The 285,033-nt window shown below is 45.1% G+C and overlaps 6 protein-coding genes and 3 long non-coding RNA genes across 15 annotated transcripts in view; 4 read left to right on the top strand and 5 right to left on the bottom strand.

Annotated features, from left to right (window-relative positions):
* COL2A1 (collagen type II alpha 1 chain) overlaps positions 1-89,633 on the top strand; it is a 96,358-nt gene extending 6,725 nt beyond the window's left edge. For all 3 annotated transcript variants that reach the window (XM_081898499.1, XM_081898498.1, XM_081898497.1), the window contains 52 exons: positions 364-380; positions 1,167-1,199; positions 1,312-1,344; positions 1,442-1,495; positions 4,126-4,227; positions 8,794-8,871; positions 12,425-12,469; positions 12,589-12,642; positions 20,895-20,948; positions 22,625-22,678; positions 24,230-24,283; positions 24,380-24,433; positions 26,116-26,160; positions 27,132-27,185; positions 31,784-31,828; positions 32,224-32,277; positions 35,673-35,771; positions 39,238-39,282; positions 39,500-39,598; positions 42,188-42,241; positions 45,960-46,067; positions 47,983-48,036; positions 50,043-50,141; positions 53,135-53,188; positions 54,829-54,927; positions 55,787-55,840; positions 56,809-56,862; positions 58,669-58,722; positions 60,478-60,531; positions 61,165-61,209; positions 62,089-62,187; positions 64,156-64,263; positions 64,467-64,520; positions 65,348-65,401; positions 66,002-66,055; positions 68,449-68,502; positions 68,605-68,712; positions 69,821-69,874; positions 72,774-72,827; positions 74,561-74,722; positions 74,825-74,932; positions 76,673-76,780; positions 78,104-78,157; positions 78,785-78,892; positions 80,041-80,094; positions 80,888-80,995; positions 81,983-82,036; positions 82,628-82,735; positions 84,814-85,102; positions 86,007-86,194; positions 87,378-87,620; positions 88,952-89,633. In XM_081898499.1, coding sequence (XP_081754625.1) covers positions 364-380; positions 1,167-1,199; positions 1,312-1,344; positions 1,442-1,495; positions 4,126-4,227; positions 8,794-8,871; positions 12,425-12,469; positions 12,589-12,642; positions 20,895-20,948; positions 22,625-22,678; positions 24,230-24,283; positions 24,380-24,433; positions 26,116-26,160; positions 27,132-27,185; positions 31,784-31,828; positions 32,224-32,277; positions 35,673-35,771; positions 39,238-39,282; positions 39,500-39,598; positions 42,188-42,241; positions 45,960-46,067; positions 47,983-48,036; positions 50,043-50,141; positions 53,135-53,188; positions 54,829-54,927; positions 55,787-55,840; positions 56,809-56,862; positions 58,669-58,722; positions 60,478-60,531; positions 61,165-61,209; positions 62,089-62,187; positions 64,156-64,263; positions 64,467-64,520; positions 65,348-65,401; positions 66,002-66,055; positions 68,449-68,502; positions 68,605-68,712; positions 69,821-69,874; positions 72,774-72,827; positions 74,561-74,722; positions 74,825-74,932; positions 76,673-76,780; positions 78,104-78,157; positions 78,785-78,892; positions 80,041-80,094; positions 80,888-80,995; positions 81,983-82,036; positions 82,628-82,735; positions 84,814-85,102; positions 86,007-86,194; positions 87,378-87,620; positions 88,952-89,098 — 4,172 coding nt within the window. In that variant the 3' untranslated portion in view covers positions 89,099-89,633. The remainder of the gene's footprint in view (positions 1-363; positions 381-1,166; positions 1,200-1,311; positions 1,345-1,441; positions 1,496-4,125; positions 4,228-8,793; positions 8,872-12,424; positions 12,470-12,588; positions 12,643-20,894; positions 20,949-22,624; positions 22,679-24,229; positions 24,284-24,379; positions 24,434-26,115; positions 26,161-27,131; positions 27,186-31,783; positions 31,829-32,223; positions 32,278-35,672; positions 35,772-39,237; positions 39,283-39,499; positions 39,599-42,187; positions 42,242-45,959; positions 46,068-47,982; positions 48,037-50,042; positions 50,142-53,134; positions 53,189-54,828; positions 54,928-55,786; positions 55,841-56,808; positions 56,863-58,668; positions 58,723-60,477; positions 60,532-61,164; positions 61,210-62,088; positions 62,188-64,155; positions 64,264-64,466; positions 64,521-65,347; positions 65,402-66,001; positions 66,056-68,448; positions 68,503-68,604; positions 68,713-69,820; positions 69,875-72,773; positions 72,828-74,560; positions 74,723-74,824; positions 74,933-76,672; positions 76,781-78,103; positions 78,158-78,784; positions 78,893-80,040; positions 80,095-80,887; positions 80,996-81,982; positions 82,037-82,627; positions 82,736-84,813; positions 85,103-86,006; positions 86,195-87,377; positions 87,621-88,951) is intronic.
* On the bottom strand, positions 78,440-80,031 carry LOC309363073. Its single transcript, XR_014165221.1, has 2 exons — positions 79,866-80,031; positions 78,440-78,649 (listed from the first exon to the last, which is right to left on the bottom strand). It is a non-coding gene; the product is annotated as an uncharacterized lncRNA (long non-coding RNA).
* Positions 89,634-95,559: 5,926 nt separating the features above from the next.
* LOC309362880 (glycoprotein-N-acetylgalactosamine 3-beta-galactosyltransferase 1-A-like) lies at positions 95,560-113,629 on the bottom strand. 3 transcript variants are annotated; one of them, XM_081898873.1, is made up of 4 exons: positions 113,553-113,629; positions 105,956-106,219; positions 101,471-102,135; positions 95,560-96,233 (listed from the first exon to the last, which is right to left on the bottom strand). In XM_081898873.1, exons 2-4 carry the CDS (start codon positions 106,158-106,160, stop codon positions 96,012-96,014), a joined length of 1,092 nt encoding a protein of 363 aa, XP_081754999.1. In that variant the 5' UTR covers positions 106,161-106,219; positions 113,553-113,629; the 3' UTR covers positions 95,560-96,011. The 3 variants fall into 3 exon arrangements, with proteins under 3 accessions (XP_081754999.1, XP_081755000.1, XP_081755001.1); XM_081898874.1 differs by lacking the exon at positions 113,553-113,629 and adding an exon at positions 110,179-110,343; XM_081898875.1 differs by lacking the exon at positions 113,553-113,629 and adding an exon at positions 107,890-107,912.
* Positions 113,630-139,092: 25,463 nt separating this feature from the next.
* LOC309362988 lies at positions 139,093-266,672 on the top strand. 3 transcript variants are annotated; one of them, XR_014165130.1, is made up of 3 exons: positions 139,093-139,491; positions 189,378-189,470; positions 191,673-192,619. It is a non-coding gene; the product is annotated as an uncharacterized lncRNA (long non-coding RNA). The 3 variants fall into 3 exon arrangements; XR_014165129.1 differs by lacking the exons at positions 139,093-139,491; positions 191,673-192,619 and adding an exon at positions 265,394-266,672 and having other exon boundaries at positions 187,715-189,470; XR_014165131.1 differs by lacking the exon at positions 139,093-139,491 and having other exon boundaries at positions 187,715-189,582.
* On the bottom strand, positions 153,718-156,355 carry LOC309363670 (thiol S-methyltransferase TMT1A-like). The gene is made up of 2 exons (XM_081900023.1): positions 155,580-156,355; positions 153,718-154,272 (listed from the first exon to the last, which is right to left on the bottom strand). The coding sequence occupies exons 1-2, from the start codon at positions 156,078-156,080 to the stop codon at positions 154,036-154,038; spliced, it is 738 nt and encodes a 245-aa protein (XP_081756149.1). The 5' UTR covers positions 156,081-156,355; the 3' UTR covers positions 153,718-154,035.
* On the bottom strand, positions 164,199-167,295 carry LOC309362708 (thiol S-methyltransferase TMT1A-like). The gene is made up of 2 exons (XM_081898434.1): positions 166,708-167,295; positions 164,199-164,460 (listed from the first exon to the last, which is right to left on the bottom strand). The coding sequence occupies exons 1-2, from the start codon at positions 167,209-167,211 to the stop codon at positions 164,224-164,226; spliced, it is 741 nt and encodes a 246-aa protein (XP_081754560.1). The 5' UTR covers positions 167,212-167,295; the 3' UTR covers positions 164,199-164,223.
* Positions 170,653-171,111, bottom strand: LOC309363079. The gene is made up of 2 exons (XR_014165227.1): positions 171,023-171,111; positions 170,653-170,956 (listed from the first exon to the last, which is right to left on the bottom strand). It is a non-coding gene; the product is annotated as an uncharacterized lncRNA (long non-coding RNA).
* LOC309362950 (thiol S-methyltransferase TMT1A-like) lies at positions 247,985-252,801 on the top strand. Its single transcript, XM_081898996.1, has 2 exons — positions 247,985-249,012; positions 252,540-252,801. The coding sequence occupies exons 1-2, from the start codon at positions 248,509-248,511 to the stop codon at positions 252,774-252,776; spliced, it is 741 nt and encodes a 246-aa protein (XP_081755122.1). The 5' UTR covers positions 247,985-248,508; the 3' UTR covers positions 252,777-252,801.
* Positions 266,673-271,992: 5,320 nt separating the features above from the next.
* On the top strand, positions 271,993-284,074 carry TMEM106C (transmembrane protein 106C). The gene is made up of 8 exons (XM_081898965.1): positions 271,993-272,136; positions 278,261-278,489; positions 279,777-279,840; positions 280,505-280,664; positions 280,775-280,915; positions 281,021-281,070; positions 281,841-281,894; positions 282,479-284,074. The coding sequence occupies exons 2-8, from the start codon at positions 278,303-278,305 to the stop codon at positions 282,693-282,695; spliced, it is 873 nt and encodes a 290-aa protein (XP_081755091.1). The 5' UTR covers positions 271,993-272,136; positions 278,261-278,302; the 3' UTR covers positions 282,696-284,074.
* The last annotated feature ends 959 nt before the right edge of the window (positions 284,075-285,033 follow it).

Below are 285,033 nucleotides of genomic sequence, written 5' to 3'. Positions count from 1 at the left end.
AACTGAGTGCTCCTGCAGAATGGCTTTGAACATGCAGTGATTGGTTTGGAATCCTATTATTCCGTCTGTGCTTTCCTGCTCTGCCACTTTGCATGGGGCTTTCGTTCCAAGTGTAAAAGTCCTGTGCCTATAATTTTCCTGGGGCGGCAGCATCTCCAGCACAGCAGATGGGTTTAGAAAAGCACAGCATCTCCTCACCACCACCATCGAGTCACAGAGCCTCTTCCTTATCTTCCTGCCCCCCTTTGTCTTATTGTGTGCATCTCATGCGTATGGCTGAAAGTACTATAATGCTCATATGATTTATGGCAACATGGTTCTGATGCTTTCTTTCTCTCCCCTCCCCCCGTTTTTTCTTAACAGGGCAACCTGGCCCCAAGGTGAGGCAACTGAATGCTTTATTTAATTGCCCCCTAGGAGGTGCCAAATTTTACTTGTGGCGTCCGCTCCTGTTGCCTTTGACAGCGATCTGACCTGTAGATTTCTTTCATAGTTTCAGTATTTCGTCTCTTGCCTTTGCTTTTCTTAAAAAGGTGGCGTATCAGTGGAGGGCATTAACAGGGCAATAATTCTTACCGCTCAAGATGTCCTAAAATGATTTGCCTGCTGATTTCTGCATATCGAGATGCTGTCAAAGGAACAGGAACATGTCAGTCGGCTGCCCTGTCAGTCCCTTGCTGCACGCATTCATTTGGCATATAAGGTGTACCTCATTTCCCGTCCCCCGCGAAGAACAGAAGGAAATCTGGAGAAGCCAGTGGAGCTACTGCAACAGATGGTTATTGTGAATTATTGCAGAGCCGAGCTGTCTCATGGGCATGAAATGTGAACTGCGCTTCTCATATCCCAGACCTAGTGAAAAAGCCGAAATGTTTCCTTAACTTAAAAGCAATGAATACTTCCATTGACTTAAATAAGGCCATTCAAAACTTAGGCTAAGTTTATGCATACCTCTTGTGCAAAATTGGGGCCCAGATGTTCTTTACCCCTTTCAAGTACACAGGCCTGCTTACAGTTGCACAGTGTTTCAAGCAGGGAATCTAGATAGAATGTCAACATTGTGCATGAGTTGAACACAGGGCTTCATTTGTGTGTAGGGGAAGCCTGGCTTTGGTGTTTTGTTCCGTTGTCCTGTTAAACCTTGTGCACACTTTTGCATTTTGCAGGGACAAAAAGGAGAACCTGGCGATATTAAAGATGTAAGTGCTACATTTTCTGTGTCCGCCTTTCTCATCCCTTGAATGCTGTCAAAAGAAAATGTGCTTCCAACATAACCAGCTTTTTCTCTCTTTCTCGCTCTTTCCTGTCCAGGTTGTAGGACCAAGAGGACCCCCTGGACCACAGGTAGGGAACTGAGCTCTTCTGCTATGACATTTAGATGTTTTGGAGGGAAATGTTCACCAAAATAACTAACTGAGTCTCTTGTCTCCACCTGCTTAAGGGACCTTCAGGTGAACAAGGACCAAGGGGAGAACCCGGAGATAAAGGAGAGAAGGTAATGCCAACTTCTCACACATTGGGCAAAGGATTAAGGTTGAGATCCTATGCCATAGCTGTCAACGTTTCCCTTTTTTAAAGGGAAATTCCCTCATTCCAAATAGGATTCCTCGCACGAAAAGGGAAAAGTTGACAGCTCTGTCCTATGCATGCTTTCCAGGGAGTGAGTCCCTTTGTACACCATGGGACTTACTCTCCAGGAAACATGTATAGGATTGCATTGTACATCACGACTGAAAGCACCTGACTTCCATTCTCAAGTCTTGGCTTTGCTAGTTTTTAAAATACCAAACCTGTCATCTCTTCAAGTCAGGGGCATCTTGATGATTTATGCACATTAAAGTGTTGATTTTGGAAAGTTAGTTATAGAGGGTACAAGATGAGCACTTAATAGTCTGCTTTTTGTGCTTAGTTGAGTCAGGGAGTATTTTTTCAAACGAGAATGAGTGATGAAATGGTTAGTTGGATTAGGACCGGGAAGAACTGGGTTCAAGTTCCCCTCACCCATGAAACTTGCTGCCTGACCTTTGGCCAGTTGCTATCATTCAGTCCTAACATTCCTCATAAGGTTTTTGTGGTGGTAAAATTGGGGGGGGGGGAGAGAGGCTGGAGTGGAGCATGGTGGGAGAGGATTGTCTATGCCACCTTGAGCAGTGTACCTGGAGTATTAAATATAAGATTTGTACCTATGTGAGATAAACCAATCTGCAAAAGTTGCATGCCCACACAGTTGCCTTACTGCCTCACCGACAACTATGATGGCTCTTTGTGGTACATCGAAGGTCTGAAGCAGAAATAAATACAACTCGTTTCTGAATTCAGAAGAGCTTTTCTGCCTTGTCGCCTGGAGACAATGCTTGCTCACCATAGGCAACTAGGCAAATATTTTTGGAGGAATTCAGCATTGTGCTATGCTGATCATTCCGTCAGTGTAAGCATTTTAGCTTGCTAGGCAGAACAAGTTCCCCTCTTCTTCCCACCCTAGGGAGGAAGTACAGTGGTACCTCGTTTTGAGTCCGCCCCATTTAGGGTCCATTTCGTCTAACATCCGCGGGAAACCCGGAAGTACCAGAATGGGTTACTTCCGGGTTTGCTGCTCGCACATGCACAGAAGCGCTAAATCGCGCTTCGCGCATGCACAGAACAATGCTTTGTCAAGCATCCCTTTCGTTGAGCGTCCAGGGCTGTAGTATTCTTTTGTACATCTTTGTTCCTTGGCCGTCTCTGTTGAATGGATGGGGCCATCCCTAGCATGTGAAACAAGTCCCTGTACGCATCACATTTTTGGTCGGAGAACATGTTTCTATTTTAGCATGACTCAATAGGCCCATAGTTTTGAGGTCATGAGAAGTACCGTATTTTTTCGCTCTGTAAGACGCACTTTTCCCTCCTAAAAAGTAAGGGGAAATGTGTGTGCGTCTTATGGAGCGAATGCAGGCTGCGCAGCGATCCCTCTTGCTGTTCTGGCTTCTGGGATTCAGAATCCCTCCCTTGTTTTCCTCCTCCAAAAACCAGGTGCGTCTTATGGTCTGGTGCGTCTTATAGAGCGAAAAATATGGCAATAGTTCCGCTTTGCTCTGTCCCAGCCTCATTTAAACTACTGCACCCAATGTTGGGTACTTACTCTAAGTAGGAGGTAGACAAATTGGGTTCAGAGGATGGCAGCAAAGGTGATGAGGGGGTGGAAATCACATAGAAGGAGGCAAAGGGTTGTTCTCTGCTGCCCCAAAGGGCAAGACTAGGGTCACATCTGCACTATACATTTAAAGCAGCATCACACCACTTTAAAGCAGTCAAGGCTTCCCCCAACCGTGACTTGTTAAGGGTGCTAGGAGACCCCTGTTCACCTCACAGGGCCTACAGATTCCCAGAGTTCCCTGGGAAGAACAATTGACTGTTAAACCACTCTGCAATCTAATAGGATTATGTTACAGGGGGGTAGATTCTGCTAATGGTCACAGCAGTCTGATAGTGGAACCAGCTCCAGGTTCGGTAGGTGGCCTCTCTCTTGTTGGAGATATTCCAGCAGAGACAGGAGAGACACCTGTCAGGTAGTGAGAGGGACTCTAGCTTTGAATTCAGTGTATTGGGTAGGGGCTTAGACTAGAAGTTTCAAAAATCAATCTTTTTCAATTTTAAAGAAGAATGGGGCTTCCCAAAGCAGTTTGGAATTTACGCAAATGCGGACAACCGAAGGGTCCGTTAGAGCCATCTCCTGCATCCTAAATAGTTTTTCCCCTAGAAAATCTGACTGTTGTGCCATCATAACTATACACAGAGCAGTAGCATCTACTGGCCTCACTGCTGAGCATTTTTACGTTTGCGAGCATAGCAATTATTTGGACTGGGCTGTTAATACACAGATGAAATTAACAGAGAAGACTTAGCAATATTTTAACCAAGTCCGCAATCCTGTGAACCCTCAGGCCAACTCGGTGAGATTTACTTTTGAGTAGACTTGTCTAGATTCGGAATGTACAAGATGCATGGCACCAATTATGAGGGTTAATTGGACCGTGTGCCCTTGTCATTTTAAAACATGATTTTCCCCGTGTAATCTTGGATGAGATGATATAGTGGTTTATGATCTGACTTCCTTGGGACGTTTTTCTTCCTTTTTTCAAATAGGGTGCTCCTGGACCACGTGGCAGAGATGGCGAACCTGGTACACCTGGCAACCCTGGACCCCCTGGACCTCCTGGATCTCCAGGTCTCCCTGGCCTTGGTGGAGTGAGTATCCTCTGCTTGATTCACCCCCCCCAAACACACACACATTTCATGTGTGGTTACAGAATGAAAAGAGCTCTTTCACTGTGCTACCTACCAAGAATTCCTGGTGTTCTAACTCTGCAATAAGCCTTAATTCAGTTCAGCATGCATAATATGCTACCTAAAAAACGCCACATATTCAGAATACAACAGACTGCTGGGTTTTCAATGGCCTAGATTACCTTCTTTTGCCATTAGAGTTGTGGTTTTCAAACCTTGTTCTGGGGTGTCCTCTGGAAATACCCCCTCCCCACAATAACACGCGTTTCTGCAACAAATCAGAATCCCTTGAAACGTTGCCTAACTCTTCACTGCAAAGCTTATTTTGCCAGAAGTCATCTGCAAGGGAGTGTTGGGTATTCTCTAGAAAAACGCCACCCCTATCTCTGAGCGGTGCGAGATTCCAGGGGTTCCAGGCATTTACCCAGGCATTTGTGTTTGCTTTGGAATGAGGTACAGTGTCTTCATTTTATTTTTATTTATTTATACCCCGCCCTTCCCAGTTCAAAAACTGGGCTCAGGGTGGCTAAAAACAAATTTAAAACACTTAATTATAAAAGCAGCATAAAATACAGTATAAAAACATGAATAACAATGAAATTCAAAAATCAAAAATCAGATAATCCCCAGGGCTAGCTGGCTGAATTGGTTCTACTTGGGCCAGAGAGGAGGCCAGGGGAGAATTAGCTGTGGGGTCTCAGAGCGGGTGATCTTCATAAAAGGGGGAGGGGGAAGGAAGAGAAGGGAAATAAAAGATCAGGCTGAATTCAAATTAAAGGCCAGGTGGACTAGCTCTGTCTTACAGGCCCGACAGAAGAAGGTTAAATTCTGAAGGGCCCTAGTCTCATGGGACAGAGCATTCCACCAGGTCGGAGCCATCACTGAAAAGGCCCTGGCCCTGGTGGAGGATAGTCTGACTTCCTTAGGGCCTGGGACCTCTAAACTATGGTTATTCATGGACCTCAAGGTCCTCTGTGGGGCATACCAGGAGAGGCAGTCCCGTAGATACGAGGACCCTGTGGCATATGATTTATTTAAACAACCTGAGCCTGTGATGGATGGGTTCACAGCACTGACACCCCAAGCGGGTGTTGCTTCTCTGTAGCCACAGAAATCAGGCATCTCTCTCTTTCATAGGCTTCAGCCTGCTTCTTCCTCCAGCTTCTATCTTACCCTTACACAACTCATTTCTGGCCTTTGTCTTTTCTAACTAACAAATAGTGAGTTGAGGGAGCCCCCCCCCCCATTTGTCTGGCACAGAGCGACTTCCTTTGATACCTTAATGACCTATATTTAGAGGGCCATTATCAAAAAAACTTTTCTGGCCATTCCAACCATTTGAATCCGTCCTTAGATATTAACACTTGCTGGATCTAGGAATTAGAAGGGTCTTGGCATACAGCCTGCTCCCCCGCCCCCCCGACTCATAGCAATACATTCTCAGTTCATGCAAGACTGATAGTTTGCTCAACAGGCTGGGCTGCGGCTTTTTTCCTAACTGTGAGATGTCATAGAATAATTTTTAATGCACTGGGGCTCTGTGGCAGGGGCATAGATAATTTCGCAGGAGATCATAGAATAATGGAATTCTAGAGTTGGAAGGGACCCCAAGGGTCATCTAGTCCAACCCCCTACAATCAGCTGATGTGGAAAAGGTTCCCTCAAGGTAGAAATCTACTGTGCTAGAGAATGGAGGAGGATCATCATCAGGGCTCACCACTGTCTATAGACTTTGATCGACATCCCAATATATAATTAGATGTTCATAAGCCCACTGATTTCTGTAGTCTTAAGCATACCTATCTCCACACTCCATTGTAGGTCCAAAATACGTTTGTAAATTCCTCTGCAAAGCACCTTAAATTCATTCCTAGTTAATTACACCCAACTTGTTTAGGCAACTCTAGTTTTGAGAGCTGTTAGGTCTGGTGGTCTTTATTAGCCCCAGCAGATTAGTGGCTACACCAACCAGTTGTGTCTATTTCAGGGAAATTTTTGGAACTGTAATTTTCAGCTGAGGAAGCCAGTTAGCAATGGGTTGCAGTGACAGTGTTGCTAGGACTGAGCAGGTTTTGATTTTGTGTCAGGTTATGAATCAAATCAGGAGAGTGGCAGGTCTGGACAAAGGCAGACATTCCATTAGTGCATTTCCTTAAGGTTGTATTTTAGAGTCGCTAAAGCTGTAATCCTATATCCTCTTACCTGGGAAGAAGTCCCAGGGAACTTAGTGGAGCTAAACTACAACTCCCATCATCCCCAGCCAGCTTGGCTAGTAGTCAGAAATGATGGGATTTGTAGTCAAACATCTGCAGGCCCATGTTTGAGGTACACTACACTAACGTAGTTTAATGACTGTATTTTTTTTTGCAACCCACACTTGATTGCTATTAGGGGCATGTAAACAATATCAATATGTGGGACAATATGTGGGACGTGGGTGGCACTGTGGGTTAAACCACAGAGCCTAGGGCTTGCCGATCAGAAGGTCGGTGGTTCAAATCCCCGCGACAGGGTGAGCTCCCGTTGTTTGGTCCCAGCTCCTGCCCACCTAGCAGTTCAAAAGCACGAAGTGCAAGTAGATAAATAGGTACCGCTCCAGTGGGAAGGTAAACAGCATTTCCGTGCACTGCTCTGGTTCGCCAGAAGTGGCTTACTCATGCTGGCCACATGACCCGGAAGCTGTACGCCGGCTCCCTCGGCCAATAAAGCGAGATGAGCGCCACAACCCCAGAGTCGGTCACGACTGGACCTAATGGTCAGGGGTCCCTTTACCTAAACAATATCAAAGATTGGCATACTGGAGGATATTAATGTGTAGAATGTGTTCTTGTTCTTTGATTGCAGTAACTAACCCTGATTTTTGAATGTTACTCCACACTCACCAAGTCATATTCCTTTACTCCAGGTTCCTATAGGGTAGCCAACGATACACATTATTTACTGAGTCACTACTGGTAAACATTAGAGTTCCTACTCTGTATGAAAACACCCATTGAAAAGAGCGAAAAAGGTCCGTTCTTCCCATTTCAGTCTTTTGTGGACACGGAGGTAGAGTTAAAATGTTTTAAGGAGTAACTGATCTTGAGGTTGCACCTTTGGACAGAGGCGTAGCGTGGGGCGGTGTCCGTGGGGGTCCGTGGCTCAGAGCACAATTTTGTGAGGGGGTGCAAACAGGCGCCCCCGCAGCAGGCTCCTTCATCAGAGCCTGGCTCTGAGTGAGAAGGAGCTGAGTCTTGACTGGGCCCTTGTGCTCAGCCGCAGCTCAGCCCCCAGTTCAGGCCTGACCCAGGGGATTCGAACAGGAGAATGGGCGCCAACACTGCCATCCACCCTCCTCAGCTGCTGTACACCTTGCACCCAGCTCTGCCACTGGGTCAAACTGGTGGGCATACGCTCCACCACTGCCTTTGGACATGCATCCTTGTATAGAGATGTATTTAATGGTTTCATAATAGGATTAATAAATAAATCTGATGGGGTTGTTCTGCTCTCCTCAGAATGCATTGTTGTTGTTGTTTAGTCATTTAGTTGTGCCCGACTCTTCGAGACCCCATGGTCAACCTCATGCTGGTAGCTTCAAGAACACTGTCCAACCATCTCGTCCTCTGTCGTCCCCTTCTCCTTGTGCCCTCCATCTTTCCCAACATCAGGGTCTTTTCCAGGGAGTTTTCTCTTCTCATGAGGTGGCCAAAGTACTGGAGCCTCAGTTTCAGGATCTGTCCTTCCAGTGAGCACTCAGGGCTTAAGGATGGATAAGTTTGATCTTCTTGCAGTCCATGGGACTTTCAGGTGTCTCCTCCAGCACCAGAATTCAAAAGCATCAATTCTTTGGCGATCAGCCTTCTTTATGGTCCAGCTCTCACTTCCATACATCACTACTGGGAAAACCATAGCTTTAACTATACGGAGCTTTGTCGGCAAGATGATGTCTCTTCAGAACGCATAACAGTGCTTTTTGGGAGCTACGTTTGACCTGTCGGTGTCCATTTTAAAGCCACACTTTCTAATTATTCCAAGTGCACTTGAATATTGTTTAGATTCAGTGATGTAGCTCTGTGTTCCAGACACCCTGTCTCTAGATATAATGAACAGTGTTTTGTGTTTTCGATAACTTGTTGGAAAGTTTGTGTCCCACAAAGTTGATTTCTATCCTTGCAGACCGACCCCCCGCTTGTTTACTGCTGTGGAAAACACCAAAACAATGACTTGATAATAGGGTGGGCAAAAAAATACAACTTGCTACTTAGAAAGCCCCCTTCCTTTTTCTCTCCAGATGAAATTCTGCCTAAAAATATCACCCTATGTCTGGAGGTATAGTCCCCAAGGAGCGTAAAAAAATGTAAAACGAGCTTGCCCTAATTTCTTCCTCTGTGATGTGGGCATGCTTGCCCATCAGATACTACGGGAAATTCTGGACTTTTCAAAAGACTTCTTGTATTCCTCATTGTGTGAATGTTCTCCATCAGATCACATCACATCACGTTCTACTGAAACTGACCACATTCTCTCCGTGCTTTATCTTTGCAGAACTTTGGTGCTCAGATGGCTGGAGGATTTGACGAGAAAGCAGGCGGCGCTCAGATGGGAGTGATGCAAGGACCAATGGTAAGGAGCAGGAGAGTCTCCCCAAGTCGTTTGAGCTCATGTCTGTGCGACAAATGTATATTGCAGGGGTGGGTATGCTGTGACTCTCCAGATATTGTTGGATTACAACCCAGCCAGCACGGCAATGATCAGCAACAATGGGAGTTGCCCAACTTTTTAGACTAGTGGCCGCTAGACACAAAATGGCTGCCATGGAAGGAGTGTGGCATAACACAAAATTAGCTAGGCAGCCACTCCTGGCAATCTTATGCTTACTGTGGAAAGTCAGCTATGTCCTGCTGGCCCTGATTGTGGAGATCTCTCACTCTTACACACACACACACACACACACACACACACACACACACACACAGAGATGCTGTTGCTGTCTAATAACAACCAGAAGCATTCCTCGGTATCATGAAATATATACAAGGTAGTTACACCATTTTCTTTGCACAGAAATTGCTTAGAAAGTACTTGCACATTTCACCTCATAACTTTCTTTCTCGAAGGGCTAGAGCTCTTTAAAAAATGAAAGCTCAAAGTCTCGGGCACCTGCCCAGGGGTGCCACTGGAAGCCTTTTGGTTTGGCAATTTCTGACGTAGAGGTCCATAGGTTCCTCACCCCAGATATACCTGGTATATTGGGTTTATGGCAGTTGGAAGCCGTGGGATGATGTTCCATGAAGAATCCTGGCAATTGTAGTCAGTGGCGTAACATGGGTTGCCAGCGCCCGGGGCCCATGCAGAGGAGGTGGGTGGAAGGCAGGGAAATGGATGGAGTACGCACGTGCATACTAACAGCATCCGCGTCACCCAGGAGATTACAGCCACGGAAGTAAGAAAAGAGCTGTTCCATTGTCTAGAGAGGTCACTTCCTGGCTCGCTTGGAGAAGCCATCAGCAGCACCAGGTGCTGAAATTTTGCGCCCCTAACAAATTTGCACCTGGGGCAACCGTCCCTGTGGCTCCTCCCATACTGTGTCACTGATTGTAGTTTAGTGATGGTGAGAACAGTCTGTTAAGAGACTTTTAGCTCCGCTTGCACAACGGTATTTTCCTAGGTTCCCTGCAGACAGCACCCACCTTGCAGGGTTTCGAGGCTCTCAGGCAAGACTCAGGGCTTCATTGGGCCTTACCCTGAAAATGGTGGGTGCTTCGGGGCTTATTGGGTGGGTGCCCCGTACAGAATAGTGGCACTGTTGATTAGGGCTGATGGTGGATCATCCATTGTTCCTGTGAACTTGGCAAATGCTACCCTCTAGAGCCAGTCTATCCTGCAGAGAGGGAATTGTCACGTTCAGTTGATCAGAGATTGCTCTAGTAAACAGAGATAGGTATGAGCTTCAGGTACCTGCACACAGCTGTGTCACTCCTTCCTTCGCGTGAGTGATGAAACAAGAAGCTATAGACAACCATAGCTTCAGGTCATGTCCAAGCCAGGACTACGTTTAATGACTTCCAAGCTAGCCAGGCTTCAGAAACCATCTTCAAATGATGGCTTTGCATTTTGGCTTGTGTGAAAGCCGTTGACCCCGGTTTCCTTGTTCAGATGTAATAGGAAGCTGTGATTAACGGCAGCTTCTTCCCTTATGCCGGTGTCTGAGACTTACTCATAATATTGGATTTTTAAGACAACATTTGATTGTTGGAATGTGACCAACTACTAATGGATATTATATTTGTGTTAATTACTATATTTATATCCCACTGTTCCTCTAAGGAGCTCAAGGTAGCATACATGACTCTTCCTCTCCCCTCTATTTTAACCTCAGCCACAACCCTCAAGGTCACCAGTGATCTTTGTGGACATGTGTGGATTTGAACCCAATCCTAGTCCAGCACACTTAACCGCCACACCTGCTTTCTGTTAAACCTGTGAGGGCTATGTGCTGTAGGCTAGGCCAAGAGCCTCGTTTTACATTGGAAAATGCTTGACAGAAGATGCATTTTGCAGAGCAAAATAGAGAAATTACGAAAGGCATCAGTGAGACCAGTCAGAGTTCAGCCATCTTGAGAACTAGGTATGATGTACACCTGCGCCATAATCCTTAGCACATTTTGGGGTTGAGTTGCATTGAAAGTGGTGGGACTTCCAATGAGTAAATGTTACAGGAGCTCTTCCAAATGGCCCTAAATTTGTAGATCTGGTTTGGTGCTATATGAGTTTGATTCCTCACCTCCACTCCAGACATGCAGAGTGTTTAATAGCCCATATTAGTTTCTCTGACTGAGAGCTACATTAAAACAGACAAGCAGACACCCCATGTACCATTTAGGCTCTCCCAAGGTACAATTTGAAGCCACCTGAGGCCACCTAGGTTTGGTCATGTGAGCCCCATGTACAGTGCCTTGGGTTCTGTGATGGACGGAAAGTGGAATATATAAATGTTAAGAAAAGTAAATAAAATGTTCCAAGGTAACACCGACAATGTGTATATAGATCTATTGATAGATAGCTAGATAACATTTGATTATTTTATTTTAATTTTTTTTTTAAAAAAAATCTCTTCTGATATTTTCAGAAGGATGCTCAAGATGGTTTGCATAAAATAATACACTACAATAGGGAAGGGGAAACTTGTGACCTTCTGGATTGTTGTTGGATTCCCGCAGCCATCAGCACCAAACATCATGGTCAGGGATGATGGGAGTTGTAGTCCAGAAACATCTGCAGGGCCACTTGTTCCTGATCCCTGCACTGCAATAACACTGGGACTGTTTCTGTCCCCTTGAAATAGGGTAGCTGAGTCACCAGCATAGCTACATTTCGCCCAAAGGAGCTACAGCTTTTGCTTGTACCTCAAACAGCATAGTTTTATTGAAGCCCATAGAGTCCAATCCATTCCTGATGTTAAGCTAGACTGATGCCATCAAAGTCTCGTCGCTGCCACCTTCCTTTGTACCCAGAGTTCCAGAAAACCACTTTATCATTATCAATTAATTTTATTGCCTAACTTACTTTATAAACGTTTGTTGACCTGCTATTCCAAGATTGTTCAAGCAAGCCGCTTTAACGGAAAGACTGACTTCTAGAGAGAGAGAGAGAGAGAGAAGGTCTTTGGGCCTTTGCATCACTTGCCAGAACTTCCCAAGCCATGTGCCAAAAGAGTTGAAACAGATGATTATGGACAGGGAAGTAATAGAGAGATTTGTTTTAAGGGGCCGGGTCACTGTTGCACTTGGACCGAGAACTGAAGTATGCAAAGACAGACAGCAGCTACTGTTCTTCAAGATCCCACAAGACTTCCAGCAGGAAATTTCTACTCTCTAGCATTTCTTGGCAAGCAGTAAATGAAATTCGGGCTTAGTAAACATGGACAGTTTCCAAGAGAAAGCAAGTGTGTGTGTGTTTTCACCGCCGAATGACTTCTATAAATACAAATAGCCCTGGATGCTCCAAAAAAGAGAGGGAGAATTAAAGAAGCAGCAGCCATTGAAGAAGCCCTGCCCTGGTTCTTAATGCCTGTACAGGCAGGGCCTGGTGTATCTCCTGTGTTGGGATTGTATCTTCCTTTCTTTTTTGGGGGGGGGGGTAACGATTGCTTAATTTTATTTATTTTCTATTATAGGGACCTATGGGACCACGAGGACCTCCTGGACCTCCAGGATCTCCTGTAAGTATCAAAACCTTTCCACTCTTTTTTGGATGATCTCTCATGTTTGGAAGAAAAAAATGAGGCCGATGGAAGAATTTCCCAAGGGGACCACTATGTATCTGTGCTCTTCTTTTCAGGGCCCTCAAGGATTTCAAGGCAGCCCTGGTGAACCTGGTGAACCTGGTACTGGCGTGAGTATCTAGGAAGTGCGCATGTTTGTGGCACAATTCATGCGCTCGTGTTTTCCTCCTTTCCCTCTTGCCACGATGCACCTGCAAATCCCCTCTTCACTTCTGGGATCCTCAACGTCCTGAGAAAGCCTTTTTATAAAGTATCAATCAAAAGCTCTTAGCTTAGGGGTTCTCAAAAAGTAAGGGCACCAGCAAACTGAAAAGATCTAACAGTTATCCCATGGAGAGACTTTGCAGCTTTTCACTTGTGGGAGAATGACTAAGGGTGGACATGATGGGGTTTTAGTGGATTGGAGAGGAACATTAAAAAGATAAGAAGATCCATGTTTGATCAGGTTTAAACCCCACCTAGTCCAGTATCCTATTCTCGCAGTGGACAACAAGATGCCTCTATAGCAGTTTTCCCCAACCTTGGGTGTCCAGCTGCTTTTGGACTACAGAATTGACCGAGCAGGGAGAAAAGGAACAAGTGCTTGGCCATGGGCAGTTTAAATAGCCCGTGCCACGCCCACGGACCGTCCGGATTGGACGGCCTAGGGATGATGTGGCTGAGGACCAACCAATGGTGCAGGGGCTATCCTGCCCCACGCAGATGGGGGAGGGCTTGCTCCCAGCCCACAACGTCAACTCCCCAGGAATGGGAAATGGCTTTCCCATCATCGCTGACTGCTGGTCTTGCTAGCTAGGGATGATGGGAGTCATAGTCCAAAAACAGCTGGAGACCTAAGGTTCCGAAACATGACACTCTTCCCCACTTGTGACTCACAGAAACTGGTATGGAGATGAATATTGCCTCTGATATTGAAGGTACTGCCTCTCTCATCACAGTCCATCATACCCACTGTGCCTCACTCTGAGAACAGACCAGGGAGCCCCACAGGGGTCCCACCAGCTGTGGGTGGGCAATAGGGAGATACCTGGTTTTCAACATTGTGATATATCACCAGCTAAACATCCCAATACACTGATATATCACAATGTCTGAAATAAGGATGGCGCTATGTAGAGGCATTGGCTGGCTTCACAGTTTTCCCCACGTGATTTCTGCATAGCATACACACATCGTGATTCAGGTTATATTGCTAGGTCAAAAGTTATAAAACCGATATCACTATATGGATTTCAAACCAGTTTTGGACAATATATCGCCCAGCCCTACTGGAAGGCTAGCCAGGTAGACATATGATGGCTGATCTGTGTATGATCTGGTTCCCTTCTGATCTGCCATAATAATAATAATTTTTATTTATACCCCGCCCTCCCCAGCCAAGGCCGGGCTCAGGGCAGCTAACAAGCAATAATAAAAACAAGTTGAATGAATACAACTTAAAAACAAAATTAAAATACAACATTAAAATATTGAAACATTAAAATATTAAAATGCAGCCTCATCACAGGAGGAGAAAGGAAAAAGAAAAAAGAAAGAGGGGGAGGGAATCAAATTGGCTCCAAGCCAAAGGCCAGGCGGAACAACTCTGTCTTACAGGCCCTGCGGAAAGAAATCAGATCCTGCTGGGTCCTGGTCTCATGAGGCAGAGCGTTCCCCCAGTGTTGAAAAGGCCCTGGCTCTGGTTGAAGCTAATCTAACTTCCTTAGGGCCCGGGACCACTAGGGTGTTGCTATTTATGGACCTTGAGGCTCTCCGTAGGACATACTGGGAGGGGCGGTCCCGTAGGTACGAGGGTCCTAAGGCATGTGACTCAGCATGGCTCATGACCCTGGTGCCAGCCTGTTGCTGTTTTTTAATCAATGTTCTCATTGGAAATGTATTCTAATTTAATGAATATTATTGTTATTATCATCATCACTTGCTAAATTTTCATACCGGCCTTCATCCGAGGATCATAGGGCAGTTTGCAATGTAAAAACACAAAAATGCATACCATAGTAGCAAACAAAGACAATAATAAATAAAATTTATTATTATTATTTTAATATTAGTTCCTACCTGAATATATCCACCAGGTGAGAGGCCTTGATTGACTGCAGCAAATGTACTTGAACCCTAGGACTTGGCCCATCACTGTCAACCATATGATGTGCTCAGGGTAGTAGCTGGTCACTTACGTGCAGCGACCAGTGGACTTAGGTGTCCAGTACACGGTTGCATTGTGATGACTGCAGAGTGGATTTCCTGCTTTAGTTGTTTCCAGGCTCAGGTGTAGGAAGGGGTGGAAATTGTTCATGAGCATTCTTCCCATGGATCCAGCAGATAAAAATGTCACTGATGTAGTTTAGGCAGCAAAGAGCAGCTTAAAAGGTTCCAAGTTGGCCTACGAACTTGTTGGCGTAAGGGAATAGACATAGCAGTTATTCTGTATCATTGTGGATTGTGACCCTCCGTCTATCTTTGAGTGGGATGCTGGTCCACAGGGCTAGTACATCTATAGTTTGCTAGGAGATTATTTTCTGGGAGAGCATCAATCGATAGTGGTTTCTGTAGGAAGTCTGTGGTGTCTTACAATTAACCCAGGGTTCTAATGTACTTCTACATTGCATATGAGAACAGTGTCATGGTGGGAGACAGCCTGATGTGCAGGAACAAGAAGTGATCCTTGACGTGGTCTGCTACTGAATATGTCAGCTGTGTATAAGGATGGGGAAGAAGTTCACCTCCATTTGCATTTAAAAGCAAATCTGTATTGTGCTATCTCCCTGTTAAGGGACGCAGGTGGCGCTGTGGTCTAAACCACAGAGCCTAGGGCTTGCCGATCAGAAGGTTGACGGTTCGAGATGCCCATTGTTCAGTGGTGAGCTACCATTATTCGGTCCCAGCTCCTGCCCACCTAGCAGTTCAAAAGCACGTCAAGTGCAAGTAGATACCGCTGCGGTGGGAAGGTAAACGGCATTTCTGTGCGCTGCTCTGGTTCACCAGAAGTGGCTCAGTCATGCTGGCCACATGACCCGGAAGATGTCTGTGGACAAACGTCACATCCCTCGGCCTATAGAGCGAGATGAGCTCCGCTACCCCAGAGTCGTTCGCGACTGGACCTAACAGTCAGGGGTACCTTTACCTTTATCTCCCTGTTACACTCAATATTCCTGGTTGCCACTCCTGGGGGTGGAGATGTGTAGGGAGAATACATGGGTGAGTCTCAGTAGTGGTGGTACGATGTGCTGCCTACTGTGGTAGAGATGGGTGGAGGTGAGGCACTGGTGAGGTCAGCGCAGTGCAAATGCGCTGGCAGGAGCGCTGGATTGTCTCCACCAGCACATTTGCACCACACTGACCTCACAGTTGCCCCACCCCTCTCCATCCCAGCCTATAGTAACTGCACAATCAGAGGGAGGTCAGGGATGCAGTGCAGCCTCACTGCGCTGTCCACTATCTGACTTTTGTCACAGTGATGGAACTTGACATGACGCTGCCGTTTCGATCAGCAGCTCTGTGTTGAGCATCACGTCTAGTCAGGGCCGGCCCTATCATTAGGCAGTGTGAGGCAGATGTGGGGTGTTGCAAAAGGGCAGCAAGTTGTCACATAACGGTGCTATTATTCCATTTTTACTGCCAAGGAAGGGGAAGAGGCACTTGTGGGATTTTCTGCCTCAGATTTCTTCCCCGCACCTTAATAAAAACAAGCAATAAAATGACACACTAAAGAACAAATCCAAGCATCAGGAATGGCAGTTTAAAGCAATAGCAAAATCAGCTGTGAAGTAGGGCAAAATTTAAAGACCTTTAAGGATGCTTTCTTGAAACAGCATCATTTTCAGACTTTGTCTAAAAAATGAGGGATGAAGGCATGTCTCCTGTGGGAGACCATTCCACAATCTGTTTTTTTTTTTTTTAAATATTTTTTATTGAGTTTTCACATTTTATAGACATACACACACACAAACACAAAACACAAAACAAAACATATATAATGTTCATTACCCTCTTTCCTTGACTTCCCCACATCTCTCCTCCCCACATTCCAATTTCAATAGTTAATTCAGCAAGTTATTTCCTCTTCTCTCTATTATATTTTTGTCCTCTGTTCTTAATATTTAACATCTCTTGTTAGGCTCGAGTTTACTTATCCTATTTTTACGCATTAGCTCCTTTTAAGGTCGTCCTACCCTCTCTCCCACGAAATCCTCCCTTTTTATTAAACAAATCATATCGAAATTAAAATTAAAAACAAAAAAACAAAAATCATAAATTTTTACTATTCTACTCTCCCCCTCCCTCCCTGGCCCGGTTTCTGTCCCTTCCCAAATCACTATTCTAAAAGAACAGTTTCAGCCCGGATTTCTCACATCCGAGGCTCTCAAGCCCCAGTTAGTCTTTCTCCGTCTATTTTGTTGCTTATTGGCCTTCAGTTCTCGAAGGAGTTGTGTCCCAAATTCCATCTTCTTTCCTTCCACCAAAGTCAGTAGCAATTGCTGCCAAAGATCTGCCAATCTCCCATGCTCAAACTTAAAGAAAGGGTCCCAATCATGCTTGTTCTTTCCTTCCACCGAATCAGTCAATAGCAATTGCTGCCAAGGATCTGCCAGTCTCCCATATTCGAACTTGAGGAAGAAGTCCCAATCATGTTTATTTGTTTTTTTGTATTCCAGTATTCCAGATATTCCAGGGGCTTCTTCCTTTATCCTTCTCTCCTTTTGCAGATTTACGGTCCACTGGTCCTCTTCTTCAGTTCCTTTATTTCCTAAAGCTGCAGGCTTTTGGTTGGGACTTTCCATCTGAACATCCTCTCCTTCTTCTTCTTCTTCTTTTCCCCCCATTTCCAAAGCTGTCTCTTCTTTTCCGGCTGCCAGGTTTTTTTCCAGCTTTGTATCGTCAGCAGAGTTGCTCAATTTCAGATTCAAGGTCACAAGTTGTTTGCTCATATCTGCAGTCTGCTCTTGTAAAGTTCCCACGAGAAAAAACATCTTTTCTATCTCTGCCCATAATTTTCCTTCTGCAGCCATTGCAATATCCTTTGTTCCCTCCAGGGGGATTGCCAGTCCAATAGTTCTTTTCCAGCAATTCGTTACTTTGTTGTTCAAAATACTTTGTTTCCAATCAGTTCAGATACAATATGTCACCTTTAATCCAAATAGAAATTTCTAAATATCACAGTTCCAGCCTCTAATCGTCCATTTGACAGCTCTTTTGACAGCTGTCAAACTTTCTTTCTTTCTTTTTTTTTTTCCTCAGGCTCACACGCAGGACACTCCCGGGTCCAGAATGGGGGGGGGGGATTACACAAAAGCTTCTAATATTCCTCTCTCCTCTCCAGCACAATAACTTTTAATCCATTTCGTGCAAGTTGTTTTTCTAAACACAAACGTCTTTCCACCTTAGTGCTCCTCTCCTTGCTTGAATCTTTTTGTGGGGGGGGGGAGTGTGGACTTCCTTTTAGCACATCCCCCGGTCGTACTCCAATCAAAGGTAAAATTTTAGTGTCGAATTTTCATTTTACTCACGGGTTCTTTGTTTCAGTCCAAATTTCAGGAAGGAAGACAGCGCTCTCCGGCCATGGCTCGCGGCTTCGCTCCGCCGAGGTAGCGATGGACTCTCAGCACCGCGCCGCACCCCAGTCCACTCCGCAGCCTTTAAAAAGGCTCTTCGCGGGTCGGGGAGGGCGTTTAAGGTGCCCACCGAGTCACCAAGTCCGCAGGCTTCAGCGCCTGCGGTTTTTGAGGGTCCCCGTGTCGCCGGCACGGCAAGACCCGTCCTCTGCGGAGCCGATTCCCTCCGGAGCTCGGAGGGAATCCGCCATTACCGGATCGCGCTATCCCGGAAGTCTCCGACCATTCCACAATCTGGTACCATACCTGAAATAGCAATGTATTACTTGCTTTATTACTTTATTGTATCCCGCCCTTGCTCCCAAAGGAGTCCAGACTGACCAATTATTCTATCTGGTAGGATAGGGTATAATAGTATAATAGTAAAATGTTTTTATTGGGCAGATTTCTGCTGGTGGCTAGAACTATGATTTCAGAGTTTTTGGAGGCTCATGGGGAAAAGAGTGCAGCAATGAGCCCTCTTTAACCAGTGTGTTGTGTGTGTGAGACTCAGGAGCTGCCGAAGATTACTCTCGCCAATTTTTAAAAAGCATTTTCTAACTGTCTGGGGTGTAATTAAAATACAGCTTAACTGTACTTCATGAGGGACGCGGGTGGCGCTGTGGGTTAAACCACAGAACCTAGGACTTGCTGATCAGAAGGTCGGCGGTTCGAATCCCCGCGATGGGGTGAGCTCCCGTTGCTTGGTCCCTGCTCCTGCCAACCTAGCAGTTCAAAAGCACGTCAAAGTGCAAGTAGATAAATAGGTACCGCTCCGGTGGGAAGGTAAATGGCATTCAAAAGCACATCAAGTGCAAGTAGATAAATAGGTACTGCTCCGGCGGGAAGGTAAACAGCGTTTCTGTGTGCTGCTCTGGTTCGCCAGAAGCGGCTTTGTCATGCTGGCCACATGACCCGGAAGCTGTACGACGGCTCCCTTGGCCAATAAAGCGAGATGAGCGCTGCAACCCCAGAGTCGGCCATGACTGTACCTAATGGTCAGGGGTCCCTTTACCTTTATAACTGTATTTCATATCAGTGCTGCTCAGGAATATTATCTGCACATCCTGCATTAGTATAGCACAACGCCAGGGGCCTTGTTGCATGTTCTGTTAAATCACTGTTTAGTGATTTATGCATAAGTTGTAAGGAGTTGCCGTGAGCCTTAATCTCACACACTCCACCTTTTTACAGGGCAGCCACCAATTTCAAGCTCCCCTACTACCCTAGAATCACATAACCTGATGCACAGCAGCCACTGTGCTGCAGTACATAGTTCCCTATGACAGCCGCCCCCCCCCCCGGCCCAGCCTGGCCCTGTGCAGACTTCTCCCCCCCCTGCTGGCCCTGACTACCTACACTACTGCAGCCTTCCCTCTGGTCCTCCCATGTTGCTAGGAGGAGGAGTTTGGTAGGGTTTAGTTTTCTGATTCCTACAAAGCCTGGGTTGTCTTGAAACTTACCAGGTTTGTTTTCAGCCACAGTCCCTGGCTAGTCTGCAACAATTCAGGTTTTGTGGGAACTGAAATGAGCTGTATGGGAGGAGGAGAAGGGGCAGTCGTGAACCCAAGGCTCATGGCACATCCGTCTTGCTTGTGCAAATAACACTAAACCATGGTTTAGTGTTTCGCACAAGAACTGCCTTTTGCCAGTCATGAAATTGAGATTAGTTCCCTAACAGGTATGCACTGCATGTGTGCGAAGGGGAAAACCCCCTACGCTTTCGTCATTCTAATTGTGAATGCAATATGATAACTAGAAAGCCTAGTTAAGAGTGGGGGTGAAGCAAAAGCCATATGGTCCCTTCTTTTAGAAATTTCCTCTAGTTTCTGTCCTGTACTGTTGGCCTCTGGAACTGAGCATCAGCTTTGCCATGGGTTGGCAAATGACACGCTTTGGATCCTTTGCTCTGTCTGCTGAGGAATATAATGAGTGGAAGAGAATGAATATATGAATGAAAAGTGAGGGAGATGAATGAAGTGTTCTGCCTGCCTCCTGAACTCTTTCCCCAAGGGAATGTGGGCCTTGAACCCCCCAAAGGGGTGTCCCATTCCTGAGCTTTGCAGTGGTGTATTAGCAGCCACATGTCATGGAAATCTCTTTTTTAAAAAAATACATTTTTATTTGTTTTTAACATATTATCACTCATACAACAAAACTTCTCATCTTATACAATAAATTTTGGACTTCCGTCAATGCCTCTGATGATTTTCCTTATCACTTATTATGCATTTCTTAATTTCATATCACCTTTAATTATCTTTAACTAACAATTCTCCTCATTGTCTTTTTTGCAATGTTTCAAATAATTCACCTTACAAAACTTCTTGCAAACCTACTAGCGTAATCTGTTCATCACCATTACTTTTCAAATAATCCGTAAATTTACTCCAGTCTTCTGAGAATCTCTGGTCCCACAGGTTTCAAATTCTTCCTGTTAGTTTATCTAATTCTGCATAGTCCATCATTTTCATACGCCATTCTTCCTTCGTCGGTAATTGTCATGGAAATCTCTTGGCCAAAGCCTACTCTAGAATCGTTTTCTCCTGATATGGAAGGACAGATTTCAAGAAGCTACATAAAACTGCAGATAGGGATACAGGAAGCCCCAGCATGACCAGTGAATTGGGGAGTCCACAGTTACAGAAAGGATGGATCCCTACGTACACTGTCAACATATTCAACTTGTTAAGACCCCTTAGCCACTAACAGGTGTCAGCAGGTGGTCTCAGACTTCTAATATATTTTGTTTTCCCTCCCCCTCTCTCTAGGGTCCAATGGGTCCCCGTGGGCCACCTGGGCCACCCGGAAAACCTGGCGATGATGTGAGTATCCTATCTCTTGACATCTGCCCATCATGATGATGGTAGACTTGAGCAGCTTAGCACATACATTGAGGAGTTTGCTGCAAAAGTGAATGCTAAGGTGAAATACAAGACATTTGACGTTTTAAGGCACAGAGTGTTTATGTCTCATCCTATCACACACACACACGCAGTATCACTCAGGCTAATATCGAAGTCATTCTCAGAATGTGGGTCCTAATATACAGCCGAAATAGCACATTCTGCACACAAGAGGAAAGGTATCAAGTAGGAAAACTCAAGGTTTGCAAAAAAAACTTGAGGAAAAGAAACACTACAGATTTAAAATGGTTTAACAGTCATTGCTTCACAGTTGGGAATTCTGGGAGCTGTAGTTCTGTGATACAGGGCTTGTAATTTCTTACAGACTTCTCAGCATTCTCTTCAGACTACAATTCCAAGGATTCTTCGAAGGGCTTGTTAAACTGGTATAAAATTGACATGTCCTTTGTAACAGACCTGCAAGGATTGGGGGCTTTTTACCCTAATGAGAAGGTTATATTTTGTTGCCTGAGTTACTGAAGGCGATTTGACCAGGGTAAATCTTTATCTAGAAGGGCAGCTTTGGGGGGCGGGGTATATGTCAAGGGAGATATAAAACAAAAGAACTGAAACTACTTGTGCTGTTTTCTTGTGGGTTTTGTTGGGTAGCTGCTGCTAAGTAGGGAGTTTTTTACTTAAATCGTTTATTTGAACCAACTATTTTTAATGGCGCTGTGGGTTAAACCCCAGAGCCTAGGGCTTGCTGATCAGAAGGTCAGCGGTTCGAATCCCTGCGACGGGGTGAGCTCCCATTGCTCGGTCCCTGCTCCTGCCAACCTAGCAGTTCGAAAGCACGTCAAAGTGCAAGTAGATAAATAGGTACTGCTCTGGTGGGAAGATAAATCGCATTTCCGTGCGCTGCTCTGGTTTGCCAGAAGTGGCTTAGTCATGCCGGCCACATGACCAGGAAGCTGTATGCCGGCTCCCTCGGTCAATAAAGCAAGATGAGCGCCGTAACCCCAGAGTCGTCCGCAACTGGACCTAAGGGTCTGGGGCCCCTTTACCTTTACCTTTACCTATTTTTAATGCAGATTTCTAATCTGCTATTATGTCAGGGGCGGAGAACCTTTTTTGCTCTTCAGCGGCTACATCTCCCATCAGCCCCAGCAAGCATGGCCAATAGTCATGATGGAAGCTGAAGTGCCAAAAGTTTCCTGCTCAACCTGGTGTCCCAAAGATGTTCTTGGACTGCATCTCTCATCATAACAACCATTCCGTTCCGGAAGTCCGTTTGACTTGCAAAATGTTTGGGAAGCAAGGCACGGCTTCTGATTGGCTGCAGGAGGTTCCTCCAGCCAATCGGAAGCCGCATCGGATGTTTGGGTTCCAAAGAACGTTCGCAAACTGGAACACTCACTTCTGGGTTTGCGGCGTTTGGGAGCCAAAATGTTCAAGTCGTAAGGCATTTGGGATCCACGGTACAACTGTCGTTTTTGTTGGAGACAGAACTGCAAACTAGGAAGGACCATGGAGTTAACTCAGCAGCTTTACGTTATTCAATTCTGATGTGTTCTTCTGACCTTGACTTTTGTATAAATGTCATCCTTTTCTTAAAGAGTATGTTTTAGCCACTTAATCACTTTTGTCTCTTTCAGGGTGAATCTGGCAAACCTGGCAAATCGGGAGAGCGTGGGCCACCTGGGCCTCAGGTATGGCGTTGTCCAGCATATCTCAGATATCTGTGCACATACAACCAGATAAAGAAATGCAGCAGAATGCACTTTTATTCTGAGAGTACATTTAGTTGACATAAACAGGCACAGTTTGGGAGGAAATATTCTGTGGTTTTGGATGAAGGGATCTCCTTACGCTTCTTGAAGATGAGCTTAGAATTTCAGGATTCTCCACCAGATCAAAGCCTTGATTAAAAATAAAAATAGTATGTTGGATTTCTGGCTTAGGCTACTGGATAATTGTGGGAGTCTCTGCTGAATTTGACTTTGAAACTACCCTGGCTCTCAGGGTGTTTAGAGAGCCAGAGAACAACTAACTCCTGTAGCTCATTGCCACATGCTGGTGACCAAGACTTTTATTGCATTTAGAAATTATCTAATTTAGAAATTACTGCAAACAAAATTATCAGTGTTGAACAGCATTAAGACCCACCAGACCAAATTCTGTATCTCATTAAAAACTAAATTCTCCAATCTGTCTACGTTATTCAAATTAAATAAATCAACGTTTATTTTACATTTTTATGAATTTTATTCTGCTTCTGCTAGCCACTGAAACTCTGCTCCCTGATCCCTAGAAAATTCTCCCCTGCCATCATTGCCTGAACACTTTGAATCCCACCTCTGAAGCCATAAGAAACATGTTTTAAAAGAAACATTGGTCTGCATACAGTTATTTTGCTCTGCATACAGAGACTTGCGTAAAGGGTTAATCACCCCACTGTCATCATCTCACCTGGGGTATTAAGTAACTTTTCTCCTGGAGGAACAAGATAAGCTGGTGACAGCAAAGGCTGCAGTTTTTTTAGCTATTACCATTAAAATAAGGCCTACAGTTTTGTTCTCTGAGGTTTAAATTGTATACCTTTTAACATTTTTGTTCTGTTTGGCAATTTTATCTGATCTGTTCTACACCATATATATTTGGACTTTTGTATACAAATTGCAACAGCAAATATCTATATATCTTTGAAGCCTATGTTTGCAGCCGTAGGAAGCTTGGTTTAAAACAAAATTCTAAATTCTGCGACTAGTGTGGAATTGCACAAACCTATCTGCAGATGGTATTAATTTGAGACTGGGCTGTGTGTGGAGAAAAGGTTAGGGCATGCTTGAAACTTGGCAGTCAGTACAGGTGTCATGAATTGGCATTATGATGTCAGCAATTTTGCTTGCCTTTCCATTTAAGAGGGTCCCTGAATTAAAGCCTGCTGAAAAGGGGGAGTGACTGATGGGGAACAGAGAGCTTTACATTCCGAGTATAGATAGAGATGGAATAAAGGGCTAAAGAAGTCATAGCTTAACATGAACAAGTTGGCTTTGCTTCCTGTTTCCATACTCTAGTACAGACTTATCCATGTATGCATTTTGGATAATCTTCCTTCAATGTAAATGGCTGATAAGACAGAAATTTGGCCCTTTAACTTCTGCAGTGAGCTGTTTAGTATCCCAGCTTTTGTTCAGTTATCAGCATCTGTTTGAGAAACTTTATTTATTTACCTGAACCGTTCTCTCGTTGACTCTTAGGGTGCTAGAGGTTTCCCTGGGACCCCAGGTCTTCCCGGCGTAAAAGGTCACAGAGTAAGTATGCAAGCATTAAATAGGCTGGATTTTTAGTAAAAGTCTCTGCCAAGGATATGCAATGAAACCTCTTCATGATTTCCTCTCTCTTTCTAGGGTTATCCTGGATTAGATGGTTCCAAGGGAGAAGCTGGCGCTGCAGGTGCTAAGGTAAGGGACATTCGATTTTAGTAGCCATGGGCACCTATGGCTTTCCCATGCCTCCCACTCCAACCAATGAATACCATTTTAGTTTTTCTAAATATTGTCAAGGTCCCTTTGCAACCTCAAGTAACTTCCAGTCAACGCCCCCTTACCAAGTTTCAGACTGTAGGCACTTCCAGGCTATCACTATTTTCAGGTGGGATTCAATCACATCCTTGCAAATCCAAGGTGTGCAGTTTAAGCTGACTGAGAGCTTATATTCCTTTAAAACAGAAGCCCTGCACATCAAAACCAATGTAAATTTGCTTGCCAGGGTGAAATTAACAGTTCTTAAGTGAATTTACAGTGTACAGTTTTAAAATTTCCCTGTAGACTTTTCAAAGTAAATTACACTGTATTCCCCCCCCCCCAAGAAATCATGACAGGTAGACCAATTGATCTAGATGTGTCAGGAAAAGAAAACGCTTCCTTTAGTTGGTGTTAAAAATCCGTCCTCCAGGGATATAAAAGGTGCAAAGAGAGCAGGATTTTCAAAGCAGGGGGCTGTTTTGGTTTTCAGCAGCACCCAAGAAAGTGGATGCTGAAAATGACCATGTTCTCTTAGCACCCAAGTGCATAATTAGCAGATTGCTGTAATTAAGCATGCAGTATTTAAGAGCAATGAACAGCCGTAGTCTATCACTACCCTTGTCTCCGCCAACCGGTATGTCTTTTGCTAACTGCTGTTGTAGCATCATGGATGCTCACCGCACATGACATCTCTAAGCTTCCTAGTCTGCCTGGAAGCTCCCTGCGCCCCCCCCCCCCAATGTCTAGGAGCCTAAGACAAGAAGGAGTGGGGGGAGCTGTATGGGGATTCCTAACGGTAACTTAGGACCTTTCCAACTTTTTATAGTATATGCTCATTTCATTGCATGGGATCTAGAGGTCTTCCTTTTCTGCAGCCAGCAAGTATCACAAGAACTTGGAGGACTTTGCACTCGGCTTTGTATGGGTGCTGAAACTGAGTAGGCTCCTTACAGTTGTGCAGCCTCCTCTTTGGCAGCAATCGTCCATCCCACTCTATTCCACTTCTGCCAGAAATGGGGTTGCCAGTTGAGATGCATCTTCAGGCAACTGTTTGCCCTTGTTACAGTTGTACAGTGGTACCTTGGTTCTTGAACCGCTTAGTTCCTGAACAAATCGGCTCCCGAATGCCGCAAACCCAGAAGTGAGTGTTCCAGTTTGTGAACATTATTCGGAAGCCGAACATCCATCGCGGCTCCTGCGGCTTCCGCTTGAGGGCAGGAAGCTCCTGCGGGCAATCGGAAGCTGCGCCTTGGTTTTCGAACAGTTTTGAGAGTCTGGAACGGATTAAGTTTGAGAACCAAGGTACCGCTGTATGTGCTAGTGGAGTGCCCTCTATTGTTCAACGAAGTGGAATGGCAATGAGAATTGTTTCCACAGCATCCAGAGCCCTTCCAGACTACCACTGTTTTCAAACACAGACCAGCAAATTCAGGTTGCCAACATACCAGGACGAATGCTCATTAAATAACCTGTGCTGTCCTCACAAACAAATCAGAATAAAGAGGTCATTTGGAAGCACCTTCAGAGTCTCATCTCCCACCCCTGATCCACACAGATGTGGAGTTTGGTAGCAAAGACATGTTTTGCTTTCATAATTACCATGGTCTCTCTTACTCTAGGGTGAAGCTGGCGCTGCTGGAGAAGCTGGATCACCAGGTCCAATGGTGAGTATCCGCTGCTCAACTTATTTTTAATCAGTAATAACAGCACTCTTAGCCTATCTGGGAATTGCCCATCTGTATTTGAATAATAATAATAATAATAATAATAATAATAATAATAATAATAATTTATACCCCACCCATCTGGCTGGGTTTCCCCAGCCACTCTGGGTGGCTCCCAACAGAATATTAATAATAAAGCTACAACATCAAACATTAAAAACTTCCCTAAACAGGGCTGCCTTCAGATGTCTTCTAAAAGTCAGGTAGTTGTTTATTTCCTTGACATCTGATGGGAGGGCGTTCCACAGGGTGGGCGCCACTACCGAGAAGGCCCTCTGCCTGGTTCCCTGTAACCTCACTTCTCACAGTGAGGGAACCGCCAGACGGCCCTTGGAGTTGGACCTCAGTGTCTGGGCAGAATGATGGAGGTGGAGATGCTCCTTCAGGTATACTGGACCGAGGCCATTTAAGGCTTTCAAGGTCAGCACCAACACTTTGAATTGTGCTCGGAAATAGTCCTGAGAGTTTGTGCAACTTAAATGTACGTATTCAGGACCTCCCTGGAATTCGCGGTGAATTCTGCCAGGTTCACATGTGACTCCACACTCATTTGGCGAGAAGGTAAATGGCGCTTCCTTGCGCTGCTCTAGTTTCGCCAGAAGCGGCTTAGTCATGCTGGCCACACGACCCGGAAAAACTGTCCGTGGACAAACGCCAGCTCCCTCGGCCTATAGAGCGAGATGAGCGCGCAACCCCAGAGTCGGTCACGACTGGACTTAACTGTCGGGGCTCCTTCACCTTTTACCACTAGACCCTACTGCAACCCTTTTAACTGTTACACCACACTGTCGTGCTGATGAGCATTTCACTAGCCATAATGTTGAAAAGTAGGTTCCTTTGCACTCTGAAATCTGCACTCTGGGAGATTAGGCTGTGATGCCCTTTTCATGTTTGTTATTGTTATTTCCCAGGGTCCCCGTGGTCTTCCAGGTGAGAGAGGACGTCCTGGCCCATCTGGTGCTGCGGTAAGTATCAGCATTAACTTGAACGCTGCAAGTCCTGTATCTTGGAAATGTTGTGCAGACAAAATGTACACACCCGTGACTTTAGTGGAAAACCTCCTGCCCCTTGTGATCCCCCTACCCCATTTGTCATGGCCTACCACATTTCCATAAAAGTAATGATGGCATGAGATTTCTTTGCCCTTTTCAGTATACTTGCTGTGGCTTTTGGTTGTTGAACATCTGGAGGCAGAGGTGACTGGTGCCTGTTTGGGCCTGGTAGGGCAGAAGGCAAGGAGGCCAACAGTATGAGGCGCTATAGCCAGCGGCAGGCAGAGTCAGTTAGCTATAGTTTCCTCCCCATCCACCTCCCTGCTGAGTTTGGCTATAGCAACTCTGACGACTAAGGAAGAAGAAACAGAAAGCCAGGGCCCACGCCCTGGACTGATTCTAAGTAAGAAGGTAGGTGGGCTTGGTGGAACCAATGTTGGTGGAGCAGTGCCCCATTTGCCCAATGGACTAGTCTCCAATCCCTGGAGGGCATGAGTTGGCAAAGGCTGTTTAAGTTGCTGTGCCCCACGATGCATGGTAAAGGTCTTTTACCCGTCAGCCAGCAGATTGTTACTGCAATGGGCATATCTCAAAAGATGGCAGTGGGCATCTCCCTAAAGGACATGGCATGCTTTATTATGTTGACCGTGGAGGAAAGAAGCAGAAAGCAGCCTCTGATCAGTAGCACCGAATGGGGCTAACTTCTAGTTTAAATCCAGCCTGCTGCAGGGGGGACCCAACTTTTGTTTTGTTAAGTGCAGAATTTCTTCTACACAAATTGCTGTGAACATGGTGGTGGGGATCTAGCATGGGAATTCGGGGGCTTTAACCCTTTGCCCCCTGCTGTGGTCCCAATCAGGAATGTCCCCCTCCGCACAGCTGCTGTTTGCTTTGCAGAGAAACTTGCATTTGCTTAAATTTGATCTTTTTTCCTATGCAAATAGAGGCAGCGGTGGGGAACCTGTGGCCCTTGGACTACAACTCCCATCATCCCTGACCCCCGACCTTGCTAGCTGGGGCTGATGGGAGCCAGAGTCCAACAACATTTGAAGGTTCACAGGTTCCCCATTCATGCTGTAAAGTTGTAGATATGCTGTGCAGGAAAGTGCTAATGCTTTTCAAAGGGTAGGAAGTAAACTGGAGTTGCCATCTTGGAATTGGTCCAGAAGCTGCAGCTGATTCAGAAACCCGAGACCAGGTTATTGATTAGAGCACCTGGGTGCACACATATTACACCTGTGCTGAGGTGCAACTTTTTGTATGCCTTGGATACCAGCCCGCTATTGGGCCACGTTCATCAGATTGTTGTTAACTTAGTCCTGAGTTATTCAGGACCTTATATGTTAAGTCAAAGACTGTCAGACCACTTAGATCAGTGATGGCCAAACTTGGCCCTCCAGCTGTTTTGGGACTACAATTCCCACCATCCCTGACCACTGGTCCTGTTAGCTAGGGATGATGGGAGTTGTAGTCCCAAAACAGCTGGAGGTCCAAGTTTGGCCATCACTGACTTAGATCACCCGGAGAAATTCTACTTGTGGAACCACACATGACGGACTGGAGGTCAGATGAGTGGCTAAGGCAGGAGCCGAAACAGGTCCTCCTGCCCATATGTTGCATGATTCTGTCATCCAGACAGTTCCTCAAATCTGTAGGTGTGCCATATGCACAGTGCCAGGAAGTGGAAGAGGAAGCAGAAGGAACTGTGGCTGCCTCTTCTCCCACTTACTTCCCCTGTAAATCTAAAGTTCAGCATCAGGTATAAGAGAAGTCACTACCCTAGAGGCCATCTTTAGACTAGAGTTTCCCAAACTTGGGTCTCTATCTATTGTTAGACTACAACTCCTATCATCTCTGAGCACTGGTCCTGCTAGCTAGGGGTGATGGGAGTTGTAGTCCAACAACAGCTGGAGATCCAAGTTTGGGAAGCTCTCGTTTAGATGCTTGGGTGCAAAATTCAGGGGGTTTGGCTAAACTGGAAAGATTAGTGTATTGATTGGATCATGGGGGGAAATGTGAATGCTGAGAAATGTCACACTGGTAGTGCTGCTCACCTGACCTCCCTCCAGCTGAGTCGCTACTACATACAGTGGTACCTCAGGTTACATATGCTTCAGGTTACATACACTTCAGGTTACAGACTCCGCTAACCCAGAAATATTATCTCGGGTTAAGAACTTTGCGGCGGCAGCAGGAGGCCCCATTAGCTAAAGTGGTGCTTCAGGTTAAGAACAGTTTCAGGTTAAGAACAGACCTCCAGAATGAATTAAGTACTTAACCCGAGGTACCACTGTACTGGGATAAAGAGGAGCGAGAGGGTGGTGAGGTCAGTGCGGCGCAAACACTCCAAAGCCAATCTTGCTGTCCTGCCAGCATGTTTGCCCTGTGCTGACCTTTCTGCTACATCCCCCTCTCCATCCTGGTACGCAGCAGCGATCCAGTTAGTGGAAGGGCAGGTGAGTAGTGCAGCCGTCCACTGTTGTGTCACACCCTACTTAGCAAAACTATATGAACATCCACATGTTCATCGATTCACTTTGCTTTTGTCCTGTGCTTTAAGAAGCTCAGGGAGTTGTGTCCTACACGGCTTCCTTAATTTTATTCTCCCAGCTACTCTGCACGATAGACCAGGCTGAGAGTTAATTACTGATCCTGTGTCGACCCATAAACTGTGCGGTTGCATGGGTATTTGAACCTGGGTCTTTTGTGAAGCAAAGCTAACAGGCATGACTGTGCTCAGTTTAGCAAACTAGCAAGCCAGAGACATTGTGCCTGGGCCTATTTCCAGCATTCCATTCTACGTCTCCAGAGATTTCAGCCTTCACTTGATACTGTAATAAACCTAGCGTGAAATTCCCTCTGGCTGTTTATTGAACAAATGTCAAAGCCCCCATAGGGCTGGCTGTGAAGCTCCACGGGAGCGTTTTAGCTCAAAGCTCCAGTCTTCATATTCCTTACAGATTCGGATAGTTGAGAGAATTAAGGAGATAAAGTAACCAAGACGGTTTAACAGCCTCGAAGTAACCAGGTTTAACTTAGCAACTCTATAAATATGTTCAGTGAGCACCCATTGGAAGGAATCGGCTCCCCTTTCTGCCTCAAAGTGTCAGCCAGACTCCAATTAGTGGGGAAGAGGAAAACAATTTATCCAATTACAATTTAGTGGCGGAGGGGGCTGCAAAGAGGAGAAGAGGAAGGAGATGGCCTGTTGCCTGAGTGGATGTCTGCTCCTGTTGTGTTGGGTCTCTCATAAAAAAGGCATTAATCCAGAGGAATATACATAGCCAACTTCCTATATGCAGTGAAGCTGTTCTCCCCCCGCCCCACTCCAAATAGCAGCCTTGTGCACTGTTTGACAAGCTATTTCTGTCTGTTTGCAACTTCATTGGGGAGGGGGGAGAGCTCAGAAGTGGTTCTTGATACAGGCACAGCGGGGGCGGGAGTGAAAAGCTTCTGTGCGCAGACAAAAGTTATCTCGAACATCTGAGTAAGCAGTGTGAGTCACAGATTTAATTTCTAGCAAAGCTTTTCTATAGGAAGAATTATGCCACATTAACTAACCCATCGAAGGGACGCAGGTGGCGCTGTGGGTTAAACCATAGAGCCTAGGACTTGCTGATCAGAAGGTCGGTGGTTCGAATCCCCGCAGTGGGGTGAACTCCCGTTGCTCAGTCCCTGCTCCTGCCAACGTAGCAGTTTGAAAGCACTTCAAAGTGCAAGTAGATAAATAGGGAAGGTAAACGGCGTTTCCGTGCGCTGCTCTGGTTCGCCAGAAGCGGCTTGGTCATGCTGGCCACATGAACTGTACGCCGGCTCCCTTGGCCAATAATGCGAGATGAGTGCCGCAACCCCAGAGTCGGTTATGACTGGAGCTAATGGTCAGGGGTCCCTTTACCTTTTTATGCACAATGCAAAGCCTTTTCTGATGCTCATTCACCAGAGGTGACTGAAGGCACTATTCTAAAAAATGTGCTTAATTGGCACCTATAATTCTTTGCCACACCTTTGATGGTTAGTGGGGCCTGTACCCCTTTACCCTAGTATTTTAATTCTGAATTTATGTTTTGATTTTTGTATTTTGTCACTTTGATTTGCTGTCATGCTTTCAGTTCTGTTTTTCCTCTATTATAAACACATGTAAACCTGTATTTGTTTATATGCATGTTAACACCAGAAAACATTCCGTTCAAGCTCTAATTGAATCGTCAAAGAATGTCCTTTTTTAATTCCATTGCTATTTAACTCCTACATATTTTACCCCTTTATGCTCATGTTTGTGTAAACCTGCCACCTGAGGTTTCCATTTCATACACCTGGAGTCCAGTCCACAAAGCTCTCGGCATAATACATATTGGTCCTTAAGGTGACGCAAGACCTTGGTTGTTTTCACAGCAGAAGACTAGTTAGTACATTTATGTCTCCTGATACAGTCCTATGCAGTGGCTTCTATATGTTCTACAAGATATATTTACCCAGGGCTCCAATTCCATTTGGTGGCATAATTGGGAGCACAGCTGCAATGCTATTTGATAACACTTACTTTTGTGACTCGTGATCTCTTGTCCCCACAGGGTGCTCGTGGTAACGATGGTCTCCCTGGTCCAGCTGGCCCACCCGTAAGTAAATTGCTTTTTGAAAGATTATAAATTGCTTTTTAAAAGATTTCTGAACGTGCATTTATTTTTACTTTTTTCTGCTAAAATGGAAACTTACGAATCAGATATGTTATTACTGAAATGCTAAATAGTTCTAAAATTATTATTTCTTAAAGAATTCCTGTTCTCCCCTAAATTCTGTGGCATTTTTTTTTTTAAAAAGATATAGACTTTCCAAAAATAAAAGTGGGGAGGCAAAAGACAGCTAGCATGTATATGTTCTGCAAAAGACTTTCAGGCAGAAGGGGCCATTACATAACTTGTATGGCTGTCATGAAAGCTGTGGAGGCTAAATAATTAAAATAACTCTGTCCTCCTTTTCTCAAACTTATTGAAGCCCTTTTCTCTTTCTTCAGGGACCTGTCGGCCCCGCGGGATCTCCAGGTTTCCCAGGTGCACCAGGTGCAAAGGTAAGTAGCGCTTCAAGGCCCAGTGAGTGTGTTTGCAGCTGCTGGCTTGTTATCACACACACACACACACACACACACACACACACACACACACACACTGCTTTATCTAAGCAACTGTGAAACGCTCTCCTCCCAGAGCCCACTGAGTATTTTGCTCCTTTTATCACTTTGGAAAGAGGCCTGAAGCATTTCATCAGGTCTGCCTGCCTGCAAAGTAAGGAGAAGGTGGAAAGATTGACAGCCCCCAAGAAAATGCAGCCTGTGAATACATGTCTGTGAACATCTGTGCGAGGGGAAAGGAGACTAGGAAAAGGAGTTTCAGAAGGTCTGGGAAAGGCCTGGATAGAAATCAACATATAGGCAACTGTGAAGGAAAATGGAAGCTGACTGTGTGGAGAGAAGCACAAGTAATAGGAGTAATGTTGCAGAAAGTGTAATCCTAAAACAACACTCCTGTTTGCTCTCGTCTTGTTAAATCTTGACAAATTCACTGCCTGTAGATCCCTTGGAAAAATGGCATGTGTGAATTGTTCTTCAGATGTATTGCTTCCACCTCGATAGAAAACTGAATTACACTGAAGCAGTTTGGGCTTCTAATCCATCATTCCCTGGAGATTTACCTACTTTTTGTGAACCATTGTGAAAACAGGAAAAGCCCAGTGACCCCAAAACAAACCCATTGCAAGGAAAACACACAGGGTATATGTGCAGCATGCCCAGAGGGCTGTGTAATTTCCAAGGCTGCCAGAAATACCATTCTGCTATTAGTGAAACCATTTGAGATGGAGGCTAGTATAAAATTTGTTAATTCCCTGGAGGGCAAAATGCTTGCATATTGCTTTAAACTAGGAGCAGGGGTGTCATTTATGAGTACTTTAGGAGAGAGAAGAGCTTTGGGTTGGAGGGAAGCAAGATTTTCGGCACAGCTTAAAGGCTCAGGTATATTAATGATGAAAAGCATAACCATATGCATATCTACACTGAAGTAAGTTCTACGAAGTTCAGTGGGGCAAGCTCAGGTGTATGTGTGTAGGTTTGCAACCTAAACTGATGTGTTAAGAGAGCGTAGGTCCAAAAGTCACTTCTTGCAAAGGGATTTCTGTTGTTCCTCTGCTTTCCTTACACAGGACTGTTTTTACTACATAGTAGTCAATATGTGGAACTAGTAAGCTTCCACAATAAGTCACATGTGGTCTGAAAAACATGTTGAGAAGTCCCCCCTGGCCTCTCTTGCCCATGGTTGACTTTGATTTGAGGACATACAAGGAATATATCTGGTCTTGGATGTTATCAAAGAAACGTTGGCAACTGAATGCCTCGTCGCTCCCACATTCAGCTGGCAGTGTTTATTGTATGATTTGTTCTTATTCTTCTTTCTGTGTTTTTTTGCCTGTACACACTCCCCTTCAAAGGGATGCAGGTGGCACTGTGGGTTAAACCACAGAGCCTAGGACTTGCCGATCAGAAGGTCGGCGGTTCGAATCCCTGCAACGGAATGAGCTCCCATTGCTCTGTCCCTGCTCCTGCCAACCTAGCAGTTCAAAAGCACGTCAAAGTGCAAGTAGATAAATAGGTACCGCTCCGGCGGGAAGGTAAACGGTTTCCGTGCACTGCTTGTTCGCCGGAAGCAGCTTAGTCATGCTGTCCACATGACCCGGAAGCTGTACGCCGGCTCCCTCAGCCAATAAAGTGAGATGAGTGCCACAACCCCAGAGTCGGTCACAACTGAACCTAATGGTCAGGGGTCCCTTTACCTTTACCTTACTCCCCTTCAAATGTTACAAGAAGCCCCACTGCCTGATTTAAGTATTGAGTGCACCTAGCACCTAGCAGTGCTTGTTTCGATGATGTTTGAAGCCCTTTTCAGTTAAAATGCCACCTGGGCAAGAGATATCTTAGCAGTCAAATTCCGATTGCATTTTGCCATGGTTGTGAAAGGACGAAAGGGTCAAGTCAAGGGGGGTGGTGGCACTGCTGTGTTTCTCCTCTGTCTGTGGCATGAGTGGTACGCGCTTCAAAATCTCAAGACAGCATCTCGGGTTTCCTTAATGGTGGGGCCTTTTAGGGTAAGACGGAAAAGAGGGAGATGGGAGAGAGATTCCTTTGGGAATTCCCATTGCCACTGGTGAGTATGGGTTTGGGTTGCTAATCTCCCCGAGGACTGGTTTCTATGGTAACCAGACAGTGAAGAGGCAGTAGGGGAGAGGGGGAATGAGGCCTTTTGTGGGATATCTGATAGCAATTGACAGTGGGCCTTCAATCACAATCAGCGTCCTCATTATAAAAAGATGAAGTGGGGAGCCTTCTGAAGAGGAGGGCCGCGCATTAGTAAGATGCGCAAGCAAGAGAAAGAGCAGAGCACAAGTGTTCCCTAAAGAATAGCTGTTTTCACCGAGGGTGCTTCTGAGAGCAGCTAAGGCAGGAATCGATACTGAACAAAATAAATATAAATAAAGTGAAAAATAAAGGAAGGAGCTGTCCATCTTCTGTACAGTTCAGTGAACTCTTCGTCCTTGTAACAATAACAGGAGATAGCATGTAGTGGCGGCCACTTAAAACCAGCTCATAATAATAATAATAATAATAATAATAATAATTTATTTATATCCCACCCATCTGGCTGGGTTTCCCCAGCCACTCTGGGCGGCTTCCAACAAAACACTAAAATACAATAACTTATTAAACATTAAAAGCTTCCCTAAACAGATGTCTTCTAAAAGTTTGGTAGTTGTTTTTCTCTTTGACATCTGGTGGGAGGGCGTTCCACAGGGAGGGTGCCACTACTCAGAAGGCCCTCTGCCTGGTTCCCTGTAACTTGGCTTCTCGCAACAAGGGAACCGCCAGAAAGCCCTCGGCGCTGGACCTCAGTGTCCGCGCAGAACGATGGAGGTGGAGACGCTCCTTCAGGTATACTGGACCGATGCCGTTCAGGGCTTTAAATGTCAGCACCAACACTTTGAATTGTGCTCGGAAACGTACTGGGAGCCGGTGTAGGTCTTTCAAGACCGGTGTTATATGGTCTCAGCGGCCACTCCCAGTCACCAGTCTAGCTGCCGCATTCTGGATTAGTTGTAGTTTCTGGGTCACCTTCAAACGTACCCCACATAGAGCGCATTGCAGTAGTCCAAGCGAGAGATAACTAGAGCATGCACCACTCCCCATTAATATGGAGTCCCAATGGTATAAGATCTGGAAATGCAGAAAGGTGGAATGAAAAGTGTCAGGCTCCAAGGACACATGGCTGAAAGACTGATAGCGTTAGGCAGGCTGCTTGGACAGTAGCCCAGCATAACCATAAGTTATGAAGCATCCGGTTCTACTTCTTGTGGCATCCTAGTGGATACTTTGTCCTGTTTCCCTTTGACCTCTTAATATTTCTTCTCATATTTGTGCAGGGTGAAGCTGGCCCCACTGGCGCTCGTGGCCCTGAGGGCGCCCAAGGCTCTCGTGGTGAATCTGGAACCCCCGGCTCCCCTGGACCATCAGGAGCTCCTGTAAGTACCTGGTTCTTCCGGCGAGAAACAGAATTTCCAGGGGGGCATGGAGATGCTTTAGCTTTATTAGGGCGTCATTAAAAGATTTCCACAGCTTTTCCTTCTGAGGCCCCCTAACTCAAAGGTGGCTAACCTTTCTCAAGCTGAGGGCCATATTGACCTATGGCCAGCCCTTCAGAAGTTGTGGGTCAAACTGGGCACGGCCAAAGTGTAAAACGTGGCTGTGACCAAAAGCATCACAGTGGTGCCTCTGGTTGTGAACGGGATCCGTTCCAGAGGCCCATTCACAACCTGAAAGGAACACAACCTGTGTCTGTGTGTCTGCGCACGCGCTGGTCACGATTCGCCGCTTCTGTGCATGCGTGTGATGTCATTTTGCACATCTGCGTGAGTGGCGAAACCCGGAAGTAACGTGCCTAGCCATTTGGTTGGGGCACTGTTCTGTGGAGTATATAGAATAATGGTAATCCAGCTCTATGATCGTAGAATTGTAGAGTTGAAAGGGACCCTAAGAGGCATCTAATCTAGTCCTCTTCAGTGCTGTGATTGGATTTTTCGTTGTGACTGGCTTGGTTGACACATTCCACTTAGCAAGTGGAGAAAGGCACCCGCTGGATAGTCTTACCTCACTTGAATAAAAGTGTTGTCCAAGTATTTCTACAAGGACGCGGGTGGCGCTGTGGTCTAAACCACTGAGCCTATTGGGCTTGCCGATCAGAAGGTCGGCAGTTTGAATCCGCGCGATGGGATGAGCTCCCGCTGCTCTGTCGCAGCTCCTGCCAACCTAGCAGTTCGAAAGCACACCAGTGCAAGTAGATAAATAGGTAGCGCTGCTGCGGGAAGGTAAACGGCATTTCCATGTGCTTTGGCTTCCGTCACGGTGTCCCGTTACGCCAGAAGCGGTTTAGCCATGCTGGCCACATGACCCGGAAAGCTGTCTGTGGACAAATGCTGGCTCCCTCGGCCTGAAAGTGAAATGAGTGCCACAACCCCATAGTCAATTTTGACTGGACTTAGCTGTCCAGAGGTCCTTTACCTTACATTTAGCAAGTACTTCTAGCTGTGGTGTGAAGGCAAAATTATCCTTGAGGGAGAAATCATCCTCATTCTTAACTGACAAATTATTTCTAATCAGGTATAGGGTTCATTCAACTTGATTATTCTGTGGTTATTTACTCTTTTTCTTCCCCTAGTAGATATATGCAAAAATATTCCCTGATTTCCCAGCTGCTTGTGTTTTAGCAAGCAATGGGAAGTGAACTAGGTGTAAATACAGGAACCACCAGCAGATGGCAGTGCCAAGTCAGGATTTGCACAACCTTTCTCTGCATGAGTACTACCGTATTTTTTGCTGTATAAGACTCACTTTTTCCCTCCTAAAAAGTAAGGGGAAATGTGTGTGCGTCTTATGGAGCAAATGCAGGCTGCGCAGCTATCCCAGAAGCCAGAACAGCAAGAGGGATTGCTGCTTTCACTGCGCAGCGATCCCTCTTGCTGTTCTGGCTTCTGAGATTCAGAATATTTTTTTTCTTGTTTTCCTCCTCCAAAAACTAGGTGCGTCTTGTGGTCTGGTGCGTCTTATAGAGCGAAAAATATGGTAGTTGCTTATGTTTCATAGAATACAGACTTGCAGAGTTGAAAGAGTCCCAAAGGATCCTCTCTAGTTCAACTGCTATGTGGGCCACCAACCAAAATCGGACGCAAAAATAAAAGACCTGGGAAGCCCTATGCTGAACCATGTGTAGAGGTTCACTAACACACGTTCCTTGCCCCACCTGTTAAAATGTGGGTACAAAAAGCCCATCTACTCACACATGCACATAGTTAACTACACTTGCCTTTTTACTTGCCTTTTGATAATGGGGTTCAACATATTATGGATGGTAATACTATATTAAAGAAATGCAGCATAGGAAGCAAGATGCCCCCTTTTTTACAACTGGGAAACTCTAGACAATTAGGTTGTAACAGCCAAAGTCGCATTTTGTCTGGGCCATATTCTGCAGGGTATTTGGCATGATGATTAATCTTGACCTTGCCTATATTTGGTGTGATGACCCTAAGGAATCTGCCATTTGAGCCCTTGTGCATGGACACAAACTTAACTCAACACCATACCCAATGGATTGAAAGACAGTGTGCTGGTGATTGGCAAAAAGGAGTCTTTTGGTGCCTTAACAACTAACCGATGTTATTATGGCATAAATTATCATAGTCTTCTTTCTTTCATCATTAAATATAATCTTCGGTTGCAGGTTTGTACTTCATGCATCTCATGAAGCGGACTCTAATTCACGAAAGCATAATTAAATTCGTTGGCTCTTTACGGCGCTACAGGGCTCTTTGCTGATTTGGCTGCTACAACCTTAGAATAATAGAATTGTAGAATTGGAAGGGACCATAAGGGTATCTTTTGCCCAATGTGGGACTCAAACCCACAACTCTGAGTCTCATGTTCTACCTTGACATGTTCTTCCCCCGATAATCAGTGTTTTTCACCTGCTAGGATAGGTAAATAATAAGTGAGCTGTGCATCAATAAGGTCATGTGAAGCAGGTGTCTCTCTTTTCCCCACCCACCTGGTTAAACTGCAGTTGTAAACTTAACGATTGACAATTTGCCACCCTATCGTGCTAAAAACGCTGCATAAAGGGGGCTGTCTCATTTTACTTGCTAGGAGGGAATCCCCACCCAGCTGCTACAGTGACACTGTCCTCATTCATGCCTCTAAATGATATCTATCTAGACCAGAACCTCTCTGTTGTGCTCCACTCCCATTTTGGGCCCGGTTGCCCTCAATTTCTCCTTGTATGTTTGTCATTCAAATATGCTTCCTTCTCTCAAGGATGTGGATCTGGGTCTTGCTTCTCCCCCCCCCCCCACTTTCCCCATTTTAAAGCTAAATTTGTGCATGGATCGTGACACTAGCATGTGCACATCAAGAATTTTGCTTTGTAGATCTTTTAGTTTTCTGATTGTGGAACAAAGCAGAGACCTTTGAGATGTGGTTGTGAAATTGCTGGGGCTGTGCAAGGTAACAAACAACAACAACCCCTTTCCTCAAAAAGAAAATTAGAAAAGTGTCTATAGTAAAGTTGGTAGATATATGCAAAACGTGTTCTATATTTTTTTAAAAGATGGAAGAAAATGGCTCTGATAATGGGCAGGATGAGGGAAGTGAAATATGTTTGTTTAAACATAATGCAGGAAGACTACTAAATGTCTGGTGACCTACTAACTTTCCCCATAAGAATATGGATGTGCTTTCTTTCCAGGCTCACCATTCTTGGTACTTTTACCCCTTTTCTGAAAGAGGCAAAAAAACCACACCATTTGCCTCAAGACCCATGCTTTAATAATCCGTCCATTCATATACTAGGTAGCTCTCTGGGAAGGAAACATGGAAGGGACCAAGTCAACCATTTATTGGAAAGAGGTTTGATCAATGCCTTATTTTTGTTTTTAGGGCAACCCTGGAACTGATGGGATCCCTGGTGCTAAAGGATCAGCGGTGAGTGCCACATTATTTGGGTGCGTGGAGAAGCATTTGAAAGGTAGAATGGATGTTGTCTGCAGAAGATCTGGTGAATGTTCAATAACCTCTGCCCATCGCATGAACAGTATCAACCAAGAACCTGTACAATAGTTTGCCGAGTAATTTGCTGTTTCTCAGACCCCCTGCACTTTCCCCCTCCTGTCCTTAATTGCTTTCTCGATTCTGTCCGTAGGGTGCTCCTGGCATTGCTGGCGCTCCGGGATTTCCTGGCCCACGTGGACCACCTGGGCCTCAAGGTGCAACTGGGCCTTTGGGTCCCAAAGGCCAGGCGGTAAGAAACCCAACCAATGCAAAACTTTAAGGTGTCTGACTCTCCAGACTGATGATCCTGTGTTACTAGGCATAACCTCTGTTGGGATCTCCGCTCGGCCAAGCTGATAAAGCTCATTTTCTTCCCCCGAGTCCTTCAGAATCGCCTCCCGACGTGTTTAATAACCTGAGCCTTTGATAAGGCTCCAAGGCACGTTCCATTCAGCAGAGTTTCCAGCACAGGAAAGAGACGAGAGGTTTGGGCTACATTGCAAAGAGTTTTATTATCCTAACTACGCAGAGAGCAAAGACACACCCTCTCTCTATGAAAGCAGAGAGCAACTGAACAAAGGAAACAGGAAACCAGTAACGTCACATCCGTCTCTAGTCTCCCGTGAGACTTCCAATAGCCTGGACTGTCTCTGGAATGTAAACAGAGTCCTGTGACTCCATGCAGCTGCTCAGTGGCAAAACGGAAACTAACAACCTCTCCCCAATGCTGATATTCACATGTTAACTAAGCTTTGGGAAAGTGGATAATAAGAGGTGGAAGTAGCTAGGAACCCACAAATTTGAACTGGCTTTTGTAGCCAGTCATTATCGATGATTAACCCTAACCCTGCCAGTCCCCTGATTTTTTTGCTGTGTGGTATTTCAGTGCGCATGGGCCTTCAGAAACACTTGGGTTAAAGGACATGGTTTAGTTATAGAGTACCTGCTTTGCATGCAGAAGTTCAGTCCCCAGCATCTTCAGATAGAGCTGGGAAGGTTCCCTGCCTTAAGCCCTGGATAACTGCTACCAGTTAGTGTAGACAATACTGAACTAGATGGACCAACAGTCTGACTTGGTGTAAGGCAGCTTCCTATGTTGGATGTGGTGAGAAATTATTTTGGTGTATCTGGCTAACTGCATCCTTAGTTCCCCCTAGTTCTCTGTGCCCAGCACAAAGGGAGAGTCCTTGAACCTCAGAGTTCTCTGTGATACGCAGAGAAGCAGAGGCACCTTTCACTCTCTGCTGAGCAACAAAAAGCAGGCAGCTTCTAGATTGTGGAAGTGTTTGTGGAGGAGCCTCAGCTGAGATGGAACAAAGCAGCCCCAGTGTTGAGAAAAAGGTGTGACAACAGCATGGGAGAATTACGGTTGTACCTTGGTTTTCGAACGGAATCCGTTCCAGAAGTCCGTTTGGATGCTGAAAACGTTAAAAAGCCAAGGCATGGCTTCCGATTGGCTGTAGGAGCTTGCTGCACTCAATCAGAAGCCGTGGAAGCTGCGTCAGACGTTTGGGTTCCAAAGAACTTTTGCAAATCAGAATACTCACTTCCGGGTTTCCGGTGTTCGGGAGCCAAAACGTTCGAGTCACAAGGCGTTCGAGAACCAAGGTACAACTGTACTAAAATAATGTGAGAAGATTGCATAGAAGCTAAATGAATGCTTTGCATTGCTCTTCACTGTGGAAGATGTTAGAAAGAGACCTACATCTGAACCACCTTGGGGTTGGGGGCATCTGAAGGACATATGCTTCTGTGCTAGACACATATACAGGAGCAGACCGCCAGCTGACCCTCAACTTCTGAGAAAACAAAGACATGCTTTGACATATAAAATCACACAAGTCATTGGATTTTGGGTGGCAGATGCCCAGGTATTCTTAAAGAGTTCTCGAATGTGACGATTGCTTGGCTTCTAGCAAAAACGTGAATCTTGTCACTAAAATCAGCTTCTTTGCCATAAAAACGGGAAAATATTTATCAGAACACCAGTTTTCATGCATGATCCAAGAAATTAGAGGCTCATTAACCTAACTTCAGTCCTGGAAAATTAGTGGAAAGCTTTATTTAAAAAGAGAGTTATAAACATGAGGGAGAATAATCATGGCTTCTACAAAGGGAAATCCTACCCCTTGCAGCTCTTTGGCAGTGTCTACAAGTATGCAGTCATGAGATAAGAGGAGAGATTTTCTTGCTCTGATGGGATCTGACCTTTCAGTGACTTCCCAGGCAGGGTATCTTGAGGTCATGATGAATAGCTCACTGCAAATATTGACAATGTGATGTGCCAGTGAAAAAAGACAAATTAGGGAATATTAGCAAAGGGGTCAAAAGTTGAATCGGATATGGTCACATTGGGAATTCTGTGTACAGCTCTGTTTACCCAAGTTCAGAAAATCTGTCTGATAGTGAGGATATCCACACCTGCTAGGGGATGAGGTCAATTCTGGATTTTTGTGGTGCATGATTTGAAGACTTAGAAACATGGTTGTGAAACAGCTGGAGTACAACAACAGAATCCACCAGCTGTAGCACATGCTGTTAGGAGACTTCGAAAGCTAAACTGGTGATTCTTTCCATTTAGAATCTTCTCTTTCCCACGCCTCCCAATTTTCACTCATCAGTGTTTCCCTTCCCATCCTCTGTATCATCCCAGTCCTTCTGCCACTTATCCAGCCTGGTGTTGGGTCTCTGCCCTTTTATTCAAAGGAAAGCACCCTTTGGATGTTTCAACGCGGAGGATGCTGAGTTGGGGAAGTTCTGCTGACCAGATCAGCAAGTAGCTTGACGTGATAATAGGAGCTTGACTACTCTTAATATGTTTCCTTTCCTTTCTCTGTAGGGAGAACCTGGGATTGCAGGCTTCAAAGGTGAACAAGGTCCCAAGGGTGAACCTGTAAGTATTTGCTGATGTGCCTTTATGCCTGGCATGCTGTTTGTTATTTGGATGTGCCATATTTACTCGAGTCTAATGCAACATCGAATCTAATGTGCACCTCAATTTTCAGAACCTTGAAACACCAAAAAGGTATTTGCTGGCAAATGTAAATGTGCCATCAAATCTAATGGGCACCTTAATTTTCGCAACGTAATTTGGCCAAAAAAGGTGAGCATTAGATTCGAGTAAATATGGTATCAGTTGCTCCCTGTTCATCCTCTACACTAGGAGTGGCTAACTTTTTTTCGATCCGGTGGCCACATTGACTCTCAGCCACCCCTCCAAGGGCCATATGCCAGTTGTGGGTGTGGCTATTTATTTTATTTATTTATTTATTGAATTTATATACCGCCTTATAACTGGAGGTCTCAGGGCAGTTCTCAGAAAAGATCATAATCTATAAAATAAAAATAATCCAATAACACCCTCCAAAAAACAATAACACCTTCCAGCTACCCCTGCTCTGGGCATTAGGGTGGAAGCACTGAGCAATCTGATATGAGTTTCAGGGACATCTGCCAGCTACTACCAGCATGAACACTGTGGTAGCCTGTCAATAGCCCACGTCATGGTATGTGCAGCCAGGGCTTCTGGTAGAGGGGGAATTCTGCTGCGTTATAATCCCCTCCAGCTGCACGGTTCAGAAATTAGAATTCCTTTGCCCCCAGACCAGTGGCGTAGCATGGGGGGTGCAGGGGGGGGCCGGCTGCACCGGGCGCAACATCTGGGGGGCACGCTCGTACTTGCAGCTCTCTGCCCCTACCTGGCGCCCGGTGGGTTAGGGGTTAGGGGGCACAAATTACTTGCCTTGCCCCGGGTGCTGACAACTCACGCTACGCCACTGCCCCAGACTACATGTGGCAAGGGAGAAGGTTAATGTCCACCTTTCCTCCTTCTGGGCTTTGTACTTTCATGTATGGGTGCCTTGTTCTATGAAATCCGATATAAAAATCTGAAAATGACTGCAGTTCAGTTCTACTCGTGGATTTTCCATGCTATTCTCTGTGCAAATGAAATGCTTATATGTGGCTGTCTGGCAGAGCCAAACATGGGATAGGACACCAGCAGAGGACACATAGCCACAAGCTACCTACGTGTAGATTGTAAATTCATTAGGGCCAGTTCATTGTTAACTGTTTTACTGCTGCAGAGGTCATCTGGGGGACGGGGGACAAAGACACACAATTGTATCATGGCACTTCGAAACGGCATGCTGATTTAATCAGGTGCTACCAGGAGCTTGTGCCTTTGGCAAGGGCTTGGCTGAATGGTGAAACAAAAGTCTTGCATTCAGATGGTCCCTACATATCCATTTAAAAAGGTCTTGGGTAGCAGGGCTGAGAAAGAACTTTGCTTGAGTCCTTGCAGCGCCACTGACGCTAGTCAAAGGGTAAACTTGACTAGGTAGATCAACGGTCTGACGCTTCATATGGGCAAATGCGTCCCCATTTGTGCAGTGCTTCCCCAAACCTGGGTCTCCAGCTGTTTTCAGACTGCAACTCCCATCACCCCTAGGTAGCAAGAGCAGCAGTCAGGGATGATGGGAATTGCAGTCCGAAAACAGCTGGAGACCCAGGTTTGGTAAACTCTAGTTTATAGCCTTTGTTGTTCTTTAGTCGTTTAGTCATGTCCGACTCTTCATGACTCCATGGACCAGAGCATGCCAGGCACTTCTGTCTTCCACTGCCTCCCGCAGTTTGGTCAGTCTCATGCTGGTAGCTTCGAGAACACTGTCCAACCATCTCGTCCTCTGCCATCCCCTTCTCCTTGTGCCCTCCATCTTTCCCAAAACCAGGGTCTTTTCCAGGGAGTCTTCTCTTCTCATGAGGTGGCCAAAGTATTGGAGCCTCAGCTTCAGGATCTGTCCTTCCAGTGAGCACTCAGGGCTGATTTCCTTCAGAATGGAGAGGTTTGATCTTCTTGCAGTCCATGGGACTCTCAAGAGTCTCCTCCAGCACCATAATTCAAAAGCATCAATTCTTCGGCGATCAGCCTTCTTTATAGCCTATCTGGTATAATGGATCTCTGTGCCCATCTCCCCTGCTTGCTTTCAGGGAGGAATAAGGCTCGGTCATCTCCCTTGCCAGTCCCTTTGGCTAAAAAGTCTGTCCTATGGGTGACCTGGGGCTTGGCAAACAATGGCTGCCCTGTTGCATCTGGGTCCCCACTCTTTAATGCTTGGCACTGATGTCGTTCTGTGCTGAATACCGCTTCATTTTCCATTCTGAAAATGAGGAGATAATGCTCAGCAGGTTGGCATCAGAGGCCTTCAAAGAGTCCCTTACAGTAGTGTGTGTGCTTCAGCAGAAGGCCTGCTGGGTTTAGTGAAGCTGTGCCAGTGTACACAAACCAAGTGGTTCTCTGGCTCATCAGCTTCCATAGATGTGAGACAGTTCATCCAACAGGAAGTCAGGAGGGCTTCCACATCCCATGGCTGTGCAGAATCATGTATATTTATTCAGCTTTTATTGGCATGATGTAGACAATAAATTAACATACCAAAGAACCATCTATAAACCATTGGTAATCCAGACATATTAAATACATAAAATGTCTAATGGTGGCTTAATAGCCACCATTAAGTAAAATTAAGTAGTTTTAAATTTGACTTTAAAAATCTCGGCAAAATATCCTGAAACAATCTCAGTAGTTTTGGGAATATTATCCCTCAATAGATATTGGATTGGAAATTCTTTGCAAGTAGATACGTGGGTGGCGCTGTGGGTTAAACCACAGAGCCTAGAGCTTGCCGATCAGAAGGTCGGCGGTTCAAATCCCTGCGATGGCGTGAGCTCCCATTGCTCGGTCCCTGCTCCTGGCAACCTAGCAGTTTGAAAGCACGTCAAAGTGCAAGTATATAAATAGGTACCGCTCCTGTGGGAAGGTAAACAGCGTTTCTGTACACTGCCATGGTTCGCCAGAAGCGGCCTAGTCATGCTGGCCACATGACCCGGAAGCTGTACGCTGGCTCCCTCAGCTAATAAAGCGAGATGAGTGCCGCAACCCCAGAGTCGGCCACAACTGGACCTAATGGTCATGGGTCCCTTTACCTTTAATATAAGCTTCATGTATATCTTGGCCTAAAATAATTCAGTTGATAATCCTTTTTCACTCAGCAGCACCTCAAGGTTGAAATCTAATTCCTTCTTGGGTTGAAACTTTGTCAGGATAAAATTTAATGGAATCGCCATTAATGATCCAAGTTTATTGGGCACTGAAAAATCTCTGAAAGAGAGGCAGTGTTGGGGTAGTGGTTAGAGTTGTTAGGGTAGGACTGAGGAGACCTGGGTTCAAATCCACAGCCAGGAAACTTCGGATCTCGCATTGTAGCCCACCTCACAGGATTGTTATGAGGATAAAATGGAGCAGTCTGCCTTGAGGTCCTTGGAAGAAACGTTGGATATAAATGAAGCAAATCAATAAATAGTTTGCAGCAAGGAAAATAGGATAGTGACCTCTGTTTCCTGCCTCGTAAGCCACTTGCCCAAAATCACCTTTCTGTTGCCATGGCTATTTGCATTGTTCTCTCATCAGACTCTGAGGTCACTTCCTGGTGATGCCTTATTGTCTCTTTAAGACAGTATAGTGGGCTGACCATTGGTAGGGTTTGGCGTAAAATGATGAAGGGGCTCAAAGAGTGACTAAGCCTGTATGTTCTGTTCCCCGCTGACCCTAGGGACCTTCAGGCCCACAAGGAGCTCCCGGACCAGCTGGAGAAGAAGGCAAGAGAGGCGGCCGTGGTGAACCAGGAGCTGCAGGGCCCATTGGACCGCCTGGAGAGAGGGTAGGTGACATCGTTTGGAGGGCAAGGAACCTTCCTATATGAAGAGCAGATGCCTTCTTTGTGGGGAAAAGCCATTGAGCCAAATGGCTCGAACCCCTGCCAATAGGCTTGCTTTGGAACTTGCAGGGTGCCCTGTGGGGTGCCCAACATAATGCAGAAGGTGATGGAAGACCTTTGCTGTACTGGCATCTCTGTGGCATACCAGGGGCAAGCTGCTACCTCTTGCTCAGCTTTCAGCAGGTGTGGTAAGGGGGAAGGTGAGTGGTCGTTGTAATGGAATATAGAGTAAGGTTACCAGACGTCCCTGTTTCCCGGGGACAGTCCCCAGATTTACAAATCAGTCCCCTGACAAAATCTGTTGAAGTTGAAAAGTGTTCCCGGATTCATTGAAAAAAATCAGGTAACCTTAGTATAGAGCTGCATTGAAGAATTGCCTGTGGGCTCAAAGGACCAGGAAGAGCTAGAGAGTGTGCCAGGAAGCCATTAGAGAGGCAGGGATCACAAGTAGCAGGGGGCAGACTCTGAGATGTGAGGAGCTGAGCACAGAATGGTGGGATGCTGCTGAGAGATGGATAAGGGACTGTCCTGGGCTCTGGAAGTGGGAGGTGAGGTGGAGCATGAATGAAGCTTGAAGGGCCAAGCAAGGAATGATTACACTTTGAACAATTTCTTCATTAAGATGCATGGTGGTGGGTGAGTCCTGACCCTAAAATTGCAGCGGTCCCTTGGGAACTGTAGCATAGCCACCACTGCAGTGCACAGCCCGAGACCCAGCCTGATAAAACGCCCAATGGCTTGCACAGTGGATCTCATTGTGCACCTTATTGGCACAGAGTATACCCTCAACAGGGACGCGGGTGGCGCTGTGGGTTAAACCACAGAGCCTAGGACTTGCTGATCAGAAGGTCGGCGGTTCAAATCCCTGCGACGGGGTGAGCTCCCATTGCTCGGTCCCTGCTCCTGCCAACCTAACAGTTTGAAAGTACGTCAAAGTGCAAGTAGATCAATAGGTACCGCTCCGGTGGGAAGGTAAACGGTGTTTCTGTGCGCTGCTCTGGTTCGCCGGAAGCGGCTTAGTCATGCTGGCCACATGACCCGGAAGCTGTACGCCGGCTCCCTCGGCCAATAAAGCGAGATGAGTGCTGCAACCCCAGAGTTGGCCACGACTGGACCTAATGGTCAGGGGTCCCTTGACCTTTATACCCTCAGCAGTTGAGCTGCAGCCAGTCACAGCTGTTTGAAGAGTGAACCTCTCTAACACTCCTGTTTGCAAATATGTGTGTTGTTTACACTTCACATTGACAAAGGACACTTCCAGACATTTGACGGTTTTGGGGTGGGTTCAGACACATACCGAGAAATTCAAGTTGCGTGATTGCAGCTGATTTGGTGCTCTTGTGCAACTCGCCTGCTTCCTCTTAAAACTGGACTTTGTGCAAGAAGGAAAGTGATAGGGAAATGTCCTGGGAAAGTGTGCCTAGTGCTCTGTTGTCTCACCTACCTACAAATCTTGTGCAGACCAGGATGAATGCTCAATGAACAGGAAGTGACCTTATTTGAAGTGGATTTTAGAGTATTAGGAATTCTGTTGCACAAACCCTCTTTACCTAGAATGGGTTATATTATATGGATACAGGATAAGCCCCTGCAGGAGCTTAGCAAATACTGCAGGACTTTGTCACCTGTCTAGTGGTTGTATAATATCGGGTCACTTGGTGGCTGTAGCACCCCTAGTAGTTCTTGTTTGTGCTGCTTCCTTGTGCTATTTGAGCCATGCCTTTTAAACTGAAGATGTCCACAGTTCCTGGTTTACTCCTTGCTATTGGCAATGCTTCCTAGTGCCCTTCCCAGCTTCCTGAACTGTTGCACTCCTTGACTTACTAGGTTATGTTATCATTGCTTTCTTGTTTTTTAGGGTGCTCCCGGAAACCGTGGCTTCCCAGGTCAGGATGGATTGGCCGGTCCCAAGGTGAGCATTTGGGCCTGCTGTGCTTCCATCTGAATGAAAGGACAAATTTGGGAGGGTTAAGAGTGAATTTAGATGCCCTTTCCTGCTTCCTTTCTCTGTGTTATATAGGGTTCTTTGACTGCTTCTTTGAAGGAGCGATGTTTTCCCCTGTGTGCTCTAGAATAGACATAGGACACCTGTGACCCTCCAGTATTTCTGGATTACAACTCCCATCATCCCTGACTGTTACCTATGCTTGCTTGGACTGATGATAGTTGGGATTCCAGAAACATTGGTGGTGGGGAGGGACACAGGTTAAGTCAACTTTATTCTGTAACAAATGGAATTTGGAGATACTTGATAAGAAATTTTAAGCCCCTGAGTTGGGTCTCAGAGCATAAGTTTCTGTGTTTCTAGTAAAGCTTTCTTTTAAATGTTTTTGTAATCTGAAATATTATTTCATCAAAGCCATCTTGGAGCTCTATTTTTTAAATGTTATTTATTTCATAAAAATTATATACTTATGATAATAATGATAATAATAAATTTATTATACCCTGTCCATCTGACTGGGTTGCCCCAGTGAAAAATCATACATTAAAAACTGTCTTCAGAAAATTGTGTAATTGTTCATCTCTTTGACATCTGATGGGATTGATTGTAGAAAAACTTCAAAGCGGTTTACAAAAATGATTAAATGATCACTAAAAATTTTACAACTGTAATTTAAAGCATACAGAAGCTTAAAACCACAGTGAAATAGACTAAAATAAATTAAAACTCCTACAAACCTTCTAAACATCTGGGTAGTCTTGTCTGAGTAAGAATGTCTTCAACGGGCACCAAAAGGAATGCATTGAAGGCACCTGGGAGACAGGGAGTTCAAAAGTTTTAGTGCTGCCACACTAAACAATCGAGTTATTACAGATGTGGTGTGGGTATTATGTGGCACTTTTACCAGTTCCGATAGAAGCAATCGAGTGGGCACATACGGGGTAAATGACTCACAGAAGTTAAATTTGAATGGTCTGCAAATAGAGCAGCCAAAGTTAATTGACTGAATCAAGATCAGCTACAGCATTGGTTTTTCCATGATATGGGCAGCCCTATTATGAAAGTGCAGATAAAGGACAGGTGTGTCTAAATTACATCTAAACTAGTTTTGAAATCAGTCATACATGCCTGCTAAAGAATTTTGGAAATGTTAGTTTGGTCTGCATTGTGTTAGTTGCGTCAGCAGCAACCCTTTCACAGAAGTTGCAAAGTTCACTGTTAAAATTGGTTTGAAAATGGTTCATCAAGTGTATAGTTATAGCAGAGTGGTGCATGCTCTAGTTATCTCTTGCTTGGACTACCGCAATGCGCTCTGTGTGGGGCTACATTTGAAGGTGACCTGGAAACTACAACAAATCCAGAATGCGGCAGCTAGACAGGGGACTGGGAGCAGCTACCGAGACCATATAACACCGGTCTTGAAAGACCTACACTGGCTCCCAGTACGTTTCCGAGCACAATTAAAAGTGTTGGTGCTGACCTTTAAAGCCCTAAATGGCCTCGGTCCAGTATACCTGAAGGAGTGTCTCCACCCCCATCGTTCTGCCTGGACACTGAGGTCCAGCGCCGAGGGCCTTCTGGCGGTTCCCTCATTGCGGGAAGCAAAGCTACAGGGAACCAGGCAGAGGGCCTTCTTGGTAGTGGCGCCCGCCCTGTGGAACACCCTCCCATCAGATGTCAAAGAGAAAGACAACTACCAAACTTTTAGAATACATCTGAAGGCAGCCCTGTTCAGGGAAGCTTTTAATGTTTAATAGACTACTGTATTTTAATATTTTGTTGGAAGCCGCCCAGAGTGGCTGGGGAAACCCAGCCAGATGGGCAGGGTATAAATAATAAATTATTATTATTATTATTATTACCATTTCCAGAGATAACCATTGGATGGTAAACCATTGACCCAAGCATCACTGGGTCTAGCCCTCCTGATTTCTCTGAGTTAATGCATTTCTTGCTTACTTTTTCCTGGGCAGGGTGCTCCCGGTGAACGTGGACCTCCTGGCCTTGGGGGTCCCAAAGGAGCCACTGGAGATCCCGGCCGTCCTGGAGAGCCTGGCTTGCCTGGCGCTAGGGTAAGACATTGCACACATGAGGCTTACAGTGGTTCTTGCTTCAATCGCTTTGTAAAAATCCCGCTTTGACCAGAATGTTCATTCTCAGTATAATCCCTCCCCTTCCTGTTAACAGAAGTTTATATAAACAGTGTGGGAGAACCTCAAGGCTGCGCACTTGTCGTCTGAGGCCCTTCTCTGTGTTCCCCATCTCAGAGAGTGGCAACATGAGAACAGGCCTTTTTTTGTGGTGGCTCCCCGATTGTGGAATGCTCTCCCCAGAGAGGCCTGCCAGGCGCCATCATTACATATTTTTAGGCTCCAGGAAAAAACATTCCAGGCCTATGACTATTAAATAACCTACGGCCTGTGAAAGTGTGGGAGAGAGGACTGTTATATTATATTTTAGGCTGTCTGCCAGTATCCTTTTTATTATGTTTTTATCATGGGTGTTCTGTAATGTCTTTTTAATGTCGTACACTGCCCTGGGAACTTTTGTTAAAGGGCAATATATAAATTGAACAAATAATGACAAAACGTTTAAGTGTCACAAATCACTCCACCATTAACACTGGTTGGGTAGCTGTCTTTTCTGCAATTACGGGACAGTTTCTTCAGCCTTCATCACAGTAATAGTGACAGGAAAGAGATGCCACTACTTCTCAGCTTAATTCACATTCTGTAAAATGGAAATAATAATGATAGACTGCAAGTAGGCTTTCCAACTCGCTTCTATCAGGACTCTTATACCTTGAACATTTGGTAGATATTCTCCAGGTGAATATTTCCTCATCACAGCATCTGCATGCTGAGAGGAACCTCACCAGCTTAATTTCTGCTTGCCACATGCCATTTACAGACTTGGAAGTCTGACAGAAACGTTGGACCGCAACTGTACTGGACCATGAATAAACTCTGCTATACTTTGGGGAGGGGGAAAGTGCTTGATGCGTTTTGTACTCCCAACTCCCATCAGCCCCAACTAGCACAGCGAGTATGGGAAGGTACCACATTGGCTACCCCTGCATCTTCTATCTCTTATTCTTAGGATGCCCACATTAAACTCTTTCTGCATGCGGCTGTCCATTCCCAACAGCAGATGGCAGTAACAATTTAAAGCACATTTGTACAGGGACGCGGGTGGCGCTGTGGGTTAAACCACAGAGCCGAGGACTCGCCGATCAGAAGGTCGGCGGTTCGAATCCCCGCGACGGGGTGAGCTCCCATTGTTCGGTCCCTGCTCTTGCCAACCTAGCAGTTCGAAAGAACGTCAAAGTGCAAGTAGATCAATAGGTACCGCTCCGGTGGGAAGGTAAACGGCGTTTCTGTGCGCTGCTCTGGTTTGCCAGAAGCGGCTTAGTCATGCTGGCCACATGATCCGGAAGCTGTACGCTGGCTCCCTCGGCCAATAAAGCGATATCCCAGAGTCGGTCACGACTGGAACTAATGGTCAGGGGTCCCTTTACCTTTACCTTACCTCGGGTTACATACGCTTCAGGTTACAGACTCCGCTAACCCAGAAATAGTACCTCGGATTAACTTTGCTTCGGGATGAGAACAGAAATTGTGCAGCGGCGGCGCAGCAGCAGGAGGCCCCATTAGCTAAAGTGGTACCTCAGGTTAAGAACAGTTTCCGGTTAAGAACAGGCCCCTGGAACGAATTAAGTATGTAACCAGAGGTACCACTGTACAATCATACCTCAGGTTAAATATGCTTCAAGTTGAGTGTTTTCAAGTTACGCTCTGTGGTGACCCGGAAGTAACGGAGCGCGTTACTTCCAGGGTCTGCCGCTCATGCGCAGACGCTCAAAATGACGTCACGCGCATGCATGGAAGTGGCGACCCGCGCACGCGCAGTTGCATGTTACGTTCTACTCAGGATGCGAACAGGGCTCCGGAACAGATCCCGTTCGCATTCAGAGGTACCATGTATTTGGAATGTCTGTCTTTATTCCATAAGACTGGAAGTGTTGGAGAGCACCTAACAGTCTTAGAAGGAAAGAACAATCTTTTAGGATAACGTGGTGAATGTTCCTTTTATCTGCAAAAGTAAAGAGTCCCATCACTGAGAACAATAGGCATTTCCCCATTTTTGCAAAATTCAGTCCTCTTTTTAGACTGATGGACAGTTCTGTTACCTCCTGTGACCCAGGACAGAGTACAAGTTTAGAGTATCTGAACCTGGGAGATGTTCTACCAGAGGAGCTTCTCCCCACACAGACTTGCTACTAATGGCATTTTCTCCATTTGTGGAGTAAGCTGAAAATCCAGTTGAGAGTGGGAAAAGCATTGGGCAGCTAGCTTGCAGTGGCACTGCTAGGAAGCCTTGAATTTCCTTGGTTTCCCAAGGCTCAGTTCGTTATACTTTAGCATGGTGTGCAGTGATTATCTCCTTCAAAACTTTATCATACTTTTGCTCTTCTCTCTCTTTGAGGAGCTCAGAGTGTCTAATATAATACTTCTTGGTAGTTTCCCATCCAAACAACTTGTAGGACTTGTTAGCTTCTACGATGGTACTACATCATTGACCATTTTATTCTCTGAGCCCATTCCGCGTGCTTCAAATTCAGTTTAAAAGTGGTATGTTTCAGATTTATTAAATTTAGATTAGGAATATCCTTTGAGGAGACTTTATCATGTCCTAAGCCTCTTTAGTTTCTCTGGCCTGGGTTGAGCCTTCGACCACAGCAAAGGTGTTGTTATAGCTGTCCCAAAGAAAGTAAATTAAGGTCGTGTTCAACTTTTACCTATTGAAATTAATGGACTTAGTTTGGTCATATTCATTAATTTGATGGGTTTACTCTGAGTAAAACTTAGTTGTCTACCACCTTTAGGATCTAAAATTTATTTGGCTGACAGCTTCTATTGAACCAATAGTAGAACTGATTGTTGAACCTGCATCAAAAAATAGATTAGATGAACCATTTTGCAGCTATGTGTATAAATTGTTGACTGTTCAAGGAAAGAGACTGGGAAAAGGTCTTAATAGTCTGCCTTTTTCTTCTTGCATCTAGGGTCTCACTGGTCGCCCGGGTGATGCTGGTCCCCAAGGCAAAGTTGGCCCATCTGTAAGTATATTCCGTCATTTTCATCTTGTGTCATCCAAAATAATAGGGGTGCCAAGAGCTTTGAGACAGGAGTGATGGGTGTACTATATATTTTGGAAAATTGTTGGCTTCTTGGCTATGCATTTAGCCACCTCTAAAGATCTTGTAACCAAATTTTGCTTGATGGTTCTTGAGATGAAGGAGCAGGCTTTTCTTGATGTTTGGATACAATTGGACACCATTTTGAATCAAGATGATGGACGGAACTGTTCAGAACTCCACTAATTTCAAAGCCGCATAGTTTTTGTTTTGTTTCTTAGAATTCCTGAGCAATGCCAGGTAAAAGACAGCGAGTGGATAATATGTAGGTGAGCGGAACAGTGGTCGGTAGACAATTTGAGGAGATGGGATTCAGGAAATAGGTGGGTGCTGACTTGCAGAATTTCTGGGGTTCGTTTCAAAGGCAATGCATAATATGGAGTGTGCAAGAGAAGTGGGTGGTGGAGTCTTAGGAATGCTTAATGGAACCTTGGATATTGTAGGGTTACAGTAGGAACACTGGAAGTCTGTGTTTGTTTATATGAGCAGCATTACTGAATGGCGTGTGGATGTTAATGCTGCAGTGGTGAGCTTTTTAAAATAAAAATCACACTTGGGAACTAGAATTATCTAAGGGCACAAAAAGCTCTAATATGCACCAGTATGCTGATTTTCCACATGGGAACAAACAGAAAAACTCGCTCACTAATTTGTAACATTTTGCTTGGCATAATAAAGGCATTGCCCTACAACAGATTTTTATTATGGGTTGATGCCTTTCCTTTGCTTTTTTTTAAATTTCTTTTTATTAAGTTTCATGTAAGTAACCAAAAAGGAAAACAAATCAACAGTTACAAAAAAAGAAAAAATAGGTAAAAAATATCTAAACATAACATAAAAATATTATCAGTTTCCGTTACAGTTCTTTGTCTTCACGCTAGTCTCTTTATATCTTTAAGAACTTAAATCATTCTTCTACGCCCTATTGACCTCCATCCCTCCCAATTTCAGGCTTCTTTATATACATAATTTATTTTTCCTGCAACTGGTGATTGTTAATGGTTTGCACATCGTAAGATCTATATCAAACCTGCTATAGTTTTTAGGTTTCTATAATTCCCTTCAATGTATATCATAAATTTGTTCCAATCGTTAGTAAACTTTGTATTTTTTGGTTTCTGATTTTTTGTGTCATTTTTGCGAGTTCAACAAATTCAAATAATTTTGTTTGCCAATCTCTAATTGATGGGGTATTTTGATTTTTCCAACTTTGGGCAATTAGTAATCTGGCGGCGGTTGTGGCATACTGGAATAATATCTTATCTTCTTTTTTTATTTCATCCCCAATTATTCCTAGTAGGAATGCCTCCGGTCTTTTGGGAAATGTATATTTGAATATTTTTTTAACTCACCTTTCCTTTGTTTTTTGAGGTTCTGAAAGACATCCATCATGTCTGGGTCAAAGTAGCCTTCCATAAAGTTGGGTCCACTCTATATGGGATATGTTACTTGTCAACCCCAGAGTCGACCACAACTGGACCTAATGGCCAGGGGTCCCTATACCTTTACTTGTCTTCCCGGCATCATTAACAAAGCATGCCTGTTTCTCTATCTCTCAATAGGGTGCCCCAGGTGAAGATGGGCGACCTGGCCCACCTGGTCCACAAGGTGCCCGTGGCCAGCCTGGCGTCATGGGTTTCCCAGGTCCAAAAGGTGCAAATGTAAGTAAATCTGCACTCAGCAACCATTGACACTATGACCCAAGAATTGTCACTAGGGAAGATGTCTGAGGGGAAATGGTACAAGGTTGTAACATGGAATAGTTCCATTTTGTAACTAGCACAGCAGGAGAGCCACTTAGTTATTGTACAGGGTGAGTAATGTGCTTGCTCTACTGGTCCCAAAAAATCATATACCTATACCCAGTGCTTTTTTTCTTTTAAAAAATGGTTAGGGGTACTCTCATTTTCCTACTCATATTGAAATACTGCCCCTCAATGAGGCCAAACTTAGATTCACAAAATGTTTAGGGGTATGCATTCTCCCATGTGTCCTCCTTCCCAGAAAAAAAGCACTGCCTATACCTTGGTTATAAGGGACGCGGGTGGCGCTGTGGGTTAAACCACTGACTTGCCGATCAGAAGGTCGGCGGTTCGAATCCCTGCAACGGGGTGAGCTCCCATTTCTCAGTCCCTGCTCCTGCCAACCTAGCAGTTCGAAAGCACATCAAAGTGCAAGTAGATACATAGGTACCACTCTGGCGGGAAGGTAAACAGCATTTCCGTGCGCTGCTCTGGTTCGCCAGAAGCGGCTTAGTCCTGCTGGCCATGTGACCCGGAAGCTGTACGCTGGCTCCCTCTGCCAATAAAGCGAGATGAGTGCCGCAACCCCAGAGTCGGTCACAACAGGACCTAATGGTCAGGGGTCCCTTTACCCTTTACTTTTATAGCTTGGTTATAACAACAGAGAAGGGGAGAGCTGGACAGGAGAAGTAGAACTGGCTCTCCTCACCAGATTGGAGGGCTCAGATTTCTTCCAAAAGCACACCAGTGACGACTTGCGTTTTTTCTTTCCATCTAGGGTGAACCTGGTAAAGCTGGTGAGAAGGGACTTCCTGGGGCTCCTGGCCTAAGAGTAAGTGGGGCTGATTATCGTTTCTTCCTCCCACTGCCATTATGAAGCCATCTTCTCCCCACCCTGTCCTGCAGCAGAGACAAACCCAGCCTCTCTCTGCCTGGCCTGAACAGGATACCATGATTTGGTTCCCTCCACCCAGCTATTGGGGTACAGTCCAGATGACATGGGAATGGTGCTTTGGAATGCAGATTGCTCACAACCAACCACGTGAAGAAGCCACTGAAGGCAGATGTTTCATAAAATACCGTGTGACACCTTAGTCCCAGTTAAGGTCCCTCTCAGTTGCATACAGTCTGTTGAATGACTGTGACTTAATTTGCTGCATGGCCACAGAACGATTGAACTAAAAGGGTTTAAGCTCTGGGTTTCCTAACTTCAACGCTGCTTTTGCAGAGAGCTCACCTCTGACAAACCTGACATAGCTTCTAGTCTAATTTCGATGGGAACTATTACACCTATAAAGCAATCAGACTTTCAGAAATGTTAGTAAAAGAATTCAGAGCCACGAGCCCTTTAGAGGATGAGATGCAGATTGGCAGAGGGAAATTTACTTAATAATAACTCTGTGCATGCATCTGAGAGACCTCAGAATTTAGCCATGAGTCTTCCTGGAGGCTCCCATCCCTCTTGAAAAAAATTGCACCTTCACATGCAGTTTTGACGTACCCTGTGCATTCCTGCAGCTTTTCTGTGATCAATAGCACAAGGAGTGCACACCAGAGACACCTACTGCCCTCAGGGGAAGAGGGGTTGCACGCTAGAATCATGCCAACCAGCAGTCATTTCCTTCATAATGAGCACTTCTGGCAGCTACTCTTTAAACCTAGCTTAGTAAGAAACTTATACAAAAAGAATACCCTTTCCTTCTGCCAGCTCCCTGCACTTTTTGGTTTGTGGGAGGGAAAATTGCATTGTTCATCAAGACTTTCCGATCCTGTCTCAAATGTATCACTTTTTCCCATTAGGGTCTTCCTGGCAAAGATGGCGAGACGGGAGCAGGTGGACCGCCAGGGCCTGCTGTGAGTATGAGTGTTTTTCTCCTGGCAGGCAGGAGGTTGGCTGAATCGAAATCCTGCATTTTCTTAGGCATAAGGGAGGAACTGAATATGCCCCAAAGATTCGGGTGTCTGGAGAATTTTGGTGACATTTTCTGGGGTGTTGGTGCTTCCTCTTGCTTTATAACAAGGGTGGCCAACTTCCAAGAGACTGTGATCTACTCTCAGAGTTAAAAACTGGCAGTGATCTATCCCCTTTTGGGGGGGTTCAGGGAGTTTTTTAGGAAGGAAACCCTGTTTTTGGTGGTTCAGGTCATTTTAGGGGTGCAAAGATGTTCAGCCTTTTTTAGTGGAGCCAAAGTTTTTTAGCTTCTTTGGGGGGGGGGAGCCACTGATCTACCGGTGATCTACCACAGGCGTCCAGTGATCTACCGGTAGATCACGATCTACCTGTTGGACATGCCTGCTTTATAAGATCATGCTTCTTTTTCTTCCATTATACTTTTTTATGCCTCCACACACTCATAGTAGCCTTCTGCTAGCCATGGGTGGGTGTAATGTCCTCCTGTAAGCATTCCAGGAAGTATGATCAGCCACTAGTAGTGAGTAGAGACAGAAGAGAGCCTCGTGTTGTTACAAGTGGATGCAAACCTGAACCAGGCAACGTTGAGGCAGCTACAGTCTCCTCTCTGGGTTCCGGTACATTCCCACATTTGTACTACGTCATGGTTTGGCTTAGTGTCACATACTAACTGAGCTGCAAAATCATTCTAATAATTGTGATTTCTTTTGGAATTTTTTTAAAAGTTCAGAGCAGTTTTAGCATTGCATTTTTCCTGTGTGGAGATAATTGGTGTGTACTTATCCTGCCAACCTAGCAGTTCGAAAGCACGTCAAAATGCAAGTAGATCAATAGGTACCACTCCGGCGGGAAGGTAAACATCTTTTCCGTGCGCTTCTCTGGTTCGCCAGAAGCGGCTTTGTCATGCTGGCCACATGACCCGGAAGCTGTACGCCGGCTCCCTCGGCCAATAAAGCGAGATGAGCGCCGCAACCCCAGAGTCGGCCACGACTGGACCTAATGGTCAGGGGTCCCTTTACCTTTTACCTGTTATGGCTAAACTGACCTGTGTGCATTTCTTCATGAGATGCCCACGCTTCCCCCACTCTGAATTGACATCTGCAGCACTTAATTTCAAATATATTTAGACCGAAGGCGCTATCTTACTAGCCTTCCCTCTTTAACTATTGCTTCACTTTGCATTTTAAATGCAAGCAATAGTGCTATAACATCATAGTCTACCTATCTATCTTTATTAGCGAGCCCTTTTCCTAGTTCCCTCTCCCATAGAAAAGTTGCTCCCATTGAGGACCATTTAACAAATGGCCAAAAAACCCACCCCAATGCATCCTTGAAAACTGAATGAAAATGGAGAGTGCACTTGACAGAGCTGTAGGCAGTTCTAGCTCTCCGACTAGTTGTTTACCCCCCCCCCAAAAAAACCCCTCATTTACACATTAAATCAAAAAAGCACCTAAAAGTTTAATGCATGAATCAGTTCTGAGTTTGTACTCTATGTTGGGGCCAGCATAGGAACTTGTAAACGTGCTGGAATGTGCAACTTTTCAAGGTTTAGCAGGCAAATGGAAGGGGGTCCTTTTTATGGCTGCAGCTTCTTTGCTAACAGAGGAAAGTGTAGACTTAAGAAAACTTGTATGTGTTTGACCAGCTGATGTTTGATTTTTCACGTGAGAGCTATACTCTTTGCCCCAGACAACACATCCCACTGTTAGGCCTGCCCTTAATCTATTGTTTTCTCGTCTTCTTAGGGGCCAGTAGGAGAGAGAGGCGAACAGGGTGCCCCCGGACCTTCTGGATTCCAAGTAAGTAGAGCAATTCTCTTGTGCCTCTTTAAGGGCACTGCCCACCATTGTTAATTCTGCCTGTGCTGGGGAGTGCAACTGTTTGCACAAGTAACACGAACTGAAAATGTGGAGAGAAGTTAGGGAAAGGACCCCTCCCCCATCCCAAATGACTGTCTAGCTCCGTTGGAAGGATATGACAGAGAAGCACAGTGTTGTCATAAACTCTTAACTGTCTGTGAAGAATGAATCCATGTTCTCTGGTCTTGCATGCCTTAGTGGTGAGTACCTGCTAAACAAGATGCCCAGATCCAAGTTTTCTGGCAGAGTGATCCATGAACCTGCAGGGGGTGGGTGGGTTGTTGTTGTTGTTGTTGTTGTTTAGTCGTTTAGTCGTGTCCGACTCTTCATGACCCCCTGGACCAGAGCACACCAGGCACTTCTATCTTCCACTGCCTCCTGCAGTTTGGTCAAACTCATGCTGGTAGCTTCGAGAACACTGTCCAACCATCTCGTCCTCTGTCGTCCCCTTCTCCTTGTGCCCTCCATCTTTCCCTACATTAGGGTCTTTTCCAGGGAGTCTTCTCTTCTCATGAGGTGGCCAAAGTATTGGAGCCTCAGCTTCAGGATCTGTCCTTCCAGTGAGCACTCAGGGCTGATTTCCTTCAGAATGGAGAGGTTTGATCTTCTTGCAGTCCATGGGACTCTCAAGAGTCACCTCCAGCACCATAATTCAAAAGCATTGATTCTTCGGTGATCAGCCTTCTTTATGGTCCAGCTCTCTGTCCCAGCTACTTGGGTCTCAAGCTGCCTTGAGTTCCTCACACCTCCCAAGGTGCCTCACTTTAGGAGCTCCTCAAAGAGGTGTGCCTCAGTTGAGATTTGCAGGGATAGCCTGGGGCTGCTTGAGATATGTCGGCCTTCCCTAAGCTGCTGTCCCCCAGATGTTGTTGGGCTTCAGCTCCCATCATCGCTGACCATTGGTCATGCCAGCTGGGGATCCATCAACATCTGGAGGGCACCAGCGTGGAGAAGCTTCATCTTGTATTAATCAGAGGTGCTTGGGTGGGCAGGCATAATTTTGTTGCAAATGTCTCGGGGTTGGGGTATTCATTCCAATATTTTATTTCCAGTTACTCCATTATCTGAACTGTGGAATCTGTTATCTCCTTAAACACCCTTTGCCAAAAAATTGTACATATTTACACCCCCACCACATGTGAACATAATTCCCTGTTACCTAACATCCCTTCCAACATAACACCGAATATCCTTTATTTATTTGATTTAATCTGGTGTTAAATACCATCTTCAAACTAATTTATAATAATTTTCTTTTATTCTTATAGGCAACATTTTCAATGTACATTTCTCCCATATTTCCCCCCAGCTTTGACTATCTATCTGCCCTGCTGTCTCCTTTTCCCACACTTCTTTTAATTTACCTTCTTGTTCCTCCATTTCTACTAATATTTTATAAATTTCACTGGTTTCCCCTTTTATAACTGTATTTTCTTCTTTATCTCCCCTTTTTACAATCATTTTTTTTCAAATTTTGTATATTCTTTGCAGTTCCTCTTTTCCCTTAACCACTTCTTTGACCATTGCTCCAGTTGTATACAGTTAAACCAAGTTATATTACTTCCTGTCTGATAAAAATTTAATGGCAATCAGTTTGGCTCACAAGACTTCCCTTCCTGCCCTGGACACTATTGGTGTTTCTAGACTGGCACTTCCCCAAGAGTGTCATGCTAACACTATATTTCTTGTTTTCAGGGACTTCCAGGGCCCCCAGGTCCTCCGGGTGAAGGTGGAAAGCCAGGTGACCAGGTAAGTAAAGAGAGAGATGGGCATTGAGGATCACCCTTGGAGTAATCTGGACAGAATAAGAACTCACGTCTGCAGAGTGTTGACTTTCTAACCTTAAGGGTGTCCTGCTGCAAAGGGACTTCCTTCCAGCCAATAGTTTCTGTGTATATGAGGAATAAATCAGCCACAGGTGTTTTATTCTGTGAAGCCCTGCTTGTTCTAGATAGTAATTCTTGGCAGCTGAACTGGGCAGGGAGGGTCAATATGTATTCAGTGCAGCAAGCTAGATAAACAAATGTTGTTTTGAAGCAGATGCATGCTTGGGCTCATTTAATTGTTGGCAGTAATGTTCACTGGATGTGTGGAATCAATGTGCTGGACATAACAGAGGAAAAACTGCATGAGATCTGCAACAGAGGGCCCACCTGAACATTGAGAGTCTCTTTCTACCTCCCCTTTGCCCTTGTTCATAGGTGTTTTTAGATTATTCTCTGCAAATATGAGTTTAGCAACACAGTATGTTTAAGTATAACGGTTGAGAAGTATTTGATCCAAGGGGGAATCTTGATGGTTGTTCAGGGGACTGTAGATGAGCTAACCTCTCTCCTTCCCTCTTTCCCTGCTTCTAAATATATATGTATGTCTTTCTTTCAGGGTGTTCCTGGAGAGGCTGGTGCTCCCGGTCTTGTTGGTCCCAGAGTGAGTAGCGTAAAATTAAAATCAAGAGCCTTGGGGTGGGTGAATCAGTCTAAATCCACTGTCACTTTCACATTGTGGTTAATTCATAGATACCCACTTGACCACACAGATCTGCAAAACTGGCACTTTTACCACTGCCCCATATTATCCATTCCTCACTTGCAAGAAATAAAATCTTAATGTGGCAGCAGCCATGCCATTTGTAATTAGTAAGCAGGTGCCTTCAATCTATTGTTTTTGGTGCCTGCTAAAAACATTATGGTTCCAGTAAGCCTACCCAGGCATGTAATTTTGGCGTGTTATTTTAGTAAGCAAAATTGTTTTTAAATTATTGATTTTTTAAAATGTTTTAATTTATTAATGTAACTTGTTTCAATGTTTGCTTTTATTGCCATTTTGGATTGTCCTTTGTCAACCATTTTAGAGGTCTTTAGTTTGAGTCAGTGGTATATAAATTTAGTTAAATAATACTAAAAATAAATCGTAAGTCCATTTTATTTTTGTATCAGTTGTCACTTTTTTTTAAAAAAAAAGTATGAAGCACGCATTGGTTTTCAATATAATTTTCTTCCACAAAATGGACATTTTTGTATGCATTTTATCCTAAAATACACACTTCTGTACCCTATCAAAAATACTCATTTTTATTTGTAGTTTGGTGTGTTTTTGAGCTGAAAACTCAAAATTCAGAGGACTGTGATAAATGAAGGATTCCAGGCTGCATATTAAGTACAGGGTGTTTGCTTTAAAATGAGGAAAGTACATAATCCTCAGCCATTCCCATCAACAGCTTACCATAATGATGCCACTCTAGAACAAGAGCTTTCTACTCTTCCTGAGCTGTCACCCCAGCACTAAAATGATCTCTTTCCTCTCTAGGGTGAACGTGGCTTCCCAGGTGAGCGTGGATCTCCAGGCGCCCAAGGCTTGCAGGGTCCTCGTGGTCTTCCCGGCACTCCTGGAACCGATGGACCCAAGGTAGGTGGCAACGTAGCATTACTTCCTGTTCTGCAGGGCAGCCTGTACACCTTTCTCCCACCTCCCAACCCCGTGGCTGCCATACAGAAAGAGCCTCGTAGTATATGGACCGCCAGGTACATTATGAGCTCATTTTCTTTCAGAGAAAGAGGATAATAGGAAAATCAGCTGAGGGACCGTTGGCGGGGAAGATATTGTGGCAAGCTTCCTTGTCAGGGTGCTGCTTCTTTGAAGAGACTTTGGGCAGCAGAGTTCAGCAGGGACTAGATTAATTGAAAGACCTACACTGATTAATTGAAAGACCTACACTGGCTCCCAGTACGTTTCCAAGCACTATTCAAAGTGTTGGTGCTGACCTGTAAAGCCCTAAACGGCCTCGATCCAGTATACCTGAAGGAGCGTCTCCACCTCCATCATTCAGCCGGGACAATGAGGTCCAGCACTGAGGGCCTTCTGGCGGATTCCTCATTGCGAAGAAGCAAAGCTACAGGGAACCAGGCAGAGGGCCTTCTCGGGAGTGGCACCCGCCCTGTGGAACGCCCTCCCACCAGATGTCAAAGAGAAAAATAACTATCAAACTTTTAGAAGACATCGAAGGCAGCCCTGTTTAGGGAAGCTTTTAATGTTTAATAGGTTATTGTATTTTAGTGTTCTGTTGGAAGCCGCCCAGAGTGGCTGGGGAAGCCCAGAGTGGCTGGGGAAACCCAGCCAGATGGGTGGGGTATAAATAACAAATTATTATTATTATTATTATTATTATTATTATTATTATTATTACTTGTGAAAGGGTAGCTCCATAGAGAAGGTTGAGAGAGTTCTTGTCATGCTTTGTTGGCTTTCCACTGCCTCTTGCGTTTGTCTGGCATCCTGAATTCATTTTATCAAGTTTGTTGAGTACATGACAATCTTGTAATGTGGGGGACATCTTCTCCCAGAGAAGGGAGGTGTGCGTTCAGCTCATCGATCCCATGTTGGTGAAATAACACATGATAGTGCCTCTCTCTGTAATCCTGCAAGTCTATTGTGATGAATGCCCAAGCAGCTGCATCGTGATTGTGACTAGGGCTAGGCAATACCTGGTTTTCAACACTATGATATATCACCAGCTAAACATTGCGATATTTCAGACATTGTGATATATCAGTATAAGGATGTTGCTATGTAGAGGCATTGAAGGGACACGGGTGGCACTGTGGGTTAAACCACAGAGCCTAGGACTTGCCAATCAGAAGGTTGGCGGTTCAAATCCCTGCGACGGGGTGAGCTCCCGTTGGTCGGTCCCTGCTCCTGCCAACCTAGCAGTTCGAAAGCACATCAAAGTGCAAGTAGATCAATAGGTACCGCTCCGGCGGGAAGGTAAGCGGCGTTTCCGTGCGCTGCTCTGGTTCGCCAGAAGCGGCTTAGTCATGCTGGACACATGACCCGGAAGCTGTACACCGGCTCCCTTGGCCAGTAAAGCGAGATGAGCGCCACAACCCCAGAGTTGGTCACGACTGGACCTAATGGTCAGGGGTCCCTTTAACTTATGTAGAGGCAATGACTGGCTTCATGTTTTTTCCTATATTGTGATTTTTGCCAGCACCTGCTCTTGTAAGTCGCTGTCTTCTTCAGGAGTCAGAGGAAAGCTGAGCCAGCAGAGTTAACAGGTGCTGCAGGAATTGAGAGCAGCATTGGGTGACTTCATGGTTTTCCCCGCATTTGATTTTTGCACAAAACACACACACACACTATGATTTGCCATATATTGCCAGGTCAAAAATTATGAATCGATACCACGATACGGATGTCAAACCGAGTTTGGAAAATATATGGGAATATTGCCACACACACCCACACACCATGACTTGCCATATATTGCCAGGTCAAAAATTATGAAACCGATACCATGATACGGATTTCAAACCGAGTTTGGAAGATGTTTGGAACTATTGCCAAGCTTTAATGGTGAGCCTTATTTTTCTTTTCCAGGGCGCAACTGGTCCTGCTGGTGCCGTTGGAGCACAAGGCCCCCCAGGTCTTCAGGGAATGCCTGGTGAGAGAGGAGCTGCAGGTATTTCTGGACCAAAGGGAGACAGGGTAAGTCGTCACCTTCTCCTCCTCTTCTTCATGGAATACTTGAAGGGCTGTTTTATCAGGGATTGGCTGCCACCTGCCAATTAGCCGGGTGGAATTGAAAATCACTTTTTTAATCTTTTCACTCTGGGGCAATTATCATAAACAAAGAGGGTTCTCAGAATTGCCACCTACTTACCGTCTTTCCTTCTGCTGTCCTCCAACAGGGTGATATTGGTGAGAAGGGACCAGAAGGTGCTCCTGGCAAAGATGGCGGCAGAGTAAGTGGCCAACTTGGCTTTTTCCTTTCTTAAGATATCGAGCAACCGGTTTAGTCAACTAAGAGGTTGATGGTGGGAAAAACCACATCTACTTGGGTGGTGCTGTGGGACGCGGGTGGTGCTGTGAGTTAAACCACAGAGCCTAGGACTTGCCAATCAAATTCCCGCGACGGGGTGAGCTCCCATTGCTCGGTCCCTGCTCCTGCCAACCTAGCAGTTCAAAAGCATGTCAAAGTGCAAGTAGATAAGTAGGTACCGCTCCGGCGGGAAGGTAAACGGCATTTCCGTGTGCTGCTCTGGTTCGCCAGAAGCGGCTTAGTCATGCTGGCCACATGACCCGGAAGCTGTACGCCGGCTCCCTCGGCCAATAAAGCGAGATGAGTGCCACAACCCCAAAGTAGGCCATGACTGGACCTAATGGTCAGGGGTCCTTTACCTCCTCTATAGAAGAGAGGGAAATTATGACCGTTTGGGAACTGTGATCAAGGCAAGAGTGGGCTTTTGGTTAGAGCTGAGCCTCTGAAAACTTGGCAAGGCCAAAATGCAGTTTAGGTCAAAGGCCTAACTACAGAATATTCTCAAGCTGTCAAGGTAAGAAAACCAGTACTGATGAATAAGTGTCAGGCGTTCCCGGCTACTCTTCCGAAAGTGCATCCAGTCCCATCTTCTATGAGCTTCAGAAAGAGTGGGGGGAACGTTTGTGCCCCATTTTTAGGAAACTCTGTGCTAATGTCTCAGTTCTGAAACTGCTAGTAAAGCAGGGATGCCTTTGATACAAATGGGATGCTTTTCACCAGCACACCTAATTGTTTTTTCCCCTTTGCCAGGGCTTGACTGGTCCCATTGGTCCTCCTGGCCCTGCTGGCGCCAATGGAGAGAAGGTAAGAAAGTCTTTTGCAAACGAGTTGTCCTTGGTTAGGCTACGCAGCAGGCAGAGGTGGTTTCTAAGTCTTGTAGGTATATTTGTCTCAGTAACAGCCTGTTCCACATTTTGTGTCAAAAATGGGTGTATTTCACTACAGACTAAAAATGGTTTAATGGTGATTTCCTGTCTGTTGTTGCTTCTAGCATATTTTAATGCATTTCATGATAGATCAGTCTATTTCTGGTCCATGGCGTTTCATTCACCTCTATTCCTAATTCTGTTTTGTTGAATTTCTTCACTGATCTGCAAAGCATGAAGGAAGCTACATTTTAAAACAGATATTCACAAAATATGCATTTTTCTACATACTTGATCCCCAAAAATGTACATTTTGTATGCATTTAATCCTTTTTTAAAAAAATTCTAAGAACTGTATTTCAAAATAAGAAAAAGTTTTTAAAAACAAACAAACAAACAAAAAGAAGATAATTGCACCAATTTGGTTTGAGAAAAATGTGGATCTTACACAATCCTTGATCTTCTACTTACGTAAGATTTGAGCTATGAACTGGAGACTCCATTGCCTCACCTTTTTCTCTTTTTTTAATTCCACCAGGGTGAATCTGGCCCCCCTGGCCCAGCTGGTGCTGCAGGTGCCCGTGGTGGCCCCGTAAGTTTTATACAATTATGAATTATTTTATAGAAGGGTATCTGAATGAGGGGAACGCAGGTGGCACTGTGGGTTAAACCACAGAGCCTAGGACTTGCCGATCAGAAGGTTGGCAGTTCAAATCCCCGCAACGGGGTGAGCTCCCATTGCTCGGTCCCTGTTCCTGCCAACCTAGCAGTTTGAAAGCACTTCAAAGTGTAAGTAGATCAATAGGTACCACTCCGGTGGGAAGGTAAACGGCGTTTCCATACGCTGCTCTGGTTCGCCAGAAGCAGCTTAGTCATGCTGGCCACATCACCCGGAAGCTGTACGCCGGCTCCCTCAGCCAATAAAGCGAGATGAGCGCCGCAGCCCCAGAGTCAGCCACGACTGGACCTAATGGTCAGGGGTCCCTTTACCTTTATCTGAATGGGGAAAGATTCAGCTTGGCCTATAAAATCTTTGAAACCCTAATAGCGGTCTCCTTCAGCTCCTATCAGTAGCACAGAGGGGCAAACAAACCCATTACTTGCTGTTTCCATAACTGTGTGTTGCTGTGGTGTGTGAATATCATCTCAAGAGAGGGGCCTTTGTTGCTTTGACCGGCATTTAGCAAAGCAGGCCTTAGCTGGAGTCACATTTTCTTTAAATAGAGCAATTATGAATTAGTGCCGCTTAACATTTCACGAATCTTTCACCTTGCATCTTTGACATAAACAGTTCTCATTACTTGAAGGTGTGAGCCTCACTATGCTAAGTGTAGAAAAGACAGACTCCAACTTCGTGCCCCAACAATGTAAGGTTGTGGGACTCTTTGCATTGGGCAGAGAATGTGAGTTGGTGGGCTACAGGCAGTGCCGGATTTACGTATAAGCTAAACAAGCTATAGCTTAGGGCCCCACTCTCTTGGGGGGCCCCCAAAAATGTAAAGGAAAAAAACCTGAACTACATTTCCAAAATATAAGATAAAAAACAAAAAAAATAAAACCTACATACAGCTACAGTGGCAAATGGCTTTAGATACCTATTAGGTCCATAAATTACCATATTTTTTGCCCTATAGGACACACTTTTTCCCCTCCAAAAATGAAGGGGAAATGTGTGTGCGTCCTATGGGGCGAATGCAGGCTTCCGGTGTGCACCGACCCCTCTCGCTCTCCAGGCTTCGCGGACCTCTCCGCAAGCAGCGGGAGCGCTCCCGCTGCTTGTGGAGAGTTGCCTGCATGCTGAAGCCTGCGTGCGCTGAGCTCAGCGCATCCAGGCTTCGCGGACCTCTCAGCAAGCAGCGGGAGCCAGCGCTGGGCTCCCACGGCTTGCAGAGAGCTGCCTGTTTGGGGGCTGGGGTCGGGGGAAGCTCGGGCGGGCCTCCCCCGCCCCAGCCCCGCACCTGGGGAAAAAATAATTCCCCCCCCTTTATTCCCCCCCCAAAAAAACTAGGTGCGCCTTATGGGACGGTGTGTCCTATAGGGCGAAAAATACGGTGCCATATAGCATATATTCAGCACAAAAAACAGCAACAATTGGTTGTTGACAAAGGATAGCTGGACATTTTAAGGGCCCCATTATCTTCAGTAGCTTAGGGCCTCATCAAACCTAAATCCAGCCCTGCCTACAGGCCAGCCATTTCTTTGGTGACCTTAGCAAACCTTAATCAAGGTGTAGAATTGGGTGGGGGGACACTGTTCACAGTTCTACTTATAAGGAAAATCAGCTATTTCATATTCAAAGTGCCACTAGCAGTCATTCTTTCTCCTCATCCTCTCTTGGGTGCCTTGGGGAGCATGTTTATTCCTAAGGCTCCCAGTTAATGACCTCATCTCATTGGGTGGAAGGAATCCTCTACCAGTGGGTGATGCTGACTTAATTCTAGATCACTATGACACGGGTGGCGCTGTGGGTTAAACCACAGAGCCTAGGACTTGCCGATCAGAAGGTTGGCGGTTCGAATCCCCGCGATGGGGTGAGCTCCCATAGCTCGGTCCCTACTCCTGCCAACCTAGCAGTTCGAAAGCACGTCAAAGTGCAAGGAGATAAATAGGTACAACTCCGGCAGGAAGGTAAATGGCGTTTCCGTGCGCTGCTCTGGTTCGCCAGAAGCGGCTTAGTCATGCTGAACACATGACCCAGAAGCTGTACGCTGGCTCCCTCGGCCAATAAAGCAAGATGAGCACCACAACCCCAGAGTCGGTCACGACTGGACCTAATGCTCAGGGGTCCCTTTACCTTTAACATTATGTTTGAGAGGTCTGGGAATTTCCAGCCCTAGACTAGACTAGACTAGTTCCTGGAGAATAAAACTGACCTTGACAATGCAGGTGTTGGCTATACCTGGCATAGGGCATCCAGATGACTGGGTGGATGGTGTTTTCTTTATCTCCAACTCTTTCCGCAGCTGACGACTGTTTCTGTTTCAGGGAGACCGTGGTGAACCTGGTGCTCCTGGCCCTGCTGGATTCGCTGGTCCTCCTGTGAGTAATTCTCAGACTCTTAAACCTCTTTCCTCCCATTGGCTGGCATCTCTCTCTCTCTCTCTCTCACCATGGATGCTTTTGCCTTCCTCCCTGATACAGGGTGCTGATGGACAACCTGGTGCTAAAGGCGAGCAAGGGGAAACTGGCCAGAAGGGAGATGCTGGGGCCCCAGGCCCACAAGGTTCATCTGGTGCTCCTGGCCCACAGGTTGGTAAATGCTGCATTGCAGGGGGTGGGACTAGATTGTCGGCTTCGCCTTTGAGCCAGTGCCAATGACTGGGCTCAACCTCTTCAGCCCTGACTGGGCCAGGCGAGCTGGGAAAGCACTTCCAGAGACCTTCCACTGCAGGGAGCAGGTCTAAGTGCTGTGGACTCACAACTTAGAGCTGTGAGCACCAAACTCAGATCCAAAAGTCAGTGGAGCACAGCAGAGTATGAATCGCATGATCGACAGCTCTGAAGTTATACTCCCTATAGTCCCTCCCAACTCTACAGTTCTAGGATTCCTATCCTGAGATGGTAGCCAGTGACTAGCAAGAGCCAGGTGGGGGCTTTTTTTAAGATGCTGGAGGAGACCTGTCTCCTCATTGAAAGAAGATTGGGGCTTAAGGTTCATATGAAGTATTGGAGCAGTGTCATAGGCTGGAGAGAACGTCATTCATATGGGGCTATGTCCCTCCCCTAACTAAAAAAAAATTAACAATTTCAATATAACAAATTATCAAAACAAATCATCTTCATTATCCCCCCCATTTTTTCCCTCCCACCTCCCCAACAAACCCTCCCCCCTAAGACTTCCCTCAGCTCCTCTCTCTGATTTCTCAACCCATGTTAACTTTGCATATTGTAAAATTGTATACATCCTTATATTATCTGTCTACTATGTTAATCTCCCACACCCCCCCCCCCCAACTTAGTCAACTGGAATTAAACACATTCACGGAGGACGAGTCTGCCAGACGGCTCAGAGGACATGTACTTCTGAATACTAGTTTCTGGGGTACAAACAAACATGCATGAGAACTGGTAGGAATGGCTTCTGTAGCATGTTTTCATGTGCCAGGGGCGTTGCTCCTATTTTCATGTACTCTTACAAAGTCAAAGAACACCCAACCCTGTAAAGCAGAGATTTTGCTCTGTGTGGCACACATGAGTTCACATAGTGCAAAACAGTGGCAGAGAGTAAACATTGAAAGATGAGGCAGGGGTCTGTCAGAAAGGAGGCTGGTTGCTTCTTTCAGATCTGTGCTACAGAGATCTCTAGCAGAAGCTCAGTGATTTTGCCTAATCCAGATTTTGTTTTGTGTCTCTGTAGGGTCCAACTGGTGTGACTGGTCCTAAGGGAGCACGTGGTGCACAGGGACCTCCGGTAAGTATTTTATGGATAATTTGCTTTATTCCTTCCCTTTACTGGTACCTCTGATAACTGTGCTGTGATAGTTTTTAAAATAATCATACTTGACTTGAAGCTTCTCCTGTAGATCACCCTGTTCAGTACCTTGGATAGCACTCAAATGTAATGTGCACCTTTTTTTGGCCAAATTACGCCGTGAAAATTAGGGTGCACATTAGATTTGATGGCAAATTAGATTCTATCGCAAGCTTGTAAAACGCCGCAAACACTTCCTGGGTTTCAAGGTCTTGAAAACTGAAGTGCGCATTGTTGTTGTCGTTGTTTAGTCGTTTAGTCGTGTCTGACTCTTTGTGACCCCATGAACCAGAGCACGCTAGGCACTCCTGTCTTCCACTGCCTCCTGCAGTTTGGTCAAACTCATGCTGGAAGCTTTGAGAACACTGTCCAACCACCTCATCCTCTGTCGTCCCCTTCTCCCTGTGCCCTCCATCTTTCCCAACATCAGGGTCTTTTCCAGGGAGTCTTCTCTTCTCCTGAGGTGGCCAAAGTATTGGAGCCTCAGCTTCAGGATCTGTCCTTCCAGTGAGCACTCAGGGCTGATTTCCTTCAGAATGGATAGGTTTGATCTTCTTGCAGTCCATGGGACTCTCAAGAGTCTCCTCCAGCACCAGAATTCAAAAGCATCAATTCTTCGGCGATCATCCTTCTTTATGGTCCAGCTCTAGATTCATGTAAATATGGTAGCTTCGCTCCAAAGACTACTGGCAATTAACCTTAGCCTGCCACCCTCCCTCAGTTTATCTGGTAACTGTAAAACCTCCCCATGTGCTTATGCCATAGCTACTTCCTCTTCACGAGCCGCATCAACTCAACGAGAGAAGATGTGTTTTTAAAAGTATATGTGCACAGGAGGGGATGTTGAGGTGTGTTTCTGTGTGAGAAAAGTGGTCGGTTTAAAATTGGGAATGTGGACCTGAGGCAAAAAAGGTTCCACACTCTGCTGTGGGCAATTTACCTCACTGTTTTCCTCCTTGAGGCAAAACAGGAAGTGCCGGTCTACCACACAGTCCTCACCTGAGGTGGTGGGGGGTGCAAAATGGCAGCATCAATGACAGGTTCTGGAAAGATATTGCTGGAAATTGGCACCGATGTGGGAGGCAGCAGGGCAGTCAGGGAGCTCATAGCAGTAATGCCTTGGTGGCTGGTTCATCCCACCTCATGGGTGGGCCAGCCCTGGGCTGTTGTGTCGCATATAGCATTATTATTATTAATAATAATAATTTATTATTTGTACCCTGCCCGTCTGGCTGGGTTTCCCCAGCCACTCTGGGCGGCTTCCAACAAACATTAAAAATACTTCGTCTACATAAGCTCATAGGTTCAGCCTCTGCTGCTTCTGCTTAAGTTTCTTGGGTGGGAGACGTGGGAAGCCATTGCCAGTTAGTATAAGATTGGCCATTTTCAACCTAGTGCCTTCCGTATACTGTTAGACTACAACTCCCATCAGCCCCAACCAGCATGCCCAGTGGTCAGGGATGATAAAACTTGTAGTCCAACAACACTTGGAAGGCTACAGACTGGGGGAGACAGTACCTTATTCTGTTGTTCAGTGGCGCCAGCGCTGTGGAATGCCCTCCCATCAGATGTCAAGGGAATACAGTGGTACCTCTGGATACGAACAGGATCCGTTCCGGAGCCCCGTTCGCATCCTGAAGTGAACGCAACCTGCGTCCCCACGTCCACGCATGCGCGGGTTGTGATTCACCACTTCCGCGCATGCACGTGACGTCATTTTGACTGTCTGTGCATGCGCGAGTGGCGAAACCCAGAAGTAACACGTTCCATTACTTCCGGGTCACCGCAGAGCATACCTGAGGTATGCCTGTAAACAACAATCTTAATTTTAAAACCCATCTGAAGGCAGCCCTGTTTAGGGAAATTTTTAATGTTTGATGCTGTATTGTTTTTAATCTTCTGTTGGAAGCTGCCCAGAGTGGCTGGGGAGGCCTAGCCAGATGGATGGGGTATAAATAAGTTGTTGTTGTTGTTGTTAATAATAATAATAATAATAATAATAATAATAATAATAATAATAATAATATAATATAAAAGACAGGAGGATCACACTCTAAGCCAAACTAGCTCCTGTCTTCAGAAAGGCTTTTCAAACTTGATTATTCTTTCATGATGGCCAGGAAGTGGAGAAGCTAAAGTGGAAGGGCTCTTTCATAAATGGGTTTTCCAGGGAACCATCGAGATTTGCACTGCTTTATTAGAGGCAAAGTATCTACAGCCTAGTCTCCTGCCCATCTGTGGGCCAGCTATCTCACTTGATGCTTTTAACAAGCTTGGATGTTATGGGTGCCTTGGGCAACCACGATCTAGAACAGACATCGGCCCAAGAGATGGTTGTGTGGTGAGCTGGGCTTTGAGAGCATGGTCAGCTGGTGGAATCAGTACTGACCTTGTTTTAGTGAAGGGTCAGCACTGACACGCAGCAGGGGGGAAATAGAAGGACTCCCTCATTCTGGGAGGCCTCTTTTTTGACCTCAAAAGGTAATTCTCAAAGCCAAAGAGGGTTTCTTATATGCTTTCCAAACTTCACCAAACTGAAACCTTTTTTTAGGTGGAATCTACACACATATTAAAAAATGTTCTGGGGGGAAAATGCTTTTTTAAAAAGCGTTTTTGAAAATACATTGAATTTTCCATAAAGCTCACCATCGCCATCTGGTGTCACATTGCATATGGCACTTAAAACACACTTGAAACCTTTTATTTGCAGCTGTAGAACTGAGTCTTCAGTGAAACAGGCTGAAAATAAAGTGGGTGGTCCTGCAGTTTACCTAACCACCCGCTGGTGCCTCAAATGTTCCTGGGTGCTCTGTTCATAATCCTTTTTATTTCTTCCCAGGGTGCTACTGGATTCCCTGGCGCAGCAGGAAGAGTTGGACCACCAGGCCCTAACGTAGGTTGTTGGTCGTTCATAGGCATTTATTTTATTTTAAATTTGCATTATAGGCAACCAAGAAAGAGGTATTCAATGTGTTCAGGTTTGTTTGTTTTTTAATAGATTTATGTCTTTACCAAAGAGGTAGCTAAAAGCCTGAAGCAGGAACCAAGTGGGATTGTGAATAAAACAAAATATTTAGGAGATAAGAGTGTGTAGACTGACAACAGTGTTGGGGTGATTCAGGTTAAATGTGGCAAAGGCCACACACACACACACACACACTATATATATATATATGGTGTGTGTGTGTGTATATATATAATTTATATATATATATATATATATATATATATATATATATGGTGTTTAAAATGTGTTTTATGTGTTTATATAAATTGTTTTAGGAATAAAAGAGAGGAAATCATAAATACATGGAAGCTAATAAGGGATAACTTGATATAAAATCCCGCAGGAGAGGGATATAGAAGTGGCAGAAACTGAGGCTGCAGTCACCCACTTACGTGGAAGTAAGCCCTATTGAACAGTTAGACTTACATTTACAGTGCAAGCCTACTCAAAATTAAGACTCCGGTGGGTAGAAACATCAAACGCTTCTGTTGGGTTGCCTTGATAAAAGCCCTAAAACTTAAGTCACATGAAAGTTCCTTCTTCCATGGTCTATTATTTTACCTAGTTAAAAACAACAAAGGTCTGACTAGTAACTTGAGTGGACCTCCTAACAAGTCTGGTTTATTCACCTACAAGCTCTGATGCTTTTGATACTCTACCTGGAATTATGGAAGTAGCCCCTTGAACCTGACCTGTATTAATTGGTTAGAGGCCTTTTTTCCTGCGCCCCCTTTCCCCGCAATCTGGGACCTGCCAAGTTCTAAATCACTTGACTTCTACTTACACAGCAACCAGTGGGGCTCTAACCTTGAATACTTTCAACCCTAGGAGCTTTCAAAATGCATTTAAGTTCTCCTCCTTCTCACTTCCTTTAATATGAGTCTGGGGCAGGGGGGGATGACAACTCAATCGGTCTTAAATGACTGATGTGATATTTTATCTCCTGCAATTAGAGTTTGTTTTTCACTCCAGGTGTCTGGTTTAGATGCTTTCAGGTGGGATCATCAGGACATTTCTCTGATTAAATTGATGACCAACCTGCTCATGGATTCAGGCTACATTGTAATTAGGGTTGCCACCTTTGGTCAGGTGAAATAAGGGACAAATCAGGGGGAATTGGGGGGCTAAAAATTACTTTACCTGGTGCAGAATGAAATGACTTCAAAGCCATTTTGATATTGGTTGCATGCAAGATAAGCATGTTTGAGTGAGTGAGCAAACGCCTATTTTTCTTATGACTTTGAAAACGGGACAGATTGGGGACCAAACAGGACAGGGTACTTTGTGCCCCAAAATGGGGCAGTCTCGTTTTTTGAGGGATGGGTGGTAACCTTAGTTGTTGTGAATGCAAGAAAAAGCAGCGTCTCATGGAACATCTTAAAAAATGTAGAGCTCTGGGGACCTTTTAACTTTTGGGAGGTATACGTAAATCTGGAGGCTGACAGGAAGCTTTTATCTCAATTCACGTTGCACCCAAAAGAATCTTATTGTGTCCTGAAGCCTAACAACTTGCCATTCTCTTGCAGATAAGGTGGATTCATGTTTTCTCTCAACAGTATAACTTTTAATGCAGAGAATCAGTCTCTGGGGATCTTACTGGCTCTCCCTTTTCCCCATAGGGCAATCCCGGTTCCGCAGGACCTCCCGGTGCTCCTGGTAAAGATGGTCCCAAGGGTGCTCGTGGCGACGCAGGCCCCACTGGGCGTGCTGGCGATCCTGGTTTGCAAGGTCCTGCTGGTCCCCCAGGCGAGAAGGGAGAATCTGGAGAAGATGGTCCTCCTGTACGTATTCCTCCTGCCTTCTTTGCATGTACAATGGATCTGGCTTGCTGCTTTGTCATTTGCAAATTAACACCCATCTCTGTCTTTATCTTTCCCCTGCAGGGTGCTGACGGCCCACCTGGACCTCAAGGCTTGGCAGGTCAGAGAGGAATCGTTGGTCTTCCTGGTCAGCGTGGTGAGAGAGGCTTCCCTGGTCTGCCGGGTCCTTCCGTAAGTGATCTGAGGAGCTTAAGTTAGCAAAAATGTAGAGGGGCAGGCAGCGCTTTTGGGTTTGAAGTACGAGGAGATGTGTGTCTGTTCTCAAGTATATACTGAGCCTGTGGCCTCAGCACCATCCATCCGCGACAGAACTACAAAACCTGTCAGGGGTGCAAATTACCACATTCTGAGTACAGTGGTACCTCGGGTTAAGTACTTAATTCATTCTGGAGGTCCGTACTTAACCTGAAACTGTTCTTAACCTGAAGCACCACTTTGGCTAATGGGGCCTCCTGCTGCCGCCAGAGCACGATTTCTGTTCTCATCCTGAAGCAAAGTTCTTAACCTGAAGAACTATTTCTGGGTTAGCGGAGTCTGTAACCTGAAGCGTATGTAACCTGAAGCGTATGTAACCCAAGGTACCACTGTACTTGGGCTTTTGTGGAATCGGCATCAGGAAAAAGTTTTTTTGCCATATTCTTAAACACCAAATGTGTTAGGAGAATTTGTCTTACAGATTCATAAATGACCAGTTGGCATTACAAATAAGTCTCTTTAGCTTACCAAGTATGAAAATGGAAAGGTTTTTGGGAAAATTGATGTTTGGGCACCAAACCGGGGGGTGGGGGTGGAAAGATCTAGACCCGCAGAGAGAGAGACCTGATTCCCAAAGTCCAGTCTCTACCATCTCCAGTTAAAGGAGTTAAGATTGCCTCCATAGGAAACGCCCTGAGATCATGGAGAGCTGCTAGTTGGCAGTACTGCGCTATGTGGACCATCTGCTTTGCACTTGACACACATTTTGTAGGCCTGGGTTTGAGCGGTTTCCCCCTCGCCCCGCTCCTTTCCCAGGGAAAACTCACTCTTTTGGCTCTTAACTGGAACAAACAGCAATCTGTGGAAAATCCAAGTTGCCATTTGCTTCAATTGAGCGCTAAAGAGCAGCTTTCCCTGGACGAAAGCAGTGGGACAAGAGGATAAGCCCATAGTCGTGTAAGACAAACTCTCTGATATACTATATTATTTCAGATGGCAGGATTCTAGTGCAGGCATAAACACAGTTCTGCAGGATTTTTGTGGAAGTTCAGTGCACAGAAACTTTTAAAGTGATAAGCAGGATTCTAGTCCCCTAGGATTGTGGAGTGAAACTGAAGTTTCCACTCTGGTGCATAGAGGAGGAATGGGAAACCTGTGACCTTGAAATCCAAGGGTCCTTGGACTACAGTTCCCATCAGCCCCAGTCAGCGTGACCTATGGTCAGGGATAATGGGAGCTGAAGTCCAAAATAAGTGGAGGGCCACTGGTTTCCCACTGGCTCAGAGGCTTCCCTTTTCACTTTGCCTAGCACAGGTGGCGCTGTGGGTTAAACCACTGAGCCTAGGGCTTGCCAATCAGAAGGTCAGCAGTTCGAATCCCCGCAGCAGGGTGAGCTCCCGTTGCTCAGTCCCAGCTCCTGCCAACCTAGCAGTTTGAAAGCACGTCAAAGTGCAAGTAGATAAATAGGTACCGTTCCAGTGGGAAGGTAAACAGCGTTTCTGTGCGCTGCTCTGGTTCACCCAGAAGCTGTATGCCGGCTCCCTCGGCCAATAAAGCGAGATGAGCACTGCAACCCCAGAGTTGGCCACGACTGGACCCAATGGTCAGGGGTTCCTTTACCTTTAGGTGACAGTCAAAATACTGCCAGGTCTGCTCTGAGCAAAGTAGCTGTTCTTTGCCTGAGCTGATATTTTCTTCCCACCCTCTTCTTTTCAGGGTGAGCCTGGTAAACAAGGAGCTCCCGGGGGCCCTGGAGACAGAGGTCCACCTGGCCCAGTTGGTCCACCAGGCCTGACTGGTCCCTCTGGCGAACCTGGACGTGAGGTGAGCATACTCAACTTGTTTTATGTGTGGCCTGGGGAAAAGCGTAACATATCCTATTTTAAAACTGCATTCCTACAGCAAAACATGTCAAGGGCCAGAGGATGAGGGGCGGGGTGGGGGGATGAAAACTTTCTTTCAGTGCCCCAGAGTGGAACAAACTTTTAAAAATGAAACACCCTGATGATACTTTAAATCAGCCTTCTCCCAACCTGTTGCTCTGCAGATGTTGTTGGACTCCAACTCCCATCAGTTGGCATAGTGAATGGTCAGGAGGTGATGGGAATTGTAGTCTAGCATGGAAGCGCTGGGTTAGAGAAGGTTGATGTGATGGCATTTCCAATACTGTATTTGTAGCATTTCCCATTACAGTGATTGTTGGCTTTGATTTATGCTGCAGCAGCCTCAATTTAGCGATGCATTTCCAGGAATATTCTAAAGAGTGCATGCATCATTCTTAAACCCTGATCCTAAACATATTTCCTTCTTGGCCTTTAGAGGGAATTACTTCCTTTTGATTAAAATCATGGCCATTAATGTCGTTTAGAAGTCATCAACTGCCTTGTAAGGGATACAATCTACATTTTTCTTACATGTGGACCCCTTTGTTGCTGATCAGGAATCTAAAGCTACGATCCATGTTGTAATTTTCCTCCACTTAACACCCCACCGCTCCCTGAAAACAAACCCAGTGTTTCTAAAATGCTGGCATCCGCCAAAAAAGTTACCAGCCGTTCAAGGAACTGATTGCTTCCTGCCTATAGTGGGCTGGGCTTTTCTGCAAGTGGGATTCCACTGGGTAGAGGTGACGGGCAATTAATTGTAACTGCAACTTGGGGTACAGTTTATAAGCAGTATTTAAAAGAGGTGAATTTGGGGGGTGCTGAAAGGTGGTTCCTCAGCAATTCAAGAAAGCAGTTCTTCTTCCAGTTCTGGGTTACCATCTCCTCACCTTTGCCAGCCAGTGGCGCCTGGGCTTGGCTTGAGGGCAGGTTTTGCAAGAGGAGCTGCGAAGGAGCTCTTTCAAATGCTTGGACTAGGATCTGCTAAACCTGATGCCCAAGTTTGCTGGGAGCAGGGTGTCAGTTTCCTGCAAAAGTAGATTCCAAGAAGGAACAGTCTCCAAAGTCCCTTGGAGGAGGGGCACACATGACTGTGATGAGTGTATATTGGCAAAGGCTGCTTGTCAAGCCGAGGCTGTGAATCGGGAATGATTTTAGGAAATGCAACTCACTGTCTGGGGCGGTTGGCTATGCCTTCTCAGAAAGTCACAAAGCGACACTTCCTTGGCTCCTAAGGATAAACACCTATCATTCTTATTCTCAGGGCAATCCTGGCTCAGATGGTCCCCCAGGCAGAGATGGTTCCCCTGGCGTGAAGGTGAGTGTCCCATCTCAAAGGAGCATTAACCACTGCTGTATTTAAATATGGTTTGCTCAAGGAACGTGTGTCGCTTGAGTACAAAATATAAAGCCATGTGGGTATAATCTCAGGGCATAATCCAGGTGGGAGCAGCTCACCTGCTTAATCTTTCTGTCCACGTTCTTAGCCCTTACCTTCCTTGTTATTAGCCCCACAATTTCCTCATGCATCTCTTCCACCTCTTTCCCTGAAATCTGAGTAACGCAGCAACATTTTGTGGAATAAGCCATTAACATTACCCTTACTTACACAATTTATTCCAGCCACATAACATGCATTTTGGGAGGCTGGAAGAAAGGCTGCTCTCTCCCTCTACCCCCATGTCCTAGGGCAGTGCCTTGTTTGTTAGTCTGTTCCTTGCTGTTCAACCAAAGGTTTTCCCACACCTCTTCACCAAAGTCTTCCAAGATCCTTCTCAGATTGCTCCTTCAGCCCCAGCATCTGCCATATCTTCTAAGAGCATGGAACCAGTCGGGGAAAAGAGAAAGGGGGTGGGGGAAATGTCCCATCAGTGGGGTTGCTGTCCCTCACCACATCTCATATACATATTTGGTATTTAATGCATCTACTTTGTCCCCCTGATAGGGTGATCGTGGTGAGACTGGTGCTGTCGGCGGTCCTGGAGCTCCTGGCCCACCTGGGTCTCCTGGTCCTGTTGGTCCAACTGGCAAACAAGGAGATAGAGGGGAAGCGGTGAGTATCCAGTAACCATGCCCTACGTGATGGCAAGTGGGAAGCCACTTAATTAAAATTGTATTGATTTGGTATTAATTTGTAATTATTTGTGAAAAATTTGTTGTAATTTGGAAAATCAATAAAAAATAATTGGCTGAAAAGAAAAAGGCACCGTGCACTAGGTGGGTCCCCAGATGTTGTTGGACTACAATGTCCATAATCCCCAGCCAGAATGGCCAGTGTTCAGGGATGATGGGATATGTAGCCCAACAACATCTAAGGACCCAAGGTTGGGAACTGGTGCACCGGTTGCTATTAGCCATGATAGCTTGTGAACTTCCTGAAACGTAAGGTTGGAACAGAATGCTGGGCTAGAGGGGACTTCTTAATGGAATGCTATAAGAGGTTGGTTGAATTGCCCTGACTTGCTAGATGGTTTTCCCTTTCCTATGGCTTTGCTGAATCCTATCCTTCCAGACATTTCCCTGCGCTGCTCTGGTTTCGCCAGAAGCTGCTTAGTCATGCTGGCCACATGACCCGGAAAAACTGTCTGCAGACAAACGTCGGCTCCCTCGGCCAGTAAAGTGAGATGAGCGCCGCAACCCCAGAGTCGTTCGCGACTGGACTTACCTGTCCTTTACCTTTTTATCCTTCCATAATATTTAGAATCTACAGGATTTCCCAGTTTGGGCCAAACTTAGAATCACAGAGTTGAAAAGGACCTCAGGGATCATCTAGTCCAATCCCCTGAAATTCAGGAATATACAGCTATCTCGTATGGGGATCGAACCTGCAACCTTAGTGTTACCGACACCGCACTCTAACCAGCTGAGCTATCCAGCTACTTAGCTTGGGCCAAACAGCATGTTGTGCTCAGTCACATGTAATCCCTCCCCCTTTGAATGGTTTACAGTGCATAAGTAGAAGAATGAGGAAGGCACTTCTTAACCCTTTCCCGTCTAGCGGGACTTTCTGCTACAAATATCCATACCTCAGCTGCTGTGTGGTTTGGGTCAGGCCTTGAAGGAGAGCCCTGAGCACGACTGTACCGTACTAGATTCGAATCCTCTTGGTCAACACAGAGAGCTGTGGCCTCTGATCTCATCTCATCATGGAGGGAGAGGGTGCCCAGTCAGCTTATAATTTTTGTTTTCATCTTTCTCCAGGGTGCTCAAGGTCCAATGGGTCCTGCTGGTCCTGCAGGAGCACGTGGCATGCCCGTGAGTATTTCTCCTTTACCCACTTTCGTTTTTCCTGGGCTCCCAATAGAGGCTGTTGCATTTACTGAGCATCCCCCGAGTCACTACTGTGTACATCCAAAAGAGGAAAGCTTCCTTCCAATTCGTGCTTTTGACACAATGAATGAGTGCTTGAAGTTCTCGCTCTTAGAACACGAGCACCTGCCATTTGAACAAAAATGTTGCATTCATTTGGGCTTCTGCTTTATTTACTGCCTCCACCAGAGAGCAACGGAGAACATCTTTCTCTGTATTAGTCAGTGCCACTTCCCGACACACACACCCCTTCGAAGTGCCGAGTGTTCTATGTCTGTTTCCGCATAAAGGTTCTAAGATCAACCAGTTCATCTGCATGAGCGTAATTCTTAATCCCATGGTGTAACTGCACTCTGTTTTAGCTCAAAGATGCTCATGGATTCAGAACCAGAAATTAACTGGTTTCCGCTAACTGGTCAGCTGCTGCCTCAAGGCTTGCACAAGACACTAGGCAAATGAGTTCTAGGCAGTCACAGGGAATCCCCTCAGGCCCTCTGATGTCATAGAGGGCCTTGCCAGCATAGGACCATGAAGCCAGGTCACTTGCAGGAGAAACAGAGTTCCTTTGTGACATCAGAACATAGCAACCAACAGGGTCGAGAGATGCTGGCCAAGTGTAGGGCTGCCAGGAGGGACGCTGTGTTCAGATCTGCAGGCAGCATCACCACCCCGTACTATGCTGCCAGACTTTGCGCATGACTCTCTTGCCCTGAATGCCGCTTGTGTTCTCTCCTCCTAGGGTCCACAAGGTCCTCGTGGCGACAAGGGTGAAGCTGGCGAGGCAGGAGAGAGAGGTCTGAAGGGTCACAGGGGATTCACTGGCCTGCAGGGTCTTCCTGGGCCTCCCGTAAGTTTTGGTTTCCGTAACTTTCGAATTTGATCCATGGTGTTCTGTTCTAGGCTTGTCATGGGCTCAGGGGTTTTTTGGGTTTGAGCCTCTCTGCTGCTGATGTGAATCAACTTCTCCCTGCAGGGATGCCTGTCTGTCTAGTTAGTATTTGTTTATTTATTAACTTCCCTTTATTTATCCCTGGGTAGTTGGTTAAATGGGATGCGGGTGGCGCTGTGGGTTAAACCACAGAGCCTAGTACTTGCCGATCAGAAGGTCGGCGGTTCGAATCCCTGCCACAGGGTCAGCTCCCGTTGCTCAGTCCCTGCTCCTGCCAACCTAGCAGTTCAAAAGCACGTCAAAGTGCCAGTAGATAAATAAGTACCGCTCTGGCGGGAAGGTGAACGGCGTTTCCATGCGCTGCTCTGGTTCGCCAGAAGCGGCTTAGTCATGCTGGCCACATGACCCGGAAGCTGTACGCCGACTCCCTCGGCCAATAAAGCGAGGTGAGCGCCGCAACCCCAGAGTCGGCCACGACTGGACCTAATGGCCAGGGGTCCCTTTACCTTTACAGTGGTACCTCGCAAGACGAATGCCTCGCAAGACGAAAGAGTTTTTCGTTTTTTGAGTTGCTTCGCAAGATGAATTTCCCTATGGGCTTGCTTCGCAAGACGAAAACGTCTTGCAAGTTTGATTTTCAATGCATTCCTATGGGAATCCGTGCTTCGCAAGACGAAAAATTCGCAAGCCAAAAAAACTCGCAGAACGAATTAATTTCGTCTTTGCGAGGTACCACTGTACTAGTTGGTTAAATGCAGCATACAGTTGAAGATAAAGCAGTAAAGTAAAAACTTAAGGAGGTAGAAAATAATTCTGGAATGGAATGTCCTTGAAGCCATTCTCTACAACTCCTAAACTCTTTAGGCCCTTCTGCAGAGAGGCTGTTACATGGCTGGTATGTAACTATGGCTTTGCTTTCCCCCGTCCTCTCACCTTTTCCCGTAGGGTCCTTCTGGCGATCAAGGTGCATCAGGTCCTGCTGGTCCTTCTGGTCCCAGGGTAAGTCCAATCTCCCTGATAAGAAGAGCTCCTTTCCTTGGCGAAAGACCAGGGAGTGTTGTGGCTGGATGCTAGACTCTGCTGTGTACACTAACCTTATTCACTGTCTTGTGTGTTGCTCAGTTTTTTCCAGCTGGCAGAATGTGGAATTGTTATACATAGAATTCCAGGCCCCAATTTCTAGATGCCAGCTGATTTGGGGAGGAATTAATGTATTTGGAGGAGAGAACTTTAAGAGGGAGAAGACTGATCTTCAATATTTTTGTATTACAAAGAGATTTTAGTGATCAGAAATCTGGGGGACTTTGCTTTTTTGTGTTGTGATATGGACATTTGTTTTGGCCTGGTGGGTTTCGAAATGTTGTCAGAGTGCGTACATGGCTGGTAACTGAAGAAGGTTCTTGGTCGATTATATGGTAAATGTCATACGCAGTGTGGGATCTGGGGGACAGTGTCAGACACAATTCTACTGCACTGCAATACTACCACTTGTAGAGTTTACTATATGGTTCTTTTAAGAAGCCCATCCCAGAACTTGCTAATGTTCATGGGCAGCCTGGTGTTAACTCATGCACATTGCCTCTCTCCTAGGGTCCCCCAGGTCCAGTTGGCCCCTCTGGCAAAGATGGCTCTAACGGAATGCCTGGCCCCATTGGCCCTCCCGGTCCCCGTGGTCGTAGTGGAGAAACCGGCCAAGCTGTAAGTAACTGAAGGAATGGCATAAATGAAGTACAAGCTGCTGCACCCCCAGTGTTAGAAACTAAGATATGAAAGCTAGGAGCTAAATGTCACCTTAAGGTTATGGGCGCAACGATGGAATGTCTCGGCTTGATTTTTTATAATAATTCAAAGCTGAAAATGAATGAACTGCAGCTAAAATATAATGCTCATTTTTCACGTGGTCTAGTCCTTCCCCTGCCCACCTTCTTAATATTCTTAAGAGGGTCTCTTCTCCAGTCTTCAGAGTGTGGCTGGAAGTGGGGAGGCAAAAAAAGGTCCTCCTTTCCTTCCACTCTGCAGTTTTAATCTGAAATCTTAGGCGCAGGACTGTGCCCAGAGCTCAGAAACTGCTAGTGCCAATGAAATACCCTGTTGCAAACTGCACCTAGAACAAGGGAGTGCAAATCATAGAATCAGAGTTGGAAGAGACCACAAGGGCCATCGAGTCCAACCCCCTGCCAAGCAGGAAACGCCATCAGATCACTCCTGACATATGGTTGTCAAGCCTCTGCTTAAAGACCTCCAAAGAAGGAGACTCCACCACACTCCTTGGCAGCAAATTCCACTGTCGAACAGCTCTTACTGTCAGGAAGTTCTTCCTAATGTTTAGGTGGAATCTTCTTTCTTGTAGTTTGGAGCCATTGCTCCATGTCTGCTTCTCTGGAGCAGCAGAAAACAACCTTTCTCCCTCCTCTATGTGACATCCTTTTATATATTTGAACATGGCTATCATATCACCCCTTAACCTCCTCTTCTCCATTCTGTGCACCCTGTGTCTAGGCAGTCCCCCGCCCTTGTGCCCTTTACGCAGCTGGTTTGACTGCCTCCGTGGAGCTTGCTTAGGTATTAATCAGTGGCTCAAACTGTTCTCCTTTTGAGGGTGGACTACAGCCCTCTGTGCTATGGAAGGACTGTGCTTTGTCTCCCTGTGGGAATTGCATGGGGTTCTATGAGCTGGATCTAATGTACAGCCCAGCACATCGAATTAAATATTTGAAATCAATGAGAATTATTATCATCAAATATATACCACTCTCCTTTAAAAACAACAGAGCAGTTTACGGAAGAGCACCATAAAATAACATCTAAACTAAGGTTTTCCAAACTTGGGTATGCGGCTGCTTTGGGACTACAGTTCCCATCATCCCTGACCATTGGTCCTGCTAGCTACGGATGATGGGAGCTGTAGTCCAAAAACCACTGGAGACTCAAGTTTGAGAAACACTGATCTAAACCATATAATCCATCTCCAAAACAGCAGCAAGTATGATGATGATGATGTTTAGCCATTTAGACGTGTCCGACTTTTCGTGACCCCATGGACCAAAGCACGCCAGGCACTCCTGTCTTCCACTGCCTCCCTCAGTTTGGTCAAACTCATGCTGGTAGCTTTGAGAACACTGTCCAACCATTTCGTCCTCTGTTGTCCCCTTCTCCTTGTGCCCTCAATCTTTTCCAACATCAGGGTCTTTTCCAGGGAGCCTTCTCTTCTCATGAGGTGGCCAAAGTATTGGAGCCTCAGCTTCAGGATCTGTCCTTCCAGTGAGCACTCAGGGCTGATTTCCTTAAGAATGGATACGTTTGATCTTCTTGCAGTCCATGAGACTCTCAAGAGTCTCCTCCAGCACCATAATTCAAAAGCATCAATTCTTCAGCGATCAGCCTTCTTTATGGTCCAGCTCTCACTTCCATACATCACTACTGGGAAAACCATAGCTTTAACTATATGGACCTTTGTCGGCAAGGTGAAGTCTCTGCTGATGTCTCAGCAAGTATGATAGCTTCTGTTAAGTCATCTTCCAGCAGCAGATGTACTACGGAGCTGGAAAGCATGAAAGAGATGTCTGATTCAGCCCCTCGTGCCCAAGAGTGGGACATTCTGAAACTTAAACTGTAGGTCCTATCGGTTCAACTTAGTCCCATGTCAGTGAAAGAAAATGGAACGTGAGGGCCCAGATGATGGGCTACCTCCATCAATGCACCTACCATACAGCAGGGGGCTGCTTTCGTCCAACAGCAAGCATTTCAGGGCTGTCTCCTTTCCTTTAACCCTGTAGGGTCCTCCTGGAAACCCCGGACCCCCTGGTCCTCCTGGCCCACCCGGACCCGGCATTGACATGTCCGCCTTTGCTGGCCTGGGTCAGACGGAGAAAGGCCCCGACCCCATGCGCTACATGCGATCCGACCAGGCTTCTAGCAACCTGAGGCAGCATGATGCCGAGGTCGATGCCACCCTGAAGTCGCTCAACAACCAGATCGAAAGCATCCGGAGCCCCGAGGGCAGTAGGAAGAACCCAGCTCGTACCTGCCGTGACCTAAAACTCTGCCATCCTGAATGGAAGAGCGGTGAGTGTATTGGGGCTTGCCACTGCCTGGGTTGTGGGCTCAGCATAACAATCCGAGAGATGTCTCTGTGCCTCACCACCCAGAGTAAGGTTACCAGATTTTTTAAAACGAATCCGGGGACACTTTTCAACTTCCTACTAAATGGATGGATTTTGTCGGGGGACTGATTTGTAAATCCGGGGACCGTCCCTGGGAAACGGGGACGTCTGGTAACCTTAACCCAGAGCATCTACAGGGACTGAGGCTGGTTTTTCAGCACTTCTGATTCCTGCCACCAAAACACATGGGAAACATAGCCTCATCCACACAGCGGAAGGCATGAAAGTGGCCTGTACAATCTACACAGCTGACTGTGGATACATTTCCTCTGCCTGTGGAAGCCACAGGGACACCCACATACCTCTTCCCTTGGGCACCCAATTCACAACCTTTTTTCTGACCCAAAGTCATTAACAAAACCTCAGAGAGTTTAAGCTCCTATCAAAATATATAACGTGTTTCATTAAACACATCAGACCATAGTAACTAAATTGGGGTGTGTGTGATATTCATGTTATTGTATCCTAATAAAGTAAACAAAGCTCTTAGATCATATGTTTGTTGATCAGTATTTCAGAATGAAAATTGCCTACCGTTTGCAGAGGCTTTAAAGCTCAAAGAATCGCACTTCCAATCCTCCTATTTTAACACATAGTTAACTTTCCATTTGCAATCTGACACTAATAAATTCCATTCCCATTATAATTGCTTAAGCTTCTGAATGTGCACATGGCACCTAAGGGATTGGGGGTGGGGGTCACTGCAGGAAGTCAGTGACTAAGACCCAGCAGCACAGAACAGAGGTGTGATGAGAGAGAGAAAGAGGAAAAACACCGTACCAACGGCTTCTTTCTTAATTTTGCAGGCGACTATTGGATTGACCCCAACCAGGGTTGCACTCTGGATGCCATAAAGGTTTTCTGCAATATGGAGACGGGAGAGAGCTGTGTTTACCCCAAGCCTAGCAACATTCCCAAGAAGAACTGGTGGACAAGCAAGAGCAAAGACAAGAAGCACATCTGGTTTGGAGAGACAATCAATGGAGGTTTCCACGTAAGTGGGTCAAGCTAGAATAAACGCTTCTGATATTTCATCCAAGGCATGCAAATCCAATGTGAACCCGTGCAAACAGTTGCATTAGTGGAAGGCATGGTGCTAGCATAACAGGATTACACACACACACACACACACACACACACACACACACACTCTATACCATTCTCTGAATCTGCTCTGAAAGGTTGCAATGGGGAGAGAAACCCAGAACAGGGAGAATATTCTCCTTGCACTTATGGAATGTTCACCTTGCTGCTTAATGTTCTGTTTGCCCATTAATCGTTACTCTGACCTTCTGTTTTTATACTTACATCTCACTATTCTTGTCTTTGAAATGTCTATGTGAAGCTTATTCTCTAACTAATGGGAGACATGAGAAGAAATCAAGCAACACTGAGTGTGGTGACCAGGCAGCAGAAAGGAAACAGGGAGACTTTAGAGTTCACAGCTGTCAGGGAACTGACATCGGAGCCAGAAGTGGAGGCAGGGCTCCCAAGCGATGCCGGAGAAGGGCCAAGCAGGGAGAGAGGGAACTCATCTGCTGGGGAAGGAAATCAGCGTAACACCAGGGATAGAGGGGGGCGGATGGGGGAATCGGAGAGGGGGCTCCAGGACTCTTCGCTGGAGACCAGTGGGGAGAGCACAGGTCCACTGCTGCCCGCACCCACCCTGCACGGAAGACTTACGCGCAGGGAAAGTAGGCGTAGACCTGGTGTCAAAGAGCTTCTTTGCTGGAAGAAGTTTAAGAAACGCCCACTGACGGATTCCGCTAGCGACTGAACAGCCACGAAGTGAAGGGCTGTCCAGCCAGGAAAGGTTTAACCAGGCTACCTAGCCAGGAGTGGCGGCAACTTACGCACGAGCGACCCATATAACCATTACAACAGCAATTAGATTTGGTTGATTACCACTCGCTTAGATTGCTTTTTAAAAGATTTAGACAAATTTGGGAATGATAAACCCAACCATGACGGCTGATATTCAGAGGCATCACCCTGATAGCAAACTCAGCTGGTGAGTGCAGACACGACAGTAGCCAAAGTAGGGTCACTGTGAGACAGGGGGGAGGTATTGGCAGGCCCAAGGGAAACTCACAATCTACAGAGGTACCACTTTTTGCTTTCTGCGGTCTTTCTAAGAAAGGTGTCTCTCAACCTCTGTCTTCTTGGTCCCTTTCCAGTTTAGCTATGGAGATGAGAACCTGGCTCCTAACACAGCCAACATCCAGATGACCTTCCTGCGCCTCTTGTCTACTGAAGGCTCTCAAAATATCACCTACCACTGCAAGAACAGCATTGCCTACATGGACGAGGCTTCCGGGAACCTTAAGAAAGCTCTCCTGATACAGGGATCCAACGACGTGGAGATCAGAGCCGAGGGCAATAGCAGGTTCACATATAGCGCCTTGCAGGATGGTTGCACGGTAAGTTTGAGGGGTTTGCTGGGGCTGACACAGCAATACGACGTTGCTGGGTTTAAAGGCACAGAACTATGGCAGCTGACAGTAGCAGCCAGCCAGGCTGGGCACTTGCCAAGGCCCAGTCTGACCATAATGAGAGGATCAGCAGAGAAGACTGTCAGGAATACTTCCATTTCACGTGAGAAACCAGCTAGATTGAATAGTGCGGCCCTAGCCTGAGTGGAACCCACAAAATCCTTTGTTTGGCCCTATTGCCACTATTTGGGAGGGCACTGTTGGGTGAGAGCAGTGTTAAGAGACCCCTGGAGCCAGCCCCACGGGGTTGCTTTTTTGCTTCACTAAATCCCACATCATTTGCTGATCTTGTTTCACAGAAGTGATCAAAGAGACTGTGATTCTCTCTCCCTGCCCCTCCCCCCCGAAATCAGCCATAGTGTGGCACTTCTCAAAGTAGACAGGATATGGGTGTTTTAAAATTAGACACACACAGAGGAGACATGGCTGTAGCAAGAAAACCACCATTATGCTCAAGAGTCGTAGGAATCTCAAAACAGATTCAGAGGATCATTCTGCTTCCTTTAGTTGGTTGATGTGTATGTTGGCAGCCACTGTCTACTCATGCTGAAGCTGGCATTCTGCACCCCCACCCACAATTTCAGCTTCTGCTCATGGCACATGAAATCAGATGTGACCCTTTCTAATGGCCACGAGCGTGTGGGTTGTTAGTAAAGGTAAAAGGTACCCCTGACCGTTAGGTCCAGTCGCAGACGACTCTGGGGTTGCGCGCTCATCTCACTCTATAGGCCGAGAGAGCCAGCATTTGTCCGCAGACAGCTTCCGGGTCATGTGGCCAGCATGACTAAGCCACTTCTGGCGAACCAGAGCAGTGCACAGAAACGCCGTTCCCGCCAGAGTAGTACCTATTTATCTACTTGCACTTTATGTGCTTTCGAACTGCTAGGTGGGCAGGAGTTGGAACCAAACAATGGGAGCGCACCCCGTTGCGGGGGTTCGATCTACCGACCTTCCGATCGGCAAGGCCTAGGCTCTGTGGTTTAGACCACAGCGCCACCCCCTGTGGGTTGTTAGTACTAGCTTCCAAAGTTGCAAAGCAACCTGAGCAGGACAGAATGCAGATCTTAAGATTCCCCAGATAACAGCAGCGCAGTAAAAGCTCTTCTGCTTTAGTATGTTTAGTACCATGGTTAATCCTGCCCTGCTTTCCAGAACTTTGATTTGTTCCAGCCAGCCACCACCAGCAACTGATCCCAGCTGGGGATCTTGTGGCACTTAAAATAATGCATTCTTTTGCGGGGGTTTTCTTTCCATTCCAGAAACACACTGGTAAATGGGGGAAGACAATCATTGAATACCGTTCTCAGAAGACCTCACGCCTGCCCATCATTGACATTGCACCTATGGACATTGGCGGAGCTGATCAAGAATTTGGTGTTGACATTGGCCCGGTGTGCTTCTTGTAAAGAAAAAAAAGTTTCGAAAATTAATATTTTTTTAAAAAACCAGTCCATTACCATACAAAACCAACCCAAGGAACCCAAGTGCTCCCCAAATCACCTTGTAGGACTTTCTGCACTGAAGAGTTGAACCAAACCTTCTTCCCTTCCCAAAATAACATCTGTTCCCCACGCTTACATTTTGGACTCTGTCAGTTTCCGAGGCAACCATCACTTGGGCAGACCATGAAAGCAAGCAAAGGAGAAAAAGGAAAAAAAGGAACAACAAATAATGGTATTATTTATTTATTGTCTTCCTGTAAGACCTTTCTTGGAAGCTAACTAGCATGCAGGAAGGGTCCTTCCCCTCCAAGGTGCTGATGCCCCCAAATAACAGGTTGTAGCCAATTCTTCCCCCCCCCACCCATCCATCCAACCCTGGGTGTGTATCACAAGCAAGATTACTGTGTATAATACTAAAAATGGTGCTATTATTATTGTAAAACAAGTCTGTATTTTTTAACATCAATTGATTATAAAAAACCTTCGTTGGAAAGTACAAGTTGATCTGATTTTTGTTGTTTTTCTTACTATTTTTGCTTCTGTCCACCGTTCTGAATTCTACCAAGCCTCATCTACTCTCTCTACTCCCTCTTTACAAAATGAAGGAAGTCATAGGGTCAACTCTCAAACGCCCCTGGTTTTTAAGCTACCTCACACTAAGGAAACAATTGTCAGTATGATCTCACCGCCAGCCACAAAAGAGATGAGGTGCAAGTTTGGGGACTACCACCCCTTCCCACAGAAACACATGGTGCTTAAGACCGCCTTCAATAACCTGGTGCCTTTTCTGAACTACAGCTCTCAGACACCGGGTTAACACATTGCTTCTCCCTTCAACTCCCTTGTATAGTATGAGACTTGACTGACTTTACCAATTCCTCTTCTTTCTTTTTTTGAGTAGATGAAACTATCTTTTGTTAGCCAGCTTTGGCTGACTGTAAGCATAAGTACACTTTTGAGTTACACAGAGCTCTGTTGGCCTAATAAAGGATAGCTTCTTACCTATTTTATATTTCTGGGACTGACACGGCAGTTACAACCTTTTTGTAAAGTTTGTCCCAGTTTTACATTCTCTCTCTCACCACCTCTTCTGCTTCGATTTGTCTACTTTCAGAGTTAGTAAATCAAGAGAAAGGAGCAAAGAGCAGGTTGTTGTTCTTTAAAAACTAAGGAATGTAAAATGACTAAAACACAGGCCCACAACATCACACACCCCATAATCTATCCTGATCACCCCCATCACCATCAATACCAGTTGCTTTCTTTAATTTCTGCTCCCCCCCCCACCCTTGCACTCGAGGTAGAATGCTTTTCCTATTCCAAATAAAGAAAATCTTTGTTGAAGTTGTTCCGTGTGTATTAATTTTCACCCTGAGGTAATCTTTATTACACAATGTTTATCTTCCCTGGGGAGACATTTCCAAGAAAAGCAGAAAAGACCAGAATTTCTTTTAAAAAGGGGGGAAGGGGATTTTAGTCTTTGTGTTTTTGAATCAAGATAATTCTTCTTACCTTACAAAGAGGTAAGAGCACAGTAACATTGGCGGCAGCTTTCCTTCACTCTCTCAATGGTAATATTCATTTCTCCACATTTAAAGATTGAAGCAGAAGCCCAATTGAAGCACTCTTAACTTCTGTTGATTTCAGTGAGAGATATTTAAGTTCAGACACAAAATTTCCTTCATACATACAAGTCCTCTACTTTGACTGGATTGTGCTCTAACTTCATTTAAGGCTGCAATCCTAGTATACGTGCTTACTTAGGAGTAAGGCCTATTGAATTAAAAACGGGCTTACTTCCTAGCAGATGCATAGGACAGCAGTGCAGTACATTATTATTAATTCGGCAAATTTTCCACCCTTCTTCCTGAAGGAGCCCAGGGCAGCAAATATTCATCGGGACAGAGTATACAAATAAGTAACTGCACAAGTGGAACTACTTCCTTTGTGCAATTGGTCTTTCTCCCCCCTGACACCACTCCGTTGTCTCCTCTGCCACCACCAATCTGCCCCAGATGGTTGGCTGAACCCCCAGAAGAGATTTATGGGGTGCACAGGAGGAAGGGAGGTGGAGTCTTGTTGTGCAAGCGGAAGCAGGTCCCTTCACACAGAGCGCTACTAGCTTGACTACAACCCTAGCAGGCTTGCAAGTTTTGAGTTGTAAATCCCCAAAATTGACAGCCACATTTTGTTCACTGATTTCTTTTAATCACTGATTTGATTGTATTTAAAAAATAAATAAATTATAACCTGCAGGCACGCAAAACTATGTTAGAAAGCATTATTAACTTAAAGTGAAACCGAAAACACCAAGCCAACTTTTCTAAAAGTCTCTTGCTTGGTCACCCAGAAATGATTTTTTTACTTGTCGCAACCAACCAGGCAAGTAACTACACATGAGCTGAATACACAGCTTTTCCTTTGCCTAAGATCAAAGCAGCTTACAAGAAAACCAGTAACATCAAAAGGCCACAATATTTCAAGATAACCAGGAAAAGGTGGGCTTTTCCTACAGTGGTGCCTCGCAAGACGAAATTAATCCGTTCTGTGAGGCTCTTCGTATAGCGGTTTTTTCGTCTTGCGAAGCAATCCCATTGACAGCTTAGCGGATTAGCGCTATTAGCGGTTTAGCAGCTTTTAGCGATCAGCTGATAAGCGGCTTAGCGGCTTAGGAAAAGGGGGGAAAGGAGAAAAAACCCGCAGGAACTCGCAAGACATTTTCGTCTTGCGAAGCAAGCCCATAGGGAAATTCGTTTTGCGAAGCGCCTCCAAAACAGAAAACCCTTTCGTCTAGCGGGTTTTCCGTCTTGCGAGGCGTTCGTCTTGCGGGGCACCACTGTATGTAGATAAAAAGCTGGCTTATACTGAGGTAGCCAAGTATTGTATATACTCTGGGTGGTGAGCAACTAAGCCCACCCCAGCAGAGACTATAACACTCATCTCTGACCATTGGTCATGCTGGCAAGGACTGATGGGAGTCTGAGACTAAAATAGGCAAAAGGCCACAACCTCCCCATCGTGAGTCTACACTGAGCAATGGCATAAGGCTTCCGAGTGATGGTGCAAGTTTTCTGAAAGAAAAATTTTAAAACCTTTGTGGTTTTCAACTTTAAACGATGCGTTCTCCCACGACCTGTTTTTGAAAACTCACAATCTTCAACCTTGGCTAAGCAATTTTCTTGTGAGATCAGCAGAATCACAGAATTAACTGTCCTTGCAACTTGGTTTATTTATAAACCGAATGAAAAACTTCAAAACATGTCTCTTGTGAAAACTACCTACCTCCCCCAGATCCAAAGATTTTAACAAAGTTATTTTCAGTAAATATCTAAACATTCATTTACGAAGAAAAACAACGAAATTGGCAACAGGACGCATTCTGCCAGTTATTACCATTTCGTAGCTCCCAAAGTCTTTCTTCTAAAAAAATATCATTATAATTTATGGAATAAGAGAACATTCCAGTTTAGGACACTGTGTACACTCAGGTTACACAACTGCATATGAATAAGTCAACATTCACTTCAATGGCAGTAACAGGTGTGCAGGCATAAGGAGAAGTACATGACTGTGGAACAATCCCTCAACTGAAGTGAATGGCAAAGGGTACCATGGATGGCAAAAGGATAAATGGGCAGTCCAGAGAAAGAACATTTCGGGTCCCTGGCAACTCTGCTTTAAAAGCATCTAAGGGCCTTTGACTGTGATACTGGAGAACTCGTCAGTCAGACTCGATGTGCACCAGCAGTAAGAATAGGTAACTGGCAGCTCCTTCTAATTTCTTTTTAAAAAGACAGTCAGGAGGACTATCTGAAATACTGCCATACATTTCAACTTACTCTTCTCTAGATTGAACCCAACAGTACTATGAAATGACAAAAGGGAAAGGGGGTGGGGTGGAGAAGAACCCTAATGAAGGAGAGTCCACCAACTTGTTCATTTGAAAGAAAAGATGTTGTAGGCTTATGATTTCGTAAGATTCTTGGGAAATGTACAGGTATGGGAGCAAAGCATCGGGCTCACAGGCAGTGCTAATTCCAAGCTAATGTTAGCGGAGGTTCCCCAGAAGGTCAAACTAAGACTCAGAGCATAAATCCTTCTCAGTTGTCTTTTTTAGGAAGCCATCTGTTTTTACAGCTCAGACGGGAAAGACCTAATTTTTAGCCTGTGTCCTTGTAATACCAACCCGATGGTTTGGGTAATAGCCTCTGGAGCAACAGAGTCATTCATGCCATTGACAGACTCCATGCAACAGCCCTTCAAACATGTGAAGATGGCTGTGACTCTTAACCATTCTATCTCCAGATTAAACCACAACCAGCTCCTTCAATCTTTCCACCATGGAATTGGTTTCCTGCCGTGCTCCTCATCTTTGTTGCCCTCTTCTGGACAAAAAAGCAAGCAAAACAAAACGTCTGGAAGGAGGACAGTCAGATAGTCAACATACAAGCCAGCAAAACTCTTATCAGCAAGTGAGCACAGTATGTCTTGGCAACTGCTCACCACTTAAGGTTCAGGATTCAGTGACCACTGAATCCCCAATGTGCTGCCTTCTAGATGCTGGAAGTCCCATTATCCTTGACCACTGGCCATGATGGCTGGGGATGATCTGAGATAAAGGCAAACAACATCTGCAGGGCTACCTCTACTCCAAGCTTTTGCAGCAGACCACAGAAAGGATGCTTAGCTATTTCTTTCACCCATCTATGCTGTTTTATGGAGGCAGATCGTTGTGAACTGCACAAGTGCTTCGGCTTTAACTCTTGATCAAAACAAAGGCTGTACTTTCGGTTATTAAATTGGGCCTATCTTTTCTCTCCATATGCGCTGAAAATGCATCTGCCTTCCCATTCCATCTGGCAAAGAGCTCTGAACAATTCAAAGGTCTGCCTACATCTTCAACAAATTACCGTATTTTTTGCTCTGTAAGACTCACCTTTTCCCTCCTAAAAAGTATGGGGAAATGTGTGTGCGTCTTATGGAGCGAATGCAAGCTGCACAGCTATCCCAGAAGCCAGAACAGCAAGAGGGATTGCTGCTTTCACTGTGTAGCGATCCCTCTTGCTGTTCTGGCTTCTGAGATTCAGAATATTTTTTTTCTTATTTTCCTCCTCCAAAAACTAGGTGCATCTTATGGTCTGGTGCGTCTTACAGAGCGAAAAATACGGTAGATTGGTTTGGTAAAAAGTCTTACCGTAACTATAAAATGGCATGCAATAGCCACCAGGGGACACTTGGGACCATCAAATGATTAAGAGTCTAACCCACCAGGCAAAAAACACTAGAACGTTCAAATCCAGTGACACAGCAAGGAGCAATAACGCTTTCAGGCTTTATCACACTGCCTGCCTTTTGCTTGTCCTTCTGCCTTCAAACCAGGGCTGTCCTTCCTGTCCTGTTTCACCCACCAACCCACAACGGGGCAAAATGGGAAGGTGCCACCCACCTCACGGCTGATGTCCCTCCACTGAAGTCTCGTTTACTGAGGTTGCGCGGCTGCAGCTTCTGGCAAGATCTCGTGGGAAGTCCACAAGATCTCACCAGAACTCAGAAGCTGAGGCCACTTCTCGTTGCTTCTCCAGTGAGTGGAAGGGGGCAGGTGCATTCCCACCCCCCCGCCCCCGGGAGAAGCAGCAGTGGTACCTCTTGTGAGCTCCACAATATCTCGCCGGAAGCTGCAGCCATTATACAGCAGCATCTTCATTCATGTGAATGTTGAGGACCATGCACAGTTAGGGTGTCTCATACAAGGAGTGGTGAAGCTGTTGTCTTCCTGATGTTGTGGAAACACAACTCCCATCTGCCCCAGCCAGCACGGTCAATGGTCAAGGATGATGGGAGCTGCAGTTGAGAAACAAGTGCAGGCTCACAGTACTTTAGCCTTTCCAGATTTGGGACCTGCCTTAAGCCACAAACTGCCACTTAAAAAAACAAAAAACATTCCCCTACCTTTTTAAATTGCTTACCTGCCCGCTCTCTGTTCTTCCTATTTTCTCCTTCTCTTACCCTTAAACAACAAGGCTATGTTGGCTGGGACTGATGGTCCAGCAACATCTGGGGACCCAAGGGTGAAGAACCCCGACTTGGAACATGTTGACGTTAAAGGCAGACGGCCTAATTATTAGGCTCTGGTATCAAGAAACCTAATAATGGGGGGAAATTGCAGGCACAGGAGATACAAGCACTTCATCCTATAATATCAACTGCGAGACCCCCGAACGCAGCTTGCAAGGGTGCAAACGGACCACGCGTCCCCCTCTTGTAGTGCTGGGTCCCTCTTACCATAATGGCACCAGCCAGGACCCTTACTATTCTTTCTCCAGTGGTAAAACCCAAGCCCTACGCTGTGGTGCTCTCCTTGCTCAGTTGTGCCTCATTCTTGTGGTGGCGGCAGACACACACACACACACACACACACACCCCTTGTGAGTTCGACTCTCCCTTCCAGGACCCATAAGAGCCCCTCTATTCCCTCTTCTTCCCCACCACCCAGGGACCAGTCTCCCCACCCCAGTGCATCAAGAGCGCTTACTAAGCATGAAACTGCTTCACAGCACATGGAAGGCTTGGGCCTCCCCAGTTTGCAGTAGGAAAACGAGCGAGCATAGGATAGGCCAAGCGGTGCCATAGTAGGCCAGACATTTGCTTCTCAGCACACAAATAAGAATGGCTCCTCTGCCATATGCAAGACCCCTTGTGTGGCAAGTGTGCATGCACACACACCTTTAGGGATTAAAATAAATCTCTCGGCTTGTGGCCTGCTCAGCTCTTGTTGCTTTTTCCTGCGTAGATGGCCCCATAACAGGGGCACTGGTCTTGTCCAAGGATGGCTGGGCTGGGCTGCTCTGCTCAAGGGTGACGTGCCAAGGATCCGCCCCTACACCTTCTTCTCGGTCTGCAGTGTAGTACTATTGGTCCTCTCTGGGGCTTCCCCCCGAGGGCGGGGCTGGAGATGAGCAGCATTCTCAGGCAAAGGCGGGTGGTAGCGATACCTGTAGCCATAAGCGCGAAGGTGGTAGCACAGGTATTCCAAGGTGTACATCAACTCTGAGCTCACGTAGTGAAAGGAGACGGCCAAGTCGGAGCAGCACTGGGGACCCTAGGAGGAGCAAAGGAAAACCAGGGTTAACTGTGGACCACGCAGCAAGCAAGGAAAGCCATCCCCTTCACTGTTGCTGTGTCCTTTTTCCATAAAGGCAAAGGTAAAGGACCCCTGGAAAAGGGACATGGGTGGCACTGTGGGTTAAACCACTGAGCCTAGGACTTGCCGATCAGAAGGTCGGCGGTTCGAATCCCTGTGACTGGGTGAGCTCCCATTGCTCAGTCCCTGCTCCTGCCAACCTAGCAGTTCGAAAGCACGTCAAAGTGCAAGTAGATCAATAGGTACCATTCTGGCGGGAAGGTAAACGGCGTTTCTGTGTGCTGCTCCGGTTTGCCAAAAGTGGCTTAGTCATGCTGGCCACATGACCCGCAAGCTCCTGCAGCCAATAACGAGAGATGAGTGCCGCAACCCCAGAATTGGTCACGACTGGACCTAACGGTCAGGGGTCTCTTTACCTTTAAAGGACCCCTGGATGGTTAGGTCCAGTCAAAGGCGACTATGGGGTTGCGGTGCCCATCTCGCTTTCAGGCTGAGGTAGCCGGCATTTGTCCACAGGCAGCTTTCCAGGTCATATGGCCAAGAGGACTAAACCACTTCTGGCACAACAGAACATTGTGGTGGAAGCCAGAGCACACAAAAATGCCATTTACCTTCCAGCCACAGCGGTACCTATTTATCTACTTGCACTGACATGCTTTCGAACTGCTAGGTTGGTAGAAGCTGGGGCAGAGCAACGTCAGCTCACCTCGTTGTGGGGATTCAAACCGCTGACCTTCTGAGTGGCAAGTCCAAGAGGCTCAGTGGTTTAGACCACAGCGCCACCAGCGTCCCTTTTCTTTCCATATGCCACAAGAAGCAGAAGTTACAACTACAGAGAACGGCAGAAGCTGCAGACTAATCTGAGGATCCTCTCACCGGAAAACTTGTGGTGCAATGGAGGACCCTGCCTGCTTGCCTATCCATCAGGGCAGCCTGCAATATTGGTACAAAGGTTTGTGACACAGCCACAGATGTAACAAAGCTGCCAATCCGACTGCTGTTTGCCCAGTTCATCCTCCCTGCAATAACTCTGGAACAACCTGCACGTTGATCAAGAATCCGGTTTTGCGACCAAACTATGCATCCTTGATTCTAAGCTGCAGTTTTGTTATCTGAGGACCGATTACCCAATGGGCAAAGGGTTAATCCCCCTTTGAATCAGGACTCCAAGTTCATCCCACGTGTTGGTCGAGCACACAGGCTGGTTTGCAGGTCAGGTGTGGTTGAGGACATGGGGTGATAGGAGTCCTTCTGCTGAGACAATGGCCTGCTCTTTCCTCTTTCCCTTACATCCATCTCAGCAAGCCTAGCCTTTTATTTTGCTGTCCACTCCTACCATCTTGATGCTTTTGAATTATGGTGCTGGAGGAGACTCTTGAGTGTCCCATGGACTGCAAGAAGAACAAACCTCTCCATTCTGAAGGAAATCAGCCCTGAGTGCTCACTGGAAGGACAGATCGTGAAGCTGAGGCTCCAATACTTTGGCCACCTCATGAGAAGAGAAGACTCCCTGGAAAAGACCCTGATGTTGGGAAAGATGGAGGGCACAAGGAGAAGGGGACGATAGAGGATGAGATGGTTTGATAGTGTCTTCGAAGCTACAAACATGAGTCTGACCAAACTGCGGGAGGCAGTGGAAGACAGAAGTGCCTGGTGTGCTCTGGTTCATGGGTCACGAAGAGTCGGACACAACTAAACGACTAAACAACAACAACCTACCATCTATGTATGTCGCAGGAAACCTTCATCCCATTACTGACTAAAGCAATAGCCTTAGTTGGATTAAGGAAAAGGGGCATAATAAGCTTCAGGAAACATGAGGTTGGGGGATGGGTGGAACTGGTAAATGGCCTCCTAAAAGGGTCAGCCAACGCAAAGCTCAGTGCCAATCATTCCTTTATAAGAACCCCACATGCAGAAATGCATGCTCATCAGAAATGACAGGTATTCTCTAAGCCAGGAATGGAGAAGCTGAGGCCCTCTAGATTCTGTGGGGCTCCAACTCCCATCAGCCTTAGCCAACATGGTCAACTGTCAGGGGTAATGGGAATTTGAGTCCATCATCCACGCCCCCCTGTCATGCCAGCTGCACGATCCAATGAGAATAGGACTGGGTGTGCACTCTGCATCATCAAGAAAGAAGTAAAAAATTGTGATTCTGCAACATTTAGCAAGCTGAACTAATTATTCAAATCAATATGTACATACTTGCTTATTTTGCAGAAGATATTCCTCACCGGACAGCAACTCTCCAAAGAATCTGGGTGTCTTTGGCAATGGACTCGGGGATTTAAAAAAATTACCGTATTTTTTGCCCTATAGGACGCACTGTCCCATAAGGCGCACCTAGTTTTTTTTGGGGGGGGGAATAAAGGGGGGAAATTTTTTTCCCCAGGCGCAGGGCTGGGGCGGGGGAGGCCCGAGCTTCCCCCAACCCCAGCCCCCAAACAGGCAGCTCTCTGCAAGCCGTGGGAGCCCAGCGCTGGCTCCCACTGCTTGCTGAGAGGTCCGCGAAGCCTGGACGCGCTGAGCTCAGTGCACGCAGGCTTCGGCATGCAGGCAACTCTCCGCAAGCAGCGGGAGCGCTCCCACTGCTTGCGAAGAGGTCCGCGAAGCCTGGAGAGCGAGAGGGGTCAGTGCGCACCGACCCCTCTCGCTCTCCAGGCTTCAGCGAAAGCCTGCATTCACCCCATAGGACGCACACACATTTCCCCTTCATTTTTGGAGGGGAAAAAGTGCGTCCTATAGGGTGAAAAATACGGTAATTCATTTATTAAATCAGGATTGGGGAAGCTGTGGGCCTCCAGATGCTGTTGGACTGCAACTCTCATCTTCCCTGACCACTGACCATGCTGTCTGGGGATGATGGGAGTTGTAGTCCACCAATATCTGGGTTGCATTTATGTCCTCCCTTTTCCATGATGGAGCTCAAGGTTCCAAGTGTTCTCCCATTCAGCTATGGGTCAGTCCTAGGTCTGCTTAGTTTCAGCAGAGCGGCCACTTCACGCCCCTTCCGTTTGGGCTATGAAAAATGGAAAATGGTGAAAGACAGGCTAGAACAGGCTTCCTCAACCTCAGCCCTCCAGATGTTTTTGGCCTACAACTCCCATGATCCCTAGCTAGCAGGACCAGTGGTGAAGGATGATGGGAATTGTAGTCTCAAACATCTGGAGGGCCGAGGTTGAGAAAGCCCGGGCTAGAAAAACAGAATGCTGGCAGGTGGGTGGCCACACCCACCTGTAAAACTTGGCCCACAGTGGGCCATGGAGTTAAGGACCCCGCCCACTGGTCAGATCCAGTTCCTTATCCCTGGTATTGGGGCCTGGCTGCCATGAGGTGGGCTGAGGTAGCTACCTCAGGCAGCAGAAGCCCTAGGGTAGCATCTCTGAGGGCAACCTGCCTACCCCAGCACCACTGGTGAAGGAGCAGTGCTGGTTTCCAGTGAGTTCTTGCAAGAATTTATACCAGGCCCCTGCCTAGCTGATATAAATGAAGTTTCCAGAGAACAAACAGCCCAGACTCACACTAGGCAAAAAAAATAATAATCTCCCTGAAGCAGAGCAATCCTGTTGGCTCTCTTTCATGCATCTCACAGCTAAACACAAGTTAACCTAATTACTTAATCCCCTTGGTCTTCTCAGTTCTCAGGCCACTCATATTTTACCTTCCATACTCTGAACATTCCCCTTTTCTGACTAAGTACCTGTGAGTACCCCCTCATATATGCCACACAGATAAAAAGAAAGGAAAACCAAAGGTGGGATGGGGAGACCCTCTTTGCACCTCCCCTTGCTACAGCCTCCTGCATAAAGCAGGGCAAAGTGCCTAATGCTATTAACTCTATTACCTTATCCACAGGGGTGCCACTGCTGAAAGCTCAGGGTGGAAAAACACGCCTTAGGAAAGGAATGAGACCAGGTTTCCTGAAGAAGTGAGCATCACTCACCGGGTAAAATCCACACTTCACCGACAGCTAGAGGGAAATGCTTTGGGAATGGCTGAAGCACACAGACCTCTTGCCTCTGTTAGAAAACCACATGAATCTGGGATCGTACCTCCAGAATCTTTCACCAATGAAAGGCAAAGACACTCTCCCTAACCAAAGAGCAAAGTGTCACCCCGGTCCCTACTGTTGAAGGTGCTTCTCCTAGCTATGGCATGCACAGGATTTATCAAAGGAGACTTCTGATTCGGGAAACATAAGGCCAGCTGCCTGCCAGGAGCTACCATGCCCCACCAACGACAACAGGCACCAGGACTGAATGCAAGTCCTGCACTGATGTAGTAAAGAGGATGTTTGCTGTTCTGGTTAAATAAATACCAGGAGTAGGTGAGAGCAGCAAATATTGCCCTATGAAAACGTTATCAGCTCTGACAGCTGCAATGCGTGAAGGAGCAGGTTGGGCCTTGATTATAGGTCACTTTGGCCTACTGCCATACACACACTTAAAAGGTAAAGGGACCCCTGATCATTAGGTCCAGTCGTGACTGACTCTGGGGTTGCGGCGCTCATTTCGCTTTATTGGCCAAGGGAGCCGGCGTACAACTTCTGGGTCATGTGGCCAGCATAACTAAGCTGCTTCTGGCGAACCAGAGCAGCACACGGAAACGCCATTTACCTTCCCGCCGGAGGGGTACCTATTTATCTACTTGCACTTTGACGTGCTTTCGAACTGCCAGGTTGGCAGGAGCAGGGACAGAGCAACGGGAGCTCACCCTATCATGGGGATTCGAACCGCCGACCTTCTGATTGGCAAGTCCAAGGCTCTGTGGTTTAACCCACAGCGCCACCCGTGTCCCTATACACACACTTACCTGGAGTTAAAACCCTTTGAAGTTGGACGGGACTTAACCTCAGAGCTAACATGAATAGGAGCTCAGGCTGTTTTCAGGTAGATAAACTCTTATCCATGCACACAAACTAAAGCTGAGAGGCAGCTGCTGCCTGTTTAGAGGTCTAACTTCAACTCTCATCAGTCCTAGCCAGCACAGCACTCTGTTTTTCTCTGATTGCTGATCTACTCCTTGACTCCAGCTCCTGACAGTTCAGCACTATGAGACAGGGCTGTGAAAGATGATTTCCTTCCTGATACGCTGCCCCAGAGCACAGGGCTTGGTCCCAGGTTCAACCCCAGGATCTCTCCTTTCCACTCTACCTTCCCTGCCCCTTCCCAAAACAGGATACGGCCACCTACCTCCACAATGGGGTAATAGCAGTAGTTCCAGTACCAGAAGCTTTTCGAGAACTTCTCCGTCAGGTGAGATTCCGGCACGAAAGGATGGAAGGTCTCTCTCCCCTCTGTGTCCCGCGAGTCCCCAGCCTCCACGCCCATCTTCTCCATGCACTGGCCCAGGGCAAGGTCCTCCACTGAGGTTGTGTGGCTGCACACCTTGGATTCAAAGCCAGACACAAAGCGCCGCAGGGCCTCTTTGCTGAGGACGTAGCCAGCTCCCCCGCTCATGTAGCCTTGCTTGGCAAAGGGCCGGAAGCGCTTGCCAAAGTAGATGGGCCTGTCAGCGGTGTAGTTGGAGAGCAGCCACCGCAGGTTGTCCACCACCACAAAGGTGTCATCGTCGGCCTTGAGGAACCAGTCTGCCTGCTCCAAGTGGTGCTGATGCACGTACTGGAAAGCCCGGATGGTTTTCCAGTAGAGCTGGTCCCGGCCTTCCTTGGTTCCCAGCCCGACAGTGGGGAAGTTGTCGTCCTGCACGGAGCTCATGAAGAGGACCACGTTGCAGTGGCGCGACCAGGTGGCCTTGACGTGGCGAGCCTTCGTCTCCAAGTTACTGGGGCCTGTCATCACCCAGCACAGGATCCGCACTTTGTCATACAGTTCGTCAGCCACGCTGCTCTCCTCACCTGAGAAGGAGGAGGCCACAGAGTTAGCATATTCCACAATAGACGCTTCCGGTTATAGGGCTTCTACCACGCACTTTGTTTATTTATTAAAGTATTTATAGACTTCCCTCTCACAAAATATCAGGGCTCCATATACCAAGACAAAAACGTTAATTGAAAGTGGAGACAATAGAGGAACCTTTCCCTGTTTATCTGTCTGTTTGGCCACTCCTTGCAAGGCCCAGACTCACCTGCTGTACTTCAGAGGCTCCTAGAGACTGGAGAGACATTGCCCTGTTGTGAGTGCTGAAGGCTGCTCCCTGCAAGGCCTTTTCCCACCTGGCCTAGGGAGCGGGGCCCAGACTCTCCCTGCTCTGCCTTAGACTCCTGGGAGACCAGAGGGGCATCGTCCGGCCGTGAGTCCTGAAGAGCCCAGACTCACTGGAACAAACTCTGGGGTTGGGGCAACTGTTGAAAATGGTTTTAAATGTTTTAAAATAGTTTTTAATCTGTGGCTTTTTAAATTTTGGTTTTTTGTTTTGTTTTTGCTCTGTTGGGGCTGGGGATTAGTTTAATTTTAGTATAATTGTCATTTTTAAATTATTATTAGTTTCTACTGTTTTATTGGTTTATTGTATAGTTTGCATTCTGTTCTGAAGGGGAGAAGATCAGGGCTCCCTGGGAGTGAGCCCCAGCCAAAAGAATGGCTGGGGCAGGTTCCATGGGGGTGGAGATGAACTGGGACACCTGATCTCAGTGATCACGGGTAGGAGGCCCTCGGCACGGGACCTCAGTGCCCAGGCTGAATGATGAAAGTGGAGACACTCCTTCGGTTATACAGGACCAAGGCAGTTTAGGGCTTTAAAGGTCAGCACCAACACTTTGAATTCTGTTCAGAAACGTACTGGGAACCAATGTAGATCTTTTAGGACTGTTGTTATATGGTCCCAGCGGCTACTCCCAGGCATCAGTCTGGCAGCCGCATTCTGAATTAGTTGTAGTTTCTGAGTCACCTTCAAAGTTACCGCCAAATAGAGTGGAAGACATACTTCTAACCAGTGCTTTTTTCTGAGGGTACATAGGGGTACACATACCCTTAAACGTTTTGTGAATCTTTGTACTGTTGTCCATTTACTGTATTTATTTTTCCCAGTTTGAACTATAAAATGGTGATTTTTCTTGAGTCAAAATGAGAGTACCCCTAAACATTTTTTAGAGGGAAAAAAAGCACATGCTCCCACCTAAAGGCCCCTATTTAGATTTCTCTGTTGCAAAACTAAGGAACCTGCATCCTTCCTGACGTTGTTGCACTCCCAGCTCCCATCAACCCCAATCAACATGGCCAATGACTGGAGACCAATGGAGTGGTAGTCCAACAGATTCTTCCCACCCTTTTGTTATAGGAATTCTAAGGTCTTATATATATATAAATGTTCATAAATGTACAAGGCAAACACATACGTAAGTGTCAGGGGTTCAGGAGCAGAGGCACAGGGGAAGGAGGAAGTGGAGAGCGAAGGGGAACAATCCGAAGGCAGTGTAGGTGAGGATGACAGTGGGGCAAGACATTCCATGAGTCTGTCCAGTGATTCGGAAGATTCCCAGAAGGGGGCGCCTATAGCCAGAGCAAGGGGGGTCCCGGGGGGGACGCACCAGAAGCAAGGGACCAGCGGTGACTCCCAAAGCAGCAGCTGGAGATCGGGACCAGCTTCCCCACCGGAGCGTAGTGGGGGGGAAGGGTCCCACGTGTCAGGGCCGGCTTCCCTTTCAGGGGAAAGAGAAGATGAGTCAGGACTGACCACGCCCCTATCGCTGAGTGAGGGAACAGAGGGGAAGTCAGAGCCAGCTAACCCCCCCCCCGAAGGGGGAAGCAGTGAAAGGAGCAGCGTAACGGTCAGGAGGAAGGTTACCGGCTGGGCGCGCGCGCCAATTTCAAATGCACAGGCGCGCGGGACAGCCGGGAGCGCAGACTGGGAGCCAGGTCCTAAAGCACGCCGGAGGGAGGGGGAAGAATCCGCGGACTCAGCATCAGAAGAGTCCAGAAAGGGCAGCACCCCAGCGGGCAGAAGGACCCAGAGGAGAAAGGAGCAAAGGAGGAGGTGGAGCAAGGCTAGGGTCTTGAACTGGTGTCTGGGGGGGAGGAGATTCAGACGGAGCTTCAGCGGTCCAGCGTTGAGACGTAGAGCTGCGTGCCGCGGCTTTGGAATCGAAACTGAACGTTAATAAAGACTTTTGTATATAACAAGAACTGGCGTTGGTCCTCTGTGAGCTGGGACCTTGGGCAGCTCTGACAGTAAGTATATAAACCACGTGTCTGAAACAGCACAGGAGAATAATTCTAAAGCCATTTTGTTTGAATCTCCCACATTTACCTCAAATATTTCTCTGCAAGGAGGAAGGAAATGGGAAAAGCTTTCCAATTGTCTTTGGACTGTATGGGCTTACACCTCCTTGTAAATACAGTCTGGCAAGTATCTGTTAAGCTGAGAACAATATCAATATGTGTAAGGGTTTCAGGAACTAAAGGGACGCGGGTGGCTCTGTGGTCTAAAAACCACAAAGCCTAGGGCTTGTTGATCAGAAGGTTGGCGGTTTGAATCCCCGCAATAGGGTGAGCTCCCATTGCTCGGTCCCTGCTCCTGCCAACCTAGCAGTTCAAAAGCACATCAAAGTGCAAGTAGATAAATAGGTACCGCTCCGGCGGGAAGGTAAACGGCATTTCTGTGCTCTGGTTTCACCAGTAGCAACTTAGTCATGCTGGCCACATGACCCGGAAGCTGTACGCCAGCTCCCTCGGCCAGTAAAGCGAGATGAGCGCCGCAACCCCAGAGTCGTCCGCGACTGGACTTAACAGTCAGAGGTCCCTTTACCTTTGCCTTTCAGGAACTAAGTATTTACCATCTCAAAGGAATGGCCAGGCTACCCAGAAATGGCAATCTGATAAGGCATTATCGTGTGTCGTGGCAGACAGGGAAAAGCAACACACTCAAATTTCTGCTGGGGACCACCTCTTTCTGTGATGTATGTATGATGTTTTGGGGGGTGGTCTTGAGCTACAGGGGAGGCAATTTCAAAAGTCTGTAGAAGAGCTTGCACACCAATGTTCTGGGTTCCTCTCCTGCCTCCCTGCGTGGGGGAGTGGGGAACCCTGTTGCAACAGTTTAATAAAGATCATGCTTAATAGCTGCTTTGCTTCTCAATATTCTCTGGTTGACCTCTGTTATTTTCTCCTATCGATAGAGAACCTACTTAAGGACTCTATACGGGCTCTTAGATACCCCATAAGGGAAAGGGAGCAGTATTTCTCTTATAACACTTGCCTCCCTCTCATCTCCAGCCGAGACATCACCTTGCCAACAAAGGTCCGTATAGTTAAAGCTATGGTTTCCCCAGTAGTGATGTATGGAAGTGAGAGCTGGACCATAAAGAAGGCTGATCACCAAAGAATTGATGCTTTTGAATTATGGTGCTGGAGGAGACTCTTGAGAGTCCCATGGACTGCAAGAAGATCAAACCTACCCATTCTGAAGGAAATCAGCCCTGAGTGCTCACTGGAAGGTCAGATCCTGAAGCTGAGGCTCCAATACTTTGGCCACCTCATGAGAAGAGAAGACTCCCTGGAAAAGACCCTGATGCTGGGAAAGATTGATGGCACAAGGAGAAGGGGATGACAGAGGACGGGATGGTTGGACAGTGTTCTCGAAGCTACCAGCATGAGTTTGACCAAACTGCGGGAGGCAGTGGAAGACAGGAGTGCCTGGCGTGCTCTGGTCCAGGGGGTCACGAAGAGTCGGACACGACTAAATGACTAAACAACAACAACCACCCCTCCAGCCCTTACCTTCCAGGTGCGGGTGTGCCACGCTGAAGAGAGCTGATCTATCAACAATCCACTCCGGGTCCTTGTAGCCACGCGGCAGCTGGGAGCCAAGGCGTGGGGGCCCTTCCCACGTCAGGTTGCCCATGAGGTAGAAGGTGCTGACAAAGCCAGCGATGAGGCCCAGGTGGAATGCCAACAAGGAGCTCTTGGAGCCTAGGAACCCCATGGCCACCTGCGGCCGGTGTCAGGGGTGGAGGACGGGAAGAGCAGAGTGCTTCATGTGGCCTGTAGCAAAGGGAAGACAGAAGATTAAAAGTGAGGGGCCTTGCCTAGAGATATGGCCACTCTGCTCCCAGTGACAGCCAAGGAGTTAATAGATAAACTCTGGTCTAGCAGCTCAGATCCTCATAGAAACCATGTTGGCTGAAAACTATTTATTTATTGGATTTTGCTGTTACATAGTGCTCTCAGAGACCTCCCCATCTAAAGGAAAGGTCAGGTCCACATCAGCTTTGCTTTAGCAATGCTGTAGAACAGGTGTGCAGAGGGTCCCAGGTTTAATCCCTAGTATCTTCAGGTATGGCAGGGAGAGACTGTAATCTGAAAATCCTAGAGAGAACTGCTGGCAGTGTTAGAAATTCAGATATATTAGCTAATTGCCAAATGGCACCTTAAATATACCTCCTGGCACCTCCTGTATACCTGAAGGAGCGTCTCCACTCCCATCGTTCCGTCCGGACACTGAGATCCAGCACCAAGGGCCTTCTGGCGGTTCCCTCATTGCGAGAAGTGAGGTTACAGGGGACCAGACAGAGGGCCTTCTCGGTAGTGGCGCCCGCCCTGTGGAACACTCTCCCTTCAGATGTCAAAGAGAAGGAAATAAGCAGCTATCTTCTTTTTAAAAGACATCTGAAGGCAGCCCTGTTTAGGGAAGTTTTTAATATTTAATGCCGTATGGTTTTTAACTCTTGATTGGAAGCTGCCCAGAGAGGCTGGGGAAACTCAGCCAGATGGGCGGGGTATAAATAATAAATTATTATATTATTATTATTATAAAGCTGGGCTGTAGTCACCACAATAGGCTGTCTAGCTCTGTTCCACCCCCTCCAGGAATGGAATGGAATGGAATGGAATGGAATGGAATGGAATGGAATGGAATGGAATAGAATAGAATAGAATAGAATAGAATAGAATAGAATAGAATAGAATAAAATAATACCTATACTGTTTTATATTTTAAAGAAAAAAATCTCAAAGCAGTTTACAGCACATTAAAACATCACATAATGCAATCCAGAATTTAACTGATTCAGGCTTCAAGGAAAATATTTCAGATCCTTCTCTAAGTGATATTTTGGTTTCCCCAGCCGCCAACCTGGCATCCTGGCTGCTGCCCATCAGTGTAAATAGTACTGAGCTAGATGGACTACTGCTTCAGCTGCTGTGGGTTAAACCACAGAGCCTAGGACTTGCCAATCAGAAGGTCGGCGGTTCGAATCCCCGCGACAGGGTGAGTCCCTGTTGCTCGGTCCCTGCTCCTGCCAACCTGGCAGTTTGAAAGCACGTCAAAGTGCAAGTAGATAAATAGGTACTGTTCTGGCGGGAAGGTAAACGCCGTTTCCGTGCGCTGCTCTCGTTCGCCGGAAGTGGCTTAGTCATGCTGGCCACATGACCCGGAAGCAAACACAAGCTCCCTCGGCCAGTAAAGCGAGATGAGCGCCGCAACCCCAGAGTCGTCTGTGACTGGACCTAATGGTCAGGGGTCCCTTTACCTTTTATGTTCCTAGTAGAGCACATCTATAGATTTATTTTAATTTCCTGCACTGATAGCCACCTTTGTTCTCCAAGGAGCTCAAAGTGGCAGACGTGCTTCTCTCTCTTTTGAGTGGGGATTCGAACCCTGGCCTCCCGGGTCCTTGTGCAACACTCGAACGTAACCACTATGCAACATGCACCTCGTTCTTTTCCCCTTTTATTTTGACTTGCTTGGCCACGCTCCCCGCTCCACTCCCGGATGCACTGCACCAAGGGTTGCTGTTTTAATGAATTGCTTAGTCGGTGGCTGCTGGCAGCGGTTACAAACCCATCTCCATCTATTATTAATCAGTTCAAAGTGACTGCTAATTAATCCCTTGGCCCCAGAGGACTTAACGAACTAATTGCCCAAAGAGTTGGCAGAACCGGCGGCCCTCGAGGCAGGAAAAGGCAGATGGCACCATGGAAAACTCTTGTACGCTGGGGGATAAATATTAGGGCTAGATTCCATGGAGGGTTTTGCCAAACTGGGGGCCCTCCAGATCTTTTGGACTACAACTCCCATCAGCCACCACAGCGGGCCCAGATATTTGGGACTACAACTCCCATCAGCCACCACAGCGGGCCCAGATATTTCGGACTACAACTCCCATCAGCCACCACAGCTGGGCCCAGATATTTCAGACTACAACTCCCATCAGCCACCACAGCTGGGCCCAGATATTTGGGACTACAACTCCCATCAGCCACCACAGCTGGGCCCAGATATTTGGGACTACAACTCCCATCAGCCACCACAGCGGGCCCAGATATTTGGGACTACAACTCCCATCAGCCACCACAGCTGTCCTATTTTGTTATGTGCCACGTATAATAATAATATAATATTATTATTTGAATTTATATACCGCCCTATACCCGGAGGTCTCAGGGCAGTTCACAATGTAATAACACAAAATATATAATCAGAATTGAAAACAACCCAATTAACCCCCTTGTAGCAGGCTTGCAAAGGGTGGCTGAGAAGAACAACTCAGCAAAGCAGCCTCAAGAGACAAAATGTGACAGATTCTTCTTTGACTCCTCCTGCTCTCATTAAAAAATGGAATGCAGGAGGGGGAAGACGAAACAGGAAAGGGGTGGGGGATTTGGTACAAGTGCTGGACAGAAGTCAAGTACACCACAGGGAAAATGTTCCCTTTGTGCTTCCCTGGGTCAAAAAATGGGTCAGACTCCCAAATTTATTTTATACCCTGGCACATGAGCATAGCCAGGAGGGCAGGGTGGCAGCTGCCCCCCTCCAAATCAAGTAAATAAATAAAAATACTTAACTGACCAATTGCGTTGCAGATAACTTGGTTCTGCTCCCCCCCACATAAAGCCTGCCCCCTCCAATAAAATAAACCCTGGCTATGGCCATGCCCTGACATATCGGCCTAAAACCCAACAGTTTCCAGGGCAATATTGTTTCAGTATAATAGGAACAATTTTTAAAAAATCATTTTTATCACGTATTTCTATGTTTTTATATTGCGATTTTGATCTTGTGAACCGTCCCGAGACCTGCAGGCATAGATAGGGTGGTATACAAATTTACCGTAATAAATAAGAATAATAGCAATCACCTTACAATCGTTACAATGGCATTAAATAAGATATGTGCCCTAGTTAGAAGGAAACTGAGCCTATATGAGCAAGGGATTTTATTTATTTATTATTATTATTATTGGGGGGAGAACGCCTCATGAAATAATTTTTCTCTGTCTGCAGGGAACTCTGGGGAACGAGGGCCCCCTCATGACACTCCGCACCCTTAATGAACTACACTTCCCAGAATGCTCTGGGGAAAGCAGTGATTGTTCAAGTGGTATAACAGTGTGACAGGGTTAGCTCCTGTTGCTCTGTCCCAGCCTTCTGCCAACCCAGCAGTTCGAAAGCACACCAGTACAAGTAGATAAATAGGTACCACTGCAGCGGGAAAGTAAACGGCGTTTCCGTGCGCTCTGGTTTCCGTCACAGTGTTCCATTGAGCCAGAAGCGGTTTAGTCATACTGGCCACATGACCCGGAAAGCTGTCTGTGGAAAAACGCCGCCTCCCTTGGCCTTAAAAGCAAGATGAGTGTTACAACCCCATAGTTGCCTTTGACTGAATTCTACCGCCCAGGGGTCCTTTACCTTTTTACCCTAATAGTGCTTTAAATGTCTGGTGCAGATGTGGCCTGAATTTATTCTCCCCTGCTGTCCAAGGTGACTTATAGGTTGATTGCTAGGTGGACAATGCAAGAATCAAGCCAAGTGGCCATTTCCCCAATGGTCAGTACAGTGTTTTTGGCACAAAGCCCAGTAATGTGGGAACACAATCAGTTATATGGCAGTGAAATGGGGAGATAATCTGACACCCCCCCCTCTCTATCTCACACACACACATACACATATATTTTATACTTGTCTTACACATGAGATAGCTTCTCCTCAAAACCATCACTAACTGAAAGGGAGTAATGTCTGATCAGACCCAAACATCCTGTTGTCGGGGGCAGGGAGGAGAGTGTGAATGTTTAGTAACAATCTAGGTTTTATCCACACTCCCAAACTGCTTCTCCCCAGCCCCAGCTAGTGAAATTCTACGGAGAGCCAGTGGTTTGCCAAAACACATCACCGGGAGAGGTTTCCATAGCAACAGAAGGGACATCTCTCAGCCCAACGGAAAGCCAGGCCCAAGCGACAGAGGATGGAGAGGAGCCCCCTCTTCTGCATGCTAAAAGGACACTTTATGCAGACTAATCACTCTTTCATATCTCTACCACCTTATAGAGTAGCCATCAGGGGGATAAAAGGACAGATGGTTTTCTCTTTCTCCATTCTTTCAATGCATCCATGCTTAAGAACAGAGTAAAAATTGGATTCCATGTTCATGGCTGCAGGGCCGTCAGTCCAAATGAAGGCTGCAATCCTAAACATACTTTATTTAAGAAGAAGAAGAAGAAGAGTTTGGATTTGATATCCCGCCTTTCACTCCCTTTAAGGAGTCTCAAAGCGGCTAACATTCTCCTTTCCCTTCCTCCCCCACAACAAACACTCTGTGAGGTGAGTGGGGCTGAGAGACTTCAAAGAAGTGGGACTGGCCCAAGGTCACCCAGCAGCTGCATGTGGAGGAGCGGGGAATCGAACCCGGTTCCCCAGATTAGAGACTACCGCTCTTAACCACTACACCACACTGGCTCCCAGAGTCCTGCTGGGTCATCTTGTCCAGCATTCTGTTTTTACTGTGGCCACCCCGATGCCTATGGGAAACCTCAAGGAGGACCGCACTCCTGCCCCTTTCTAGATATTGCTGGACTACAACTGCCTTTGACTCTAACCAATAAGCACGTTGGATGAGACTGATGGGAGTTGGAGGCCCACAACACCTGAAGAGCCACAGGCTTCCCAGCCTAGCCCAAGGACCTTCAACCTAACATGCCCCATGTGGGTGCCTGAACTGCAGAGGCACCTTATTCCTGCAGAAATTCATACCTACAAACCTCAGCAAGATCCCTCAACTCTTGGAAGGTGAACTTGTGGATGCCTCCCAAAGCCCTGCCCAGCTCTTCACGTGGGTTCATGAGTACCTCAGGCCAGGAATGGACTAGAATAGTTTTGCTTAACCGGCCCACTCCCATTTCCATGGTATTTGACAAAGGATAACCCAGCTGAGGGGATGCGGGTGGCGCTGTGGGTTAAACCACAGAGCCTAGGGCTTGCCGATCAGAAGGTCGGTGGTTCGAATCCCACAACGGGGTGAGCTCCTGTTGCTCAGTCCCTGCTCCTGCCAACCTAGCAATTCGAAAGCATATCAAAGTGCAAGTAGATAAATAGGTACTGCTCCAGCGGGAAGGTAAACGGCGTTTCCATGCGCTGCTCTGGTTCGCCAGAAGCGGCTTAGTCATGCTGGCCACATGACCTGGAAGCTGTACGCTGGCTCCCTTGGCCAATAAAGCGAGATGAGCGCCGCAACCCCAGAGTCAGTCACAACTGGACCTAATGGTCAGGGGTCCCTTCACCTTTACCCAGCTGAGGTCTATACACACACACACGCACGCATGCACACACAAACACACACACGTGCTTGAAACCGCTTTCAAATCACCAAACATAAAACCAGAAGAGGTAGCAGTTCAGTCAGTTGTCAGGACAGATTCAATGCACAACATGAATTGGCTTTCAAGTTTATCACCATACACCTAGCCCATGTCTACCTGCTGGCAACAGGACACAGGTCATGTTAGTGGCCAGTCTACAAAGACTGGCTCCAACAAGTCTCCCAGCACTGGAGTGACCAGGCCTGGCTCTGTTTATGCACTCGGCAATTGCATGGACAACATTTTGAAAGCAAATAGAGCTTGTTGGGCTTTAACCCTTCACCGCTGCTGTGCTCCTGGGATTTCAGGTGGAAGACATTCCTAGTCCTACCTGGAGATGCCAGAGGTTGAACTTGAGACCTTCTGCTTGCAAACCAGAGGCTCAAGCACTGAAGGCAAGCAGGCCCTGGGACAGCAGCTCCACAGTAGACTGCTGTGTACGTTGGTGTGGCCAACTGGTATACAACCAATGTTAAACCCATCCAGGTGCCCAGTTCAGCATTCTAGCACATCCACACTGGGACTAGGAAGGCCAACTCAAGGTTGCCTTTGGCTCTTCCAGTGTGTAAATGGACTTGATGCATTGTGCATTCAACATTGCTTTATGCTTTCATTGCATCACCGTTATAATCTTAAAATACTTTTCATTTAACTTCTTACGCATGACTTAGAGAAGTTCTTTTATGGGTTGAAAGGTAAATAACTAAGCCAAGTTCCTTGCATTCACCCTTGAAAGCCAATGAGCACATAGCAAAGGTTGCTCCCCAACAGCTGCCAGGGGTCAGTGGAACCAGACACACCCTGTCCTTGCATATCGCAGGGCCCAGGATCAGATGCCCCAAAGCAGCACATTTAACCCCATTTTATAGTTTTACAGGGCCAGTGTAAGGAATAAGCAACTATTGGCAGTGAATAGGGTCACTCAGGGAGCTTGTGCTACACACCACAGGTGTGGCAAATAGCTGTGATCAAAAGGGATCTATTGGCAATCCGGGGATCTAAAAAAAAACATAGCTTTCTAGAATTAAAGGGACTAACATACATTGTTTTGTGCCCACCGTCCCTGTTGCTAGGACCAGAAGGAACAAGGGTTGCAGAGACAGAACTAATTTTGATTCTCACGGGACCCCCCAAAAACAGGTCTCTGGGAGGGAGGGAGATAGAGAGGTGGAGCTTCTTTCTCCCCCACCTAAGCAACAATGAGAATGGAAAAGGGGGAGGGAGAGTTACGGTGCAACTGAAGGCATGCCTCCACCGAAGTCTGCACCCTTGAAATCAATGGGACTTACTTCCATGTAAGCGCGTATAGGTTGCAGCCTTGCAACAGACGCACAAGCCTTGCACCTTTGATCCACCCAGCTCACCACTGCCGACTCTGACCCGGGGTATTTTTTTGCTTTAGGAGAGGGGGGCGGCATTCCCTGCCCTGGAGAAGCCGGGGGTCTAACCTGAGACCATCTGCATGCCTGGCAGTCGGCGCTCCCCGACGCTGAGCTAGGCTCCTCCAGAGGGATTACAGGAGATAAGAGGGGAGTGACGGGAGCCGATTGGGAAGGCTATGGGGACTGGAAATACGAAAGGCGGAGGCACGAAGAGGAATAGGGTGCTGCCAAAGGGTTTGCTACACCTCTGAGCATCTCCGACTGGGAGCTACAAGGTTAAGGGGGGCGGGGGATAAATTAGGATGCTGAGATGGGCGGCGTGGGAGACCCTGGAGCATGCAGGAAATTGCTCGGCGTTACCTTTTTTTGCACCCCCCAGATGCACCGATTAGGAGAAGGTGGAAATCAGCCAGCAACTCCGGCTACGATCTTTCTTCTGCGCGGTCATCAAGGAGCCCTGGGCTACCCTAGCCGGCCTCCGGGTTCGCCCATTGGCTGAGAGGTCGCAACTCCTCTCCCGATTGGTGCGCTTGCTCCTCCCAAAAAAAGCATGCAGGCGCTGAAGCGGCCGAGCCCGGGCAGGGGAGGGGGCGTGGCTACGGCTGCTTTGCCCGCTTGTCTGGAGATGACGCGCTGCCTGCGGGGTGGGGGGTCCTGGTGGGGGGTGGGCGAGGGTCTGGTTTGGGGATTGCAAGCCGGCAGGGACGCAAGGCCCCTCGATCTTTGCGCCTGTGCTGCTGTAGCTTTGTGATTGTTTAATTGTTTAGTCGTGTCCGACTCTTCGTGACCCCATGGACCAAAGCACTCCAGGCACTTCTGTCTTCCACTGCCTCCTGCAGTTTGGTCAAACTCATGCTGGTAGCTTCGAGAACACTGTCCAACCACCTCATCCTCTGTCGTCCCCTTCTCCTTGTGCCCTCCATCTTTCCCAACATCAGGGTCTTTTCCAGGGAGTCTTCTCTTCTCATGAGGAGGCCAAAGTCTTGGAGCCTCAGCTTCAGGATCTGTCCTTCCAGCGAGCACTCAGGGCTGATTTCCTTCAGAATGGATAGGTTGGATCTTCTTGCAGTCCATGGGACTCTTAAGAGTCTCCTCCAGCACCATAATTCAAAAGCATCCATTCTTCGGTGATCAGCCTTTTTTATGGTCCAGCTCTCACTTCCATCCATAATTACTGGGAAAACCATGGCTTTAACTATACGGACCTTTGTTGGCAAGGTGATGTCTCTACTTTTTTCAGATGCTGTCTAGGTTTGCCATCTCCTTTCTCCCAAGAAGCAGGAGTCTTTTAATTTCGTGGCTGCTGTCACCATCTGCAGTGATCATGGAGCCCAAGAAAGTAAAATCTCTCACTGCCTCCATTTCTTCCCCTTCTATTTGCCAGGAGGTGATGGGACCAGTGGCCACGATCTTCGTTTTTTTGATGTTGAGCTTCAGACCATATTTTGCGCTCTCCTCTTTCACCCTCATTAAAAGGTTCTTTAATTCCTCCTCACTTTCTGCCATCAATGTTGTGTCATCTGCAGCTTCTGTAGCTTAGTTCAACACAATGGCTCAGCCCTGTAGAATAATAATAATAATAATAGCAGAGAGCACTCTTCTGATCATGTGCAGAGCGCTTTCCCCTGGACGCGGATAAGAATCCTGCAAGCACTTCGGCCTTTTCTCAGGCTTGTGCCAGATATAATCCTTCATGGGGTGATACAGGTGCGTGTCTGTGAAGGGACATTGCTGTCAACTTTTCCCTTTTCTTGCGAGGAATCCTATTCAGAATAAGGGAATTTCCCTTAAAAAAAGGGAAACGTTGGCAGCTATGGTGAAGGGAGGCGAATTTAAGTAGCAATTTTCCATGAGCAATCAGTACAAACACATCCCGCCAGAGTTAAAAGGGTGTTTTGCGGGGTGGGTGGTGGGGCGGGTGTTACAAGAAAAAGCACGCTTAGCACTGCCACTTTTCCTTAGGAAGAAAAAGTTTTCATTGCACCTCTTAGGATCATAGGAATGTAGAGTTGGGAGCCCGAGGGTCATCTAGTCCAACCCGCCCCCCCTTGCAGGGCAGGTGGCCCGAATGGGGATCACACTCACCACCTTGGCGTTCACGCTCAAGCCATCTAAACTGACACTCCTGATTGGGATTAGGGCTGCACATCAGTTTCCTGCCAAAATAGAATCCTCACCTTTCAAATGTACCCCTTTCAAGGACAAAGGGCAACTGTAGGTACAGTCACAAGTACAGTACACCCTATTTGAATTATGTGGTTTTATGTATCAGGACATAATCACAACCATCTGTTCCTTAGCCGGTCTTAAAATTAGGCAAATACGACCTCACCTGTCTGCTACTTAGCCTCTTCATTCCTATGGAAGCAGTAAGGGTGTACTTAGTTTTTCACAAAAGGCTTCTCCATTATGGCTTTATATTTGTTAAATAAAGCATGACACAGTGTAATATGCCATGTGTTGTTGTTCATCAATAATAACAACAACAGATGATACATAATACGACAGAATTCAAAGAGGGTGTACTTTCTTTTTCCATGACTGTATGCTCCCTCATTTTGCTCTCTCTCTCTCTTAAAGTAAAAGTTCATTTTATTACAACAGAAACAAAACCAAGATTTAGATAACTTTCTTCCTGTTATACATGGTTGTAAAAGTTTTACAATTTCGCTTCTAAGCTTGCAATACTGCTCCAAGAAACCATATAAATCCTTCCTTATAGCCCCCATAAGTCTCTGCTCCTTACTCTCTCCTACTGACCAGGAAGATAATTTCCATTTTTAAAAAGCAAAACATGCATACTCTGGTACATTCCAAAGTGCCTCACCACAGATTCTCAGGGCTTCTACTGTTTTTCATGATTTGTCTAAAACCACAAGATTCCCTTAACTTCAGTATCAGCCTCAATCCACAGTGAACCATGGGGGGGGGGCGTGTTTTGTTCTTGCATTTTCACCCTGCCATTTCTCCAGAGAGATCAAGGCACCATGCAAAATCATTCATCACCACCATTTTATCCTCTCAACAACACTGTATACAGTACACGGTGGCTGCAATCCATACCACACATTGAAAGCACATGACTTTCCCACAAGAATCCTAGTTTGCCCCTCACAGATCTACCATTCCCAGCACCCGAAACCAGACATCCCTAGCCTTCGGCCCTCCAGAATGTTTTGGACTACAATTCCCATCATCCCTGACCACAGGTCCTGTTGGCTAGGGATCATGGGAGTTGTAGGTCAGGGATCGGAAAGGTTTACCTTGCCTGGGCCAGTTCACTCCAGCGGAGATCCCTTCGTGGGCTGGATCGCACGCATGCGATTTCTGGCATCTGCACAGACACGATTTCCGACACTGTGGAAGTGAGTCCCTGTGCTGGTTTAGCACAGTGCACAGGGACTTGCCAAGCGTGCGGCTTGGTTCGGGGTTGGCTCGTGGGCTGGTTAAATGACCCCCATGGGCTGCTTGTGGCCCATGGGCCTTAGGTTGCTTACCCCTGTTGTAGGCCAAAACATCTGGCGGGCCGCAGGTTGGGGGTGCCTGCCCTAAACCAACTTTGTTGTTGTGTAGTCGTTTAGTCGTGTCTGACTCTTTGTGACCCCCTGGACCAGAGCACGCCAGGCACTCCTATCTTCCACTGCCTCACGCAGTTTGGTCAAACTCATGCTGGTAGCTTCTGTTGACTATGAAGGCCACTCCATCTCTTTTACAGGATTCTTGCCCACAGTAGTAGATATGATGGTCATCCGAACTGAATTCACCCATTCCTGTCCATTTTAGTTCCCTGATGCCCAGGATGTGAATATTTATTCTTGCCATCTCATTTTTGACCACATCCAACTTACCAAGGTTCATGGTTCTTACATTCCAGGTTCCTAAGCAATATTTTTCTTTACAGCATTGGACTTTCCTTTCGCTTACAAGCATATCCGCAACTGAGCGACCTTTCGGCATTGGCCCAGCCACTTCATCAGCTCTGAATCTACTTGTTCTCCGCTCTTCCTCAGTAGCATGTTGGACGCCTTCTGACCTGAGGGGCTCATCTTCTAGCGTCATAACTTTTATATGCCTGTTGTCTTTGTCCATGGAGTTTTCTTGGCAGGGATACTGGAGTGGCTTGCCAGTTCCAGTTCCCATAATTCATTGGGAGAAGTCATGTGCTTTAAATGTATGGGGTGGAATTCAACATGGCACTAAGTGGGACAGGTGTGTGGGGTCCGCTTGTGCAATGGGACTTGCCCCATATCTTCCCCCAGCATGCCCCCCTGGCCTCCTAAACCTGTTCTGTGGTTTCCCTCAATCTCCCCAGAGCAGATTTAGGGGGTACAGAGGTGTGCAGGGGAGAGGTCCCGTTGCACCAGTGAACCTCAGTATTGCTCATGTAACAACTTATTTGAATCCCACTCGTGATGTCTGTACAGCCACAGGGAGACAGCAAACAGGCTGACAGATAAGTGACTCTCGCAAGTTCACTCAGTGAGTTTCACAGCTGAGTGGAAATTTGAACCCTGGTCCTAATCCAACACTCTCCTAACAACTACTGCATACCTCCAACATTTCTCAGATGAAAACAGGGACATTCTGTTCTACAACCGGAAGCTTTGATCTCCCTCACACATGCGAGGGAAGGGATTGCGTACAACACCTTCAACAGATAAATGGGATGAAATAAAATTTTAATTGTAAGTTGCCTTGAGTTCCTGTCAAGGAAAAAAGGCAGGATATAGTAATACTAATAATAACGGAAAATGTGAGAATGACCAGGAACATACCAGAGAGTAAACTCAGTGGGTCTTAGTTTTGAGTAAAAATGCTTAGGATTGCAGTGTAAGGCTGTACAGTGGTACCTCGGGTTAAGAACTTAATTTGTTCTGAAGGTCTGTTCTTAACCTGAAACTCTTCTTAATCTGAGGTACCACTTTAGCTAATGGGGCCTCCCGCTGCCGCCACGCTGCCACTGCGCGATTTCTGTTCTCATCCTGAAGCAAAGTTCTTAACCCGAGGTACTATTTCTGGGTTAGTGGAGTCTGTAACCTGAAGCGTCTGTAACCTGAAGTATCTGTAACCCGAGGTACCACTGTACAGTCTTTACCCAGTTATCTGGGAGTAAGCTCCATTGAATATAGTGGGATTTACTTCTGAGTAGACATATAAGGGCTTGCAGTGTAAGGCTCAATTTACAATAAAGGAATAAACACACCACGTGTTCCCTAAAAAAAAAGAAATGGCTGGCTGCTGAAGTATTGCAATTAAATAATTTTAAATGGATTGGTGACATTTTCCTTCAACATTACGCATAGGAAGGGCTTTGTGTGCCAGCTTCATCTTTCCTTTATTTGGTGCTTTTTATTTTCAGTATGAGGGATGCAGGTGGTGCTGTGGGTTAAACCACAGAGCATAGGACTTGCCAATCAGAAGGTCGGTGGTTTGAATCCCCACGATGGGGTGAGCTCCTGTTGTTCGGTCCCTGCTGCTGCCAACCTAGCAGTTCGAAAGCACGTCAAAGTGCAAGTAGATAAATAGGCACCGCTCTGGTGGGAAGGTAAACGGCATTTCCGTGCGCTGCTCTGGTTCGCCAGAAGCGGCTTAGTCATGCTGGCCACATGACCCGGAAGCTGTACGACGGCTCTCTCTGCCAATAAAGCGAGATGAGCGCCGCAACCCAAAAGTCAGTCACGACTGGACCTAATGGTCAGGGGTCCCTTTACCTTTACCTTATTTTCAGTATAATCAGGACTTCGTTTTTGCACCACACACACACACAACCCCACACAGAGCAAAGGCTTCTGTTTCCAAAAAGAATGTGTGCGCATGTTTCTGATCTCTCCACCACTTTTGATTGCTCTCAGAGATATGGAAGGGAGGAAAAATGAAAACCAGGACATTCTGGGATCAAATCAGTAACCTGGATGGCTTCTGTCCCTGGAAAATCAGGACACTGCTGCTCCATACTGAACCTGGGTGCAAAAGGGAAAACAAATGAGTCTGCTTAGTTGGCGGAGTCTGTGGCAACATTTGCTTTGAGATGCCTGAATTCAGAGATCTCTGCTTCCAGGCTTTCAGGCCTACAGAATGAGGTACTGTATCCTGGAGAGCAATGACGCAGAAAAAGGAAGCAGATATTTTATGGAACAAGTATGACATCAATATATTTGCTAAGTGTGGCAAGAAAAACTAGCTTTTCAGCTAGTTCAGGTACAGATAGCACAAGAATTTTTATCTCCTTCCCCCACCTCAACAAACGGGGAAACGGGGACATCTTAGGACTTATAAAACTAAACAGTTACTCAAGAGTTAGAACAGAAGTAGCTTTAAGCACAGGGAAAGGATCTTTACATCTCATTATTTTGAGCTAGCATTGAAAGATATGGGACTGATTCATAATGGATGAACTTACCAAAGCAAACAATTTTCTTCAAGGTAAAGCCAAAACACAAATATTTTTTAGGTTGCTCTGTATCTATTGTTGTAAACAAAAATTGCCCTTTTCCCTTATGGGGTATCCAAGAGCCCATATAGAGTCCTTACATAGGTTCCCTATTGGTAGGAGAGAATAACAGAGGCCAACCAGAGAATATTGAGAAGCAAAGCAGCTAGTAAGCTTGATCTTTATTGATCTGTTGCAACAGGGTGCTCCCCTCACCCGCAGGACGTTTTGGAACTTGAACACCGTAAACCCAGAAGTAATTGCTTCGGTTTTCGAACGCGCCTTGGAAGTTCAACCAGAAACGCGACTTCTCTACTGAGTTTTCCGTATTGAGATTTCCATTTTGAGTTTTCGGTTTACGAACATTTTGGAACTCGAATGGTCTTCCGGAATGGATTACGTTCGAAAACTGAGGTACCACCGTATATCTTTTTTGTTTGCTAAGCGACATTATATGTTGCTATGTATTTGTGAAAACTGCTCAGTATTGACAAAGAGTTTAAAAAAAGGAGTTAGGGCAACATGAGCTAGAAAGAGCATGGGAGGGGAGAGAAGAGAAAGATAATGTTTTTGTTGCCATGGGAACAAGCCAAAAATACACATGAGCCTTGAGCCTTATTCACTTATTTACTCCACACGTAAGAGGAGCCTGCTGGTTCAGGCCTATGGTCCATGCACTGCAGCAGTGGCCAAAAATATGCCTGTGGGAAGCCCTCAAGCACAGTGTTGCCATACATTGAGGAATTCCCAGACATTCCATCTTTTGGGAGTCCTGCAGTTTCTTTTTTAATTTTTTTTTATTCAAAATTATAACAAGACATATTAGCCAAAAACATATCATCCTTGTTTCCCCCACCCCCATTTTTCCTCCCTCCCCCCCACACAACCCCCCCCCCCGACTTCCCTCAGTTCCAGTCTTTGGTTTCTCCAATAATGCTGTTTTCTGCATGTTACAAAGTTGTATAGATCCTCAAACTATTTAGCTGATTATTATCAATAAAAAGTTTGTGAATGTTTATTCAAAACCTGCCAAGGAGTCCAGTTCGCTTTGTTGCGTCTTCAGATACTTTGTAAAGCGTTCCCATTCATCCTTAAAGTCACAGTTATCCTTGTCCCGTAGCTTATATGTCAGTTTTGCCAGTTCTGCATAGTCCGTCAATTTTTCTTGCCATGGTTCTTTAGTTGTGGTTTCTTCAGTCTTCCATCCTTGTGCTACCAGAACTCTCACGGCCGTTGTCGCATACATGAAGATGTTTTTCAACTTTTTTGGCAGGTCTTTCTCTACAATCCCCAACAAAAATGCCTCGGGTTTTTAAACAAATGTGAAATGGAACATTTTCTTCAATTCGTTGTATATCATTTCCCAAATTTTTAAAATTACTTTACAATCCCACCGCATATGATAAAATGTCCCCTCCTTTTCCTTACACTTCCAACATATATTTGAACTATATATTCGCTTCGGCAGCACATATACTAAAAAATAAAATAAAAATGGAACGCTACAGAGAAGATTTGCATGGGAGTCCTGTGGTTTCCATCAACTGGCATTCAGAATCATACTGCCTCCAACAGTGAAGGACAGGCAGGGAAAGGAGATGCGATATATTGCCAGCTCCAAAAGTTTGAAAGTGGTATCACAGCTGAACTTCAATTTAAATGTCTGCCAGCTCCAGTGGCAACTCCAACAAATGCACTTAAATTCCTGCTATTATTTGATCTACTTTCTGGGAAGAGTACGCATTTCCCAAATTTAGTGAGGTTGGTGCTGTGAGCTTTTACTGAATCCAGAAACTATGCGGCCAACAAGCATCATTCAGGAAGCTGGCTGCTCACAAAGAAAAGATTAACAGCACTGGTAGCTCTCAGATATTAAATTATTCTACACCCAGATCTAGGGGAGTCTGTGGCACCAAGCCACCCCTGGGACAGGTGTGCCATTTAATAATTTATAGATCCAGGAAATAAGATATGAGAAATTGATCGGGGTAGAAAACAGGCCATGGGTCATACTCTACTGGTTTCAGAACCATTTCCTGCTTCTTCTTAAAAGAAGAAACAGCCATACCCACCCAAATCATTGAGTTAAACAAATCTTAACTGGCAGCATAAGTTGCACGGCTATGCTAGGCCAGATCAGGTGATGCTTCCTATCCAATTGGGCTCATCACAAAGAGCACAGCATGAGCAGACCTCCCAACTCCAGCGACAGAGCACACAACTGTCCTGGTTTTCCCGAGAGATTCCAGAATTACAGAAGCCATCCCTCCTTTTGATTAGATATCAAAGATTAGATTTGATTTTGAATATCCCGTTTCCCCTCTCCAGTGCTGCCGCTGCCAAGGTCAGCAGTGAGGATGAACTTGCAGCGGGCGCTGTTGCTTGCAGTGGTGCCCTGATTACGCAACTGGTTTTTGCAAGAGTGCGACACCAAACTATGTGCATCCCGATTTTGTTCAACGGAATATTGGAGTGTTTGCACAGGCTCTGCCTCTGCTTATCCCTACTGGAATGGAAAGCTGTGGATGTTCCACTATCTTTTAAATCCAACATATACAGGCTGTAATGTATGTACTGTCAATTAAATATCCACCATGTGGTCCTTTTAAGAGAAACAGGTATGACCCAGGAGACCAGCTTCTAGAGAGCCAACTCAGAGGTGTGGCTTGGTTGGAGAGGTTAGTTTGTGCAGGCTTAATTTAACATTAGATTACAATACGGCTTAATTTACTGTTGCTCAGCTTGTAGTGTGCTTATTCAAAACAGCAGAAAAGAAGACCCAGGCCAGAACTGCACACTCAAGTTACTTGATCAGTAAAACTGTACTTCACAATTTTGACCTACATGGGCTAGATGTAACTCACAGAGGTCATTTGCAGGTACAGTGGTACCTCTGGATGCGAATGGAATCCGTTCTGCATCCATTCGCATCCTGAGTAGAACGTAAGACGCGACTGCGTGTCTGCACGGGTTGAGTTTTGCCGCTTCCGCGCATGCATGTGACGTCATTTTGAGTGTCTGTGCATGCGCGAGTGGCGAAACCCAGAAGTAACGTGCTCTGTTACTTCTGGGTCGCCACAGAGCGTTACTTGAAAATGCTCAACCTGAAGCATATTTAACCCGAGGTATGACTGTATCTCAAGGTTTTGTGGAGAGAACAGCTGTCATGATCATGCCATGCCACAACTGAATGATTAAAATAATTACCATATTACTATTAATAATATATTTTCATTATCTCTAACGCAAGGGAATTCTTGGGAGAGGCAAAACAGCTATAGCAAACAGGCCCAGAGCCCGGTGATCCCAGTTTTGAAGAGAAACCCCTCCTTCAGCAGACAATATAAAAGAAAATGGTAGCAACCCAAGCCAAACAATATAGTGTAAACTTTCCCAGACCATGAGCAGGGTGACTCACCTTCTGAGGTCCCATGTGGCCAGCATGACTAAACCACTACTGGCGCAACAGAACACCATGGCAGAAACCAGAGCACAGGAAACGCCGTTTGGACCACAGCGCAACCCACCACCCATTGAGCCTCTTGGGCTTGCTGATCCCCGCAGCAGAGTGAGCTCCTGTTGCTCTTTCCCAGCTCCTGCCATCCTAGCAGTTTGAAAGCACACCAGTGCAAGTAGATAAATAGATACCACTGCGGCGGGAAGGTAAACAGTGTTTCTGTGCACTCTGGTTTCCATCACGGTGTTCCATTGCACCAGAAGCAGTTTAGTCATGCTGCCCACATGACCCGGAAAGCTGTCTGTGGACAAACACCGGCTCCTTCGGCCTGAAAGTGAGATGAGCACCGCAACCCCATAGTCGCCTTTGACTGGACTTAACTGTCCAGGGGTCCTTTACCTTTTACTTGTGTCTTTCTATGCTGGCCTGTTTTTTCCTGTTTGTGTATGTTCCTATACAGTGGGTTCCTTATTTTTCTGCTTACAGCTGTGTTATGTACTGAGTTGAATAGGATCCAAAATGCAGCAGTCTGATTGGTCCTAGAACAATAGGATTCAGAATGCAGCAGTCTGATTGGTCCTAGAACAATGCAGCAGTATGATTGGTCTGCAGGAGCCACCCAATCCAGCTCCAGATGGAAGTGAATCCACAACCTGATTGGCCTACAGGAGAATTCCAGAATTAGCCAATCACGTGCAGCCCATTGTGTAAATAATGTATATAAAGCAGATACTTTGGGGGGACTTTCATTCCTCCTCACCACTATGAGCTGAATAAAGAGCATGAAATCCACTCTCGACTCTGAGTATATTTCAAGTTGAATGATTGGGCAAAAGGTGTTGCCTGACACATTTTCTCACCCCACCCCACTCTGATTCTCAACATGATACACCAGAATTATTATTATTATTCATTAAATTTGTTAGCTGCTTTTTCTTGCCATGCCAACTCAAAGCGACTTTCAACCAAATTCAAACAGAACCATCTGGGAATTGCAATTACTTTAGTGAGTGAGTAAAGGCTTCTATCCTAATTGTTCAGGGATGCAGAATGAGGTTTACGTACACTATAGGCAATTCTCAATTGATCTTTAAATTCAACTCAGCCCACAGAGCAGCAAGGCTTTGACAATGACAAAGCCCCCAGGCCATGGCAACAGCACAGCATTGACTGGGACACAAGCCACATTTAAATCTCCATTCCATCGATTAATAATGTTGGAAATAGCAGCTTTCTTCCAAAGCTGAGGCAATAGCCAGCCTAATACCCCTGTAAACTGTTTTTGAATTTTACATTTGCTGCTTCAGATGAAAAACTGGTCTGCCTGAAGACTTACAAATTTATTTGTTTTTCAGCATCTTTGGAAATATTAAGAATGATGGACCCAAACAAAATCTAGACAAGAATTTCAGAATAAGCTTAATAATAATAGTCATGGGCTCTACTTAGAACGGAACACAAATAATAGAATTGGAAGGGAGCACAAGGATCATCTAGTCCAGGCATGGCCAAACTTGGCCCTCCAGCTGTTTTGGGACTACAACTCCCATCATCCGTAGCTAACAGGACCAGTGGTCAGGGATGATGGGAACTGTAGTCCCAAAACAAGGGCCAAGTTTGGCTATGCTTGATCTAGTCTAACTCCCTGCAATGCAAGAATCTTTTGCCCACCATGGGGCTCAAACCCACAAACCTGAGATTGAGTCTCGTGCCTTACCAACAAAGCTATACTGGATTACGCTGAACATCTAGGAGGGTTTTACATGTACCCCTGTGGGGTTGGCCAGGTTTTCATACTATACAGTACCTTCTTTACTGGTAAACAGTAAGCGAGCCAGAAGTCTGCTGTTTTAAGCCCCATGTTTTCATAAAGCAAGAATCTTTTCTCAAATTGTAGTCTAATGTCTGTCTCCGGTGCTGTTCTCCAACTACGGTACAGTGTTACATACGCTTCAGGTTACAGACGCTCCAGGTTACAGACTCTGCTAACCCAGAAATAGTGCTTCAGGTTAAGAACAGAAATCGTGCTTCGGCGGCACGGCGGCAGCGGGAGGCCACATTAGCTAAAGTGGTGCTTCAGCTTAAGAACAGTTTCAGGTTAAGTACGGACCTCCAGAACCCGAGGTACCACTGTACTGGCTTTCCAAAAGGTCAGCACATGCAGAGATGTCTATGTTCTCCTGAATCAATGTTACATACTTTTTTATTGGGGAAACCCAGCCAGATGGGCAGGGTATTATTATTATTATTATTATTATTATTATTATTATTATTATTATTATTACTGTATTACAGCAGCAGTAGTTCAGATGTTAATTGCTATTATGCTTATAATGTAAATGCCAGGAAGCAGAGATAATGCATTGTTTTCCCCCTTTCCTCCCTTTCTTTAGATTTTTCTCTCTTCTTTCTTGCCATGTGCTTGATGCTGCTTTTTCGTGATGTCACTGTTTAAAAACCAAACACTTTGTTTTTAAATTTATACTTTAGTATCAAAGCAAAGGCATATATCTCTGTTTCCCCCTACTTTATCATGGAAGGATCTTAGGATTAAATGGTATTCTATCAACTTTTAAATCAACAAGTTTTAGAAGTTTAAACCTTGGTCCCAGAAACCTTCTCTGAAGCAGGGGAAGAGCAGCAGAAAAGAATTACCGTAAGCAGGTAACGTACTGAGATTATCAGCTCAGGATCAGGGTGATCATGACTCTGTTTCATTAAGAGCCCTCCAGCGACTGTGTCCCTGACTGCTCTCTCTTAAGTATCTCTTCCTAACACAACCTTGTTGTGATCAGTCCAAAAAGGCTATCTCAGGTTGAAGGATCACTCCGAGAATTGTGCCTGGATAGTTGTTCGGACAGGGGACATGGGTGGCGCTGTAGGTAAAAGCCTCAGCGCCTAGGACTTGCCGATTGAAAGGTCGGCGGTTCGAATCCCCGCGGCGGGGTGCGCTCCCGTCGCTCGGTCCCAGCGCCTGCCAACCTAGCAGTTCGAAAGCACCCCCGGGTGCAAGTAGATAAATAGGGACCGCTTACTAGCGGGAAGGTAAATGGCGTTCCGTGTGCTGCGCTGGCTCGCCAGATGCAGCTTGTCACGCTGGCCACGTGACCTGGAAGTGTCTGCTGACAACGCTGGCCCCCGGCCTCTTAAGCGAGATGGGCGTGCAACCCCAGAGTCTGTCAAGACTGGCCCATACGGGCAGGGGTACCTTTACCTTTACCTAGCTGTTCGGAACAAAACTGAGACTCTCCTACAACTTCTGCTGCTAACGCCTGTGGGAATTTTAGGAATGCAAGAAAGGATAAGTAATGAAAAAGCCGTCTCACCAACAGATAGTTCAGAGGGGTCTCCCTGTCTAGCTGCCTCTGCAATTTTCCTCGTTTACACCACTACTTTCTAGTCACCTTGTTGTAAATAAAAATATGCCCTTTTCCCTTATGGGGTATCCAAGAGCCCATATAGAGTCCTTACATAGGTTCCCTATTGGTAGGAGAAAATAACAGAGGCCAACCAGAGAATATTGAGAAGCAAAGCAGCTAGTAAGCCTGATCTTTATTGATCTGTTGCAACAGGGTGCTCCCCTCACACGCAGGAGAGGAAGAGGACCCCCAAAATTGCTGTGCATGGGCTTATAAAGACTTTTGAAATTCCCATCCTGTAGATCAAGACCACCCCCAGAAACATTATGCATACTTCACAGAAGGGGTGTAACCTAAGACCACCCCTCAGATAAGGCGGTCTAAAACAGAACATTTGCATGTTGTTTTCTCCTGTCGCTTTGTTTATTTCCTGTCTGGCAGGTTACTTGATTGGATTTCTTGGGGAGCCTGGCCATTCTTTTGTAGTGGTAAAATAGTTATTTCCTGGGCCAGGTCACAGGCTCACACCTTATTCATATCTTAAATGTGTCCTTAAGACAGGATTTGTGAGGAAAGAGACAATGGGGAGACTTTTCCATTTTGACCATGCAGAGAAACATTTGCTCAGTTTAGGAATCAAAATGGTTCCAGGTTGGCTTTCCTGTGCTGATCTATGTACATGTGGTTATGAACATTGCCATATATCTAAAACCATAAATTTCCTATCACAACCTGCTCTCAAATTTATTTGATAAATCCAAATCAGCATGTGCAACCAACCTTCATATGCGATTTATGGCAAAGGAGTTCCCTCTGCTGGCTGATCCAGAAATAATCCTCAAATTTACTAACTGAAAAGCATTAAGTCAGTCTCATTTCCTGTACTGGAACTTCCCAGTTGCTGGGTTGGGCTGCATCTTCTTTTGTTGTTCTTGTTTAGTTGTTTAGTCGTGTCCGACACTTTGTGCCCCCATGGACCAGAGCGCGCCAGGCCCTCCTGTCTTCCACTGCCTCCCGCAGTTTGGTCAAACTCATGCTGGTAGCCTCAAGAACACTATCCAACCATCTCGTCCTCTGTCGTCCCCTTCTCCTTGTGCCCTCCATCTTTCCCAACATCAGGGTCTTTTCCAGGGAGTCTTCTCTTCTCCTGAGGTGGCCAAAGTATTGGAGTCTCAGCTTCAGGATCTGTCCTTCCAGTGAGCACTCAGGGCTGATTTCCTTCAGAATGGATAGGTTTGATCTTCTTCTTTAGCAGCTTCTCAATCTGCCACCCTGTCTTCTTCCTACCCTCTTCTGGCTGCTGTTCCTTATCTCCTTTGTGTGAGGCTTTGTTGGGATCCAGTTTGTAAATAAGCTTCTTGAAGGAAGGAGCCTGATTCAGCCCTCCAGATGTGGTGGGACTACAACTCCCATCATCCCTAGATAACATTTGTTATCCGACAAGTGGTATATTTTTGCAAGTTTGACTGGGGTCATGTACCATCTGTATATCATTTTCATTACATTTTCTTTCAAAGCATTACAAGCAGTGAAGTTCAGCCCAGTAGTCCACAACCTTTCCCAGTCCTCAAACATAATATTATGCCCAATATCTTGTGCCCACTTAATCATGGCCGATTTTACCGTTTCATCTTGTGTATTCCATTTTAACAGCAAGTTATACATTCTTGAAAGTACCTTAGTCTTGGGCTCTAACAATTCCATTTCCAACTTCGATTTCTCCACCTGGAACCCTAACTTTTTGTCAAGTTTAAAAAACTTCCTTAATCTGAGCGTAGTGTAACCAATCTCGCACTTTATCTCTCATTTTCTCCATACTCTGCAATTTCCAATTATCTCCATCTCTTTCTAGTATTTCCCAATACTTTGGCCAATTGGCCTCCATGTTGAGTCTTTTTCGGGCCTTAGCTTCCAATGGTGAGAGCCACCTTGGAGTTTTATTTTCCAGTAAGTCTTTATATTTTGTCCAGACATTAAACACTGCTTTTCTGCAAAAGTTTTAATTGTAGAGCTGGAGGAGAAAAGTCTGGTAATATTTTTTTTTCCCAAATACATTTTTATTAACATTATATACATAACAAGCATACAAACAGATACAAACAAATACCAAAAAAAAATTACAACAAGAAAAAAATAAAAATATGCAAGCCAAACTTTTTTCCTCTCTCTAACTATACAAAGAGAGATTAATCCGGCTACTTCACAAAAAAGGAGGAAAAAGAAAAAGAAAAAAAAACCCAAAAAAACAACAACAAAAACAAACAAACAAAAAAAACCCCTCCTGGACTTCCTTCCATCCTTTTGGTAAGTATCAAATATTTACTTCCATTCACGTATTTGATTTTTGATCTGTAAACCTAAATTCACACGCTGGTAGTATTGTTCTGACCCCGCCAATCACATTAAACATTCATTCCAATGTAGTTCCAGTATTTACTCCAATTTTTCAGAGATTTCTGTTCATCATGGTCTCTTATTTTACCTGTTAATTTATCAAGCTCAGCATATTTTATCATTTTAATTTGCCAATCATTTATATTGGGGATAGTTTCCACTTTCCAATATTGTGCCAACAGAATTCTCGCTGCTGTGGTGGCATAGAGGAATATCGTTCTATCTTCTTTTTTGATCTCTTTATCCAACATTCCCAGCAAAAAGGCTTCGGGTCTTTTGGGGAAGGTGTATTTAAATATTTTTTTAAGCTCATTGTAAATCAATTCCCAAAAGCCTTTCACCCTTTTACATGTCCACCATAGATGATATAGGTCACCCTCCACCTCCCCACATTTCCAGCATTTCTTATCCTTTAATCTATACATTTTGGCCAACTTCACAGGGGTGTGATACCACCTGTATAGCATCTTCCAAATATTTTCTCTCAGGGACATACATGCTGTAAACTTTATGTTGCGGTTCCACACTTCCAACCACCTTTCAAAGTCGATGTTATAACCAAAATCAATTGCCCATTTGATCATTGCCTCTTTGACCTCCTCGTCCTTTGTGTACCACTCTAATAGTAAAAGTCTGGTAATATTAGCCCTCAGGAAAAAACGTATTGCATCAAAGCTGAGTAGAGTCAAGCTAGGCAGGAAAGGCTGAAGTCTATCACTACAACTCCTTGCATTACAGTGTTTGGGTAATTTTAAAAAAGGGAGACATATTTGTTCTGAAATCCACTGAGGAGGCATGTGTTGTTGTTATTTTAAGAACCCAAAGCATAATCTTTGTTTCTTTTTATTAAGTTGTGGGTTGACATAGCAGCCGGCACAGCGATTTCTTCAAGTAGCTCTTTATTTTGTAAGCTGGGATAGAACTGACTGCAAACAGCTCAGCCGGCCTGCTTTTATAGGCAGCCGGCTGTCAACATTGTAACAACCACAGCCCAGAGTTCCCGCCTAAAATAACTGCCACGGACCTGAGTGAAAACTATCTACAGACCTGAGTGAAAACTATATACAGTATCCCCCTGTTGGCCCAGGGTGAAACTACACTACATAACACCCCTCCCCACCGAGATAAGGCGTTAGTTACAATCGTAATGGTTTCCTTATATACAGCACTACGCGTAATGGTTCAATTAGGCACAAAAGCATATCGGTTACATTTCCCATACTTAGACCAACAGTGATACATGTCCAACAACATAGTCCTTTAAATAAGTTGGGCGCTTGGAAACTCTGCCAGACCGCCGGGGACTGGTAGCCAAGTCCGGAGGGCCACACAGTTCTCGCTGAGGCTGTGGTGCGACCCTAGGTGGCGTTGGAACCAACTCCCCTGGATCCGCTGCTGTGGGTGGAGCCTCCGCAAGTGGAGTGGTCTGAGTCTGTTCTGAAGCGGCTTGGTTCGGCTCCACGCTGGCAGTTTGCGAGGGAGGTGTAGGTGGGGCCTCGCCATCTGTACGTGTCTCTTCTGGAGCCGCAAGCGCAGTTGGGGGCACCTCGGTAGTGTCCAAGTCCCCAACCCTGCACCTAAGCTGGTCTATGTACCGTCGCCACAAGCGTCCGTCTTCGAGTGCCACCTGGTACGAGCGAGGTCCAGTGACTCCCACTACTGTGGCTGGCACCCAAGGAATGTCCCCCACATAGTTCCGGGCAAAGACCTGGTTTCCTGGGACAAATGACCGTGGCGCGTTGGCACAGCCTGGGGGTTCAGCCACGGCAAAGTCCGGGTGTAGCCGGTCGAGCGGTGACCTGAGGCGGCGGCCCATAAGCAGTTCAGCAGGACTCCTCCCTGTGGCCGCATGAGGGGTGATGTGTTGCACAAACAAGTATTCGGCGACCCGCTCATGGCAGTTATTGATATGCTTGGGCAAGGTCCAGCTTAGCGAAGACCTTACCCTCACCCAGGGAATGCAGCAGGTGTTGGACAACAGGAACCGGATAAGCGTGCTGCTGAAGTGCCTTGTTGATCGTGCACTTGTAGTCAGCGCAGATTCTCACCGACCCATCTGGCTTGACAGGCGTGACGATGGGGGTTTCCCACTTGGCGTGGTCAACCGGCTCCAAAACTCCTTGGGCAATCAGTTTGTCCAGTTGTTCGTCCACCTTAGCCTTGAGAGCAAAGGGAACCCGGCGTGGCTTTAGCTTGATGGGGGCGACTTGTGGATCAAGGCTAAAGGAGATGGGCGTACCTGTATATTGCCCCAAGGTGCCGTCAAAAACCTCGGCAAAGTCTTTGACCAGACCCTCAGTCTCTGCGTTAGAGATGCAGTTGATGCCGGTGACTTCCAGGCCGAGGGCATCAAACCAGTCTAGCCCTAGGAGGCTTGGCCGCTGACCTTCGACCACCACCAACCGGAGCAGGCCCGAAAAATCCTTGAAGGCGATCCGGAACCGGCCAACGCCTACCACGGGAATGTCGTTTCCCTGGTAGTCTCTCAGGTGTACGCGGTGAGAGTCGAGTTGCCTTTTGGACACTCTGGGTACCAGTCTTTTGATGGTGCTCCATGACACGATGGACAGGGCAGACCCGGTGTCGATCTCCATGTCACATGGAGCTCCTTCAATGAGCACCGTGACGTTCAGCTTGCGTCGCGTAGGCGAGTCGGTTTGGCCAATCGTGGTTTCAGACGGGCAGCGGCAGTTGGTGAGAGCGAAACAACTTTCCTTGGCAGACTGGAGTGAAGACTTGGACTTGCGAGTCGATGAAGGGGGGGTGTCAGACGGAGCCGATCGGCAGACCTTAGCGATGTGGCCCCTTCTGGAACACTTCCTACAGATGGCGTCTCTGAATCGACACTTGGCACGGGAATGGTTGCCTCCGCAGCCGGCACATTCCGGTTGGCCCTTGGACTTCTGTTGGAACTTCCTGCGCTCCCGCTTTGTCTGGTGTACGTCATCGTCTTCACTGGAGACCTCATCACTGCTGGCCTCTTCATGATGCACCGGAACTGGCTCCCTAGCAAGACGCGGGCTGCTGGACTTGCGGATCTCCTGGGCGGAGCGGTCAGCAGCTTCTGAGGCCACAGCCTCCTCAATGGCTTTCTGTAGCGTGAGGTCTGGCTTGGCTAGGAGACGCCGTTGCAGATGGATGTCCCGGACCCCGCAGACGATTCGATCCATCAGGGCATCGTCTAAGTCTCGGAACTCACAGTGCATTGCAGCCTGTCGCAGGGCGGTGGTGTAGTTGTTGATTGACTCCCCCTCTGCCTGGTTCCGGTGGTAGAACGCATGGCGGGCAGCAATCTTGGACGGCTTTGGTGCGTAGTGGTTGCGGAGCTTCTCTTGGATCGTGTCCCATGGTGTTGCCTGGACTGCTTCAGGTGCAACCAATGCTCGGGCCGTCTCAAACACCTCAGGCCCACAGAGGCTGAGGAATAGGCCCCGCTTCCGATCCTTTGATACTGCTGTCAGCTCGTTGGCTTGGAGGTAGCAGTCGAACCGAGCGAGGTAGGAGTCCCATGATTCAGAGGCTGGCGCAAACGGCAGTAGAGGCACAAGTGAAGCCATGATTCCGATGCCGGCGTGAAGGGCGATGGATGGAACACAGTGCTCTAGCCAGAAACAGTCAGCTCTGAATTGGTTCTGCCCAGTGATTTCGCTCAGTGATTTTGCTCTGTGATTCAGCTCAGTGATTCAGCTCAGTTCAGAGGCTGGCCGCATCTGACTGTGCTCTGATGTCCATCCATCCCACCTACGTCGCCAGTATTAAGTTGTGGGTTGACATAGCAGCCGGCACAGCGATTTCTTCAAGTAGCTCTTTATTTTGTAAGCTGGGATAGAACTGACTGCAAACAGCTCAGCCGGCCTGCTTTTATAGGCAGCCGGCTGTCAACATTGTAACAACCACAGCCCAGAGTTCCCGCCTAAAATAACTGCCACGGACCTGAGTGAAAACTATCTACAGACCTGAGTGAAAACTATATACAGTATCCCCCTGTTGGCCCAGGGTGAAACTACACTACATAACACTTTTAATTTTTGCCATCCTATATATTCTTGCCTTGCACAATTCACTTATCCTCCCATCTATTTTCATTATATAAAAATAAATAATCTCCTTAATCTCGTAAATTCCAATTATGGTTGGTTGGTTAGTTAGTTCTTCATGGAAATTTTGAAGCTGGGTGCAGGAGGAAGTTGGGTGGGAAAAGGAATGAGGCTCCTTTAAATGGAGAGAGAGAGAGAGAGAGAGAGAGAGAGAGAGAGAGAGAGAGAGAGAGAGAGAGAGAGAGAGAAGCAGAACTCTCTCCAAAGAACCCAAAATGTCACATTTTCTCATGGGCATTTTTCTTTTTGCACAACAAGGGATAGAAAGGAAACTTTGGGCAATCTCAGAGCCAGAGAATATGGGGCATCTGTGGCCCTCCAGGCTGTTATAGACTGCAATGGGGGGGGGAAGTGTGGTTTAGGGGTTAGAGCAGTGGACTGGGACTGGAAGTTTTGGATCATGCCCCACAGCCAGGCCATGTTCCTCTGGCCTCATGAGGAGCCTCTTTTGTGGGGCTAGCGAGTCTGGGCCTAGGCCACGTGGAAAGGGTCTAGCAGGGTGCGGCCTTCACGCCCCACAGCCAGGCAAATTTATTTCATACCACACCATATGTATATATGTATAAGGCAGTTGCCTCTGTTCTTATCATATGAAATACCCCAGTTTGTATATTAATAGGAGCACAGGATGTTCTGCATTTATATCCTAATGGGGGGGGGGTGCGAATCTCATGAGCGATATGTTCAAATGTGCTATTACCCTTGAGGGGCTGCTGCGTCGCTTGTTCCTGAACCTTTTCTTCCTCCCAAATGCCCTGAAGATCCATTGCACACCTTGACTTGCATGCAACCTCCTCTCTCTTATTTGCTCAGTGAACCAGACGGGGAGAAGGAGGAATGAAGGAAAACAGAAATCCGGCCTGAGAACGGAGGTCCCTGTCAAGAGAATGGCCAAGATCTCATCAGGTGAGGATGAGGGGAGGCAGGGAAAAGCAAAGAGTCCCTGAAAACATCCCCCCACTCGGGAAGAACTTGTCGGCCAAACCCCTGCACGGAAGTGTATCTGCATGAAGATGGTCAGCACTTTTCCATTGGATGGGTGTCACTGAGCAGAGTTTTCAATGGAGATGGTGTATCCGGATTAAGTGGGGGAAACAGAACGGGAGAGCATTTGGGTGTGGATGATGTCATGCAGATACAGAACCGGACTTGCGTCTTTGAGGGGGGTGAGCTCCCATTGCTCGGTCCCAGCTCCTGCCAACCTAGCAGTTCCAAACCACGTCAAAGTGCAAGTAGATAAATAGCTACCGCTCTGGAGGGACAGTAAACGGGGTTTCTGTGCGCTGCTGTGGTTTCGCCAGAAGCGGCTTAGTCATGCTCGGCATATGACCCGGAAAAACTGCGGACAGTTTCAAATAGTCAAAAGATGTTTCAAAGATGTTTCAAATAGTCAAAAAGATGACAGCTTTTAATTCCTCTGAATTTGATATCTACTTTAGATTTTTAAAGGCTGGCTCCCAAAGTTATTTCCGGTGAAATAGATGGATTTAGGCCCATTGCTTGGCCGAATGTTAATCTCACACACACACTTCAGTGGAAACTGCATGCAGCTGAGCAGCTCACATTTGGAGCATCAACACAGAAAGAAACAGGAAGGAAGCAACACAAATATTTTGAAGGAAGTGTCTTAGGAAAGCCATTTTAAATCATGGACACCTAGGTTCTGAAAATGGTATTGCCCGTATTGGTGTGAGTGATGGGGTCCCATGGCACAAATTTCATGTAATCCCAGTGCAAAGGAAAAGAGCTAAGATCTTCTCCCTTACTATAATGTCCAAACAAGATGGGATGGGGAAGAAGAACAATAGGTTTGTAAGGAGTCTTCAATAATTTTGCCAAGGCAATTCTTATTGTTCAGGGCCTCATGCTATTAGCCTTTCTTGTACATGGAGATCCTTTATGAAATGCATTCAGGCCCATCAAACAAATCTGTACTGAGATAGACATACTGTATCACCATTTTTACTGCTGGAACTGTTCTGAATCTGACTTCAGGAAGAACGTGTTTTAACTGCACAGTGTCCTGGAATAGACACTCTGCATTTGGAAAGAAGGAAACTGAGTTCCCTCCCATTTTCCACTTTCCTGATGTTCCAAATGGCCAGTACCCTGGAGTTATGATTTGTGTTGTTGTCAGGATTCTAACTGTAACTGTAACTGACCCAAGAATTCTGCAGAGCAGTTGCTGCTGTGGCTGGCCGGCTGCTCAGGCGAACGTCAGCTCAGTGGCCAACAGCTCGGTCTTCTTGAGGCTCAGGAGCACCTAGCAAATCCCTGCTCTGTTCCTGGCACGCTAGACTCTAGCTGATGAAGGCATTTCACGTAAGTTTGTGGATTAGACATTCCTCACTATGCCATCAGCTGTGTTTATGCTCAGTGGAAAATAATAATAATAATAATAATAATAATAATAATAATAATAATAATAATAATAATAATTATTTATTATTTATACCCCGCCCATCTGGCTGGGCCTCCCCAGCCACTCTGGGCGGCTTCCATAGAAACCAGGAAACAGTAAAATATCATACATTAAAAACTTCCCTGAACAGGGCTGCCTTAAGATGTCTTCTGAATGTCAAGTAGTTGTTTATCGTTTTGACATCTGATGGGAGGGCGTTCCACAGGGCGGGCGCCACTACCGAAAAGGCCCTCTGCCTGGTTCCCTGTAGCTTTGCTTCTCGCAATGAGGGAACCGCCAGAAGGCCCTCGGCACTGGACCTTTTAAAAGGATAGGTGCAGTAGCAGATAGCAGAACAGCAAAACATGAGCAGCACCCATCCACAACAGGTTGCTGAGGTTCTGGCCATTTTCACAGGAACAGTGCAAGAGTATATTAAATCAGTAGCAGTTTGCTGGAAGAAATGGATCAGATGTCTATACCTAACCGGGGCGGGGGGGAGAGAGAGCAGGGGAACTCTTTCTTTTGCTGCTTCTTTCTGTGCATGGAAGGAAGAATGCAGGAGGGAGGATGTCCTTCAATGACTAGACATGCTTGTTATTCCCTCTCTCACTGCATCTTGTCTTCTCTTTTGTTTCCAGGATGTCTTCCAAGGTCTACCCTGCTCCCCTCCTCTCCAAACCCCCCATGCGGGTGAAAGAAGGCTCCCTGGTGGTCAGGTGGCTGAGATTAGTGTCCAGTCGCCAGTTGTGTGCATTCCTGACGGATATTGTGGCCTGGATGATGTGCATTGCCTCAACAGCCGTTGTCAACTGGCGAGTGTGGCGTGTGGACAACATCAAGGGAATTGGCTCTGGAAACATCTGGATTGGAATCTGGAAGGTCTGTTTTTTGAAAGACCCTTCTAACGACGGAAACTATTATTACCATTGTGAAGAGCTCCATGAACAACATCCAAACCTCCCGAGGGAAATTTTTATTGCTCAGGACTTAATGGCCTTAGCTGCCATTATGAATTCAGCGGCCCTTGGATTACAGTTATTTGCCCTCTGCAATGTGTTTGAGCCCAGAAAACATAAGGATTTTCTCTTAACCTTTTTTGGGCTTGGAGCTCTGCTGAACTTACCAGCAGGGATACTCGTCCTGATTTCCGTGATATGGAACATGTCTGCTGTCTTACAAAATGGAGAAATTGACTTCCCTGAATCTTTTGAATTGCCTCAAATTCCCAGCGAGCAGCATATTGGACCTTCTATTTATCTAGGCCTAATCGCTGCAGGTTTCCAGCTGCTGAGTGCAGCATTTGTTGGGATGGAGAGATGCTGCATCAGGGCCACCGCAACAGATACATCTCAAATAGAAACTGTAGTGGTGATTACCCCAGGAAGTGCGGCGAAAAGCGAGAGTCTAACTACTTGTTCAAAGTGTGGTTCTCTCCTGGACCTGGTAATTGAAGAGAAATCCTCCACAGTGGAGATGGAGGAAACCCATGCGGAAGATCTTGTCAAATCCTGCGCAGTTGAGATGGAGGAAGGCTGTGCAAGTGATCTTGTCATTCCAGAGGAATCCTGCACAGTTGAGATGGAGGAAAGCTGTGCAAGTGATCTTGTCATTCCAGAGGAATCCTGCACAGTTGAGATGGAGGAAAGCTGTGCAAGTGATCTTGTCATTCCAGAGGAATCCTGCACAGTTGAGATGGAGGAAAGCTGTGCAAGTGATCTTGTCATTCCAGAGGAATCCTGCGCAGTGGAGATGGAGGAAAGCTGTGGAAGTGATCTTGTCATTCCAGAGGAATCCTGCGCAGTGGAGATGGAGGAAAGCCATACAACCAAAGCTTACCTGAAGGACATCAAAGGCCACCTGATGTCCCCAAACATACGATTATACATGTGATTCGCTTCAAAGACTAAACTATCAGATCCCGATCCACACAGATCTCTCCATACGCACATGGATCTGCGTGGATCAGGGTATGATAGTTTTGTTTTGGGACTTCAGGTGGGCTTTGATGTCCTTCAAGTGAGGAGGCCTCTTTTTATGACTAGTAGTTATTTATTTATTTATTTATTTATTTATTTATTTATTTATTTATTTATTTATGATTTTGTTGATTTACAAAAGTGTGCAATGTCTCTCTCTTGTCCCCCCCCCCCCCATGTAACACTTTTACAAATCATTTTCATTTGTTGAGGGGGGGGGGGAAGATGGGTGGGGGTGGGGTCGGGTGGCGATTTCTCTATTTTACTTACTATATGTAGGGTTTGGTGTCAGGTTATTTGTGCAGATTCTTTGCTGTTTGCTTGTAATTAATAAACCAATTAATAAAACAATATTAATTAAAATATTGACTCTGTTCGCATGATCTTGGCCAGTCTTAATGCAGGGAGTCGTAAACTATCAGATGCAGATCCACGCAGATCGCTCCATACACACATAGATCTGCGTGGATCAGGATTTCAGGGATTTTGGGACTTCAGGTGGGCTTTGATGTCCTTCAGGTGAGGAGGCCTCTTTTTTATGATTTATTTGTTTTTAGTATTTATTTATTTATTATTAAAGATTTTTGTTGATTTACAAAAGTGTGCAATGTCTCTCTCTCATGTTTTTCCCCCATGTAACATTTTTACAAATCATTTTCATTTGTTGAGACATTAGGAAGGAAAGGGGAAAGAGGTGGAGGGGGGGAAGGATGGGTGGGGGTGGGGTCGGGTGGCCTAGGGTGTGGTTATTCATTTGTAGTTGGCTGTGGTGGTCTTTGTTTTCATGTGTGAGTGGGGTGGGTGGGTGTTTTGGATCAGCAACAAATCTACTTATGCCAAGACCTCCCTTAAAGCAGTAGTGGATCACCATGAAGAAGGCCTCTGCCTGGTTCCCTGTAACTTGGCTGCTCCCAGAGATGGGAGGGGTCATATTTTTTTCCTTGATTTCCCCCTCTGAAAACTAGGTGCGCCCTATGGTCAGGTGTGCCCTATGGAGCGAAAAATACCATAATAATAATTTAGCTAGACCGCGCCCATCCGGCTGGGTTTCCCCCTCTTTTAATTCTAATAGCACATTAAAGTTCTGATATAAATAAGGTTTGTCCTGGAATATCAGTTCTGGGAGGGGGGAAGAGCTAAGTGCCTTCATGCCCTGCCTGGAAGCTTCCTTGAGTCATCCGTCCGGTTTTTGTGGACATCAGTGCATTGGGCTAGAATGGGCTATCGGTCTGTTTGCATGACCCTAAGTAATTGTGAGGTTGGGTAACTTGCGAGCTGAACAGCAGTGCCATTTCCTAGAAAGTCAAACATCTTTTCTGTTTCTTTGGAATTAAGCTTTCTTTGAATAAGATACATTCTCCCCAAATCGCAGTCTCCCTCTGACCTCATCTGCCACAGTCCACAAAAGTCTGGGTGTCTTTTTCTGTCGACCTTGTGCTTTCCAAACAACTGGCCTCCTCCCAAACCGTAGTGCTTATATACTGGGATGGATCTCGTACACGGAAAACCACAAGAAGAATTCATTTCCGCAGCATCTGTTAACAGCCCCCCCCCAATCTCTGAAAATTCCAAAGAGCTCAATATGGTTTCAGGAACCCTGAGAAAGCTGCAGTTCCCAGCACCTTTAACAAACTACAGTTCCCAGGATTCTTGGTGGGGGCGTCTTAAATGTACCGTGCGGCTACCAGTGTTGCAAAGCAAAGTTCACAGTCCTAAAAAGAAAGCTGGTTTAAGCAGGAATATAGGTCCCCTATTCCAGCAAACAAGCAATTTGGAGCAAAACAGCAGTCAGTAGACTCAGAGCCTTTATTGTTGCGCAGCAGGTTCAACAGCAGCCAGTGAACCCAGAGCATGGGGCAGCATTGACTTTGAAAACTTTCCCACCATGTGTCAGAATACAGTTTCCACAGCATCATCAATACATCATTGCTACCTCACTAACATGTCACCAAAGGGGAGGGTTACACAAGACTAGCATAGACAGCTATGTCAGGGCAACACCCAAGCACAGTATTAGCTTAGCATCATCGGCAAACATGTCTTAAGTACCCACCAGCCAAAGTACAACAGAACTTCCTTGGCATGTCTGGAGCCGGAGGCAAGTCTGGGGATGAGATTGGGCTTCCCTTGGAGAACAAGGAGCCCAGCAATTGTCACCTCTGGGCATTTCCTGGGGCAGGAGGTGTGTACCCATGTCTTCAAGCCTGGGGAGGTGGAAGGGAAAGAGTCTTTTTCCCAAGGGCAAAATGGTGCTGGAATGGAGGAACTTGGCAAAGGGGTTGATTTTATAGGATTCATAAAGCTTGGTATCTTCCCTGAGCTGTCAAGTCAAAAGGATAGGTTCATGCATAATGTTTGTAACATTTAAGAACTTTAAAGATGTACCCCCCCCCCGTAGGATCCGTATTAACCGCAAATATTTCCCACCCCCTTTAGTCCCCTAAGTTATATAGATATGCACTTATAAGCAACCTGGTACATCACAACACTCAAGTCCTTTCCAAGCAAACCTACACTGTCAATTTTTTAAAAATATATAAACCAAGGGTTTTGTAATTTCATTTCCGTGCCCAAGAGTGTAGTCCTCATGATAAACCTTCTTTTGGGTTGCGGAATAGCGTTTAAAGCAAACACATGCATATGCACATCCTGGGAGCTACAGGTCCCAGCACCCTTAAACTACAGTTCTCAGCTCCCTTGGCACACTGCGCTTTCCAGGGCACCGAAGAAACTACAGTTCCCGACGCCCTTAACAAACTGTAGAGATCTGCATGGATCTGGATCTGATAGTTTACTCTTGACGGTTGAAGGGAATCACATGGAGGCCTCTTTTACGTGTTCTCTAGCATTTGTGTCCTTGTTCCCTTTAGCTTGTTCCTCTTCTGGATATCTTTCCTATGTGTACTCATAGATGTACATTTTTGGTCAGCTCTTTCATTTCTCTGGAGGAGTGTTTATTGGTAGTGCCTTGAATAAATAGACAAATTTGGGGTTTTTTCCTTTTAATGTTATAGGATATCATTTTTTCATGCTATAGGATATCATCAATAGACATGGACATGCCCCAGCTTGACAATATCCTTCTTCAATTGTGGTGCCCAGAACTGGACACAGTATTTCAGGTGTGGTCTGACCAACCAGAATAGTGTGGTAGCATTCCTTCGCTTGATCTAGACCGGGGGTCTGCAACCCGTGGCTGCGGAGCCGCATGTGGCTCTTTTACACCTTTGACGCGGCTCTGGGGTGGATACTAGCGAGGGGAGGAGGCGCATTGTGCACCCCGACACTCCCCACTGTGGCAGGCGCTGTACTGACTGTGACATCGCATGGGGCGGTGCGTGTGTTAGTCACGCACCGTCCCGACGTCACCTTCCCGCCCACCCGCCAGCTACATTGTAAGGGGCATGTACGCTGGTCACTGTTTTGAAGGGGAGTGAAGAACACACACACAAAAAAAGGTAACTAGTTAATTTAACGTTTATTTCTATGAGGAGGAGTAATTCTGAGGGGTCAAACAAAGAAATAATAAAAAGGTGACAAAAAGTTATTTTTATAATGACGAGTTTTGTGGCTCCCAGTTTTTTTTCTTCGGAAACGGGTCCAAGTTGCTCTTTTTGTCTTAAAGGTTGCAGACCCCTGATCTAGACACAATACTCCTACTGATGCAGCTCAGAATTGCATTGGCGTTCTTAGCTGCCACATCACACTGTTGACTTGTGGTCGACTAAGACTCCCAGATCCCTTTCACAGGTTCTGTGTCAAGCCAAGTGTCCCCCACCTGTGCATCTCATTTTTTTCTATCCAGGTGTAGTACCTTACATTTCTCCCTACTGAACTCCATATTGTTGGTTTTGGCCCAGCTCTCTAGGCTATTCAGGTCATTTTGAATTCTGACCCTGCCCTCTGGTGTATTAGCAACCCCTCCCAGTTTGCAGTCATTTGCAAATTTGATTAGCATGCCCTCTATTCCATCATCCAAATCATTTATAAAAATATTGAATAGCACCAGGCCCAGGGCAGAACCTTGTGGAACCCCAATAGTCATTTTTTTCCAGGATGAAGATGAGCCACTGATGAGCACTCTTTGGGTTCAGCCCATCAACCAGTTACAAATCCACCTAACAATAGCTTTGTCTAGCCCACATTTTACTAGCTTTTTTGCAATAATATCATGGGGGACCTTTTCAAAGGCCTTACTGAAGTCAAGGTAAGCTGGTACAAGGGAATGCAGGATTACCGTAATTACCGTAAAAATTACTGATCACTTTGGATCAGCAGTCTCAACCTAACCCGCTATGTGGGGAGAGCCACGTGTTCCTTTGGAAGGCAGGTGGAATACAGTGCGATATACGGACAGCTGTTTTAAAAGATGTAACTGTAACTTAAAATCCAGTATCAGGAAAAAATAAAAATAGATGGTCCCTGTGTGGATAGTCACGTCTGCATGATGGGGCCACCTCCAGTGACCATGTGGCCTGATATAAGAGGGTTCTAAAATCAGTCCTGAAAGTAGACTGATTGAGAATGACACACACATAGCTTTTGCTCTTCCATTAAGAGGGTGAGCTGAAGCAAATTCTTGCCTCCCTTTGGGCTTAGCAATACTTCCTACAGCATTCTTGTTGAAGGGCATTGGAGAGTTAGGTGAGGGACACTTTTCTGTTTTTCCACCAAGTCCCCAGACAAGAATGCTAGAGCATCAGCCCCAAAGACTCAGTCTCATAACAAAAAATACTCAACGGAGTTAGGGCTGAGGGTAAGGGAAGTACAATCATGATCTTTCCTGTCCTCTAGAAGCCGACCCTTTTGGTCATTTTGATCATGGAGCCAAAAATCTCTTCCCAAGTTTAAAGAGTCTAAACAAGTAAAGAACAAGCTTGCCCTTTACATGCAAAAGCCCTGAAATTCAGCCCATTGGGCAACGGATCATGGGACTGGGAGGAGGGAGGTAAGGACTAGCACCTTCTCTGCCCTCCGCCTCCAACAGCTACACCTGAAAGATTCATGATGGGGTTCGATTTGAGAAGCTGGATGTTTAAAAAGGCACTTAGCCGATTTCTGCCATGGAAATTCTGAACAGAAACACTCTGCAGATGCCCCTTCTGTCCACAATTGTAACAGCGGACAACGTTCAAAGCTACAGCATTCTCTCCAGTAGCAACATCAGTGGGGGAGTTAGAACTCCGTTCTTCCCTCCCCCTGTCAGCAACATCCATTGCAGCTTGTACAGGAACAGGAACAGCTACAGTTCCTTCACTCCCCCATCTGGGGTCAAAGCTCTCCTCAGCTTTCGATGAGCTTTTAGGAATTTGCCCAGCTTCATCTGGGCTCACCCCTTCTGCACAAGATCCAGGTTTGCACGGATCACAAGAACTTGGAGTACTGGAGGACTGCACGAGTACTCAACCAGAGACAGATTCGATGGGCACAAGAGTTCTCCAAATTTTCCTTCGAGATCCGGTATGTGCCGGGAGAGGAGAATGTTAGAGCCGATGCTCTCTCCCGGAAGCCGGAGTACATGGAAGGAGAGTGACCACCGGAAGCCCGACACGTGTTCCCCAAGGACAGATGGGTGTGTGGGGGAGTGTTGGTTAGGAAACGAGAACTAGCCGGTCTCACCAGGAACGACGAGTTCGCCCAAACTAAAATCAGGGAACTACGGGAAGGAAGGGAAAACCATGGAGAGTTTGAGGAAAAGGAAGGGGTACTGTACTATAAGGGAGCACTGTACGTACCGGGGGAGACCTTGAGGGGAAGGGTACTGAAACAACTCCACGACAACCCAACAGCAGGGCACTTTGGTCAGCACAAGACCATGCTGCTTGTCACCAGGCAGTTCTGGTGGCCAAGGGTAAGGGAAGATGTACGGGAGTACGTACGGGGGTGCGACCGCTGCCAGAGGGCAAAGGGGGAGAGGGCGGCCCCTGCAGGGTTATTGGAACCCTTAGCCACGCCGGGAAGACCCTGGGAGGTGGTGTCCATATATTTTATGACAGATTTGCCCAAATCAAGGGGGAAGACAGCAGTCATGGTAGTAGTCGATCTACTGACAAAAATGTGCCATTTCATGGCTTGCTCACATGCGGTGACGGCAGAGGAAACGCCCAGATTGTTTGTGGATCACATCTTCAGGTTGCATGGGGCTCCCTCGAGGGTCATCTCAGATCACGGGAAACAATTTACTTCAAGGTTCTGGAGGCAGCTCATGAGCTTGCTGCAGGTCGAGGTGGGCTTCTCGACGGCGAGACACCTGGAAACCAATGGGCAAGCGGAACGAGCGAACAGTATACTCCAGCAATACCTACGTCAGTGAGAGACAGAATGATTGGGTAGAGAAACTAGCGCTGGCTGAATTTTCATACAATAACGCTGAACACGTGTCCACGGGAATGAGCCCGTTCATGGCCAATTATGGGTGTCACCCCAGGGCCTTCCTGGGGAGGGGGGAGGAAGGGTGGAGCGTACCTGCAGCAGAGCAGTTTGTGGAAGAAATGGAGGCCTTGCACCAGCAACTCCAGATGAATTTGGAGAGGGCCAAAGAAATCTACAAGAGGCAGGCAGACAAGCACCGTTGGGAAGGGGAGACCACATGGGTGGGTGACCGGGTGTGGTTGTCAACCCGAGGGTTACCCTTTAAGGGAGGGTGCAAGAAGTTGCAGCCAAGGCGGCTGGGACCTTTTGAGGTAACTCAGCAGGTGAACCCCGTGGCGTTCAGGCTCAAGCTGCCTGACAGCAAGTTACACCCAGGTCCCTACTCTCTCCATACAGGGAGGGGCGGGAATTCCCAGGACGGGAGGGAGAAGTCACCACACATCCGCAGGTAGAGGAGAGGGAACACCACAACCAAGCCATGGAAATACTCGATTCCAGGTGGCGAGGGCACAAGGTAGAGTACTTAGTAGCGTGGGAGGGAGAACCCCGGTCAGAAGACACGTGGGTTCCCGCAGAAGCAATCAATGATGGGTATCTAGTGGAAGAGTTCCACAGTCGGTTCCCACACAAACCACAACCACCAGCGAGGTTCTGGGAGGAGCACTTTGGCCCTACCGACGACGAGGAAGACGTTGAGGGTTTTCCTGCCTCCGACAAGGAGGGAGGAGAAGCGTCGAAGGGGGAGGATTCAGACTGGGAGGCCCACCCCGCGGGGAGAGATCAGAGCGGGTGGGAAGTGGGGTTTGAATCCTCTGAGGATGGCGACAAGCTCCTTCCGGGGATTCCCTGCATCGTCGGCCGAGGACAGGGACGAAGTTGGATCCAAAGGTTGGGCCGGGGGTGGAGGGGGTTCTGGGGGGGGAGATGGATGTCAGGGAACTGCCATCGCAACTAGCAGAGGAGGCGAGGCTCCACAGCGATGCTGGAGAGGGGCCAAGCAAGGAGAGAGGCAGGTCTCCGGCTGGGGAAGATAATCAGCGCTACACCATGGATAGAGGGGGGGCCAATGGGGGAAGCAGAGAGGAGGCTCCAGGACTCTTCGCAGGAGACCAGCGAGGAGAGCACAGGTCCTCCGCTGCCCAAACCCACCCTGTGCAGAAGACTTCCGCGCAGGGAAAGTAGGCGGCGACTTGGCGTCAAAGAGCTTCTTTGTTGGAAGAGGTTCAAGAAACGCCCACAGACGGATTCTGCTAGCGACTGAACAGCCATGAAGTGAAGGGCTATCCAGCCAGGAAAGGTTTAACCAGGCCACCTAGCCAGGAGTGGCGGCAACTTACGTACGAGCAACCCCATATAACCATTACAGGGAGCTATCCCTTTTCCTGGTTCATCAAATAAATTAACTGATGTATTTAAAGACTCTGACTCCTCCTCTGAATTGGCAACAATCAAAACACCCCAGCAACCCAATTTAACCAATTATGGCTTGGGTTATCCAAATCTGCTCAGCAACAACAGGGTGGCTTGTATCCTCCAACCGCAACATGTGCTCTCTGTTAGGCAGAACACGCTGTGCCAGAGCCCTTGGCAGTGACCACACTGGCTGTGAGATCTCAAAGGGTGTTCATAAACTAAACACACACACACACACACACACACACACACTCACTCACCAATAACCTTGCCCCTGTCAGAGGGAACTTAAAAACTGTATTAGCTGTCTTTAAGAGGGAAAACAAAAAAAATTCCTTCCAGTAGCACCTTAAAGACCAACTAAGTTAGTTCTTGGTATGAGCTTTCGTGTGCATGCACACTTCTTCAGATACACTGAAACAGAAGTTTCCAGACGCTTCTATATAGTGAGAAGGTGGGGAGGGGTATTACACAGAAGGGTGGTGGGAATGGGTGATTGGCAGATAGCTGTGATGAGCCTGTTGACGACTCTTAACGACTGCAATAGGTCTTACAGGAAAAAGCAAGGGGTGAGAAGGTGAAAATGGCTTTGTCATGTATAATGAGATAAGAATCCAAGGTCTTTGTTCAGACCAGGACTCTCCAGAGCTGAAGGACACTGTTGGCATTTGATGGCATACACAATGTTAGACGATGAGCAATTAAATAGTCCCGGGATGGTATGTGTGATGTTGTTGGGGCCAGTAATGGTGTTGTCCGGGTGTATGTGGCAGCAAAGTTGGCATCTGGGTTTATTGCAGGCTCTGGTGCCAGTGTCCGTGTTAGGTCTGGTTGTATTATTATTGTGGGTTGTTGTTGTTGTTGTTTAGTCGTTTAGTCGTGTCCGACTCTTCGTGACCCCATGGACCAGAGAACGCCAGGCACCTCTGTCCTCTACTGCCTCCCGCAGTTTGTTCAAACTCATGCTGGTATCCTCGAAAACACTATCCAACCATCTCGTCCTCTGTCGCCCCCTTCTCCTTGTGCCCTCCATCTTTCCCAACATCAGGGTCTTCTCCAGGGAGTCTTCTCTTCTCATGAGGTGGCCAAAGTACTGGAGCCTCAGCTTCACAATCTGTCCTTCCAGTGAGCACTCAGGGTTGATTTCCTTCAGTATGGAGAGGTTTGATCTTCTTGCAGTCCATGGGACTCTCAAGAGTCTCCTCCAGCACCATAATTCAAAAGCATCAATTCTTCGGCGATCAGCCTTCTTTATGGTCCAGCTCTCACTTCCATACATCACTTCCATACATTCCATTATTGTGGGTTAGGAGTTGCTTAAGATTGGGTGGCTGTCTGTAGGCAATGAAAGGTCTTCCTCCCAGAGCTTGAGAAAGAGAACTGTCATTGTCCAGGAGAGGTTGTAGATCTCTGATGATGCGTTGTACTGTTTTAACTTGGGAGCTGTATGTGATGACTAGAGGTGTTCTGCTATTTTCTTTTTTGGGTCTGTCTTGTAGCAAGTTCTCTCTGGGTATCAGTCTGGCTCTGTTGATCTGTTGTCTAACTTCATCTGCTGGGTATTTTAGTTCTAAAAAGGTTTGCTGTAGATCTCTTAGGTGAGAGTCTCTGTCTGTAGAATTGGAACAGATGCGGCTGTAACGTAGTGCCTGGCTATATACAATGGACTGTTTGGTATGTTTGGGATGGTAGCTAGAGGCATGTAGATATGTTTGTCGGTCAGTTGGTTTACGGTATAAGGTGGTGTCTATGTGCCCATCCTGTATTTTTATAGTAGTGTCCAAAAAATGTATCTATGCAAGACCTCTTCTGAAGCCCGGTGGGGGGCGAAAGTCTTTGCTCCCTCCCACCTGCCTTCAAAAGCTGTCCTCTGCTGTCCCAGGGTTTTTAAAAATGCTGGGGGTGGGAAGAAAAGCCCTTGTCCCCCCCCCAGCCTTCAGAAGAGGTCGGGGGACAGACTGTCCCCGGACCTGGTCTGAAGGCGGTTTCCATAGGAACGCATTGATTGATTTTCAATGCATTCCTATGGGAAACTGTGCTTCACAAGACGAAAAACTCGCAAGACGAAAAAACTTGCGGAACGAATTAATTTCGTCTTGCGAGGCACCACTGTATTGTATTGTTTTTTTTCTCTCTTTTGTTTTTTCTTCTCGTCTTTTTTCTTCTCCTATTTTCTTGTAAGCTTTAAAAGTAATAAATATTATTTTTTAAAAAAGAGAGAGATGGTTGGACAGTGTTCTCGAAGCTACCAGCATGAGTTTGACCAAACTGCGGGAGGCAGTGGAAGACAGGGGTGCCTGGCGTGCTCTGGTCCATGGGGTCACGAAGAGTCGGGCACGACTAAACGACTAAACAACAACAACAAAAATTCAGAAAATTACTAAATGGAGGAATTACTTGAATTAAATCCACTTCCGTGGGCGCTTCCAAACAGGTTTGAGCCCCGGAGCCTTTTCCCCCTTGGGACCTAAACTCCACCACGTACAGCAGCAAGCACCGTTTGACAGGAGCAGAAGGGAGGAAAAGGGTAGAGTTTTCGCTGCCTTCTTTGCCTAACATTAGATCCACGTGCTTCGACCTACAGGAAAAACAGCAGCCAGGCAGAGCGGCAAACCGAGGGCCGCTTAACTTGGGAAGAGATCCCAGTAATCGGGAGAGTAGAAGGAAGAGCTGTCCGGGAAGAAACAGCTGAGGATTCCACAACGCCAGGAGGCATCCCTCCACGTGCGCGACTCTCCTTGGCATGCCCCTTACGCACTCTGCATCCGTCGCACTGGAGGCTGCCGGGAGTCGTAGTTCGGAGGGGGACTCCGCGGGCAGGCGCACTTCCGCCCAAGGCCCTCAACGCGTGAGGGAACCTGCCCTGCCCAAGCGCCCGCTGCCGCACCCACGCGAACCAGGGGGGACGCCGGGCTCACCGTGTGCGGGGACTTTGCATTATTATTATTATTATTATTATTATTATTATTATTATTATTAATGATTGAATTTATATACCAACCTATACCCGGAGGTTCACAGAAAAGATCAATATAAAAACCACAATATATAAAAAATCAAAATGAAAACAACCCAATACCCCCCCCCCAAAGGAGCCACATTTTAAAAGGGCATAGGATGTCAATCAGATCAACCAAAAGTCTGGTTAAAAAAAAGAATGTTGCAAATTAAATTTCCAATAAACAGCAAGTCAGCAGTAAGCAGCTGTGTATACAGACGCCTTCGTTTCGTGCATGGAAGCATAGAGTTGGAAAGGGATCCCAAGATAGTGCGGCATTAGTGACATAGTTGAAAGGAATATGCAAAGATGTTTTATGAGTAATAAGTAAAGAAATATAGCAAAATTAATCAATGTTAAAATGATAGGGGATTAGAAGATAAGTGGTTAGTAGCGGTAATGGTTAATTTAAAAGAAAATACGCAATATTAAAATTAGTCAAAATAGAGGAAGGATTTGCTGAAAATAAATTAGAAATTGGAATACAGACAGGGGAGATGTGAAGAAGTCGGGAAAGTAAGCTATAAGAAATTAAGATTTGAATTTATATATTTCTTTTTGGTTTTTTATGTTTTATACTGTTTTTTGTTTGTTATTGTGTTGTTTTGTTTTGTTATGATAAAATTTGTTGAAACTTTAATAAAAATTCTTATAAAAAAAAGGAAAGGGATCCCGAGGGGCATCTAGTCCAACCGCCTGCGATGCAGGAATCTTCTGCCCAACATGGCTGGCTAAGCTCAACTGCTATAAAGCAATGAAGAGGGTGGTAATACAAGGACTACTGCAGTCGACACAATATCACCAAGGCAACTATCTGTAAACAATCAACGCCCATAAAAATGGCAAAAGTTTCTTTCTCAAATTAGTTTTATCTTAAACAATAGCAAACACATTAAATAAAGAGTTCAGTTGTAATACGACAGTGGTTCAGTGCTCATGTCTTCTCATGTTTAATTCCTACGCTTAGGAGTTCATTGACCCTTTGATGAACTTATGAAGTTGGCATCAACCCCACTGCATATACTTAGGTAGGTATATGAAATATAGTCAAGAAATACCAGAATATCATGAACATTTATTAATCATCCACCATTACCAGGAATTGCAAAAATGTAAAAATAAATCTGGCATACTGTTGGATTGTGAAATCTTGTTAAATATAAGGTTCCACATTGGCAAGGAAGGTACATGCCCATACTGTCTATTTCTGAGGCTCATGATTATTATTCTTTTGCACTATTCGTCATTAAGATTTCCTACTGCTAGACCATTTTCAACCCCTGGCTCTTTATTCACCCCCATAACTGTAGGGGGTCAATATCAACCACTTCCAGAACCCAGGTATAAATGCATATTTAACATGTAGAATATGGTAGTCCTAAAGGCATATTAAAATACCTTTGGGATAGAGTTTTATGTATAAAATATGTACTGCTATGTCATTAAAAATATATCAAAGTGGGTTGCAGCAATAAAACAACCATAAAGCAAAAATGATAAAGTTAAATACTGACATCAATTAACTACTGCTGAAGTAGGCAACTTTTGAACTGGTTCCTGTACCAACCCCTTTACCAGCAGTTTCATCAACAAAAAATTGTAATAGCTACATTACAAACACATCTTCACTTCTTAATATAGGTAACCATATTAAAGGGAAGTTTTCCTTCTGCACATATGTTTTCCCTCTGCACATAATTGTTGCATTATAGGGAAGCATTGCATCTCTTTCTACACATAACTGTGGCCTTATGGGAAGTCTTGCTATGGGAAGTCTTGCTTCTCTCCTCTTGCATTCTGGGAAGTCTCGCTTATAATCTTCTCTCTGTTTCTGCACACACTGTACGAACCTGTTCCAAACACCAAGACATTCCCTCCTTGCTCAGTTCATCTTAAGTTCATGATGACCTGTTCTCAGTGCATAGCTGACCACATCTACGGAACTCGATTGTTATATGTTATGATCAATCATTAGTAATTGTTTTATGCTATATTAATCTTTAGTTACAAATTAATTAGGAGGCTTCATGCCTGTCTAGTCCCAACCTCGTTTCCCAGCCTTTAATCTACCAGTGATTAATGCTCACATGTAATTCCCACCCCTCACATGTAATTCCCACCTTGCATTTGCATTAACCAATAGGCAATGAGTTTCTTTGTGTTTGTATCAACCAATCAACCACAAGTACACCTGTGGCAATGCTTTGTGATATTCAATAAAAGAGAGTTCCCGGGACTTCCCCGGCAGACGCCTCTCACATGACACCTACTACTCGTCTCCCGTGATTTTCATTCCTACATCTGGTGACCCCGGACGTGCCAGATCCCTTACGCAGCCAAGCCCCTGTACTTCACTCGACTGGAAAAGTCTCAGCGCGCTACTTCGTGAGTATGGGGGGCGATTTGACAAAATTGCAGAAAGAACATGCCAGGGAATTGTTTTCTCTAGTTAGACAGCGAGTTGTGGGTGTTAATGTTTCCTTAAAAGAAATTGAACAGCTCCTTGGTGAGATTGCTTGCCAATGTCCCTCCTACCCCGAAAGGGGGTCCCTTGAGGTGGGGACTTGGCAAAAGATCGGGAAGACCCTCTTTGCAGAACCGAGGGCTTCAATTCATTGTCTGCTCACCTGGCAGAAATGTGCAGCTGCCGTTGCTAAATTAGGACCCCAGGCGTCTCCTTCGGCTCCTGCCCTTCTGGCTGTAGCAGACAATCCCCCCCTCCTTATCCTAAGCTTTTGCCTCCATTGCAGCCTTGCCAACCCCTCCCTACACCTCAGCCCACAAACCCATCCACCCCTCCCCTTCCTCCTTTGCCTGCTTTGCCTGCCACAACCCCTGCGTGCTCTCCTACAGGAGCTGTGCGCACCTCACTTTCTCTGGCTAGGCAGAAAGGAATTCTGTCCTTAGAGGAGGAATCTGAGTGGGCGGGGGAATTGCCTTCTGCTTTCCCTATTAGCTCTTTTGTTAATATTAAACAACAACATTCAGAGCCCTACCATCAATTTATAGATAGATTGAAAGAAGCAGTCACCAGGCAGGTTGATAATACTACAGCCCAGAATGAACTGATGGAAAAATTGCCTTTTGAAAATGCAAACACCTACTGTAAGAAGGCTTTGCAGTCAATCATTAACCGTCCTAAATACGATCCGGCTCAGAGGATTCAATCCTGTGCGGAATTTGGCAGCCAGAGCCATGCCATGTCCTTGCTTGCCAGAGCCAATGCAAATTTGGCAGCCAACCAAATGCTTTTAAATGCTGCTCAATATGTAGTTTTTGAAAGTGAATTTAAGCATAGCGCAGTAGCCCTGTCCTGTTGGATGCCCTTACTGTGTTTACTAATGGAGCCCCCTCCAGGGGGGTCGTTGCATGGCTACAAAATGATAAATGGCACAGCCTCTACATTCTTCTACAGAAGTTTGCCCAGCATTCTGAGCTGGCAGCTGCTGTTAAAGTTTTGCATCATTTCTCCACGCAGCCAATTCCATGACCCCATACGTGGCTTCCTTTAATGTTACTTGTGCCCGTATGGTGAGCTGCACAAAAACCAACAGTGTAAAAATGGGCAAGGATAACTTCAATTGTTCTGATTATGTAAATATTTCATATATATATGCCTGAAGGCTGGTTCTGGTCGTGTCCAGGCTTCACGTTTAATTATATTCCTGCAAATATCAGCCATGGCACGCCCTGCTGCTTAAGCCGTATGTCTATTATTTTACCAAAAAAGCATCATTTGTCCCGCTCTCGATATTGACGCCCTGTGCAATTGACTAATGATTATAACGATTTTGTCTCTCTCCCTAGCAGATCTGAATATATTTCTTTAGCTGTCTCTCTTTTAGGAGTCCCTGGACTGGCTGTACGGAATAGCAGGAATATTAACTCTTTAGCTTGCTCCGCAGCAAAAGCCTTGAATTCTACTTCACAAGCTCTTCACCTTTTGAATAAAGAACAGAGTGAATTGCGTCACGGACTCATAGAAATGCGCTGCTATCGATTATCTATTGATGCTCCATCATTACGGATGCGAACAAGTGGAAAACATGTGCTGCTTTAATATCACTGACAATTCTAAGGCTATTCAAAAACAAATCTCTCATTTGCAAAATCTCACACATCATATCAAACAGGATGTTGGTTTTCCTGCTTTCTGGGATTCTTTCACCCAGTGGCTTACCGCTTGGCTGCCGAACCTTACTTGGCTTCGTAATCTCTTTCAATATGCTATTGTCATAATTTGCATGTTGATCTTACTATGCTGCTTCCTCCAATGCATTCCTGGCCTCATAAGTCTTTTCTCTCGGCTTCTCTCTCCCCCTCAACCACCCAATAAAATCCTCGCTGCTTATTTTGCAAAGTGGCGATACCAATTGTAAACCAAAGGGGAGATATGGGCAGATTTATTTCGAGCATGCGTTGGCAAACCACGTATCTCGTAGTATCTTCTGTCCCATCCTCCCTGGCGAACTTATTTTGGGCATTCGCTGGCACACCACTAATCCCGAAATATTTTTGCCTTATTCACCCAGTACGCCTCGCAAAAAAGAAAAGAAAGGGGGAGATAAAGGGAAGTTTTCCTTCTGCACATATGTTTTCCCTCTGCACATAATTGTTGCATTATAGGGAAGCATTGCATCTCTTTCTACACATAACTGTGGCCTTATGGGAAGTCTTGCTATGGGAAGTCTTGCTTCTCTCCTCTTGCATTCTGGGAAGTCTCGCTTATAATCTTCTCTCTGTTTCTGCACACACTGTACGAACCTGTTCCAAACACCAAGACATTCCCTCCTTGCTCAGTTCATCTTAAGTTCATGATGACCTGTTCTCAGTGCATAGCTGACCACATCTACGGAACTCGATTGTTATATGTTATGATCAATCATTAGTAATTGTTTTATGCTATATTAATCTTTAGTTACAAATTAATTAGGAGGCTTCATGCCTGTCTAGTCCCAACCTCGTTTCCCAGCCTTTAATCTACCAGTGATTAATGCTCACATGTAATTCCCACCCCTCACATGTAATTCCCACCTTGCATTTGCATTAACCAATAGGCAATGAGTTTCTTTGTGTTTGTATCAACCAATCAACCACAAGTACACCTGTGGCAATGCTTTGTGATATTCAATAAAAGAGAGTTCCCGGGACTTCCCCGGCAGACGCCTCTCACATGACACCTACTACTCGTCTCCCGTGATTTTCATTCCTACACCATATATAGGGTCAGACTTTTTGTCCCAACTCTGCCCATGCTCACTACGCTGCCAGAGGTCTTGGACAATATTTTTCCCATGTCACCTGCAATTGGGTCCAAAAGGAAGCCCAAGGATTGCACCTTGTACTCTGTCACTGGGCGAGGGTCCCTTCCCCACCAGTTCATCTGCCATGGCTTTGCCCCTCACAGTCCTGGAATTGTTTGAAGCAAGTGGTGAGAATTCTCTAATATTTACACCCCATTCAGATAATATTTAGGTGCCTTGTCAGTAAAAGCTTCACCAGCTGATTTCTGCAGATCAAATCAGCACAAGCTGGCCAGGCTGATTTCTTTTTCTGGCCAGTTAGCAATGCTATGTGTTTACACAAATTTTTTAGGAGAAAAAAAGCATGCAGAGAACTTTAAAATGGTGTCTTAGTAGTGCTTTAATTTGCAGTTAATTGATTTAAACAAGTTGTCGTTGACTATATTCTAAGATTTTCCCAGTCTGCTCTGCACTTTAGAAAGTAGAACTGAATTCAAAGGAAACTTCCTTTGAAATGTGTATATAAAAGGAGAATCCTTAACATGTTTACTCAGAAATAAAAATTCCCTGAGTTCAGTGGAACTTTCTCCCAAGTAACTGAGCATACTACTGTATTGCAGTCTGACATAGGAGCTGAACTCAGTGGAACATATTTTTCAGTAAACATTCATCTGATTGGATTGCACTGGTGAATTGAGAATTATTTTACAGCATAACCAATGATATGTGGCTGAATCGGTGTCCAGTGTAAGGGGACGTATATATGTTGCAGCTTTACATCTGAGAAATTTGCTTTGTCAAGATCACTCCAGATCTCTCTTGTTAAGCAGCATCCGTCAAAGAGAAGTTTCCATGTTGGGAAGAGAACTTGCTGCCAAAAGTAGCACCAGCTTGAATGGTCTGCAGCCACGTGTTCCAAGAAATAAAATGCTCCACCCTAAAGGAAAGGAGGAGACCATTTGAACAACAAGTATTTCAGGGAAACCAAGAGTGTAGGATGTTTTGTGCATGATATAAGACCACTTTCAGTGCCTTAAAATCAATTTCACCAGGTATTTATTTCCCCCAAAATCTGACCGACCTACTTGTGCTTTGCTTCTTCCTTGCATAAATACCTGCGAAAATGTCAATATTCCAGTAGTTCGAAGGTCTAAGAGCTCCTACATATGTATGTTATTACAATCTGTTGCAAGCTGCATTGAGGATCATTCAGTCAAAAGGCAAAATATACCGTATTTTTTGCTCTATAAGACTCACGTTTTCCCTTCTAAAAAGTAAGGGGAAATGTGTGTGCGTCTTATGGAGCGAATGCAGGCTGCGCAGCTATCCCAGAAGCCGGAACAGCAAGAGGGATTGCTGCTTTCACTGCGCAGCGATTCCTCTTGCTGTTCTGGCTTCTGAGATTCAGAATATTTTATCCCTTGTTTTCCTCCTCCAAAAACTAGATGCGTCTTTTGGTCTGGTGCATCTTATAGAGCGAAAAATATGGTACATCTTCAGAATGAATATTAGACTTGGGGCATCCGCAAACATGTAAGCCCAAGGGCTGATTACCTGCCACTAGCAATCTCCCTTCTGTCTGACAGGGAAATTTAGTACAAGGTTGGGGTCCGTAGTCAGGGGTCCCAAAAGGAATGCCAAATAGATACAGGTTTCAGTGAAGCTTTAGGCCTTTGTCAAAAGGAACATACACAAAGTCAGTCTGGTAAGACAAATGTCTTCTAAAGGTTGTATAGTTACTTATTTCCTTGGCTCAGGGATTGCATAAATCCATACCCGCCGACATTTATCCGATGAAAATAGGGACCTCCTAAGGAAACGTGGGACATTCCGGGATCGAATCAGAAACCGGGACGACTTCTGTAACTCTGGGACTGTCCCTGGAAAATAGGGACACTTGGAAGGTCTGCAATCCTAGGCATGTTTATTCAGAAGCAAAGTCCCATTTAGTTCAGTGGAGCTTACCTCCCGATAAGCGTGCTTACAATTTCACTGTAACACAAAGCTACCTACCAGGCCTGTTCAGAGCTTGTCTGAGGTCTGGGGTGGGAGTCTTGTTATTGGCACGACAGCGTAAGTTTGGGAGACCCTGGCGAGGGCCCCCATGCCATCTTTGAGGTCTGGGGCAAGTGAACCCTGCTGCTCCCTTCCTTTGCATCAGCCTGCTGCCTACTACACTCCTCTAAAATTGCATCTCTACCCCACCATGTCTCTTTTGCTGCCCTCTCCCCCTCAAATACTCACCGGCTTGAGGACCCTGCAGACTTCGCTCAGAACACTTTGCATGTCCCGCACGGAGCAGAGGACCAAAGTGGAAACGACGACATCGACGGAAGAATCGGCCACCTCCTGCAGATTCTCCGCCGGGGTCACCAAGAAGCTGTCAAACTGAAGGTGCTGGTTCGGGGCCATGCTTTTGGCCAGACTCCGTTGAAAGTGGGGGTTGGGGTCTGTACAGGTGACCCTGCAGTTGGCCGGGAAGAACTGGAAGTTGGACCCCGTGCCGGTTCCTATCTCCAGCAGCCGCAGCTGCCCCGAGGGGCCTGCAAACTCCAACAAGTTGCGGAACAGCTCTTGTTTCTGCCTTGACATCTTCTTGTTGTAACTGGGTGCAAACTTCTCCATGAAGGCCGGGAAGATCTTCTTGCAGTAGGGCTGCCATACGCCCAAGTACGACAGCACGTATATGGGAAGGGCTAGCAGCTGGAGACAGAAACGGAGGCAGAAGACCAGGGCTGTTGCCATTTCAGCTCCTCTAGCCCAGTCTCAGATCTTCCGCCCTCTTTTTCCCTCGGAAGTCCAGAAGAAGGGGAAATAGCTTTGAATTCTGTGCAAACGTCGATATAGCCTGTCTTGGGAAAGTTAGGACGCGGATGGCTCTCTTTCCTCTATCATCGCTTAGTTCCAGTGCAGATCTCAAAGCAGGGTTGTGGACGAGGAGAGAGGAAGCTGCAAACTTCTTGCTAGGTTCAGGAACTTCCTAAGGATCATGTTACCCACTGACTTCCTCATTCAGCCTGAGCCTTTTGTTTTGACTGCCTGTCTTATTTCAACCACCTTATCCCTCACCATTTGCGAGGAACTTAAATCTTCCCCTTACTTTCTCACTATAAAGATCCACCTTCCAAAGACCAAAAGCTCATGGCTGATAACTACAGTATATCTGCCCCCAGCAACTAATGATTCTGATCGTAGTGAAAGGTGGTCTGAACTTTCGTCTTGGCTCCATGATCTTCAAACAACTAACCCAGGACTTCCTCAAATCCTCTTAGGCGACTTTAACGCAAGAATAGGTCCCAACGATGATGCTATATTATCTTCCGCAACACTCCTGGACAATCCCCTGCAGCCTCCCTGGGGAAACAGATGCTCTCTTGATCCCATAACAAATGCGTCGGGGAGGCTGATGGCCCAATTGGCCATCGAAAACGATCTCTGCATCGCAAATGGCAACGTTTGTCCTCACAGCAGCTAACGTGCATCTCTTCCCGGGGAACCAGTGTTGTCGACTACATTCTACTGACGCCGGAGCTATTCTCAATCTCTACAAAAATGGAAGTGGCTGAATATTTTGGTGGTGACCACCTTCCATTGACTCTATTGTTAAACCTAAGAGAGCCATTTTCAGCCCCCTCAAACTATAGTTCCACGGCACAAAGTTACCCTGTATACAAAACAAAGAAATGGACAAGCCTCAGCTCCTCTCTTGCCCTGGACATACAAAAATCATTCGATATGCCTGCAGTTCTCTCTGACTCAATTCTGCCCGCTGACCAATACCAGAAATTAATTGATGCTTTTTCAACAACCTACATAACCACCACCTCGCCTACCCACCAACGCTTTTTCTCTGAATCACCTTGGTTTGACAAGAAATGCAAAGCCCTCTAAATGTCCAAAATACTGTGAAATCCTAGAACAAGATGGTGAGAAGCTTAAACTTCAGAGTTATGAGAAATTAAAGTTCAAAGTTCGAGATTGGTTACATTACCATCAGATAAATGAGACATTTAAGCAGGACAGGAAAATAGGATTTCAGAAGGAGAGGTCAAAGTTAGAAACAGAATTGTTAGAACCCAATACTAAGAATCTGTCTAGAATGTATAACTTGCTGTTGAAATGGAATACACAAGATGAAACGGTGAAATCAGCTATGATTAAATGGGCACAGGATATCGGTCATGACATTATGTTCGCTGACTGGGAACAGTTATGGACCACTGGTATTAAGTTTACGGCATGTAATGCCTTAAAAGAGAACATAATGAAAATGATTTACAGGTGGTACATGACCCCAGTCAAGCTTGCAAAAATTTACCATTTGCCCAATAATAAATGCTGGAAATGTAATGAGACTGAAGGTACCTTTTACCACCTTTGGTGGACCTGCCCAAAGATTAAAGCCTTTTGGGAAATGATCTATAATGAAATTAAGAAGGTCCTTAAGTGGACGTTTTCTAAGAAACCTGAGGCTTTTCTCTTGGGCATGGTTGGCCAATTGGTGCCAAAGAAGGATAGGACATTTTTTATGTATGCAACTACAGCAGCAAGAATTCTTCTGGCAAAGTATTGGAAGATGCAAGAACTACCTACTCTGGAAGAATGGCAGACAAAGGTGACAGACTTTATGGGATTGGCAGAGATGACCGGCAGAATCCGCGACCAGGGGAAAGAGACAGTGGAAGAGGACTGGAAGAAATTCAAAATATATCTAAAAAATTGTTGTAAAATTGAGGAGTGTTAAGATGTCAAGGGGTAAGAATTAGAGAATTACAGCTGTAACTAATAAGTTTAAGGATAATTAATAGAAGGGAACTAGTAGATAAACTGACTAATGGGTTGCTAAAGAACTGTAAAACAAGGATGCAGTGAAAGGGAGGTATGGGGAAGTCAGAGGAAAGAAGGTGTATGAGAATAACATTATGATTTAAATGTTGTGTATGTATTTGTCTTTTGTTTTGTTTGTGTGTTTTTATTATGTGTTTAAAAAATGAATAAAAATTATTTTTTTAAAAAAAAAGAAATGCAAAGCCCTAAGAAGGCAAATTAGGAAAATGGTCAGAAACATCAAATTTTCCAACGACCTCCAAACCTGTGCAGAGCTTTTAGATATTAAAAGGGCATACAGAAACATGATTCGTTGCAAGAAACAGCAACACATCCTTGAGGCTTGGTCCACTCTTCGTTTGGCTGTAGAGAGGCATGACTCCCGCTCCTTCTGGCGCTTAGTTAGACCTTCGGCACCATTCAATTCAGCTACCTTGATTTCCGCTGACGAATGGATCGCCTATTATTCAGCCAGTTTCGCTTCTCCAAATCATCCTACAGATCACCTTCAATCCCCGCTGGACCTCTGTTCCTGTTCTCTTAGTCCCACCTCCTCAGTAAACTTTACCTCAACCCGCATCTTCAACATCATAATGTCCATGCGAAGGAACAAGGCCCCCGGCCCAGACATGGTCCCGTTGGACCTTTTCCTGACTGATCCTCTTTGGTGGAGTGAACAGCTGACTCCTGTATTCCCCGCTATCTCCTCCGCCTTAGACATCCCCGACTCCTGGAGAGAAGCTACAATAGTTCCGATTTACAAAGGCGGCCAGCCAAACATCCCTAGGAACTATCGCCCCATCAGTTTATTATCTATTCCGGGGAAAATATTTGCCGCTGTTTTATTGGAAGAACTTCTTTCATGGGTCCATGAGAGGAACATTCTACCGCCAGAACAGATTGGCTTCCGAAAGTCAGCATCAACCATGGACCATTGTCTAACTCTCTATCACCTTGCCAGTAAATACACTGCACCAAGGCAAGGCCACTTGTTTGCCGCTTTCATAGACCTCGAGGCCGCCTTCGATTCCATTCCTAGGCAGAGACTATGGTCCAAACTTGCCCATCTGGGAATTGATCCGCACCTCCTCTCCCTAATTATTTCCCTTTATTCAAACACTACAGCTCGCGTCCGAATTGGTCCCAACGGCTCCCTTACCACTCCATTCCCAACGGCCAGGGGCGTCCGACAAGGTTGTCTCTTGGCCCCTTTACTGTTTAATCTTTATCTTCATGATGCTCTTTCCCCTTTGAAGCTAGCAACTAAGTATCCTCCTCATTTAGCAGGCCACCCCGTTGCCTCCCTTTTCTATGCAGATGATGCCGTCATCTTATCCAGAACAGCTGCGGACCTAGCAAATGCAGTTAATGCATTTATCGCCTATTGCAAGGCGGAAGCTCTTAATATTAATTATAAAAAATCGAAAGTCCTCCACTTCACTCGTTCCCGCAAACTTAAGCTGGAGCCGCTTAAGATCACAGGTGGCTACTTAGAAAAGGTAAAAGCCTTTAAATATCTAGGCTTAATATTTACTTATAATCTCTCCTGGACCACCCATCTACAATCTGCCTCTCTTGCTGCAACCACAACCTCTAATGCCATTGTCCGATTCTATCACCAGAAGGGCGGCAAACACCTTCCAGCAGCAATTCAAATATTTAATGCCAAAGTTGTCCCTAAATTATTATATGGCTGCGAAGTATGGACTACAGCAATATCAGGTAACTTGGATCGCCCACTTCACATGTTTCTGAGATCTCTTTCCGGCGTGCCGAGGTGTGTCTCAGGTGCAGCCCTAAGACTTGAGTTCGCCCAGCCCTCAATTGAAAAACGAGCATGGAGTCGAGCCATTTCCTATAGCTCCCACCTATTAGCATCGGATGCTCGAATTAGAGGTGGTTTCTCCAACCTGATCCTAAGAGATATTCATAATTCTCCTTGGAAAACCACAATTAATCTCAAATTCCGCTCTCTTCTGAATTTGAACCGCAAAACTGTTTTTAACTTAGAGTGTTTTAACCCGGCGGCCCTACCCCTAATCAAAAAGAAGCTACAGCAACTTGACTTCTCTAACACAGCCTCTCATTCAAGAGGGCCGTGTTCAGGTTTAGCCCTAGCTATTCCAGCCCCTGAAGGGATCCCTCTATACTGCTTCACAATTCCTTCGGAGGCTAAGCGAAGGGCCTTTACCTGTGCCCGTCTCAACTGTTTTCCTACAGCAGTTCTGTCGGGTCGTTATTCCAGAGTTCCCATCGCAAATAGAATATGCACCTGCAATGACACGGCTCTGGAGACTATGGAACATGTAATGCTCTTCTGTACCAACTGGGCAGATGAAAGATCTCGGTTTCTAACTCCTCTCGTGAACAAGCTTCATCTCCCAATCCAGCCTTGGATAGTGCCCCTTCTTCTGCAGGATTCTGATAGCTGGATTACCGAGATGACAGCTAACTTCCTGCTTAGTGTGATGAAGAGGAAAGCGGCAGCAACTTCTTTTTAATACCACAGCTGTAGTCGATATGCCGCACAATCGAACCTGTTTTGTTTTCGCTGTCACTCGATGTTCTAAATCCCCTGTTATTTTTGTTATCCCTATTTCTTTCAAAGTACTCGTCCAGGACGACATCTACTTTTACCTCCCCACCCCCATTTTATGTTGTTATCTCTATGTATATTATGCTATGGCCACACGGCTAATGCAATAAAATCGATTGATTGATTGATTGACTGCCAAAAGCAGTCTTTGGCAATCTGCCAGAAGGGAAGCGAAGGAGGGTGACTGTGTAACTCTTTCTCCTCTGGCGTTCTGAAGCGCAAAAGCAGTTTATTTGTTTTTTTGCTTAACCCACAGCTTACTCAGATTTCTCTTACCCATCACACATGTACACATGAGTGTGTACATATTTGTGTGAGGGGGAATAACTTGGGAAGGGCCTGGAGCTGGGGGCAGAGAGATATGAAGGCACACCTGTTTAGGGAAGTTTTTAATGTTTGATGTTTTATCATGTTTTAAATATTCTGTTGGTAGCCTCCCAGAGTGGCTGGGGAAACCCAGCTAGATGGGCAGGGTATAAATAATAATAATAAAATCATTATTACCTGCATTTTCCATTCAGAGGCAGCTTAACCCAAGGGTTTATTTTTTTGGGGGGGGAGGGGTTAAGAAAAAAATCTGTGGAGGATATAATCACATAACTGATTAACATGTAGCCAAATCTTAAGTGTTTAGAACAACATACCCTCAAACATTTATCTGATGAAAACACAGACATCCTAAATAATAATAATAATAATAATAATAATAATAATAATAATAATAATTTTTCTCATTTATACCCTGCTCATCTGGCTGGGTTGTCCCAGCCACTCTGGGCCACTTCCAACATATATAAAAACCTAATTAAACATTAAAAAAACTTCCCTATACAGGGCTGCCTTCAGATGCCTTCTAAAGGTTGTATATTTACTTATCTCCTTGGCTTGAGGGTCCCGTAACTCCATACCCTGCAATATTTCTCCGATGGAAATAGGGACGTGCTAAGGAAAAGCGAAATCATATCAGAAACCGGGACGGCTTCTGTAAATCTGGGAATGTCCCTGGAAAATAGGGACACTTGGGAGGGTCTGGAACAATTTGTTCCTCCTCTAACTCATCAAAGTTGTTCAGCTCAAGTATGTACACGTCTCTCTCTCAAAGCAGCCTTGCAATTTCTCCCCATAGCTTTCCCTTGATGTCACTGCAACCTTTTGCCCCTCAGGCAGGGATCTGAAGACCTACCTTCTCTGCTCGTGTTTTACGGAGAGTTCTTTTGTGCAAAGGACGGCAGTTACAACGGCAGGTCATTTGGGGCTAAGGGTTGCCATGAGCCAGCTAGTTTGGCAAATGTAGCATCAGGATGAAAGGACCTTTCAAGGAAAGTTCAGTTTAACCCCACTGTTCGCCAACTCAATGCCCAACACCCCCCCCAAAAAAGGCACTTTAATTACTGGATTGTCTGTTCTGTCGAGACATAATCCCTCCTGTTCTGCAGCCCCATTTTGCACCTGTTTTCATCTTCACCCTCCTGTCCATAGCTTCTTTTCTGCCTCCTTTTCTGCAGCCCCACTTATGCTCAGACCACACTCATAGTAACTGCCAGAACCTTCACCCCCAGTCCCATGCCTCCTGTTCCCTCCTTTTCACTTTCACCCCTCTTTCCTCCTCTATTTTTTCAAACTCCCCTTGCACCATCCTCATTCCCATGGCTCCTCAACCCCCCTGTTCTGCAGATATGTTACTGTACTCTTAAGAGGAATGGAACCTTAACAGCAAATCTGCCAGTTTGTTCAGTTAGAGAAGGCTGTGTGGAGAAGGGAGAGCCTCTCATGCCCCCTTCCTTTCCCGGCTGCTGCACAACAGCCCTGCAGTGCTGCCAGTTGAGTCTTAAGTCTCCACCAGTTGCTGCCACCGCCACCCAATAAGGGGAGCAGGTGGCGCTGTCTAAACCACCGAGCCTCTTGGGCTTGCCGATCGGAAGGTCGGCAGTTCCAATCCGCTCAATGGTGGTGAGCTCCCATTGCCGTTTCCCAGCTCCTGCCAACTTAGCAGTTCGAAAGCACACCAACACAAGTAGATAAATAGGTACTGCTGCGGCGGGAAGGTAAATGGCGTTTCCGTGCACTCTGGTTTCCGTCAAGGTGTCCGTTGCACCAGAAGCAGTTTAGCCATGCTGGCCACGTTACCTGGAAAGCTGTCTGTGGACAAACGCCGGCATCTTAACCGTCTGGGGGTCCTTTACCTTTCTACCTTTTACCACCAGCCTCATTTTTAGGCATCACCCACAGTCCCAGAACCCAAGAGGTGGATGGGGGGGGGGGACTGGGGCTGCACCAAAGCAATTGATTTTTTTATTTGGAAAAAAGACTCCTAGCAACTGCACCCTGCATGCCTCACCTGCACACAATGTAATGGGGAAAGGTGGGCTAACTTCCAGCTGCCTTATCCCACTCCAAGATCAAAGCAGCTCCACCCACCCACCCACATCTTAAAGCCCTGGAACATTGGGACCAATACATTCCCCATTTCCCAGACTGTTCACTTACACGTTGCTCACAGTGTAAAAGCAGCCCACGCTCCCCAAGTCTTTCCAAGATCAGAGAAGAATGTGCTGGTTTCTTACGACGCTGATCCTCAACATTCAAATTAGCATGAATTCCATGCACATGGGGATTCCAGAATCCTGAGGTTGGTTACTGCACACACTTACGCGGTCAAACTGTGAAGCTTTATTAGAAATAAAAGGCAAGGGGAAGAAGGTAGAGGAAGCAGAATACAAAAATAAACCAAAGCGCTGCAGGACAGGGGTCACCAAACTTTCTGAGGCTGAGCTGTGGCGTGGCGTGGATCGGGGTGGTTTCCCTGGGTGCAAAATTCTAACACCCAGTGCAGCTTCAATACAGCTGTGTGCTTTCATCAGTGGACTCTGTTGAAGACGACTTCTCCATGTGAACCAGGAAGTGACCTCTTCAGACAACGGAACGACTCTTCTTATCTCTGCAGCTGCGATCTCCTGGGTGACACGGATGCCACCTGTTTCCCTCCATCCCACCCACCCCCTCCATGCAGCCATAGGCGCTGGCACGCCACGCTCTGCCACTGAGCCTGAGGGCACATTAGCAAACCTGATAAGCTGTTGTGGGCACACTCCACAACCTGTTATACCAGTTGCAGTAAAATGCTGCTCTTTTTTAAAAAATATTTTTTATTAAATTTTCCATTTTAACAATCCAATCAAATCACATTAACTATTCCAAATTATACAATTAAATATCATATAGTCCAAATATTCTGCCAAATTTTAATTTTTTATTGGGACTTCCCATGCTTCAAGTTCAGGGGGGGGGGGCTCTGATCATCTCATCTCTCTGCTCCCTTGAGTTTATAATAGTTGCTTTAAATCTTCCTGTTGTTAACCTTCAGTAAAATGTTGCTTTAAGTGAAGGGAAGGTACTCCGTGGGTTTCAGGAAAGGCCTCTGTTAGACACCTGCATGGAGATCTTGTTCAGTAATTTATTTCCAAGCTACTTTACAGCATAACCTATGATATGTGGCCTAATAGGGAGCCATTTTAAAGGGGCATCTATGTGCCGTAGCTTCAGCTCTGAGAAGCCAGCTTTTTCCAGGGCCTTCCAGGTTTCTCTGGTCATGTGGCACCCGTCAAACAGACATGTCCAAGTTGGATCAGAGATCTGCTGCCAGAAGAGAGTCCAACTGGAAGGAGCACCTGCAACGTGTTCTAGGAAGTAGTAAGCGCCACCCTGGAGAAAAAGAAATGGATGCATATAAGTTACTTTCGATTCTCCTTTGGATTTCCTCAGATATTCCTTTGCACAATCAGCGCTAATGGTATCAGAGTGCTGTTAATTTTTCATGGCAACAGCCACTGTTCCCCTGAATTCTGTCCTGAATCTTCCCACATTCAGCTGCATTGGATGGCTTTGGTGTTCCAGTCTTATGAGAGGAACACAGACTGCTCAGTGGGTTAGAGCATGGTGCTGAGAATGCCAAGGTTGCAGGTTCGATCCCTGTACGGGACAGTTGCATATTCCTGCCTTGTAGGGGGTTGGACTAGATGATCCTCAGGCTCCCTTCTAATTCTACAATTCTATGATTTCTCTGTCTGCTTTCTCCATTCGAAGCATAACATTACACATCTCCATATTTGCCTTTTCTCACAGCTGCTACAAGCTGGGTCAACATCTTCACCAAGCTATCTGCTATGGCTGCAAAGTCTCATCCCTGGTCACTTACCACCAATTCAGATTCCTGAGGTTATATGTGATTTTATTTTTATTTATCACCCTCAAATCACTCTACTCTTGAATACTTTGAACTTCCTTGGCCATTTTAATGCCCATTTGGGGTAATTACCCTTTTTGGCCCAAGGTTGCAGTCATGCTTAGGAAACCCTTTGAGAGCTGCATGCCAATGCTGAGAAGGTCCAAAACTCAGTATGGATCCATACAGTTGTAAGAGTTGAAAAGGGGAGCTATCCCTTTTCCTGGTTCATCAAATCAATTAACTGATGACCGAGGAGAGGGCAATTTACATCCCCATCAGGCCACTGGGCTTGAAGGAGAGGTTAATGCTACCTTATTTTATTTTTTGTGGCAGCTGTCCAAATTGGTGGTGTTGCAGGGAGAAAGATAATAACTGTTTGGTCTGGATCATGTCCCTATGCTAAGAGTCCTGAATTTACGTCCCGGTTTCTGATTTGATCCTGGAATGTCCTGCTTTTCTTCAGTCCCTATTTTCATCAGAGCAATGTTGGAGGATATGGAGTTATGTGACCCCAAGCCAAGGAGATAAGTAACTATACAACCTTTAGAAGACATCTGAAGGCAGCCCTGTATAGGGATTTTAAAAAAATGTTTTATGTTTTATTATGTTTTTATGTCTGTTGAAAGCAACCCAGAGTGGTTGGGGCAACCAATAAGATAATTGCTGCTGTTGTTGTTTAATAGGATGTCCCTATTTTCATCAAATAAATGTTGGAGGGTATGACAACAGTCACTAGAGTCAGTTAACAGCTTAGCCAAGGGTGATTTTGAGTTTGCCCCTGACTTTGCCAGTTTCATTGGTAAGCAGAGATGGAAGATGTCAAGGAAATCTCAGTGGGTGAAACAAATACATTTTACTCACTATACTTCGAAAGGAAAGAGAGGCTATAATGTGTTTAAAAAGCCATTCCCAAACATGAATCATTCTATATTTTTTTTTAAAGGCAGGTGGGGATAGGCAAAAAACAAATGCAGAGAGGCTGAAATGTGAGAAGGAGGAATAATAATAATAATAATTTATTTATTCATACATACATACATACAGGTTTCCCCAGCCACTCTGGATGGCTCCCAACAGAATATTAAAAACACGATAAAAGATCAAACATTAAAAACGTCCCTAAACAGGGCTGCCTTGAGATGTCTTCTAAAATTTTATTTCCTTGACATCTGATGGCAGGGCGTTCCACAGGGTGGCCGCCACTACCGAGAAGGCCCTCTGTCTGGTTTCCTTCACTGCTCACAGTGAGGGAACCGCCAGAAGGCCCTCAGAGCTGGACCTCAGTGTCCGGGCTGAACGACAGGAGTGGAGAGGCTGCTTCAGGTATACTGGGCCTTCCTGCCCAACCCTCTTATCAGTTTCAACATCAGAGACAAGCATGTTTAAAAAATTGCTTTGGTCTTTCACAAGTGCGCAACGGACAAAATAATAAGAGGCATGTCTAGATCTGTGTAAGGTGCTCTCAATAACACAGAGTGTGGGATTGTTTCTTCCTAACTGTAGTTAAGAGAGAAAAGCAAGGGAGTGATTACAACGTTTGCAACTTATGAGAATGTAAATAGCTCAGAAGCAAATTAGTTTACGCAGAAACAGCAAGGGATCCGAATCCATCTACCTGCATTTGTGATTCCCCAACGGATATAGAATTGACTAACACCCGAGAATACACATGCCCCTGCAGTTACTGAATTGTCCTTGTTCTTCCCATGGCGTGAGCTACTTACCGGTCTCAGCACCCGAAGGACTTCTTTCATAACTTGCTCGGGGCTCTTCACAGAGCATAGCACCAGCGTTGAAACCACCACATCCACCGATGCAGCTGGTACCTGGTGCAGGTCCTCAGCCGGAGCCACCAAACAGCGTTCCACCTGCACGTGTGGATTTTCAGCCAGGCTCTTCTTGTAAAACTTCTGGAAGTTGGGGTTTGGATCAGTGCATATGATTTTGCATCCCGCGGGGTAGAACTGAAAGTTGGTGCCAGTTCCTGCACCAATCTCTAACAGTGTGAGGGCCCCGGTGGGACTGGCAAAGTCCTTCAGGTTTCTGAACATTTCCCTTTTCTTGTCAGACATGTACTTGTTATAATAGTTGGACCCCACAAACATGACGTAGGGGAATAACTTCTTGCAAAGGGGTTCCCAGATACCCAGATACGACAGCAAGTAAACAGGGAAGGCTAATAACTGGACGCAGAACCTGAGCAGGACAACTAGGCATGTTGCTTCCATGTTAGCAGGAGGGCAGAAAACAGCAAAGTCAGAGGAGAAGAGAAAGTCAGTTGCAGAATCTCGAGGGTGAGCTAAGAGGACGCCCAGCGCCCAGTGTTGGGTGTCCTGTATTTAAAGACTCTGACTCCTCCTCTGAATTGGCAACAATCAAAACACCCCAGCAACCCAATTTAACCAATTATGGCTTGGGTTATCCAAATCTGCCCAGCAACAACAGGGTGGCTTGTATCCTCCAACCGCAACATGTGCTCTCTGTTAGGCAGAACACGCTGTGCCAGAGCCCTTGGTAGTGACCACACTGGCTGTGAGATCTCAAAGGGTGTTCATAAACTAAACACACACACACACACACACACACACTCACTCACCAATAACCTTGCCCCTGTCAGAGGGAACTTAAAAACTGTATTAGCTGTCTTTAAGAGGGAAAACAAAAAAAATTCCTTCCAGTAGCACCTTAAAGACCAACTAAGTTAGTTCTTGGTATGAGCTTTCGTGTGCATGCACACTTCTTCAGATACACTGAAACAGAAGTTTCCAGACGCTTCTATATAGTGAGAAGGTGGGGAGGGGTATTACACAGAAGGGTGGTGGGAATGGGTGATTGGCAGATAGCTGTGATGAGCCTGTTGACGACTCTTAACGACTGCAATAGGTCTTACAGGAAAAAGCAAGGGGTGAGAAGGTGAAAATGGCTTTGTCTTTATAATGAGAAAAGAATCCAAGGTCTTTGTTCAGACCAGGACTCTCCATGGTTTTAAGTTTGGTGATAAGTTGCAATTCAGCAGCTTCTCTTTCCAGTCTATTTCTGAAATTCCTTTGTAGTAAAACAGCTACTTTGAGATCTTGTATAGAATGTCCTGGGAGATTGAAGTGTTCTCCTACTGGTTTCTCTGTCTTGTGATTCTGATGTCCGATTTATGTCCGTTTATTCTTTGGCGTAAGGTCTGGCCTGTTTGTCCAATATAGAGAGCTGAAGGACACTGTTGGCATTTGATGGCATGCACAATGTTAGACGATGAGCAATTAAATAGTCCCGGGATGGTATGTGTGATGTTGTTGGGGCCAGTAATGGTGTTGTCCGGGTGTATGTGGCAGCAAAGTTGGCATCTGGGTTTATTGCAGGCTCTGGTGCCAGTGTCCGTGTTAGGTCTGGTTGTATTATTATTGTGGGTTAGGAGTTGCTTAAGATTGGGTGGCTGTCTGTAGGCAATGAAAGGTCTTCCTCCCAGAGCTTGAGAAAGAGAACTGTCATTGTCCAGGAGAGGTTGTAGATCTCTGATGATGCGTTGTACTGTTTTAACTTGGGAGCTGTATGTGATGACTAGAGGTGTTCTGTTATTTTCTTTTTTGGGTCTGTCTTGCAGCAAGTTCTCTCTGGGTATCAGTCTGGCTCTGTTGATCTGTTGTCTAACTTCATCTGCTGGGTATTTTAGTTCTAAAAAGGTTTGCTGTAGATCTCTTAGGTGAGAGTCTCTGTCTGTAGAATTGGAACAGATGCGGCTGTAACGTAGTGCCTGGCTATATACAATGGACTGTTTGGTATGTTTGGGATGGTAGCTAGAGGCATGTAGATATGTTTGTCGGTCAGTTGGTTTACGGTATAAGGTGGTGTCTATGCGCCCATCCTGTATTTTTATAGTAGTATCCAAAAAATGTATCTATGCAAGACCTCTTCTGAAGGCCGGTGGGGGGCGAAAGTCTTTGCTCCCCCCCACCTGCCTTCAAAAGCTGTCCTCCGCTGTCCCAGGGTTTTTTAAAATGCTGGGGGTGGGAAGAAAAGCCCTTGTTCCCCCCCCCAGCCTTCAGAAGAGGTCGGGGGACAGACTGTCCCCGGACCTGGTCTGAAGGCGGTTTCCATAGGAACGCATTGATTGATTTTCAATGCATTCCTATGGGAAACTGTGCTTCGCAAGATGAAAAACTCACAAGACGAAAAAACTTGCGGAATGAATTAATTTCGTCTTGCGAGGCACCACTGTATTGTATTGTATTTTTCTCTCTTTTGTTTTTCTTCTCGTCTTTTTTCTTCTCCTATTTTCTTGTAAGCTTTAAAAGTAATAAATATTATTTTTAAAAAAAGAGAGAGATGGTTGGACAGTGTTCTCGAAGCTACCAGCATGAGTTTGACCAAACTGCGGGAGGCAGTGGAAGACAGGGGTGCCTGGCGTGCTCTGGTCCATGGGGTCATGAAGAGTCGGGCACGACTAAACAACTAAACAACAACAAAAATTCAGAAAATTACTAAATGGAGGAATTACTTGAATTAAATCCACTTCCGTGGGCACTTCCAAACAGGTTAGAGCCCCGGAGCCTTTTCCCCCTTGGGACCTAAACTCCACCACGTACAGCAGCAAGCGCCGTTTGACAGGAGCAGAAGGGAGGAAAAGGGTAGAGTTTTCGCTGCCTTCTTTGCCTAACATTAGATCCACGTGCTTCGACCTCCAGGAAAAACAGCAGCCAGGCAGAGTGGCAAACCGAGGGCCGCTTAACTTGGGAAGAGATCCCAGTTACTATTACTATTCTTAGCTTTGCAATGGTCATGAAGAGGTAATTCACAGGAAATGTGTGGCTTACTGTGTTTCTTTTTTAAAAACGATCTGTTTGCAAAAGGTTTGTATAGAAAATCAATCAATCAATCAATCAATCAATCAATCAATCAGTAATAGGTCCTCAAAACACCTGGGGAGGTACTGCTGCTAGAAACTATTCCCCCTTCCCGCCCGTTCCACTTCTAATGCAAACCCCCTTCCTCAATCAAGATAGGATTTCAGCTAAAATAGAGTTGGACAACTTGGGGGTTTCAGCAGGAAATTCAAGGCAGCCCCCTGCCTGAATGAGACTGGATTCCCCTGCTAAAACGAAGAAGGGGGACTGTTTAGGACATAGATCCAGACAAACCCGCTTCTGAATCAGGGAGGGGTTTGCCTGAAATCCCGCCCAGCTGAGCAGAATTTAAGCCCTGCTCATTGGCTGACGTTGAAAACCAGACATCACCCATCCCTGGGCAGGATGGCACACCGAGCCTCCTCACATCTGTTCAAAGGAGGCTGAGGAGGCTGCAAAGTGGGGGGACATGCTTGTATCATTTCGTGGTCTTCTTTATTTCTATGCTCTTGTTTATTTCTATGCTCTTTTAGATGTGGCTTCATAGCCAAGTGGGGGATTTGAACCCCGGGTGCCTCCCAGGTCCTAGTTTGGCAGGCTAACCACTAGGCCGCACTGCCTCTGCATTTTCCTGCTTGAAGCAGCCCTTAATTGAGGACCTATATTCCTGCATAAACCAGCTTTCTTTTTAGGACTGTGAACTTTGCAACGCCGGTAGCCGTACCATACACCAAGAATCCTGGGAACTGTAGTTTGTTAAAGGTGCTGGGAACTGCAGCTTTCTTAGGGTTCTGGAAACCATATTGAGCTCTTTGGAATTCTCAGAGATTTGGGGGGGGGGCTGTTAATAGATGCTGCGATATGGTACCATGTCGTCCCAGTGCAAAGGAAAAGAGCTAAGATCTTCTCCCTTACTATAATGTCCAGACAAGATGGGATGGGGAAGAAGAATGAGAGGTTTGTAAGGAGTCTTCAATAATTTTGCCAAGGCAATTCTTATTGTTCAGGGCCTCATGCTATTAGCCTTTCTTGTACATGCAGATCCTTTATGAAATGCATTCAGGCCCAGCAAACAAATCTGTACTGAGATAGACATACTGTATCACCATTTTTACTGCTGGAACTGCTCTGAATCTGACTTCAGGAAGAACCAGTTACAGATAGGTAGCCGTGTTGGTCTGCCATAGTCAAAACAAAAATTCACGTTCAGGAAGAACGTGTTTTAACTGAACAGTGTCCTGGAAAAGACACTCTGCATTGGGAAAGAAGGGAACTGAGTTCCCTCCCATTTTCCACATTCCTGATGTTCCAAATGACCAGTACCCTGGAGTTATGATTTGTGGTGTTGTCAGGATTCTAACTGGACTTTAACTGACCTAAGAATTCTGCAGAGCAGTTGCTGCTGTGGCTGGCCGGCTGCTCCGGCGAACGTCAGCTCAGTGGCCAACAGCTCAGTCTTCTTGAGGCTCAGGAGCACCTAGCAAATACCTGCTTTGTTCCTGGCACGCTAGACTCTAGCTGAGGAAGGCATTTCACGTAAGTTTATGGATTAGACATTCCGCACTATGCCATCAGCTGTGTTTATGCTCAGTGGGAAAGGATAGCTGCAGTAAAGGTAAAGGGACCCCTGACCATTAGGTCCAGTCGTGACCGACTCTAGGGTTGCGGCGCTCATCTCGCTTTATTGGCCGAGGGAGCCAGCATACAGCATCCGGGTCATTATTAAGCCGCTTCTGGTGAACCAGAGCAGCGCACAGAAACGCTGTTTGCCTTCCCGTCGGAGCGGTACCTATTTATCTACTTGAGCTTTGAAGTGCTTTTGAACTGCTAGGTTGGCAGGAGCAGGGACCGAGCAATGGGAGCTCACCCCATTGCGGGGATTCGAACCACCAACCTTCTGATCGGCAAGTCCTAGGCTCTGCGGTTTAACCCACAAAACAGCAAAATCATGAGCAGCTTCCCATCCACAACAGGTTGCTGAGGTTCTGGCCATTTTCACAGGAACAATGCAACAGTAGATTAAATCAGTAGCAGTGTGCTGGAAGAAAGTCTGAGTGTCGGCTTCTCTGGATCAGGTGGGAGAGAGAGAGCAGGGGAACTCTTTCTTTTGCTGCTTCTTTCTGTGCATGGAAGGAAGAATGCTGGAGGAAGGATGTCCTTCAATGACTTGACATACTTGTTATTCCCTCTCTCACTGCATCTTGTCTTCTCTTTTGTTTCCAGGATGTCTGCCAATGTCTTCCTGGGTCCCCTCCTGGCCAAACCCCCCCTGCGGGTGAAAGAAGGCTCCCTGGTGGTCAGGTGGCTGAGATTCGTGTCCTGCCTCCAATTATCCGCATTCCTAATGGATATTTTGGCCTTGCCGATGTGCATTGCATCCACACTCAGTGCTACCTGGAGAGTGTGGCGTGTGGAAAATGTCAAGGGAATCGGCTCTGGAAACATCTGGATTGGAATCTGGGATGCCTGCTTTTGGAAAGACCCTTCTAATGACGGCAACTCTTATTACCATTGTGAAGATCTCAGTGAGCAATATCCAACCCTCCCGAGGGAAATTTTTATTGCTCAGGACTTAATGGTCTTATCATCCATTATGAATTCAGCAGCCCTAGGATTACAGTCATTTGCCCTTTACAATGTGCTCAAGCCCGGAAAACATAAGGATTTTCTCTTAACCTTTTTTGGGCTTGGAGCTCTGCTGTACTTATCTGCAGGAATACTCGTCCTGATTTCTGTGGTATGGAACATGTCTGCTGTCTTACAAAATGGGGAAATTGACTTCCCCGAAACTTTTGCATTGCCTCAAATTCCCAGCGAGCAGCATATTGGACCTTCTATTTATCTAGGCTATATCGCTGCAGGTTTCCAGCTGCTGAGTGCAGCATTGGTTGGGATTGAGAGATTTTGCATCAAGACCACTGCAACAGATACATCTCTAATAGAAACTGTAGTGGTGATTACCCCAGGAAGTGCAGTGAATAGGGAGAGTCTAACTACTTGTTCAAAGTGTGGTTCTTTGCTGGATCTGGTAATTCAAGAGAAATCCTCCACAGTGGAGATGGAGGAAAGCTGTGCAAGTGATCTTGTAATTCCAGAGGAATCCTGTGCAGTAGAGATGGAGGAAAGCCGTACGCCCCAAAGCTCACCTGAAGGACATCAAAGTCCACCTGAAGTCCCAAAACATACTATTATACATGTTATACCCTACAACAGGGAGTCATAAACTATCAAATCCAGATCAACGCAGATCGCTCCATACACACATGGATCTGCGTGGATCAGGATATGATAGTTTTGTTTTGGGACTTCAGGTGGGCTTTGATGTCCTTCAGGTGAGGAGGCCTCTTTTTTATGACTAGTATTTATTTATTTATTTATTTAAGATTTTGTTGATTTACAAAAATGTGAAATGTCTCTCTTTCATGTTTTTTCCTCCCATGTAACATTTTTATAAAAAAAATTTCATTTGTTGAGACATTAGGAAGAAAAGGGGAAAGAGGTGGAGGGGGGGAACGATGGGTGGGGGTGGGGTCGGGTGGCGTTTTTCTATTTTACCTACTATACGTAGGGTTTGGTGTTAGCATTGGTTGTGCAGGTTCTCTGCTGTTTGCTTGTAATTATTAAACCAATCAATAAACCAATATTAATTAAAATATTGACTGTTCACATGATCTTGGCCGGTCTTAATGCACGCTCTTGTCACGTTTTTCAGAGCCTCCTCCAGAGGAGACCCACTAAAGCCTAACCGGTGGGTCTACTCCTGTGTAGGATTCAGTTCTTGATAATTGTGCACTTGGGTCTGGGTTAAAGGTGGATCTACACGGATCCTCATGGATCCTCCACTTTTTAAAAAATAACTCCAACAAATGCAGTGTCAAATCACACCTGGAAGGCACGCCTACAGACTGGATTATCAAAAACGTGGATGCAGCACCACAAAAACATGGATCCGAGGCATAAATCCTCATGAATTCATATGATTTGTATAGTGAAACAAAATAAAAACACCATGATACTGTAGACCACTTTTTAGTCTGTAAGCAGAACCAAAAAAATCACGCATCCACTGTTTCATGCTGCTGAAATGGAGCAAAAACATGGTTAAAAAACACGAATCCTGATGGATCCTCATGATTTTTGCATTAGATCAGGCCAAAGTCACCATCAGATCAAATATCATGGCCATGGGCGCAGTATCCACCACAAAAATCATGGATCCACGGCTTCCTGGCGACACCGTAGCCCAAAAACGTGGTTTTGAAGCACGGATCCTCACACTTTTCACATTGGGGCTCCCCAAACTCACTGTCAAATCACACATCATGTACAGGGGCACAGCCTGCATGACGAAAAGCTCAGATCCACGGCTTCCTGGTCATACCCTGGCCCAAAAACGTGGTTTTGAAGCATGGATCCTCATGCTTCTTGCATTGGGCTACCCCTAAATCACTGTCACATCACACATCATAGCCAGGGGCACAGCATGCAACACAAAAATCCGGGATCCATGGCTTCCTGGTGACACCGTAGCCCAAAAACGTGGCTTTGAAGTATGGATCCTCACGCCTTTTGCTCTGGGCCACCCCTAAATCACCATCAAATCACACATCATGCCCAGGGGCATAGCTTGCACCACAAAAAACTCAGACCCACGGTTTCCTGGCCATACCGTGGTCCAAAAACGTGGTTTTGAAGCATGGATCCCCACGCTTTTTCCATTGGGCTACCCCAAGGTAAAGGTAAAGGGACCCCTGACCATTAGGTCCAGTCGTGACTGACTCTGGGGTTGTGGCGCTCATCTCGCTTTATTGGCCGAGGGAGGCGGCGTACAGCTTCCGGGTCTTGTGGCCGGCATGACTAAGCCGCTTCTGGCAAACCAGAGCAGCGCACCGAAACGCCCTTTACCTTCCCGCCGGAGCGGTACCTATTAATCTACTTGCACTTTGACGTGCTTTCGAACTGCTAGGTTGGCAGGAGCAGGGACCAAGTAATGGGAGCTCACCCCATCACGGGGATTCGAACCACCAACCTTCTGATCAGCATGTCCTAGGCTCTGTGGTTTAACCCACAGCGCCACCTGCGTCCCTGGGCCACCCCAAACTCACCGTCAAATCACACATCATGTCCAGCAGCACATCCTGCACCACAAAAACCTCGGATCCACGGCCATGGTCATACCGTGGCCCAAAAACGTGGTTTTGAAGCACGGATCCTCATGCTTTTTTGCATTGGGCCACCCCTAAATCACCGTTAAATCACACGTCATAGCCAGGGGCACAGCCTGCAACACAAAAGCTAGGACCCACAGCTTCCTGGCCACTCCATGGCCCAAAAACGTGGTTTTGAAGCACGGATCCTCGTGGATCCTCACTCTTTTCACATTGGGGCTCCCCAAACTCCCCGTCAAATCACACATCGTAGCCAGGGGCACACCCTGCACCACAAAAATCACAAAAATGCCCTTACCGGCACTGTTAATGTCACCACTGGAACATTATTATTAGAGCTGATAGGAGAATATATGACTATATATTGTACCAGGATATGGTTCATCTTCAAGAACAGATCAAATACATGCCAAAGTATTAAAGAGGAGAAAAAATATGAAACTGCTTACATACTGTCAACTAATATGCAGATTCAAGAAAGATTGTATGGCAAACATTTAAATCAGTGAAAAGACAGGATTTGAGTCCATTATAACAGAGTTCTACATTTTGGGTAAAATTTATAAACTATCATTTTTTTCCAGGTTGAAGATGAGCCACTGATGAGCACTCTTTGGGTTCAGCCCGTCAACCAATTACAAATCCACCTAACAGTAGCTTTGTCTAGCCCACATTTTACTAGCTTTTTTGCAATAATATCATGGGGGACCTTTTCAAAGGCCTTACTGAAGTCAAGGTAAGCTGGTACAAGGGAAAGCAGGATTGTAATTACCGTAAAAATTACTGATCACTTTGGATGAGCAGTCTCAACCTAACCCGCTATGTGGGGAGAGCCACGTGTTCCTTTGGAAGGCAGGTGGAATACAGTACGATATACGGAGAGCTGTTTTAAAAGATGTAACTGTAACTTAGAATCCAGTATCAGGAAAAAATAAAAATAGATGGTCCCTGTGTGGATAGTCAAGTCTGCATGATGGGGCCACCTCCAGTGACCATGTGGCCTGATATAAGAGGGTTCTAAAATCAGTCCTGAAAGTAGACTGATTGAGAATGACACACACATAGCTTTTGCTCTTCCATTAAGAGGGTGAGCTGAAGCAATTTCTTGCCTCCCTTTGGGCTTAGCAATACTTCCTACAGCATTCTTGTTGAAGGGCATTGGAGAGTTAGGTGAGGGTCACTTTTCTGTTTTTCCACCAAGTCCCCAGACAAGAATGCTAGAGCATCAGCCCCAAAGACTCAGTCTCATAAAAAAAAATACTCAACGGAGTTAGGGCTGAGGGTAAGGGAAATACAATCATGATCTTTCCAGTCCTCTAGAAGCTGACCCTTTTGGTCATTTTGATCATGGAGCCAAATATCTGTTCCCAAGTTTTAAGAGTCTAAACAAGTAAAGAACAAGCTTGCCCTTTACATGCAAAAGCCCTGAAATCCAGCCCATTGGGCAACGGATCATGGGGCTGGGAGGAGGGAGGTAAGGACTAGCACCTTCTCTGCCCTCCACCTCCAACAGCTACACCTGAAAGATTCATGATGGGGTTCGATTTGAGAAGCTGGATGTTTATAAAGGCACTTAGCCGATTTCTGCCATGGAAATTCTGAACAGAAACACTCTGCAGGTTCAGCCCCCAACAGAAACTGCTCTGTGGTCTCTGTGTTGGGAAATGGGAACAGATCTTGCTCATCACCAACCTTCCCTCCGCAAATCAGTATCACTATGAGGCTGAAGTGAACAGCTTGCTCCAGAGTTTTAAGAGATACGTTTCTGTGGTGTAGTGGTTAAGAGCGGTGGACTCTAATCTGGTGAGCTGGGTTCGCTTCCCCGCTCCTCCACATGCAGCTGCTGGGTGACCTTGGGCCAGTCACACTTCTCTCTGAACTCTCTCAGCCCCACCTACCTCACAAGGTGTCTGTTGTGGGGGTGGAAGGGAAAGGAGATTTTTAGCCACTTTGAGACTCCTTCAGGTAGAGAAAAGCATGATATAAAAACCATCTCCATGAATAAGAATTCTATGGAAAAGGACCATCCCTGTCATGATGATAAAAACTATATGTTTGGATTTTGCTGTATTATACCAACCTGTGGAATATGACAGTTCGCAGTTTCAAAATCTATTTGGCCACAGTGGATTGACCGTCTGGACACACGAAAACCTCTGGAAGATCTTTTGCATCCATGCCTATGTGAAAGCAGTGGTACCAGTCCTTGCAGTTTCCTTCACAGTAAAGCACAGTTAGGTCACCACTGGACCTCCTGCCCCCTTCCTTCAAAAAACATAGTGACCAGCAGCCTTCAAACAAGGAAGGTAAAATATCTGAGCAATAGGTTAGTGTATCCTTCCATCCCTCTGGGCATGATCGAGACACAGTAATGTGACTCTCTTTCAAGATTTGTCTCTTCTTGGGAGTAACAGCATCAATTTCCACTTGAAAATATTTGTCTTGTCCTTCAAAATAGGTTTTTCCACTGTACTGTTTTATTTCTTTTGCAATCCAGGGTCTAATGGCAGCCATATCCTTTTGTATGAACTGTAATTGGGCAGCAGAAGCAATCAGATGGGCAATGGTACATGTGAAAGGACTGTAGTCACTGGAATTACCTTGCCTGGGTATATCAGTTGGTGCAAAAACTGACCAGTCCGCAAAACTATACGGATATTTTGAATCCATCTCATACAGACATTCTAAGAAGGATGTTATTGCATTAATCACAGAGTGGTTCAATCCATGTTTGGAATCTAGGTAGGGCATAGTCTTCCTTTTAAAAATGATTACTATCAGTATCCAGTGGACTTCTCTGTCATTTACTGGAATAATCAAAACATCTTTCTTTAGCACTCCATATCTCAAACAGTTCTTCAGAGCTTGCACTGGCAATCTTTGACATATCTGCATGAAGTGGCAAGTAAGTGGGGAAATTGTTCCATCGTGACCTAGCTCCTTGGCCATGATCACCCTGGAGGCAAGAAAGGCATCTATTATGCAGTCATTTAGTCAGTTTGATCCTTTCAGTGTGTTTATGTCATAGTCATACACACAGATGTTGCCAACTGAACCCACAAGTCCCATGGTTTGTAGACTGAGTGTGGGGAAGGTACAGTTGAGCCATGGGGGAACTGATGTACAAATCAGTGATTGGTCCAAACACTTCTCACTTTGTGTTGAGAATATGGGGCTGCTATCAAAAGAATCAATATTGGTCACTGTCAAATCCTCTTCCCACTTTGTGGAGTGGAGGTCATCTGAGGTTGAGTGCTTTCCAGGTGTCTCATAGTCAGTTGGTGATCTTAAGGAGTCCAACCCCTCAGCAGCCTGCACTGAATCAGATGCTGGAGCTACTGTTATCTTTTCCTGCAGTCTGGGGAACTTTCTTCCTGATCTACTCTTCTTTTATTTCGCTTCAACTGTGTGAGCTGCAACTGGCAAGGCTTCCCTGGTTCTGGTGGCATGCTAATAGATTTTGTGTCAGCTAAAATAGGGTAACAAGTCCTGGATGATGGGTGCGCACACAATGTCCTGTATGGACTGTGCATGCATGGCAGACCGTATGGTCGCCAGGAGAGCAGCTGCCTGTACAGCCTGCATGGCCGCCACGAGAGGGGCTGCCTGTATGGACGCTACGCGAGCAGCAGCCTGTACAGTCGCCACAAGAGCGGCAGCCCACACAGACGCCGCACAAGCGCCAGCCAGTACAGCGACTGTACTGTCACCCTCCCCCCAGCATGGCACCCCGGGGCACCACCACCCCGCTGCCTCTTCGTATGCCCCTGCAGCCAATCAAATATACTATGAACAATCTGAAGTCATGCTGGGCACAATTCACCACTAATCCTGTTCTTTTTCTAAAAACACGTGGTGGAATCCAGGAAAGCTGTCAGCAGGCACCATGATGCCCATGGGCACCACGTTGGAGACCCCCTATTTCAAAGTTTGCACTGACAGAATCTGTCGGCAAGAAAACTTGGAGTTAAACCTCCATTTATAATTACCCCCCCCAAAGCAACCAACTTTTGTCCCAAAACCATTTTAGCTGAATTGACGCAAAACAGGTGATTGTTTTCCATGGTTACTTTGGTGGTCTCCTTCTAGCTGGTTTGATAATTTACATTCACAGGTAAGACATTGGTGTGATCTTACAATATAATTTGGTGGAGTCCATTTAACAATCATGACGATCCATGAGGATTAAAGTATTTAATATAGTGTTTGTTCCTTGGCTGTGCTCTGTGGGTTTTGTGGTTCATTCTGTGGTCATATTCATCATGTGTGATTTGATAGTGATTTCAGGGTGACTAAACATAAAAAAACCTAAGGATCCATGGGGATCTGTGCTTCATGAGAATCTTTTTACAGCATGGCAGTGCCCCAAAGTGATCTGGCCATAAGCAGCATAGGTGGTTGGGTTGTGAATATGGGGCGACCCAGAAAACTGTGGAGCCGTAATTTTTTAAAAAATATATATATTCAATTTTATAAGGATAGGGAAGTACAGAAAGGGAAAAGGGGGAGGGGATAAATATATATATATATATATAGATTAGAAATTTAAAAGACCTATAAATATTATCAACTCCTACAACGTAATAATAATAATAATAATAATAATAATAATAATAATAATAATAATAATAATATATTTGTACCCTGCCCATCTGGCTGGGTTTCCCCGGCCACTCTGGGCAGCTTCCAAAAAAATGAAATAAAAATACATTAAAAAGTCACACATTAAAAACGTCCCTAAACAGGGCTTTCTTCAAGTAGTTCTAAATGTCAGGTAGTTGTTTATCTCTTTGACATTCCACAGGGCGGACACCACTACTGAGAAGGCCCTCTGCCTGGTTCCTTGTCACTTTGCTTCTCACAGTGAGGGAACCACCAGAAGGCCCTTGGTGCTGGACATCAGTGTCTGGGCAGAATGATGGGGGTGGAGACGCTCCTTCAGGTCTACTTCAGGTCCCAGTCACCAGACTAGCTGCTGCATTCTGGATTAGTTGTAGTTTCTGGATCACCTTCAAAGGTAGCCCCATGTAGAGCGCATTGCAGTAGTCCAAGCGGGAGATAACTAGAGCATGCACCACTCTGGTGAGACAGTCTCCGGGCAGGTAGGGTCTCAGCCTGCGTACCAGATGGAGTTGGTAGACAGCTGCCCTGGATACAGAATTGACCTGTGCATCCATGGACAGCAGTGAGTCCAAAATGACTCCCAGGCTGCGCACCTGGTCCTTCAGGGGCACAGTTACCCCATGCAGGACCAGGGAGTCCTTCACACCAGCCCACCCCCTGTCCCCCAAGAACAGTACTTCTATATTGTCAGCATTCAACCTCAATCCATTAGCTGCCATCCATCCTCCAACCACCTCCAAGCACTCACACAGGACCACATTCTCGGGGGTAACAGATTGAAATTGATTCCATGCAACTTGACCAGACAGGGCTCTAGCACTCTCCCACCCCAGCCCTGCTCCCACAGTGGAGTCTACCTCCTTCCAAATATGAACGACTTTATCTGCAAAAAAAATTGCAAAATCGTTGCAGGAGATCTTGGGGTCTTTACAAGGCCCTGGTGGTAAAGGTGGTTCCGTTAAATTGCATACCACCTGAAAGAGTCTCCTGCTACTATTTTCTTCAGATGCAATAGAGGCGGTGAATCAAGTCCATGTTTTTTGGTGCTGCATCCACGTTTTTGATAGTCCAGTCTGTAGGCGTGCCTTCCAGGTGTGATTTGACACTGCATTTGTTGGAGTTATTTTTTTTAAAAAGTGGAGGATCCATGAGGATCCGTGTATATCCGCCTTTAACCCAGACCCAAGTGCACAATTATCAAGAGCTGAATCCTACACAGGAGTAGACCCACCAGTTAGGCTTTAGTGGGTCTCCTCTGGAGGAGGCTCTGAAAAATGGGACAAGAGTGTGCATTAAGACTGGCCAAGATCATGCGAACAGAGTCAATATTTTAATTAATATTGGTTTATTAATTACAAGGAAACAGCAAAGAATCTGCACAAACAACGCTGACACCAAACCCTACATATAGTAAGTAAAATAGAAAAATTGCCACCCGACCCCCCCCCCATCTCCCCCCCCCACAACTGAAAATGATTTGTAAAAGTGTTACATGGGGGGGACTTGAGAGAGAGACATCGCACACTTTTGTAAATCAACAAAATCTTTAATAAATAAATAAATAACTACTAGTCATAAAAAGAGGCCTCCTCACTTGAAGGACATCAAAGCCCACCTGAAGTCCCAAAACAAAACTATCATACCCTGATCCATGCAGATCCATGCGCGTATGGAGCGATCTGTGTGGATCTGGATCTGATAGTTTAGTCTTTGAAGCCAATCACATATATAATTGTATGTTTGGGGACACCAGGTTGGCTTTGATGTCCTTCAGGTAAGCTTTGGGGCGTACGGCTTTCCTCCATCTCTACTACGCAGGATTCCTCTGGAATTACAAGATCACTTGCACAGCTTTCCTCCATCTCAACTGCGGAGGAGAGATCCAGGAGAGAACCACACTTTGTACAAGTAGTTAGACTCTCGCTTGCGGTGGTCCTGATGCGACATCTCTGAATCCCAGCAAATGCTGCACTCAGCAGCTGGAAACCTGCAGCGATTAGGCCTAGATAAATAGAAGGTCCTATATGCTGCTCGCTGGGAATTTGAGGCAATTCAAAAGTTTCGGGGAAGTCAATTTCCCCATTTTGTAAGACAGCAGACATGTTCCATATCACGGAAATCAGGACGAGTATCCCTGCTGGTAAGTTCAGCAGAGCTCCAAGCCCAAAAAAGGTTAAGAGAAAATCCTTATGTTTTCTGGGCTCAAACACATTGCAGAGGGCAAATAACTGTAATCCAAGGGCCGCTGAATTCATAATGGCAGCTAAGGCCATTAAGTCCTGAGCAATAAAAATTTCCCTCGGGAGGCTTGGATGTTGTTCATGGAGCTCTTCACAATGGTAATAATAGTTTCCGTCGTTAGAAGGGTCTTTCAAAAAACAGACCTGCCAGATTCCAATCCAGATGTTTCCAGAGCCAATTCCCTTGATGTTGTCCACACGCCACACACGCCAGTTGACAACAGCTGTTGAGGCAATGCACATAATCCAGGCCACAATGTCCATCAGGAATGCACACAAGTGGAGACCGGAAACTAATCTCAGCCACCTGACCACCAGGGAGCCTTCTTTCACCCGCATGGGGGGGTTGGAGAGGAGGGGAGCAGGGGAGACCTTGGCAGACATCCTGGAAACAAAAGGGAAGACAAGATGCAGTGAGAGAGGGAATAACAAGCATGTCTAGTCATTGAAGGACATCCTCCCTCCTGCATTCCATGCACAGAAAGGAGAAGCAAAAGAAAGAGTTCCTGCTCTCTCCCACCCCCTGGTTAGGTAGAGACACCTGATCCAGAGAAGCCGACACTCATACTTTCTTCCAGCACACTGCTACTGATTTAATCTACTGTTGCATTGTTCCTGTGAAAATGGCAAGAACCTCAGCAAGCTGTTGTGGATGGGAAGCTGCTCATGATTTTGCTGTTTTGTGGGTTAAACCACAGAGCCTAGGACTTGCCAATCAGGAGGTTGGTGGTTCGAATCCCCACAACGGGGTGAGCTCCCGTTGTTCGGTCCCTGCTCCTGCCAACCTAGCAGTTCGAAAGCACGTCAAAGTGCAAGTAGATAAATAGGTACCGCTGCGACGGGAAGGCAAACATCATTTCTGTGCACTGCTCTGGTTCGCCAGAAGTGGCTTAATAATGACCCGGAAGCTGTATGCCGGCTCCCTCGGCCAATAAAGCGAGATGAGCACCGATTTTACAAAGCATAATATAACTAATAATTTTCTTAAATTATTGGGGGGCAGAGCCCCCCCAAACGAATTTTTGAGGGGGCTCGGGCCCCCTCAGGCCCCATGGAGTCGGCGCCTATGTGTGTGAGTGAGAACTATCAATAAATTAACAAATAAGAGAAATTTCCTCTCAGTTCTGTTTCTTCTGGCTAGGCTTCTCTCAAGACTCTGGTCCCAAACTTCTGCTATGTGTTTTCTCTCTAACCCTTCAAGCTCTCCTTCCTCTGACCAGGAGCCTAAACCCTCTACCAGAACAGACTTGCAGCTCTCTTTCTCTTTGTTATCTTGGCTTTGCGGCTTATCTTGGGTACCTCACAACTACACCCCCCCTAGGTAATCTCTTCACAGATTTACCCTTCCCCCTCCAGGTGTATTGTTTTCCCCACCGAATCCCACCACTTGCCTACCACTTCTGTGGTGACAGGTAGTGATGTTATGCCACCGCAGGTGCGGTTGTGATCCCACCTACGGTTGTTATCCCACTTCTGCCACCAATTTTGTGGCGATCACACAGGGCCCCCGGACGTTTGACGGTCTATTGACCCTGTGCCACCACTGTGATTGCTTTCTTTTTTTGCAAATGCTTTTTATTGAGTTTTTTCACAAACAAAATAAAACAATCTTTTAGTCGTCATTTTATGTCATCTTACTTACACTGCGTATATACACGCCCAGACTTCCTTCCTTCCCAGCTGCGGTTTTCTTAATATATATCTTCTCTTACAGATTCTTATTCACTTCTATACACACCAAAGGATTTATGTTAACCCTGCTGTAGTTTTTAAACTTCTACAGTTAATTCTTATGTATGCCACAAATTTACCCCATTCTTCTGCAAACTTTGTCCCTTTTTGGTGCCGAATTTTATACGTCATTTTAGCTAATTCTGTGTATTCTAAAAATTTAGCCTGCCATTCCATAACCCTTGGGGTCTCCTGTGACTTCCACTTTTGAGCTACAAGGATCCTAGCTACTACTGGAGCATATTGGAATAATTTATGATCCTCCTTTTTTACAGTGGTGCCTCGCAAGACGAAAAGAATCCGTTCCGCGATTCTCTTCGTCTAGCGGTTTTTTTGTCTTGCGAAGCAAGCCCATTGACAGCTTAGCGGATTAGCACTATTAGCCGTCTAGCAGTTTTTGGCGATCAGCTGTTAAGCGGCTTATCAGCGGATCAGCTGTTAAGCGGCTTAGTGGCTTAGGAAAGGGGGGGGAGCGGAAAAAACCCGCGGGAACTCGCAAGATTTTTTCGTCTTGCGAAGCAACCCCATAGGGAAATTCGTTTCGCGAAGCGCCTCCAAAACGGAAAACCCTTTCGTCTAGCGGGTTTTCCGTCTTGCGAGGCGTTTGTCTTGCGGGGCACCACTGTACTTCCTCCCCTATTATCCCTAATAAAAAGCCTCCAGTTTTTTCAGGAATGTATACTTAAAAAGTTTCTTCAGTTCATAATATATAAAGTCCCAATTTTTTTTCATCTTTTCACACTCCCGCCACTTGTGGCCACCACTGGGATTGCTTTCTTGGCTGCCACCACCCCGTTTCTCACGGGGACATACGGAGTCCAGACAGTTGTTAACATTAACAAATAATCAAGTTTATTTTTAAATGCAGGAACAAGCGTATGGTTTCAGTTTATTTTTCTCTTCTCAGTTTCTTAATTATTAGCTGATTATTCCAACTATCGATCTGACTCTCCCTAACAATGCCTCTCACTCCCTCACAATACAACTTGACCAACCCACTGCCTCTTCCTCCCTCTTCCTTCTCCAACTCCCAAACCTCAACTGACTTTCAAAACTTTTACTCCCCCCTTGCATTCTCACTGGCCAATCACATTACACCCATTTTAACCCTTTCCTTATGACCCATCCTAGGAGGCAAACGCCACAGCCATACACCCCAAAGCTCACCTGAAGGACATCAAAGCCCACCTGATGTCCCCAAACATACGATTATACATAGCGTGTTCTCCAATAAATGAGAGCACGTGTTGCGGTGTGGGCCGCCGGGACAGGCCTCTGGTTGCCAGGCAGGTTAATGGTTGTTGCCTTGCATTGCAATTGGATAACCAGGTTGCTGGGGCAAATTGTATGTTGCAAATTGGGTGGGTGGGACCATAGTCTTTAAATATCAGTGCACTCTGGTTTTTCTTTCTGTTTGCAGAGTGCATCGGATCAGGAGCAATCTTCTCATGTCTGGTTACATTTCTTTATTTCCCCCCTTCTTTTTAATCCTCTCCAGTCCCTTAATTAATCTAATTCCCCTTTTTTCCTGTTTGATTTCTCACCCCACCCCTTACCCTGCCCTGTGGGAAGATTCTCCCTGTATCTGTGGCTTGCCTTTCCCAATAGGGAGAGAGCCCCCATTAGGGGCTTTCTTTTGCAAAAAGGTTTCCCCCATTTTTTACCTGTTTAATTGTGGGGCTAGTCAGGGCTGTTCCCAGCTTAGCTGGAATCATTCTTTCGTTTATCATACCCCCAAAACTTTATTTTGGGTGCATGCAGTGCTGTTGGCCAAGCTTTAATCTAGCCTTGGGCGGGCACACTATATTGAGTTCCTTTAATATTGCAATGAGACTATAAAAGGCAGAGAGCTGCAACAGGGAGGCCTTCACGGCCTGCTCGGCCTGCACATATCTTTCAAGCCTAAGCCTGCTGCAGTTAGCAGTACAGTAAATTCTTAAGTCTCTGTGACATGTGACTCATTTTCTCTATAAGAATTTATCTGTTTGCAGGCTCACTTGTTGCTAATATTTATCTTAGGTAGACAGAGTGGAGCCAGAGGCTCTCTGTGCCTCCGGTGAGCACTCTGTACATGCTCTTTAACTATGCTGTTTCTGAACAAGTTTATTTTCTTCAAGTTTGTTTTGCCCTGATAGTGGCAACTGCCATTTTAGAGGCAAGCCACTGTGGCTTAGTGGCCAGAGTGCAGGACTAGGACCTGGAAGAAAGGGTTCATATCCCCCACTTAGCCATTGTTATCACAAACAAAACAAACTGCTCCTTTTGGACTATTCTGTTGCTGGGTAGTTTGGCCCATTTGTGATATTGCTCCCAAAAATAACTTTGGGTTCCTTGAGGGCGTGCTTCCCTCAAAAGGGCAAACAGGGGTACCTGGTCAGGCGGTGGGCTGCCTCGAGTTTGTTATCTCATTGGAAACATTTATGTCTGGCCTAGCAGGTGATCTTAGGGTTTGACCCGCTTGGCCCTAGAATTTGATGGCCTCTGGCAGCGTTTCCGGCCTGAATAGCTTCCCCATGTGGTGCACAAAGCATTGGTTTCACCAGTTCCTCACATTTAGTTTTTTGCAGATTATGACAGGGCCTTTGCAGATGCCTCCAGAGCTTGCCTCTCCTGCAGAGGTTGACTTGCTGATGCCCTAGGTGCCTTCTTCCAGAAGGAAGCGTCTTCAGAGGTGGCGATCCAGGAGCAGGGAGAAGGGGAGCAGGGATGATGCTTACACCTCCTTGCAGGTACGTCAAACCTGGGTCTTTAGGGATCATCCTGGATAGCTCAGCTGCTCAGCATATGGTGCTGGTAATCCCTAGGTTGCAGGATTGGTCCCTGTTTGGGACAGCTGCATGCTCCCTCATCACTCTGCCCGGACACTGAGGTCCAGCGCCGAGGGCCTTCTGGTGGTTCCCTCACTGTGAGAGGCCAAGTTACAGGGCACCATGTGGAGGACCTTCTCGGTAAAGCTCACCTGAAGGACATCAAAGCCCACCTGATGTCCCCAAACATACAATTATACATGTGGTTCCTTTCAACCATAAAGACTAAACTGATGATTTTGTTTTGGGACTTCAGATGGGCTTTGATGTCCTTCAGGTGACGAGGCCTCTTTTTATGACTAGTATTTATTTATTTATTAAAGATTTTGTTGATTTACAAAAGTGTGCAGTGTCTCTCTCTCATGTCCCCCCCCCATGTAACACATTTACAAATCATTTTCATTTGTTGAGACATTAGGAAGAAAAGGGGAAAGAGGTGGAGGGGGGGAAAGATGAGTGGAGTGGGGTTGGGTGGCGATTTTTATATTTTACTTCCTATATGTAGGGTTTGGTGTCACCGTTGTTTGTGCAGGTTCTTTGCCGTTTGCTTGTGTTCCTTTGGTGGTGAGAGAGGTTGGGGTTGGCCTGGGGTGTGGTTATTCATTTGTAGTTGGCTGTGGTGGTCTTTGTTTTCATGTTTGAGTGTGGTGGGCGGGTGTTTTGGATCAGCAACAAATCTACTTATTCCAAGACCTCCCTTAAAGCAGTAGTGGATCACCATGAAGAAGGCGCCACCACCCAGAAGGCCTCTGCCTGGTTCCCTGTAACTTGGCTTCTCGCAGGCGTCTCCTATGTTTTTCCTTCTAGCGCCTGCTGAAAACCATTTATTTCACCCCCCAGAGGCGCACTCCATTGCCTCTCAAAAGAGATGCCCACAACCTCCCAGGGAGTTCTGGGAATGGTAGTTCTGGGAGGGGCATAGGGTGTCTCCTAATGGCTCTCAGCACTACAGCTCCCAGAATCCTTTTGGGGGAAGCGTTTCAAGGTACCATATGGCTTTTAAGTGGATGTTGGGCGTGTAATGTCAGCTGTCATGTGTTCCCCATCCACTGGATGTCAGGATTTCCTAACAAGAACCTCCAAAACAAAGCCACACTCCTTTCTACCCCCTAAAAAAAGACCATCAACTGGAGAAAATGTGGTTTATCTGCTGCTATGATTGGTACAAGCTGAAGCGGGTGTCGGAATTGTAGGCGAGAGAATCGCAGAACGGAAGAGTTGGAAGGGACCCCATGGGTCATCTAGTCCAACCCCCAGGAATGAGGGAATCAAGAAGGGTCAGAAGTGAGAGAATGGACCCCATAATAATAGGAAATATGCTTTTTTAAAGAATAGATTTGAATGCCATCTCATTCATTCCATGCACATTTTTGAAAGGGGGGTGGGTGGGTGGAAAGAGTGAATTCATCAGCAGGGGGTATCCAAGTCCTGGCAATTCACTCCTTGCATTTATTTAATATTTGAAGATTCCTTCTTGCTTCCACTTTGGTTTTGGGGAGTTTTATTTTTTATACAAGATAAAAACACAAATAAATAAGACAACCATAATAATTTAGTTAGACCCTGCCCATCCGGCTGGGTTTCCCCTCTATTAATTCTAATAGAGCATTAGAGTTCTGATATAAAAGAGAAGATTTAGTTGCAGCTAAGGGTGGAAAAGAAAAGAAAAATCCTAGGAAATGGGATGGGAAGCAGATAATAGAAAAGGGGGGGGGGGCTTACTATGTAACGAATCCTGATGTGCAATTTGTGGAATTTCAACAACAACACAAGAAAATACTTAATAAAAAGAAGAACAGAAATAAAGCAATCCAGTCCCTACCCCTAATTAGGCATTATCCAGGTAAAAAGCAAAAACTAAAGGACACAACTAATTCAAACCCATTCATTCCAATAGGCTTTCTACTCAGGCTTTCTACTCAATCTCACTGCATTGTCACCAGAACTCCTTGCATTACAGTGTTTGGGTAATTTTAAAAGAGACACATTTGTTCTGAAATCCACTGAGGAGGCATGTGTTGTTGTTATTTTAAGAACCCAAATCATATTCTTTGTTTCTTTTAATTTTTGCCATCCTATATATTCTTGCCTTGCACAAATCACTTATCCTCCCATCTATTTTCATTATATAAAAATAAATAATCTCCTTAATCTCGTAAATTCCAATTATGGTTGGTTAGTTAGTTAGTTCTTCATGGAAATTTTGAAGCTGTGTGCAGGAGGAAGTTGGGTGGGAAAAGGAATGAGGCTCCTTTAAATGGAGAGAGAGAGAGAGAGAGAGAGAGAGAGAGAGAAGCAGAACTGTCTCCAAAGAACCAAAAATGTCACATTTTATCATGGGCATTTTTCTTTTTGCACAACAAAGGATAGAAAGGAAACTTTGGGCAATCTCAGAGCCAGAGAATATGGGGCATCTGTGGCCCTCCCGGCTGTTATAGACTGGAATGGGGGCAGTGTGGTTTAGTGGTTAGAGCACTGGACTGGGACTGGAGGTTTCGGATCATGCCCCACAGCCAGGCCATGTTCCTCTGGCCTCATGAGGAGCCTCTTTTGTGGGGCTAGCGAGTCTGGGACTAAGCCACGTGGAAAGGGTCTTGCAGGGTGCGGCCTTCACGCCCCACAGCCAGGCAAATTTATTTCATACCACACCATATGGCAGCCATTTTGTCTTTTGCTATGTTCTCATTGGTAGCCAATTGGTGGACTGGCCCATGTAGCACTTTCCCAAAATTGGTCTGGCTCCGTATAAGGCAGCTGCCTCTGTTCTTATCATATGAAATACCCCACTTTGTATATTAATAGGAGCATGGGATGTTCTAAATTTATATCCTAAGAGTGGGTGAATCTCATGAGCGATATGGTCAAATCTGTTTTTACGCTTGGGGGGTTGCTGCGTCGCTTGTTCCTGAACCTTTTCTTCCTCCCAAATGCCCTGAAGATCCATTGCACACCTTGACTTGCATGAAACCTCCTCTCTCCTATTTTCTCAGGGAACCAGACCGGGAGAAGGAGGAATGAAGGAAAACAGAAATCCGGCCTGAGAACGGAGGTCCCTGTCAAGAGAATGGCCAAGATCTCCTCAGGTGAGGATGAAAGGGGAGGCAGGGAAAGGCAAAGAGCCCCTGAAAACATCCCCCCACTCGGGAAGAACTTGTCGGCCAAACCCCTGCACGGAAGTGTATCTGCATGAAGACAGTCAGCAGTTTTCCATTGGATGGGTGTCACTGAGCAGAGTTTTCAATGGCGATGGTATATCCAGATTAAGTGGGGGAAACAGAACGGGAGAGCATTTGGGTGTGGATGATGTCATGCAGATACAGAACTGGACTTGCGTCTTTGACGGGGTGAGCTCCCATTGCTCGGTTCCTGCTCCTGCCAACCTAGCAGTTCCAAACCACGTCAAAGTGCAAGTAGATAAATAGGTACCGCTCTGGAGGGACAGTAAACGGGGCTTCTGTGAGCTGCTGTGGTTTCGGCAGAAGCGGCTTAGTCATGCTCGCCATATGACCCGGAAAAACTGTCTGCGGACCAACGTCAGCTCCCTTGGCCAGTAAAGCCAATGAGTGGCGCAACCCCAGAGCCGTGACTGGACTTAACTGTCAGGGGTCCTTTGCCTTTACTTTTTTAAAAGCACTGCACACTGCCATGCGATGTGAAAGTGCTTCATCTTATCAATGGTCACAACTCCTGAAATGAATGGATGGCTCCAATGCTCCATTTGCTGCCTTCCTTCAAACATTAACAATTGTGTATGTTCTAAGGTGTTTAAAATAGTCAAAAAGATGACAGCTTTTAATTCCTCTGAATTTGATATCTCCTTTAGATTTTTAAAGGCTGGCTCCCAAAGTTATTTAGGCCCATTGCTTGGCCGAATGTTAATCACACACACACACTTCAGTGGAAACTGCATGCAGCTGAGCAGCTCACATTTCGAGCATCAGCACAAAAGAGAACAGAAAGAAAGCAACACAAATATTTTGACGGAAGTGTCTTAGGAAAGCCATTTTAAATCATGGACACCTAGGTTCTGAAAATGGTGTTGCTTGCATTGGTGTGAGGGATGGGGTCCCTTACTATAATGTCCAAACAAGATGGGATGGGGAATAAGAATGAGAGGTTTGTAAGGAGTCTTCAATAATTTTGCCAAGGAAATTCTTACTGTTCAGGGCCTCATGCTATTAGCCTTTCTTGTACATGGAGATCCTTTATGAAATGCATTCAGGCCCATCAAACAAATCTGTGCTGAGATACACATACTGTATCACCATTTTTACTGCTGGAACTGCTCTGAATCTGACTTCAGGAAGAACGTGTTTTAACTGCACAGTGTCCTGGAAAAGACACTCTGCATTGGGAAAGAAGGGAACTGAGTTCCCTCCCATTTTCCACTTCCTGATGTTCCAAATGACCAGTACCCTGGAGTTATGATTTGTGGTGTTGTCAGGATTCTAACTGGACTGTAACTGACCTAGGAATTCTGCAGAGCAGTTGCTGCTGTGGCTGGCTGGCTGCTCCGGCGAACGTCTGCTCAGTGGCAAATACCTGCTTTGTTCCTGGCACGCTCGACTGTAGCTGAGGAAGGCATTTCACGTAAGTTTATGGATTAAACATTCCTCACTATGCCATCAGCTGTGTTTATGCTCAGTGGAAAAAGATAGGTGCAGTAAAGGTAAAGGGACCCCTGACCATTAGGTCCAGTTGTGACTGACTCTGGGGTTGCGGCGCTCATCTCGCTTTATTGGCCAAGGGAGCTGGCATACAGTGTCTGGGTCATTATTAAGCCGCTTCTGGTGAACCAGAGCAGCGCACAGAAACGCTGTTCGCCTTCCCGTCGGAGCGGTATCTATTTATCTACTTGCACTTTGCAGTGCTTTTGAACTGCTAGGTTGGCAGGAGCAGGGACCGGGCAATGGGAGCTCACCCCGTCGCGGTGATTCGAACCACCAACCTTCTGATTGGCAAGTCCTAGGCTCTGTGGTTTAACCCACAAAACAGCAAAATCATGAGCAGCTTCCCATCCACAACAGGTTGCTGAGGTTCTGGCCATTTTCACAGGAACAATGCAACAGTAGATTAAATCAGTAGCAGTGTGCTGGAAGAAAGTCTGAGTGTCGGCTTCTCTGGATCAGGTGTCTCTACCTAACCAGGGGGTGGGAGAGAGCAGGAACTTTTTCTTTTGCTGCTTCTTTCTGTGCATGGAATGCAGGAGGAAGGATGTCCTTCAATGACTTGACATACTTGTTATTCCCTCTCTCACTGCATCTTGTCTTCTCTTTTGTTTCCAGGATGTCTGCCAATGTCTCCCCTGGTCCCCTCCTCTCCAAACCCCCCGTGCGGGTAAAAGAAGGCTCCCTCGTAGTCTGGTGGCTGAGCTTAGTTTCCGGCCTCCAGATATCTGCATTCCTGTTGGATCTTATGGCCTTGCCGATGTGCATTGTGTCAGCACTCAATGTCAACTGGAGAGTGTGGCGGGTGGAAAACATCGAGGGGACTGGCTCTGGAAACATCTGGATTGGAATCTGGCAGGTCTGCTTTTGGAAAGACCCTTCTAACGACGGCAACTCGTATTACCATTGCGAAGATCTCAATGAGCAATATCCAACCCTCCCGAGGGAAATTTTTATTGCACAGGATTTAATGGCTTTAGCTTCCATTATGAATTCAGTGGCCCTAGGATTAATTTCATTTGCCTTGTACAATGTGATCAAGCCCAGAAAACATAAGGATTTTCTCTTTCGCTTTTTTAGGCTTGCAGCTTTCCTGAACTTAGTTGCAGGGATACTCGTCCTGATTTCTGTGGTATGGAACATGTCTGCTGTCTTACAAAATGGGGAAATTGACTTCCCTGAAACTTTTGAATTGCCTCAAATTCCCAGCGAGCAGCATATTGGACCTTCTATTTATCTAGGCTATATCGCTGCGGGTTTCCAGCTGCTGAGTGCAGCATTGGTTGTGATGGAGAGATGCTGCATCAAGACCACCACAACAGATACATCTCTAATAGAAACTGTAGTGGTGATTACCCCAGGAAGTGCAGTGAATAGCGAGAGTCTAACTACTTGTTCGAAGTGTGGTTCTTTGCTAGATCTGGTAATTCAAGAGAAATCCTCCACAGTGGAGATGGAGGAAAGCTGTGCAAAAGATCTTGTCATTCCTGAGGAATCCTGCAAAGAGGAGATGGAGGAAAGCCGTACGCCCCAAAGCTCACCTGAAGGACATCAAAGTCCACCTGAAGTCCCAAAACATACTATTATACATGTTATACCCTACAACAGGGAGTCGTAAACTATCAAATCCAGATCAACGCAGATCGCACCATACACACATGGATCTGCGTGGATCAGGATATGATAGTTTTGTTTTGGGACTTCAGGTGGGCTTTGATGTCCTTCAGGTGAGGAGGCCTCTTTTTTATGACTAGTAGTTATTTATTTATTTAAGAGTTTGTTGATTTACAAGTGTGCAATGTCTCTCTTTCATGTTTTTCCCCCCCATGTAACATTTTTATAAATAATTTTCATTTGTTGAGACATTAGGAAGAAAAGGGGAAAGAGGTGGAGGGGGGGAACGATGGGTGGGGGTGGGGTCGGGTGGCGTTTTTCTATTTTACCTACTATACGTAGGGTTTGGTGTTAGCATTGTTTGTGCAGGTTCTCAGCTGTTTGCTTGTAATTATTAAACCAATTAATAAACCAATATTAATTAAAATATTGACTGTTCGCATGATCTTGGCTGGTCTTAATGCACGCCCTCGTCCCGTTTTTCAGAGCCTCCTCCAGAGCAGACCCACTAAAGCCTAACCAGTGGGTCTACTCCTGTGTAGGATTCAGTTCTTGATAATTGTGCACTTGGGTCTGGGTTAAAGGTGGATCTTCATGGATCCTCCAGTTTTTAAAAAATAACTCCAACAAATGCAGTGTCAAATCACACCTGGAAGGCACGCCTACAGACTGGACTATCAAAAACATGGATGCAGCACCACAAAAACATGGATCCGAGGCATGGATCCTCATGAATTCATATGATTTTTATAGTGAAACAAAATAAAAACACCATGATACTGTAGACCACTTTTTAGTCTGTAAGCAGAACCAAAGAGGTTGCAGACATAACCCGTGACTGAGGCACGTCCACAACCCACAGCGTTCGCATCCTGAAGCGCCACGCCTGCACAGGCGCAGGCGCAATTTGGCGCTTCTGCGCATGTGTGAGTGGCGAAACCTGGAAGTAACCTGTTCCGGTACTTCCAGGTTTCCCACGGTCCGCAACCCAAAAACACGTAACCTGAAGCGGCCGTAACAGGTATGACTGTACAAAAATATTCTTTCAATGGTATATAACTTTGAAAAATATACAGAAGATGAATAATGCAATGAATGGACATTGCTGGAAATGTGATAGACCTTAAGGAATCTTCTTCCAATTATGGTGCACTTGTGAAAAGACCAAAAGGTTTTGGAGGAAAGTTCATTTCCAAATGAAAAAAATGTAAAAAAAAAAAAACCCTAAATATGCATTGGACCCCAAAACTATGCTGTTGGGAATGACTCCTTCATCTACTGTATTGTGAAATTGTCAGTGGAACTATTTAGTTATATGACCATAGCAGTTAGAGTGGTGTTGGCTAACATATGGAAATCTGACATATGTCCTGAAATAGATGCAGGGAAAGAGAAACTATCAGAATATGCAGTAATGGCAAAACTCGCCAATTTAGTAAATAATTGACTCATCTTTATAATTTGTATACAACTTAACAGAACTGTAAGAAAATGAACATCTGTATGGATTTGTATAATAGACCTTAGTTACAAAAATATTTCCTGTTTGAAAATAGAAGCTTTGGGTGTATAGAAAGAAATATATAGTAGAAGAAATCTTGTGGCTAAAAATCTCCTTTCCCTTCCACCCCCACAACAGACACCTTGTGAGGCAGGTGGGGCTGAGAGAGTTCAGAGAGAAGTGTGACTGGCCCAAGGTCACCCAGCAGCTGCATGTGGAGGAGCGGGGAAGCGAACCAGCTCACCAGATTAGAGTCCACCGCTCTTAACCACTACCCCACAGAAACGTATCTCTTAAAACTCTGGAGCAAGCTGTTCAGTTCAGCCTCATAGTGATACGGATTTGCGGAGGGAAGGTTGGTGATGAGCAAGATCTGTTCCCATTTCCCAACACAGAGACCATAGAGCAGTTTCTGTTGGGGGCTGAACCTGCAGAGTGTTTCTGTTCAGAATTTCTGTTGCAGAAATCGGCTAAGTAGCTTTATAAACATCCAGCTTCTCAAATCGAACCCCATCATGAATATTTCAGGTGTAGCTGTTGGAGGTGGAGGGCAGAGAAGGTGCTAGTCCTTACCTCCCTCCTCCCAGCCCCATGATCCGTTGCCCAATGGGCTGAATTTCAGGGCTTTTGCATGTAAAGGGCAAGCTTGTTCTTTACTTGTTTAGACTCTTTAAACTTGGGAAGAGATTTTTGGCTCCATGATCAAAATGACCAAAAGGGTCAGCTTCTAGAGGACAGGAAAGATCATGATTGTACTTCCCTTACCCTCAGCCCTAACTCCGTTGAGTATTTTTTGTTATGAGACTGAGTCTTTGGGGCTGATGCTGTAGCATTCTTGTCTGGGGACTTGGTGGAAAAACAGAAAAGTGACCCTCACCTAACTCTCCAATGCCCTTCAACAAGAATGCTGTAGGAAGTATTGCTAAGCCCAAAGGGAGGCAAGAAATTGCTTCAGCTCACCCTCTTAATGGAAGAGCAAAAGCTATGTGTGTGTCATTCTCAATCAGTCTACTTTCAGGACTGATTTTAGAACCCTCTTATATCAGGCCACATGGTCACTGGAGGTGGCCCCATCATGCAGACGTGACTATCCACACAGGGACCATCTATTTTTATTTTTTCCTGATACTGGATTTTAAGTTACAGTTACATCTTTTAAAACAGCTGTCCGTATATCGCACTGTATTCCACCTGCCTTCCAAAGGAACACGTGGCTCTCCCCACATAGCGGGTTAGGTTGAGACTGCTCATCCAAAGTGATCAGTAATTTTTACGGTAATTACAATCCTGCTTTCCCTTGTACCAGCTTACCTTGACTTCAGTAAGGCCTTTGAAAAGGTCCCCCATGATATTATTGCAAAAAAGCTAGTAAAATGTGGGCTAGACAAAGCTACTGTTAGGTGGATTTGTAACTGGTTGATGGGCTGAACCCAAAGAGTGCTCATCAGTGGCTCATCTTCATCCTGGAAAAAAATGACTATTGGGGTTCCACAAGGTTCTGTCCTGGGCCTGGTGCTATTCAATATTTTTATAAATGATTTGGATGATGGAATAGAGGGCATGCTAATCAAATTTGCAAATGACTGCAAACTGGGAGGGGTTGCTAATACACCAGAGGGCAGGGTCAGAATTCAAAATGACCTGAATAGCCTAGAGAGCTGGGCCAAAACCAACAATATGGAGTTCAGTAGGGAGAAATGTAAGGTACTACACCTGGCTAGAAAAAAATGAAATGCACAGGTGGGGGACACTTGGCTTGACAACAGTACCTGTGAAAGGGATCTGGGAGTCTTAGTCGACCACAAGCTGAAAATGAGTCAACAGTGTGATGTGGCAGCTAAGAACGCCAATGCAATTCTGGGCTGCATCAGTAGGAGCATAGTGCCTAGATCAAGTGAAGGAATGCTACCACACTATTCTGGTTGGTCAGACCACACCTGAAATACTGTGTCCAGTTCTGGGCACCACAGTTGAAGAAGGATATTGTCAAGCTGGAGCATGTCCAGAGGAGGGTGACCAAAATGTAAAAGGTCTGGAATCCAAGCCCTATCAGGAGAGATTTAGGGAGCTGGATTTGTTTAATCTAGAGAAGAGAAGATTAAGGAGTGACATGATAGCCATGTTTAAATATTTGAAGGGATGTCATGTTGAAGAGGTGGCAAGCTTATTTTCTGCTGTTCTAGGGACTAGGATGCAGAATAATGGATTCAAACTACAGTGGTGCCTCGCAAGACGAAATTAATTCGTTCCGCAAGTCTTTTCGTCTTGCGAGTTTTTCGTCTTGCGAAGCACGGTTTCCCATAGGAATGCATTAAAAATCAATTAATGCGTTCCTATGGAAACCGCCTTCGGACCAGGTCCGGGGACAGTCTGTCCCCCGACCTCTTCTGAAGGCCGGCGGGAGGCGAAAGTCTTTGCTCCCCCCTGCCTGCCTTCCCGGGACAGCGGAAAACGCAGCGCTGCCTTCCCGCTTTCCGCGGAAGGCAGGCAGGGGGGACAAAGACTTTTGCCCCCCGCCCGCCTTCGGAAGAGGTCCAGGACCTCTTCCAAAGGTGGGCGGGGGGCAAAAGTCTTTGTCCCCCCTGCCTGCCTTCCCGGGGGCTTTTAAATCGCCCCGGGACTGTCCGGGGCGATTTAAAAGCCCCCGGACGGCTTTTGAAGGCAGGCGGGGGGGGGGAGCAAAGACTTTTGCCCCGCGCCAGCCTTCAGAAGAGGTCCAGGACCTCTTCCGAAGGCGGGCGGGGGGCAAAAGTCTTTGCTCCCCCCTGCCTGCCTTCCCGGGAGAGCGGAAAACACAGCGCTGCCTTCCCGCTTTCCGCGGAAGGCAGGCAGGGGGGACAAAGACTTTTGCCCCCCGCCAGCCTTCGGAAGAGGTCCAGGACCTCTTCCGAAGGTGGGCGGGGGGCAAATGTCTTTGCTCCCCCCGCCTGCCTTCAAAAGCCGTCCGGGATAGCGGGAAGCGCTTCCCTGCTATCCCGGACCGCTTTTAAAATGCTGGCGGTGGGGAGCAAAGCCTTTCGCCCCCGCCGGCCTTCCTGGACCTCTTCCGAAGGCGGGCGGGGGGCAAAAGCCTTTGTCCCCCCTGCCTGCCTTCCGCGGAAAGTGGGAAGGCAGCGCTGCGTTTTCCGCTCTCCCGGGAAGGCAGGCAGGGGGGAGCAAAGACTTTTGCCCCCCGCCCGCCTTCAGAAAAGGTCCTGGACCTCTTCTGAAGGCGGGCGGGGGGCAAAAGTCTTTGCTCCCCCCGCCTGCCTTCAAAAGCCGTCCGGGATAGCGGGAAGCGCTTCCCTGCTATCCCAGACCGCTTTTAAAATGCTGGCGGTGGGGAGCAAAACCTTTCGCCCCCGCCGGCCTTCCTGGACCTCTTCTGAAGTCCAGAGGGGGGGGAAGGCTTTGCTCCCCACCGCCAGCATTTAAAAGAGGTCCCCGGAGATTTCCCTATGGGCTTTCGTCTTGTGAAGCAAGCCCATAGGGAAAATCGTCTAGCGAAGCGACGCAAAAACCGAAAAACCCTTTCGTCTTGCGGGTTTTTTCGTCTTGCGAGGCATTCGTCTTGCGGGGCACCACTGTATGGGAAAAGAGATGCCACCTAAACATTTTTTTTTTTTTTTTAATAAAAATTTTTATTAAGATTTTTTACAGATACATATTTAACAAACAAAATAGGTTTCATAACATCTTTTCATTCTATTGCGGACTCCCTCACGTCTCCCGCTTCCACTCTCATCATTAAAAACGAATTTTTCCAAGCAAATTATCATCTTGTTTATACTCTTAAGTGCAATGTTTAGGTTAAACTCAAATAAAAAATTATAATTTAATGGTAGACAGTTATTTCTGCTCTGGCTTCCTTGTTAGGATTCAACCAAATTACAATACTTTTGTAAATAAATCTTAAATTTCTTCCAGTCTTCTTCAACCCTCTCCTCTCCCAGGTCGCGGATTCTGCCAGTCATCTCAGCCAGTTGCATATAGTCCATCAGCTGCATCTGCCATTCTTCCAGTGTTGGTAGATCTTGTGTTTTCCAGCTCTTAGCAATAAGTATCCTTGCCGCCGTTGTAGCGTACATAAAAAATGTTCTATCCTTCTTTAACACGTTCTGGCCGACCATGCCCAGAAGATGCCACCTAAACATTAAGAAGAATTTTCTCTCAGTAAGGGCTGTTGGACAGTGGAATATGCCACCTCGGAGAGTAGTGGAGTCCCCTTCTTTGGAGGTTTTTGAGTGTAGGCTGGCTGGCCATCTGTCAGGAGTGCTTTGCTTGTGTGTTCCAGCATGGCAGGGGGTTGGACCAGATGGCCCTTGCGGTCTCTTCCAGCTCTATGATTTTATGATTCTAAGACACTAGCTAGTACGCTGCACTGTTCCATTTGATAAATATTGTTGCTATTTTTTAAGCTAAAGGTTATGTATAGCTGCCATCTATTAGTCTTTGAGCCAGTGTGGTGTAGTGGTTAAGAGCGGTGGTCTCGTAATCTGGTGAGCTGGGTTCGCTTCCCCGCTCCTCCACATGCAGCTCCTCACAGGGTGTCTGTTGTGGGGAAGGAAGGGAAAGGAGATTGATGGCTGCTTTGAGACTCCTCAAGGGGAGTGAAAGGCGGAATATCAAGTCCAAACTCTTCTTCCAAACTCTTTGTAATAGTGACATTTCCCAAAAATATCCTGAGACACAACTGAATAATGTTATAGATTTCAATGGGATTCATGGAAGGGCCAAGTTTATTCAGCAGTTTAAATGAATGGGGCATGGAAGTGCTTAACTGGTTCTTAAGCAGGGCCAAAACCTGGGGCAAGGAATCTTCAGTCTCTGCAGAAAACAGCAGGCACAACAACATTTTGTATGGAATGCAGAGCCAGTTCTTCTCATAAGCAAGCAAGGGGAGCCCCTGAGGTGCTGGATGCACCACTAGAGCTGGCGGCATGGTGTGAGTACCAAGGTTGGTTTTGCTCTCCTGAAGTTGTTGAGCTGTGAAAATCATGCCCACTGTCCCCCTAGAAGGCTGAAAACACTTTTGGGATTCAGGAAGGGTCACCTCGGATAATGTTAGGAGAAATTGTGACCTCGCGGCTTAGGGATTTTTTTTTAAAAAAAGTTGTTCAGACGTTGAGGGCTAATTCTGCTTCCGATGATAAAAATGCATCTGTTTCCACCGAAAAACCTTTCAGGGGATGGTTTGCAACAGTTTGGCACCATTTTTGAATGAATTGCCGAACGTCAGAAATTTTGAAGAAATTGTGACCGCGCGGCTTAGGGATTTTTTCAAAAAAAAGTTGTTTAGACATCGAGGGCTAATTCTGTTTCCGATGATAAAAACGCATCTGTTTCCACCAAAAAACCTTTCAGGGGATGGTTTGCAACAGTTCAGCACCATTCTGGAATGAATTGCAGAAGTAATTGCAGAAATAAAACCGGTTGATTATATTCAAATTCTGAGCATTTTTAGCAATCGCGCTTTCAACTATAGAGGCAAAAAACTAAGAATACGGATACTTGTTAATTAATAATTAGAATTATACTAATAGTATAACAAAACATAATAATAAATTAGAATAATATTAAATAATAATAAACTTAGCAATAAATAAATAATTTTATTAATAATAATAGCAAATAAATAATTAAATAATTAGTAAATTAAATAAAATAGAATACTTAATAATTAAGTACTGTGGCAACCATCCCCTGAAAGGTTTTTCGGTGGAAACAGATGCATTTTTATCATCGGAAACAGAATTAGCCCTCGACATCTGATTTTAGCAAAAAGGTTTTTCGGTGGAAACAGGTGGGTTTCTATCATCAGAAACTGAATTAGCCCTCCACGTCTGAACAACTTTTTTTTTTGCAAAAATCCCTAAGCCGCGCAGTCAGAATTTCTTCTAAATTTCTGACGTTCTGCAATTCACTCAAAAATGGTGCTAAACTGTTGCAAACAATCCCCTGAAAGGTTTTTCTGCGGAAACAGATGCGTATTTATCATCAGAAACAGAATTAGCCCTCGAGGTCTGAACAACTTTTTTTGAAAAAATCCCTAAGCCGTGCGGTCACAATTTTAGCAAAAATCTGACGTTCTGCAATTCATTCCAAAATGGTGCTAAACTGTTGCAAACGATCCGCTGAAAGGTTTTTCGGTGGAAACAGGTGGGTTTTTATCATAGGAAACAGAATTAGCCCTCGACGTCTGAACACCTTTTCCCCCCAAAAATCCCTAAGCCGCGCGGTCACAATTTCAGCAAAAATCTGAGGTTCTGCAATTCATTCCAAAATGGTGCTGAACTGTTGCAAACGATCCCCTGAAAGGTTTTTCGGTGTAAACAGGTGGGTTTTTATCATCGGAAACAGAATTAGCCCTCGATGTCTGAACAACTTTTTTTTGCAAAAATCCCAATGCCGTGCGGAACCATTTTTGAGTGAATTGCAGAACGTCAGATTTTTGCTGAAATTCTGACCACGCGACTTAGGGATTTTTTTAAAAAAAAGTTGTTCAGACGTCGAGGGCTAATTCTGTTTCCGATGTTAAAAACGCATCTGTTCCACCGAAAAACCTTTCAGGGGATCGTTTGCAACAGTTCAGCACCATTTTGGAATGAATTGCAGAACCTCAGATTTTTGCTGAAATTGTGACCGCGCGGCTTAGGGATTTTTGCAAAAAAAAAGTTGTTCAGACGTCGAGGGCTAATTCTGTTTCTGATGATAAAAACCCACCTTTTCCACCGAAAAACCTTTCAGGGGAACGTTTGCAACAGTTCAGCACCATTTTGAAATGAATTGCAGAACGTCAGATTTTGGCTGAAATTGTGACCGCGCGGCTTAGGGATTTTTTCAAAAAAAGTTGTTCAAACGTCGAGGGCTAATTCTGTTTCTGATGATAAAAACTTACCTGTTTCCACCAAAAAACCTTTCAGGGGATAGTTTGCAACAGTTCAGCACCAATTTTGAGTGAATTGCAAAACGTCAGAAATTTAGAAGAAATTGTGACCACGCGGCTTAGGGATTTTTTCAAAAAAAAAAAAAATTGTTCCGACGTCGAGGGCTAATTCTGTTTCTGATGATAAAAACCTACCTGTTTCCACCAAAAAACCTTTCAGGGGATCGTTTGCAATAGTTTTGCACCATTTTTGAGTGAATTGCACAACGTCAGAAATTTAGAAGAAATTGTGACCGCGCGGCTTAGGGATTATTTCAAAAAAAGTTGGAAAGACTTCAAGGGCTAATTCTGTTTCCCATGATAAAAACGCATCTGTTTCCATCGAAAAACCTTTCAGGGGATCGTTTGCAACAGTTCGGCACCATTTTTGAATGAATTGCAGAACGTCAGATTTTTGCAGAAATTGTGACCGCGCGGCTTAGGGATTTTTGCAAAAAAAGTTGTTCAGACGTCGAGGGCTAATTGTTTTTCCGATGATAAAAACCCACCTGTTTCCACTGAAAAATCTTTCAGGGGATCGTTTGCAACAGTTTGGCACCATTTTTGAGTGAATTGCAGAACGTCAGATTTTTGCTGAAATTGTGACCACGCGGCTTAGGGATTTTTCCAAAAAAAGTTGTTCAGACATCGAGGGCTAATTCTGTTTCCTATGATAAAAACGCATCTGTTTCCACCGAAAAACCTTTCAGGGGATCGTTTGCAACAGTTTGGCACCATTTTTGAGTATTGCAGAACGTCAGATTTTTGCTGAAATTGTGACCGCGCGGCTTAAGGATTTTTTCAAAAAAAGTTGGTCAGACTTCGAGGGCTAATTCTGTTTCCCACGATAAGAACGCATCTGTTTCCACCGAAAAACCTTTCAGGGGATCTTTTGCAACAGTTTTGCACCATTTTTGAGTCAATTGCAGAACGTCAGAAATTTAGAAGAAATTGTGACCGCGCGGCTTAGGGATTATTTCAAAAAAAGTTGGTCAGACTTCAAGGGCTAATTCTGTTTCCCATGATAAAAACGCATCTGTTTCCACCGAAAAACCTTTCAGGGGATCGTTTGCAACAGTTTAGCTCCATTTTTGAGTTAATTGCAGAACGTCAGATTTTTGCAGAAATTGTGACCGCGCGGCTTAGAGATTTTTGCAAAAAAAGTTGTTCAGACGTCGAGGGCTAATTCTGTTTCTGATGATAAAATCGCACCTGTTTCCACCTGAAAACCTTTCAGGGGATCGTTTGCAACAGTTTAGCACCATTTTTGAGTGAATTGCAGAACGTCAGAAATTTAGACGAAATTGTGACCGGGCGGCTTAGGGATTTTTTCAAAAAAAAGTTGTTCCGACGTCGAGGGCTAATTGTTTTTCCGATGATAAAAACCCACCTGTTTCCACTGAAAAATCTTTCAGGGGATCGTTTGCAACAGTTTGGCACCATTTTTGAGTGAATTGCAGAACGTCAGATTTTTGCTGAAATTGTGACCGCGCGGCTTAGGGATTTTTTCAAAAAAAGTGGTTCAGACGTCGAGGGCTAATTCTGTTTCCCATGATAAAAACGCATCTGTTTCCACTGAAAAACCTTTCAGGGGATCGTTTGCAAGAGTTCACCACCATTTTTGAGTGAATTGCAGAACGTCAGATTTTTGCTGAAATTGTGACCGCGCGGCTTAGAGATTTTTGCAAAAAAAGTTGTTCAGACGTGGAGGGCTAATTCTATTTCTGATGATAAAATCGGATCTGTTTCCACCTGAAAACCTTTCAGGGGATCGTTTGCAACAGTTTAGCACCATTTTTGAGTGAATTGCAGAACGTCAGAAATTTAGACGAAATTGTGACCGGGCGGCTTAGGGATTTTTGCAAAAAAAAGTTGTTCAGACGTCGAGGGCTAATTCTGTTTCCCATGATAAAAACGCATCTGCTTCCACTGAAAAACCGTTCAGGGGATCGTTTGCAACAGTTTAGCTCCATTTTTGAGTGAATTGCAGAACGTCAGAAATTTAGAAGAAATTGTGACCGCACAGCTTAGGGATTTTTTTTAAAAAAAAGTTCTTCAGACATCGAGGGCTAATTGTTTTTCCGATGATAAAAACCCACCTTTTTTTTGCAAAAAAAAGTTGCTCAGACTTAGAGTGCTAATTCTGTTTCCCATGATAAAAACACATCTGTTTCCACTGAAAAACCTTTCAGGGGATCGTTTGCAACAGTTTTGCACCATTTTTGAGTGAATTGCAGAACGTCAGATTTTTGCTGAAATTGTGACCGCGCGGCTTAGGGATTATTTCAAAAAAAGTTGGTCAGACTTCAAGGGCTAATTCTGTTTCCCATGATAAAAACGCATCTGTTTCCACCGAAAAACCTTTCAGGGGATCGTTTGCAACAGTTTAGCTCCATTTTTGAGTGAATTGCAGAACGTCAGATTTTTGCAGAAATTGTGACCGCGCGGCTTAGAGATTTTTGCAAAAAAAGTTGTTCAGACGTCGAGGGCTAATTCTGTTTCTGATGATAAAATCGCACCTGTTTCCACCTGAAAACCTTTCAGGGGATCGTTTGCAACAGTTTAGCACCATTTTTGAGTGAATTGCAGAACGTCAGAAATTTAGACGAAATTGTGACCGGGCGGCTTAGGGATTTTTTCAAAAAAAAGTTGTTCCGACGTCGAGGGCTAATTGTTTTTCCGATGATAAAAACCCACCTGTTTCCACTGAAAAATCTTTCAGGGGATCGTTTGCAACAGTTTGGCACCATTTTTGAGTGAATTGCAGAACGTCAGATTTTTGCTGAAATTGTGACCGCGCGGCTTAGGGATTTTTTCAAAAAAAGTGGTTCAGACGTCGAGGGCTAATTCTGTTTCCCATGATAAAAACGCATCTGTTTCCACCGAAAAACCTTTCAGGGTATCGTTTGCAACAGTTTAGCTCCATTTTTGAGTGAATTGCAGAACGTCAGATTTTTGCAGAAATTGTGACCGCGCGGCTTAGAGATTTTCAGATGTCGAGGGGTAATTCTATTTCTGATGATAAAATCGGACCTGTTTCCACCTGAAAACCTTTCAGGGGATCGTTTGCAACAGTTTAGCACCATTTTTGAGTGAATTGCAGAACGTCATAAATTTAGACGAAATTGTGACCGGGCGGCTTAGGGATTTTTGCAAAAAAAAGTTGTTCAGACGTCGAGGTCTAATTCTGTTTCCCATGATAAAAACGCATCTGTTTCCACTGAAAAACCTTTCAGGGGATCGTTTGCAACAGTTCACCACCATTTTTGAGTGAATTGCAGAACGTCAGATTTTTGCTGAAATTGTGACCGCGCGGCTTAGAGATTTTTGCAAAAAAAGTTGTTCAGACGTCGAGGGCTAATTCTATTTCTGATGATAAAATCGGACCTGTTTCCACCTGAAAACCTTTCAGGGGATCGTTTGCAACAGTTTAGCACCATTTTTGAGTGAATTGCAGAACGTCAGAAAATTAGACGAAATTGTGACCGGGCGGCTTAGGGATTATTGCAAAAAAAAGTTGTTCCGACGTCGAGGGCTAATTGTTTTTCTGATGATAAAAACCCACCTGTTTCCACTGAAAAATCTTTCAGGGGATCGTTTGCAACAGTTTGGCACCATTTTTGAGTGAATTTCAGAACGTCAGATTTTTGCTGAAATTGTGACCACGCGGCTTAGGGATTTTTCCAAAAAAAGTTGTTCAGACATCGAGGGCTAATTCTGTTTCCTATGATAAAAACGCATCTGTTTCCACCGAAAAACCTTTCAGGGGATCGTTTGCAACAGTTTAGCACCATTTTGAGTGAATTGCAGAATGTCAGATTTTTTCCTGAAACTGTGACCGCGCGGCTTAAGGATTTTTTCAAAAAAAGTTGGTCAGACTTCGAGGGCTAATTCTGTTTCCCACGATAAGAACGCATCTGTTTCCACCGAAAAACCTTTCAGGGGATCTTTTGCAACAGTTTTGCACCATTTTTGAGTCAATTGCAGAACGTCAGAAATTTAGAAGAAATGGTGACCGCGCGGCTTAGGGATTATTTCAAAAAAAGTTGGTCAGACTTCAAGGGCTAATTCTGTTTCCCATGATAAAAACGCATCTGTTTCCACCGAAAAACCTTTCAGGGGATCGTTTGCAACAGTTTAGCTCCATTTTTGAGTGAATTGCAGAACGTCAGAAATATAGGAGAAATTGTGACGGTGCGGCTTAGGGTTTTTTTAAAAAAAAAAGTTCTTCAGACGTCGAGGGCTAATTGTTTATCCGATGATAAAAACCCACCTTTTTTTTGCAAAAAAAGTTGCTCAGACTTAGAGTGCTAATTCTGTTTCCCATGATAAAAACGCATCTGTTTCCACCGAAAAACCTTTCAGGGGATCGTTCGCAACAGTTCAGCACCATTTTTGAGTGAATTGCAGAACGTCAGATTTTTGCTGAAATTGTGACCGCGCGGCCTAGGGATTTTTGCAAAAAAGTTTTTCAGATGTCGAAGGCTAATTCTGTTTCCCATGATAAAAACGCATCTGTTTCCATCAAAAAACCTATCAGGGGATCGTTTGCAACAGTTCGGCACCATTTTTGAATGAATTGCAGAACGTCAGATTTTTGCAGAAATTGTGACCGCGCGGCTTAGGGATTTTTGCAAAAAAAGTTGTTCAGACGTCGAGGGCTAATTCTGTTTCCCATGATAAAAATGCATCTGCTTCCATCGAAAAACCTTTCAGGGGATCGTTTGCAACAGTTTAGCTCCATTTTTGAGTGAATTGCAGAACGTCAGAAATTTAGAAGAAATTGTGACCGCGCAGCTTAGGGATTTTTTCAAAAAAAAAGTTCTTCAGACATCGAGGGCTAATTGTTTTTCCGATGATAAAAACCCACCTTTTTTTTGCAAAAAAAGTTGCTCAGACTTAGAGTGATAATTCTGTTTCCCATGATAAAAACGCATCTGTTTCCACCGAAAAACCTTTCAGGGGATCGTTTGCAACAGTTTGGCACCATTTTTGAGTGAATTGCAGAACGTCAGATTTTTGCTGAAATTGTGACCACGCGGCTTAGGGATTTTTTCAAAAAAAGTTGTTCAGACATCGAGGGCTAATTCTGTTTCCTATGATAAAAACCCACCTGTTTCCACCGAAAAACCTTTCAGGGGATCGTTCGCAACAGTTCAGCACCATTTTTGAGTGAATTGCAGAACGTCAGATTTTTGCAGAAATTGTGACCGCGCGGCTTAGGGATTTTTTCAAAAAAAGTTGTTCAGACATCGAGGGCTAATTCTGTTTCCTATGATAAAAACGCATCTGTTTCCATCGAAAAACCTTTCAGGGGATCGTTTGCAACAGTTTAGCACCATTTTGAGTGAATTGCAGAATGTCAGATTTTTTCCTGAAACTGTGACCGCTCGGCTTAGGGATTTTTGCAAAAAAAGTTGGTCAGACTTCGAGGGCTAATTCTGTTTCCCACGATAAGAACGCATCTGTTTCCACCGAAAAACCTTTCAGGGGATCTTTTGCAACAGTTTTGCACCATTTTTGAGTCAGTTGCAGAACGTCAGAAATTTAGAAGAAATTGTGACCGCGCGGCTTAGGGATTATTTCAAAAAAAGTTGGAAAGACTTCAAGGGCTAATTCTGTTTCCCATGATAAAAATGCATCTGTTTCCACCGAAAAACCTTTCAGGGGATCGTTTGCAACAGTTTAGCTCCATTTTTGAGTGAATTGCAGAACGTCAGATTTTTGCTGAAATTGTGACCGCGCGGCTTAGGGATTTTTTCAAAACAACGTTGTTCAGACGTCGAGGGCTAATTCTGTTTCCCATGATTAAAACGCATCTGTTTCCACTGAAAAACCTTTCAGGGGATCGTTTGCAACAGTTCAGCACCATTTTTGAGTGAATTGCAGAACGTCAGATTTTTGCTGAAATTGTGACCGCGCGGCTTAAGGATTTTTGCAAAAAAAGTTGGTCAGACTTCGAGGGCTAATTCTGTGTCCCATGATAAAAACACATCTGTTTCCACCGAAAAACCTTTCAGGGGATCATTTGCAACAGTTTAGCACCATTTTTGAGTGAATTGCAGAACCTCAGATTTTTGCTGAAATTGTGACCGCGCAGCTTAGGGATTTTTTCAAAAAAAAGTTGTTCAGACGTCGAGGGCTAATTCTGTTTTCCATGATAAAAACCCACCTGTTTCCACCGAAAAACCTTTCAGGGGATCGTTTGCTATAGTTTGGCACCATTTTTGAGTCAATTGCAGAACGTCAGATTTTTGCTGAAATTGTGACCGCGTGGCTTAGGGATTTTTTTTAAAAAAATTGTTCAGACGTCAAGGGCTAATTCTGTTTTCCATGATAAAAACGCATCTGTTTCCATCGAAAAACCTTTCAGGGGATCGTTTGCAACAGTGTGGCACCTTTTTTGAGTCAATTGCAGAACGTCAGATTTTTGCTGAAATTGTGACCGCGCGGCTTAGGGATTTTTGCAAAAAAAGTTGTTCAGACGTTGAGGGCTAATTCTGTTTTCCATGATAAAAGGGCATCTGTTTCCACCGAAAAACCTTTCAGGGGATCGTTTGCAACAGTTTGGCACCATTTTTGAGTGAATTGCAGAACCTCAGAAATTTAGAAGAAATTGTGACCGCGCGGCTTAGGGATTTTTGCAAAAAAAGTTGTTCAGACGTCAAGGGCTAATTCTGTTTTCCATGATTAAAACGCATCTGTTTCCACCGAAAAACCTTTCAGGGGATCGTTTGCAACAGTTCAGCACCATTTTTGAATGAATTGCAGAACCTCAGATTTTTGCTGAAATTGTGACCGCGCAGCTTAGGGATTTTTTCAAAAAAAAGTTGTTCAGACGTCGAGGGCTAATTCTGTTTTCCATGATAAAAACGCATCTGTTTCCACCGAAAAACCTTTCAGGGGATCGTTTGCAACAGTTTAGCTCCATTTTTGAGTGAATTGCAGAACGTCAGATTTTTGCAGAAATTGTGACCGCGCGGCTTAGAGATTTTCAGATGTCGAGGGCTAATTCTATTTCTGATGATAAAATCGGACCTGTTTCCACCTGAAAACCTTTCAGGGGATCGTTTGCAACAGTTTAGCACCATTTTTGAGTGAATTGCAGAACGTCAGAAATTTAGACGAAATTGTGACCGGGCGGCTTAGGGAATTTTGCAAAAAAAAGTTGTTCCGACGTCGAGGGCTAATTGTTTTTCCGATGATAAAAACCCACCTGTTTCCACTGAAAAATCTTTCAGGGGATCGTTTGCAACAGTTTGGCACCATTTTTGAGTGAATTGCAGAACGTCAGATTTTTGCTGAAATTGTGACCGCGCGGCTTAGGGATTTTTTCAAAAAAAGTGGTTCAGACGTCGAGGGCTAATTCTGTTTCCCATGATAAATACGCATCTGTTTCCACTGAAAAACCTTTCAGGGGATCGTTTGCAACAGTTCACCACCATTTTTGAGTGAATTGCAGAACGTCAGAAATATAGGAGAAATTGTGACCGCGCGGCTTAGGGTTTTTTTCAAAAAAAGTTGGTCAGACTTCAAGGGCTAATTCTGTTTCCCATGATAAAAACGCATCTGTTTCCACCGAAAAACCTTTCAGGGGATCGTTTGCAACAGTTTAGCTCCATTTTTGAGTGAATTGCAGAACGTCAGATTTTTGCAGAAATTGTGACCGCGCGGCTTAGAGATTTTCAGATGTCGAGGGGTAATTCTATTTCTGATGATAAAATCGGACCTGTTTCCACCTGAAAACCTTTCAGGGGATCGTTTGCAACAGTTTAGCACCATTTTTGAGTGAATTGCAGAACGTCATAAATTTAGACGAAATTGTGACCGGGCGGCTTAGGGATTTTTGCAAAAAAAAGTTGTTCAGACGTCGAGGTCTAATTCTGTTTCCCATGATAAAAACGCATCTGTTTCCACTGAAAAACCTTTCAGGGGATCGTTTGCAACAGTTCACCACCATTTTTGAGTGAATTGCAGAACGTCAGATTTTTGCTGAAATTGTGACCGCGCGGCTTAGAGATTTTTGCAAAAAAAGTTGTTCAGACGTCGAGGGCTAATTCTATTTCTGATGATAAAATCGGACCTGTTTCCACCTGAAAACCTTTCAGGGGATCGTTTGCAACAGTTTAGCACCATTTTTGAGTGAATTGCAGAACGTCAGAAAATTAGACGAAATTGTGACCGGGCGGCTTAGGGATTATTGCAAAAAAAAGTTGTTCCGACGTCGAGGGCTAATTGTTTTTCCGATGATAAAAACCCACCTGTTTCCACTGAAAAATCTTTCAGGGGATCGTTTGCAACAGTTTGGCACCATTTTTGAGTGAATTTCAGAACGTCAGATTTTTGCTGAAATTGTGACCACGCGGCTTAGGGATTTTTCCAAAAAAAGTTGTTCAGACATCGAGGGCTAATTCTGTTTCCTATGATAAAAACGCATCTGTTTCCACCGAAAAACCTTTCAGGGGATCGTTTGCAACAGTTTAGCACCATTTTGAGTGAATTGCAGAATGTCAGATTTTTTCCTGAAACTGTGACCGCGCGGCTTAAGGATTTTTTCAAAAAAAGTTGGTCAGACTTCGAGGGCTAATTCTGTTTCCCACGATAAGAACGCATCTGTTTCCACCGAAAAACCTTTCAGGGGATCTTTTGCAACAGTTTTGCACCATTTTTGAGTCAATTGCAGAACGTCAGAAATTTAGAAGAAATTGTGACCGCGCGGCTTAGGGATTATTTCAAAAAAAGTTGGTCAGACTTCAAGGGCTAATTCTGTTTCCCATGATAAAAACGCATCTGTTTCCACCGAAAAACCTTTCAGGGGATCGTTTGCAACAGTTTAGCTCCATTTTTGAGTGAATTGCAGAACGTCAGAAATATAGGAGAAATTGTGACGGTGCGGCTTAGGGTTTTTTTCAAAAAAAAAGTTCTTCAGACGTCGAGGGCTAATTGTTTATCCGATGATAAAAACCCACCTTTTTTTTGCAAAAAAAGTTGCTCAGACTTAGAGTGCTAATTCTGTTTCCCATGATAAAAACGCATCTGTTTCCACCGAAAAACCTTTCAGGGGATCGTTCGCAACAGTTCAGCACCATTTTTGAGTGAATTGCAGAACGTCAGATTTTTGCTGAAATTGTGACCGCGCGGCCTAGGGATTTTTGCAAAAAAGTTTTTCAGATGTCGAAGGCTAATTCTGTTTCCCATGATAAAAACGCATCTGTTTCCATCAAAAAACCTATCAGGGGATCGTTTGCAACAGTTCGGCACCATTTTTGAATGAATTGCAGAACGTCAGATTTTTGCAGAAATTGTGACCGCGCGGCTTAGGGATTTTTGCAAAAAAAGTTGTTCAGACGTCGAGGGCTAATTCTGTTTCCCATGATAAAAATGCATCTGCTTCCATCGAAAAACCTTTCAGGGGATCGTTTGCAACAGTTTAGCTCCATTTTTGAGTGAATTGCAGAACGTCAGAAATTTAGAAGAAATTGTGACCGCGCAGCTTAGGGATTTTTTCAAAAAAAAAGTTCTTCAGACATCGAGGGCTAATTGTTTTTCCGATGATAAAAACCCACCTTTTTTTTGCAAAAAAAGTTGCTCAGACTTAGAGTGATAATTCTGTTTCCCATGATAAAAACGCATCTGTTTCCACCGAAAAACCTTTCAGGGGATCGTTTGCAACAGTTTGGCACCATTTTTGAGTGAATTGCAGAACGTCAGATTTTTGCTGAAATTGTGACCACGCGGCTTAGGGATTTTTTCAAAAAAAGTTGTTCAGACATCGAGGGCTAATTCTGTTTCCTATGATAAAAACCCACCTGTTTCCACCGAAAAACCTTTCAGGGGATCGTTCGCAACAGTTCAGCACCATTTTTGAGTGAATTGCAGAACGTCAGATTTTTGCAGAAATTGTGACCGCGCGGCTTAGGGATTTTTTCAAAAAAAGTTGTTCAGACATCGAGGGCTAATTCTGTTTCCTATGATAAAAACGCATCTGTTTCCATCGAAAAACCTTTCAGGGGATCGTTTGCAACAGTTTAGCACCATTTTGAGTGAATTGCAGAATGTCAGATTTTTTCCTGAAACTGTGACCGCTCGGCTTAGGGATTTTTGCAAAAAAAGTTGGTCAGACTTCGAGGGCTAATTCTGTTTCCCACGATAAGAACGCATCTGTTTCCACCGAAAAACCTTTCAGGGGATCTTTTGCAACAGTTTTGCACCATTTTTGAGTCAGTTGCAGAACGTCAGAAATTTAGAAGAAATTGTGACCGCGCGGCTTAGGGATTATTTCAAAAAAAGTTGGAAAGACTTCAAGGGCTAATTCTGTTTCCCATGATAAAAATGCATCTGTTTCCACCGAAAAACCTTTCAGGGGATCGTTTGCAACAGTTTAGCTCCATTTTTGAGTGAATTGCAGAACGTCAGATTTTTGCTGAAATTGTGACCGCGCGGCTTAGGGATTTTTTCAAAAAAACGTTGTTCAGACGTCGAGGGCTAATTCTGTTTCCCATGATTAAAACGCATCTGTTTCCACTGAAAAACCTTTCAGGGGATCGTTTGCAACAGTTCAGCACCATTTTTGAGTGAATTGCAGAACGTCAGATTTTTGCTGAAATTGTGACCGCGCGGCTTAAGGATTTTTGCAAAAAAAGTTGGTCAGACTTCGAGGGCTAATTCTGTGTCCCATGATAAAAACACATCTGTTTCCACCGAAAAACCTTTCAGGGGATCATTTGCAACAGTTTAGCACCATTTTTGAGTGAATTGCAGAACGTCAGAAATTTAGAAGAAATTGTGACCGCGCGGCTTAGGGATTTTTTCAAAAAAAATCTTGTTCATACGTTGAGGGCCAATTGTGTTTCCGATGATAAAAATCCACCTGTCTCCACTGAAAAACCTTTCAGGGGATCGTTTCCAACAGTTCGGCACCATTTTTGAGTGAATTGCAGAACGTCAGATTTTTGCTGAAATTGTGACCGTGCGGCTTAGGGATTTGTTCAAAAAAAGTTGGGCAGACTTCAAGGGCTAATTCTGTTTCCGATGATAAAAACCCACCTGTTTCTACCGAAAAACCTTTCAAGGGATCGTTTGCAACAGTTCGGCACCATTTTTGAATGAATTGCAGAACGTCAGATTTTTGCTAAAATTGTGACCGCGCGGCTTAGAGATTTTTTCAAAAAAAAGTTGTTCAGACGTCGAGGGCTAATTGTTTTTCCGATGATAAAAACCCACCTGTTTCCACCGAAAAATCTTTCAGGGGATCGTTTGCAACAGTTCAGCACCATTTTTGAGTGAATTGCAGAACGTCAGATTTTTGCTGAAATTGTGACCGCACGGCTTAGGGATTTTTGCAAAAAAAAGTTGTTCAGACGTCGAGGGCTAATTCTGTTTCCCATGATAAAAACGCATCTGTTTCCACCGAAAAACCTTTCAGGGGATCGTTTGCAACAGTTTGGCACCATTTTTGAGTGAGTTGCAGAACGTCAGATTTTTGCTGAAATTGTGACCGCGCGGCTTAGGGATTTTTTTCAAAAAAAGTTGGTCAGACTTCGAGGGCTAATACTGTTTCCCATGATAAAAACGCATCTATTTCCACCGAAAAACCTTTCGGGGGATCGTTTGCAACAGTTTAGTAACATTTTTGAATGAATTGCAGAACGTCAGAAATTAAGAAGAAATTGTGACCGCGCGGCTTAGGGATTTTTTTTTTAAAAAGTTGTTCAGACGTTGACGGATAATTGTGTTTCCGATGATAAAAACCCACCTGTTTCCACCGAAAAATCTTTCAGGGGATCGTTTGCAACAGTTCGGCACCATTTTTGAGTGTACTGCAGAACGTCAGATTTTTGCTGAAATTGTGACCGCGCGGCTTAGGGATTTTTTTAAAAAAAAGTTGTTCAGACGTCGAGGGCTAATTGTTTTTCCGATGATAAAAACCCACCTGTTTCCACCGAGAAATCTTTCAGGGGGTCGTTTGCAACAGTTCAGCACCATTTTTGAGTGAATTGCAGAACGTCAGATTTTTGCTGAAATTGTGACCGCGCGGCTTAAGGATTTTTGCAAAAAAAGTTGGTCAGACTTCGAGGGCTAATTCTGTTTCCCATGATAAAAACGCATCTGTTTCCACCGAAAAACCTTTCAGGAGATCTTTTGCAACAGTTTAGCACCATTTTTGAGTGAATTGCAGAACGTCAGAAATTTAGAAGAAATTGTGACCGCGCGGCTTATGGATTTTTTCAAAAAAATATTGTTCAGACGTCGAGGGCTAATTCTGTTTCCCATGATTAAAACGCATCTGTTTCCACCGAAAAACCTTTCAGGGGATCTTTTGCAACAGTTCAGCACCAGTTTCGAACGAATTGCAGAACGTCAGAAATTTAGAAGAAATTGTGACCGCGCGGCTGAGGGATTTTTTCAAAATAAAGTTGTTGAGACGTGGAAGGCTAATTGTGTTTCCGATGATAAAAACCCACCTGTTTCCACCAAAAAATCTTCAAGGGATCATTTGCAAGAGTTTGGCACCATTTTTGAGTGAATTGCAGAAAGTCAGATTTCTGCTGAAATTGTGACCACGCGGCTTAGGGATTTTTCCAAAAAAAGTTGTTCAGACATCGAGGGCTAATTCTGTTTCCTATGATAAAAACGCATCTGTTTCCACGGAAAAGCCTTTCAGGGGATCGTTTGCAACAGTTTAGCACCATTTTTGAGTGAATTGCAGAACGTCAGAAATTTAGAAGAAATTGTGACCGCGCGGCTTAGGGATTTTTTCAAAAAAAGTTGTTCAGACGTCAAGGGCTAATTCTGTTTTCCATGATAAAAACGCATCTGTTTCCATCGAAAAACCTTTCAGGGGATCGTTTGCAACAGTTCAGCACCAGTTTCGAACGAATTGCAGAACCTCAGAAATTTAGAAGAAATTGTGACCGCGCGGCTGAGGGATTTTTTCAAAATAAAGTTGTTGAGACGTGGAAGGCTAATTGTGTTTCCGATGATAAAAACCCACCTGTTTCCACCAAAAAATCTTTCAGGGGATCATTTGCAAGAGTTTGGCACCATTTTTGAATGAATTGCAGAACGTCAGATTTTTGCTGAAATTGTGAACGCGCGGCTTAGGGATTTTTTCAAAAAAAAGTTGTTCAGACGTCGAGGGCTAATTGTTTTTCCGATGATAAAAACCCACCTGTTTCCACCGAAAAATCTTTCAGGGGGTCGTTTGCAACAGTTTAGCACCATTTTTGAGTGAATTGCAGAACGTCAGATTTTTGCTGAAATTGTGACCGCGCGGCTTAGGGATTTTTTTAAAAAAAAGTTGTTCAGACGTCGAGGGCCAATTCTGTTTCCCATGATAAAAACCCACCTGTTTCCACCGAAAAATCTTTCAGGGGATCGTTTGCAACAGTTTAGCACCATTTTTGAGTGTATTGCAGAACGTCAGAAATTTAGAAGAAATTGTGACCGCGCGGCTTAGGAATTTTTTCAAAAAAAAAAGTTGTTCAGACGTCGGTGGCTAATGGTTTTTCCGATGATAAAAACCCACCTTTTTTTTGCAAAAAACGTTGCTCAGACTTAGAGTGCTAATTCTGTTTCCCATGATAAAAATGCATCTGTTTCCACCGAAAAACCTTTCGGGGGATCGTTTGCAACAGTTTGGCACCATTTTTGAGTGAATTGCAGAACGTCAGATTTTTGCTGAAATTGTGACCGCGCGGCTTAGGGATTTTTGCAAAAAAAGTTGTTCAGACGTCAAGGGCTAATTCTGTTTTCCATGATAAAAACGCATCTGTTTGCATCGAAAAACCTTTCAGGGGATCGTTTGCAACAGTTTGGCACCATTTTTGAGTGAATTCCAGAACGTCCGAAATTTAGAAGAAATTGTGACCGCGCGGCTTAGGGATTTTTGCAAAAAAAGTTGTTCAGACGTCGAGGGCTAATTCTGTCTTCCATGATAAAAACGCATCTGTTTCCACCGAAAAATCTTTCAGGGGATCGTTTGCAACAGTTTGGCACCATTTTTGAGTGAATTGCAGAACGTCCGAAATTTAGAAGAAATTGTGACCGCGCGGCTTAGGGATTTTTTCAAAAAAAAGTTGTTCAGACATCGAGGGCTAATTCGGTTTCCGATGATAAAAACCCATCTGTTTCCACCGAAAACGCTTTCAGGGGATCGTTTGCAACAGTGTGGCACCATTTTTGAGTCAATTGCAGAACGTCAGATTTTTCCTGAAATCGTGACCGCGCGGCTTAGGGATATTTGCAAAAAAAGTTGTTCAGACGTCGAGGGCTAATTCTGTTTCTCATGATAAAAAGGCATCTGTTTCCACCGAAAAACCTTTCAGGGGATAGTTTGCAACAGTTCAGCACCATGTTTGAATGAATTGCAGAACCTCAGATTTTTGCTGAAATTGTGACCGCGCAGCTTAGGGATTTTTTCAAAAAAAAGTTGTTCAGACGTCGAGGGCTAATTCTGTTTTCCATGATAAAAACCCACCTGTTTCCACCGAAAAACCTTTCAGGGGATCGTTTGCTATAGTTTGGCACCATTTTTGAGTCAATTGCAGAACGTCAGATTTTTGCTGAAATTGTGACCGCGTGGCTTAGGGATTTTTTTAAAAAAAATTGTTCAGACGTCAAGGGCTAATTCTGTTTTCCATGATAAAAACGCATCTGTTTCCATCGAAAAACCTTTCAGGGGATCGTTTGCAACAGTTCGGCACCATTTTTGAATGAATTGCAGAACGTCAGATTTTTGCTGAAATTGTGACCGCGCGGCTTAGGGATTTTTGCAAAAAAAGTTGTTCAGACGTTGAGGGCTAATTCTGTTTTCCATGATAAAAACGCATCTGTTTCCACCGAAAAACCTTTCAGGGGATCGTTTGCAACAGTGTGGCACCATTTTTGAGTGAATTCCAGAACGTCAGAAATTTAGAATAAATTGTGACCGCGCGGCTTAGGGATTTTTTTTTTAAAAAGTTGTTCAGACATCGAGGGCTAATTCGGTTTCCGATGATAAAAACCCACCTGTTTCCACCGAGAAACCTTTCAGGGGATAGTTTGCAACAGTTCAGCACCATTTTTGAGTCAATTGCAGAACGTCAGATTTTTGCTCAAATTGTGACCGCGCGGCTTAGGGATTTTTTCAAAAAAAAGTTGTTCAGACATCGAGGGCTTATTCTGTTTCTCATGATAAAAAGGCATCTGTTTCCACCGAAAAACCTTTCAGGGGATAGTTTGCAACAGTTCAGCACCATTTTTGAGTCAATTGCAGAACGTCAGATTTTTGCTGAAATTGTGACTGCGCGGCTTTGGGATATTTTCAAAAAAAAATTGTTCAGACGTCAAGGGAAAATTCTGTTTCCCATGATAAAGTGGCATCTGTTTCCACCGAAAAACCTTTCAGGGGATAGTTTGCAACAGTTCAGCACGATTTTTGAGTCAATTGCAGAACGTCAGATTTTTGCTGAAATTGTGAACGCGCGGCTTAGGGATTTTTTCAAAAATAAGTTTTTCAGACGTCGAGGGCTAATTCTGTTTTCCATCATAAAAACGCATCTGTTTCCACCGAAAAACCTTTCAGGGGATCGTTTGCAACAGTTCAGCACCATTTTTGAATGAATTGCAGAACCTCAGATTTTTGCTGAAATTGTGACCGCGCGGCTTAGGGATTTTTGCAAAAAAAGTTGGTCAGACGTCAAGGGCTAATTCTGTTTTCCATGATAAAAACACATCTGTTTCCACCGAAAAACCTTTCAGGGGATCGTTTGCAACAGTGTGGCACCATTTTTGAGTCAATTGCAGAACGTCAGATTTTTCCTGTAATTGTGACCGCGCAGCTTAGGGATTTTTTCAAAAAAAAATTGTTCAGACGTCGAGGGCTAATTCTGTTTTCCATGATAAAAACCCACCTGCTTCCACCGAAAAACCTTTCAGGGGATCGTTTGCAACAGTTTGGCACCATTTTTGAGTGAATTCCAGAACGTCAGAAATTTAGAATAAATTGTGACCGCGCGGCTTAGGGATTTTTTTTAAAAAAAGTTGTTCAGACATCGAGGGCTAATTCGGTTTCCGATGATAAAAACCCACCTGTTTCCACCGAGAAACCTTTCAGGGGAGAGTTTGTAACAGTTCAGCAGCATTTTTGAGTCAATTGCAGAACGTCAGATTTTTCCTGAAATTGTGACCGCGCGGCTTAGGGATTTTTTCAAAAAAAAGTTGTTCAGACGTCAAGGGAAAATTCTGTTTCCCATGATTAAATGGCATCTGTTTCCACCGAAAAACCTTTCAGGGGATAGTTTGCAACAGTTCAGCACCATTTTTGAGTCAATTGCAGAACGTCAGATTTTTGCTGAAATTGTGACCGCGCGGCTTAGGGATTTTTTCAAAAAAAGTTGTTCAGACGTCGAGGGCTAATTCTGTTTTCCATGATAAAAACGCATCTGTTTCCACCGAAAAATCTTTCAGGGGATCGTTTGCAACAGTTCAGCACCATTTTTGAGTCAATTGCAGAACGTTAGATTTCTGCTCAAATTGTGACCGCGCGGCTTAGGGATTATTTCAAAAAAAAGTTGTTCAGACGTCGAGGGCTTATTCTGTTTCTCATGATAAAAAGGCATCTGTTTCCACTGAAAAACCCTTCAGGGGATAGTTTGCCACAGTTCAGCACCATTTTTGAGTCAATTGCAGAACGTCAGATTTTTCCTGAAATTGTGACTGCGCGGCTTTGGGATTTTTTTAAAAAAAATTTGTTCAGACGTCAAGGGAAAATTCTGTTTCCCATGATAAAAACGCATCTGTTTCCACCGAAAAACCTTTCAGGGGATCGTTTGCAACAGTGTGGCACCATTTTTGAGTCAATTGCAGAACGTCCGATTTTTCCTGAAATTGTGACTGCGGGGCTTAGGGATTTTTGCAAAAAAAGTTGTTCAGACCTCGAGGGCTAATTCTGTTTTGCATGATAAAAACACATTGTTTCCACCGAAAAACCTTTCAGGGGATCGTTTGCAACAGTTTGGCACCATTTTTGAGTGAATTGCAGAACGTCAGAAATTTAGAAGAAATTGTGACCGCGCAGCTTAGGGATTTTTTCAAAAAAAAATTGTTCAGACGTCGAGGGCTAATTCTGTTTCCCATGATAAAAACGCATCTGTTTCCACCGGAAAATCTTTCTGGGGATCGTTTTCAACAATGTGGCACCATTTTTGAGTCAATTGCAGAACGTCAGATTTTTCCTGAAATTGTGACCGCGCGGCTTAGGGATTTTTGCAAAAAAAGTTGTTCAGACGTCGAGGGTTAATTCTGTTTTCCATGATAAAAACGCATCTGTTTCCACCGAGAAACCTTTCAGGGGATTGTTTGCAACAGTTCAGCACCATTTTTGAATGAATTGCAGAACCTCAGATTTTTGCTGAAATTGTGACCGCGCGGCTTAGGGATTTTTGCAAAAAAAGTTGTTCAGACGTCGAGGGCTAATTCTGTTTTCCACGATAAAAATACATCTGTTTCCACCGAAAAACCTTTCAGGGGATCGTTTGCAACAGTTTGGCACCATTTTTGAGTGAATTTCAGAACGTCAGAAATTTAGAAGAAATTGTGACCGCGCGGCTTAGGGATTTTTTCAAAAAAAAGTTGTTCAGACGTCGAGGGCTAATTCTGTTTCCCATGAAAAAAACGCATCTGTTTCCACCGAGAAACCTTTCAGGGGATTGTTTGCAACAGTTCAGCACCATTTTTGAATGAATTGCAGAACCTCAGATTTTTGCTGAAATTGTGACTGCGCGGCTTAGGGATTTTCGCAAAAAAAGTTGTTCAGACGTCAAGGGCTAATTCTGTTTTCCATGATAAAAACGCATCTGTTTCCATCGAAAAACCTTTCAGGGGATCGTTTGCAACAGTGTGGCACCATTTTTGAGTCAATTGCAGAACGTCAGATTTTTGCTGAAAGTGTGACCGCGCGGCTTAGGGATTTTTGCAAAAAAAGTTGTTCAGACGTTGAGGGCTAATTCTGTTTTCCATGATAAAAGGGCATCTGTTTCCACCGAAAAACCTTTCAGGGGATCGTTTGCAACAGTTTGGCACCATTTTTGAGTGAATTGCAGAACCTCAGAAATTTAGAAGAGATTGTGACCGCGCGGCTTAGGGATTTTTGCAAAAAAAGTTGTTCAGACGTCAAGGGCTAATTCTGTTTTCCATGATTAAAACGCATCTGTTTCCACCGAAAAACCTTTCAGGGGATCGTTTGCAACAGTTCAGCACCATTTTTGAATGAATTGCAGAACCTCAGATTTTTGCTGAAATTGTGACCGCGCAGCTTAGGGATTTTTTCAAAAAAAAGTTGTTCAGACGTCGAGGGCTAATTCTGTTTTCCATGATAAAAACGCATCTGTTTCCACCGAAAAACCTTTCAGGGGATCGTTTGCAACAGTTCAGCACCATTTTTGAGTGAATTCCAGAACGTCAGAAATTTAGATTAAATTGTGACCGCGCGGCTTAGGGATTTTTTTTTTTAAAAGTTGTTCAGACATCGAGGGCTAATTCGGTTTCCGATGATAAAAACCCACCTGTTTCCACCGAGAAACCTTTCAGGGGATAGTTTGCAACAGTTCAGCACCATTTTTGAGTCAATTGCAGAACGTCAGATTTTTGCTCAAATTGTGAACGCGCGGCTTAGGGATTTTTTCAAAAAAAAGTTGTTCAGACATCGAGGGCTTATTCTGTTTCTCATGATAAAAAGGCATCTGTTTCCACCGAAAAACCTTTCAGGGGATAGTTTGCAACAGTTCAGCACCATTTTTGAGTCAATTGCAGAACGTCAGATTTTTGCTGAAATTGTGACTGCGCGGCTTTGGGATATTTTCAAAAAAAATTGTTCAGACGTCAAGGGAAAATTCTGTTTCCCATGATAAAATGGCATCTGTTTCCACCGAAAAACCTTTCAGGGGATAGTTTGCAACAGTTCAGCACGATTTTTGAGTCAATTGCAGAACGTCAGATTTTTGCTGAAATTGTGACCGCGCGGCTTAGGGATTTTTTCAAAAAAAAGTTGTTCAGACGTCGAGGGCTAATTCTGTTTCCCATGATAAAAACGCATCTGTTTCCACCGAAAAACCTTTCAGGGGATTGTTTGCAACAGTTCAGCACCATTTTTGAATGAATTGCAGAACTTCAGATTTTTGCTGAAATTGTGACCGCGCGCATTGGGTTTTTTTCAAAAAAAAAGTTGTTCAGACGTCCAGGGCTAATTCTGTTTCTCATGATAAAATGGCATCTGTTTCCACTGAAAAACCTTTCAGGGGATAGTTTGCAACAGTTCAGCACCATTTTTGAATGAATTGCAGAACCTCAGATTTTTGCTGAAATTGTGACCGCGCGGCTTAGGGATTTTTGCAAAAAAAGTTGTTCAGACGTCAAGGGCTAATTCTGTTTTCCATGATAAAAACACATCTCTTTCCACCGAAAAACCTTTCAGGGGATCGTTTGCAACAGTGTGGAACCATTTTTGAGTCAATTGCAGAACGTCAGATTTTTCCTGTAATTGTGACCGCGCAGCTTAGGGATTTTTTCAAAAAAAAAGTTGTTCAGACGTCCAGGGCTAATTCTGTTTCTCATGATAAAAAGGCATCTGTTTCCACCGAAAAACCTTTCAGGGGATAGTTTGCAACAGTTCAGCACCATTTTTGAGTCAATTGCAGAACGTCAGATTTTTCCTGAAATTGTGACCGCGCGGCTTAGGGATTTTTGCAAAAAAAGTTGTTCAGACGTCGAGGGCTAATTCTGTTTTCCATGATAAAAACGCACCTGTTTCCACCGAAAAACCTTTCAGGGGATAGTTTGCAACAGTTCAGCACCATTTTTGAGTCAATTGCAGAACGTCAGATTTTTCCTGAAATTGTGACCGCGCGGCTTAGGGATTTTTGCAAAAAAAGTTGTTCAGACGTCGAGGGCTAATTCTGTTTCCCATGATAAAAACGCATCTGTTTCCACCGGAAAATCTTTCTGGGGATCGTTTGCAACAGTGTGGCACCATTTTTGAGTCAATTGCAGAACGTCAGAAATTTAGAAGAAATTGTGACCGCGCAGCTTAGGGATTTTTTCAAAAAAAAGTTGTTCAGACGTCGAGGGCTAATTCTGTTTCCCATGATAAAAACGCATCTGTTTCCACCGGAAAATCTTTCTGGGGATCGTTTGCAACAGTGTGGCACCATTTTTGAGTCAATTGCAGAACGTCAGATTTTTGCTGAAATTGTGACCGCGTGGCTTAGGGATTTTTGCAAAAAAAGTTGTTCAGACGTCGAGGGCTAATTCTGTTTTCCACGATAAAAACACATTGTTTCCACCGAAAAACCTTTCAGGGGATCGTTTGCAACAGTTCGGCACCATTTTTGAGTGAATTGCAGAACGTCAGAAATTTAGAAGAAATTGTGACCGCGCGGCTTAGGGATTTTTTCAAAAAAAGTTGTTCAGACGTCCAGGGCTAATTCTGTTTCCGATGATAAAAACTCACCTGTTTACACCGAAAAACCTTTCAGGGGATCGTTTGCAACAGTTCAGCACCATTTTTGAGTGAATTCCAGAACGTCAGAAATTTAGAAGAAATTGTGACCGCGCGGCTTAGGGATTTTTTTTAAAAAAAGTTGTTCAGACATCGAGGGCTAATTCGGTTTCCGATGATAAAAACCCACCTGTTTCCACCGAGAAACCTTTCAGGGGATAGTTTGCAACAGTTCAGCACCATTTTTGAGTCAATTGCAGAACGTCAGATTTTTGCTGAAATTATGACCGCGCGGCTTAGGGATTTTTTCAAAAAAAAGTTGTTTAGACGTCGAGGGCTAATTCTGTTTCTCATGATAAAAAGGCATCTGTTTCCACCGAAAAACCTTTCAGGGGATAGTTTGCAACAGTGCGGCACCATTTTTGAGTCAATTGCAGAACGTGAGATTTTTGCTGAAATTGTGACCGCGCGGCTTAGGGATTTTTGCAAAAAAAGTTGTTCAGACGTCGATGGCTAATTCTGTTTCCGATGATAAAAACCCACCTGTTTCCACCGAGAAACCTATCAGGGGATAGTTTGCAACAATTCAGCACCATTTTTGAGTCAATTGCAGAACGTCAGATTTTTGCTGAAATTGTGACCGCGCGGCTTAGGGATTTTTTTAAAAAAAATTGTTCAGACGTCGAGGGCTAATTCTGTTTTCCACGATAAAAGGGCATCTGTTTCCACCGAAAAACCTTTCAGGGGATAGTTTGCAACAGTTCAGCACCATTTTTGAGTCAATTGCAGAACGTCAGATTTTTGCTGAAATTGTGACCGCGCGGCTTAGGGATTTTTTTTTAAAAAAATGTTCAGACGTCGAGGGCTAATTCTGTTTTCCACGATAAAAGGGCATCTGTTTCCACCGAAAAACCTTTCAGGGGATCGTTTGCAACAGTGTGGCACCATTTTTTGAGTGAATTCCAGAACGTCAGAAATTTAGAAGAAATTGTGACCGCGCGGCTTAGGGATTTTTTTTAAAAAAAGTTGTTCATACGTCGAGGGCTAATTCTGTTTCTCATGATAAAAAGGCATCTGTTTCCACCAAAAAACCTTTCAGGGGATAGTTTGCAACAGTTCAGCACCATTTTTGAGTCAATTGCAGAACGTCAGATTTTTCCTGAAATTGTGACCGCGCGGCTTAGGGATTTTTTTAAAAAAAATTGTTCAGACGTTGAGGGCTAATTCTGTTTTCCATGATAAAAAGGCATCTGTTTCCACCGAAAACGCTTTCAGGGGATCGTTTGCAACAGTGTGGCACCATTTTTGAGTCAATTGCAGAACGTCAGATTTTTCCTGAAATCGTGACCGCGCGGCTTAGGGATATTTGCAAAAAAAGTTGTTCAGACGTCGAGGGCTAATTCTGTTTCTCATGATAAAAAGGCATCTGTTTCCACCGAAAAACCTTTCAGGGGATAGTTTGCAACAGTTCAGCACCATTTTTGAGTCAATTGCAGAACGTCAGATTTTTGCTGAAATTGTGACTGCGCGGCTTAGGGATTTTTTAAAAAAAAATTGTTCAGACGTCGAGGGCTAATTCTGTTTTCCACGATAAAAGGGCATCTGTTTCCACCGAAAAACCTTTCAGGGGATCGTTTGCAACAGTGTGGCAGCATTTTTGAGTGAATTCCAGAACGTCAGATTTTTGCTGAAATTGTGATGGCGCGGCTTAGGGATTTTTGCAAAAAAAAAGTTGTTCAGACGTCGAGGGCTAATTCTGTTTCCCATGATAAAAAGGCATCTGTTTCCAACGGAAAAATTTTCAGGGGATCGTTTGCAACAGTGTGGCACCATTTTTGAGTCAATTGCAGAACATCAGATTTTTCCTGAAATTGTGACCGCGCGGCTTAGGGATTTTTGCAAAAAAAGTTGTTCAGACGTCGAGGGCTAATTCTGTTTTCCATGATAAAAACGCATCTGTTTCCACCGAAAAAGCTTTCAGGGGATCGTTTGCAACAGTTCAGCACCATTTTTGAGTCAATTGCAGAACGTAATATTTTTGCTGAAATTGTGACCGCGCGGATTAGGGATTTTTGCAAAAAAAGTTGTTCAGACGTCGAGGGCTAATTCTGTTTTCCATGATAAAAACGCATCTGTTTCCATCGAAAAACCTTTCAGGGGATCGTTTGCAACAGTTTGGCACCATTTTTGAGTGAATTCCAGAATGTCCGAAATTTAGAATAAATTGTGACCGCGCGGCTTAGGGATTTTTTTTTAAAAAAAGTTGTTCAGACATCGAGGGCTAATTCGGTTTCCGATGATAAAAACCCACCTGTTTCCACCGAGAAACCTTTCAGGCAATAGTTTTCAACAGTTCAGCACCATTTTTGACTCAATTGCAAAACATCAGATTTTTGCTGAAATTGTGACCGCGCGGCTTAGGGATTTTTTCAAAAAAATGTTGTTCAGACGTCGAGGGCTAATTCTGTTTCTCATGATAAAAACCCACCTGTTTTCACCGAGAAACCTATCAGGGGATAGTTTGCAACAGTTCAGCACCATTTTTGAGTCAATTGCAGAACGTCAGATTTTTGCTGAAATTGTGACCGCGCGGCTTAGGGATTTTATCAAAAAAAAATTGTTCAGACGTCGAGGGCTAATTCTGTTTCCCATGATAAAAAGGCATCTGTTTCCACCGAAAAACCTTTCAGGGGATAGTTTGCAACAGTTCAGCACCATTTTTGAATGAATTGCAGAACGTCAGATTTTTGCGGAAATTGTGACCGCGCGGCTTAGGGATTTTGGCAAAAAAAGTTGTTCAGACGTTGAGGGCTAATTCTGTTTTCCATGATAAAAACGCATCTGTTTCCACCGAAAACGCTTTCAGGGGATCGTTTGCAACAGTTTGGCACCATTTTTGAGTCAATTGCAGAACGTCAGATTTTTGCTGAAATTGTGACCGCGCGGCTTAGGGATTTTTGCAAAAAAAAGTTGTTCAGACGTCGAGGGCTTATTCTGTTTCTCATGATAAAAAGGCATCTGTTTCCACCGAAAAACCTTTCAGGGGATAGTTTGCAACAGTTCAGCACCATTTTTGAGTCAATTGCAGAACGTCAGATTTTTCCTGAAATTGTGACCGCGCGGCTTAGGGATTTTTGCAAAAAAAGTTGTTCAGACGTCGAGGGCTAATTCTGTTTTCCATGATAAAAACGCACCTGTTTCCACCGAAAAACCTTTCAGGGGATCGTTTGCAATAGTTCAGCACCATTTTTGAATGAATTGCAGAACCTCAGATTTTTCCTGAAATTGTGACCGCGCGGCTTAGGGATTTTTGCAAAAAATAGTTGTTCAGAGGTCGAGGGCTAATTCTGTTTCCAATGATAAAAACCCACCTGTGTCCACCGAAAAACCTTTCAGGGGATCATTTGCAACAGTTTGGCACCATTTTTGAGTCAATTGCAGAACGTCAGAAATTTAGAAGAAATTGTGACCGCGCAGCTTAGGGATTTTTTCAAAAAAAAGTTGTTCAGACGTCGAGGGCTAATTCTGTTTCCCATGATAAAAACACATCTGTTTCCACCGGAAAATCTTTCTGGGGATCGTTTGCAACAGTGTGGCACCATTTTTGAGTCAATTGCAGAACGTGAGATTTTTGCTGAAATTGTGACCGCGCGGCTTAGGGATTGTTGCAAAAAAAGTTGTTCAGACGTCAAGGGCTAATTCTGTTTTCCATGATAAAAACGCATCTGTTTCCACCGGAAAATCTTTCTGGGGATCGTTTTCAACAGTGTGGCACCATTTTTGAGTCAATTGCAGAACGTCAGATTTTTCCTGAAATTGTGACCGCGCGGCTTAGGGATTTTTGCAAAAAAAGTTGTTCAGACGTCGAGGGCTAATTCTGTTTTCCACGATAAAAACACATTGTTTCCACCGAAAAACCTTTCAGGGGATCGTTTGCAACAGTTCAGCACCATTTTTGAGTGAATTCCAGAACGTCAGAAATTTAGAAGAAATTGTGACCGCGCGGCTTAGGGATTTTTTTAAAAAAAAGTTGTTCAGACATCGAGGGCTAATTCGGTTTCCGATGATAAAAACCCACCTGTTTCCACCGAGAAACCTTTCAGGGGATAGTTTGCAACAGTTCAGCACCATTTTTGAGTCAATTGCAGAACGTCAGATTTTTGCTGAAATTATGACCGCGCGGCTTAGGGATTTTTTCAAAAAAAAGTTGTTTAGACGTCGAGGGCTAATTCTGTTTCTCATGATAAAAAGGCATCTGTTTCCACCGAAAAACCTTTCAGGGGATAGTTTGCAACAGTGCGGGACCATTTTTGAGTCAATTGCAGAACGTGAGATTTGTGCTGAAATTGTGACCGCGCGGCTTAGGGATTTTTGCAAAAAAAGTTGTTCAGACGTCGATGGCTAATTCTGTTTCCGATGATAAAAACCCACCTGTTTCCACCGAGAAACCTATCAGGGGATAGTTTGCAACAATTCAGCACCATTTTTGAGTCAATTGCAGAACGTGAGATTTTTGCTGAAATTGTGACCGCGCGGCTTAGGGATTTTTTTTAAAAAAATTATTCAGACGTCGAGGGCTAATTCTGTTTTCCACGATAAAAGGGCATCTGTTTCCACCGAAAAACCTTTCAGGGGATAGTTTGCAACAGTTCAGCACCATTTTTGAGTCAATTGCAGAACGTCAGATTTTTGCTGAAATTGTGACCGCGCAGCTTAGGGATTTTTTTTTAAAAAAATGTTCAGACGTCGAGGGCTAATTCTGTTTTCCACGATAAAAGGGCATCTGTTTCCACCGAAAAGCTTTCAGGGGATCGTTTGCAACAGTGTGGCACCATTTTTGAGTGAATTCCAGAACGTCAGAAATTTAGAAGAAATTGTGACCGCGCGGCTTAGGGATTTTTTTAAAAAAAAGTTGTTCAGACATCGATGGCTAATTGGGTTTCCGATGATAAAAACCCACCTGTTTTAACCGAGAAACCTATCAGGGGATAGTTTGCAACAGTTCAGCAACATTTTTGAGTCAATTGCAGAATGTCAGATTTTTCCTGAAATTGTGACCGCGCGGCTTAGGGATTTTGGCAAAAAAAGTTGTTCAGACGTCGAGGGCTAATTCTGTTTTCCATGATAAAAACGCATCTGTTTCCACCGAAAAAGCTTTCAGGGGATCGTTTGCAACAGTGTGGCACCATTTTTGAGTCAATTGCAGAACGTCAGATTTTTCCTGAAATTGTGACCGCGCGGCTTAGGGATTTTTTCAAAAAAAAAGTTGTTCAGACGTCGAGGGCTAATTCTGTTTCCGATGATAAAAACCCACCTGTTTCCACCGAAAAACCTTTCAGAGGATCGTTTGCAACAGTTTGGCACCATTTTTGAGTGAATTCCAGAACGTCAGAAATTTAGAAGAAATTGTGACCGCGCGGCTTAGGGATTTTTTTTAAAAAAAGTTGTTCATACGTCGAGGGCTAATTCTGTTTCTCATGATAAAAAGGCATCTGTTTCCACCGAAAAACCTTTCAGGGGATAGTTTGCAACAGTGTGGCACCATTTTTGAGTCAATTGCAGAACGTCAGATTTTTGCTGAAATTGTGACCGCGCGGCTTAGGGATTTTTGCAAAAAAAAGTTGTTCAGACGTCGAGGGCTTATTCTGTTTCTCATGATAAAAAGGCATCTGTTTCCACCGAAAAACCTTTCAGGGGATAGTTTGCAACAGTTCAGCACCATTTTTGAGTCAATTGCAGAACGTCAGATTTTTCCTGAAATTGTGACCGCGCGGCTTAGGGATTTTTGCAAAAAAAGTTGTTCAGACGTCGAGGGCTAATTCTGTTTTCCATGATAAAAACGCACCTGTTTCCACCGAAAAACCTTTCAGGGGATCGTTTGCAATAGTTCAGCACCATTTTTGAATGAATTGCAGAACCTCAGATTTTTCCTGAAATTGTGACCGCGCGGCTTAGGGATTTTTGCAAAAAATAGTTGTTCAGAGGTCGAGGGCTAATTCTGTTTCCAATGATAAAAACCCACCTGTGTCCACCGAAAAACCTTTCAGGGGATCATTTGCAACAGTTTGGCACCATTTTTGAGTCAATTGCAGAACGTCAGAAATTTAGAAGAAATTGTGACCGCGCAGCTTAGGGATTTTTTCAAAAAAAAGTTGTTCAGACGTCGAGGGCTAATTCTGTTTTCCATGATAAAAACGCATCTGTTTCCACCGAAAAAGCTTTCAGGGGATCGTTTGCAACAGTGTGGCACCATTTTTGAGTCAATTGCAGAACGTCAGATTTTTCCTGAAATTGTGACCGCGCGGCTTAGGGATTTTTTCAAAAAAAAAGTTGTTCAGACGTCGAGGGCTAATTCTGTTTTCGATGATAAAAACCCACCTGTTTCCACCGAAAAACCTTTCAGAGGATCGTTTGCAACAGTTTGGCACCATTTTTGAGTGAATTCCAGAACGTCAGAAATTTAGAAGAAATTGTGACCGCGCGGCTTAGGGATTTTTTTTAAAAAAAGTTGTTCATACGTCGAGGGCTAATTCTGTTTCTCATGATAAAAAGGCATCTGTTTCCACCGAAAAACCTTTCAGGGGATAGTTTGCAACAGTGTGGCACCATTTTTGAGTCAATTGCAGAACGTCAGATTTTTGCTGAAATTGTGACCGCACGGCTTAGGGATTTTTTTTAAAAAAATTGTTGAGACGTCGAGGGCTAATTCTGTTTCCGATGATAAAAACCCACCTGTTTCCACCGAGAAACCTATCAGGGGATAGTTTGCAACAGTGTGGCACCATTTTTGAGTCAATTGCAGAACGTCAGATTTTTGCTGAAATTGTGACCGCGCGGCTTAGGGATTTTTGCAAAAAAAGTTGTTCAGACGTCGAGGGCTAATTCTGTTTTCCATGATAAAAACGCATCTGTTTCCACCGAAAAATCTTTCAGGGGATCGTTTGCAACAGTGTGGCACCATTTTTGAGTCAATTGCAGAACGTCAGATTTTTCCTGAAATTGTGACCGCGCGGCTTAGGGATATTTGCAAAAAAAGTTGTTCAGACGTCGAGGGCTAATTCTGTTTTCCATGATAAAAACACATTGTTTCCACCGAAAAACCTTTCAGGGGATCGTTTGCAACAGTTTGGCACCATTTTTGAGTGAATTGCAGAACGTCAGAAATTTAGAAGAAATTGTGACCGCGCGGCTTAGGGATTTTTTCAAAAAAAGTTGTTCAGACGTCGAGGGCTAATTCTGTTTCCCATGATGAAAACGCATCTGTTTCCACCTATAAACCTTTCAGGGGATCGTTTGCAACAGTTCAGCACCATTTTTGAATGAATTGCAGAACCTCAGATTTTTGCTGAAATTGTGACCGCGCGGCTTAGGGATTTTTGCAAAAAAAGTTGTTCAGACGTCGAGGGCTAATTCTGTTTTCCACGATAAAAATACATCTGTTTCCACCGAAAAACCTTTCAGGGGATCATTTGCAACAGTTCGGCACCATTTTTGAGTCAATTGCAGAACGTCAGATTTTTCCTGAAATTGTGACCGCGCGGCTTAGGGATTTTTGCAAAAAAAGTTGTTCAGACGTCGAGGGCTAATTCTGTTTTCCATGATAAAAACGCACCTGTTTCCACAGAAAAACCTTTCAGGGGATCGTTTGCAATGGTTCAGCACCATTTTTGAATGAATTGCAGAACCTCAGATTTTTCCTGAAATTGTGACCGCGCAGTTTAGGGATTTTTGCAAAAAATAGTTGTTCAGAGGTCGAGGGCTAATTCTGTTTCCAATGATAAAAACCCACCTGTGTCCGCCGAAAAACCTTTCAGGGGATCATTTGCAACAGTTTGGCACCATTTTTGAGTCAATTGCAGAACGTCAGAAATTTAGAAGAAATTGTGACCGCGCAGCTTAGGGATTTTTTCAAAAAAAAGTTGTTCAGACGTCGAGGGCTAATTCTGTTTCCCATGATAAAAACGCATCTGTTTCCACCGGAAAATCTTTCTGGGGATCTTTTGCAACAGTGTGGCACCATTTTTGAGTCAATTGCACAACGTCAGATTTTTGCTGAAATTGTGACCGCGCGGCTTAGGGATTGTTGCAAAAAAAGTTGTTTAGACGTCGAGGGCTAATTCTGTTTTCCATGATAAAAAAGGCATCTGTTTCCACCGGAAAATCTTTCTGGGGATCGTTTTCAACAGTGTGGCACCATTTTTGAGTCAATTGCAGAACGTCAGATTTTTCCTGAAATTGTGACCGCGCGGCTTAGGGATTTTTGCAAAAAAAGTTGTTCAGACGTCGAGGGCTAATTCTGTTTTCCATGATAAAAACGCATCTGTTTCCACCGAAAAATCTTTCAGGGAATCGTTTGCAACAGTGTGGCACCATTTTTGAGTCAATTGCAGAACGTCAGATTTTTCCTGAATTTGTGACCGCGCGGCTTAGGGATTTTTGCAAAAAAAGTTGTTCAGACGTCGAGGGCTAATTCTGTTTCCCATGATAAAAACGCATCTGTTTCCACCTAAAAACCTTTCAGGGGATCGTTTGCAACAGTTCAGCACCATTTTTGAATGAATTGCAGAACCTCAGATTTTTGCTGAAATTGTGACCGCGCGGCTTAGGGATTTTTGCAAAAAAAGTTGTTCAGACGTCGAGGGCTAATTCTGTTTTCCACGATAAAAATACATCTGTTTCCACCGAAAAACCTTTCAGGGGATAGTTTGCAACAGTTCGGCACCATTTTTTAGTCAATTGCAGAACGTCAGATTTTTCCTGAAATTGTGACCGCGCGGCTTAGGGATTTTTGCGAAAAAAGTTGTTCAGACGTCGAGGGCTAATTCTGTTTTCCATGATAAAAACGCACCTGTTTCCACCGAAAAACCTTTCAGGGGATCGTTTGCAATAGTTCAGCACCATTTTTGAATGAATTGCAGAACCTCAGATTTTTCCTGAAATTGTGACCGCGCGGCTTAGGGATTTTTGCAAAAGAAGTTGTTCAGACGTCGAGGGCTAATTCTGTTTTCCACGATAAAAACACATTGTTTCCACCGAAAAACCTTTCAGGGGATCGTTTGCAACAGTTCGGCACCATTTTTGAGTGAATTGCAGAACGTCAGAAATTTAGAAGAAATTGTGACCGCGCGGCTTAGGGATTTTTTCAAAAAAAAGTTGTTCAGACGTCGAGGGCTAATTCTGTTTCCGATGATAAAAACTCACCTGTTTCCACCGAAAAACCTTTCAGGGGATCGTTTGCAACAGTTCAGCACCATTTTTGAGTCAATTGCAGAACGTCAGAAATTTAGAAGAAATTGTGACCGCGCGGCTTAGGGATTTTTTTTAAAAAAAGTTGTTCAGACATCGAGGGCTAATTCGGTTTCCGATGATAAAAACCCACCTGTTTCCACCGAGAAACCTTTCAGGGGATAGTTTGCAACAGTTCAGCACCATTTTTGAGTCAATTGCAGTACGTCAGATTTTTGCTGAAATTATGACCGCGCGGCTTAGGGATTTTTTCAAAAAAAAGTTGTTTAGACGTCGAGGGCTAATTCTGTTTCTCATGATAAAAAGGCATCTGTTTCCACCAAAAAACCTTTCAGGGGATAGTTTGCAACAGTTCAGCACCATTTTTGAGTCAATTGCAGAACGTCAGATTTTTGCTGAAATTGTGACTGCGCAGCTTTGGGATTTTTTCAAAAAAAAATTGTTCAGACGTCAAGGGGAAATTCTGTTTCCCATGATAAAAAGGCATCTGTATCCACCGAAAAACCTTTCAGGGGATCGTTTGCAACAGTGTGGCACCATTTTTGAGTCAATTGCAGAACGTCAGATTTTTCCTGAAATTGTGACCGCGCGGCTTAGGGATTTTTGCAAAAAAAGGTGTTCAGACGTCGAGGGCTAATTCTGTTTTCCATGATAAAAACACATCTGTTTCCACCGAAAAACCTTTCAGGGGATCGTTTGCAAAAGTTTGGCACCATTTTTGAGTGAATTGCAGAACGTCAGAAATTTAGAAGAAATTGCGACCGCGCGGCTTAGGGATTTTTGCAAAAAATAGTTGTTCAGACGTCGAGGGCTAATTCTGTTTCCGATGATAAAAACCCACCTGTTTGCACCGAAAAACCTTTCAGGGGATCGTTTGCCACAGTGTGGCACCATTTTTGAGTGAATTCCAGAACGTCAGAAATTTAGAAGAAATTGTGACTGCGCGGCTTAGGGATTTTTTTTAAAAAAAGTTGTTCAGACATCGAGGGCTAATTCTGTTTCCCATGATAAAAACGCATCTGTTTCCACCGAAAAACCTTTCAGGGGATCGTTTGCAACAGTTCAGCACCATTTTTGAGTGCATTGCAGAATGTCAGAAATTTAGAAGAAATTGTGACCGCGCAGCTTAGGGATTTTTTCAAAAAAAAGTTGTTCAGACATCGAGGGCTAATTCTGTTTCCGATGATAAAAACCCACCTGTTTCCACCGAAAAACCTTTCAGGGGATAGTTTGCCACAGTTCAGCACCATTTTTGAGTCAATTGCAGAACGTCAGATTTTTCCTGAAATTGTGACTGCGCGGCTTTGGGATTTTTCCCAAAAAAAATTGTTCAGACGTCGAGGGCTAATTCTGTTTCCGATGATAAAAGCCCACCTGTTTCCACCGAAAAACCTTTCAGGGCATCATTTGCAACAATTCGGCACCATTTTTGAGTCAATTGCAGAACGTCAGAAATTTAGAAGAAATTGTGACCGCGCAGCTTAGGGATTTTTTCAAAAAAAAATTGTTCAGACGTCGAGGGCTAATTCTGTTTCCCATGATAAAAACGCATCTGTTTCCACCGGAAAATCTTTCTGGGGATCGTTTTCAACAGTGTGGCACCATTTTTGAGTCAATTGCAGAACGTCAGATTTTTCCTGAAATTGTGACCGCGCGGCTTAGGGATTTTTGCAAAAAAAGTTGTTCAGACGTCGAGGGCTAATTCTGTTTTCCATGATAAAAACGCATCTGTTTCCACCGAAAAACCTTTCAGGGGATCGTTTGCAACAGTTCAGCACCATTTTTGAATCAATTGCAGAACGTAATATTTTTGCCGAAATTGTGACCGCGCGGATTAGGGATTTTTTCAAAAAAAGTTGTTCAGACGTCGAGGGCTAATTCTGTTTCCCATGATAAAAACGCATCTGTTTCCACCTAAAAACCTTTCAGGGGATCGTTTGCAACAGTGTGGCACCATTTTTGAGTCAATTGCAGAACCTCAGATTTTTCCTGAAATTGTGACCGCGCGGCTTAGGGATTTTTGCAAAAAAAGTTGTTCAGACGTCGAGGGCTAATTCTGTTTTCCATGATAAAAACGCATCTGTTTCCACCGAAAAACCTTTCAGGGGATCGTTTGCAACAGTTCAGCACCATTTTTGAATCAATTGCAGAACGTAATATTTTTGCCGAAATTGTGACCGCGCGGATTAGGGATTTTTGCAAAAAACGTTGTTCAGACGTCGAGGGCTAATTCTGTTTTCCATGATAAAAACGCATCTGTTTCCACCGAAAAACCTTTCAGGGGATCGTTTGCAACAGTGTGGCACCATTTTTGAGTCAATTGCAGAACGTCAGATTTTTCCTGAAATTGTGACCGCGCAGCTTAGGGATTTTTTTTTTAAAAAAGTTGTTCAGACGTCGAGGGCTAATTCTGTTTCCGATGATAAAAACCCACCTGTTTCCACCAAAAAACCTTTCAGGGGATCGTTTGCAACAGTTTGGCACCATTTTTGAGTGAATTCCAGAACGTCAGAAATTTAGAATAAATTGTGACCGCGCGGCTTAGGGATTTTTTTTAAAAAAAAGTTTTTCAGACATCGAGGGCTAATTCGGTTTCCGATGATAAAAACCCACCTGTTTCCACCGAGAAACCTTTCAGGCGATAGTTTGCAACAGTTCAGCACCATTTTTGAGTCAATTGCAGAACATCAGATTTTTGCTGAAATTGTGACTGCGCGGCTTAGGGATTTTTTCAAAAAAATGTTGTTCAGACGTCGAGGGCTAATTCTGTTTCTCATGATAAAAACCCACCTGTTTTCACTGAGAAACCTATCAGGGGATAGTTTGCAACAGTTCAGCACCATTTTTGAGTCAATTGCAGAACGTCAGATTTTTGCTGAAATTGTGACCGCGCGGCTTAGGGATTTTATAAAAAAAAAATAGTTCAGACGTCGAGGGCTGATTCTGTTTCCCATGATAAAAAGGCATCTGTTTCCACCGAAAAACCTTTCAGGGGATAGTTTGCAACAGTTCAGCAGCATTTTTGAATGAATTGCAGAACGTCAGATTTTTGCGGAAATTGTGACCGCGCGGTTTAGGGATTTTTGCAAAAAAAAGTTTTTCAGACGTCGAGGGCTAATTCTGTTTCCCATGATAAAAACGCATCTGTTTCCACCAGAAAATCTTTCAGGGGATCGTTTGCAATAGTTCAGCACCATTTTTGAATGAATTGCAGAACCTCAGATTTTTGCTGAAATTGTGACCGCGCGGCTTAGGGATTTTGGCCAAAAATGTTGTTCAGACGTCGAGGAGCTAATTCTGTTTTCCATGATAAAAACGCATCTGTTTCCACCGAAAACGCTTTCAGGGGATCGTTTGCAACAGTGTGGCACCATTTTTGAGTCAATTGCAGAACGTCAGATTTTTCCTGAAATTGTGACCGCGCGGCTTAGGGATTTTTGCAAAAAAAAGTTGTTCAGACGTCGAGGGCTAATTCTGTTTTCCATGATAAAAACGCATCTGTTTCCACCGAAAAATCTTTCAGGGGATCGTTTGCAACAGTGTGGCACCATTTTTGAGTCAATTGCAGAACGTCAGATTTTTCCTGAAATTGTGACCGCGCGGCTTAGGGATTTTTGCAAAAAAAGTTGTTCAGACGTCGAGGAGCTAATTCTGTTTCTCATGATAAAAACACATTGTTTCCACTGAAAAACCTTTCAGGGGATCGTTTGCAACAGTTCGGCACCATTTTTGAGTGAATTGCAGAACGTCAGAAATTTAGAAGAAATTGCGACCGCGGGGCTTAGGGATTTTTGCAAAAAATAGTTGTTCAGACGTCGAGGGCTAATTCTGTTTCCGATGATAAAAACCCACCTGTTTCCACCGAAAAACCTTTCAGGGGATCGTTTGCCACAGTGTGGCACCATTTTTGAGTGAATTACAGAACGTCAGAAATTGAGAAGAAATTTTGACTGCGCGGCTTAGGGATTTTTTTTAAAAAAAGGTGTTCAGACATCGAGGGCTAATTCTGTTTCCCATGATAAAAACGCATCTGTTTCCACCGAAAAACCTTTCAGGGGATCGTTTGCAACAGTTCAGCACCATTTTTGAGTGAATTCCAGAACGTCAGAAATTTAGAAGAAATTGTGACCGCGCGGCTTAGGGATTTTTTTAAAAAAAAGTTGTTTAGACGTCGAGGGCTAATTCTGTTTCTCATGATAAAAAGGCATCTGTTTCCACCAAAAAACCTTTCAGGGGATAATTTGCAACAGTTCAGCACCATTTTTGAGTCAATTGCACAAGGTCAGATTTTTGCTGAAATTGGGACTGCGCGGCTTTGGGATTTTTTCAAAAAAAAATTGTTCAGACGTCAAGGGAAAATTCTGTTTCCCATGATAAAAAGGCATCTGTATCCACCGAAAACGCTTTCAGGGGATCGTTTGGAACAGTGTGGCACCATTTTTGAGTCAATTGCAGAACGTCAGATTTTTCCTGAAATTGTGACCGCGCGGCTTAGGGATTTTTGCAAAAAAAAGTTGTTCAGACGTCGAGGGCTAATTCTGTTTTCCATGATAAAAACGCATCTGTTTCCACCGAAAAATCTTTCAGGGGATCGTTTGCAACAGTGTGGCACCATTTTTGAGTCAATTGCAGAACGTCAGATTTTTCCTGAAATTGTGACCGCGCGGCTTAGGGATTTTTGCAAAAAAAGTTGTTCAGACGTCGAGGAGCTAATTCTGTTTCTCATGATAAAAACACATTGTTTCCACCGAAAAACCTTTCAGGGGATCGTTTGCAACAGTTCAGCACCATTTTTGAGTGAATTGCAGAACGTCAGAAATTTAGAAGAAATTGTGACCGCGCGGCTTAGGGATTTTTTAAAAAAAAAGTTGTTCAGACGTCGAGGGCTAATTCTGTTTCCGATGATAAAAACTCACCTGTTTCCACCGAAAAACCTTTCAGGGGATCGTTTGCAACAGTTCAGCACCATTTTTGAGTGAATTCCAGAACGTCAGAAATTTAGAAGAAATTGTGACCGCGCGGCTTAGGGATTTTTTTAAAAAAAAAGTTGTTCAGACATCGAGGGCTAATTCGGTTTCCGATGATAAAAACCCACCTGTTTCCACCGATAAACCTTTCAGGGGATAGTTTGCAACAGTTCAGCACCATTTTTGAGTCAATTGCAGTACGTCAGATTTTTGCTGAAATTATGACCGCGCGGCTTAGGGATTTTTTCAAAAAAAAGTTGTTTAGACGTCGAGGGCTAATTCTGTTTCTCATGATAAAAAGGCATCTGTTTCCACCAAAAAACCTTTCAGGGGATAATTTGCAACAGTTCAGCACCATTTTTGAGTCAATTGCAGAAGGTCAGATTTTTGCTGAAATTGTGACTGCGCGGCTTTGGGATTTTTTCAAAAAAAAATTGTTCAGACGTCAAGGGAAAATTCTGTTTCCCATGATAAAAAGGCATCTGTATCCACCGAAAAACCTTTCAGGGGATCGTTTGCAACAGTGTGGCACCATTTTTGAGTCAATTGCAGAACGTCAGATTTTTCCTGAAATTGTGACCGCGCGGCTTAGGGATTTTTGCAAAAAAAGGTGTTCAGACGTCGAGGGCTAATTCTGTTTTCCATGATAAAAACACATCTGTTTCCACCGAAAAACCTTTCAGGGGATCGTTTGCAAAAGTTTGGCACCATTTTTGAGTGAATTGCAGAACGTCAGAAATTTAGAAGAAATTGCGACCGCGCGGCTTAGGGATTTTTGCAAAAAATAGTTGTTCAGACGTCGAGGGCTAATTCTGTTTCCGATGATAAAAACCCACCTGTTTCCACCGAAAAACCTTTCAGGGGATCGTTTGCCACAGTGTGGCACCATTTTTGAGTGAATTCCAGAACGTCAGAAATTTAGAAGAAATTGTGACTGCGCGGCTTAGGGATTTTTTTAAAAAAAAGTTGTTCAGACATCGAGGGCTAATTCTGTTTCCCATGATAAAAACGCATCTGTTTCCACCGAAAAACCTTTCAGGGGATCGTTTGCAACAGTTCAGCACCATTTTTGAGTGCATTGCAGAATGTCAGAAATTTAGAAGAAATTGTGACCGCGCAGCTTAGGGATTTTTTCAAAAAAAAGTTGTTCAGACATCGAGGGCTAATTCTGTTTCCGATGATAAAAACCCACCTGTTTCCACCGAAAAACCTTTCAGGGGATAGTTTGCCACAGTTCAGCACCATTTTTGAGTCAATTGCAGAACGTCAGATTTTTCCTGAAATTGTGACTGCGCGGCTTTGGGATTTTTCCCAAAAAAAATTGTTCAGACGTCGAGGGCTAATTCTGTTTCCGATGATAAAAACCCACCTGTTTCCACCGAAAAACCTTTCAGGGCATCATTTGCAACAATTCGGCACCATTTTTGAGTCAATTGCAGAACGTCAGAAATTTAGAAGAAATTGTGACCGCGCAGCTTAGGGATTTTTTCAAAAAAAAATTGTTCAGACGTCGAGGGCTAATTCTGTTTTCCATGATAAAAACGCACCTGTTTCCACCGAAAAACCTTTCAGGGGATCGTTTGCAATAGTTCAGCACCATTTTTGAATGAATTGCAGAACCTCAGATTTTTCCTGAAATTTTGACCGCGCGGCTTAGGGATTTTTGCAAAAGAAGTTGTTCAGACGTCGAGGGCTAATTCTGTTTTCCACGATAAAAACACATTGTTTCCACCGAAAAACCTTTCAGGGGATAGTTTGCAACAGTTCAGCACCATTTTTGAGTGAATTCCAGAACGTCAGATTTTTGCTGAAATTGTGATGGCGCGGCTTAGGGATTTTTGCAAAAAAAAAGTTGTTCAGACGTCGAGGGCTAATTCTGTTTCCCATGATAAAAAGGCATCTGTTTCCACCGGAAAAATTTTCAGGGGATCGTTTGCAACAGTGTGGCACCATTCTTGAGTCAATTGCAGAACGTCAGATTTTTCCTGAAATTGTGACCGCGCGGCTTAGGAATTTTTTCAAAAAAAGTTGTTCAGACGTCGAGGGCTAATTCTGTTTTCCATGATTAAAATGCATCTGTTTCCACCGAAAAACCTTTCAGGGGATCGTTTGCAACAGTGTGGCACCATTTTTGAGTCAATTGCAGAACATCAGATTTTTCCTGAAATTGTGACCGCGCGGCTTAGGGATTTTTGCAAAAAAAGTTGTTCAGACGTCAAGGGCTAATTCTGTTTTCCATGATAAAAACGCATCTGTTTCCACCGAAAAAGCTTTCAGGGGATCGTTTGCAACAGTTCAGCACCATTTTTGAGTCAATTGCAGAACGTAATATTTTTGCTGAAATTGTGACCGCGCGGCTTAGGGATTTTTGCAAAAAAAGTTGTTCAGACGTCGAGGGCTAATTCTGCTTTCCATGATAAAAACGCATCTGTTTCCACCGAAAAATCTTTCAGGGGATCGTTTGCAACAGTGTGGCACCATTTTTGAGTCAATTGCAGAACGTCAGATTTTTCCTGAAATTGTGACCGCGCGGCTTCGGGATTTTTGCAAAAAAAGTTGTTCAGACGTCGAGGAGCTAATTCTGTTTCTCATGATAAAAAGGCATCTGTTTCCACCGAAAAACCTTTCAGGGGGTAGTTTGCAACAGTGCGGCACCATTTTTGAGTCAATTGCAGAACGTGAGATTTTTGCTGAAATTGTGACCGCGCGTCTTAGGGATTTTTGCAAAAAAAGTTGTTCAGACGTCGAGGGCTAATTCTATTTCCGATGATAAAAACCCACCTGTTTCCACCGAGAAACCTATCAGGGGATAGTTTGCAACAATTCAGCACCATTTTTGAGTCAATTGCAGAACGTCAGATTTTTGCTGAAATTGTGACCGCGTGGCTTAGGGATTTTTTTTAAAAAAATTGTTCAGACGTCGAGGGCTAATTCTGTTTTCCACGATAAAAGGGCATCTGTTTCCACCGAAAAACCTTTCAGGGGATCGTTTGCAACAGTGTGGCACCATTTTTGAGTGAATTCCAGAACGTCAGAAATTTAGAAGAAATTGTGACCGCGCGGCTTAGGGATTTTTTTAAAAAAAAGTTGTTCAGACATCGATGGCTAATTTGTTTTCCGATGATAAAAACCCACCTGTTTCCACCGAGAAACCGTTCAGGGGATAGTTTGCAACAGTTCAGCACCATTTTTGAGTGAATTCCAGAACGTCAGATTTTTGCTGAAATTGTGATGGCGCGGCTTAGGGATTTTTGCAAAAAAAAAGTTGTTCAGACGTCGAGGGCTAATTCTGTTTCCCATGATAAAAAGGCATCTGTTTCCACCGGAAAAATTTTCAGGGGATCGTTTGCAACAGTGTGGCACCATTCTTGAGTCAATTGCAGAACGTCAGATTTTTCCTGAAATTGTGACCGCGCGGCTTAGGAATTTTTTCAAAAAAAGTTGTTCAGACGTCGAGGGCTAATTCTGTTTTCCATGATTAAAATGCATCTGTTTCCACCGAAAAACCTTTCAGGGGATCGTTTGCAACAGTGTGGCACCATTTTTGAGTCAATTGCAGAACATCAGATTTTTCCTGAAATTGTGACCGCGCGGCTTAGGGATTTTTGCAAAAAAAGTTGTTCAGACGTCAAGGGCTAATTCTGTTTTCCATGATAAAAACGCATCTGTTTCCACCGAAAAAGCTTTCAGGGGATCGTTTGCAACAGTTCAGCACCATTTTTGAGTCAATTGCAGAACGTAATATTTTTGCTGAAATTGTGACCGGGCGGCTTAGGGATTTTTGCAAAAAAAGTTGTTCAGACGTCGAGGGCTAATTCTGTTTTCCATGATAAAAACGCATCTGTTTCCACCGAAAAATCTTTCAGGGGATCGTTTGCAACAGTGTGGCACCATTTTTGAGTCAATTGCAGAACGTCAGATTTTTCCTGAAATTGTGACCGCGCGGCTTCGGGATTTTTGCAAAAAAAGTTGTTCAGACGTCGAGGAGCTAATTCTGTTTCTCATGATAAAAAGGCATCTGTTTCCACCGAAAAACCTTTCAGGGGGTAGTTTGCAACAGTGCGGCACCATTTTTGAGTCAATTGCAGAACGTGAGATTTTTGCTGAAATTGTGACCGCGCGTCTTAGGGATTTTTGCAAAAAAAGTTGTTCAGACGTCGAGGGCTAATTCTATTTCCGATGATAAAAACCCACCTGTTTCCACCGAGAAACCTATCAGGGGATAGTTTGCAACAATTCAGCACCATTTTTGAGTCAATTGCAGAACGTCAGATTTTTGCTGAAATTGTGACCGCGTGGCTTAGGGATTTTTTTAAAAAAAATTGTTCAGACGTCGAGGGCTAATTCTGTTTTCCACGATAAAAGGGCATCTGTTTCCACCGAAAAACCTTTCAGGGGATCGTTTGCAACAGTGTGGCACCATTTTTGAGTCAATTGCAGAACGTCAGAAATTTAGAAGAAATTGTGACCGCGCGGCTTAGGGATTTTTTTAAAAAAAAGTTGTTCAGACATCGATGGCTAATTCGGTTTCCGATGATAAAAACCCACCTGTTTCCACCGAGAAACCGTTCAGGGGATAGTTTGCAACAGTTCAGCACCATTTTTGAGTCAATTGCAGAACGTCAGATTTTTCCTGAAATTGTGACCGCGCGGCTTAGGGATTTTTTCAAAAAAAAGTTGTTCATACGTCGAGGGCTAATTCTGTTTCTCATGATAAAAAGGCATCTGTTTCCACCGAAAAACCTTTCAGGGGATAGTTTGCAACAGTTCAGCACCATTTTTGAGTCAATTGCAGAACGTCAGATTTTTCCTGAAATTGTGACCGCGCGGCTTAGGGATCTTTTCAAAAAAAAAGTTGTTCAGACATCGAGGGCTAATTCTGTTTCCGATGATAAAAACCCACCTGTTTCCACCGAGAAACCTATCAGGGGATAGTTTGCAACAGTTCAGCACCATTTTTGAGTCAATTGCAGAACGTCAGATTTTTCCTGAAATTGTGACCGCGCCTTAGGGATTTTTTCAAAAAAAAATTGTTCAGACGTCGAGGGCTAATTCTGTTTCCGATGATAAAAACCCACCTGTTTCCACCGAGAAACCTATCAGGGGATAGTTTGCAACAGTTCAGCACCATTTCTGAGTCAATTGCAGAACGTCAGATTTTTCCTGAAATTGTGACCGCGCCTTAGGGATTTTTTCAAAAAAAAAGTTGTTCAGACATCGAGGGCTAATTCTGCTTCCGATGATAAAAACCCACCTGTTTCCACCGAGAAACCTATCAGGGGATAGTTTGCAACAGTTCAGCACCATTTTTGAATGAATTGCAGAACGTCAGATTTTTGCTGAAATTGTGACCGCGCGGCTTAGGGATTTTTGGAAAAAAAGTTGTTTAGACGTCGAGGGCTATTCTGTTTTCCATGATAAAAACGCATCTGTTTCCACCGAAAAACCTTTCAGGGGATCGTTTGCAACAGTGTGGCACCATTTTTGAGTCAATTGCAGAACGTCAGATTTTTCCTGAAATTGTGACCGCGCGGCTTAGGGATTTTTTCAAAACAAAATTGTTCAGACATCAAGGGCTAATTCTGTTTCCCTTGATAAAAAGGCATCTGTTTCCGCCGGAAAATCTTTCAGGGGATAGTTTGCAACAGTTCAGCACCATTTTTCAATGAATTGCAGAACGTCAGATTTTTGCTGAAATTGTGACCGCGCGGCTTAGGGATTTTTGCAAAAAAAAGGTTTTTCAGACGTCGAGGGCTAAGTCTGTTTCTGATGATAAAAACGCATCTGTTTCCACCAAAAAACTTTCAGGGGATCGTTTGCAACAGTACAGCATCATTTTTGAATGAATTGCAGTACCTCAGATTTTTGCTGAAATTGTGACCGCGCGGCTTAGGGATTTTTGCAAAAAAAGTTGTTCAGACGTCGAGGGCTAATTCTGTGTCTGATGATAAAAACCCACCTATTTCCACCGAAAAGCGTTTCAGGGGATCGTTTGCAACAGTTTAGCACCATTTTTGAGTCAATTGCAGAACGTCAGAAATTTAGAAGAAATTGTGACTGCGCCTTAGGGATTTTTTCAAAAAAAAGTTGTTCAGACGTTGAGGGCTAATTCTGTTTCTCATGATAAAAAGGCAGCTGTTTCCACCGAAAGACCTTTCAGGGGATTGTTTGAAACAGTTCAGCACCATTTTTGAATGAATTGCAGAACCTCAGATTTTTGCTGAAATTGTGACCGCGCGGCTTAGGGATTTTTGCAAAAAAAAGTTGTTCAGACATCGAGGGCTAATTCTGTTTCCCATGATAAAAACGCATCTGTTTCCACTGGAAAATCCTTCAGGGGATTGTTTGCAACAGTGTGGCACCATTTTTGAGTCAATTGCAGAACGTCAGATTTTTCCTGAAATTGAGTTTCTGAAAGGACTGCTCCGCCTGCTCCGTCCAGATGAACTTCTTCTTCTTGGTGCTGAGCATGTCGGTAATGGCCGCCGTCTGCATAGCGAACCCTTTGATGAACTTGCGATAAAAGTTTGCAAAGCCGACGAACCGCTGGACCTCCTTCCGATTGCGCGGGCTCTTCCAGTCCAACACTGAGCGGACCTTGGCGCTGTCCATGGCGAGCCCCTTGTCTGACAATTTGTAGTCCAGGAAATCCACCTCCGTCATGTCGAACTGGCACTTCTCCAGCTTGGCGTACAGTCTGTGCTCCCGTAGTCTCTGCAGAACTTCATTTACGTCCCTCTCGTGAGCCTCCTGCGATTCTGAGAATATCAGGGTGTCGTCCAAGAAGCAGACGCACTTCTTGTAGAGGAGTTCCGCTAACACGTGATGCATGAATGCTTGAAAACAGTGGGAGCCATTTTGTGGAAACAGTGGGAGCCATTTTGTGGAAAATCTTTTTTTGAAAGAAAAAAAATCCCTAACCCACGAGGCCACAATTTTTCAAAAAATCTGACGTTCTGCGATTCATTCAAAAATGGTGCCAAACTCTTGCAAATGCTGCCCTGAAAGGTTTGTCGGTGAATACAGAAGGGTTTTTATGCTAGGCGAATAAATCAAGCCTCGATGCCTTAAGCTGCGGAAAATCTTTTTCTGAAAAAATCCTTAACCCTCAGGTTCAGAATTTCACTAAAATTCTGACATCATCCAATTCACTCAGAAATGGTGCCACATTATTGCAGATTCTCCCCTGAAAGGTTTGGTGGTGAAAACAGAAGAGTTCTTATCCTGAAGTAAGAAATCAGGCCTCAATGCTTTAAGCATTGGAACCCCACCTGCGGAACGGCGATCTGGCACTTCTCTCTCTTTACCTTGAGCCCAGCCTCCTGGAACCTGGTCAGCACGGCGCGGAAGCGCTCGAGCAGCTGCTGGTGTGTGAGTCTGCAGACACCAAGACGTCATCAAAATATGGTACCACGCCCGGAAGCCCTTGCAGGAGAAGCTCCATAAGGCTTTGGAAGATGCCAGGAGCCACACTCACCCCGAACTGCAAACGGCGGCAACGGAATGCTCCTCAGTGTGTGCTTCAGCAGTGGCATCATCGATGGGCAGGTTTTGATAGGCTTGGACAAGGTCCAGCTTAGCGAAGACCTTACCCACACCCAGGGAATGCAGCAGGTGTTGGACAACAGGAACCGGATAAGCGTGCTGCTGAAGTGCCTTGTTGATTGTGCACTTGTAGTCAGCGCAGATCTCACCGACCCGTCTGGCTTGACAGGCGTGACGATGGGGGTTTCCCACTTGGCGTGGTCAACCGGCTCCAAAACTCCTTGGGTGATCAGCTTGTCCAGTTGTTCGTCCACCTTAGCCTTGAGAGCAAAGGGAACCCGGCGTAGCTTTAGCTTGATGGGGTGACTTGTGGATCAAAGCTAAAGGAGATGTATATTGCCCCAAAGTGCTGTCAAAAACCTTGGCAAAGTCTTTGACCAGACCCTCAGTCTCTGCGTTAGAGATGCAGATGATGCCGGTGACTTCCAGGCCGAGGGCATCAAACCAGTCTAGCCCTAGGAGGCTTGGCCGCTGACCTTCGACCACCACCAGTCAGAGCAGGCCCGAAAAATCCTTGAAGGCGATCTGGAACCGGCCAACACCTACCACGGGAATGTCGTTTCCCTGGTCGCCTCTCAGGTGTACGCGGTGAGAGTTGAGTTGCCTTTTAGACACTCTGGGTACCAGTCTTTTGATGGTGCTCCAAGACATGATGGACAGGGCAGACCCAATGTCGATCTCCATGTCACATGGAGCTCCTTCAATGATCACTGTGACGTTCAGCTTGCGTCGCGTAGGTGAGTCGATTTAGCCAATCATGGTTCCAGACGGGCAGTGGCAGTTGGTGAGAGCGAAACAGCTTTCCATGGCAGACTGGAGTGAAGACTTGGACTTGCGAGTCAGTGAGGGGGGGTGTCAGATGGAGCCGATCGACAGACCTTAGCGATGTGGCCCCTTCTGGAACACTTCCGACAGATGGCATATCTGAATTGACACTTGGCACAGGAATGGTTGCCTCCGCAGCCGCCACATTCTGGTTGGCCCTTGGACTTCTTTTGGAACTTTCTGCACTCCCGCTTTGTCTGATGCATGTCATCGTCTTCACTGGAGGATGCCTCATCACTGCTGGCCTCTTCATGATGCACTGGAACTGGCTTCCTAGCAAGATGCGGGCTGCTGACCTTGCAGATCTCCTGGGCGGAGCGTTTGGTAGCTTCCGAGGCCATGGCTTCCTCAATGGCTTTCTGCAGCGTGAGGTCTGGCTTCGCGAGGAGACACCGTTGCAGACGGATGTCCCGGACCCCGCAGATGATTCGATCCATCAGGGCATCGTCTAAGTCTCGGAACTTGCAGCCTGTTGGAGGGCAGTAGTGTAGTTGTTAATTGACTCCCCTTCTGACTGGTTCTGGTGGTAGAATGCATGGCGGGCAGCAATCTTGGACGGCTTTGGCGCATAGTGGTTGCAGAGCTTCTCTTGAATTGTGTCCCACGGTGCTGCCTGGACTGCTTCAGGTGCAAGCAATGCTTGGGCCATCTCAAACACCTCAGGCCCACAGAGGCTGAGGAATAGGCCCTACTTCTGCTCCTTTGATACTTCTGTCAGCTCGTTGGCTTGGAGGTAGCAGTCGAACCGAGTGAGGTAGGAGACCCATGATTCAGAGGCTGGCGTGGAGGGTGATGGATGGAACACCGTGCTCTAGCCAGAGCAGTCAGCTCTGAATTATTTCTGTTCAGTGATTTCGCTCAGTGATTCAGCTCAGTGATTTAGCTCAGTTAGAGGGTGGCCGCATCTGGCTGTGCTCTGATGTCCATCAATCCCATCCTCATCGCCACTGTTAAGTTGTGGGTGAACATATCAGACGACACAGCGATTCTTCAAACAGCTCTTGTTTATTCAAGGGCCACAACAGAAATGAGCTGAAGGGCTCAGTCAGCCTGCTTATACAGTGGTGCCCCGCAAGACGAATGCCTCGCAAGACGAAAAACTCGCTAGACGAAAGAGTTTTTCATTTTTTGAGTTGCTTCGCAAGACGAATTTCCCTATGGGCTTGCCTCGCAAGACGAAAACGTCTTGCAAGTTTGTTTCCTTTTTCGTAAAACCGTTAATACCCAGGGTGCATTGCTTGAAGAGGTGCAGTTGCGACTTGAACTTCAAGGAGCAACACATAGCACGCGGTGTGGTAGCCTTTTTGAGGTTTTTGAGGACTTTGCTGATTTTTGAAGCTTTTCCAAAACTTCTTTTGCATCCATTTGGTAAGTTAAACTTTTAAAACTTTTTTGGGGTTTTTTGGATTTTGGGTTGGGGTGTTTGAAATTCTAGGACTTGGTTCTGGGTTTGAATTTCTGTGTGGTGGGTGGCTGGGTGCTTTTGAATTTTTTGGAAGTGAAGCACTGATTTTTTTATTTTTTCTGAGTTTACAAAGGTAGGAGCTATGCTGCCATGGGACCCAAGAAGACTGCTGCTGCAGAGGCCGGCGAGAGGAATAAGGAGAAGGCGACGCTGGAAATGAAGAAGGAGATCATCCGGAAGCACGACAGCGGAATGCATGTGACAGACCTCGCCAGGGAGTACGGCAGGAATCCATCGACCATTAAGACCATCCTGAAGATGAGGGAGAAGATCCTTGCGACGGATGCAGAAGAAGAGTTTGGATTTGATATCCCGCCTTTCACTCCCCTTCAGGAGTCTCAAAGCGGCTAACATTCTCCTTTCCCTTCCTCCCCCACAACAAACACTCTGTGAGGTGAGTGGGGCTGAGAGACTTCACAGAAGTGTGACTGGCCCAAGGTCACCCAGCAGCTGCATGTGGAGGAGCGGAGACTCGAACCTGGTTTCCCAGATTACAAGACTACCGCTCTTAACCACTACACCACACTGGCTCCTAGGGACTCTTAACCACTACACCACACTGGCAGCCAAGGGAGTCACCAGGATCGTGAAGAACCGCCCAGCTGTTCTGGAGGAGGTCGAGAAGTTGCTGCTCATCTGGTTAGAAGAGAAGCAGCGTGCAGGGGACACAGTGACTGAGGCCGTCATTTGTGAAAAGGCCATGGCCTTGCACGCAGACCTCGTCCGGGAACAGCCAGGAACCTTAGGCGAGCCAGAAGTCTTCAAGGCAAGCAGAGGTTGGTTTGACCGGTTCAAGGCAAGATCTGGAATCCACAGCGTGGTCAGGCATGGAGAGGCTGCCAGTTCTGATGTTCCTGCGGCTGAAGACTTTGCAGTGGAGTTCCTGGAGGTTGTGAAGACGGAGGGCTACGTTCCACAGCAGGTCTTCAACTGCGACGAGACCGGGCTGTTTTGGAAGAGGATGCCCAAAAGGACTTTCATCACACAGGAGGAGGCCAAGTTGCCTGGCCACAAGCCCCTGAAAGACCGTCTGACCCTGCTCTTCTGTGCCAACGCAAGCGGCGACCTGAAGATCAAGCCCACTCGGAGAACCCACGGGCCTTCAAGAAACACAAGGTTGACAAGGAGCAGCTGAGTGTCATGTGGCGATCCAACAGTAAGGCTTGGGTCACACATGTGCTGTTTGTGGACTGGGTCAATCTTGCTTTTGGCCTCGACGCCGTAAGCTGCAGAAAATCTTTTTGTGAAAAAATCTTTAATCCACGGGGTCAGAATTTCACTAATATCACTAAATTTCACTACATTCGGGTGAATTTGAGTGAATTGCAGAACGTCAAAATTTCACTAAAATTCTGACCCCGCAGGTTAGGGATTTTTTCAAAAAAGAATTTTCCACAGCTTAAAGCGTCAAGGCCTTATTTCTGAGCCTAGGATAAAAACCCTTCTGTTTTCACCGCCAAACCTTTCAGGGGAGCATTTGCAACAGTTTGGCACCATTTATGAGTGAATTGCATAACGTCAGAATTTTAGTGAAATCCTGACCCCCTGGGTTAAGTACTTTTTCAAAAAAAATATTTTCCGCAGCTTAAAGCGTTGGGGCCTGATTTCCTAGCCTAGGATAAAAACCCTTCTGTTTTCACCGCCCAACCTTTCTGTTATGTACTGAAGTTCTCACCCTGGGCCAGCAGGGGGATACTGTAGATAGTTATGCAAACGAAGGATCGAAAGGGAGAATTTGCAACAGTTTGGCACCATTTTTGAGTGAATTGCATAACGTCAGATCTGAAGTTATGCAATTTAGGTTAATTTATAATTAACCTGCAGTAGGTAATAAAAACCATCAGGTGTCCATGTCTCTTCTGCCACAGAGAGACCAAAAGAACAGCCAGAGCGAATAAAAGTAAAGCATTTGCAGGGCAGGACTGTGCTGCTCAAGTCTGCAGCTGCTTGAGACAAAAAACCAAACCCACAAGGGAAGCAAACATATCACTGAAGACTACCGTAGTTTCAACTCAGAGGGAGCCAATCCTTCCATCCCAACATTTTTCAGCGCAGTTTTGGTGTGAAAGAGTTCTGCCATGGGAAAAAGGTTTCCCCTTATATTTAGGAAAAGCTTGTAACAAATTTAAACCAACATTCACTTTGGGTTACTACAGAACCACCAGGGTCGGATTTAGCTTTGATGAGGCTCTAAGCTGTTGAAGGTAATGGGGCCCTTTATATGTCCAGCTGTCCTTTGTCAACAACAAATTGTCGCTGTTTTTTGTGTTGAATATATGCTATATGGTAATTTATGGACCTAATAAGTATCTAAAGCCATTTGCGCATAACGAAATAGGAGCCTACACAACACAAAACAGTGTTGGTGTATGTATGCTTTGTTTTATTTGTTTTTTATCTTGTATTTTGGAAAAGTACAAGTTTTGTTTCCTTCAAATTGGGGGGGGGGGCTCCAGGACAGTGGGGCCCTAAGCTATAACTTGTTTAGCTTATACATAAATCCGGCATTTAGGACCGCGGAGTACTTCTGCAATAAAGTGTTAGAATACCCCCTAAATGAGACTATTTCCCTCTTAAAGACAGCAAATACAGTTTTTAAATTCCCTCTGACAGGGGAAAGATTATGAGTGCGTGCACACACAAGGTTATTGGTGAGTGTGTGTGTGTTTAGTTTATGAACAATATTCCTCTCCACCCTTTGAGATCTCGCAGCCAGTGTGCTCACTGCCAAGGGCTCTGGCAGCTGTACCTTTAACATATATCAAGCTATTCCTGGAACTTGCTTGCTTCGTTTTAACTGGCTAGCTATTTAGGACTGGAACCTGCAGATAAAAACAAGCCCCACCCTCGAGACTCTGCGACTGACTTTCTCTTCTCCTCTGACTTTGCTGTTTTCTGCCCTCCTGCTAACATGGAAGCAACATGCCTAGTTGTCCTGCTCAGGTTATGCGTCCAGATATTAGCCTTCCCTGCTTACTTGCTATGGTATCTGGGTATCTGGGAACCCCTTTGCAAGAAGTTATTCCCCTACCTCATGGCTGTGGTGACCATCTGTTATAATAAGCACATGTCTGACAAGAAAAGGGAAATGTTCAGCAACCTGAAGGACTTTGCCAGTCCCACCGGGGCCCTCACACTGTTGGAGATTGGTGCGGGAACTGGCTCCAACTTTCAGTTCTACCCCGCGGGATGCAAAATCATATGCACTGATCCAAACCCCAACTTCCAGAAGTTTCTCGACAAGAGCCTGGCTGAAAATCCACACGTGCAGGTGGAACGCTGTTTGGTGGCTCCGGCTGAGGACCTGCACCAGGTACCAGCTGCATCGGTGGATGTGGTGGTTTCAACGCTGGTGCTATGCTCTGTGAAGAGCCCCGAGCAAGTTATGAAAGAAGTCCTTCGGGTGCTGAGACCGGTAAGTAGCTCAGGCCGTGGGAAGAACAAGGACAATTCAGTAACTGCAGGGGCATGTGTATTCTCGGGTGTTAGTCAATTCTATATCCGTTGGGGAATCACAAATGCAGGTAGATGGATTCGGATCCCTTGTTGTTTCTGCGTAAACCAAATTGCTTCTGAGCTATTTACACTCTCACAAGTTGCAAACGTTGGAATCACACTCTGTGTTACTGAGGGCACCTTAGACAGATCTAGACATGCCTCTTATTATTTTGTCTGTTGTTGTTGGGCACTTGTGAAAGACCAAAGCAAATTTTTAAACGTGCTTGTCTCCAACTTTGAAACTAGTAAATGGTTGGGCAGGAAGGCCCAGTATACCTGAAGCAGCATCTCCATCCCACTCATTCAGCCCAGACACTGAGATCCAGCGCCGAGGGCCTTCTGGCGGTTCCCTCACTGCGAGAAGTGAGATTACAGGGTACCAGGCAGAGGGCCTTCTCGGTAGTGGCACCCACCCTGTGGAATGCCCTGCCATCAGATGTCAAGGAAACAAACAACTGTATGACTTTTAGAAGACGTCTGAAGGCTGTTTAGGGAAGTTTTTAATGTTTGATGTTTTATTGTGTTTTTAATACCCTGTTGGGCGGATAAATTTATTATTATTATTATTCTCCTGAATGTTTTTGACAGCAGCAGATAGCCATAGTTTTAATGGAGAATGCTATAAGCATAACAAAACCATAACATCTTAACTACTTTTAAACGAGGAGATCTAAAGAGCAATCGGATTGTGCAAGAATGTGCCTAAGAACATGCTTAACTTCAAGTCCCCTTTCGCAACAACCTAGATTCAAGCTACAGAAGGGCATTTGCAACCAAGTCTATTTTAAAAGAAGTTGGAGAGGTTTTACTGCGCAGACTGTTCCAACACATAAATAAATAGTCAATTAATTTTACGTTAGTATTTGATGTTATCCTTAAGACTTCTCTTTAACTATTGTTTCTCAGATATGGATGAATAGACAGAAAGAGGAAAGCCAAGGCTGAACTTCTTTATAAAACTGACCTCATTGTAAAACATTGTAAAATATGTGAAAGCCCAGAGAATTGTACAGTGCTCCCCAGACACTCAGACACTCCTATTTTCCAGGTCCTTCATTTACAGAAGCTGTGCTGGTTTTTTATTTGATCCAGGAATGTCCCGCTTTTCCTTAGGATATCCCTATTTTCATTGGAGAAATGTTGGAGTGTATGGAGATCTGCAATCCCTGAATCAAAGGGATAAGTAATTATATAAGTTTTAGAAGACGTCTGAAGGCAGCCCTGTACAGGGAAGTTTTTAAATGCTTCATCTACTGGCAGAGGGTCATGTCTGATCCTAAACCTCCCGCAGCAGCACAGATTAGGAAACAGAGTTACACAGAAAGTTGTGAGTGTTGAAATTGCTACATCCCTATGGCCTTTACAACAAACTCTGGACAAATCCTTCATGGAATATTTCGATTCACTCTTTGATGCAAGGTCTGATGATGATGTAAGAGTTCATGAGGTGGGGGGTATCAGGATTTTCACTTTGAGTCAGCAAACTGCAACTGATCTGAAAGGAAAGGAATTTGAATTCTGATATATGATAATAACTGTCAATTGGCTTCGGTGACAAACAGCATTTAAACAAATCCCAATTGCTTCCTGCAAACATGTGAAAATCTTTTTGTCTTCCCACCCTTTAGGTTTTTTTTTTTTTTTGTGGGAGCTGTAGTTTCTGTTGCTGAAAAAATATGTAAATTTTGGTTTTCAAAATGTTCCAGCTTGCAAAGCAGAATTTTATCAAGCGATGGAAATGATATATTTGTGGGAAACTGATTTTTAAGAAAATCATGATTTTTTAAGAAAGAATGAAAGTGCTTTCAGATTATATATATAATTTCCATATACAGTACAGTGGTACCTCTGGTTACGAACTTAACCTGAAACCGTTCTTAACCTGAGCTACCACTTTAGCTAATGGAGCCTCCTGCTGCCACCGCGCCGTGCCACTGCGTGATTTCTGTTCTCATCCTGGGGCAAAGCTCTTAACCCGAGGTACTACTTCCGGGTTAGGGGAATCTGTAACCTGAAGTGTTTGTAACCCGAGGTGTTTGTAACCCAAGGTACCACTGTATATATATTCCACCATGAGTCATTCTGATTCCTCAAGAGCAATATATTTTAAACTAGCAGTGGTAAATTCTTAGGCTAGGGACATGATCCAGCCCAAACAGCTATTATCTTTCTCCCTGCAACACCGCCAATTTGGACAGCTGCAAATTGGATGTAAATTGCCCTCTCCTCGGTCATCAGATAGTTCATTTGATGAGCCAGGAAAAGGGATAGCTCCGCTTTTCAGCTGATCTGTATGGATCCATACTGACTTTTAGACCTTCTCAGCATTGGCATGCAGCTGTCAAGGGTTTGCTAAGCTTGACTGCAACCTTCGGCCAAAAAGGTTAGTTAGTTATCCCAGTTCATAATCCTAAAAGCACCCAACATAAATAAACTTCGGAATTTTGAACAGTTTACATACCAGTTCACAGTGTACTTGAATTTGCAGTTTGCACAATCAGTTATTTGAGAAACGAGCCCTTGAACTCAACCTGTTACTCATTAACGTGTCCAAGGACTGAACTGGGGTCACGTTTGACAATTTTTCACGTTGGCAAAAAGGGGTTGTGAAAAGTTCCAAAAGGATTTCTCCAAACCATAGAACCAACTCCTAGGGGCCGAGGTCCCATTGACCCCACGAATAAAATATTTGAGGGGGCCGGGAACCCCCATAGGTGATGGGCAATACGATTAAAATGGAGTGTGTCTGTGTAATACTTCTTGTGGTCGATTATATGGGGAGGGGCATACCTGGCCTTCCCCAATATTTTATTCAAGTTGGCACTCCAGCTCCAAACTGAGCGAATGGGCATTAAAATGGCCAATGAAGTTCAAAGTAATCGAGTGTAGAGTGATTTGGGGGTGATAAATAAAAATAAAACCACGTATAACCTCAGGAATCTGAATTGGTGGTAAGTGACCAGGGATGAGACTTTGCAGCCACAGCAGATAGCTTGGTGAAGAGGTTGACCCAGCTTGTAGCAGCTGTGAGAAAAGGCAAATATGGAGATGTGTAATGTTACGCTCGGAATGGAGAAAGCAGACAGAGAAATCATAGAATTGTAGAATTAGAAGGGAGCCTGAGGATCATCTAGTCCAACCCCCTACAAGGCAGGAATATGCAACTGTCCCGTACAGGGATCGAACCTGCAACCTTGGCGTTCTCAGCACCATGCTCTAACCCACTGAGCTTTCCGTGTTCCTCTCATAAGACCAGAACCCCAAAGCCATCCAATGCAGCTGAATGTGGGAAGATTCAGGACAGAATTCAGGGGAACAGTGGCTGTTGCCATGAAAAATTAACAGCACTCTCATACCATTAGCGCTGATTGTGCAAAGGAATATCTGAGGAAATCCAAAGGAGAATAGAAAGTAACTTATATGCATCCATTTCTGTTTCTCCAGGGTGGCGCTTTCTACTTCCTAGAACACGTTGCAGGTGCTCCTTCCAGCTGGACTCTCTTCTGGCAGCAGATCTATGATCCAACTTGGATATGTCTGTTTGACGGGTGCCACTTGGCCAGAGAAACCTGGAACGACCTGGAAAAAGCTGGCTTCTCAGAGCTGAAGCTACGGCACATACATGCTCCTTTAAAATGGCACCCTACTAGGCCGCATATCATAGGTTATGCTGTAAAGTAGCTTGGAAATAAATTACTGAACAAGATCTCCATGCAGGTGTCTCTGGGTTGGGGTGTCGAACCTAATCGTAAGAATTATAGCACAGCCCATCACTATGTCACCTATGGCCTGTGAACCTCTTGTGCAATCTATAATTGGATGCACAGACATGTACCTTCACTTTCCACAATCCAGCTGCTCCCATGCAGATGTGAACATTGCCATAACACATAGCTTGGGCTTGCCTCATTCACTTACACGTGAGCATGCATGAACTCCCCTTACTATTCTCCCTGGAAGCATCTGATCCCCATGGAGGTTGGGATATCAGAAGAAGAGGAGTTTGGACTTGATATCCCGCCTTTCACTCCCCTTAAGGAGTCTCCAAGCGGCTAACAATCTCCTTTCCCTTCCTCCCCCACAACAAACACTCTGTAAGGAGAGTGAGGCTGAGAGACTTCAGAGAAGTGTGACTAGCCACTCACACATGCGCAGAAGCGCCAAATTTCTTTGGTTCTGCTTACAGACTAAAAAGTGGTCTACAGTATCATGGTGTTTTTATTTTGTTTCACTATAAAAATCATATGAATTCATGAGGATCCATGCCTCGGATCCATGTTTTTGTGGTGCTGCATCCACGTTTTTGATAGTCCAGTCTGTAGGCGTGCCTTCCAGGTGTGATTTGACACTGCATTTGTTGAAGTTATTTTTTAAAAAGTGTAGGATCCATGAGGATCCGTGTGGATCCACCTTTAGCCCAGACCCAAGTGCACAATTATCAAGAGCTGAATCCTACACAGGAGTAGACCCACTGGTTAGGCTTTAGTGGGTCTGCTCTGGAGGAGGCTCTGAAAAACGGGAAGAGAGCATGCATTAAGACCGGCCAAGATCATGCGAACAGTCAATATTTTAATTAATATTGGTTTATTAATTGGTTTAATAATTACAAGCAAACAGCAGAGAACCTGCACAACCAATGCTAACACCAAACCCTACGTATAGTAGGTAAAATAGAAAAACGCCACCCGACCCCACCCCCACCCATCGTTCCCCCCCCCTCTTTCCCCTTTTCTTCCTAATGTCTCAACAAATAAAAATTATTTATAAAAATGTTACATGGGGGGGGGGGACATGAAAGAGAGACATTGCACATTTTTGTAAATCAACAAAATCTTAAATAAATAAATAGTCACAAAAAAGAGGCCTCCTCACCTGAAGGACATCAAAGTCCACCTGAAGTCCCAAAACAAAACTATTATATCCTGATCCACGCAGATCCATGTGTGTATGGAGCGATCTGCGTTGATCTGGATTTGATAGTTTACGACTCCCTGTTGTAGGGTATAACATGTATAATAGTATGTTTTGGGACTTCAGGTGGACTTTGATGTCCTTCAGGTGAGCTTTGGAGCGTACGGTTTTCCTCCATCTCTACTGCGCATGATTCCTCAGGAATGACAAGATCTTTTGCACAGCTCACCTCCATCTCCACTGTGGAGGATTTCTCTTGAACTACCAGATCTAGCAAAGAACCACACTTCAAACAAGTAGTTAGACTCTCGCTATGCACTGCACTTCCTGGGGTAATCACCACTACAGTTTCTATTAGAGATGTATCTGTTGTGGTGGTCTTGATGCAGCATCTCTCCATCCCAACCAATGCTGCACTCAGCAGCTGGAAACCCGCAGCGATATAGCCTAGATAAATAGAAGCTCCAACATGCTGCTCTCTGGGAATCTGAGGCAATTCAAAAGTTTCAGGGAAGTCAATTTCCCCCTTTTGTAAGACAGCAGACATGTTCCCTTCCACAGAAATCAGGACGAGTATCCCTGCAACTAAGTTCAGGAAAGCTGCAAGCCTAAAAAAGCGAAAAAGAAAATTCTTATGTTTTCTGGGCTTGATCACATTGTACAAGGCAAATGAAATTAATCCTAGGGCCACTGAATTCATAATGGAAGCTAAAGCCATTAAATCCTGTGCAATAAAAATTTCCCTCGGGAGGGTTGGGTGTTGCTCATTGAGATCTTCGCAATGGTAATAAGAGTTGCCGTCGTTAGAAGGGTCTTTCCAAAAGCAGACCTGCCAGATTCCAATCCAGATGTTTCCAGAGCCAGTCCCCTCGATGTTTTCCACCCGCCACACTCTCCAGTTGACACTGAGTGTTGACACAATGCACATCGGCAAGGCCAAAAGATCCACCAGGAATGCAGATATCTGGAGGCCGGAAACTAAGCTCAGCCATCTGACTACGAGGGAGCCTTCTTTCTCCCGCATGGGTGGTTTGGAGAGGAGGGGACCAGGGGAGACATTGGCAGACATCCTGGAAACAAAAGAGAAGACAAGATGCAGTGAGAGAGGGAATAACAAGCATGTCAAGTCATTGAAGGACATCCTCCCTCCTGCATTCCATGCACAGAAAGAAGCAGCAAAAGAAAAAGTTCCTGCTCTCTCCCACCCCCTGGTTAGGTAGAGACACCTGATCCAGAGAAGCCGACACTCAGACTTTCTTCCAGCACACTGCTACTGATTTAATCTACTGTTGCATTGTTCCTGTGAAAATGGCCAGAACCTCAGCAACCTGTTGTGGATGGGAAGCTGCTCGTGATTTTGCTGTTTTGTGGGTTAAACCACAGAGCCTAGGACTTGCCGATCAGAAGGTTGGTGGTTCGAATCCCCGCGACGGGGTGAGCCCCCATTGCTCAGTCCCTGCTCCTGCCAACCTAGCAGTTCGAAAGCACTTCAAAGTGCAAGTAGATAAATAGGTACCGCTCCGTCGGGAAGGCAAACAGCTTTTCTGTGCGCCAGTGGCGTAGCGTGGGTTGTCAGCACCCGGGGCAAGGCAAGTAATTTGCACCCCCTAACCCATGGATTTGAGCCCCCTAACCCGTGGATTTGTGCCCCCTAACCCTAACCCCCAGATGTTGCGCCCGGTGTGGCCGGCCCCCCCTGAGCCCCCCACGCTACGCCACTGCTGTGTGCTGCTCCAGTTCCCCAGAAGTGGCTTAGTCATGCTGGCCACATGACCCAGAAGTTGTATGCCGGCTCCCATTGCCCGGTCTTTTTCCACTGAGCATAAACACAGCCGATGGCATAGTGAGGAATGTTTAATCCATAAACTTACGTGAAATGTGTTCCTCAGCTAGAGTCTAGCGTGCCAGGAACAAAGCAGGTATTTGCTATGTTCTCCTGAGCCTCAAGAAGACTGAGCTGTTGGCCACTGAGCTGACGTTCGCCTGAGCAGCCGGCCAGCCACAGCAGCAACTGCTCTGCAGAATTCTTAGGTCAGTTACAGTCCAGTTAGAATCCTGACAACACCACAAGTCATAACTCCAGGGTACTGGTCATTTGGAACACCAGGAAAGTGGAAAATGGGAGGGAACTCAGTTCCCTTCTTTCCCAATGCAGAGTGTCTTTTCCAGGACACTGTGCAGTTAAAACACGTTCTTCCTGAAGTCAGATTCAGAGCAGTTCCAGCAGTAAAAATGGTGATACAGTATCTGTATCTCAGCACAGATTTGTCTGATGGGCCTGAATGCACTTCATAAAGGATCTCCATGTAGAAGAAAGGCTAATAGCATGAGGCCCTGAACAGTAAGAATTGTCTTGGCAAAATTATTGAAGACTCCTTACAAACCTCTCATTCTTCTTCCCCATCCCATCCCATCTTGTTTGGACATTATAGTAAGGGAGAAGATCTTAGCTCTTTTCCTTTGCTCTGGGACCACATGGAATGTGTGCTATGGGATCCCATCCCTCACACCAATACGGGCAACACCATTTTCAGAACCTAGGTGTCCATGATTTAAAATGGCTTTCCTAAGACACTTCCGTCAAAATATTTGTGTTGCTTTCTTTCTGTTCCTTTCTGTGTTGATGCTCCGAATGTGAGCTGCTCAGCTGCATGCAGTTTCCACTGAAGTGTGTGTGTGTGTGTGTGTGTGTGTTTAACATTTGGCCAAGCAATGGGCCTAAATAACTTTGGGAGCCAGCCTTTAAAAATCTAAAGGAGATATCAAATTCAGAGGAATTAAAAGCTGTCATCTTTTTGACTATTTGAAACACCTTAGAACATACACAAATGTTAATGTTTGAAGGAAGGCAGCAAATGGAGCATTGGAGCCATCCATTCATTTCAGGAGTTGTGACCATTGATAAGATGAAGCACTTTTACATCGCATGGCAGTGTGCAGTGCTTTTTAAAAAGTAAAGGACCCCTGACAGTTAAGTCCAGTCACGGCTCTGGGGTTGCGCCACTCATCTGGCTTTACTGGCCAAGGGAGCTGACGTTGGTCCGCAGACAGTTTTTCCGGGTCATATGGCGAGTATGACTAAGCCGCTTCTGGCGAAACCACAGCAGCGCACAGAAACCCCATTTATTGTCCCTCCAGAGCGGTACCTATTTATCTACTTGCACTTTGACGTGGTTTGGAACTGCTAGGTTGGCAGGAGCAGGAACCGAGCAATGGGAGCTCACCCCGTCAAAGACGCAAGTCCAGTTCTCTATCTGCATGACATCATTCACACCCAAATGCTCTCCCGTTCTGTTTCCCCCACTTAATCCGGATACACCATCTCCATTGGAAACTCTGCTCAGTGACACCCATCCAATGGAAAAGTGCTGACCGTCTTCATGCAGATCCACTTCCGTGCAGGGGTTTGGCCGACAAGTTCTTCCCGAGTGGGGGGATGTTTTCAGGGGCTCTTTGCCTTTCCCTGCCTCCCCTTTCATCCTCACCTGAGCAGATCTTGGCCATTCTCTTGACAGGGACCTCCGTTCTCAGGCCGGATTTCTGTTTTCCTTCATTCCTCCTTCTCCCGGTCTGGTTCCCTGAGAAAATAAGAGAGAGGGGGTTTCATGCAAGTCAAGGTGTGCAATGGATCTTCAGGGCATTTGGGAGGAAGAAAAGGTTCAGGAACAAGCGACGCAGCAGCCCCCCAAGCCTAAAAACACATTTGAACATATCGCTCATGAGATTCACACCCCCTTAGGATATAAATGCAGAACATCCCGTGCTCCTATTAATATACAAAGTGGGGTATTTCATATGATAAGAACAGAGGCAACTGCCTTATACGGAGCCATACTAATTCTGAGAAAGTGCTACATGGGCCAGTCCACCAATTGGCTACCAATGAGAACATAGCAAAACACAAAATGGCTGCCATGGTGGGTGGCAAAAAATGGCTGCCATATGGTGTGGTATGAAAAAATTTTGCCTGGCTGTGAGTGTGAAGGCCACTCCCTACAAAGCCCTTTTCACCTGGCCTAGGCCTAGACTCACTAGCCCTGCAAAAGAGGCTCCCCTTGAGGCCGGAGGAACATCGCCTGGCTGTGGGGCATGATTCAAAACTTGTGTGGGATTAGGCTGGTGGTATTAAATGGGAAGCAGCAAACGCAGTATTCCGAAAGGCAATGAGGTTTTGCTGCGCATGCTCTATACTGCTACATGAATTGTGCAAATAGGCAGCAGAGTAGGGTGCCAGGTCCCCCTCCCCCTCTGCCACAGGCCCTTCTTCTGCTGTATTTTTCTTTGGGTAATATTCCAAATCTCCTGGCTCCTCCTTCTCTGCAGTTTCTGGGAATATTGGAACCTAAGGGAGCAGCACCAAGTTCTCCCTCCCCTGCAAGATCTCCACCTTTTTAGTTCTTGGGGATCGTGGCTTTGTGATTAGAAAATTTCCCCAAGAACAAAAATAGTTACAGTGGCCTCAGATGCTCCTTTGAAGCAGTAATTTGGAAGATCCTAGCATCATCTCTGCAGGTCACTCTAGGCAGCTGCAGGCATGAAGGTGGTTTCTGCAGCAGAATTCTCCACAGAGTGCACAACTGGAGAAGTGCCTTTGTAACTCATTGAGTTTTCAGGATGCCAGGAACGATTTGCACAGTTAACCCAAAAGATGAGCAAGAGATGCATTTGCAGGATCAAAACAAAGGTTTGTCCTGGAATATCAGTTCTGGGAGGGGGGAATTGCTAAGTGCCTTCATGCCCTGCCTGGAAGCTTCCTTGAATCATCCGTCCGGTTTTTGTGGACATCAGTGCATTGGACTAGAATGGGCTATCGGTCTGTTTGCATGATCTTAAGCAATTGTGAGGTTGGGTAACTCGCAATCTGAACAGCAGTGCCATTTCCTAGAAAGTCAAACATATTTTCTGTTTCTGTGATATTAAGCTTTACTTAGAATAAGATACATTATCCCCAAATCACAGTCTCCCTCTGTCCTCATCTACCACAGTCCACAAAAGTCTGGGTGTCTTTTTCTGTCGATCTTGTGCTTTCCAAACAACTGGCCTCCTCCCAAACCGTAGTGCTTATATACTGGGATGGATCTCATACACGGAAAACCACAAGAAGAATTCATTTCCGGAGCAACTTTTCCGGAAGCAACTTTTAACAGCCCCTCCCCCCAAAAAATCTCTGAGAATTCCAAAAAGCTCAATATGGTTTCCAAAACCCTGAGAAAGCTGCAGTTCCCAGCACCATTAACAAACTACAGTTCCCAAGATTCTTGGTGTACGGTACGGCTACCGGCGTTGGAAAGCCAAGTTCACAGTCCTAAAAAGAAAGCTGATTTAAGCAGGAATATAGGTCCCCAATTAAGGGCTGCTTTAAGCAGGAAGGTGGAGAGGCAGTGTGGCCTAGTGGTTAGACTGCCAGACTTGGACCTGGGAGGTATCGGGGTTCAATTCCCCCGCTCGGCTATGAAGCCACATCTAAAAGAGCATAGAAATAAACAAGAACACAAAATGATATAAGCATGTCCCCCCACTATGCAGCCTCCTTTGAACAGATGTGAGGAGGCTCGGTGTGCCATCCTGCCCAGGGCTGGGCGATGTCTGGTTTTCAACGTCAGCCGATGAGCAGGGCTTAAATTCTGCTCAGTTGGGCGGGATTCCAAGCAAACCCCTCCCTGATTCAGAAGCGGGTTTGTCTGGATCTCTCTCCTAAACAGTCCCCCTTCTTCGTTTTAGCAGGGGAATCCAGTCTCATTCAGGCAGGGGGCTGCCTTGAATTTCCTGCTGAAACCCCCAAGTTGTCCAACTCTCTTTTAGCAGAAATCCCATCTTGATTGAGGAAGGGGGTTTGCATTAGAAGTGGGACGGGCGGGGAGGGGGAATAGTTTCTAGCAGCAGTACCTCCCCAGGTGTTTTGAGGACCTATTACTAATTGATTGATTGATTTTCTATACCTACCTTTTGCAAACAGATCTTTTTTAAAAAAGGAACACAGTAAGCCACACATTTCCTGCAAATTACCCCCATGACCATTCCAAAGCTAATAGTAATAATAATAATAATAATAATAATAATAATAATAATAGCAACATAGGGACGCGGGTGGCGCTGTGGGTTAAACCACAGAGCCTACGACTTGCTGATCAGAAGGTCGGAGGTTTGAATCCCCACGGCGGGGTGAGCTCCCGTTGCTCGGTCCCAGATCCTGCCAACCTAGCAGTTCAAAAACACGTCAAAGTGCAAGTAGATAAATAGGTACTGCTCTGGTGGGAAGGTAAACTTCTGGTTTGCCAGAAGTGGCTTAGTCATGCTGGCCACATGACCCGGAAGCTGTACGCCAGCTCCCTTGGCCAATAAAGCGAGATGAGCGCCGCAACCCCAGAGTCGGCCACGACTGGACCTAATGGTCAGGGGTCCCTTTACCTTTAATAGCAGTTTATTGGGCCTTAACTCTGCATAGGGAGGAAACAGGGGTGGGCTGTCTAAAATAATTGTGCCCAGGAAAGGGTGTGGTGGACAGGAGAGGTTTAGGAGAGAAAGAGTGGCCCCTCCCTTCCCCCAGCTTCATCCACAGCTAAATTTGATGTGAAATGTGCTTTTCTTTAAATAAAAACAAAAAGCCTGCCACAGGGACAGTTGAAGGAACAATATTGTTGGGGGGGAGTGGGGAGATAGCTCCATTAGAGGTTCCACACTGTTAAATTCCGAGTTGAGAGACTACTCAACAGCCCAACTCCTCGGGGTACAGGTCCCCCCACAGGTCCATGTGGTCAGTAAAAGAAGGAAATTCCAGCAAACAAGCAATTTGGAGCAAAACAGCAGTCAGTAGACTCAGAGCCTTTATTGTTGCGCAACAGGTTCAACAGCAGCCAGTGAACCCAGAGCATGGGCCACATTGACTTTGAAAACTTTCCCACCATGTGTCAGAACACAGTTTCCACAGCATCATCAATACATCATTGCTACATCACTAACATGTCACAAAAGGGGAGGGTTACACAAGACTAGCATAGACAGCTATGGCAGGGCAACACCCAAACACAGTATTAGCTTAGCATCATCGGCAAACATGTCTTAAGTACCCACCAGCCAAAGTACAACAGAACTTCCTTGGCATGTCTGGAGCCGGAGGCAAGTCTGGGGATGAGATTGGGCTTCCCTTGGAGAACAAGGAGCCCAGCAATTGTCACCTCTGGGCATTTCCTGGGGCAGGAGGTGTGTACCCATGTCTTCAAGCCTGGGGAGGTGGAAGGGAAAGAGTCTTTTTTCCAAGGGCAAAATGGTGCTGGAATGGAGGAACTTGTCAAAGGGGTTGATTTTATAGGATTCATAAAGCTTGCTATTTTCCCTGAGCTGTCAGGTCGAAAGGATAGGTTCAGGTATAATGTTTGTAACATTTAAGAACTTTACGTAGGTTCCGTAACACCTTCGGAGATAAATTTCCTTAGGTTCTGTAGGGATGGAGAGATTTTGCGTCAAGACCACCGCAACAGATAAATGTCAAATAGCAACTATAAGGCTGATTACCCCAAGAAGCGCAGTGAAAAGTGAGTGTCTTACTACATGTTCAAAGTGTGGTTCTCTGCTGGATCTGGTAATTCAAGAGAAATCCTCTGCAGTTGAGATGGAGGACAGCCATGCGAAAGATTTTGGCATTCCAGAGGAATCCTGTGAAGTGGGGATGGAGGAAAGGCCAAAACATACCATCATACATGTTACTCTCTGCAACAGGGAGTAGCAAACTGCTAAATATTGGAATATATTGATACATGGCAATATCTGAAATAAGGATGGAGCTATGTAGAGGCATTGGCTGGCTTCACAGTTTTCCCCACATTGTGATTTTTAAACAACACACACTCTCACACTTCATGATTCGCAATCTATTGGCAGGTCAAATATTATGAAACCAAAGTGGCGATATGGTCGATATATTGCTCAGCCCGACTAGTTGCGGGACAGAATCTTTAAATTATTTTCTGTCCCCTGTGCGTGCCAATTCTGTACATAGATTTGAGTCACCTGAACCTGCAGATGCAATCTCTGGAACGTGACTGTATAAGTGGATGGTGGGAGTGTGTTTGGGAGGAGCTGAAGGAGCCCCCTGTTCTGCTGTCCTTTCTCCCTCGGTCAAGCAACTCCTCACCAGCTATGTCTCTGTCCTCAGTGCCTCTGGCATGTGCCTCAAGGTCACAAAGACCAACATCTTGCACTTAGCATTGCACAGAAGAGCACATGAGCCCTTCTTGGCTTGGGTGAGGAGCTCTCAGTAAAAGCTAGGGTTCCCCAGCTGGCGTGTACCCCATTGATGTTTTTCCTCTTTGTGTTTGTTGGCCAGGCTATTTTGTGCCCTTTCTACCCCCTAAAAAAAGACCATCAACTGGAGAAAATGTGGTTTATCTGATGGTCTGATTGGTACAACCTGAAGCGGGTGTCGGAATTGTAGGTGAGAGAATCGCAGAACGAAAAAGTTGGAAGGGACCCCATGGGTCATCTAGTCCAACCCCCAGAAATGAGGGAATCAAGAAGGGTCAGAAGGGAGAGAATGGACCCAATATTTGTCAGAATGGACCCAATAATAATAGAAAATATGCTTTTTTAAAAGAATAGATTTGAATGCCAGCTCATTCATTCCATGCACATTTTTGAAAGGGGGGTGGGTGGGTGGAAAGAGTGAATTCATCACCAGGGGGTATCCAAGTCCTGGCAATGCACTCCTTGCATTTATTTAATATTTGAAGATTCCTTCTTGCTTCAACTTTGGTTTTGGGGAGTTTTATTTTTTATACAAGATAAAAACACAAATAAATAAGACAACCATAATAATTTAGTTAGACCCTGCCCATCCGGCTGGGTTTCCCCTCTTTTAATTCTAATAGAGCATTAGAGTTCTAATATAAAAGAGGGAAGATAAGTTGCAGCTAAGGGTGGAAAAGAAAAAAAACATCCTAGGAAATGGGATGGGAAGCAGATAATAGAAAAGGGGGGGGGACTTACTATGTAACAAATCCTGATGTGCAATTTGTGGAATTTCAACAACAACAACACAACAAAATACTTAATAAAAACAAGAACAGAAATAAAGCAAACGAGTCCCTACCCCTAATTAGGCATTATCCAGGTAAAAAGCAAAAACTAAAGGACACAACTAATTCAAACCCATTCATTCCAATAGGCTTTCTACTCAGGCTTTCTACTCAATCTCACTGCATTGCCACCAGAACTCCTTGCATTACAGTGTTTGGGTAATTTTTAAAAAGAGAGACACATTTGTTCTGAAATCCACTGAGGAGGCATGTGTTGTTGTTATTTTAAGAACCCAAATCATAATCTTTGTTTCTTTTAATTTTTGCCATCCTATATATTCTTGCCTTGCGCAATTCACTTATCCTACCATCTATTTTCATTATATAAAAATAAATAATCTCCTTAATCTTGTAAATTCCAATTATGGTTGGTTGGTTAGTTAGTTAGTTCTTCATGGAAATTTTGAAGCTGTGTGCAGGAGGAAGTTGGGTGGGAAAAGTTGGTTGGGAGGCTCCTTTAAATGGAGAGAGAGAGAGAGAGAGAGAGAGAGAGAGAGAGAGAGAGAGAGAGAGAGAAGCAGAACTGACTCCAAAGAACCAAAAATGTCACTTTTGTCATGGGCATTTTTCTTTTTGCACAACAAGGGAGAGAAGGGAAACTTTGGGCAATCTCAGAGCCAGAGAATATGGGGCATCTGTGGCCCTCCAGGCTGTTATAGACTGCAATGGGGGGCAGTGTGGTTTAGTGGTTAGAGCACTGGACTGGGACTGGAGGTTTCGGATCATGCCCCACAGCCAGGCCATGTTCCTCTGGCCTCATGAGGAGCCTCTTTTGTGGGGCTAGCGAGTCGAGTCCTAGGCCACGTGGAAAGGGTCTTGCAGGGTGCGGCCTTCACGCCCCACAGCCAGGCAAATTTATTTCATACCACACCATATGGCAGCCATTTTGTCTTTTGCTATGTTCTCATTGGTAGCCAATTGGTGGTCTGGCCCATGTAGCACTTTCCCAAAATTGGTCTGGCTGCGTCTAAGGCAGCTTCCTCTGTTCTTATCATATGAAATACCCCACTTTGTATATTAATAGGAGCACGGGATGTTCTAAATTTATATCCTGGGGTGGGGGCGAATCTCATGAGCGATATGTCCAAATGTGTTTTTACGCTTGGGGGGCTGCTGCGTCGCTTATTCCTGAACCTTTTCTTCCTTCCAAAAGCCCTGAAGAAAACTTGCATGCAGCTGAGCAGCTCACATTCGGAGCATCAACACAGAAAGGAACAGGAAGAAAACAACACAAATATTTTGACGGAAGTGTCTTAGGAAAGCCATTTTAAATCATGGACACCTAGGTTCTGAAAATGGTGTTGCCCGTATTGGTGTGAGGGATGGGATCCCATGGCACAAATTCCATGTGGTCCCAGTGCAAAGGAAAAGAGCTAAGATCTTCTCCCTTACTATAATGTCCAAACAAGATGGGATGGGATGGGGAATAAGAATGAGAGGTTTGTAAGGAGTCTTCCTTTTGCCAAGGAAATTCTTATGGTTCAGGGCCTCATGCTATTAGCCTTTCTTGTACATGGAGATCCTTTATGAAATGCATTCAGGCCCATCAAACAAATCTGTGCTGAGATACACATACTGTATCACCATTTTTACTGCTGGAACTGCTCTGAATCTGACTTCAGGAAGAACGTGTTTTAACTGCACAGTGTCCTGGAAAAGACACTCTGCACTGGGAAATAAGGGAACTGAGTTCCCTCCCATTTTCCCCTTCCTGATGTTCCAAATGACCAGTACCCTGGAGTTATGATTTGTGTTGTTGTCAGGATTCTAACTGTAACTGTAACTGACCCAAGAATTCTGCAGAGCAGTTGCTGCTGTGGCTGGCCGGCTGCTCAGGCGAACGTCAGCTCAGTGGCCAACAGCTCAGTCTTCTTGAGGCTCAGGAGCACCTAGCAAATCCCTGCTCTGTTCCTGGCACGCTAGACTCTAGCTGAGGAAGGCATTTCACGTAAGTTTATGGATTAAACATTCCGCACTATGCCATCAGCTGTGTTTATGCTCAGTAGAAAAGGATAGCTTCAGTAGCAGATAGCAGAACAGCGAATCATGAGCAGCTCCCATCCACAACAGGTTGCTGAGGTTCTGGCCATTTTCACAGGAACAGTGCAAGAGTATATTAAATCAGTAGCAGTTTGCTGGAAGAAAGTATGTGTGGATCAGATGTCTCTACCTAACCAGGGGGTGGGAGAGAGCAGGAACTATTTCTTTTGCTGCTTCTTTCTGTGCATGGAATGCAGGAGGGAGGATGTCCTTCAATGACTAGACATGCTTGTTATTCCCTCTCTCACTGCATCTTGTCTTCTCTTTTGTTTCCAGGATGTCTGCCAAGGTCTCCCCTGCTCCCCTCCTCTCCAAACCCCCCATGCGAGAGAAAGAAGGCTCCCTGGTGGTCAGGTGGCTGAGATTAGTGTCCGGTCTCCAGTTGTGTGCATTCCTGATAGATATTGTGGCCTGGATTATGTGCATTGCCTCAACAGCCGTTGTCAACTGGCGAGTGTGGCGTGTTGAAAACGTCAAGGGAATCGGCTCTGAAAACATCTGGGTTGGAATCTGGCAGGTCTGCTTTTGGAAAGACCCTTCTAACGACGGAAACTCTTATTACCATTGCGAAGATCTCAATGAGCAACATCCAAGCCTCCCAAGGGAAATTTTTATTGCACAGGACTTAATGGCATTAGCTTCCATTATGAATTCTGCGGCCCTAGGATTAATTTCATTTGCCTTGTATAATGTGTTCGAGCCCAGAAAACATAAGAATTTTGTGTTAACCTTTTTCAGGCTTGCAGCTTTCCTGAACTTAGTTGCAGGGATACTCGTCCTGATTTCCGTGATATGGAACATGTCTGCTGTCTTACATAATGGGAAAATTGTCTTCCCAGAAGCTTTTGGATTGCCTCAAATTCCCAGCGAGCAGCATATTGGACCTTCTATTTATCTAGGCTATATCGCTGCAGGTTTCCAGCTGCTGAATGCAGCATTGGTTGGGATTGAGAGACTTTGCGTCAAGACCACCGCAACAGATAAATGTCAAATAGCAACTGTAAGGCTGATCACCCCAAGAAGCGCGGCAAAAAGCGAGAGTCTAACTACTTGCGGAAAGTGTGGTTCTCTCCTGGATCTCGTAATTGAAGAGAAATCCACAGATGAGATGAAGGAAAGCCATGCGGAAGATTTTGTCATTCCAGAGGAATCCTGCGAAGAGGAGATGGAGGAAAGCCGTACACCCCAAAGCTCACCTGAAGGACATCAAAGCCCACCTGATGTCCCCAAACATACAATTATATATGTGGTTCCCTACAACAAGGAGTGGTAAACTATCAGATGCAGATACACACAGATCGCTCCATACACGGATGGATCTGCGTGGATGAGGATATGATAGTTTTGTTTTGGGACTTCAGGTTGGCTTTGATGTCCTTCAGGTGAGGAGGCCTCTTTTTATGACTAGTAATTATTTATTTATTTATTAAAGATTTTTTTGATTTACAAAAGTGTGCAATGTCTCTCTCTCTCGTGTATTTCCCCCCATGTAACATTTTTACAAATCATTTTCATTTGTTGAGTCATTAGGAAGAAAAGGGGAAAGAGGTGGAGGGGGGGAAAGATGGGTGGGGGTGGGGTCGGGTGGCGATTTTTCTATTTTACTTACTCTATGTAGGGTTTGGTGTCAGTGTTGTTTGTTCAGGTTCACCTGAAGCGGGTGTCGGAATTGTAGGCGAGAGAATCGTAGAACGGAAGAGTTGGAAGGGACCCCATGGGTCATCTAGTCCAACCCCCAGAAATGAGGGAATCAAGAAGGGGCTGAAGTGAGAGAATGGACCCAATATTTGTCAGAATGGACCCAATAATAATAGGAAATATGCTTTTTTAAAGAATAGATTTGAATGCCAGCTCATTCATTCCATGCACATTTTTGAAAGGGGGGTGGGTGGGTGGAAAGAGTGATTTCATCACCAGGGGGTATCCAAGTCCTGGCAATTCACTCCTTGCATTTATTTAATATTTGAAGATTCCTTCTTGCTTCAACTTTGGTTTTTTTGTGTTTTAATCTTTTATACAAGCTAAAAAAACACATACACAAAATAAATCAATAATAATAATAATTTAGTTAGACCCCGCCCATCCGGCTGGGTTTCCCCCTCTTTTAATTCTAATAGAGCATTAGAGTTACAATATAAAAGAGGGAAGATAAGTTGCAGCTAATGGTGGAAAATAAAAAAAAATCTTAGGAAAGTGGGGGGGGGGGACTTACTATGTAACGAACCCTGATGTGCAATTTGTGGAATTTTAACAACAACAACACAACACAACAAAATACTTAATAAAAACCAGAACAGAAAGAAACCAAACCAATCCCTACCCCTAATTAGGTATTATCTAGATAAAAAGCAAAAACTAAAGGACATAACTAATTCAATCCCATTCATTCCAATAGGCTTACTCTGAGTAGAATCTCACTGCATTGTCACTGCAACTTCTTGCATTAGAGTATTTGGGTCATTTAAAAAAAAAGCCATGCAGAAGATTTTGTCAATCCAGAGGAATCCTGCGAAGTGCAGATGGAGAAAAGCTCCAAACATACCATCATACATGTTACTCCCTGCAACAGGGAGTAGCAAACTGCTAAATATTGGAATATATTGATATATGGCAATATCTGAAATAAGGATGGAGCTATGTAGAGGCATTGGGTGGCTTCACAGTTTTTCCCACGTTGTGATTTTTAAACAACACACACTCTCACACTTCATGATTCGCAATCTATTGGCAGGTCAAATATTATGAAACCAAAGTGGCGATATGGTCGATATATTGCTCAGCCCGACTAGTTGTGGGACAGAATCTTTAAACTATTTCCTGTGCGTGTCAATACTGTACATAGATTTGAGTCACCTGAACCTGCAGATGCAATCTCTGGAACGTGACTGTATAAGTGGATGGTGGGAGTGTGTTTGGGAGGAGCTGAAGGAGCCCCCTGTTCTGCTGTCCTCTCCCCCTTGGTCAAGCAACTCCTCACCAGCTACTTCTCTGTCGTCAGTGCCTCTGGCATGTGCCTCAAGGTCACAAAGACCAACATCTTGCACTTCGCATTGCACAGAAGAGCACAGGAGCCCTTCTCGGCTTGGGTAAGGAGCTCTCAGTAGAAGCTAGGGTTCCCCAATTGGCGTCCAGCCCATTGATGTTTTTCCTCTTTGTGTTTGTTGGCCTTGTGCTGGTGCCAGGCTATTTTGTGCCCTAGGCATGGCTAGCTACTTGCACTCCTCTCCCCAAAACTGCTAAGTTCAACTTTCCAAAACAGGTGCCTTGCAGGGGGGGGGAATGAAAAACACAAAATGTGAAACTGCTATCTTTATATGAAATTATTACCGGCCTCCTCTCTGCAATCTGTTCTTATTACAGTTACGTAATAGCTTCTCTCACAGATATTTGTCAAAATCAGTAGTTTGTGCTTCGAACCTTAAAAGTTCTAAGGTTCTAACCTTAAAAGTTCCCCACCTGGGACGCAGGTGGCGCTGTGGGTTAAAGCCTCAGCGCCTAGGACTTGCCGATCGAAAGGTCGGCGGTTCGAATCCCTGCGGCGGGGTGCGCTCCTGCTGCTCTGTCCCAGCGCCTGCCAACCTAGCAGTTCGAAAGCACCTCCGGGTGCAAGTAGATAAATAGGGACCGCTTACCAGCGGGAAGGTAAATGGCGTTTCCGTGTGCGGCTCTGGCTCGCCAGAGCAGCGATGTCACGCTGGCCACGTGACCCGGAAGTGTCTCCGGACAGCGCTGGCCCCTGGCCTCTTAAGTGAGATGGGCGCACAACCCCAGAGTCTGTCAAGACTGGCCCGTACAGGCAGTGGTACCTTTACCTTTACCTTTTAATAGCTTCTCTCACAGATATTTGTCAAAATCAGTAGTTTGTGCTTCGAACCTTAAAAGTTCTAAGGTGTTGTTTAATACCGTAAATGTCTGAATTTGAAAACAAAACAAAGTTTGTCTAAGATTTTTGAACAATTAAAATGAACCTACTATATATATGAAGCGAAAGAAACATAGAAATATTTCTTCCAAATAATCTGAAAAGGAGTCTGAGAATTCATTGACACAACTCTCGAGAACCTGCAGTTGTAGAATGAAAAGAACAACCAATAAGGAACAGCATCTGTAGCTACACCTTCACAAGAGTTTGAGAATTTTCTGTTTTTATTTTAGAGCTTACAGTCTGTAGACTACAGTTCTTCAGTGTAGCTCCTGGTTTTGAGAGCTTTGTAACTAATTGCTTTATTGAAGAGCCCATTTTTTTCAAAACATCAACTTTTGTCAAAAGATTGACCAGGTAGAAGATGTAACATTTTTAAAGGTATACCGCTATTTGAAATGTGTCGTTTCCCTTTTTATTTTAATACACAACTGAATGCTTATTTGCTTTGAGGACAGTTTAACCACAATATAGAATTCTGGAATTGGGAATCTTAGTACAGTATTTGGAGGGGCTTGTATAAGTGTAACATCTTGATCATGTGAGCTATTAACCAGACTGACTTCAAGAAACCAAATTAAGGTTGAGGAGCTTGCTTCAGGAAATTTCCAAATGACATTTAGTTGAGATATTATTGAAGCCTCCAAGGAATTTTGTAATCCAAGCCAAACTTGGCCTTGTCTCCAACCTGCCATTTGAAGTTCCAGCTGTTAACACTTGCAATATACAGTATGGGAATAATAGGATGGCTTTGGCAACAGGGCAATTTATAGAAGATTAACAACCTCAAAAAGCAAAAGCAAAGAACCAACCACCCTCAAACCTTTCTCCCAATGAAGTAAGATGTAAATTAGGAAGAGTTTAGGTTCTCTTTTTTGCTGCTATCTTTTATTTCTGGATGAACACCCCACTGGTCAATGTCAGGCAGCCTAAAGCCATGAATTGCGACATTGTTTTCCATTGTTCTCACTTCTGCCCCACCAAGGTAGATGGTGAGGAAGAAACAGCAGAAAAAAGAACCAGGAAATTCCATCCCAGACAACTGAATATTACATCTTTTTCTGTCTCTATGCATAAGAGGCCTAAGGATGTAAGTGCAGAAATCCAGTGAATTTAGTGGGTCTTATTTCTGAGTAAACATAGACTCATAGAGTAGAATACAGTAATAGAATTATAGAGTGGAAGGGATCCCAAGCTATTTCAACCCCCTGCGATACAGGAATCTCAACTAAATCATACATGATAGATGGCCATCCAACCTTGGCTTAAAACCTTCCAAAGAATCATAGAGTGCTTATTGTGGAGTGGTGCAGGCCCAGCTCTACCACCTCATTGCCACACTATAAGTCATTTATTTGTGTTTTTTATAGGATATTTATTGAGATTTTTTAAAGTATTACAATAAAAATGAAAAAAACAAAAACAAAATAAAAACACACAGATTTTCCATTGCTAGTTTTCCTTTAGCTTGTTTCCCGGACCCCCTCATACCTCCCTTTTTTGTATTCCACTTCAAATTGTTGGTTCAGCAAATCCTTACCATTAGATTTTTACCTGTTTATAACCCTTTTTTCATATTCTCTTAAAGCATTACAGCTGGAAACCACTTAATTTCTATCCACCATCATTCTAACATTCATTAATTTTACAATATTTCTGTAGATAGTCTTTAAATTTCTTCCAATCTTCTTCCACCGACTCTTCTCCCTGGTCTCGGATTCTGCCAGTCATTTCTGCCAATCCCATATGGTCCATCACCTTCATCTGCCATTCTTCCAGAGTGGGTAGATCCTGTGTCTTCCAATACTTTGCAATAAGTATTCTTGCTGCTGTTGTAGCGTACATAAAAAAAGTTCTGTCCATAAATCATTTATTTGCCTTACTCTTAGGTTGCAATACTCTCCGCACGCATGGGAGTAAAGCCCATGGAGCTCAGTGGGTTGCTTCTGAGTAGTCATGGGATTGTAGTGTTATGCACCTTCACTTTGGAGGCGAAGGTCAGCGGGATTCAACAGGGAATACGTGGATTTAGGATTTATCCCAGAACCAGGAAGGGTAAGCAGCCCATTTAAAAGGGAATAGGCTGGATTTGGACATAGCCATGCTTAGAGGAGACCCACTGAATTTAAAGAGTCTGCTCTCATTGTAGAATTCTGGATTCAGCTGGGTCTTTTACAGCTCATGCAACAGAATGCTTACCACTGTGGAATTAAATTCATATGAACCCCTGGTGTGCATGTGTGTGATTAAACTGAATTAATGGAACTGGAGCAAATTGGTGTCAATCTGTATTCAGATACAGGGCTGGCCCAAGACAGTCTGGGCAGCTGAGGCGAACCACAATATGGCTCCCCCCCGCCCACGCCAAGGCAGAAGGGCTGAGTGAAGAGATGCATCCGTGTTCCCCAAACTCGGGTCTTCAGCTGCTTTTGGACTACAACTCCCATCATGCCTAGCTAGCAAGACCAGTGGTCAGGGATGATGGGAATTGTAGTCCAAAATCAGCCAGCGCCCCAAGTTTGGGAAACACTGATCTACATGGAACAAGGGGGGGAATAATGGGCTAGAATGATTCAATAAAGCTCTATACTGTCTTGGGATCTGCTGCCCCAGCGCCTCCTGCGCCCGCCTTCTTTTGCTTCACGCCCCTTTCAGAGAGCCCCGCCCCTTTCAGAGAGCCCCGCCCCTCTCAAGAGACAGAGCTTTCGCAGCCTAACCATTCTTCGCACATGCGCAGTGAAACCAACAGCGCTCTCTTGTGGGGGGGCCGAGGCTTCGGCGTCTCAGCGCGTCCTTGCACCTGCGCCTACTCCTCGTGATACGGGCTGACGCCGGTGCTAGGACTGCGCACGCGCGCTGGGATGTCACGCCCGTATGCCGCGCCTGCGCACTGGGAGGTGAGTGGCTCCTTATATGGGGCGGGCTTGAAAACGCCCCTTCTTCTGTGGCGTCTTGCGGCTCCGGGCGGGGGCGTGGCTTCCTCTCGGCCCCGCCCCTCCCTCGTTGTGACGCTGCTTGGTGTCGTAGCGACGCTAAGCGGCTTCAGATGGCAAGGAGCCGCCGGTGAGGTCGGAGCTGGGGCGCTTTCAGCCCGGAGGTGAGGGAAGGTGAACGTGTGACGCGGGAGAGGGAAGAGGGGGGTGGTCCGAAGCGGGTCGGGGTCTTCCTCAGCTGAGGCAAAGCGGTTTCAAGACCCCTTTTCAGCACCTGCTATTTCTACGACACCAGCCTAATTAGTCTTAGAAAGCTGAGGTGGTTTTTAATAGGGGTCAGCGTTTTAACTTTTGTGTTTCTTTCTCTCTCTCTCTCTCTCTCTCTCTCTCTCTCTCTCTCTCTCTCTCTCCATTGCACTGATTTATCTTTCTCTCTCTTCATTTTCACTGTTTTATCTTTCGTAAGCTGCTTTGGGGTCGTCGTTTCGCAGTCAGGCGGTGTGTAAGTTTGATGAAACAAATAAATACCTCTCCTTTTCCTCCAAGGAGCTCCTCCCCCCCCCCATTCTCACGTCTTTTTATTTTATTCCCACAACACCCTTCTGAGGTAGGCTTTGCTTAGAGAGGGGCAGTGGCGGGTGGGGCTGGCCGGCCAATAATAATAATAATAATTTATTATTTATACCCCGCCCATCTGGCTGGGCTTCCCCAGCCACTCTGGGCGGCTTCCCAAAGAATATTAAAATAGCCCTTGAGCCATAGTTTGACACTCCTAATCCTTCCACCCTGCTGCCTTTCTTCTAGTATCTGTCCCAATTGTCTTTTAACCTTACCTGCTATGTGAGACTGGCCTCAATTATTATTTTTTAGGAGTAGCTCTGTCAGTAGAACTCACGAATCTTAATCTCAGATTTATGGGTTCAGGCCCCACGTTGGGGCAAAAGATTCCTGCATTTCAAGGGGTTGGACTAGATTGACCCTTGTGGTCCCTTATGATTCTATATACAGTGGTACCTCGGGTTACATACGCTTCAGGTTACATACGCTTCAGCTTACAGACTCTGCTAACCTAGAAATAGTACCTCGGGTTAAGAACTTTGATTTAGGATGAGAACAGAAATCGTGCTCCGGCGGCGCAGCCGCTGGAGGCCCCATTAGCTAAAGTGGTGCTTCAGGTTAAGAACAGTTTCAGGTTAAGTACGGACCTCCGGAACGAATTAAGTACTTAACCTGAGGTACCACTGTACAGCCATCTTTCTACCTTTGTCTTCTCTCCCCACCCTCTTTCTCCTCCTGCATCTCATTGTTTGAAACGAACACCCCCCTTTTAAAAAGAAATTAAAGGGTGGTTCTGCCTTTGCACAGCCTATCCGACATGTTTCTGTTCCCCAGTTTGGGCTGTGAACCCGCCAGGTGAAGTATCTCATTTAGTCTTGCTATCTGCTTTAGCAAGTTGTGTTGTGAGAAAACTGCTTGTGTGCCACGAGAAGTACAGTTTGTGCGCATCCACGAAAGAGGCCGTCTGTTGTGTCTCTGCAATGCGTGATTCACTATATGGGCCTTGCCTCCTTTCAGTTAGTCTCTTTCCCAGGGGTGAGAGGATAATCCTGCACCTCTCTGCATGGGGTTGTGTGATGGCATCACTCGGTTACCCCAATATAGAATTGCACTTTTGAGTGCCTCTTGACTGTAAGGTGGAGGCAAGCCTGAAGTGAGCGGTCCTTGTAGAAAGGTGAATGTCACTCATCCTATAGAAAAAAAATCAGCTGCCGTCAGAATAGCCATTTTCAGGTTGAAGAATAACGTGTGCCTCCAACTTTAAATTTGTGTGTGGGATTGTACTGAATAGTTGGGCATGGGAATTTTAAGAACTAGCTCCTCCTGTATGATACTGCCTGTCTATTGTGGTCCCCAGTGGAGGTGGCTTTCTGTTTCGCGACCATGAGCGGTGTGGCTGGAGTCCACATAGGACAAGGTCTTCTTCTTTTGTGGAACTCTCTCTTGAATATTTGTTTGCCACCACCACCACCTGTATTTCCACGGCTTGTAAAGGCTGTGTTGTTTTGTCATGCCTTAGGTGTGGATTAGCTCTCTCCCTGATTTCTCTCCCTGTATATCTGAAGAAGTGTGCATGCACACAAAAGCTCATACCAAGAACTAACTTAGTTGGTCTTTAAGGTGCTACTGGAAGGAATTTTTTTTGTTTTGACTATGGCAGACCAACACGGCTACCTATCTATCCCTGACTTCTGTTTGTGCTGCTTATAAAGCGTTTAAATTGCTGAGATGCTGTTGTGTTTATGGCCTCTTCCAGGTGCCCTTTTTAGTTTGCATTCATGATCTGTGCTCATGATGGTATCAAGGTGGTTATGTGATCTGTTTTTCTGGTACTTTTTGCACGTTTTGGGCATACAACTTGGTTTCCCCCCAGTGCATGTCCTTTAACTTCCTCCTGAAATTCTGTAAGTTTTTATGCCATAAATGTCCTGGCTTTTTTTTTTTTTTTTTTTTGGTCTCACTCTTGTTACCTTATAGTTCAAGAGTGCCTCTCCAAATGGCAGCAATGCAGTAGCACTGGGGAAGCATCACAGAACAACTTATAAAGCGGAATGATGGGAAGATGGTCCACTATAGTGGTACCTTGGTTTAAGAACAGCTTAGTTTATGAACAACTTGGATTAAGAACGCTGCAAACCCGGAAGGAGGTGCTTTGGTTTGTGAACTTTGCCTTGGAAGCAGAAAATGTTCTGCTTCCTGTTGAGTGTGTTCCATTTGTAAATTGAGTCCCACGCTGCTATGGGAAAGCACGGCTTGGTTTAAGAACGGACTTCCAGAACAGATTAAGTTCATAAACCAAGCTACCACTGTACTAATGTTCTGTTACTGCTTCAGTGACATATTGCAGAACACGCCCCCAAACAAACAAAAAACATAGCCTAGAGGTGCCTTACACATTTTCTGTTTTTGGTTGGTTGGGTCTGTTAATTTTTAAGTTTTGTAAGGTGCGCTTGAGGGCCTTTTAAAATGGCCAGGTATCCTATTTGGATTACCAGGAATGTGAAAACATGAACTGAATCTGTGAAAAAGGACTGACCTCAATATTTTCTCTCAATACTCTGTCATACACCAGTGTGACCCAAGTCTTAGGGCCCAACCCAGTGGTGTCCCCGAAAGCTCCCTTGTATAAATCTCTCCCCCATGTAAAATAATGATGAATAATCCCATCTTTGTTGGGGGGTATAAAATGCTGTACAGTATATGGGAGGAAGGGCAGTGTTACAGTGTGATCAAGGCCTTTCATTCCTGCTGCTGAAAGGCCTGACCCACAATGACACTATTGCAGTCATCCCTACAGTCACACATTGTCCTAGTGACATTCATCTTGCTAGTAAATAATGTTTTTGTCTTGGGGTAGGTGGGGAGGGGAGCTACTTGTAGAGAAATGGGGTGGGAGGCCCTGTAGGAGAAATGGGTCAGGGCCATGAGAGAGATGCTCTTGAGCAAAGCTACTTTGTGGGTGGGTGGGGGTAAGAAGAAGCAATGGGTTTAAGTGGGGGGAAGGGGGTGTAGTTGAATGTGGCTTGTGCTTAGGGAACTTGGATTTCCTCACTTTCTAGGAGAAGTCTAATTAGATACAGTGGTGCCCCGCAAGACAAATGCCTCGCAAGACGAAAAACCCGCTAGACGAAAGGGTTTTCCGTTTTTCGATGCGCTTCGCAAGACGAATTTCCCTATGGGCTTGCTTCGCCAGACGAAAACGTCTTGCGAGTCTTGCAATTTTTTTCGCTCCCCCCTTTTTCTAAGCCGCTAATAGCCGCTAAGCCGCTAAGCCTTTAATAGCCGCTAAGCCGCTAATAGGGTTGCTTCGCAAGACGAAAAAACCGAGAGACTCGCGGAATGCATTATTTTCGTCTTGCGAGGCACCACTGTACTGTTACGAGTGTTTCTGGTCTTGCTTAGTGACCCTCTCTCTCCTTTTTTGCCCATCTTGAGTGGTGAAGGGGCTGGTCTTGATTTTACGTGTTTTTCTTTGTGTTACGTGTTTTAAGTTTGTTCTTCCAACATCTCCTAACCAGTGTGCATTCTCTTTATCTATCCAAAAAATAGTGCTATTGTTTTTTAGACATGGGTATGCTTCTTTTAAGGTTATGTCCACAACTAGAGCTTAGTTCTTGTTTGTTTTATTTATTAAAATATGTTTCCCTGTCTTGTCTCTGGGTGGCTCTTAAGATGTCTCACCACAACACATTTTAAGAACAATACCACTGGGGTGGATTTGATTTAAATCAAATAGATTTAAATCACTAGTCAGTAAGACTTGATTTAAATCAATTTCTACATAAAGACTCATTCTTGCTGCTATAATCTTAATATTTACAACCAGATGAAGGTTTTGATTTTGGATTAATACATTTTTAGTGAAGTTTTTACTGTTATATAAAAAATTACTGATTTGGTTATACTATTAGAAATACTATTAGAAATTATTGTGAGCTTTAATAAGTTAACTGTTTATATTTAGACAACTTTTCTGATGTACTTTATTGGAAGGAGAAAAATAATCATTTCCTTAATAACAATTTAAATAATTTATTTAACTAAAAGAATAACATTATAGCATATGTATCCATATTTGTTAACTACTGTGGTTAGAGACTTTATTGTTTAGACAATGTCAGGCGAGTCCTGGGAAGAAGGGCCTGGAACCAGTGAACTCTTAGTAGTTGACTGGCAAGCACTTGAAGGACTTATAGATCCCAGTTACTTTTTCCACCCTACCCCCCTTTGGATATGCTTCTACATTCAGGTGTATATTCTGTACAGTTAAGTGTCAGTGCAGTTGTTGGAACCCAGTGGAGGATTTTTTAAATCAAAAAATCCTATTTTTTATTTTATTTTTTTAAAAAATCATTGATTTTTATCCACCCTGAATACCACAAATGAAACAGCATTAAAACTCATCAGCTGATCAGAAAATGTTGTTAATCTTGTCCACATTCTTCTTTTACAAATCCAAACCTTAACTGCTTGACTCAAAGTGAGCGGTGCCCTGGGCGTTCCATAGTTTAAATGTTACAGTTGGGGAAAGTCTCGTCTCACATTCATGCATGCCTTATTTCAGGTGAGGGGTGAGGAACTTGTGCCCACCCTCCCACCCCCATGTTGCTGGACTAAGTCCCATGATCATTGGCTGTGCTGCCTGTGGCTGATGGGAGTTTGAGTCTGACAATATCAGAGGGCCACAGATTTTCCCATGCCCTGCTTTAGATGACAGGGGTTCAGGCAGCAGGCCTGCAATTCTTGAATGGTACACACGACCAAGTTTACATCGAAGGAGGCAGTTCCTGAAGTATCTTGGTCCCAGACTCTTTAGGGCTTTGAAAGTTAAGACTCACACAAACAGGGACTCAGTGAAGCTGGAACAACGCTGCATGGAAATCCAAAACATCGTGCAGCAGGCAACAGTCTGGCTGCTGCATTCTGGAGCAATGGCAGTTTCCAGACAGGATGGTGCTGGATCCACAAGCACTTCCTAGGTGTACAGTATACCTTTTCTTGCCCGGGAACACAGCCCCACCAGTGGCAGGCCAAACATAAATCTGTATGATACAGTATACATATATATTCATGTGCAGAGAAAACAGCGTCATTTGCTGTTTTTTTCCTGTTGTGATTGCATTAGCAAGAGGGAGACAAAGGTGCTGCTGCAACTATTTATATGCTGCAAGCTGTTTGGGATCCAGGTAAACTGCAGGAAGTGGAACTGGACAATAAATTTTGGTTTCCGAGTACTGTATCTTCTTTTAATGATTTCTAGGCTGTCTTTCCAGGGCAAACCCTTCTCAAGGCAGCCTAACTTCAAATTTTAAAAAGGCAGTTAGCTTAAAACATTTCAAGAGCCAGCACCCTGTTCATATTAATTAAATATCAAACAGGATACTTGGTTGTCACTCTTCTCTCTCTCTCTCTGCTTTCTTATGCCTGGGCAAAGCAAGCTGAAATTTTGAGGTGAGAGAAATGAGATATCCTCTTGTTTTGCCCCTTCCCAGAATTTTAGCACAGCCGTAATACATGGTGTAAAAGTGAAGGGAACCAGTGCAGAAATGTAGATTGTATACAGGTTGCAGAATTCTTTCATTTCCCCATCACCATCTTGGTGCAGAATTCTAACCTTTTCTTTTGGATTACATGTGACCCTGATGATGTCCCTTTCTGAATCAGATTAACCTGGGGTGGGAGAGATACTGCTTTTAATGTCAACATTTGCCCTCTGCTTCACCATTTCAGGACACATTAGGAACCCCCTCCTTCCCGAAAAAACCTGGTGCAATGGGGTCTTTGCAATCTGTCGGCACCAGCTCCTCCTCGTCCAGGCGACGACAGAGAGAAGAGGACAACGATTTGCTAGACAACAAGGATCGGGAGGAAGACATTGCTAAGTTTCCATATGTTGAATTCACTGGGCGAGACAGCATCACCTGCCCCTCCTGCCAAGGCACTGGCTGCATCCCAACAGGTAATTCTGGCTCTGTATACCTTAGCCTGCTATCTTACTTCCAGAGGACAGTGAGTTTTTTGCACTACTAAATGGCATCCTAAAGTACCTTTTCCTACTGCAAATCCTGTCTTCTAGCATTTCCTACTATCCCACCTTGGGCTGTGCAATAACTGTACTTGAGAAATTCCTCTTGGGCCAGGCCGGCCAATGGCCTGGAGAGCTTCCCCTGTGTATGTTGTGGCTTACTACTTTGATCTATCTGGATTTGTGTGGAGTAAACCAATCCCTTGTCCTGCAGGAATCGCTGGCGTGGTATTCACACAACTTGCTGTTGTTGCACACCAGTCATGCCTAATAAGTGAGGGCTGTTGGAAGCTAGAGAATCCTACCCCCAACATAGGACTTGGACTGGGCTTCCTTCAGGCCCCTTCCTGCTACAGTTTTGCAATCTGCTGTTGTCAGTGGACTCCATAACAAGCTTCAGCTCCCATTGGTTTTGAAAGCATGCTTCATCCCGTGGGATCTTCCCTGCTCCCCACCCCCTTGTGATTTTCCTGCCACTTGTAGTTTATATCCTTTATAAATAAGTCACATGGTGATGTGGTGTGCATCTCGTTTCTCAGAGGTGAGGTTGGACAGACTGAATCTCACCCTGCAGACCTGATGTTGCCTGCCTGTGGTGGGGCAAACTTGGCAGATTCTATGGAGTGGTAGGTCAGCACCTCTAGATCAGTGGCACTGTCTTGATTGTAGACTCATGTCTGCCACAAGTGTATAATTTTGTTCAAGTTATATTTATTTCTATTTCTACCCTATACAGGGGTGAAGAACCTGTTGCCTTTGAGATATTGTTGGATTCAAACTCTCATCAGCCCCAACAAGCCTGGCCAATGGCCACAGGGGATGGGAGTGGTAGTCCAATAATATCTGGAGGGCCTCAGGTTCCCCTTCCCAATCTTGTTTGTTTATTTTACTTAAACTAAAGGTTCCCAAGGTGGACTTAAAACCAGTCTGTTGTTTTGTTGAGTATGAGTTATCATAGCCTCCTGTTTTTTAAACAGCTTAGGTAACACTTACCCCATCCCACTACATTGTCCTTGTAGAGTTGTTCACTTCTCAGTCCTGTTGATAATTCACAGGAAATTCAAGTAAGTTATTTAGGACTTTTTCATATGGAAACCCAGATTTCACAGTTCTCAGGCTGACCTTAAAAAACTGTGAGGTGCATATCTGTGCATTGAAAACAAGCCTGTAAGACTTGAGAGCTTCTAGCATTGGCAATTACTTCTTGCTTTCTTCTTCTAGAGCAAGTCAACGAATTGGTAGCTCTAATACCATACCATGACCAGAGGTTAAAACCTCAAAGGACGTAAGTACAAACGAAGTCTCTAACTCCTCTTGCTGCCTTTATGTTCTGGACATAGACATGGAAGTGAAGGGGAAAGGGGAGAATTTTGCCATGATAGGACTTTGTGTGGAGAAGAACTGATGGATTAAATATAACAGCCTAGTCCAGTGCCTTGCGCTTCCTTTGTGTTATGTACTGAAGTTCTCACCCTGGGCCAGCAGGGGGATACTGTAGATAGTTATGCAAATAAGGGATCGAAAGTGACACTCAGTGATTGGATAGTTTTAGAAAATTGTTACATTTACGTTGTACTGGAGCTCTATATAAGCAGGCTGACTGAACTCTTCAGTTCAGTTCTGGCCTGTGAATAAACAAGAGCTGTTTGAAGAATCGCTGTGTCGTCTTATATGTTCACCCCCAACTTAACACTTTGCAAAATGGAGATGTGCTTTGGTGTGTTCACTAATTGCTGGAAATCACGATCTAGGAGAGTGCTGCTACCCTGAGGCCCTGCTTGCTGATGTTCTTCCTGTAGGCATCTGTTTGACCAGTGTAAGAACAGGAAGCCTTTGGCCTGATCCAGCAAGGTCCTTCTTATGTCCTTATACATATAAAGTGTGGATCAGTTAGCAGGAGCTGAGCGCAGGAAGGGAAGCTGGCTAACTGTTGATCTTGTCCTCTGCAGGAAACTCTATGTTTTGGTGTCAGTGCTGCTCTGCCTCCTGGTGTCAGGGCTGGTGGTCTTCTTTCTCTTTCCTCATTCAGTCCTTGTGGATGACAATGGCATCAAAGTGGTTACGGTCTGGTTTGACGAGAAAAACTCCCTTGTGGTCCTTGCCATCACGGTAATACCCAAGTGTGTCTATATATTACTTAATGCAGCTGTAGTTTTCTGGATCGGTGCAAAGAATCTTATCGGCTTCCTGCCTTTCTTTTCCTCTGTCCTACTTTATAGGCCACTCTCCGGATCAGAAACTCCAATTTCTACTCGGTTGCAGTAACCAGCTTGGCCAGCCAGGTGCAGTACATGAATACTGTGGTTGGGACTCGGCAGATCAACAACGTCACCCGTATCCAGGCACTGAGTGATCAGCTGGTACTGCAGTCTGGAAAAGCAATAGGGGTCTTGCCTTTATGGTGGGGAGAGAGGAGATGTGGCCTCTTAAACTAATGCGCCTTTGCTTCTGCCCTGTTTTTCCAGGTGAACTTCACAGTGAAGGCTGAAATGGGTGGACCATCTTCTTATGTGTAGTAAGGACTTGGTTTTTGCTTATCTGTGTTTAATCCTCAGCTAGGCTCTGCAGCACTTACCCCAGAGTAGCTGCCACCTCTCTCCACCCACCTCCACTTTTCTTTTGGTTCCCTCAGGTAGTTAGTTGTCTTATGCCTGCTGGAGCAACTGCACAATAGAGCCAGGGGATAAGCATAAGCGGTGCACAAGATTTGGAAATGGTCTCTCAGCAATATCTTGCAATTGTATTATAGCATTGCCTCTCAAGATGTGGAGAATCATGCCCCTCCCAGCCAAACTTACTATAGCTTTTATTGCATGGTCCCGCCACAAACCAAGAAGCCTCGAGTGAGTGAGTGAGTGAGTGTAGTGTCTTGGTTCTTTTATGCCACTGCTCTCTCCTGGTTCCTAGGTTTCTCTTCCCTCTTCTTGCTACTTTGCTGCAGGCCCAGCTATCTCACACCAGTGTGGTATAGTGGTTAGAGTGTTGGGCTAGGATAAAAGAGACCCAGGTTTGAATCCCCACTGGATGGATGGGCTAGCTCAAGCTCTTTGCGTAACCTGCCTCACAAGGCTGTTCAAGCTAGAAAGTGCAGATAGCTCCCAAATAAAGATTAAAAAGGCATCAAAATGTTATCAAAGCTTGAAGAGCACTGCACTTCATTAAACACACATCATGAGAAGGTAATTTGTCAATATGATTAACATGACAAGACTTCACATTTTGTGTGTTTCCTTTTAATTGTTCAAGCCTCTTGCCAATTTATTTCTTTGTCTTGGTCTCTTCCAGTTTCTTTTGCACTTTACCCAAGATCAGAGTGCACAACATGGTGATTTTCATGAGGTATGCTGCTCTTATATATTCTGCTTTGCCTCTGCTAGAAGTAAATTTGACATCAGTCGATAAAGTGTGAATTCCTAACTAGACCTGTAGGACCATTGGACTCCCAGTAAATGTGTGGGTTGCAAGGAAGTACAGTGTACCTTGTGTTACAGACGCTTGAGGTTACAGACTCCGCTAACCCAGAAATAGTACCTCGGGTTAAGAACTTTGCTTCAGGATGAGAACAGAAATTGTGCAACGGCAGGCCCCATTAGCTAAAGTGGTGCTTCGGGTTAAGAACAGTTTCAGGTTAAGAATGGACCTCCAGAACAAATTAAGTACTTAACCCGAGGTACCACTGTATAGTTTTGTGAGAAATAAAATAACAAATTATCTGCTGGGTCAGTCCAAATCTTGAAAGCTGAACCAGAATAAATCACACAAATCCCCAGAACAGATTGGGGAAGGAGAGGGGAGAATGTTTGTCTCAGTGCTTCTTTGAATGACTGCATTTTTAGCATAGTACGGTATGCATGGCAAAGCATATAGGGGTGCAGCCTTTCTCTCCCCTGCCGTGATTCCTTCTCTTTGCTTCTGCCTCTCAGGACTTCAGTGAAGATCTCCTACATTGGCCACATAACTCAGAGTTCCCTGGAGACTCACCATTACGTCGACTGTGGTGCGAATATCACCTATACCCAAGGCAGTTCTCGGTCTGTACCCACACCACCAACTAGGGTAGGTGTAGCTCAAGAGAAGAACAGTTTGAGTCAGCTAATGTACTTCAGTGAACCTAGCAGCCTGGTTTCGACTACTGTATAACCTCAGGACAATGGGACTTTGCTTTTGTATTTTTGGAGGGCAGAGAGGGGTTGTTGTAGTTCTTGGTGAAACGGAAGCTATGAATGTCTCTGCACGCAGCACTTCTCCCACACGATTACATGAATAGCTGGACGACGCCTCTGCTCTTGTTTTGGAACAGCCTCTGCTTAGTCCCCACCCCACCCCCTTCACGCTGCCAGCATCTAGCTTGTGTTATTTTGCTCTTAGCTGATCACCCTTGGTTCTTGGGGACACCCTCTTGAGTGTTCCTCCTTAAAATTAGGAAAAAGCATGTTCCTGCAGGTGCTTCATTCCGCTGGACTACAAAGAATGAAATAATGGTGCTCCTAACTCTGTTGTAACCAAAGAGGGAACTAATATTCGATTGTGGAAGGGGAAGTAATCTTAACCTCATTTCTTGTGTACTGGTTTGAAACATTTGGCTTGCTTGTTGTCGGTGAGAACGACTAGGCAGGAAGTGAGAAGACTAGTCAGCAATCTAAGTTTTGCCGAAGCAAATGGATTTTGCAATAGTTACAGCCCTGTTGTGGGTGGGGATTTCTAGACATTCAACGGGGTTTTCATGGTTGCAGTTCCTTTTAAGCTAGTTTTGACTGTGTCAGTGGTATTCCTGAAGCTCCTTTGATGTCTCTTAGGTGTATTGTTCTAAAGAGAGCACTATTGATTTAGAGCAGAGGTGGCTAAGCAGTGGGTCCTCCTGCCCCTAGCTTCCATTCTTCCTTCCTGACAACTGGCCTTGCTAGCTGGATTGATGGGAATTGGAAAGCCACAGGTCCCCTATCCCTGACTTAAGAGTTGTCACACTTTCTGCACTAGATTTTTCTGCTAGGAAAGGGCTACGAGACTTCTGGATCTTTGCATCAGGAAAACCTATGAGCAGCGGGCTTTTAAAAATCTGACTCTCCAAGCTGGGAAATGTCGGGTCAGTTTAGTTGGCCCCTGTGCTGTTTAGAGGGGTTTGTTCTCAGTATTTTTGTACTTTGTAGTAAATAAAAATATTTATCTTTTTAGTGTTTCTGTCTACAATGTTTCCCTCTCTTGTAAGGATCAAGAGGGATACATCCTAGGTAAACCGGGAAAGTAAAATTTAGGACTGGAAGAATACTCCTCTGGGTCACTACTAATTCTTTACACTTTAGTAACTTCAAATATCTGCTGCTGAAGTTCATCTTCCCTTTAACACTTTTTTGTGTTCTAGCCAGTCTGTGGAGAAAAAAGACACCCATTTGAAGTGAGTTTTAACTCTGTATTTTGATACTTAAATGACGGGGAGAGTTAATGTTTCTATAGAATCTGTACCTTTCTGCTTGGAAGACTCTAGTGTTAAAAAGTTAATAAACCTTGTCTTTTGCTTTTGAGAGAGGTGTGCTGATTTTTCTCTATGATGTCAGTTTGATACAACATGGCTTTGTAGGATACTTGATGGCATTGCAGAAGTTGTGGTTTCCGGTCTTGCAGTACGATGGCTGGTGGTAATAAACCCAGCCCCAGATACGAAGCCTGCTAGGAGGGAGTTGGCCAAGGATAGTCTGGGACCTGCAATGGCTTATTGCTCAGTGGGATGTTTATCCAAACTAATAGTGGCGTTTCTTCCCTTGGCTACACTTTCCCTCCATTTAAACTCTGTGCTAGCCGATTGCCAATTTCCATAACTCAAAAATTGATCTGCCTTCATTTGGAAATTACTACACCAGTGGATTGTGGTCGTAACAAGAATGGGCAGAAGCTTTGTTGATACGATGAGAATGATTTGTTGGGTGGTGCATGTGCTGTGTGGACAAACTGCTTGTGAAAATGAATGCCCTTCCTACGTTCATAACGTTACCATCAACGCTAATGTACACCTGTTACAGAGTTAGTTCCGGCACGCGTTTTGTTGCAGCTCAGACAACATCCCTGGTTCAGGTGTGATACCACTTGCTCCAACAAACTGGTTTGTAGGCAGCACCTAAAGCCTTAGTTGCTCAGTTGGTTGAAGAGCAGCATTTATTGCAGCTCCTGTGGACTCTGAGTCCAGCAGATTTGCACACCTGAGCCAAGGAAGGAAGCAACATGAAAACCTCCGAATCACCAACCTTACCAGAAGCAGGATTTCATGTTAATGCTAGTATTTTGTGAGGCCTCGCATCAGATCCAGCAGTGTAGCTAATTGGGGTGGGGTATGTAAACAAAGCAAATTCTCTCCTTCTCTGTCTTGTTAGTCCTCTTGTTTTTAGTCCCTCCTGTTCACCAGACCTGTGTGGTTTGAGAAACATTTTGCCTGCTGTGATGTGCAGAGGAGTGTTGTTCTGTTCTTGCTTCCCCAGGCAGGGTGAAC

This window comes from Podarcis melisellensis, assembly GCF_964234715.1.
Source record: "Podarcis melisellensis genome assembly, chromosome: 2".
NCBI lineage: Eukaryota > Metazoa > Chordata > Lepidosauria > Squamata > Lacertidae > Podarcis > Podarcis melisellensis.
Note: the sequence above shows the minus strand (reverse complement) of the source record. Positions and strands in the feature narration are given on the sequence as shown.

Coding starts and splice junctions, on each gene's coding strand:
- LOC309362880 (XM_081898873.1), bottom strand. CDS start 106,160: ATGGGGTTCCTAGGCTCCAAGAGCTCCTTGTTGGCATTCCACCTGGGC. Junction 102,136..105,955: donor GGCACACCCGCACCTGGAAG/GTAAGGGCTGGA, acceptor CCTCCTTCTCAG/GTGAGGAGAGCAGCGTGGCT. Junction 96,234..101,470: donor GCTATTACCCCATTGTGGAG/GTAGGTGGCCGT, acceptor TGCTCCTCCTAG/GGTCCCCAGTGCTGCTCCGA.
- LOC309363670 (XM_081900023.1), bottom strand. CDS start 156,080: ATGGCAACAGCCCTGGTCTTCTGCCTCCGTTTCTGTCTCCAGCTGCTA. Junction 154,273..155,579: donor TCTGCAGGGTCCTCAAGCCG/GTGAGTATTTGA, acceptor CCTTTCCTTTAG/GGTGGAGCATTTTATTTCTT.
- LOC309362708 (XM_081898434.1), bottom strand. CDS start 167,211: ATGGAAGCAACATGCCTAGTTGTCCTGCTCAGGTTCTGCGTCCAGTTA. Junction 164,461..166,707: donor TCCTTCGGGTGCTGAGACCG/GTAAGTAGCTCA, acceptor CTTTTTCTCCAG/GGTGGCGCTTACTACTTCCT.
- LOC309362950 (XM_081898996.1), top strand. CDS start 248,509: ATGGAAGCAACATGCCTAGTTGTCCTGCTCAGGTTATGCGTCCAGATA. Junction 249,013..252,539: donor TCCTTCGGGTGCTGAGACCG/GTAAGTAGCTCA, acceptor CTGTTTCTCCAG/GGTGGCGCTTTCTACTTCCT.
- TMEM106C (XM_081898965.1), top strand. CDS start 278,303: ATGGGGTCTTTGCAATCTGTCGGCACCAGCTCCTCCTCGTCCAGGCGA. Junction 278,490..279,776: donor CACTGGCTGCATCCCAACAG/GTAATTCTGGCT, acceptor TTCTTCTTCTAG/AGCAAGTCAACGAATTGGTA. Junction 279,841..280,504: donor AGGTTAAAACCTCAAAGGAC/GTAAGTACAAAC, acceptor TGTCCTCTGCAG/GAAACTCTATGTTTTGGTGT.